Raw genomic sequence first — 283,029 nt, 5'->3', positions numbered from 1 at the left:
CTTGGGGAGGTTCCGCCAATTACCTCCCCTGGAGAACTCCCCTGAGCTGACCCCGCGCCACGTGGCTGCCGGGTTATCCGCAGTTCTCTGAAGTGCGCCCCGGTCCCGGTTGGATTGGAACACGTGCAGCGGGCTGAAATAGCTGCAGGCCGATCCTAACAACGCAGAGTCATTCGAGCGGCGAGTCGCATGGCAATTTTTCGTGTATTCGCGGGCTTATTTCATGCTTGGATAAGCGCATTTATGTGGCACGTATCGAGCAACAGCAAATTGTATCGGGAGTTCTTTCGTGTTGCTCTACAATTTTCTCACTGACAGTTTTAATCTAATTATATTATTTCAGAAGTTGATTAATTAATTAATTAGGAGTAATTATGTAGTTACGCGGAATGTAAAAAATAATCTGACTACTTGCAAGCGGCTGCAAACAACATTACCTTGGTTCTGTCCAGCTACGTGGGATTTGCATATGTTCAAAATTTGGCTCAAGTTACGTGAGACACCCTATATAACGAGAGATTAAAAAAACTAAAAAAAAAAGAAATCACACACTCACGCATCCACTCGCACAAAAGCTCGAAAAGCCGTAGCAGTGAGCACCACATGAAATGAAAAAAAAAACGTGAAAGTGGAGCTTTATGGCACCGTCAATAAACAACATGTTTATCTCTGTGGGGGTCCATCCTTGTGGTGCAGCCAAAAGCAAGCTTCAAAAAGGCTCCCATAGCAGGTCATGTCACACATGTAGACTTGTCAAACCTTTAAAACCACGGACAAATGGCCGAACTTAATAAAGTTCATGAAAACTGCGGGCGGTTTGCGTGTGTTCGCGCATCTTTCTCATGGAAAGGACCAGGCTTCAGCTTTCCGTATGCTGTGCGCGCTCCGCCTTGATACTGTGCGCGGTCCGCCTCGATGCTGTGCGCGGTCCGCCTTGATGCTGTGCGCGGTCGGCTGGGCTGTAGTTATAATCCGACTACTCTCGGGAAAGCGTTGAAATATCCAGGCGTTCACTCCGGGGCTGCTTGGTGTCACGTGTGACATGACACGGTTTCGAGTGACAGTGACGGTGAAGAAGGGAATGAAAGCGCCCTCCGCTGAATCTACAGACCAGATGCGTACGTAAGCAATAAATAAATAAATAAATAAATTTTTATTTATAACTCCAACTAATTTTTCAGTGTTGTGCAAGTTTGCTCCACTTGGGTGCATATACTTGGAGCGACACCAGGCCATCGGTGTAGGTTGATGCAACTAACTGCGAAATAAGACGGCTACACTACAGGAGAAACGCGATCTCGGTAGCTGCTTCCTGGGCGCGGCGCACCATCGCCGCGAAGTAATTGATCTACATCGGCTATGCAACGAGCCACCAAATTGCGCAAAATCGTGCAATGTAGTAGGTGCGTTAATTCTAACACTTGCGTAAAGAAATGGTCAGTTTACAGCTTCTAAGGTTCAGTCCTTCGAAATAACGGAACATGCACTGGGTGCGTCGTTAGTGCTTGGTTGCAGGCGAACCGAAGAGAACGTTCTTTGTAAGGGCAACGCTTTGTTATGCAGGTATGTGTCGTTGCAGTATCCTAATACATTAGTCCCTCACCGGTCCCTCAACATCATCGGGCGATGTGCACGCATGTGTGTGGCAGCATGCAGACGACACTAAACGGAATTTAAAAGGGTTTTCAACACACTGAGCCATGTGGCCTTCGAAAATAAATTACAATATGTCTCTGTGCCATTGTTCACAGTGCATTCAATTTATTTCCTAATATTAGAGAAACCAGAAATACAATGCCTGTCCCAAATGTTTTTGCATGTATACGGTTTAAAAATATTTCATAAATTGTCAGGCGCATCGATGTGGCCACCTTCAATATGCTTCCTATTATAGACAAAAAATATATTGATTCCATCTCTTCGCGATTCACATGAGAAAGCTCTAAAAGCATAGCATCCGCTGTGCTGCCTACTGAGAAGCGAAAAAAACATTCCCAGGCCAAATTTACGGAGGCGCGTTCGGCATTTATCGTGCATTGGGTGCACGCTAGAGAACCCCGGGAGTTCGAAATTAATCCAGTGCAGTACAGTGGCCCACTGACTTATCGGCTCATTCTCTGTGCTGTTCCCTCACTCTTTAACCCACGCACTCATTAATAAGCTCACTTGCTCACTGACCCGCTTACTCACCGACAAACTCAAGCTTTACTCACTCCCTGACTCACAACCCTCTCATTCACTGTGTAATTCACTCAATATCCAGATCAGTCAGTCGCCCACTCAACCACTCGTTACACACTTGTTCAATGACTAGTCCACTCACTCCTTCGCTCACTCACTCAGTAACCCACCCACTCACCCGTAAACAGCCCTATCGCTAGCCTAATTTCTCACTCGCTTACTCGCTCGATAACCCGCTCACTCGCTCATTAGCCAAACGCTCACTCAATTACCAACCCACGCGTTCACCAACCCAGCTATCAGTCTTTATTTCACTCAATAACACCCCTCTCTCTCCTCAAACCGTTGACTCATTAATATTCTCACTCACTCATCACTCACGCAATCCCTAACGCCCTCACTCGCTCGCCAACCATTCCACTAATGACCAGTCTGTTCACTCATTAACGCACTCGCTCACTTCAGACTACCGGCAGGACGCTTTGTCGCACTTTATTTAGACGGGTTCGACACAAGCATCAGTGTGAGCATGCCGTCGCCTTTGCCGCCTTCTATGAGGCAGCCGGTTGGAAACCAGTGTCTTCTTATGACTTTGTATCCTGCCTTCCGTATGGCAATCCACGCTTTCCGCATAATTGGTCTGGGAACACTGCGCATTTGCTTGGTCAGCAGAAGTGAGAGAGTGCTTCCGACTGTAAGAAATCAAGTTAAGATAAAAAAAAACGAAATCAGGTCAACACAGAGTCATTCCCCCGTATTCTAGTACGTTCCTCTGGTCTATACGCTATACTTCGACTCAATTTATGACGATGACGATGATTTATTAACATCTCTTTTGAAATGGGGCGTTGACAAATAGTTTTAGCTAACCAGCTGTGCTATACATCCTCTTCAGTCTAGTATTCTCTCCCCATTTCCTGAATGTATTTTTTTTTCTCTTGCTTAAAGCGTCTTTCTAGTATATCTACCTTGTGCCGTTGCCTATGCCTGTAACGGATCCGATCCTATGAATCTCTTACCTTCTCAATCCGGTCCTATCTATCTCTTCCCTACTCAAGAAAGCAGATTAAAAAAAGTTTAATTACAGGGTTTTACGTGCCAAAACCACTTTCTGGTTATGAGGCACGCCGTAGTGGAGGACTCCGGAAATTTCAACCACGTGGGGTTCTTTAACGTGCACCTAAATCTAAGTACACGAGTGTTTTCGCATTTAGCCCCCATCGAAATGCGGCCGCCGTGACCGGGATTCGATCGCGCGACCTCGTGCTCAGCAGCCCAACACCATAGCCACTGAGGAACCGCGGCGGGTAAAAAAGCAGCTGGCAGCGCCATCCCCCGACATGTGTGGCAACTGCGCTTCACTAACTCTAGGGCAACTTTTGAGAAGCATATACTGTCTTTCTTCAGTCCAGGTGTGGCGCTGTGTTTATACGTCGAGTGGAGGAAGAGCTTCGAGTCGAGGATCGTTTGAGAAAACGGGGTTTAGCAAGCGTTCATTAGCGAGTTTTAGCTGAACACTCACTGCGCGTTCCGTTCACACCGCCGTATAGGCTATAGCAGTACGCGAAAAATCGCTTAGCCGGTATGCTAGTGTAGGCTTGCGCATGGCGATCATGCCGGGAGCGAAACGTAAAACGCTTCTGGAGCCGTGAAGCTGCGTCCTCTTGGATTCTTGCTCGTTTCGCACATGAGTTGATATTACATTGCTGACGTCTTCGCAAGACGCGCTTACACTGAAAAAAAGTATACGCAGTTCCATGCAGGGCCTCAGTGCTTCAAATGTGAGACTGTATGACCAACATGAACGCCATGACCAACTGTGCGTTTTAACACAAGTGAGAGAGGAAAAAAAAGTTAGCGATGGGAGTGCCACTGTCGGGCTCTACCAACGGACGCAGGCCTGTGAGAAAAAGTACGCAAACCTTTAGCTTTGCGCAAAACGCTGAATTTATTCGCGATTCCGATGCAAAAGTTGAAATTGATGAGAGTGCAATGTGCCGCCATGGTTTGGTACTGCAGTCCCCAATTTCAAGTTACACGCACAGGCGCGGAGAAGAAAATCGGCTTGATCGCGCAATTCCTGGTCCTTGCACTTTTGCTCAAGGAACTCTGCACTCACATGTTGCTCCTTTAGGAATGCCCAGGCGAATAAGCGTATTGTTGAACTCAATCTGGATTTATTTGTACCGACCTCCTTGTTTGCGCTGTTTCTTTTAGAGTTTCATTTTACTGTCGCTGTGTTGTTTTGAAAATTACGTTGTAATTGTAACGTCGTGGCGCGTGGAATAACTCCTCCGACCTTGTTCTTTCACACAATTTGTGTGTGAAGTGTAGGAAACAGTAAGGTTATCGGGTGTTTTTTTTTTAACGTTGGAAAAAAATTGCCTATGGCATATAGCATGAATGTACTCATTGAGCTGGATTACTCGAAGATGGGGACATGTTTACCCTGAAAATCAAACTACAATAATGGACTAATTAACAAAAATTTACTAACGAACTTTCTTTAAATCAGTACTTTAGCACGCATACTGCAGTGAACGCATTGAAGCCAGTGATTTCGTAACGCACATCCCCTTGGGACGAATTTTTTAAATCAGCACCAGTTTTGAGACAAACGCCGTCGACATGCCGCGCAATGCCGTGTTGCTAATCACTTTTTTTCTATCAAAACACCTTCTGATGCATTGAAGCTCAAAAATTGCAAAAAAAAAAAATAAATAACTGCAATGCATTTCATCACAAACTTTGGGAACACGTATCTCGGAACTTATGTCATGCTCAGAATCCATTACAAGCGCATAAGACTTTCGAAATCACCCGCTACAATTAGTAAATTCAAATGTGTGCCACAATAAAATAACTTAAAGGTTAATTAGAAAGACTTCGTTAACGATGAAATAATCATTTTGATTTCTCCTGAAAATAATGACCCCTTCTAAGAACAATCTAGCTGGAGAAATAGAATTGTACTATGTGATATGAGTGATTTATAAAAAAAATTGTTAACGATAAAATAAACGCCATACACTGCGTGTTTACGAGACGAGAAGTCACCAGCACCATTTCTGCGCCAACATATATTTCTTAATAACATGAACAAGAAGAAAAGGGATATGGCCTCACCTGCTGCGAGCAAAACCATAAAGGCCCACAAAAAACTCTAAATACGTAATCTTTTAGTTGATGCGTTTATACAGATCACCCAAGTCTACAGAAGTTCGTGTGATGGCTGCTAGAAACTTTCACAAGGCTGGCTGCCGCGGTGCCAGCTTGTTCTACAATAGTTTATGGCAACTTAGGTAATTATTTGTAGGATTTAGTATTTTATCAGAAACACGGTTTTCTACGCGTGCTATACTCTATACTGCGTATTAATGCAACGATATTTTTTTTCATATAATAAAATATGGGAGAATCGAAATGAAGCGATGATTTTTTTTTACTGAACCAGCTTCATAGCCGTGGCGAACATCAGAATTTGCGGTATAATCGCCAATACAGATAGTATTTTACAAAAATATCCGTATATTTCATCACTGACTTTCGGAGGCATATGTTTTGACTACAGAATCCAACTAGGACACTACTCACAGCATAACATTCCATTAGAAAGTTTATGCCTAGCCCCACCACCTTTGAGAAATTCGGACTCTCGATCTCTCGTGAAGGAAATTGCCTGTTTCGGTAAGCTGTTTTGCCGTACTGCGTTTCTTCCATGTTGCGAAAACATATAAACGTAAACAGGGAAGCTAGAGATTTTGGCGTATTTGTTTATTTGACCGGCACATTTCACAAGAACACTATCTATACGGGGACCATTTTACAATCATGACGATGGGGGGAGGGGGTGGTAATGACGAAAGCATGGCGCATTTGTTTTTCCAGGGGTCGACGTAACTTTTACGTCTTAATAATGTCGCAAATGTGGCCTCTCCCAGCCAACTTCTGTCCTGGGACGATAGAGAGTTTTCGATTGGGGGACGCAAGCGTTTGCCCCCCCCCCAAGCGCTAGGGGGCACCAAGGCTTGTGTCCCCCTCATCTAAAACTCCCTAATGGCTGGAGAACTCCACCAGCCAATGCTAGCGGAGGCCACGACCCGAGCCAGTCGGTCAGACTTGACCAAGGGTTTGGGTCGGATCAATGCTGGATCGACGCAAGTTGGCGCAAGAGCTCGCTAGTGAGTGGAGCGGTGAATGATATTTAACGCTATCTTAGATTTACATTTAATATCTTTGATTTAGCCACTCAGTATGTGCAACTGGGTGTATGCCCGTTCTTGGCCAATCCTTCAGATTTCTGCAATAATCCCGTCCAACTACGATTCCTACACAAAACCTGAACATTTATTGTCGACTCCCAGGTCTCTCTAAAAAAACCAGTTTGTGATGACAATGTGATGAGATTACACGTTTCACGGGATGAAAGTAAACAAAATTGTGCGCATCGCCGTTAGTCGTGCAGCCTTTATTTAACCGCTTTACTTAAGGCTCGCCCACATGGATTGTAACATTTGTGTTGATCTACAGTATTTTCTTGACCATTGAGACTACACACCAATTTTGCAAGCTGCTTCCTTTAAGGGTGAGAAAGTATTCAACATTCGGTTCGTATTCAATTCGTATTCTATTGGATTGAAAAAAAAATCTCGCGATGTGAACACCACTTCGCAAAACCCATCACAAAATGAAACACTGAGTTTGAGACTATGCGGTCATGCTTCACAGGATTTCTTTTTCTTTTTCGTAAATACAGTGCCCCGCAGACTATTGTGGCTGACTTCCTTGTGACTACACTTCGGCGTACGGCAGGTGAACGCTGGTTCGCTGCTCCGCAGGCTACTTACACTGATTGCAGGAATTCTCGATCGCCCATGTTGTATAATCCGTGTCCAAGATTTGGTAGTAGATCACCCCGTCGGGACTCAAAGCATTGTCTGCAGCGAACATGACCACAAGTTAAGCTCCAGATGACACGTGAAGAAATTTCGATTCCAACCGTCGTCTACTTGCGCGTTAAGAAAATCTGACCATAACACGGGTCACATTAGGGTGTATTGTTACTATTCCATAAACACGTGGTGGTCTCGAGAGAAGAATACGCGCCACTTTGGCTAAGTTTGATTTTAGCAACTGTATTACCTACTGCACCAAAGCCATAATGAAAAAAAACTGCAACGCTGATAACGGCCTAGACATTTCACTGATAATAATAGCAACACTAAATAACACAACTGCTTAGCAGACAACACAGGCACCTGGTGGTTAGGGTATAAGATGCGGATCACAGAATATGGCCCGAGAAATTTCCAGCGCGCCGCGTACGCCACCTGATCTCGGAGATTACGTCCAAGTATCGCGCTGTTTATAAACGTCTCCAATTTCGCGTTACTTCTGCCGAACATCAATGACATCGTTATTGTTCCTTTTTTAGTTTTAGTAAAAAAAAGAATCCAGCAGAACCCATGTCACGATGGATATCGACAATAATTCGATTAACAGTGAAGCAATGCAGCGCCGCACCGTATTGCCGCGCTGCGCCATCTAGCGGTGCCGCCATGAATTCCGCGCATAGTGCCTGTGTGAATATATGCATTCAGACACAATTGCCTGATTATATATGTTGCGAGTTCAATTACGCGCAATGCCAGAGAAATGGTAAAGTATATTTTTTTGTAGTTGATGAAACGCACGTGCCTATGTGATTCAAGTTGACATAAAAGAAGTTCACTGAAGAGTGGATTACCCCGTGACGCATACACAGTGACCCAAATTTGTCCGACCGTTCGTTTCAAACCCTGGTTCCTCGGCACAGCAGCCTGACGCTGTACCCATCAGAACGTGAACTATCGAGTGAAGCAAGTTGGCAAGAAAACGGTTAGAGAACAGGCAGACGGACATATACTCCCTTGAAAGTGCGCGAAGTTCCAAAAGAATGCTAATCGCGTCAAAAACATGTATTCTTGCGAGCTTTTCCTGACGCATCTACTCGAAACCTCGAACTTAAAATTTGGCGAAATACTGTATAAGATGCTTGTCCCCATCAACGGTCTGTGAACGCTTAAGTGACCAGCAGCTTCCCCCCACCCCCTTTCTTTTTTTTTGTACGAGGCACACTCTTCCAATCAGTCAAGCGGTAGGGATTGGGTCGCCCACCCCGATGCTAGAAAATATATTGGCCAGGTGATCCCGTGCTTTGTCTTCCAGACGCTTGACAAGACCAGCAGGCACGTCATCCAGTCTCTTTGTTGTTTGCACTTCAATGCGTGTAATCGCCCTGTCCAGGGCCAGCCCTGCCTCTTTACATTTCATGAGGTCGTTGTATACTGGAGCAATAGTTTCCCGACTCGTCAGTCCCCTTAAGGTGTACGTAGCCTGTTCAAGCTCAGGGTGGTATAGCTTACGCATATGCTCAGCGAAGTGCTTGCTAAGCCAAGTGATGAGCAGAGGAGTTTCCTCATGCCCAATTTGCGGAGCAGCTACCTTCCTGTCAAGGGAGGGCATATACGGCCAAAAGTGCTTAGGGCTGTTTCGCCTGTCAGAAGTCAGCATTTGGAACCGTCTACTGTCATGTTCAGCGACTTAATTGCTCTGCGGCACTGCTTGCATAGCTCTCTTACAGCGAAACTGTATATGGTTAGGGTTCCGTGCATTTTGTTCTCCATGAACAAAAACTATCATCATCTATGGCTCATACCCCAGTATACAAGCAAGCAAAAAATGCAATGGTTCATAGCCCCGTAAGGTAGAAAGCTACAGTGACAGTGACAAGAACTTTATTGGATTGTCCTGAGCAACTTGATTAAGGGTGGTTCCGCCCACGACGGAAAACGGAGGTGGTGACTCTCTGAGGCGTCGCATGCCCTCTGAACGGCCTGTAGTTGATGCGTGAATTCCGAGCTCTTCAGCAAGGCGTCCCGGTTGGACTTGTATTGAAGGACGGAGCCCGCGTTGTACGGGCACAGCCAAAGCATGTGGTCGAAGGAGCAGCCGGCGTGACCGCATTTGGAGCACGACTGCGGGAAGTTGGGGTTTATCCAACTAAGCGCTCTGCAGGTGAGGTAGGATCTCGTCTGTAAGAGCGGCCTGAGCCCTGTTCAGTTTCGGGTTGGGGGAGGGAATTTCCTTCTGCTGTGTCTGTGATGGGACGTAATTTCGTGATAGGTTGTAAGTGTCTTCGAAGGGGCAATCCTGTGGGAGAGCCGGACCGTTAGCTCGGGTGCGGTTCGTGAATTCACGCGCCAGGCAGTTGGCCCGCTCTTTAGGGTTGCAACCCGCTTGGTTGGTTACATCGTTCACGTGGGCCGGGAACCACGCTATGGTATGACCTCCAGTTTCTTCGCCCGTAGTAATACGAAAGGATCTGTTGACGATGCCTGCTGCCTGTTTAGAAACTATAGAGCGGACGAGAAAGCCCTCACCACAGTGCTCCAGTCGGAAAAAAATGGTCGTCGGGCCTTTTGCGGCTTGAGGAGCCAAGGCTCTCGCGGTTTCCTCCGCCTCGTTCACGTGTTCAGTGTAGATTGACGCGGCGCTGATAAGTGTTCCGCGCGCGTCAACGACCGAGATTGCAAACCTATCCTCGCTGCCATATTTGGCGGCGTCGACGAAGAATGCATCTGCCCCGTAAGGATCGATTCGTTGAAGGATGGTTCTAGCCCGCGCTCTTCTGCGACCTTCATTATATATCGGGTTGATGTTCCAAGCTACAAGCACTCATCAAAGTGAATCGATGGCTCATCAATGGTTCATACCCCCGTGGTTCATCATAAATGGTTCATCATCAACGGCTCATACCCCCGTGAGCAGCGTCATACCCCCGTAAGCAAGCAAAACATGAAATGACTCATAGTCTCGTAAGGTTCGTGGCTACTCTGCGTGAATTAGCTGCGATGACACTACTCCTGTTGTCGTTGTCGGTTATTTCAATGTGGATATATCGGTACCGAAAAGGAAGAGGTTTACGTGTTCCGTGTTGCAGCCCAACAGGCCCAGCCGACCACCCAGCAGCATGCGTGCATCGATTTGACATTATCAAAGAATGTGATTGCGGTTGCGAGTGAAATAATGACCACCGATCAAGACAATAAATGAGTGTGCGTACCTTTTGTCACGATGATCACCCATCAATGCAATAAATGAGTTCGTACCTTGGTTCAAAATTATTTGTCACCTCCGTATCAAGTGCTAAACAGCTTCGCTGGTCAACTACCTTCACAGAGTGGAATGGCTCGTGAGTTTTTTTCAATTAAAGAGCTCCCGCCATGTTTCTTCACATTCACTTGGACATTTACAGCTTTTCTGTGTATTCGGTTCGCTTGTCGGCCAACCGTACCCCACTGTCCGACCATGCCTTTCACCGTACACCGCTGTGAATTGATGCGAACGTCGTGGGCTCGCATTGTACGCCGCAGTTCATCTACATACGCATCATAGGTAGGCGACTCCAAATCAAGGAGTCTGCATTCGAACCCTGCAGTTATGCTGTCATAGGCCACTTCAGGCAGGTGGTGGGAAGCAAGCTCGCGACAGTTCAGTTGTATCCCTGGCGCCATGGAGATGTTGAAATGGTCAGTCTAATTCTCCTGTGATCACTTTCAAAGCTGAACTTTTCTTCCTCGTCGTTTGTGATGCACTTTACATGGCATGCCAGTCTAGATGACACCAGCACATAGTCTACGCACGACTGGATATTCCTAGCACACCACATGTCCTCATCTTCACAGTCAGCATGGAGGTTGGCTATATTGAGGTTGAGTTCCCGTGCCATTCGAACCACTAGTTCTCCATTGAAATCGTGGAATCCGTCCATTGCCTGCGCATGGCAATTAAGGTCACCCATAAGCTGTGAATTGATGCGAACGTCGTGGGCTCGCATTGTACGCCGCAGTTCATCTACATACGCATACGCATCATAGGTAGGCGACTCCAAATCAAGGAGTCTGCATTTGAACCCTGCAGTTATGCTTTCATAGGCCACTTCAGGCAGGTGGTGGGAAGCAAGCTCGCGACAGTTCAGTTGTATCCCTGGCGCCATGGAGATGTTGAAATGGTCAGTCTAATTCTCCTGTGATCACTTTCAAGACTGAACCTTTCTTCATCGTCGTGTCATTCAGTGTCATTCCCTGCCCACCGCCCACCATTGTACATTGGCCAGAACACAGTACATAATTGTGGAATGTCCTTAATGCTGGCCACTGGTCACTGCAAGGTACACAACTCGTGCTATCACGAGAATCCCTAAAATGTCGACATTTATCCACACGGGCTCCGTGCATGGGCACTTAAGCATCTCCCGTGTTGTTCCAGAATGTCACATGATACCTATACTCCCAAATTTGAGCGTACCAACTTCACGGACCGGACTTGACCAAGTTCATTTTGGATGAACAGGGCGTTGCTCGAGACCACGAAGATGCGTCTCTGCTAGCGCATAGAGCTCCAGGCTCTCAGCGTCTAGCATCTCGCACAGTTCCTCCCACTAGATCGGCTTTCTTGACCCGTGCATGTTGAGAAAGGCCGCATTCAGTTTTGGTACCTTCTCGCCTGGAGGGTGTCGGCAGGACCTCTTCTTCCTACTACCTGAAGCCTCGGGAAGCCTTGTTGTGCCTCACCCCGTCTTTTTCCCCTGCTGTCTGCAGCACTACCTGTCCATGAGCTACCATGATCGGTGCCGTTGGGTGGGTGTTCGTGCACGTCCGTTTATTGCAGTGCTAGAGGGGTGAATTCCCGCAAAACCCCTAGCCTGTGGCCCAGACGTGTGCCTAATTTCTCGGCAGTGCTCACCCGATAGGGTAGGTTGCGCGGTCCGCCGGTCGGCGCCCGTGTAATGCTTATGTACTCCGCGTGTGGTCCCAGTTCTCCACTCAGGCTTTTTGTTCAGGAGCTTGCACTTCTCGCGCAGCGTCTGTGCTCAGCACTTATATGGAAACACCGCACAAAACGTAGCGGTGCTCTCAGGCTCTCGTCTGCCAGGTTTGGATTGTGCACTTGAGCTTATGCTAGTTTCCCAGGACTGGTGTCCTTGTCCACGACATCATTCAGCCGGCGTGCAGGACAACGATCGCTTCAGTTGCATCCCAAACATCTGCTGCTGCATCCACTTCTGCAGTCACTTCCTTAAGGGCGGCATTCTTCTTCGTCCAATATTGCACAAGCCTGCTCCTTGTGCAATATTCTCATTCTGGAGGCGTTCACATCTCCAAAGACAATGGCGCATTAACCTCTTCTCGCTGGTTCTTTGGATGTTTTCTGCTCTTGGCTGGAGCCCATAGAGTGGGGGGTTCTGTCAATTAAGACCTCTCGCGCACCTGCCTCCACTTCTTGCTCGTTTTGACCTGCCAGCCTTTACTCCCTTTAACTCCGTTGGCATTCAGCTCATGGTGGTCCGCTCTGTGCATCTCAATGTCCCTGAGCGACCATCCTTTGTTGCACAGCTGTCATCATTGTCACAGTTTCTACCGGGCAACTCGGACATCCCCTGCTTCGTGTCCCGTGCTGTGCCGTTGTCCGCTACAATATCGTCAGCACTTATTGCCCGCTCGGCCCCTTCCTCCTGTCTCCCGCTGTCCCGGTCACGCGACGTCGTCTGCAGTCGTTGCGACCTGCACCTGCAGGACTCCGCGTCTGCGGGCCTCTTGCTGCAACTGTGATTGAAAAGTCTTAAGTTCTCGATCCTTCGCCTCTCACATCTCTTTCTGCAATTGAGATTAAATGGACTTAAGTTCTCGACCGTTTGCCTTCCACATCGCCAACAGTCCTGCTCCTAAGCTTTGTACTCGCATTGTTTACTCCTCCTTATGCTGTCGCAACTGCCACGTTCGTCTTTCAGGGCTGTCAGCTGGACGCAGTGATCATTCCTATAGTGATGCCTGGGCCTGTGCGTCTGCCAGAGACTGGAAGGGTGTGTCAAGGATACCTGTGGGGCGCCTCTCTTCGGCCGCTGGGAGAACTACTGCTTGTGTCACGGGACAGCCCGGGCTCTGGTACGCACGCTCGGAACGCCCAGTGGTCTGAGGTGGCCTGACTTCAGTAATACGTTTCGGCTGTATATTCTCAGATCAAACGAAATTTCGATTCAGAACAGAGGTATTCAATAGGCATTCGAACTTCCGAATATTATCTCGGTCCTATACTTTATATAGTACATGCATCTTGCCATTGCATCCAGCTGTCTTGCGGTATAGAGAAGAAAAATGCTAGGCTTACCTTTAACAAATCGAATTTTGTCCGATTCGAGTGTGCCGCCGGATGCGGTCTGATTCCAAGATTTAGCCCCGACCCTCCTGAAATGCAATTACCGGAAATGAGCACTTTTGCATGCTGAGTCAAGCACATGAATGAATGTTTAAAAATTATTATTGGAGGCTGCATCTCTCCTGGCCAGCGCGGGTATGAAATTGTTAGCCGCATGCGAAAGGTGATCATTAAAAAAGACCCATGTCCCGGTTATCATAATTCTACAGGATAATATGGGTCTATTTTGGAAGATATGAAGTATCATTTGTGAATATGTAGGATTATGAATGTGAGACATATGAATTTTAAAACAGATGTTCGTGTATTCCAAAACGCGAATTACCATTGCTTACTGCCAGCGTCTTTAGTAGTAGCTAAAAGAACCTTTCTTTTTTCGGATGTCTATTTCCAGGGTAAACGAACCGGAACTCGTGTATATTGAGTATAACGTCACACCCGGTTTTAGCGATGGCGTTCATCCTGACAAAATTACCGTTCTAAATGCGTAGAGAGACTTTATGGCACGAGCATAATGGGATTCTCAACACTTAACTCTCTGCAGTAAACTCTCAGCTGTGCGAACTTCGGTTTAACGAATATTTCAGAACAACGAACTTTTAGAAAATCCCCGGCAGTTTTTTATGCATTCAATGCGAAAATCTTTCAGTTAAACGAATAGCTGAATAACGAATATTTCAGTTGAGCGAACTTGACCAATGGATCCGGGCTCATTTTTGAAATCTGTTCGATGAAGTTTTGCGCTCCGCAGAGCTGACGTCCCCAAATTGCCCCTCCAGCGGCGGCTATGTGCAGTTTGACAAGTGAGCTGGTTACCCATGCGGAACTATCAGATCTGGAAATCGTTTACAGTGTTAGTCCCGAAGAAGAAGAGTGCGACGAGGAAGCAGAGGCAGATTCAAATCCTGTAATTCTAGCCGAGGCTGTAGGATGCCTTGGAAAGTTGCGAGACTACGTGTCTCAGCAACAAACTGTGCCAGAGTGAATGCACAAGAACATGGACTCTCAGGACAGCTTCGTCACTTCTTGCGCTTTAAGAACAACAGAGCAAATGAAAATTACAATTTTTTTTTCAAAGTGAGATAGGTGGCAGCGTAACTGCTACGCACTTTGTATTCATTGATGTACATAACTCCATAAATTGCATTTAACACTTTTGACTCGATGTCTGCTGCGCCCTATGCTGTTTCATATTCTAGATAATATTTAGTTTAGTGAACTTTCAGTTATTTCTTTGGGTAAGAAGTGTATATAGCGAACTCTCAGTTGAGTTAACTATTTCCTTGGGTCCCTCGAAGTTCACTCAACTGAGACGTCACTGTATACTTACTTCTTAACTTCTGCTGCGCCAGAATCATGCTTGGGAATGTAGTTATAGAGTAAGTAACAACAAGCTAGCAAAAATTTCATGGGCGACAATGTTAAACGGCTCCTATTACTTTAAAATTATGGCTAATGCGTTTCGAACTTAAATAATTACTGTACTGTGCGCGTATACGTGTTGAAGTTTACGGAGCGCCGAAGACTTGGGTGTGAGCGGCAGCAGTGCTAGCAGCTACATCTTGGTGTGGTTTGTTTATCTACATAAAAAGTCAAAGCCATGCCTCCGTGTGCATTTATTTTTCTGTGTGTTTAGTATCGTGCGCGTCGAAGAAAAAAAAACATTAAAAGCCGCAACACGCTAGACAACGTAGCATGAGTCTGACGCCTATGCACAAGCTATCTAAGTAGCACAAAGCCCGTGACTGCATTAACAGCTATACCCAACCTGCTTGATTTCAACGTCACGAGATGGAGCAACCGGAGCTGCTGCCCACAACTATGCAGCCGGTATTTGTAACTTAACATCTTTGTCGATAATTTGAGCCAGTTTTTAGCCACGGTAATGACAAATCTGCCTTTCGGAAGCCTTGGCAGCTTTTTTAGTGACTTTTGTTGGCCATTAACGTGTCTGGCACTTCTGTAAGAGAAACTGCGTTACTTATCATGGAAGGTGTCAACGCAGCTAAATTGCGACATTTTCGGCAAGTGCACACGGCGCTTTAGTATAGCTATATATTTGATATTAGCTGAGACGCTGTTTTCTCAATCGGTGCATAAATTGCAATCAAAATGACCAAAAAAGAAAGGGAGCATGTAGATACCCATATGGCTTTTCTGCTACAAGCCGGGCAGTTCAACGCGCCGCAGCACACTGTAGGAGTTTTCTGCGTTTGACGTAAGCCCAGCGACGCTTCGCACGTGTGTCGCCATTCGACAGCGGTATATCGAGACTGGATGATCCAATCTGGATCGATGCGGTAAAGAGATAAAACATTGCATCCAAAGCCGGAGCAGCACTGTAGGGAAAAATTAAACGCAACTTCCCTGAACGGGAACTGTCCAAGGTATGCGTAGCATTGTATGGCGGTCGACGTGATGCGGGATGCGTTATGCGTGTTATTGATATGTGTGGAGCTTATGCTGGTGCAGTGTGCGCAAGGAGTCGCTTTTATAGAAAGCGGAAGTTTATTCCAAAGTCTGACTCCGAGAAACGGTGTTAGGCTTTCTCAGTGTGCATTCTTGGCAAGGTGCGAGCGAAAATTTCGAAATATAGCGTTTCTGGTGGTGCTTGAACTGAGCATTGCCGTCCTGTATTAGGAAGGGGCTTTTTGGCTTCACATAAAATTTTTCAACCGGCTATCCATATATTGCTACGCATCAAAATTGAGTCGACCTGATGTGGGTTGGCCATGTTCACTGGAATGTGACACAACAAAGGCATCCTGCGCCTATTAGGACTGTAAACCACATGTGAAGTTGAAAGGGAAAAAATTTAATCCACGCGACCGTCTCCTGAAGCTAGGAAACCTTTACGGGTCACTCATAAAGAAATTCGCAGTTGAAGACAGGTTCATCCTGGTCCGAGGATTGAACCCGGGACCAATGCCCTTTCGGGACAGTCACTCTATCGTCGAAGCTAACCACATGAAATCTGAGCCAAACAAAATTTCAATGAGCGTCAGTCTCTCGTAGGTGTATTTTATGAGCCTTAATCGATCATTGTCTGTGATGTACCTCCTACACAGTAAAAGTGTACTACTTACTCTTGTAAGGCGCGCACTTTTTTTCTGAAGTTTTACCGGGGGCATGTTTGGTACGAGTCAAGCTTATGGATACTCACAGATGCTTCAAACTGCGCTCAGACTGGTACGCAAATAAATGCGACCACTACTGGCGGCTGACTAGTAACACATTTACAGTCACCCACCTCTTTTTTTTTTTTTTGGACGCGGACCATAGCGCCATCTTGTAGCGACTTGCGGGAACCATCCAGCACGCAAGTATTCACGTGACACTTAGTGAAACATGTTTGCAGAATTTTCGCGCTCCAATGTGGATGCGCGGGACATACATAACGGCGGTCCTTACACGAGTAAATATGGTATTTAATTACTACGGATCTGTTTGCTCAGAGGCGAAAGTTTGTTCTAGCGTGTTGCGCTTACTAAAACTTCTTGCATGGCTAGTTGCTTATTTATGCTTAAAGAACATACAGCGCTAGGCAGACAAAAGCGACAAGACAGCCTGGCGCCTCACCCGTGTCTTTGAACTTCAACGACGCGGCCTTTCTTGGGGTAGTAAAGTCTTGAGGTACATATGGGATATTCGTAGTGTCTAAAACGGCCGAGTGCTGCGTACCATTCCTTGCCCGCAAACTGTAAAGATAGAGTAGGTACATGAACAAAAGGAACATGTGACTGCTCTTTCCCGCAGATCGCAAGCGCTGCTTTGAATCGTGACGAATATGAAGCACCACGGAGCAATTGTGCGCTTAATAATTCAAAAGCGCATGATAAAGGCCTCGAGGAATTTGTGAGCTGTCGGATCGAGAAATCTTTCCCTATCAACGTGAAAGCCCCGTGGTCGCAGTATGTTTTTTACAGGAGTGAGTTTCCTTTTTTTTTTTTTTTTTTGTCAATGATACCCTCCGTGGAACGACCTGAGAGAGAGAAATAAAAGAATACAGTTAATGTTTACGATACTCTTTTACGATATTTGTTACGCGACCTTGCGAGCATTGTGCCTGCGGAAATAAAGGTATAACGAGAAACTTTGACCTCGTGTGCAAACGCTTCTCCTTGTCTAGGGAGGAGCGCCCTAGGGAGGGCTTCTCCCTCTAGCGAGAAGCCCTCGCCAGGGGTAATTCATTCAACGTACACGGCAGCCATACGGTGACTAGTTTCTTTTTGGGAAACACCTTCAGCTGTCAAGAACCTGACACCACGCTGTTCAACTTTTTGAGCGTCCATTATGTCACGTAACCATGTTCAACCCAGTGTATGAGAGCATTAAAGAACATTTGTCCTCACACCTGCGTGGCACTTCTATAAATCAAAGATGTATATGTGCTACGCGCATATATGCCTCGCAGATAATGAACCGAACTATTACTGCGCGCGCGGGGTGGGTTGGCTCACTTTCATTTCACTCGCCCTCGTACATTCAAAAGCGAAGGTACAGTGGAATTTACAAATGCGAATATATACAGCTTGATAAAGGTCAAAAGAGTGCCACTGCGCATATACACAAAACCTCACAACAAGAAAATTTAATATACGCATAAGTCTCCAATAGATCTATAGGTATCTAAGAAAAAAAAGTCGCTATATATAATGCGTGAAACAAGGCATGTAAACATGTTGCGAAATCGCAGAGTCACAGAACACAGAATCCTAAGGCCCGCCCCCCCCCCTCCCTCCACTCCCCCTGATAATCGCGCTCGACAGAAGGCGGCGCGTTTCCTCCCCGCTTTTCTCCCTTGCGCACCCAAGACTGAGCCACCGTCGTCGGCTCACCCATGTCACCCCCCCCCCCCTACGCTTTCACTCGCACATGCAGCATGCGGAGCGCGGTCACGATGTTATCGCCCTTGGACTTTATACGGAACATGACGGCGACGGCAGGAGTGCGCCTGGAGTGTCGATACAATTGCTATCGCAATAATATATAATAAGAGTATCCGACAATTGAAGCGTCGGGTGGCCCATTACTTTCCGCAAAAGAAGAGGTACCAAAATCGAACTTTCACCGTGCGACAATTCGCTGCGCCGCAACGATGTCTTTTCATTTTCTTTTGTGGGGCGAGGGCAGTGAAATGAAAAAAAAAAAACGCGAAGGCATGTTGACCACAATCGAATGCCTACTTTGGGAACCTGCCGATGGAATATCGAAGAAAACGTGAGACGCTTGGTCCATAGAGAACCATATACGCATACTGCTCGGTATCCTACACCGGCGACACAAGAGTTTCCGGAGAGGTTGCGCTCAAGCGAACGCGTTGCAATCCCTCGAGTCTCCACAGTGATGGCGGCGAGCGACCATTGTTTCTTTTACTCGACTGCCAGCCAGAAAGCGTCCAGAACTCTCCTAAGCGAAAATCCATTCGGCCAGAGAAAAGCGAATGCGCATCGAAGTGCGCCGCACGGTGGTCGGGGCAACACGAGAAAAACGCATGCGCTCTGGCTGGTGAGAACAAGAAAATTGAAGAGGCTCAATGTGTCCTCGCGAACAAAAGTCAAAGCAGAAAAATAATTAAGAACGTCGTTACCTTTGCTGGTTTTGGTGTCTTCACATGGATGCTTTCGCGTAAGTGAAAAAAGAATGTTGATATTCTTTTCTGTGACATGGCGGCATTAATGAACACGAAACGTTTATTTGAGGGGTCGCCAGCCGTTTGTGCGCAGGCGCCAGCAAGAGTGGGCGCGAGAGAGAAAATCTGGGGGCTTTTGCTCGACTCTGCCTGGGCACTACGGAGGAGGTTTCTTAGCGCGTGTTGTAGGCGTTTATACCTAGGCGCGCCAGCATTGCGGAGTGGGGTCGAGTTTGTTTACGCTCGGACACTGGCTGCCGGCGCGGTGAGGCAGTGGGCACGGAGGCCCCATTTGGTGATCGCTGTGTCTGAAGGGGGCAAGGTTCTGACTGCTGTTGTATAAGTCGCGGGCCACTTTTCTCGTCGCGACGATAGATTAGATTGTTTACAAGCACTGCTCCAGGAGGGCACATGTAACCGTCAAACGGAGGCGTCACATGGTTACCTCAGACGGTCGCTATGTAAACAGGAACAGTGTTCTTCGCAAAGACCAATGAAAGCTCCGGTTAAACCGATTCTCACAACGCGTAAGATCTGAACATTCTTGTTGCTGCAGATATCACTATCTCTACGCTTTACTGGGCTGTGAAACAAAAGATTAAACAAAAACAGTTCACCTCCGCAAATGGCGTGAAAATAGATCAAATGAACTGACAGAGTAGTCACAATACCTTGTCCCAGTCTATCTTTTTCAAGCCTTTCAGCTTGCACCAGTGCGCTGACGATGGTGGCACGTCTACCAGCAGGACGAGTAGCAGCGCTGGTATTGCGACATTCATGGCAATCTGCTGGCCGACTGCGACCGAGCTCTGGATTCCAGAAAAAAAAAATCCCCCAGGGCCAAGAAGAGAGGAGTGTTGGCTGCAAGGATCGGTGTCGATTGTCATTTAGAGAGCCAAGAGAGACGTTTATTTTTTGCGGCAGCATAATACCACACCCTTCTGCAACGTGAAACGATCGCACTTAACAAGGCAAGCATGGAGCTTGACAACCGCTTACAATATATTTTATGGACATACTAAATTTATCTCGATATGAGGGACCTGGCGTAGCCGAAATCATGGGGGCGCGTCATAGCAACGGAGCAAAACTTGCCGACACAGCGACATCACAAATAAACTCTCAAAGCAACAACGTGAGCAAAAGTGACAACATCACCTAACACAAAAGGAGACAACGTAAATAAGGAACTCTCAAGAACAAAACCCTTCTTTACATCTTTTAGTAGCTTCCAGAAATGCTACTGTCCTTGCAAATTTATTTTTGATGCTATCAACACGCACTTTTGCATAGTTCTTGTTAATGGTCTACTGACTAGTGCTATTGATCCCGAGTAATGGCGGTGTCTCAGGGTAAATGTACTTGGAACGAAGGTGATATGCGCCTCTGTCGGCAATGCCACAGTCCCACTGTGGAATTTTACGCTGTGCCTCCAATACTGTGCATCGATTGTACGCTTGCGCCTTGTCGAAGTAAATGTACCTTCTTTAGGGAGTACCACAGTTCCTGAAAGCAGGGTAAAATGCAGGGCAAACATATATTTACTCCATCAGAAGGAGTTGTGAAGACACTTCTTGTGCTCAGAACCTGCACTCTTCGAACGGTCTGCTTAGACGGTGAAAAGGGTTACTACCTCCCGAAGAACCATGTAGGGCATAATCTCCACTTTCTCGATTACGCTCACTAACTATGTCATCGACGAGGTCATCTTGTGAAGTCACTAATTTCACGTATTTTCCAGCGTTCGGGTTAGGGGCTCCAATGTGGGAATAAGGTGCGTAACGGCTTTGAGGCTTCTCATTTTTTTTTTCAATATGTAATGTAAACATTATCGAAAACCTTTGAACTGGTGTCACGTGGACTGTGACAACCTGTGACGTCACGAAGCCTCACTTTCTCAATTATGCTCGAAAACTACATTGTCAAAGACGTCGATGTCAACGACTTACAACGATTCATCGGCGTTCGGGTTCGGGGCCTCACTGTGGGAAGCGAGTCCGTAAAGGTTTTCAGACTTCTCATTACACTTAGCCGCTTCCGACCAGCTGCTTTCCACAGTCTATGACTTCACGAAGAGTCTATGCGGAAATATAACGTTGGAGTTGGCAAATTCTTGTTTCTCATTGCACGAATGTATGGTAGACCTTGTCACTTCGGGTGACTTCCGCCATACAGCTCGTATAATTAGCAATACCAACGAACTGCAACACAGTCCTAAGGTGTATGCAGATGTTCACAGTCTCGGATGAATGTTCGTAATACAAGTACAGCGAGAAGTCTTCTTTGCAACCGTGGTGTCGGGCTATTCAGGGTTCACGAATGAACATTTCTCGGCAAGTCTACAACGCGGGGACGTTTACCGCTGGCTCTGCACAATAATTGTGGGGCCCTCTTCACAGTGAAGTCGAACAGTTTGGAAAACACTGCTCTACAAAAGCGGTGAGCAAGATTTAATGCTGCACACGGTTGAGGTAAAGTAAACTCAAGGAATGGTACGAGTTAGGTTGGGAAGCTCTTAGCGGTATAGGTGCGAGTGACAGGCTTTTGATAGCGTTCGTAATAGAAAAAAAAATAGGCACCCGCGATTCCTCAGCTTTATTTGGTGGCACTTTCGAAGGATTTAATTATGCTACGCACAAGTCTTGAGGTCCAGTAACGTTTCCCAAGAGTGACAAGACATAATATAAAGTTCGAGAAGCAAAATATCATTAGCAGCATTCGTCAGGACAACTTACCCGAGCTAACGAAGCTTCCCAATGTATATTGAAGGACGTAGGCACTACTTGTTGTGTGACGTGTACAAATCAAAAGCTTCTTCTATGCCGCTCTATGAGCTCTGTCGACTGTGTTGTCCGAACGCCATCAGTTATTGTACTATTAACCATCTTCTTAATTCTATTTTGTCCACATAACTTTTCAACGTCGTACTCAGCACGATCTATTTCTTTTGAACAAGCAGTAAATAATGCAACTCGTCACGCCATTGCACCTGTGGTCGGAGGTGAAGCGGGGTTGCAGTATGACTGTTCCGACTTGTGACATAAACAAAAAAACTAGCACTACGATTGTTTTCGTTCGCTTTCTTCACTTCAGTGAAATGCAATGCATTGTTCTTTGCAAGCTTCTGACAATTCTTCTCATATTTTTTGTCTAATTCGAATATATATGTTTTTTTTTTAAATCTGCGCTCTACTTTTTGATTTTCTGATTGTCCAACTGCCACTTTCCAGAGGCGCGTGTCATGGGATCGCTCGCATTTTGACGTGCTCGATGATATTTGCGGCGCCCCAAGACTAGCACAAAAATAACCCTCGTCTTCGTCATCGTATATATAATGATCATAATTACTAACCCTCTTTTCAGGCCGATCTCTTAATCAGGTTCATGATCGTCATTAGGGAACTGAATATGCGAATTAAGTTCTACAAAAAAGGAGGGGTGGTCGGAGCCTCTCACTCCAGGGCCCCACTGGCCTCTACCGCCTGCCTGACCTGGCTAATCCTCCTTCAAATGTTTTCCATTTCAATATAGTTTCTATCTATCTATATATCTACAAAAAAAATTCGCAACGTTTCATGAAACATGACTTTTTTCTTTTTATCCAACTAATAGAAGCGCGAAGCTACAAACACCCATACGGGTTTTCGGACAAAAAGCTTCGATCGTCCTGATGAGCGGATCAACTCAATGGCGGCGACGCCTTCCCGGAGCGGTCACATCTGCGATTCTATTCGGTGTCCATGCTCTCCGAGCCATCGATTTATAGCCTCCTGTCTAGCTGAGAGAGCGACAGCCGCGAAATAGCATCATGCAAAAAAGAGGTGAGGCGTGCAGACAGGACAAAAAGAGTAGAGAAGTGGACAACGCGAACGCCTATCTACTCTTGTGTCCTGTCTGCACGCCTCACCTCTTTTTTTTTTTTTGCATAATGAATCCTTACCAGCTAGCTCAGGTTTCTCTCGTTCTAACCGAAATGGCAGTCGTTTGCAGTGTGTACAAAGGGGCTGGCTGGTTCATCTTCAGAGTAAAAACAGGAACAGCGCCACACAGCACGAGCTAGTAAAGAGCACAGGACTGCACTCTGTCCTGTGCTCTTTACTCGCTCGTGCTGTGTGGCGCTGTTCCTGTTTTTTTTTTTATTCTGGCAGTCGTTTCCTGGTTCGATCCTCGGACCAGGAGCAATTGTTCTTCAATTGTGAAGCTTTCGTTCTTCGTGGTGCTCTAAGTGGACGACAGCCGTCCCGGTTTCACTGACGAGCCGATACGCGCTGGCGCACGCGTAAACCGGAATACGGAGATTACAGTCATCTCTGTTGGCCTCCCGCGTGAAGTATGGCGGCGACAGATAGTCACCTAGCCTTCTTGAGCTAATCCGGCCTTACTACATCTATTGGCCAATAATACTTTGCCTACCTGTAATATATATCCTCCCTCCTCATAAACATTTATATATCTACATCGTAGAGCTACCTGCGTGTGTAACGGCCACGACTCCATCTCTTTCCTTGCGTCTTTCCCACCAATACTGCTTCCATACGCTTTGAATTCCGGCCCTAATACAAGGGGAATGGGACTGGCCGGAAGCACTTCTGGTGGCAACGACTAGCGACGTTGTGCTTAAACAAAACAACCAGAGCTGTTGCATTGGCTAAACCTGTTGTGCTAATCCAAGGGCGCCAGCGCTAAGGCAGCGGCATAATAAACGAGAATGCGTTGTTTTTTTTTTACCACAGGTTATAGGTTCTGGTTAGATGTCCCGCAGACTTCTAGCATCAGAATGGAACCGAAACTATAGGTCCCGACATGGTGGCCCGTGGCCTGCCCGCTTCAGGCCCGTACGAATAGCCAACCTTTCAAGGTTGGCTATATGTACTGTGTTAATAACAATGTGTGCAGCTGTGCGTTTCCGCACATAGACAAGGTGCACGAACTTGCAGTAACAATACTGTAACGTTATGGGAAGTGTTGAAAGAGAAAGAGAGAGAGAGAGAGAAGACAGGAAAGGCCTGGAGGTCAACCAGACGAGCGTCCGGTCTGCTACCTTACACTGGGGGTAAGGGAAAGGGGTAATAGAAAGAAGAAAAGAGGAAATGTTGAAAGAAGGCCGCAACAAGTTAGGCCGTGGCTGGCCATTCTCGTGGAAGCTATTGTGAACGTCTACATGAAGTAAAGTGCGATAATTTATGCTTCTGATATCTGTTGCAAATTGGAAACACCATGTACCTCATGTGGATGAAAAATGTATGTTATAAAAAAACCAAAAATAGTTATTGCATCTGTGCTAACCTATAGGATTGGTCATAAGATAACCCGGCTTAGCAAAGGAGTTGAGTGAATAATATATTTCATTAACCAATGCATGATCTGTAACTGAATATATGCAACTTAACCATTTTCTTCACAACCTTGATAACGCGAGAATTGAAGAAAAAAAAAGTTCTTCGCGAAACTAAAAGTGCGTATTTTGTCTGCGAATGATGTTACAGGTGAACTTTGCTTTTTCTACGCCAGCTGCTTGTAATTTCAGCGAAACAACGCTGGAAAGCTATAGTGTGTAAGATAACGCAAGTTTGGTTTTCCGTTTACTCGATATCAGAGAAAATAGCCATAACGAGCGTGCTCCTAGGCAGTCGGTGGCTTGAACACTTTCTTTAAAACTAATTTTTACAGCACTAACTAATTTTTGCACCTTCGCATGGGATCGTTCCCCACCTGCAACAAGTTGTTTTTTCATCCACTTTCACTTCCACCAATTTATCGTTTGTTTATTTTATTTATTAAGGACAAGCAATTTCCATTATGTTTTCGTTGGCGTCAGTGTTTGTTGGCTTCTTATGATACGACTAATAAAAACGGGCCTCTCGGTTAACCCCCTTTCTTCTCGTTTATAGTTACGTGCTGCAGAAAACGAAACAGTTATGTTCGCTCTTTTTTCCCACGTAAGAGAGCCTGAAGGAAACGCTCGGGGACTAACTACTAACCAACTAACCTAACTAACTATGGTAGAGCGTATAAGCGCGACTGAACGAGGACGTAGAAAGAAACAGATACACAGGCACAGCGCCTGTCTGTGTATCTCTTTCTTTCTACGTCCTCGTTCAGTCGCGCTTATACGCTCTATCATGGATTCTAACCAACTAGCCCGCCAAGGTGTTCTAACTAACTAACTAACTAACTAACTAACTAACTAACTAACTAACTAACTAACTAACTAACTAACTAACTAACCAAGCAGCCGTGCCACGCGTGCGATTTGGTTCCGCATAGCTTTCGCTTCGTGGCCAAGAGAAGTTGTTGGCGAGCACATTGCTTTCTTTGGGTGCTGGCGGAACCCCGACTGCTCTTCTTCGGTCATGCCTCGCGCACCGTCGAAGTGTGAAGTCCGCGACGCCGCTTTGCAGCTTTCCTCGTCGCGGCGACGTGCTCAGACGCCTCAAGCGCGTCGCTAAACCCTTGTGTATCTCTCCGAACGCAACTTCTCCAGATGAAACTGCCAATTTTGTATCCCAATTCGCTAATTTCCTCGTGTACCGCCAGGTTCTACAGGCTGTCCCCGACTGCGGTGTTCCTTTTCTTTGGCACCACACTTTGTGATTCTAATGTACACCACCGGTTGCCTTCCCTGCAGCGCAGTTAAATGCCCTGCCCAGTTCCGTTTCTTCATCTCTCTGCTAAAAATTGGAGGACGCTTAAGCTTCGCCTTCAAGAGTGGAACGCGACAGCGTTCCCGGCCACCCGCCAAGGGGTGTAAGACAATGGGCTACGGCGCAGCGACTACGCGCCCCGCATCGGACGCGGTGAGCGTCGAGCAACGCAGCGTTCGGCGCGACAACGAAATGTGCGCCTGAGCAAGCAACGCACGCCTGAGCCTTAGAAACAGCGCGTTCACTAGAGGCGCTTTTGTACCGCTTTGAAGCATCGAACTACGTCGGCAGCTGTTGAAACGTCCGAGAAGGAACTTGCGAAAAGTGTTGGAAGCGACCACAGTGACGTGGCACCTGAACGACAGCTTACCGCTTCGCCAACGTGTTCCGTCAAAGACGTCTCTGATACCACTCAAGCCTCGCCGAGTAGCGACCAAGAAGACATGGACGTCGCGAGCAGCTCGTCTGCGAAACGCCCACACACGCAAGTTTCCGAAGGTGACGAAGGGGGCAGCGGGAAGGCACAGGAGCCGCCCAGGAAAGAAAGTTCGTACCGCCGTCCTTCTTTCAAGCCAAAGCCTCACATTCCGCCGGATTCCATTCCGACGGTTCCGAAGGCGCCCCCGTAATAACGAGGGCGTCGCCCAGCAATGCCTGTATGCGAGGTGAGGGACGGGCTGCAGAGTACAATTGTAAAGTTCGGTCGCTTTTGCCTAGGAAAGAATTGTGCGCGTTCTGAGAAATGGCAGGATGTATGGGTTCACTTGAACTAGTATGCTTGTTTTTCTTCTTCTAAAAAAAAAAAAGGAAATGGCTTCAAAATCTGCAATAGCGCTACGCATTGGTACGCTCAATGTCCGAGGCCTGGGCGCGAAAAGGCGGCAGTACCAGGTCAGCCGGTTACTGCAAGAAAATGATTTAGACATAGTCGCTCTACAGGAAACAAAAATTGAAAGTGAAGAGCGCACCGACCGAATGGTTCAAACATTTAGAGCGCGGTACAGTGCGTGCGTTTCCCATGCTGTCGGCAGTTCCGGTGGGTGTGTTTTGTTTTTGCGGAAATCTTTAGAAATTGTACCGCATTCTGAATTTGTTTGTGATGAAGGTCGAATGATTGTGTGTCACTTTTCGCTCTGGGATTCGGAATGGCGGGTAATTTGCATATACGCCCCAAATAATGAAAGAGAACGCCGTGACTTTTTTGGAAAACTTGATGTCTATTTGAAATCTGAGCGTTATATTATCTTGCTGGGAGACTTCAATTGTGTTTGTTTTTCTGACGACCGGAATAACAACTTGCTTGTACGCGATCAAAGTGCAGGTTTCTTGCTCGCAGCAACCCGAGAGCGTGAATTAGAAGATGTTGGTAGGGTGTTTTGCAGTGGAAAGCAGACTCTGTTCACGCATTTCCAACGGGGCAGTCACGCGAGATTAGATCGAGCTTATATATCAGCGAGACTGGTTCCGTTGTGTAGAAGCTATGACGTGAGGCACGTATCCTTCAGCGACCACAGTCTTGTAATGTTCTCGCTCGGCAGGAGAAAAGAAAACCGCCCTTTTAATTGGTGCTTATGGAAATTCAACGTCAAACTTCTGGACGACGCCACCTTTCTCGCGTTTTTAAAAGAACGTATACGAGAGATGCTTGCTAGTGAATCCGCGGGGTTTATAGCGATGTGGGAAGAGTTTAAACAGGAATTTAAAATAACAGCCATTGAAAGAGCCTCTGTGTTACGCTACAATGAGAAAAGAAAAGAAAATGAATTGCGAAGTAAGCTTAACGTATTGTTGTCGATAAAATGCCCACAGCCAGAAGATTTGTCAACAGAGATAAGGAATATAAAAAATGAGCTTGAAATCATTGATGTCAAGAGATATAGGGGGTCAGTGATACGTGCGCGATCAGAGCATTTGTGGCTCGGGGAAACGCCCACAAGGCGCGCTTTGGGCGAAGAGAAAAGATACGCATCGCAAAATGAAATAAAAGAAATTGAATACGGCAACGTGCGTAGTAGCGATAGTAATACAATACAGCGTGCCTTCTTCGAACACTACAGAGAGTTGTTAAGCTGCCAAGGAGCGGTAGAAGCTGGCTTTGATAGCGAATACTTGCCTTTAATGCCGAGGCTAGATGATGACGTCAAGACAGTCCTCGAGGAACCGATTACGTTGAATGAGATCGAAACCGCAATTGATGAACTCAAACCTGGAAAGGCGCCCGGACCTGATGGCCTAGGCGCAGCTTTCTACAAGGCATTTAAGCATGAACTAGCAGTCATTTTACACCGTATTCTAGCCGAGGCTTATAAAGTAAAATACATGCCGCCTTCTTTCCGAAAAACACATACAGTGCTGATCCCGAAATGCGATGACCCTGTAAAGCTGCTCTCGGTACGGTCGTATCGCCCCATAACTTTATCCAATGTAGATTATAAGATATTCATGAAGGTGTTAGCAAGAAGGTTGCAATCAGTGATGACATCAATAGTAGGCCCACACCAAACTTGTGGCATAAGAGGCCGCTCGATACTTAATAACATACATGTGGCAAGAAGTATTCTGGAGTGTTGCGATGCCTGGGAAGGAAGAGTTGCTATGATGCAACTAGACATGGAGAAGGCCTTCGACCGTGTTGTGCACAGTGTGCTCTTTTCTATTCTAGAGCACGTGAATGTTGGAAACATTATATTAGAAGGCTTAAAACTGTCTTACGAAGGGTGTAGCACTAACTTATTAGTGAATAAACAACTCTCTGGAAATATTAACTTATGTAGAAGCATAAAACAAGGATGCCCAGCTTCGTCACTTCTCTTCGCAATTTACTTGGAGCCTTTTTGCTTAAAAGTTATACACAATGAGAAAATACGCGGTTTCCGTTTAATGGGCAGTGAAGTCAAAATTCTCTCGTATGCGGATGATGTAGCCGTCTTTTGTGGGGATAAAGAAAGTGTCCGTGAAACTGTTAAACAAGCTCGAACGTATTGCAATATGTCTGGAAGCGCTGTTAACTGGGAGAAGTGCGCCGGTTTTTGGCATGGCAGCTGGGATGAGAAGCCCAATGTCTTTGAAAATTTACAGTGGACAGTCTCTCCTACAAAATACCTAGGAGCACCTTTAAACTGGTATGATGAGCCTACAGAATACTGGAGAGAAGAAGCTGAGAGAATGCGCCAGGAAACTACGAAATGGGGCGGGAAAAATTTATCCATATTTACCAGGTCAACTATTTGCAATACGTTCCTTGTTGCGCGAATTTGGTATGTGTTGCAGGTGCTCGCTATGTCACGAACTAGTGCGCAGAAATTCCATAGAATTCTTGCATCGTTTGTATGAAATTCAACATGGGAACGCACAAGTCGTCTCAACTTATTTCACTCACTGAAAGCAGGAGGGCTTGGCTTAGCTCATCTTTTTCTGAGGCAGATTGTCTCAAGGTTTATTTTCTTGCGGGACCAGCATGACCCATTTTTACGAGCAGTGCTTCAGGTGAGACTGCAGAATGTTCTCCCCGAGTTTATTGTGTCATCGTGTGGCGTTACTGGAAGCGGCTTGTGCGGGTATCTACGCGAAGTTGTAAGTGCCTTCACGATTCTTCGAGTACGTTTCTCTTTTGATTATCTCATTATAGTATCAAAGAAACAATTGTACAAAGATCTCCGTGACGTGATGCTTCCAGTACCTTTATATCGAGCCATTTTTTCTGTCGGTCCGGGTAAGGATGTTTTAAAGAGAGTTAAAAAAATGCCGGTTCGGTCGTCTGTGAAAACTTTCTTTTTTCAACTCCATAGTGACACGCTCCCAGTCAAACCCTGGCTGCAGGAAAAGGGCTTTTTTCTTCCCGGGTCAGTTGATTGCATTTTATGCCGCAAGCCAGAAACAGTAACACATATATTCCTAGACTGTTTAGATTCAATTTTTCATTGGGATGTCCTCCAGAGAACGCTGAAAAAAGATTTGCCCCTCACACCATATGGAATTAACTTTCTTGCGGTTAACAATGACGGGGGTGTGCCCTATGACATGTTCATGGTATTAAGCATGCATAGCATGTGGAAAACAAGAATGGCTGTCAGACATGCAGATCCTATTGTAAGATCGGTAAGAGAAAACTTCATTGAAAGCATTGCCTATATCCGAGATGTGTACCAGTTCCAGGACGAACAGCCAACATGGTATCCTGTACTTAATGACCTAGTGTCATTAAAACATTTTTAGCAATGTCGCGTCAACAAGCTACTGGTTGGCGCATTTAACATTTTTGTGTTGGTTTCTCTATTTTGTGTTGGCACATTGGAAATAAAGAAAAAAAAAACTCGTGGCTCAGTGGTAACGTCTCCGTCTCACACTCCGGAGACCCTGGTTCGATTCCCACCCAGCCCATCTTGGAAGTTGCTTTTTATTTATGAAGTGCCTGCCGTGATTTATCGCTCACGGCGGACGCCGACGCCGACGACACCGGCTTTTCTGCGACACGAGCTCCTTAACGCTATCGCGTTAAAACATCGGCAAAGCCCCTTTGCTCTGTAACCCACAACACTGTCTTCCTGTCTCTCAGCGTTAACTTCTATTGTTCTCCGTCCCATCGCTTGTCGCGTGGCCCTTAGCTTCTCGGGCTTCTTTGTTAACCTCCAAGTTTATCGCACGTACGCTAATGCCGATAGAACGCAATGATCGTACGCGTTTCCTATCAAGGGCAGCGCTAAGCTGCCGCTCGCGATTCGAGAAGCGCCCCGCCAGTTTGCGCTACAATCAATTTTTTTTTATTCGTGCCGTAATTTTCTAGTTCAAACGCTGTAGTTCCTTGTGGCTATGTCATATACAGGTTTCACCTTGTACACCGAGGAGCTCGACTACCAATCACCGCATGGGGAAACCAACTTGTCGAATGGTGCGCAATCGCTCGAAGGCAGCCTCCCACGCAATGCACGGCTGAAACTAGTTGGGGGTAGTGCAACGTGTACCGAATATGTACAGCGAGGCAACGAGGGATGCCCTGGGGGAGTAGTGTGCCAGATTAACTTTTAACACCCAGGGGGGGGGGGGGAGTCTTATAGCGCGTCCACCTGAACTGAATAGACGAGGGCTTTCGCATGTCGCTTCCCCGCTACCATCAAGGTGCGACCGCAGACGCTGGGAATCGAACCCGCGTCCTCGTGCTCGGAAAGCAGAACGCCGCGGTGCCACCATTCTGCCACCACGGCCGTTTCTGGTAACTCCGGTGCAACGACTGTGCAGGTACACCACTGCTTTATTACTACGCCGCGAGAGCGAAGTTGCCCGGCCTCCTGATGACGTCACTGTCGCGCCATCTTCTTCCGCATCTGGCTGTCAGTCCAGTATGCAACTCGTCGTCGACCATTTGATCTTGAGCCTGATTCCTTTCTTCCTCAGTGCGTCATTGGCCTTTTCTACAACGCCGCCGGGAACGCTCTTTAAGTTGGCTTTCTTGAGCAGAATGGTAAAAACTTGATACCATTCGTCTGTAAAAGAAGAGATTTCAGGGAAAGGTGAGTTCGCGTTGCGCCTGCCAATATTTGAGAGGGTGTGCACGCGTATATCTGCACGTGCACGCAAACGCAGAAACATTTTTTTTTTTGCCCGAAGGCCAGAGCTTTTACAGCGACGTCAAGGTTTCGAAGGATCGACATTTGGGCGAGTTGGTACCGGTTGAACATCTTAAACGGGCAACGCAAGATGACGAAGACAGAAGGCAGGAACACACCAGGACAGCGCTAAGCTCACAACTAATTTTATTCGAAGGCACACACAAACGTATGTACTACAACGCATATAGCAGGGCTGAAATTATTCAAGATGAATATCTAAAATATTTGATTAACTGAAGTTAGTTATTTTTGTTAATAGCACTTAAAGCATGCTCCGAGGAACATAGGAAGGCGACCCACAATATGCCTTCGGTCGTAATAGCCTAAGATGCCCTACTTAACAAAATGAAAGCTCGGTTCAAGTTACGTAAAACAGCTTGTTAAGGTGAATCTCTACTCGAGGAACTCCAGCCGAAACATGTGGGAAAGGAAACTTCTATGGCTCACTCTGCACTGCACAGAATATTATGAGGTTTCTTGCATTTAAAAGAAAAAGTTACACGCTTACTGAAAGCAGAGAACATATGTTTGCTTATACCACACATCTTTAAACAAAAATTGTTGGATAACGCCAAATCAGAAGATCAAGTTGACACAGCTCTCTAACTCGGGCATAAAATAAACACCACAGTTCTTTAAGGAGAACCTATTAAGGCCACTACTATAATATGTGCCACTAATATGTGAGTAAGACTGTTACAATAATCCCTAAATATATATATCTTATTGATTTCCCGTAAACCTCAAGCCCATACAACAAAATTTCCCGCTTCCGATGCTTCGCAGATGCAGTTTACAAAGTTCTGGTATTCGTTTTCCGCGAATACTTGCGGTTTTGCCGTACTTCCGCTTCCATAAAACCACTGTAGAAACACCGAATAACGTCGTTTTCAACCAGCCGAAATTTCTGCATTATCATTCTCGCAAATGCCTGCTCGGCCCGCGCTCGATCTGAATTGGCTTGGAACGTTTCTGAAAGTCCACTTACCATCGCTCTTGATGCAGTTCCCTATTACGGCCCAGTTTTCATAATCGGTGCCCAAGATTTCCACGTATTCTGTCACGTCTCTTTCTGTGCAATGCAATTAATGGAGAAACAGTCACGCGTCAAACATCCGCCTTGCGAACTGTGCCATAATGTAATTAATTAAAAACTTAATTAATTATTTTTGTGTATAATTGATTAGGCATTTCATTTCTTTTGCGCAAGTTATGTCCGCCTCTTCGAGTATACACCAGCTCATCGACGAGAACTGCCTGCTATCTGCCACAGACAATTTCTTTTAATTCGAAAGTGTTCTCCGAAACACCCGGTATAACTATGCAAGGCTGATGCCGACGTTTTCAGGAAGATAAAAAAGATTAAGGAGATATGGGCAACAAAGTGCTTGGTTAAATAAAAATTAACAGATTATCCGATTAGCTCAGTCAGGCTAGATGGCTACTTGTGACAGCCCCGTTTCGAAGGGGATGCCAATAAACCATGATCTTCATGAAGTTGGAAAAGACATTTGAATCGAGGATCGTGGAGCTGCCAAGGATCGAACAATGCGTTGAAAGATGCGGCAACCAACCAGCGCCTATTTTCCGCGAGCCAACGGGCAGATGGGCTCAGAGGGTACGGAGGAATGACGTCAGAGGAGGTATGCCTTGACGATTATAGCTGTATGACGTCATACGGCACTCTCCATTCGCATCCTTTGTTTTCCTATATAGGCGCTAACGTCTCCACAGCCTGCACTCCTGTACCTCCTCCTGCTACGTAGTGGCACTACCCTCCCCATAAAATATATTGCCCCCGACAAAAAAAACTAGAAGAAACACGGGATAGTATGTCCAGAAAACATATTGCTTCATTACTTGCGCATATCGGGGCTCCGTCCTTTCGTCCTGACCCGCTAGTATTCGTACTACAAACACACAACGCCTTCGTTACTTGATCGTACGGGGGCTCCGTCCTTTCGTCCTGACCCACTAGCATTCGTACTACAAACACACAACGTCTTCGTTACTTGATCGTACGGGGGCTCCGTCCTTTCGTCCTGACCCACTAGTATTCGTACTACAAACACACAACGTCTTCGTTATTTGCGCGTACGGAGGCTCCGTCCTTTCATCCTGACCCGCTAGTATTCGTACTAAAAACACACAACGTCTTCGTTACTTGCGCGTACGGGGGTTCCGTCCTTTCGTCCTGACTCACTAGTATTCGTACTACAAACACACAATGTCTTCGTTACTTGATCGTACGGGGGCTCCGTCCTTTCGTCCTGACCCACTAGTATTCGTACTACAAACACACAACGTCTTCGTTACTTGCGCGTACGGGGGCTCCGTCCTTTCCTCCTGACCCACTAGTATTCGTACTACAAACACACAACGTCTTCGTTACTTGATCGTACGGGGGCTCCATCCTTTCGTCCTGACCCACTAGTATTCGTACTACAAACACACAACGTCTTCGTTACTTGCGCGTACGGGGGCTCCGTCCTTTCGTCCTGACCCGCTAGTATTCGTACTACAAACACACAACGTCTTCGTTACTTGCGCGTACGGGGGCCCCGTCCTTTCGTCCTGACCCACTAGCATTCGTACTACAAACACACAACGTCTTCGTTACTTGATCGTACGGGGGCTCCGTCCTTTCGTCCTGACCCGCTAGTATTCCTACTACAAACACACAACGTCTTCGTTACTTGCGCGTACGGAGGTTCCTTCCTTTAGTCCTGACCCGCTAGTATTCGTACTACAAACACACAACCTCATCGTTACTTGCGCGTACGGGGGCTCCGTCCTTTCGTCCTGACCCGCTAGTATTCGTACTACAAACACACAACGTCTTCGTTACTTGCGCGTACGGGGGTTCCGTCCTTTCGTCCTGACCCATTAGTATTCGTACTACAAACACACAATGTCTTCGTTACTTGCGCGTACGGGGGCTCCGTCCTTTCGTCCTGACCCGCTAGTATTCGTACTACAAACACACAACGTCTTCGTTACTTGCGCGTACGGGGGCTCCGTCCTTTCCTCCTGACCCACTAGTATTCGTACTACAAACACACAACGTCTTCGTTACTTGCGCGTACGGGGGCTCCGTCCTTTCGTCCTGATCCGCTAGTATTCGTACTACAAACACACAACGTCTTCGTTACTTGCGCGTACGGGGGCTCCGTCCTTTCGTCCTGAACCGCTAGTATTCGTACTACAAACACACATCAGGAATGAACTTACCGTCACAAATAGTGCAAAGTTCTTCCATTAACACGAAGCGGTGACCTTTAAGGGTACCGTTCTCCCTCGCGGTGTAGTGCGGATCAGCAGAGTCACTGCAGAAAATGTTTGTGCAGCTGAGTTCTTTGACACGGCTAGGAATTAGTATCGTTATTAAAAACATTATTACGCACGTGGGCGTTTTCCCGTATGAGACGCCCTCTTTGTTACCTTTATAATTTTTTTATTTAGCATTCAAGTTGTTACCTGTTTTTTTTTCTTATCTATATGAAATTTTAGGAAAAGGTTGGCGCCTTTATTGGTACCTGCTGCTCCTCTGCGCAGGACAATGAAAACTGAAAGCACGAAAGAAGCTTACACACATTGGAGACAGTCAACGATGACAAACATTCTCCAAGCTGCTTCCTCCAGTCACGGAATTCACCTTTCTCGCCCAAATGAAACTAATTAATCAAATAATTAATTAAACAATTATTTATTTATTTATTTATTTATTTGTTTGTTTATTTATTTATTTATAATGAATTTGCAATATTAACAAGTAGCGCTGCATCTCACCGGCATCTCCGCAACGCTAAATTGGTAAACGAATGAGCGACGATGACTGGTCTAGTGAAACACGCAAATGAAAGCTGGAAGGTACTATAACCTCTAGTAGAAGTCGAGCAAAGAGCTTTAGATTAAAGGGCATGCAAGCGGCATCCAAACGTTGTGGGAGGAAAACCGCCAGGCGCACGAAAGAACACAGACTGAGCCCACAAGAGCGTGAAGACCGACAACAGATGTCACGACCCCGCCCCTCCATCTCCCCCCCTTATCTAAAACTCCCTAATAGAGAGTTTTAGATAAGGGCACGCAAGCTGCTTGCGTACGCAAGAACACGAGGCCACTAACCTAAAACTCTCCAACATGTTCCTGAGTGATTAAGGGTAAATAATAGAGTGTATATAGTCACTGCGCTCGGAGCTCTATCGTGTCACCCCTCGCGTGAGCGGTGTACGAAGAGCGTTGGACTGCTTAAATTGTTCGACTTCACCATCGCCGAGATCGGCCCACCAAAAACGATGTAGAAATCCAGATACCTGATACGGAAAAACGGGGCCACTCGCAAAGGAAAAATTAATCGTCAAATGAAGAGGCGGCTCTCCGCTGGGAAGCACGTTCAACTTACGTCGTGTATTCTTTGCGCAGCCGGTATCCTTTCTTCGGGTAAAATGTTAACGTCGGGCACCCAATCATCCTGTATCCCTTGATCCCTACCTTTTCATCGAGCGCGAGCATCCACTCTTTTCCAACGAACTGCGGAGAGTGGAGGGAAGCGCAGAAAAAGCCAAGATATGAAAGAAGCTTTGCCAGTTTTTCTTGCAACCATCTTTCTTCTGAAACAACACACGAAAGCGGCTACACACGTCTAAATATTATTATTCTTTCTTTCGATTTTGCTGAAAAGTCCACCAAGAAGTTTCAACAAGTACTTTGAACAATTAGGAGCACGACAAGTAGTCTTGAAACGTATTGCAAAACCAAGTATATTTTGATAGAAACGCGGGACGTGGAAGGAAAATCGGCCATGATCTGGGAATTTGCTTAGGTTTCATAATGGTCTGCGTATGTACAAGCGTGCGTTTCTGATTATGGTCCATCCTACTACATCTGATAAACCATTCATGTCGCATTTTTACGTGGACCATTCCAAGGGTTACGCCATGTGCTTACTTTCAGTGTACGCATTAAAATAAAGAAGGATTACGCACATACAGGAGCTATATACAACATTGTGAGCACGAGTTAATTGGTAGCATTGAATGACAAAAAAGCGGGAAAATAACACTTTAAGAAGGGCAATCTGCTGTTACCTAAACCCGCATGAGCCGAGAAGCACTCATATTGCTAAATAATGAAAAGCAGTGAAGAGGAAGCGGTAGAGGTAGCTCGACGGCTCCTAGCTTAACACATGGGAAAAGAGAAATCGGTTTTCTGAGCCACCAATACACCGAACTTGATAAGCACTAGTTGTCACAAATAAAAGAAGTGAACATATAGCTTCTGCGGGGAGCAGATTTCCTTCTAGCTAGGCCACTGATATTTCAATAAAGCTTAGTTGAAAATCTTCAATATTTCAAAAACCCAAACTACCCAGTTCACAAACCTGTAACTCAGCAATGAAAAAGAAAGTATTGCAATTTTGTAAACTGCACCTAATAACACGTCTAAAGAAGATCAAATTGAAATAATATGTACCGCTGTGAAATATGTGAGTACAACTTTTGAAATATCGTTCTAAACACTATAAGAAATTCATGTCACCTGCGATGTCACATGTGACGTTTGTGAGCTTTAGAAATTTTAACGTGAACCGTTTACACAACGGTGATGTTTGCTTTATCGCAGAGTTACTGCCTTGCAAACTTCGTGCTTCTTAGCGATTTTTGGCAGTCTTGGTAAAAAAGAACTCTCAGACCCTAAACAAAATTATGCTTCCTCTAGTCACTGGAATTCACCTTTCTCGCCCAAATGCAACAAATTTCATTGAAATAAGTCACGGGGCTTGTGTCACAAAAGTAGTTCTTCATTTTAAATCTATTTTAATAGGCGGCGCCGGAATTGGCACCAAGCTGAAGTTTTCTCTTCAAGCTAAACAGCATATCTAAGGTGACTCCTATTGTCGTCGATAATTTAATCTTGACCATCCATTTCGAGCGAGTTACTATCTAACCAAACGAACCTTTCGGGAAGCGATGGTTCCAGCATACGAGTTTTCCACATGCTATTCAGTCCTACGAAAACAAGCGTCTCAAATATTTGTCTTTATTTTTTTCTGGCTACCCAACGTTCTACTAAAGGTAAACCTGAAATGTTTGGGGTATATTGCAGAAGTGTAATTCACCGACGCTGCTTAACGCTCATCTTTAACATCGCTCCGAGCATTATTGGCAGCCATCGCTGTGAAAGACATCTCTTCTCATTGGAGAGCGTGAGAGGCGTTTGTTGCGAAAAGCGAAATCACTGCACGTTTCGCCACAAAAGACTCAGTCTTAACCGCGTTCCTCGCGTACAACGAAAGCTGTTCTGTACGTTTTCAAATTCAACCATATTGTCCAACTCGTGCTCATATGTCTACTCCGATTGGTCTCGGAGAGTGGCTCTGCCTTCCATAGTGTTGGATAAAAGCGTCAACGCGAAGAAATTGAACCGACGTGGTAGAATTCGAAACCTTCCGGGGGTGTCCTGTTCAGGACAATGGCGGATTCCGCCATGTTGTCGGATCCGCCATCTTGTGAGCTCTGATTGGCTCCACGGGGCTGCTGTGCGGCCTGTCTCGTTGGCTCAAGTTGCGGAATTGGACAATATATGATGGGGGATTCGCAAGCGTCCAGAACAGTATAGCCTCGATTGGTTCCCTAGGCGGGAACCGCTTCACGATGGACCGAGACGTCTTTACTGCAGCATGCCAGTGGAGTAAGGATTATTGTGACTCGAAATAGTTCATGTTCAACGAGTGCAGCGTCAGTGTAGTACCACTAGGCTAGTGTTAACATGTCGAAAATTCTGCAGCTGTAAAAAAAAAACAGCTGCCGCCTCTGGACAGAGCTGGTCCAGGCTCTGACGAACTATGTGCGCTATAAGACTATGCTAAAAACAAGGCTATCGCAAGCGAATAAACAACAACGAGTCCGATACCTTGTTCCAATCAAACTCTTCCTCATTCTTCACCATTTTGCAGCGGTCCTTATAGTGTTCGGGGTACCTTGCGCTGCTCATTTCAACCAAGAGGACCAACAGCAGCGTCTTTGTCGCAATGCTCATGGCTCGACGTTATCCTCTGACGGGGGCCCTGTGCGTAGTGATCGTACGTACGTACATACATACATACATACATACATACATACATACATACATACATACATACATACATACATACATACATACATACATACATACATACATACATACATACATACATACATACATACATACATACATACATACATACATACATACATACATACATACATACATACATACATACATATAGTTATGGCTGAGGAAATCACGCTGGCCCCAGTAGTAAAATGAAGAAAAAGGGTACGACGTACGTTGAATAAGCACACTCTATTGAACTGCGTTTCTGCTGGCGGACAGCCTTTGCAGAGTGTATTAAACGGACGTTTCGGCTGGTCCACCAGCCGAAACGCAGTCCAATATACTGTGCTTATTCAACGTACCTCGTACCCTTTTTCTTAATTTTACTACTGGGGCCAGCGTGATTTCAACATCCGTACACTCTTTTTCTTCATTATATATATATATATATATATATATATATATATATATATATATATATATATATATATATATATATATATGAGAAATACGAGGAGAATAGCAGGATATCTGGGAATTGCGTCCGTGCGAAAAATAAGGAGCAAGGAGAGACATTGAGATTAAAATTAAAGCTGCAAGTAGGTGTGCGAATGTTCGAAACATTCAGGTAACGAATCGAATAGCGTCCTATTGGATTCCGTCTTCCAATTGAACAGGATTCCCAAAAACGAATATTTTTTCGAATTTTCGAATACTTCAATCTCCTAGGCTGTACTCAGTCAGCCATACGAGTGGAGCAAAAACAGGATAAGTTTTAACCCTGCGTGCATAGCGCAGTCTTAAAACATGAGACGATGCATCTTAAACCAGGCTATATGTAGGCTGTACAGCGATCAATGGCGCTCTCCGAAGCGCCCTGTGCAGTCCTGTGCATGGGAACAAACTGTCTGTCTGTTCCGAATGCTTTATTTGTGTTTTAATAAACAACGCTTCATAACGTGCAGAATAACAAAGTCAACTTACAAGCGTTATAAACGATAGGAATGTGAACCTGGCAAATAATATTTGTGAAAATGTCTGTTGATTACTCTAAAACTGTCCGAAAAGTATGCGATTCACTTCTGGCTCTATTTGATTCGTGTTCGATTCGGTCGCAAAATTTGTACTTTTCGCATGCCTCTACTGTGAAGGGAAGCACATGGCGAAGAGAGAAACAGAAAATACAAAATAATATAAAATATTGTCGTAATTAGCATTCTTAGAATACTTCGCCCACGGTCTGATGGGTGTCTGTCTAACCGTTTTCCGAGACCTTGAACAAAAGTATCCTAACAAATTCCTCCGGCGGTGGATGAAATAGAACCAAAGTCACACGTGTTCCAAAGGCACAGTGTAATCCGGCGCTATAGCGTCGGGTTACACTATAACTGGCGCTATAAGTGACGCTATAAGTGAGGCTATAAGTGACGCTACAAGTGGCACTATACGTGACTCTATATGTGACGCTCTATGTAGACTACACTAATAAGTGACGCTGTAGCGCCACTTAGGTTTCTTATACATGGTACGGCTTCGCATGCTTGCATTTCTTTATTGCTGCTCTTTATTGCCTTCGTTTGGCCCATTACAACAACAAGCTCGCAGAAATGGGTGAAAAAAGAACACGTGACAACCGCTACGCGATGGACAAATTATTTCATTTTTTTCTAAAGTTCAATCATCATATCAAGTACTTTAATCCACACAGTGGGTTCACACTGTTCCCGGTCTGTTTCTGTTACATATGCGACACTCTCGATAAAAACATCGAGCGCAGGACCTATGTTGACGTTTGCATGCCTCACCTGGATTCGTGTCTTCCATATACACTGGAGACCTAGGAGAATGGCAACGTCATAATTTGCGTTCCCTGTGTTGTGAACTTGTAAGTACTTTATTCCCCGTGGCTCTAAAGGTAACTGTTTATTGATGGTACGCACGAAGATGTTCCATGAAAGTATTGGATCCCAACAGTGAAGGAAATCACATTCTATCGTTGCCGGTCTCGTTCGAAGTAAGTATTCATGGGACCAATGTACCAGCAAGTGTTTCTGTTCCAGCCAGGTTTGCTCTGAAAGAGCATTGCTACGCAGTTTGAAGATAAAGAAAGATTTATTCGGTTATTTATTAGGCATTGTTTTAACTCTCTTCAGTGCATTTTGTCTCTGACCTCCACTGCGCATTAAGCGATACATGGGTATGGAAGCATGGCATCACTGAGGTCCTTGTACAACTTCTATTTACCTACTGCGCTCAAATGGTGCACAGAAAATCCGCCATGCACTATTAAAAAGGGGAGGACAATTACCCGTAGGTATTCATTCACGAGACCACTCAGTGCATGCTGTACCCAATGTTTGAAACGTTTTATGAATACAGACTCCTGTTCGCGTTTTCTTGACAGTGTAAGAAACAAGTGTATTCACTTTCAGTTTCCCCCGTATCAAGTGGGCGGGATCAAAATGTAATAACACTAGGCTGAAGTGTTTCTTTCTTTCGCTTGTGTAGCCACGCGCCATAATTTTAGAATGAAATTAAATGTAAGCATGCAAGCCAGTTTCATGAAGACACAAAAAAGACACTTATAGAACATGTTGCCCATGGTCCGTCATTCATGGTCATTAGGTTGGTCAATTCTTAAGTTCGCACCTCTCACTATACCCTTTCTCCGACTGTCTTTGTCCCAGGGCAAGCTACAAAGTCGATGGTGGGTGTCTGCTGCAGACGCAGCAGCATCTCTAAATCTCGTTCATATACCATTTACAGCTCTTATTATTTCTTGGGAATTGTAACGAACGCGATAAGTTTCTTTTTTTTGAAGACTTTTGCAGTACACCACAACCCCAAGTGAAGTAACCATAATATTTCGTGACTTACCGTAGGAAACGCCACGTCCCAGTGGGGACTGTACCAAGCCCACACTACCTATTGAATGGCGTGTTAACAAAACATAAGTCTATTTCGATCGGTCTCCAAGTGTACTACCATTCTTATGTTTTTGTTTTGCACTAACTACTCGTTATAGACGACTGCTGAATCACAATGGTCTGTGATCTCTTAAACCTTGATCTCTAAAAGCTTCGTTTTTCTACGATCGCAGGAACGTATAGGAGGCATCCTGAATAGAGGCCCGCCATTGTAGGCGCACAGATGGAGGGCCTACGGCGGCATTCAGGCGTCAGCGCCAATTCTGCGACCGTCAAGTAAGAGGAGTGATTATTCGTCACAACTGACAGTTTAAAGCCGACTCTTTCTTCACATCGTACTGTCGCCAATTGTTCTGTTCTAACCCACCCCTCTCACCCCGTTCTCCCCTTGCTCCTTCCTTGGGATGAGGTGCTCCTTGCGTTTTGATGCCATTGGTTTTTCAAGTTTCGAAGCGATATCTGTGGCTCACTTATACGCCACCTCGTTTGTTCGCGAACTGTGCTAGTTATCATATAGTATAGAATAAATAAATATCAGATAGGCTTATCTACGACGACTATCCAATGTAAGTACGGGGAGGTCAATCCCACCGCTCGTAACCCGTTGTCAAGATTGGAGTCGGGCTTGAATTAGATGGTAGCTGGCCCATTCCGTCGTCCAACTTATCCACGCTGAGGACGTTGTTGAAGGGAAGGACTGCTTCTCATCGAGAACGAGGAATATGGGTTTATTTACAGTATCTACAGAAGGACGTTGCAGTTCATCAGTCTAGCATGACGGCGAGAGAAAGTACACTGAGCAGCCGCACAAAAGTGGTTTATAAACACTCGGTCCTCCCTCGATCCCAAGGTGAGGGAAACGGCCGACCAGGCGCCGTAGACGAGCCGCCTCTTTGCGCGAGGGATCGCACAAACACACTTCCGCACAGGTTCATGGTCCCCAACAGAGGTCAAACCGTCTTCGCAGAACTCGGGGCTTACGTCAGGAAAGGCACATCTTATCCCCGAGCTGACCCCCACAGCGCGGCCACCGGTCCTCCATTGTCTCGCGTCTTGAAAGGCGCGTGGGAAGGGCCCTCCAACTACGTTCCCTCGGGCACTGCCTTGTTCACAGCAGACCGGGTCGGCGGCGGTGGGTTCCGTCACAAAGCCTGCTTCGTCGAACTTATCTCGGCAATCCCGCGACGCAGAGTGGCGGACGTGGCGCATTGTCCTGCGGACACAGTAGACTTAGTGACACCGTGTGGCTAGAGGGTTGCGGTGGCGTTCCAGGAAAAAGTTGACGCCGCTGTCGCAACTGCTGGCAAAACTTGCACCTCAGCGGGCCGTCCTTAAAGGGACACTGAAGGTTACCAGAAACTCAAGTTAAAGTGGTAGAGCAATGTTCTAGAACGTCTAAGGCGTCAATATAATCGCGAACAGAGCTTTAGTAACCGAGAAATTGAGGTAAATGCATGACACGATTTGAGACCCCCCAGCGACATTCCGGTACTAGCCCGATGACGAAAGCACTCCTCGTAAATTGTGTTACTAATACTCAACTACTCGTATTAAAAATATTATTTCATTCAATTATAAGACGGAAAAAAATGCTACTTGTCTACGTCTATTCGATCCTAAGAAAAAACAACATTTTGACGTTACCCTTAAGTAATATGGGTGGTCGAAAGGTTTCGTTTTCGCTCGACTCTGCGCGCTCGACTCTGCGCCGCGCACGCTTTGAAGTTTCAGCAGTTTCGTTATCGCGTCGTGCTGTGAGGGTTCTGCTGGCTCGCGAAACTTTCATTTGGAACAAGCAGCGAGAATGCCACGTCCATGTGATGTCGTGGGAAGCCCTCGTTGCTTTCCCGCTCCGGAGAGCCGGTGTCGAGGCCGCCGTCGTAGTACGCAACGACGCCGGCAGCGCGAGCCCTCAGCAGCAGGTCGCGCTCGTCAGTGCTCAAATCGCTGAAGTTGAGCCCACCATCGCGAGCCAATCTGTCGTTGTCAGGGTCCATTGCGACGAGCGTCGAAGTTTGCGTCATAGAATGAAGTACCAGCTTATGGCCGCGCGTTTCTCCTTCCGCTAGCCACCATACTCCCGCTTTCGCTCTGCTGTCGGCTCTGTCTTGGCTCTGTTCCTGGCCGCGCGTTGGCGTTTTGCGCAGAAAAGCCGTAGCGCCGTCTGCGGACGCCGTTCTACTCACCGATGGCACAACGTCACTATGAGACCATGATGTCAGTACTCCTCGATCGGAGGGCGGGCGATTTGAACTGCGCTAGAGGTACGCGGACGCTTCAGAACGCATTTTCTCTTTAAATAAGTCTCTCCTTGGCACGAAACAAGCGTTTCGAGGTTTCTGGGATGGTATTTCAACAGTCCACGTTGACTTAATAGTAACCTTTAGTGTCCCTTTAACGCCAAGTATGCGATTAACCAAAGCACGTCATGTATGACACGTGTACTGAATGGCACATGTCCAGTGAACCAACTTCGTGACAAGAATGTTCATTTATGCCTAAAGGCAGCCTTCTGAAAAAGAAAACAAGACCGGAACATACTCAGTGGCGCATACCCTCGCGGTCGAAAGGCACATATTTTGAGACCACACTAACTTCTCGATCGGCCTATCTTTTTTTTTTTTTGGTTAAAATAGCAGGAAAGATTCTGCTCTGGGTGTGGCTATGCAGAGAATGCTATTTAAATAAAAACGAATATGAAAAAGAAGAGACTGAAATTAATATGGCCATACGATTGATCCACTTGGAAGAACAGGCAGCATGATTCCATCCCATCCCCCAGCGGTCTGTGTTCCCTCATTATCACTACGAAAAATTATCTATCCTGTTTTTAATGACTCCGATTTCTCTCACCCTTGATTATGCATGCGCTCATTCTCATCCCACATTGGAGATGAAGGACAGTAACCTATATTCGTGCTGCAAAGGAAAGCAGCTGTTACCCCCACGAAACTGAAACTGAAACCCTTTGTCGAAACATTGGCTCTAGCGACCCCCCTTGCCCTTGTTCGACTACTGTTGACTTCGTCTCCATCTCCCTGCGAACTTCCGTCTTGATTGTACAAAACGCCTAGTTCAGTGTGTGTGTGTTCTGCAAAGCATGTCTATATATATCCAGAAACCCGAGGACAGCTCAGAGACATAATCGCCTTTCAAGATAGATGTATGAACGGCATTTATGACGAATGTGAAAAATAAAGAGTATTTTCTTTCCTTATATGTCCCAATTAGAACCTGAAACTTGCACCTCTGTGTATGTAGCCAAAGTAACCGCTTCCTCATATTTGTCGGGATAAAAGCAGCTTTTTTTCTTTTGCCAAAATGTCGAGATCAAGCCGTAACATATTGTGCCGAGTTGCCAAGTTGACTTTACATACTGGATGGTCATTTCAAATTGCGGTGTCTGAAATGGACTTTGTGGTTGCTTTTAGTCGTCTTTGATAACGAAACGGTTTAGATCAAATTAGTGTCAATTGTCTAGGAAGGTGACGGGAACCTTATAATTAAAGCGCTTCCATCCACCTGACTTCATATTCTGAATTTGTAATATGCCAGCATTACTGAATTTAATCCGTAAGTTTCCTTGCACGACGAATCAGGCATTCATTTGTGATGGAATTCCTAATGACTATGTAGTGCAGGTCAGTGCAAATCTGTTCTGCGTAATGAAATAATAAATTGTCACTTAGTACCTACACATACCATTTCAGCTTATAGGTATCTCCAAGGCACTCAAGCCTTTTATTGGAACAGCACATGGTGTTGAACCTCTTCTCGGACATCTCATACTTCGACTACAACATTCTGTCAGGTGTCCGCGGATGCATCTGACGGGATTTCACCGACGAAGTAGCGCCAGTGAAAACATACCTGTTCTGCTTAATCAAACAATTAATAATGAGAGAAAACCTTCGCATATGATAACCTTCTTATACCTCGCAAACACACAGGCCGATTAATGGAATAGCGCATGATATTCAACGGCTTTCATTTTCAACTTTTTTTATGCATTTGGGCTACCCCGTTTCTTCGATTGGTCACGTGCCCGCCCTTCACTAAACCTACATAATAAGTATGTGCCACGGTAACGCAAGACAGTCCAAATATATTTAGACACGCGTGGCAAAGGCACATTGTCCCCGCTGTTGCATCGGCAAGTATTTTACATATTGCCGTAGTCGTCGTCGTCACGTCTTCAATGTCTCACATTGTGCGTCCGCCCGATTCGGTGCTTTCGTTTCGGTCAGCCTCGTGTATCGGTGCTATGCGCAAACATATAGCCACATAGCACGAAACTGCAGCTGTGTCCTGTGCGGCAAAACATCGCCGTTGTCGTCGTCGTGCCGTCGTCGTGCCGTCGTCGTCTCGCTGCTTTCGTCACACAGACGCGCGCGAGTTCACGCCGTCGCGCACAATCGCTCATTCGCTCGACACTGCTCTCACTTGCCGGCTCTCTTTCTTCCCCGCACTTTATTCGTTACCGGATAATTCGAGCTTCTGCTTACTCGAACAGAAATCTTCTGTGCACCTTTCTTTCTTTATCTCTGCTTTGTTATCTCAACAACCGGTGGGGGGGGGGGGGGAGTCTTATAGCGCGTCCACCTGAACTGAATAGACGAAGGCTTTCGCATGGCGCCCCCGCGTCCATCAACGGCCAGTCAAGCTGCTTTCTCTGCAGCTTTTTTCCCATTGTTTTTCGCTACAACCATGTACCTCCTTGCTTGTCCAAACAAATAAATTTAAAAAAAAGTGCGACCGAAGACGCGGGGAATCGAACCCGCGTCCTCGCGCTCGGAAAGCAGAACGCCGCGGCGCAGCCACTCTGCCACCACGGCCGTGTCTGGTAACTCCGGTGCAACGACTGTGCAGGTGCACCGCTGCTTTATTACTACGCCGCGAGAGCGAAGTTGGCCGGCCTCTTGATGACGTCATGGTCACGCCATCTTCTTCCGCATCTAGCTGTCAGTTCAGTACGCAACCCGTCTTCAACCATTTGATCTTGTCCGCGACTCCTTTCTTCCTCAGTGCGTCATTGGACTTTTCTACAACGCCGCCGGGAACGCTGCCTGCCTTGGCTTTTTTAAGCAGAATGGAAAATTCTCGATACCATCCGTCTGTAAAAGAAGAGATTTCAGAGAAGTATGAGTTTGCGTTGCGCCTGCCAATATTTGAGAGGGTGTGCACGCGTATATCTGGACGTGCACACAAACGCAGAACATTTCTTTTTTGCCCGAAGGCCAGAGTATCTACAGCGATGTCTAGGTTTCGAAGGATCGACATTTGGGTGAGTTGGTACCCGTTGAAAATCTTGAAGGTAAGCGCAAGATGACGAAGACAGAAGGCAGGAACACACCAGCTCAGCGCTGAACTCACAACTAACTCTATTCGAAGCCCCCATACACAAACTTATGCACTATAACCCATTGTCGCGTGCTCTCCCATCGATGGCGTCATTATCAGTGCGCAGGCAAAAACACAAAATCCTGTAATCTAACGCTACGCTGTGAGGCGGCTTAAAAAACTCAAGTTCGCTGTCATACAAGTTTAACGATGGCATCCTTACACAAAGCGACCCTTTTTTCCTGATATAGTAGGCCTCAATAATCTCCCTCGTAGTCTTATTTCTATGCGCGGAAAGTATTGTAGTGTCTTCAATCAATGAAGACACCACGATACTTTTCGTGCATAGAAATTAGACCCCCCCCCCCCCCCCGCCGAATTTCCCGCTTCCGACGCTTAGCAGATGCAGTTTACAAAGTTCTGGTATTCGTTTTCCGTGAATACTTGCGGTTTTGCCGTACTTCCGCTTCCATAAAACCACTATAGAAACACCGAATAACGTCGTTTTCAACCAGCCGAAATTTCTGCATTATCATTCTCGCAAATGCCTGCTCGGCCAGCGCTCGATCTGAATTGGCTTGGAACGTTTCTGAAAGTCCACTTACCGTGGCTCTCGATGCAGTTCCCTATCACGGCCCAGTTTTCATAATCGGTGCCCAAGATTTCCACGTATTCTGCCACGTCTCTTTCTGCGCAATGCAATTAATGGAGAAACTGTCAAGCGTCGAACATCCGCCTTGCGAACTGTGCCGTAATGTAATTAATTAAAAACTTAATTATATTTTTGTTAATAATTGATTAGGCGTTTCATTTCTTTTGCGCAAGTTATGTCCACCTCTTCGAGTACAGACCAGCTCATTGACGAGAACTGTCTGCAATCTGCCACAGGCAATTTATTTTAATTCGAAAGTGTTCGCCGAAACACCCGGTATAACTATACAAGGCTGATGTAGATGTTTTCAAGAAGATAAGATAGATTAAGGAGATATGGGCAAAGTTCGCGGCCAAATAAAAATTTACTGATTACCCGATCAGATCAATCAGGCTAGACGGCTACCTGTGACAGCCCCGTTTCGTAGGGGGTGCCAATAAAACATGATCTTCGTGGAGTGGGGGAAGACATTCGAATCGAGGGTCATGGAGCTGCCACGCATCAAACAGAGCGTTGAAAGATGCGGCAACCAACCAGGGCCTGTTTCCCATGAGCCAACGGGCAGATGGGCTCAGAGGGAACGGATGAATGACGTCAGAGGAGGCATGCCTTGACGATTATAGCTGTATGACGTCATACAGCACTCCCCAATTGAATCCTTTGTTCTCCTATACACCGTTTTTTTCGTGGGCGCCGCCATATTGTGAACGCAGGGGCGCCGCCTATGAGTAGCGCCATACTGGCTTGTGTGAAAGCGCTGTAGGTTCTCGCGTTTGTTTTCGCTTTCCTGCGGTCTGTTTAGTATGGCGTGCGTCTTCTACGTGGTAAATGGTTCTGTGAGACGTGCTGAAGTGGTTTAAGACGTCATGGCCGGAGTTTCTGCTGGCGTTGAGGTGGACGGAACATGCAGCGCGATGTTTGCGCGCATATTTGAGCCTACAATCAGCCTCGGAGATCAATTGTGTATTTCTGAATGTTCCATTCACTAATGTGACCTTATTGCATTATTATCCTCTATTTCTAAGCTGCGGTTTAGGAGCAATGAAACGTACGCGACGATCGTAACAGCGTGAGTAGCGTTCTGCTACGATAGGAGGTGTGATGTTATAATTTGACAAGCGTTCAAACTCTTTGCTGCAGGTTACATGACTACTTGGTTCGATGGATGAGGTTTCCGCCTCTGAATAAAATAGTTTTGGCTAGTAATAGCGGCGTACCTTACAGTCTGAATTAAGCTTGTCCAGCAAAGGGACTGTTTACGAACTGCGCGAGCGTCCTAAGCAGTGGTAAGTGCTGGATTACATATATCTTTGTTCTATATACCGCATGGTCCAAGCATCCGGCAGCAGCGGTGATATATCTTTAAACGTTGTGCGGCGTGACCATGCGAGGTCGTATTGCGGCGTTAGCCCGTTTTCTCTTAATTTTTCGAGAAAGAGGACGATAACTGATTTTTTTTTTTTGGTTGTGTTCGTTCCGTTCTTTACGACGCACTCACACGTATTACGGAAATTTTGTCCTCAAAAATAACCATCGCATTCTTTTGATGCGATCCCTCTCATATATTATGGCTGTGCGCATGCCAAAAAGTCAATGCCGAAGCGCATAGCTTATATATGTATCGTGCTGGTTCACCAACCGCAGTGATCGTTGTGTTGAGCAGCACCATCGGCCTCATTGAGGAAGGCTAGCATGTACATATGGTAATTTCAAGCCTACTAGACATGAAATGCGTGAGAGCGTTGCCGGTGCATCACAAATATTTGATAGCGCCTGCCGCTCAGATGTTTCGTGGGTGCCTTATAGGTTGGCCGTGCACGAGCATGCGCTCTTATGTTTTACGTTTGCTCCCTACGCCAAGCGATCAGACAGTGAGCTGATAACCACAGCTATCACAGATAATCACAGTGAGTGAACCATTTAATGCTGGTAATACAGAGACACTGGTTTTCTTTGTTGAATTAAAAACCAATATAAGCAAAACAGTTCACAACACATACAGACACTGCGGCTGATAAAGCGCGTCCCATGTTTGCGCCCCAAAGACATATTTCTGCCCGCAGTAGTTACCGACGCACCGAAAGGCTTCCCTGACGACCTTATATGAACGGACGTGGCGTAAAATTCACGAATTACGATCTAAAACATTCCGAAATCGTTCCGCAGCACGCGAACAGCAATACTTTCAAGCAGCGCCGCGCCGGATCGCCCAAGCCAGAGAGGAGGAAAGGCTCTCCGCTCGCCCTATCCTCCTCGCCCGATGAAAAGGTCTATAGGCGCTACTATCTCACTAGCCTGCACTCGTTTCCCTCCTCCTGCTACGGAGTGGCACTACCCTCCCCCTAAGATATATTGCCCCCCCCCCCGACAAAAAAAGAAAAAAGAACGAAACACGGGGTAGTATACCCAGAAAACCTATTGCTTTATTACTTGCGCATATCGGGACTCCGTCCTTTCGACCTGACCCGCTAGTATTCGTACTACAGGCACACAACAGGAATGAACTTACCGTCACAAATAGTGCAAAAGTCTTCCATTATCAAGAAGCGGTGATCTTTAAAGGTACCGTTCTCCTTGTCAGTGTAGAACGGATCAGCAGAGCCACTGCAGAAAACGTTCCTGCAGCTGAGTTCTTTGACACGGCTAGGAATGATTATCATTATTAAAAGCATTGTTACGCACGTGGGCGTTTTCCCGTATAAGACGCCCTGTTTGTTAACTTTATCAATTTTTGTTTTGCATTCAAGTTCTTATCTGTCCTTTGTTATCTATATGAAACTTGAGGGAAAGGTTGGCGTCTTTATTGGTACCTGCTGCTCCTCTGTGCAGGACAAAGAAAACTGAAAGCACGAAAAAAGCTTAGACACAATGGAGAAAGTCAACGATGACAAACATTCTCCAAGCTGCTTCCGCCAGTCACCGGAATACGCCTTTCTCGCCCAAATGAAACAAATTAATAAATTAATGAAGTAATCAATTATGAATTTGAAATATTAACAAGAAGTGCAGCCTGTCACCTGCATCTCCGCAACCTTAAATTGGTAAACGAATGAGCGACGATGACTGCTCTAGTGAAACACACAAATGAAAGCTTTAAGGCACTATAACCTCAACTAGAAGTCGAGCAAAGAGTTTTAGATTATAGGGCATGCAAGTGTCATCCAAACGTTGGGGGAGGAAAACCGCCAGGCACACGAAAGAACCCAGACCGAGCACACAAGAGCGTGAATACCGACAATAAATGTCACGACCATCCTGCCCCCCCCCCCCCCTTAACGCTTGAATGCGGATTGCGTCCCCTAAGCTAAAACCCTAGAATATAGAGCTTTAGATTAGGAGACGCAAGTGGCTTCCGTATGCGAGAACTAGGGGCCACGGTACTGCGCATGCGCAGACCCCTACGTCTTTTCAATTAATTAATGAGATGTTGGTGCCTATGTGTGGCGCCGGCTACTCCTCTTACGTGATAGTTATCGTCGGAAAGCTGTCGACAATCACCAAACTGTACAAAAAAGAAACACGCGAACGAACATTCGCGTACTAAGTCTCAGTACTGCAATGTAAACAAATGTTCGCCCAGCAGAAGAGCTCGCATGGCATAAATGCTCACCAAACGCAATGTTCAGAGGCAACACATAGGTTCACACAGTATAAATGCTCACAAAACCAACATGTTCACACAGATGCTGGGCCCTTGAATGCCCCACTCGACGCCTCAGTGTGCGCATGCGCAGTACCGTCGCCCCTAGTTCTTGCGTACGCAAGCCACTTGTGTCCACTAACCCAAAAACTCTCTAATAGAGAGTTTTAGATTAGGGGACAAAAACTCTCTAATATAGAGTTTTCGATTAGAGGGCAAAAACTCTCTAATACTCTCTAAAACTCTCTAAAACTTTCTAATAGACAGTTTTAGATTAGGGGCCGCAAGCTGCTTGCGTACGCCAGAACTAGGGGCCACTAACCTAAAGATCTCCAATGTGTTCCCGAGTGATTTAGGGTAAATAATGGAGTGTAGTCACTGCGCTCGGAGCTCTATCGCGTGAGCAGTGCGCGAAGCGTGAGAGGTGTACGAAGAGCGTCGGACTGCTTAAATTGTTCGACTGCACCGTCGCCGAGATCCACCCACCAAAAAGGCTAAAGAAATCCAGATACCTGATACGGCAAAACGGGGTCACTCGCAAAAGAAAAATTATTCGTCAAATGAAAGGGGGCTCTCCGCCGGAAAACTCATTCCACTTACTTGTATTCTCTCTGCAGCCGGTATCCTTTCTTCGGGTAAAATGTGAGCGTAGTGCACTCAGGCACCTCGGATCCACTGATCGCTCCAATTTCATCGACCGCGACCATCCACTCTTTTCCCGCGAACTGCGGAAAGTGGAGGGAAGCGCAGAAAAAAGCCAAGATATGAAAGAAGCTTTGCCAGTTTTTTCTTGCGACCGTTTTTTCTTCTGAAACGACGCACGAAAACGGCTAGACTCTCCTGAATATCTTTTTTCTTTCGATTTTGCTTAAAAGTTCTCCAAAAAGTTTCAACGAGTACTTTCAGCAAGAGCACAACAAGTAGTCTGGAAATGTATTGCAAAACCGAATATATTTTGATCGAAACGCGGGACGTGGAAGAAAAATCGGCTATGATTTGTGAATTTGCTTAGGTTTCATAATGGTCTACGCATGTACAAGCGTGCGTTTCTGATTATGGTGCATCCTACATGTCATAAACCATTGCAGCGTCTTTACGTAAATTATTCCAAGGGTTACACCGTGTGCTTGCATTAGATGTACGCATTAAGATAAAGAACGTCACCGGGACACGATGGGATCACACACTCTGCGCTTGCAAACCTTGGCCCAGAGGCCAGAGATGCCCTTCTTGGCCTATACAACGCATCACGGCGTGACGGCCTGGTCCCTACAACGTGGAAATCCAGTCGGCTTGTTCCACTCCTCAAGGCTGGCAAATCCCCGTTGGAATTGTCATCTTACCGTCCAATAGCACTGGCCAGCTGTGTCGGCAAGGTAATGGAGAGAATGATCCTTACACGGTTAGAATGGTACTTGGAATCTTACAACGTCTATCCAGAGGTAATGGCTGGGTTTCGACGTGGCCGCTCGTCGATAGCGGCATCGACCTGGTAACATACGTACAACACCAGAAACATCTGAAACGAATCACTGCGGCCCTATTCCTTGATGTTAAAGGTGCGTACGACAATGTAGATCATCATGCAATTCTGGGAGCCTTAGAAGCTGTAGGAATTGGTGGACGCACCTTTCGCTGGATATGCAACTATTTGAATGGAAGATCTTTCTTTATTTTGACTGAAGACGGACTAACGCCGTCTAGCTATACCAGTCGTGGTGTACCTCAAGGCGGGGTACTCAGCCCGACCCTTTTCAACCTGGTGCTCGTTGGTCTCGCTGATTCGTTGCCGCAAACCGTTCGGCTCTCCGTATATGCAGACGACATCTGCATATGGGCTTCAGGCGTGACACGTGTACAAGTCCGCGCACGACTTCAGAAAGCCTCAACGGCTGTGTCAACATACCTAAGAAGACAAGGCCTGGAGCTTTCCGCTGAGAAATGTGCACTCGTTGCTTTTACTCGCAAAGCGATGGCCCCGTATGCTTTGCGGATTAATGACCAAATTATACGATATAGACGAACGCACCGATTTCTTGGCGTCATCATGACTTGTCTTGGAGCCCTCACATCTCGTACATGACAAAGCGTTTGGCCGCCATTGTGGACCTTCTTGCGTTTCTCGGCGGGAAGTCCTGGGGTGCAACAGTACCGTCAATGTTGCAACTATATAAAGCACTGTTTTGGACTTCCTGCGGTACTGCTTACCTGTACTAGGAAAAACTAGCACTACGAATATTCGCAAACTCCAGAGCGTGCAAGCCCAAGCGCTCAGGACTTATCTCGGTCTTCCCAAAACTACGTCATCGATTGAAATTAGTCAAGGGGTTTGTGTCATAAAAGTAGTTCTTCCTTTTAAATCCATTTTAATAGGCAGCGTCGGAATTGGCACCGAGCTGAAGTTTTCTCTTCAAGCTAAAGAGCATATCAAAGGTGACTCCTATTGTCGTCGATAATTTAATCTTGACCATCAATTTCGAACGGGTTACTATCTAACCAAACGAACCTTTCGGGAAGTGATGGTTCCAGCATACGAGTTTTCCCCATGCTATTCAGTCCTACGAATACAAGCGTCCCAAATCTTTGTCTCTATTTTTTTTCTGGCTATTCAAGGTTCTACTAAAAGTAAACCTAAAATGTTTGCGGTATATTCCAGAAGTGTAATTCACCGACGCTGCTTAACGCTCATCTTTAACATCACTCCGAGCATTATTGGCAGCCATCGCTGTGAAAGACATATCTTCTCATTGGAGAGCGTGAGAGGCATTTGTTGCGAAAAGCGAAATCATTGCACGTTTCGCCACGAAAGACTCAGTCTTAACCGCGTTCCTCGCGTACCACGAAAGCTGTTCTGCACGTTTTCAAATTCAACCATATTGTCCAACTCGTCCTCATGTCTTCTCCGATTGGTCTCACACAGTGGCTTTGCCCTCCATAGTGTTGGATAAAAGCGTCAAGGCGAAGAAATTGAACCGACGTGGTAGAATTCGTAACCTTCCGGGGGTGTCCCGTTCAGGACAATGGCGGATTCCGCCATGTTGTCGAATCCGCCATCTTGTGAGCTTTGATTGGCTACAGGGGGCTGCTGTCTGGCCTGTCTCGTTGGCTCAAGTTGCGGAATTCGACAATATATGGTGAAGGATTCGCAAGCGTCCAGAACAGTATAGCCTCGATTGGTTCCCTAGGCGGGAACCGCTTCACGATGGACCGAGACGTCTTTACTGCAGCATGCCAGTGGAGTAAGGATTATTGTGACTCGAAATAGTTCATGTTCAACGAGTGTAGCGTCAGTGTAGCACCACTAGGCTAGTGTTAACATGTCGAAAATTCTGCAGCTGTAAAAAAACACAGCTGCCGCCTATGGACAGAGCTGGTCCAGGCGCTGACGAACTATGTGCGCTATAAAACTATGCTAAAAAACAAGGCTATCGCAAGCGAATAAACAACGAGTCCGATACCTTGTTCCAATCAAACTCTTCCTCATTCTTCACCATTTTGCAGCGGTCCTTATGGCGTTCGGGGTCCCTTGCGCTGCTCATTTCAACCAAGAGGACCAACAGCAGCATCTTTGTCGCAATACTCATGGCTCGACGTTATCCTCTGACGGGGGCCCTGTGCGTAGTGATCGTACGTACATACATACATACATACATACATACATACATACATACATACATACATACATACATACATACATACATACATATTAATGTATGTATATATAGTTATGGCGGAGGAAATCACGCTGGCGCCAGTAGTAAACGTCAGTTCAATATACTGTGCTTATTCAACGTACGTCGTAGTCTTTTTCTGCATTATATATATATATATATATATATATATATATATATATATATATATATATATATATATATATATATATATATATATATATATATATATATATATATATATAACTACACATGTATAAATCCAGAGAAAAGAAGGGGAATGCGGGAGATGGAAATTCAAGACGATGAGCAAAACGTGAACAAGGTGAATGCAGGCTCCTGCATTCACCTTGTTCACGTTTTGCTCATACACATGTATAAAGGAATACGTATGTGATCCGATGTAGAGAATCAGGCGCATTGTACTTGATGAAGTGTATATTGCGTCGTGTCAACTGGTGCAGACTGTCTTGTTGATCAGGGGGCCAAGACCTCGTCAGGCTTTCTCGCCTTTCGTCTTTGCCTCCCGCAGGGAAATTTTTTATTCTTCCTGCAAAATAAACATGTTTGATTTGATTTGATATCCGAGCTTCGTTAACCGAGCTTCGTCAGGGGTGAAAGGGTAGGTTTATACACACACACATATATATAAAATAATATTTGGGGTTTTACGTGCCAAAACCACTTTCTGATTATGAGGCACGCCGTAGTGGAGGACTCCGGAAATTTTGACCACCTGGGGTTCTTTAACGTGCACCTAAATCTAAGTACACGGGTGTTTTCGCATTTCGCCCCCATCGCAATGCGGTCGCCGTGGCCGGGATTCGATCCCGCGACCTCGTGCTCAGCAGCCCAACACCATAGCCACTGAGCAACCACGGCGGGTTTATATATATATATATATATATATATATATATATATATATATATATATATATATATATATATATATATATATATATATATATATATATATATATATATATATGACAAATACGAGGAGAATATCCGGATATCTGGGGATTACGTCCGTACAAAAAAGGACGAGCAAGGAGAGACATTAAGATTAAAATTAAAGCTGCAAGTAGGTGTGCGAATATTCGAAACATTCAGGTAACGAATCGAATAGCGTCCTATTGGATTCCGTCTTCGAATTGAACAGGATTCCCAAAAACGAATATTTTTTCGAATTTTCTAATATTTCAATCTCCTAGGCTGTACTCAGTCGGTCATACGAGTGGAGCAAAATCAGAATAAGTTTTAACCCTGCGTGCATAGCACAGTCTTCAAAACATGAGACGATCCATCTTGGACCAGGCTATATGTCGGCTGTACAGCGATCAATGGCGCTCTTCGAAGCGCCCTGTGCTAGCTGTCCTGTACATGCGAACGAACTGCCTCTCTGTTCCCGATGCTTTTTTTGTGTTTTAGTAAAAACGCTTCATAGCGTGCAGCGTAATGAAGTAAACTTACAAACGTTATGGACGATAGGAATGTGAACCTGGCAAATAATATTTGTGAAAATGTCTGTTGGTTATTCTAAAACTGTTCGAAAAGTATGCGATTCACTTCTGGCTCTATTTGATTCGTGTTCTATCCGGTCGCAAAATTTGTACTTTTCGCATGCCTTTACTGTGAGGGCAAGCACATGGTGAAGAGAGAAACAGAAAATACAACATATTATAAAATATTGTTGTAATTAGCATTCTTAGAATACTTCGCCCACGTTCTGATAAGTGTGTGTCTAACCGTTTTCCGAGACCTTGAACAAAAAAAAATGCAAACAATTTCCTCCGACGGTGGATGAAATTGTTCCTCAGGATGAAATTGTTCCATTGCACGTGTTCCTCAGACACAATGTAATCCGGCGCTATAGCGTCGGGTTACACTATAACTGGCTCTATTAGTGACGCTATAAGTGAGGCTATAAGTGACGCTATAAGTGATGCTATAAGTGAGGCTATAAGTGACGGTATAAGTGGTGCTATAAGTGACGCTATAAGTGAGGCTATAAGTGACGATATAAGTAATGCTATAAGTGACGCCATAAGTGGCGCTATAAGTGATGCTATAAATGACGCTATAAGTGACGCTATAAGTGATGCTCTAAGTGACGCTATATGTGACGCTATATATAGACTACACAAATAAGTGACGCTGTAGCGTCACTGATTAGCTTTTTTTATACATGGGGCGGCTTCGCGCATTTGCATTTATGTATTGCTTTTCTTTATTGCCTACCCGCCGTGGTTGCTCAGTGGCTATGGTGTTGGGATGCTGAGCACGAGGTCGCGGGATCGAATCCCGGCCACGGCGGCCGCATTTCGATGGGGGCGAAATGCGAAAACACCCGTGTGCTTAGATTTAGGTGCACGTTAAAGAACCCCAGGTGGTCAAAATTTCCGGAGTCCTCCACTACGGCGTGCCTCATAATCAGAAAGTGGTTTTGGCACGTAAAACCCCAAATATTATTATCTTTATTGCCTTCGTTTGGCCCATTACAACGAGCTCGCAGAAATGGGTGAAAAAAGAACACGTGACAACCGCTATGAGACAGACAAATTATTTTAATATTTTTTTCTAAAATTCAATCACCATGTAAATTACGTCAATCCACTCAGTAGGTTCAGACTGTTTCCGGTCTGTTTCTGTTATATATGCGACACTCTCGATAAAAGCATCGAGCGCAGAACCTACGTTGACGTTTGCATGCCTCACCTGGATTCGTGTCTTCCATATACACTGGAGACCTAGGAGAATGGCAACGTCATAATTTGCGTTCCCTGTGTTGTGAACTTGTAAGTACTTTATTCCCCGTGGCTCTAAAGGTAACTGTTTATTGATGGTACGCACGAAGATGTTCCATGAAAGTATTGGATCCCAACAGTGAAGGAAATCACATTCTATCGTTGCCGGTCTCGTTCGAAGTAAGTATTCATGGGACCAATGTACCAGCAAGTGTTTCTGTTCCAGCCAGGTTTGCTCTGAAAGAGCATTGCTACGCAGTTTGAAGATAAAGAAAGATTTATTCGGTTATTTATTAGGCATTGTTTTAACTCTCTTCAGTGCATTTTGTCTCTGACCTCCACTGCGCGTTAAGCGATACATGGGTATGGAAGCATGGCATCACTGAGGTCCTTGCACAACTTCTATTTACCTACTGTGCTCAAATGGTGCACAGAAAATCCGCCATGCACTATTAAAAAGGGGAGGACAATTACCCGTAGGTATTCATTCACGAGACCACTCAGTGCATGCTGTACCCAATGTTTGAAACGTTTTATGAATACAGACTCGTGTTCGCGTTTTCTTGACAGTGTAAGAAACAAGTGTATTCACTTTCAGTTTCCCCCGTATCAAGTGGGCGTGAACAAAATGCAATAACACTATGCTGAAGTGTTTTTTCTTTCGCTTGTGTAGACACGCGGCATAATCTTAGAATGAAACTACATGTAAGCATGCAAGCCAGTTTCATGAAGACAAAAAAGTCACTTATAGAACGCGTTGTCCGTGGCCCATCTTTCATGGTCATTAGGTTGGTCAGTTCTTAACTTCTCTCACTACCCTTTCTTCGACTGTCTTTGTCCCAGGGCAAGCTACAAAGTCGATGACGGGTGTCTGCTGCAGACGCAGCAGTATCTCTAAATCTAGTTCATACACTATTTACAGCTCTTATTTTGCTTGGGAATTGTAACGCGATAACTTTTTTTTTGAAGACTTGTGCAGTACACCACAACCCCAAGTGAAGTAACCATAATATTTCGTGACTTACCGTAGGAAACGCCACGTCCCAGTGGGGACTGTACCAAGCCCACACTACCTATTGAATGGCGTGTTAACAAAACATAAGTCTATTTCGCTCGGTCTCCAAGTGTACTACCATTCTTATGTTTTTGTTTTGCACTAACTACTCGTTATAGACGACTGCTGAATCACAATGGTCTGTGATCTCTTAAACCTTCCTCTCTAAAAGCTTCATTCTTGTATGATCGCAGGAACGTATAGGAGGCATCCTGAATACAGGCCCGCCATTGTAGGCGCACAGATGAAGGGGCTACGGCGGCATTCAGGCGCCAGCACCAATTCTGCGACCGTCAAGTAAGAGATGTGATTATTCGTCACAACTGACAGTTTGAGGCCGACTCTTTCTTCACATCGTACTGTCGCCAATTGTTCTATTCTAACCCACCCCTCTCATCCGGTTCTCCCTTTACTCCTTCCTTGTGATGAGGTGCTCCTTGCATTTTGATGCCATTGGTTTTTAGTTTCGAAGCGATATCTGTGGTCACTTATACGTCCCCTCGGTTCTTCGCGAACTGTGCTAGTCATCATATAGTAGAATAAATAAATATCGAATAGGCTTATCCACGACGACTATCGAAGTGTGCGAATAACCGAAACACGTCATGTATGACACGTGTACTGAAAGGCACATGTCCAGTGGACCAACTTATTGCCAAGAATGTTCATTTATGCCTAAAGGCAGCCTTCTGAAAAAAAACTATATCAGAACATACTCAGAGGCACGTACCCGTGGGATCAAATGGAACATATTTTTAGACTCCACTAACTTTTGGATCGCCCTATCTTTTTTTTTTTAGGTTAAATAGCCGAGAAGAATCTGCGCTGGTTGAGAGTATGCCAAGAATGCTATTTAAATAAGAACGAGCATTAAAAAGATGCGGTCGAATATAGTATGGCCATACGATTGTTCCACTTGGAAGAACAGGCAGCACGATTCCATCCCGTCCCCCAGCTGTCTGTGTTCCCCTCATTATCACTACGAAAAATTGCGTATCCTGTTTTTTAAGGATTCCGAGTTCCCTCACCCTTGTTTGTGCATGCGCTAATTCTCGTCCCGCATTGGAGATGATGACAGTAACCTGTATTCGTGCTGCAAAGGAAACCAGCTGTTTCCCCCACGAAGGCAAGCCCCTTCGTCGAAACACTGGCTCCACAGCGACACCCCTTGTCCTTGTTCTACAACTGTGGACTTCGTCTCCGTTTCCCAGTGAACCTCTGTCTTGACTGTACAAAAGAGCCAGTTTTGTGTGTGCGTTTTCTGGAAAGCACGTCTGTATACATCCAGAAACCCGAGGACTTCCCGAGGACTGTGCAGAACACTTCTGCCACACGAGTTGTTTATTTATTTTTTTACACCTTTGCTTGTTCTATGGTGTCACCATTCATATTGTTCTCATGTTAAGAACCGACTGAACTGTGCTTGGCAGTGCTTTTACCGACGTGTACCGATTACGCTCAGATTTGTGGGAGTGCGTGTTTTTAAGCGGTGTGTTCACTGGGATTATCAGTTTCATTCCCTGCTCATTCGCTTCAACTGCTCTTGTTGGGGCTTTAGTGACTTGTGTACAGTCGCTGAAACTGAAGAACCTGACGTTTTGTCGCTGCGTTCTTTTTTTTTAATATCCCAGTTTTGCCATAAAGGCGAGGCAGTGAATGCAATAGCAACCTGTTAGAGTATTACACGAAGTGAAAGACTCGTAGCCGTAGCGGCAGCATGAATTGAAGTAAACGTAAGCTGACTAATTAAAAAAACGAACTGTTTTGCTAGGGGTGCTCCATTTCAACGTCACTCGTAGCTCACTGTGAATGCTGGTGACGTCAATCCCACAATTTAGACTTGTTTCGCACACTTTTTCGAGTCATTACTGTAGGTTTGGACAGTTAGGTGATTCGCTATTTGCACTGTGACGCCAAAGAAGGCTGCGAAAATTTGGAATCTGACATTTTGAAAGGATCGAGATCCCGAAACCAACGTGCCTCCTGTTGTAGTGAAACAATGAACAATAGACAACGTGTCCCCGAAGATGAAGATGTCAGTGATGATTGCCGCAAAAAATTTGGGGCGTTGACAGCGTGTCCTTTTTCTCACCTTCTTTTATTTATCTTTTTTCACATTCATTCCTTCCCTGCCGTACTTTATTTTCCACTTTCATTCGCCGTCCTGGATTTCACACTAACTACGTGAAACGAAGCTTGAAAAGCCATTGTGTGGAAACGACCTGAATATTTCGACCTACGGGCAAATTTCGCGGCTCATAAAAAGAAATTACTGAGGGACGGTGCATAAGCCGTTTACTGTCCATCGTGGGCTCCTATAAGCCCGACAACAAAGCGTTGGAAATAATGAGAAAGCAAAGCACCCTAGTTTTCTTCTTTTTTTTCTTGCCTATTATATAACGACCGTTTTCAAACTTTCCAGCCGATATTCCAACTCGGCGATAATTCAGGTAAGTGCTCTGTTTAGAGATAGCTCTAATTGTCTTTTTTTTAATAACCACTTGTCCTTGTTAGCCATTCGAATCAATGGTTAATAAATTCACAGTATGTCTGCAATCTAAACTAAATACCGGCTATCAAAAGTTTCCGGCAAATGCGAGCGATTGCGAGACAGTAACATCAAATACGCGCATCTGGATCAATGTGATTAAATTCTGCAGTCTATTACGGGCGCTGTGTTTTCATTTACAAGAAATGGCCAATAACAGTGAAGTAGAACATAAGCATTATCAATTTTAACAAGTGCAATAGCACGTATCGCTGCCATCTAGACTGCATCATTGGGAGTAAGCATATCGGAAAGATATGCTATAGATTTAGAAGATTAACTGAAACAGTAAAGTTCGCCCCAGAATTTTTGCCAGAGCCGCATTCGCCACACAATATACCGAGTTTTTTTTTCTTTTACTTTTGAAATCTTAACCATATAATACCGGTTTTTAGTCCTGACTTGTAGGGTTGTGTACATGACGATTCATTATGTTCTCTCATTGTTCGATTCACACGAAGATTTATAAAAAGACACAGCTGCAGGATCCACGCCCAGTTACTATCTTGTAGAATGCGATTAATATCTAGGATAATTCTTCTGTTAGTTAAATGATTCATAAGTATACGTATTTGTGGTGGACAGAGTGCCCATATTAGGGGTGATTCTGGTGCCCTGTGCATGACCCGCTGCTCATTACAGCGACTACGAGATGGTGTACGCTAACTGGCGATAAATATCTTCCCGATTTCAAGTTGCCGATGCCGTATGCCAGTACGTGATCACCTCCAGTCCACGCGGTGCATACTATATCGGAGGCTTCGTTTTCATCAGGGGGAAAAGTCACAGTTTCGCCCGAAAGGGGAAGCATCGATTGCGATAGCAAATTATGACACAGCTATACGAAATATATAGGTCAGCATCACGTGGACGACACATGCATATGGGCATCTGGACTAAAGCGTCCGCAGATCTGTGCAAGACTACAATTAACGGACCACAAGCGTGGTATCGAAGTACTTGCTCTGTCAAGGCCTGCAGCTTTCCACACACAAAAAAAAATGTGCTGCAATGGCATTCACGGGTAAATGGATGACGTGGTATTCGATATTCGCTGACGGATCAGTGATCCCTGCTGTCGCGCTCTGTAGATATTTAGGTGCCGCCATTAACCGCCGCCTGTCTTGGTCGAAGCATGTCGATGCGCTAAGGACCCAAGCTATCCGGTTTTGTACACGCGTTCTTCGTGTTGTACAGCTGGACTGAGATGGGGCACCTCTGAACAGCCTTCTGCAGTTATACCAGGCGTTGTTTGTGGACTATACACACGCTACATCACGCCTGAGCTTTCTAATATGCATTCAACTTGTCCTAGAACGTTGGAGACCCTTCAGGCCCAAGCACTGCGAACATGCGTATAGGTATGCCGCAGTGTATGTACATCAATTTCCGGTATTATAGGTAAGCCTTCCGTACCGAAAGCAGCGCCAGATAACACGTCCTAGTGATCGGGGGGAAGCACATCTTGTGGGATACGTTGCGCATTCACGACGACTCTTATCCAGCGTTTATCTCGATGCATGCCGTATCATGGCCGTATCATGGTCAGACGCGCGTTTCAGCCCCGCCGGGGCTGTATGTGCGTTCTAACGCTGACGTGGATCGGGCAGTGGTGCTTCCGTTGTCGGGTTATAGCAAGAGTTCGAGCCCCTGTTGTCGTTATCTTGTTCCTTTCGTAGCCCAAACGGCTGGCGTCGGCTGAACTTGTAGGAAGCTGAAACAACCGCAGTGCCATCTGGCCAGCGCCCGGGGGGTGCCCGTAGAGGATTGACGGACCTATCAAATTGAAGTCTACGGATGTCTTTCGAGGCACTTCGAGTTCACCTCCAACTGCTGACCGGACATCTATTTCTTTCTTTATTTCCATTGTTTACTTGAACATAGATTGTCTGAGATGAAGGGGCTAAGGGCAGATTCAACTGCCTGGCATGCACACACCTTCCTCTGTCTTCTCTTCGAGGAAACCACCCAAGCTGCAGCTCCTCAACATGCCTCACAACTCACCGGCATGTCAGTCCCTCAGGCTTCGCATCTACCACCTGTGAAGTGCCACCGTGGACACCACATAGGCCAATGGTGCGCCTTCACATACCTGGGATTTCGAAGAAGCCACGTATCCCTTCCACTGGCCTTAAATAGCTCACCTTGGCCCACTTGGCTGGGCTATGCGATGGCTCTGTGCACACGTACGCTAAGGGATCGGTGACTTTATGCGCCTCGGCCATGGCCTTTGTGATCCCTCAGCACAGCACTTTCCCACCGATACAAATGGGATCGCAAGTCGTCATCGACAGCTACAAAACTTCTTGCAACACGGCAAGCTGACCATTTTGTCTCCTTCACCACGTGCTTGTACTATGCATTCGGACGCAAAATCAGTCCCTCAAGCCGTTTATACTTTCTCGAGAACAGGTCAGTATTGTGTCTTAGCATTAGACACCGCACAGGTATTTCATTTTGCGCAGAGGAAGGGTTCACTCAGTTACCTTCCAGTGGGTACCTGGTCCCTGTGGCTTGGCCGGCGACAGGCTGGCTGATGCGGAAGCAAGAACTGCAGTTTCTAAAGCCGTCGACGAAGACGTAGTACCATACTCGCAAAGTGACGTAAACTCTTTGTTGAACGCGCTCACGCGAGATTGCGCAGCAGATCACTGGGCTCACTCAGGCCATCGGTACAGGCGTCTGCAGAAAAATAGACTCTGGTAGGACGTTGCGCCTCCCGGCTAAAGCCAAGCGAAGCCAAGCAAGTATGCTTGACCGCTTTCGCCTGGGCGCCACGCTCACTGGACACCACGCACATTTTTAAAGCGAAAGCTTTACTGGCCGCGAACTTGCGATTTCGCCGTGGCCGTGCTCCGAGGAGGCACATGACGTCACACCGCGTTCCTCGTCGTTGCGTTCGCCTCCGCTCGCTTCGCCAGCTGCGTCGCATGCCTGATAACGCCGGAGGATTGAAAAGGAGAGCTCGCGTGCGCCGCAACCACAGTTGAGGCGGAAGTATGGACGGCGACAATTCTGATAAGCAGGAGGAGGCCTGGAATCGACATCGGAACGAGATGAAGAGGAAACGAATCGCCCAGAAAACAGACGAACAGCGCACCGAACGACTGGCTAAACGCCGCAACATAGCTAGACAACCAGACTAACCCGGACTTGCAATCAAGATTAACCAAGGCTAACCATGCTATGTCTTAGCTTTCGCTACGTATATCCTGGCATAGCCGAGCTAAGCCACTGCCAATTTTTTTTCATTGGGCGTGCAGACAGCCCGACCTGCCAATGCTGCCAAGTGCTGGAAACTTGACAGCAAATGTTTCGCGAATGCCCTCTCTCCGCGTCACAGCTGAAGGCGCTGGCTTCTGCGCTTGCAGGCGTTGGCAGGCAAGATTGCCTGAAAGTGTGTTTTCGTCCGCAACGTGTGGCCGTACCGTAACAACAACAGCTACAAGGGCCGTTCTGGACTTTCCGAAGAGCACCGGACTAGAACTTAAGATCACTCGACACTACGCACATTTTTAAAGCGAAAGCTTTACTGGCCGCGAACTTTCGATTTCGCCGTGGCCGTGCTCCGAGGAGGCACATGACGTCACACCGCGTTCCTCGTCGTTGCGCTCGCCTCCGCTCGCTTCGCCAGTTGCGTCGCAAGCCTGATAACATGTCGGATCTTTCCTTAAGATCAAGATCTTAAGGAAACCACAACGTTACGTGGTTATAATATACGTGAATCCCTTCTTCCTGCCCTCATCATCATATTTTACCGCTCTTTATTGTTTTGTTCCCCTTTCCTTTCTTTTCCTGTTCCGAGTAGCAGGCCAGAGCATACTATAGCTCAGGCCGACCTGTCGGTCTTTCCTGTAATCAATTCTTTATCTCTTTTGCCAACTTCCTGCAATAATGATTGTCATCATGTTTATTCCTATAGTTCACTGGGATCGACATCTTTCTTTTCTTTCGCAACATTTCCCATCCCTTATTGGCCCCCTCGAAGCTGTTCGCCACCGACCAGGACGATTTCTGAGCGGGTTGTTTCACAGCCTGGAAGACGGCTGTGACGCTGGTGCCTTCCGTAGTTTCGCATCAGCAATAATGGTGTGAGAGTGTACGGGTGTCCGATCAAACGATCGTCGACAGGAATTGTATCCCAGGTCTGCACGACTGACGGAACGTCAGGTCGAGGTGGAACTAATTGCGTGCAGTTCCTGTCTGTTAAAAAATGGTAACAATTACTGGGCTGCACATCGAGGAAATCCGGGGTTTTACCAGATTAAATTCCTTTCAGCCGTACGCCCTCGTGCAGGAATGCAAGGCAGAGCCCGTTTCCTGTATTTTCTTAAATATTTTTTTTCCTTTACATTTTGATGAGGGCTGCTTTACGGCTTAAAAAAAATCATGAATGCAAATGCAACTCGGCATCGTACAGGAAGTCTAACAAGGCTCTGTAAGGTCAGTTCCCCTTTTTTTTTTTTTTGCAAGTTGGTGGAGCAGTTACATGGGATCTAGCACATAGATATACACCTTCCGAGATTCGGAGTGGTTCAGTTGTAGAAGAGCGTGAGGGATCTTGGAAGCCATGCTAGATGCGTATTTCAGTCACGGCATGCCCGTATGGAGGCGCGGTTAGTTCTGAATTTTTTCGACGAGTGACCGAAATGTAATAAAAGCTTCAACGTCATAGTAAACTTAAACGCCACCTTGTGCTAACGAAAAACGACGTCAAAAGTCACTTTAGTGTTACTTCAAGGAACAGTAATTAAGGAGGCGCTCCCCTCTTCCTGAAAATACCTAATTTAGACGCCTCAAGAAAACACTCGATCAACATCCGTGACCGTAGGTCGGTAAGATAAACAGAACTCACTCGGACTCACTCACAAAACGTACTTTTAGCTATGGGGCTCACTCGAGCTCAGACGCACCAAAATTCCACGCAGCCGAACTCACCGGTGCCCAGACTGAGTCTTGCACTCAGGCGGGCTCGCTCGGACTTAGCCTCGCGAAAACTTTTACGCAGGAGTACTCACCGAAACTCGTGTTGGCCGTTGACCCGTTGTTCCGAGTCCAAAGTGAGTCGTCACGTGACGGCCATTACGTAGACTCCTACGACAACTCATATAGAGCACGGGAGTCACAACTGCATGACGCCGATGTGTTTTACTCTGTCGATCGTTCTTCTGTGCTCTTTTCTATCGCAGCCAACATATTTATTTATTTATTTTTGCGCTGGCGCTCCTGCGTTTACTGTCTGCAGCACGACGCACAGGGGGAAGGGTCGTGCGGACAGCCCTAATTATGCGAGTTGCGACGCCGGTGCTGCTACTGTTCCTGCTTGCGTGGGTGCCCTCGTCGGAATGCTTGAGGTGCAGAAGCCTGAAAGGCTCGATAGATGTTGACTGGAACAAGGTAATGTCTGGAATTCCTCGCAGCTCTTCTACCATTTCATATTTATAAGCCCCCAAACGTTGCCAATTACGCGACGCTCATTCTCCTTACTTTTCGAATGCCCGCGCGATAATGTATGCATGTGTGTGTGAGTGTGTGTAGAGAGAGAGAGTGTGTGTCACAACTATCATGCACCAAGATTTAAAAATATGCAAATGCCACGTAACTGGACAGAACCGAGGTAATGGCGGTTGCCGTCGCTTGGATATATCTGATTATCTTTTTGCATACCACCTAACAGCATATTCAGTCATAATCAATTGATTAACTTCTCAAATATTATAATTATACAAAAACTGTCAACGAGAAAATTGTAGAGCAACATGAAAAACTCCCGATAAAGGTTTCTGGTGCTCGATACGTGCTGCATGAAAGTGCTTTTTTCCGTGCGTGAAAGAAGCCTGCGAATACACGCAAGATTGCCGCGCGACTGGCCCGCCCGAGGCACTAATCATATTTCTGCAATTTTGTCCAGAAATATATGTAGCCTAGATAACGTATCTTCTGCCGGTAGTCGTTTTCTTTTTTTGGCAACAAGCTGAATATAAATAGGTTCAGTGGATATCAAACGAAACGACTCCTCGGTTTTCGCTTATTACGTACAGCTCGCGACGTCAACCTTCCTGTTAATGGAGAGGTTAGGTTAGGGGACGCAAGCGCCTTGCGTACACAACTATTAGGGGCCACGGTACTGCGCATGCGCACACCGAAAGGTAGGGGCTCTGCGCATGTGCAGTACTGTGGCCCCTAGTTCTTGCGTATACGCAAGCGGCTTGCGTCCCCTAATCTAAAACTCTCTAATGTGAAGACATGGCCACAATTAGTACATGACCGGGGTTGTTGGAGAAGTATGGGAGAGGACTTTGCCCTGCAGTGCGCGTAACCATGATGATGATGATGATGATGATGATGATGATGATGATGAATGTTAACTCACGGGTCACAACTCCAGGGCCCCACGTGGGGTGCTCATTCAAACATCGCTTTAAAACAGGCACACGCAAATGTCGCTGGAATTTCACACTCTATACGAGGTGCAGATCACGGGACATGTGTTTTGCTCGATAGTATTGGCGTGACGCCTTTGACTTCATCGCGCTCTCGTTTACCCGTGTTTTTATTTTTTACAGTTCGACAGAACGCTTTGGGTTCAGTTGAAAGTTGACAAAGCTCATACGGTCACGCAATGTATCGCACGACGTTATCGCCCCGACAAAGGCGAAGTAGACTTGAGAGCCATAGGAGGGTAAGCACTGAGTTTTCACACGCGTCTTCGGCTACGTGCTGCCTCAACTTCATTTTCCCGCTTGATGTAAGTTGGTAACGCAGCTAGGACATGCACTCGAGCAAACTAGTCAAAAAGGGGCACTAAAGACCGACAATCGTTTAAAAGGAAGAATAATTGACTTCAAATAAGACCCTATTTCCGCAAACTTCGCGATAATACATAGTGCGATTTTCAGCGGGAAACAAAAGAAAAGAACGCCAAGCTTTTAATTTCGCGCACGAACTGTAGCATCGGTATGCTACTGTGACGTCATGGATTTCAAAATATTTTCTCGTGTTGGGGCCAACGAGGTTCAGCAAAAGCTTTTGAAACATGCCAAGTTCACACCTATAGGCTCGGGAAGAACACAATGTATAGTTAATTTTTTACGTATACATATTTACTAGTCAAGCAGACGTCGTCACATACATGATGTCACGGCGTCTGACGTCATGACGTCACTTCTGTAGCTCACCAATCGTCCCATCCTCGTAAGAGTGGCATTTTGTGCACTCAAATTTTCACTAATACGGCTCAGATACTTTTTCTTTCTCTCTTTAACGTCCTTTCGTGAAAGACCCGGCAACAATTTGCGGTCGAAACGAACGCGGAAAACCCTGAAGTGGAGCAACCGTCACGAAACCGAGTACCAGCGTCGACCAATCTGCGGCGTCGAGTAGGAAACGTATGCGTTAACCTTAGAGAGAAGGCTTCGCGCATAAACGTACGTCCCGGCTGTGACGAAGGGTCAGTAGATTCCGGAAGACCGGTTAGACAGCAGACGCGTGAAGCTGATTACCGAATCAATCAATCAATCAATCAATCAATCAATCAATCAATCAATCAATCAATCAATCAATCAATCAACTTTATTTCCCTTGGAATAGGAGGTGTACGGGACTGTGATCAGACTATAATCGAGATTGTGATCAAGAGTTGGGGCGACTGCAGCTAGCATAGGAGCAACTACCCGTTGTTTATGCGCGCGAATTTTTCTCGTATTATCACACCGCCTAAAGCGGAGGGGAATGTTGTCGAGGACGGCAGAGAACGAAGCAGTGCGATAAGGTGAGAGAATTCGCAAGCACGAAACGAAGTCGGCTGACCCAAGACAGGGTTACGGGAAATGTCTGGGTATAGGAAGTACCGCGGTGAACATGAAAACAGGCTGACGTTGGTTATGATGCGCGCCGGTCGTCGAACCCAGCACCGTCTCATTTCATTATCCGTTGATCTACAATTTTGGTGAACTAATCCGGCGCATAGGAGATGGCAGTGTGACGTATAATTAACCGAAAACTGCACGCGATCTGACCGCAGACTTTGTAGATGCAAGCCGTCGCTATCAGGGATGAACAAGGATGTTTTTTTTTTCTTTTTCGTTCAAATCGTACTGCATGGGCGTGTATCCTTTTATACCACTGACTTTAGGAGAAAACCTGAATGCCTTGGTAAATCTCGTGGGAGATCACGATGCCAGGAGTGAGCCAAATATAAACGTCACGGAGCTGATAAAATAACTTTGAGGCGAGTAATCTTTCTGGGCGCGGGCAAACTTAGGAGGACCAAACCCTCGGGTGGAGGCGGTTACAGACGGCGTTATTTAAGAGCATGAGCAACAGAACCTGACTTATATCCCCTCGATTCGACTTCTTAAGCTGGTTAACTAAGGTTCGATTTTCTTTCGAACTAGGCTTCGTAGAAAGTAATTAGCACTACAGTAAGCGACTGCAGAAGCCTAAATTATAGCCACGTGTCGAACGTAGTGTATACATTACGTTCGTGAGTAGCTATAGTGTGAGTATAGTGTGAATGTGTGAGTACTCACGTATGCGTTTTTTTCGAACACGGTGAGCCCGGCTGAGGCAAAACGAAGCATTTTCCTTCGTTTGTGTTTTGTCTCTTCCTTTTTTTCTTTTTTTTTTATTCCACGTGGCATGTGATGATACTAACCGACGATCACGTCTCATTATTGCTTCGCAGAGTTTCTGGGCAGACGTGGAACATCTCCAAAGTCTACAAAGGTGGAGTAATCGACGGAGACACAATTCGATTTAAGCACGGTGAGCCCGCATTTTTGCACCCGCCCATTTTGTCTGAAAACGCGGACCACAACACATCAAAACTTTGTTGATCCAATTCTCACTCAATGATAGAATTGATACAATTCTCAATGATACACAAGTTCTCAGTTTTGGTGTACTTGGCGTTTCATTTTGCCCTTTAAGTTCCATCAGCTTAGTTGGTCGGCGATAGATTTCCGAATGTCTTCTTTTCCGAAACCTTCAGCACAAATATCAATGAAGAAGTGTCAGGTTTAAAATCAGACGGCTGTATACGGACATTCTGCAGAATCAATTAAAATAATCATTTAAAAAAGTTTTTATAGGCTGCTTTTAACTGTTTTATGTGCGGGTCAACGCCCGCGCTGTTGTGAAAGACTAATGAGCCGCGCAGTCACCCTCGCGGTCGACAGCATGACATCCGACGAACATGCACCGGGAAGCACCGGCACTCCTCAAGGGTCGGTCATATCCCCACTCTTTTTCAACCGGCCTCGGGATGCTGGGTCTCCCGGCCTATCTCGACGAGGTTGATGACCTCCATCAAGCCTTGTATGCAGATGACATCACCCTGTGAGTCGACAAGGGCAGTGACGGTCAGATAGTATGCACCTTACAAGCAGCGGTCTCCGCAGTGGCAACCTACCTCCAAGACACAGGTCTCCGACTATCTCCACTCAAATCGGAGCCGCTCCTCTTCCGCCCGCGCCGCCGGCCCAAGCCTATACAGGCGAATCGCGCCAATGTGACGAAATAATCCCGTATACGCAAGACGGCTCCTGTATTTCCCGAGCGCCGAAGACACGCATCCTCGGCAGCGGGTCAAACATATATAGAAGCTATCCGCAAGATGGAAAGCAAGGTTGCAGCGGCTACCCGCTGTAAGGATTGGGGGCTCAATCCCACCATTCGTAACCAGTTGTCAAGATTGGAGTCCGGCATGAATTAGAAGGTAGCTGGCCCATGCCGTCGTCCAACTTATCCACGCTGAGGACGTTGTTGAAGGGAAGGACCGCTTCTCATCGAGAACGAGGAATGTGGGTTTATTTACACTATCTACACAAGGACGTTGCAGTTCATCAGTCTATCATGACTGCGAGAGAAAGTACACTGAGCAGCCGCACAACAGCGGTTTATAAACACTCGGTCCTCCCTCGATCCCAAGGTGAGGGAAGCGTTCGACCAGTCATCGTAAACTAGTCGCCTCTCAGCGGGCGGGACACACACACTCACACACGCACTTCCATGCGCGAGGTTCACGGTCCGCAACCGAGGCCAGACGGGCTTCGTGGAACTCGGGGCGTACATCAGGAGAGGTGCCTTTTATTCCCCGAGCTGACCCCCGCAGCGCGGCCGGTTGCCCATTGTCTTACGTCTTGAACGGCGCGTGGGAAGGGGCCTCGAACTACGTTCCCCCGGGGACTCCCTTGTTCATAGCAGACCATGTCGGCGGTGGCGGGTTCAGGCACAAAGCCTGCTTCGTCGACCTCATCTTGGCTCCCGCGACGGAGAGTCGAGGTCGCGGCTATTGTTGACGCCGTGAGGCTAGAGGGTTGCGGTGGCGTTCCACGAAAAGTTGACGCCGATGTCGCAACTGGCTGGCAAAACTTGCGCTTCAGCGGGCCGTTCTTAACCGCGCCTGATCAAACGCATTGCAAACAAGCACACGGGCATGAATTCGGAGCACAGCATCGTGCGCCTTATATACACTCCATCGCAATCAGTCACATTACTTATGTGGCTGCCTTCCACAACTGGAATGTCACCGAAATGGAGAAAATCAACACCCTTACACGCAAAACTTACAAGATCGCCCTTGGCCTACCGGAGCCCACAAGCACTGCTCGTCTACTACAGATGGGGGTATACAACACGCTTGAGGAAATCGTGGATGCGCAAAGAGCCTCTCAACTCGAACGCATGTCTCTGACAGCCACGGGCCGGTACATCCTTCAGAAACTCGGCTTCAACTACCACGTCCAACAAGGTCAGAAACAGGTCGTTCCACCCGACCTCAGCGACACGCTGATTGTTGCCCCTATCCCTCGAAACATGCACCCCGAATTTAATCGGGGCCGACGCCAGGCCCGTGCCAAGGCACTGCTGCGCTCCTCTGGCGGGAAGAGGACTACGCGCTTCGTAGACGCGGCACAATACACACGAGAACACAGATTCACGGCGGTAGTCGTACACGTCGACTCCCGGCTTACGCGTACATGTAGTGTCGGCACGGAATACCCATAAACAGCGGAAGAAGGTGCGATTGCGCTTGCGCTTACCGACCCCCTCTGCGACGTATAGTTCTTAGCGACTCACAATCTGCAGTTCGTAACTGCGCGTGGGAGCGCATTTCCTCCGAAACCCTTCAGATCCCAAGGAAAGCTGGTCGGCAGCACTTCGATAGCACTGCGATCATGTGGCTCCCAGCGCACGTCGCCAATCCCACCGACGAGGGCCCCCCGAACTTGATCGAGGTAGCACACCACTCTGCGCGAGAACTGACCCACCTGGCAGAATCGAAGGCCCCCTCTTCGAGTTCGGAAGTCCCGATTCGAAACACGGGAGAACGCTTAGTCAGGTACAACGACATCACCAAGCACTACCAGCTAAGGCAGGCGGATGTTGCCCCCACCTCACCCCAAACTGAAACGTCGCCAGGCAGTCGTATGGCGACGGCTGCGGACACAAACCTTCCCAATCCGGTGCGATTGCGGCACACCACTCTGCGCGAAAACTGACCCACCTGGCAGAATCGAAGGCCCCCTCTTCGAGTTCGGAACTCCCGATTCGAAACACGGGAGAACGCTTAGTCAGGTACAACGACATCACCAAGCACTACCAGCTAAGGCAGGCGGATATTGCCCCCACCTCACCCCAAACTGAAACGTCGCCAGGCAGTCGTATATATGGCGACAGCTGCGGACACAAACCTTCCCAGTCCGGTGCGATTGCGGCACATTTTCCACGCGCAATACCCGAGTGCTCTTTGAAAGTTATGTCAGGCTACTAGAGCGACGCTCTCACACGTGTTGTCGGAGTGCCCCTAGCTGTTATATCAGCTAAAATGACAGTAGCTGCGGAGGCTCTTGCGTCGAAGTGGGCCGCCGCTCCGCGCAGCTCCAACCTCAAAACACAACAGTGGGCAGTCCAGCGAGCCCGAGAGGCGACGACGAGGCGAGGCCTCGAAGTCCCCTGATGGGTGACCTGAGCCCAGGTCGTTAAACTTCTCTGGATCTAAAACAAAGTTGTTTCCATCCATCCATGAGCGAATCGATGAGGTAGCTTTGAATAAGATCAGGCGTTTACCTCAGAAATGAAGTAATGAATTTGAAGAAAGAAAACGAAGGAATTGCACGAAGGAATACATTTCATACACAGACATAAATAACACCGTGCACTTAGGAGTATTGCGATGGCCAATTTGCACCCACGTGGCATATTGATGAGCTTGCAATGAGCTATTCCTGGCATAACTCGTGACTCTATCTCTGCAGGTAGGGATCCTCATTTTTATCAAATACTGGACACAGACTATAAGACGTGGGTAGTAGAACACAAGTGCTCCAACAGTAAGTACCGTAGGTGTTCTGTTGTGCAAGTGTTCCGTCATGAAAAGTTGTAAATTCAATTTCGCAACTCGTTGTAAGCCAGCTTGAAGCTACATTTAAGCTTATACTTGCTGGCACAGTGCGCTCATATATATATATATATATATATATATATATATATATATATATATATATATATATATATATATATATATATATATATATATATCATAACAAGCAAACAAAGACACAAGTGACAACACAGGGGAAATTACTTGTACTTACTAATTGAATTAAGTAAATGATAAATTCACGGAAATCAAGGTGGATGGATAAACAACTGGCCGCAGGTGGGACACTAACCCACGACTTCGCATTACGCGTACGATGCTCTTACCAACCAAGCTACCGCGGCGCAGTTTTCCCGTGCACTTTCAGGGGTATTTATGTTTGGCTTCTAGAACCAGGCTCCGGGGCTGTTAGCCAGCGCCACCATACGACTAGTCTAATGAACATCGCTCCCCTCGGTCTCCTTTCTTCTCGTTCACTATGTAACGAGGATCCCGAATACGGCGGCTTTGACGCCTTTCAGTTATGTGCGGGTTTATTTACCAGTTGCCATCAGCCAAAATGTTAACATGCGTAACGCCTGTGGTAGACACAATGTTCTACCACGGCCGCTGGATTAAAGAAAAAAAGATATTTTTTTTTATCCAGCTGTCGTGGTTCTGCGTCCAGTGCCATAGCCGTGAGCGGTGGCGCTGTCTAACCCTCCCAGAGTGAGTTCTAGTAGCCGAACATAAATGCCCCATAAAAGGCGTGGGAAAATTCCTCTTGGGTACTAGGCGCGAACACACACAAGACACAAGGAAGGAGACGGAACAGAGCGCTCTGTCCCGTCTCCTTCCTTGTGTCTTGTGTGTGTTCGCGCCTGGTGCCCAAGATGAATTGTGACCAGATCGCCCAACAAGACGTCCTTCTAAGGCGTGGGAAAAACAGAGCCGCGGTAGCCCAATTGGTTAGAGTATAGCATATGCGCAATGCGAAGACGTGTGATCGTTCCCCATTTGCGGCAAGTCGTTTCATCATCCACTTTCATTGTCATTAGTTGATGATTTCATTAATTCATTTCGTAGGTACGAGTAATTTCCCCTACGTTGTCCTTCGTGGGATTGTTTGTTGGCTTCTTGCGTTTATACTGATAATTGAAAGTCGCCGTTCCGTCTGGTCTTGTCTGCCCCCGTCTTTCTACATTCGCACTTCTAATTGAGTATTGAGCACGCGCTCTGGAATCCAGAAAACATCCTGCAATAAAATACTGGCGGCGACGACCCCCTGCAATGGTAGCACGCGTCAACTATATACTTGTGACATCAGGCATATTTTAGTGCGTACTCGGCGCTATTCAACTTATTGAGCAACGAAAGGTATTACATTACATTCAACCTACGTGAAAATTCCACTTGCAAGACTTGTCGCCGGTTTTATATATATATATATATATATATATATATATATAGAAGGTACCGTAAGGCGCCATATTGCTATATACTCCGTGGCGTCGGACTGACGGCATTAGCCACGACGCTCCTTTCAGCATAATAATAATATTTGGGGTTTTACGTGCCAAAACCACTTTCTGATTATGAGGCACGCCGTAGTGGAGGACTCCGGAAATTTTGACCACCTGGGGTTCTTTAACGTGCACCTAAATCTAAGCACACGGGTGTTTTCGCATTTCGTCCCCATCGAAATGCGGCCGCCGTGGCCGGGATTCGATCCCGCGACCTCGTGCTCAGCAGCCCAACACCATAGCCACTGAGCAACCGCGGCGGGTCCTTTCAGCATTCTACGGTGCAGATGACTAAGATGGTGCTGTGTCGGAGGGGTGTCCTCGTGAGACGTCTGCATAGATCCCAGCACCACGAGCCACTTTCAACACATATACGGCTCTCTTTTTTTTTTCTATGCAGCTAGCAGTGACGAACTTCTAATAACCGAGTAACTTGCAGATACTGCAAGGAGGAGAACGGACTGTACGCTGCAGCAATGTGATAAAATACAAAACACATAGCCGTTGCTACATTGCTAGATTAGAGAGCGTTACGTAATTACAAATGCTGACTGTAAAACTGTTTTTAATGCTTACACATATTTAGATGGAAAATAAAGAAAGAATGGCTTTCCCACCGAGCGAGAAGCTAAGTTGGGAAGCTCCCCTAGAACGTTGACGAACGAATCAAGCAAAAAAAAAATAAAAAATAAAAAGTAAATAAAATCAAACGCGCGCGTCAAATGACCAAGAAATCATTCTCCCTGCGCACACGAGTCATCACACGCACAAAACCACTACCAGCGTAGCGCCTTATGAAAAGAAAGGCCCTAACGCATATTTTTATGTACACTATGCAACAGATTTTTTTTTTTTGTGATGCTGTCAATCTTATCCGGGGATTTTTACAGGTGCGGGTTAGAAGGGTCTGTATACATTGTAGTACAGGTATTTACGTAAGAATACACAAGGGTACTTAGTAAGTGTAAAGGATAATGGACCTATGTTAACAGCAATAAGCAATAAGTAACCAATGAAACCTGATTTGCCTGCTAACGAATCCTGATGTTCTCGTTTTGACAACTTGGTCTTTTACAGTCCGTGGTGACGCCGTCTCGCTTATGTATCATAAGCCAGTTTACGAGATTCCGAGCGAAATAGAACGAAGGGCCGAGGAAGTACTGAAACGGTCCGGATTAGGCAGCACCATCAACCTCAGCACTACTGATTGCATGTTAAGTGAAGGACGCATATCAAAGGATGTCGAAAGGTGGATTGACATCATTGTGAAAGTGGAGCCTGTTTGAACAAGCAACCATCAATAAAGTATTTTTGGTTCGATCATTCGTCGGCGTTTTACATCTGGCGTGCACAAATCTATCGATAAAATTAGCCTGGTTTCACTTCCAGGGCTTTAGATATAAGCGATGCAGAGCCAGCGGTGTGTTGGTTATCGATAGCGTTTTTATTTGTTTTAACGCTGTCAGTACGCTTGTAAATAAACTGACCGTCCTTCCCCTACTGCGAAGAGGGCTGCAAGCGTAGCATGTGTTGACTCGTTTAATGCTCGTGTTTTAATGCGCATAATTTTAGTGTAACCTTATTTATTTATTACTACGCGGTGTGATCAACTGTGCGACTTTTGTTAGTGTAAGTATAGAAGCATCACAACACAACACTAATAACTTCTCTTGGTTTCCATTCTTTGTTTTTTATTACACGCTATTCACACTGCAAGCGAACATGATGACTTTGTGTTCGCTATGGTATACAGGTAGAGGTCGCGTCCTGCGTATGTTACACATGTCATTAGCAAATGTTACTCACTAAAGGCTATACACGTCCGCCGTATGATTGTATGGGGTCGCGCTTCCCCGCGGCGAGGCCGGCACGTCGACGACGAGCCCTTTCTCGAGCGAGTTCCCTGCGGTGTTCATCAAACGCCGCCTGTTCTTCGGCCGAAACGTCGACGACGAGCCCTTTCTCGAGCGAGTTCCCTGCGGTGTTCATCAAACGCCGCCTGTTCTTCGGCCGAAACGCAAGACGCGCGGCCGACCCACCGCAGCTTCGATACTCGTTCCTCCCACGTAACCTAGACGCACGACTATACATACACAAATATATATATAGCAATCCGTGCACGTATGCAGCTCTGAGAGCAGCTGGTTTTTTTAGCGTTACATCGCCGACGCAAGCTACCGTGTACAAGCTTCGCTTGAAAAAGACAGCAAACCTGTGTCCTTGCGAAATCACAACGCAATTCCCAGTGGCACTGTTTTTACCGGTTGCATTTAGGCATTTCAATTACTTGTAATCTAACCGCGCACTTCTATACGTTGCCCGCATATGCGGGCAAACTAAGAAGTATGAATAATTACTCGCATTTAACTATTTTGATTACATTTCGTTAATTTCTAAAACGGTAGACTTGTCAAACAACTCAACTTGTCAACTTGTCAAACAGGTCAGAGAAGCTTCCTGCTAAATATAATCAGTCTAAAGCAGTGATGCACTCTGCAGGTAAATGATGTACTAACTTAAAAAGTTAAATAGAGTTTTATATTGTTAAACCAAAAGCAAGTTTGACATTTTGCATTGTCTAGCTGTTGCCTTTTTTTTTCCAAACTTAAACATGACGAAATACAGAGTAAGCAAGTAGCATGCAAAGTAAGCGCAAGTGTGGAGGAGGAGGAGGACAGAGAGACACCTGATTGGCTGGCGCACGCGGGGTTGATCACCACACACTAGGGTCGTAGGACTGAAGACCTGACGTAAAGCAGTGAAAGGGGCTATAGTTGGTGCACGTTCGTGTTCACATTGCGCCGAGTTTTACGCTGCATGGCTGAAGAAAAACAAAGAAGGGAACAAGGACGCAGATGGACGAAGCTCAAGTTACTAATGCATTGTTGTTGTTGTTGTTGTTTTGGCTAGAGAAAACGTTCATGTGCAAAGTAGTTTGCGCTTCGTCCGTGCGCGTCCTTGTTCCCTTCTTCGTTATTTTTTTTAGCCAGTGTAAAACTCAGCGCAACGGGATAATGAACTGAACACCTTTTCGTATTTGCCAGAGCCTCGTCCGCATGCGTGAATGCGCATGCGCAATGAAGTTGTGAGTGGTAAATCTGTGTACTTTTCCTTCTCGGAATCTATTTTTCCCTAGGTACTACAGTACTTTGTTTAGCGCAATACAACGGACATACAATACAACTGTCCGTTGTATTGCGCTAAACAAAGTATTTATGGATCCGCACCAACTAGCCCGCCAACGCATTGTGCTGTACTACAGTACCACGAAGGAGGACGCCCTTCGCTCCGCTTGTCCCTAGCCGAACTGCACTACGCCACAGCGCACAAATACTCTGAAATAATCCTAGACTCTTCGTGCGTGCAAGATGGGAGCGAAGACGCGTGGCGAGATGGGAGATCCATAGATGGGACTGCGTGTTTGGTGATTTTTTATTTTGTTTTAGAGCGCCGCTCTTAGGCGCCCGTTCCTGAGTTGAGCGTCGGCGTCGTCCCTCGGCATAACCGAGCGAACGAATGTAGCGAAGGATGAAAGAGCGAACTCGGAGCGCAGCCGGGGATGAAAGACGGCGAGAGCGCGAGGAGAAAAGCGGAGGAAGAGGGTACAGTCAGTTTCTCACTATATTACCTGGAGGGAAATCTGGCGCTGCTGCGCTGTGGTATGCATGGGAATGCCGGTATATTGTGACTTCGGATTGGCATACTTCTCGGAGAGCCAGGCAAGCACCGTTCTGTCTGTCACAACGATCCATTTTCTACTAAAACAACACGTAAAAAGCTGTTTTCGCTTTATTGTAACACATAAACATGTTTTGTTTAACTATGAGAACTTGTTATTGCATGTACAATTATATGATACGTAAAAAAGTATCAGCGGGCCGCTAAAGTTGGAGGGCAGACGACAGGATTCGCGCTCGCTTTGAAACAGTTTGTCGTCTGTTCTTGCTTTTCTTTCCTTCGTCATGCATTGTAGGTGAGTAAAGATGCAATTTGCGTGAATGGAAACATTTTATGAATATTTTACTTTACGGGCGCGTTATTTGTGCAGCCATATCCACGTCTTAGACGAAGCCTCTTACAACACCAGTGAACACAAGCCTCGCAGACACACATGCCGTCATTCCCACCGTTTATAAACGGTGGTCATTCCCATGACGGCACAGCGCCCCTTAAGAAACTCCCATAGACGGTGGCGCCAGATTTCCCTCTAGGTGGTATAGTGAGAAGCTCTATGGGTACAGCATGGCCTCCGAGATTTACCCCCGCGCGCGCCGCGGTTGATCTCGGAGGCCATGGGTACAGTGGAAGCGTGAGGAGCAAAGCGGAGGAGGGAACGTGGAAAGAGTGATGAGGAAAGGGGAGCGACGCGCTTCACGGCGGCGACCCGACATGCGGCGAGCGCGCCCACCGATACCACGTATGGAAACAGAGCGCGGGCGTGGGCTTCGGGCCCACTGCGCATGCGTTATTTCCTCTGAGCCGCCGCTAGAGAGTGGTGGTGGTGGTGAAAAACTTTCATCGTTGAGAAGGCCAAAAGTAAAAAAATTAAAAGTGCCTGCCGGGATTTATCGCTCACGGCCAACACCACCGACGCCGACGACACCGGCTTTTCTGCGACACGAGCTCCTTAACGCTGTCGCGTTAAAAAGCACGTTGTGGGCGGCCTTCGGGCTGCCGGTTGTGGCGTCCAGGCCCATGCCCAGTCGCGACGTCCTCCGCCCAGTTTACCAGCCGGAGTTGGGTATCCGGCTCGGTGCTGGACAAAGCAGCCTCCCACTGCTGCGGATTTATTAGGCGCTAGAGAGAGCGCTCCCCGCGAGCCACGCGTCTCAAGTATTCACGCTTTCTTTCTGAACAATGAGTGACGCAACCGATAGAAATGCTTCGCCTGCCGCTGCTGCTAAACGAGCTGCCCGAGGGTAGGCACCTGCAACCCCGCCGCCGAAGGGATCCTGCCATTCAGAATCAAATTCTTTTATATCAATGTGTCGCGAATGCTAAACACCTAAGCAGCTGCGCTCAAAATTCACATTAGAGCTAGAGTATCGTAAACGTCGCGGTGAACTTTCTTGTCTGTATTTTTTTTTAAATTTACATTATATAATTTCCGTCTTTGACTTCTGCAGTAGTTATTTACCCATGCTTCACCACCAGCTAGGCCTGACACGGAGCGCTCTTGCCAAGGGGAGCGGACCGGCGCATTAAGCAGCCGCAGGCCAACGCATAAAATGACACGTTGTCACCGCGAATTCGTTTGATTGTGAAATATGAATTTGCGGACTACAATTCAGTTCTTGTTGCTAACCGGGTGGCGCGCACAGGCAGAGTGGGCCCCGCGTGACACGTATATCCCTGCCGCCGCCTACCACCGTGCATGACACAAGCAGATTTGGCGCTGCGAAGCGGCAAACCTTATACGCCACGTGCGACACATGTAATGACACGGGCTGTAGCCACTGACGAAACTGCTGCTTCGCCTTTTGCGGGTACTCCGTATCGGCCGTTGCGATCCCGTTTGGACGAAAGTTTCAGCCGCGCTTTTACACACGGCGAAAAGAGCAAAGCGTGCGTGCTTGCACCTAGGCAAACGCACATTAGAAGGAAGAAATTTTTAAAGCGAAAGCTTTACTGGCCACGAACTTGCGATTTCGCCGTGGCCGTGCTCCGTGGAGGCGCATGACGTCACACCGCGTTCCTCGTCGTTGCGCTCGCCTCCGCTCGCTTCGCCAGCTGTGTCGCATGCCTGATAACGTCGGAGGATTGAAAAGGAGAGCTCGCGTGCGCCGCAACCACAGTTGGGGCGGCAGTATGGTCGGCGACAATTCTGATAAGCAGGATATATGAGGCCTGGAATCGACATCGGAACGACATGAAGAGGAAACGAATCGCCCAGGAAACGGACGAACAGCGCACCGAACGACTGGCTAAACGCCGCAACATAGCCAGACAACCAGACTAACGTGGACTTGCAATCAAGATTAACCAAGGCTAACCATGCTATGCCTTAGCTTTCGCTACGTATATCCTGGCGTACCCGAGCTAAGCCACTGCCATTTTTTTTGTTTGTTTGCAATGCCGAAAACGCCGCTATGAAAGTTTTAGTCAAGGTGCTTGCGTTCGCAAGCCGCCTGCATCACGGCCCTAAGCTAACGCTCTCTTATTGCCACGACAGGAGGCTGGGTGAGCGACAGAAAAGACGCAAAATAATACGACTGGCGTTGCACGCTGCCTTTACCTTCCGGCCAGGGGGCTCCCGGACGTCTAGGAGCCCAACCACATTCAAATAGATTCAATAAAGTTTTATCCATCCATCCATCCATCCATTCCCGCACAGGAACGCCGCGACGATCGTGTACTTAGAAGGTGTCTGCTTGTTTCTGGCTGATTTTCGTCAATAGAGATGCACTGCCCTGTATTTATTTATTTATTTATTTATTTATTTATTTATTTATTTATTTATGCATACTGCAGCACGTTAGGGCTATGACAGGATTGGTAGTAAATGCGAGTAAAATTATGATATGCAGAAACATGAACATAGAAATAGAATAATGTAAAGGAACTATACATCAGCAATAGCATTTAAAAACTGAGAAATGGGTAACAGACGAACTTCGGCAGGTAACCAATTCCGCTGTTCAATCATTCGGGGGGAAAAAACTGCATTTGAAAGTGCTAGTGCGTGGATGGAGCGGTCTGATATTGGAGCCATGACAAGCTCTATTTGAAGTCGGGCAAGCAGGCGTTAAAAGGGAGGGATCTTATAGGTGACACAGAGAGTTCTTATGAGAGTAAAAAATCTTCATAGATTCTATGTACCGCCGTCTAGAAAGAAGCTGGAGGTTTAATTCCGCAAGAGCAGCTGACGGTGAAAAGTCTCGGTCGAAGTGACGGTAAACGAAACGAATAGCCTTCCTCTGGACCGATTCAATACAATTAATGTCACATTGTTTATATGGGTTCCAGACGGAGGAAGCATACTCTAAAATTATGCGAAACAGTGTTTTGTATGCTACTAATTTAGTGTCCCTCGGAGCAGCAGATAAAGTCCGGCGGATGTAACCAAGTTTTTTTTAACGCTTTACTACAAATGTAATCTATATCTTTGGACCAAGACAAGGTGGGTGTAAAAATGACGCCTAAATATTTGTGTTGAAAAACTTGCGTTAGTGGTACACCGTTGCATATATAGTCAAAACATACGGGCATGTGTCTGTTAGTAAAAGACATTATAACAGTTTTATCAAAATTGGTGCTCATTTTCCAGGTAGCACACCGGTCACAAAATGAAACAAAGGCATCGTTAAGGCGCTGATTATCAGCGAGTGAGTCAACTGGGCTGTACATAACTCAATCATCTGCATAGAGGCGTATTTTTGAAGTAAAATGGACTGGAAAGTCGTTAACAAACAATAAGAATAGTAGAGGGCCAAGTACAGATCCCCGTAGGACCCCTAAGGTGACGTCGACTACAGACGAATCCGCAGAATCATAGCATACAAATTGGAAACGCAAAGAAAGGAAACTGGAAATCCAAGACATCAACTGAGGGTTATTTAGAATAATATGGAGTTTCAAAAGCAATTTAGAGCGTAGTACAGTGTCGAAAGCTTCGCTATAAAGTCAATGAAAATGATGTCAATCTGATTACCTAAGTCAATGTAATGGCAAAGGTCATGAATGACCTCCATAAGTTGGGTTACACTACTAAAACCGCGCCTGAAGCCGTGCTGAAAGCTGTTCAATAGGCTATTTTCAAGGAACGTAATTATATGCTTATAGATTATGTGTTCTAGTATTTTACGTGAGGTAGGAGTTAAAGAAATAGGCCTATAGTTAGATAAGCGCTGTCTGTCACCAGATTTATATAAAGGTAGTAACTCAGCTCTTTTCCAGGAAGACGGCACAACACCACTATTAAGGGACTTCTGACATACAATGAATAGATATTTAGATGTCCATAGCGAGAATCGTACTAAAAAGGAATTCGGAATTCCATCAGGGGCGGCTGGTTTTTTTAGTATCTAAGTTTAGTGAGAGATTCAAAACACCTTCTAGGCTAACGTTGATATCATCAATTGCATAAGAATCGTTAGTTGAAAGACTGGAATCATCTGAGACGAACACTGACTGAAAATATCTGTTAAACACTTCTGAAATCTCTAACACTGTTGTTTATTTTGAAAGATGTGGAAGAAGAGCCAGGAGATATGAAAGACCAGAATTTACGGGGGTTAGACTTGAGCCGTTTCGGCAACTAAACATTATAGAAGAAATTTTTAGCCGAGGTGGTTTTCTGGAGTTCATTTTTTACCTGAGCGTACAAAACGCATGCCTGAGAATTGTTCGAGAGCTTAGTGCGAAGTCCGCCAGCACGTCGCGGTAAGTGCAGCAGTTCTTGGTTCACCCAGGGAACGTTATTCTTTTTCTTAGTTTTCAAAGGAACAAATCGATCTATACATTATTTTACAATGCTTTCAAAACACCACGAGCGCATCAACATCACTAGATAGTCCAAGTGCCGAAAATGCATCGAAATTATTGGATAGTTCATCTATGATACGGACGTCATCAACTCTTGAAAAGTCACGAAACGTGGACAGTGCAAAACTTTGGTTATGAATCGGCCGGTTTAGAGATAGAAAAACAGCGTTGTGATCCGGCATACCATCATTTCGTACTTGTAACCCGTTTTGGCAAAATTAATGCTGAGAAAAATCAAATCCAGTACTGCATCACCACGGGTGGGATTGTGAACGACCTGCTTTAAGCCAAGCGATAACGAGAACTCAACAAATTTCCTGTTTAATGCATTACCATGATCAAAAAATGAGAGAAACATCCAGTCGATTCCGGGAGCATTAAAATCCGCCAGAAAGACGAAATTTGAGGAAGCTAAATTCTCTTGTAGTAAAAGTTGGTCCAGGTTGTCAAGAGTTTCCCATGAACTATTAGGGGGACGATAGAAAATGCATATGTTTAAGAATTGTTTACCGTAGTAAAGTCTACAACATACTGATTCTATGTCTAGTGGAGAGGACTTTGAATTTGAAATCCGAGCAAAAAAGCAATGCAACACCACCTCCTCTTTGATTACAACGATAATTTCGCACGGTGACGCAACCTAGCGGTGTAAACTCAGTCATGAATACCGGGCCCGCATGTACAAAGTTTCGGTGATACCAATAATGTCGGGTGAACAGTACAAAACAAAGGCAAGAGAAAGAGGAAATTTATTAGCTATACTTCTAGCATTGATGTTCATAATGGTAAGATATCTTTGGGTTGTAGAAGAAGGTCCGCCGGTTGCCGACTGTGATGCGGAACCTATAAAGGACCAATGACTGGACTGGACCAATGACTGGCCCCATACGGTGAAGCATCCGAGAATCTTGCAGTGCCGAAGCACTTTGTTTTGTCTATGTATTCTGCTCAAGCCTTTCTCCTTCCTGCATGCAATGTCGAACCCATGATTTGTGGCATTGGTGATCTGGCAGGTAGCCCCTTGTCGTGTTGGTGTGCAGGCATGCATTTACCAAGGCCAACTCTTTGAAGAAGAGATCTGCCAGCCGACATTTGCACCAATAGGCTCCTCTACGCTATGCGTTGGGCCTCAGCCAGTTCATTGAATGTCTTGTGGAGACCGAGGGCTTGAAGCTTCTCAGTTGGTGTTGTGTGCCAGCTACAGGGCTGTCCATATGCCACCCTTCTTATTAGATCAGCCTTTTACTCTTCCTCCCTGTTTATGGGATGGCAAGGTAGGGAGCCTGCTAACGACCAGGCTTTTCACCAGTCCAAGGATGTCGTGTTCCCCCGTTCCTGTCCGATTATGAGCCACGTGGGCTATCATGTGGTTAATCTGTTGCATTGTTTTTATGATCGTGTTTGAAGTGTGCAGACAGCTGACATTCGATTGCAGCCGCATCCCCAACACCAATTGTTAACCTCTCCGGAACAAGCGAACATTTTGAACCAATCGGCATCAATGTCCGAGAAGGTGCGATAAAGATACACGAAGTGCACACTGTCCAATATGCTCAATGTCCAAAACACAGTGAAAGCAACAGAAAGAAGGGAAGTTTGATGGGAAATTTTATTACACAGGTGCAAACACAATCTTTTACAAAGAAAGTAACCTATAGCATGGTTCACCAAATGATGTCTTTACAAAAGGATACTAGAGACCTCACTTTTCTAAAAGGCTTTAGCAATCAGACATATTAAAACAAAAGGAACAATTACTTTCAATCTCACAAACAAAAACTCCCTAATGAGAAAAGTACTGGAACGCGGTATGGCTGCTTCATGTGCGAATTTCTCCTTCCCTTTGAACGTAACTGAACCATGAACTGGGTAGAGCACGATTATAAGTGGGAATCTGAGTAACCTACTCCCTTTGTTCGCAAAACCTGCTACCGCAACCTAGAAAGAAAAGGTCGAACAGATAGATGGCTACAGTTTCATTCGGAGTAAACCTCCACACAATCTTTTAAACTTGCAATAAAAAAATAATTATCAAAACAAATGAAGCTGTGATTTCTGATGTAGGACATTGCAGCCCTTCATGCTAGCACTGATGGCAAGATAAACCTTGTGAAAAAAAAAGGGGGGGGGGGGGTAAAAAAATGGTTTCCACATTGTGCACAACATTGAATGTCACGATATCTCCCACTTCCCCTCTCTCGGAGCAGACAACAAAAATTGGTAGCAACTTCCACAGGCATCAAATGGGGTGGCATAAGAGAAATCATGGTGAAGAAACAAGAGCCTGGCAAGTATAAAAATCAAAGAAGCAGCCTGCCAAGCAGGAAGCATGGCTTCATTGCTTCAAGCCGAGGGGAAGGGAAACTCGAAGCCCCTGCTCAGTCGTCGGGGCTCTGCCGCTTGGAAGGGGGAGACTTGGAAGAGGAACGGCGCTGCGGCGACGCGCTCCTGCTCCTGGAATGGGAGCGGTTGCGTGGACTGTCGGAGTGGCTCTTCCTGCGTACCGGAGACTTGGATGCCGACCGGGAGCGAGGAGACCTGGAGCGGGACCTCGAGCGAGAACGCGAGTCCGACGTCGAACGGCGGGACCGGGACCGAGACCGGGAGCGGGACCTTGAACGGGACCTGCAAAACAAAATGCACCAAGTTGTTGTGCTCAAAAACGTGGCCTTGCTCACTAAAACACACACCCTGTATTCACTGTGCAGATAGAGCGGCATCCAACGTCCCTGATGCACTGACAACTTGTAAATAAAACACTGTCTTAAACATCAAATTTTATTTGCACGTGGAATGAAAAAGCGCCGAGTAAACCTTCGTCGGACAAACCACAATCAGACACTAAAAACAAAATTACTCCGAACTCCAAGGATGCTGATTAGGTCAGATTGTCTTGATTCAAAGCTTGGGTAAACCTCACGATCAGAGAGACAAAACCACACTTCGCTTAGCCGAAAGAAATTCAAAGTTTTAAGTGCTGTGTAACTAAAACGGGCCTTCAAGGCCATGAGAGTGACAGTTTTACATTCAAGATTTAGGACCGCTACCAAGCCTGTTTCGGCGTCGCTCCATTGCCCTCCCAATAAAGGCAGCAGATTCTCTCTACCACCTCTCTCAGCCCCAACAGTATCCTGAATTGCTGCGCACGGAAAGTGTGCTGCACGTCTCAATACCGACATTCCTCACAGTTTCTGCCCACTGGTCCCACAACCAATGCACAGCACAGGGAAGCCGAAAAGACAAGCACAGCTCGCACCAAGAGACGAACAGGCGTGACTGGCAGGTGCGACAAGCCCCTGCCGGACCCTTACCGGTTCGATGCTCGGCTCTTCTTCGACTCGTAGAGCTTGATCCGGCGCCCACTCAGGTCCGTGTTGTCCAGCTTCGACAGGGCATTCCTCATATCCGCATAGTTGGAGAACTCGACAAGCCTGTGTAGACACAAAAGAATGGAGGATTGCTACACTGTCTTACAGCTCGAAGCGCCGCATTCACTAGAACATAAGGGGCGCAAGGTTTTCAGAGCGCAGCTCTCAGGCGCCCGTTCCTGTGGCGAGCGTCAACAGCATCCCTCGGTATCCTCGTAACCGAGCGAACGCGGATGAAAGCCGACGATAGCAAAGAGAGCGAGGAGGAAAGTGAAGGAGGAGCGTAAACTACTTCACCACCCTAAACTAACTGCTACTCAGTGTCCTTTTTAAACTTAGTGCAATTGTTCCTACGACCGCACCACCAGGGTGCAGCTGCCCCAGCCCAGAGACGAGCCTGCAACCTTGCACTTGCTGAGAGGGCACCTAACATTCCGTCAGTTCCTCACAAAAAAAAAAAAAAAAAAACCCTACCAAAGGGCATCCTATCACTAGCATCTACGCAAACTGCAAGTATAAAGGGTTCAGCCAGCACGAGACTGACTGGGCAGTACATGAATTTGCCCGAGCTTCACCCTTCTGGCACAAATGGCATTGTGGCTTCGCAAACTGATTACATTCCAAGAAAATATGGAGTCATAAACACACTTCCCAATTATAGATGTTTTCACCATGTTTTAACAACCCAATGATTAGGCGAGTCTGTGAAGACAAATTACCTTGCTATGTTTAAAAAAAAAACTATGAGTGCTTAGAAATTTAGAAAGCTCAAGCATATAATGGGTAACATCGCGTCTGAAGTCGCAAGCACAAAGATCAGAAAAATCTATGTTCTAGCCACGCTTCCCATAGTAGCCAAACAATTACAGTTCCACATTTCCCTCTAGTATCTTTTGTAGTGCGCTCTATCGGCTTGATTGGGTAAACAAGTAACAAGCCACCACCAGAAGCATCTTGGCACAGGACGTACCCTTCGTTAGGCCGGTTGCTGTGTGCATCCGTGAAGGTCACCTCGCCCGCCTGGCGCATGTAGTCCTTCAAGTCCTACGAGAGGAGAGTCCACCATGGAAGGAGAGGGAAGGGAAGACAGCCGGAAGGAGGGGGGGAGAGGCAAAGGGTAGATACACAGGTGAGAACCAAGACACAGCCAATGCTTTGTTCCTGAACGCATTTCTCAGCAAGCTGAATAATGAGAAAGCTGCTAGGCCCCATTCATTCATTCGCTCCGAAGTTCACCGATGCTTCAACGCCAATCTCTACCGAGTAACGGCCAGCCAAGAGCCTGCATTGCGAGGATCGGTACCCCTCGGCGTACTCTAGCACACGAACCCTTAACCCATGTGCCATGGCCAGCATAATCAGTAATGTAGCAATGCCAAACCCACCTTTTTTGAGATAATAAAGCTAGCCTCGCAATTAAAAAAATATATATATACCTGGAATACAACTGCTACAAGAGCGGACTGGCACTGTATTCGGCACTTTCAGAATCACTGAGCTCAAGCGCAAGACTAATGAGAGACAGACACACTGGCATGACCACAACAACCAGTCAAGTTGTTTGTACCCAACTTATATTAGGACCGGTGTTTCAGTGCACCTTTAGTTGAAAATCAAATAGTTCGCATGCCACCACTGTTCTGAACTTCGGCAACAGTTCGCAATGCAAGTTAGTTTTTAATCTGAGTGCAATGCAGCTCTGCAGGTGAGCTTGGCTTTCCCCAGCACACCATGTAATGCGAGCACAATGTGCAATGACAACCCAATTGACTGCTAGGAGTGAAGGTTGTGCCACACTAGAAAACTTGACTGCAGAACCTTTGCGCATATATGCTAGCACAACCTTCTGCCACCCTTCTATTCAGCAGTCTCCTTGACCCACGTGTATAAAAAAAGAAAAGAGAGCACCTACAGGATGCATGGGCATGCACCTTTTGCAAGCATACTGCAGATTGTGTGTCTGCAAATCTTCTACAAGCACAAATCTAGTACTACCCGCCAAGCAGATGCCATTCAAGGAGTCTGCTTCGCTCGCTCGGCGCACAAACTGCAAATGCCAGGGTGCGAGAAAAAAAGAGGCACATTGACGAGAAAACAAGCGGCATCTCTTTCTTTCTCTCGGGGTCCGTTTCGAAGTTCAAAATTTGCGTTTACTTTTAAAGAGGAATCTCTCAAACAGTGTGAAACAAGGGCTGCATTGCACAAGCTTTTGCTACCTAACACTTCCTCCACCTAGCACTAAGCCTAACATTTACCCGACAGAACAAATCCTACAGCAATTTAGAAAAAAGTGTTTCCACTTCGTTCATGAAATGTTCAAAGTCAACGGGGAGAAAGAAAGGAGAGAGAGAGAATGAAGACTAAAAAAAGACATTTCCCAATAATGACTCATATCTGATACATCTACCTTGCTCCAGTGGCCTTGCCATAACCTCAAGCTTAACGAGGGTTGCAATGTGGGCTTGTTGGTAATGCATCTTGAAGGGGTGTACGGTAGCGCGATCAAAAGATGGGACAAAAGAAGACGCACAGGGACACACAGCGTTGTGTGTGTCCCTGTGTGTCTTCTTTTGTCCCGTTTTTTAATCGCGCTACCGCACACCCCCTCAAGCTCAAGTGGTGCATCACCACCAAGTTAAGAGTTGAACCCACAACTTGCATCCCAACAAAAGGCACTAAATATTCAACCCCTTTGCCAGCTAAACGAATCGGTCCAAGACTTCTCAAGACATTTCCCAGTGACCAAGAATACCTATGTAGCTGCGCGTCAGGCACAGTTGCCGCGCGCATTCCTAAGCCGTCGAAATCTTTCTGGCGATACCTGTTACTGCCGGTCCCGACCCGCGCTCCCGCCCTGGTCCGCAAAAGCCACCGTACAGTGCAGCCCACGCACAAAGAGAGGACAGCCGCCCCAACAGCCGCGGGCCGCCGGGGCGGCCTCGGCTAGGGGGGCGCGGCGTCCGGTGGGAGATTTACCTTTTTCGGGGGGAAGGGGGAAGCCGGGGGTGGTCCCGATCCACGGACCACCCCCCCACCAACCAGAGACCGAGAGAGCACACCCATTGCGAGAGAGACCACCCTTGCGCACAGAGACCACCCAAGACAGAGACACCACCAGCGCCAGTGAGAAGGTGAGACCGCGGCCGCCAGCAATGACGGGTGTTGCGCTACGGGCCGGTAGTAGCCAAGCCACAAGCCACAGCAGCCTTCCTTAGTGCATCCATCCATCCATCCATCGAGCGATCCGTGACTGCCGGGTGTGTTTCTCTGACACCTAGATTGTGCGGGTAGCCAGCCAGAGGGCGGCGCGGGTTGGCGAGCCCTCCGTGGCCTGCCCAGCTACGGGCTTGCTTGCAAAAGCGTAGCCGCCCTACGATCCCTTGGCACACTGTAGCCAGCCACTGGGCTGGTGGTGGTAGCCACATCCGTAAACCAGTGCTGGTGTGCTAGACACAACCTCCTTCAGTCAGACGGCGACCTTCTTAGTTGAGGGGGGGGAGGGCGTTGGGGGGAATGAGGAGAGTGATGCAGCAACAGAGAGAGAGAGAGAAACAGTTGGTCACTCAAGAGGGCACAGGGAGCTGGAGCACGGCCGAGTGTTTCTGGCAGCAATCACTCCCACTTTAGAGTCGCCATCGTATGTGGCTGAGCATTTGGCAGGCACTATCCATGCATCACTGGCTTCTATGCAAATTTATATTTGAAAAAAAAAAAAAAGATCTATCATCAAGGTACCAGTCTTAATTAGGTTCCATTTAACTAATACCTTCTGTTCTGTACAAGATTACTGCAAAAATTACAAATAAGAAAAACGATTCCCACAGCAGCCTTGACCAATGCCTTCCCGCAAGTGTCGAGAGCAACCAATTCGGCAAACCTTAGAACAGTTGGTTCACCCGAGACATTCAGCCGTGCTCCAGTTCACCACACAGCAAGGCGAATAGTTAACGATGTATGTGAGTTGTTAGCTAAACTTAGTGGCCAATCAAGCAAAATGCGACTATCTAAGTGATCCCCCCCTACACCCGCCGCTTATATTCAAGGCCATGTAATCTGAGTTACATCTGCAGTAAACAGTGTGCAGCTGTGTTGACTGCTCTTGACAAGCTGTACTTCCATGAACTTACATCTAACGTGGCCAATACCTTGGGTTTACAAAAAAGAAAAGCAATGTATCGATGAGTAAACAATAGCCTAATCGTTTCTAGCTGAAAGACTTGAGAACAGGCCCAGTTCCTGCGGAGTAGCAGGAGACGCGAAGCAAGCAAGCACCTCGGTTTGCTACAAAGCCCCCCTTTTTGCAATTACAACCAAACAGCAAGTGGAAACATGCAGGCAGCCTGGAACAAAATCTGGCCGCAGTTGCATACTTCAAAAGGAAGATTTATTTTTTTAGGATCTTGAGTTTAATGTCTTGAAACTGCATGGTGGGCTGTGAGGTCTTAACCGTAACGGCACGAGATTCTTGAATTCTTCACGCAAGCATGATATGCAAGCTTTTTTTTTTACGTTCTGCCCCCCATCAAAATGCAACTGTCACTATTGGGAATCGAACCCGCCACCTCGTCAGCAGCAGTTGCTGATCCACCACGGCCGGTATGCTTTGAATTGGAGGCAGCGTGTAACGCAGAATGACTCCGGTCCCCGCCCTGCAAAGCTGCCCCTGTAGCACAAACAGCTGCGCTTGCACGTACACAGCTGGTAACCTACACAGCTGTTATTTTTGTCTGCATACAAAATGTTCCAGAGCAAAGCCCTGTCCCCGTTCTTTCAGATTGCAGTGCAAACATTTTGGAAGCAATGCAGCTGAGGCAAAATTATTTCACTTGGCCTCATGGGCCACGCCTCAAGCGCCAAGCTGCTATTTAAATGCAGCCACAAAAGTAACGAGGGTGCCACCCTTACCCTTCTTTTAGCCGCCATTTTATTAAACCACTAACTGGATTACTTTTTATTCGCACAAATGCCTTCCTTTCCTAATCCAGGGAGGGAAAAAAAATCATGGAGCAACAATCACCACAGCCGCACACGCACTGTCAGATGCAAACTTTGGCAGGCATTCAAAATTACACTGCCCTGCAAGCATCTCCCCATTTTTTTCTTCTCCACCACCTAGTAACTCGAAATCAGCTTAAAACTTGGCAGCAGTTTTAAAATTTCGCCCTTCAAAACACATGCAACAAGAGCGCTTCCGACATGCACACACAAGCTCGGATGGCATGACGATGACACTGAGACAGTGGGGGGCTGCCTCGTCCATTTACCTGCCAGCTGACGTGACTGCTCAGGTTCTCGACGACCAGCTGGTAGTTTGTCCTCACCGGAGGCCCAAACCTACTGCTGGTACCAAACCGAAGAAAAGAAAAAAAGAAAAACGAGAATGCTGCTTTATGCACACTGGCAACAGCAACAATATATATATATATATATATATATATATATATATATATATATATATATATATATATATCAAGAGTGTAGAAATGTAGGCCAGTTGGTGCAGCATTGTCAAGGATAAAATGGCCCGACAACAGAGCAAAACGAAACAGAAGCACCAACTCAATACTCAACTTACAACTGGAAATCCGTCCCTTTGTCAAACTGTTACGCATGCATAGCTCAAACATTTCTGACGAGTTTTTTTTTACGTCACATAAAGAGGTCGCTGTTGCAGTGCGGTTGGTGAGTCATGATAAATTGGTTTGCTCCATTTCTGTGGTAGCTGCCAACATGAGCACAGGCTAGAAAAAAATTCATGTGGCACTTTTCTTTAAAGCAAGCATCATCGTATTCAGCCTTGCCACTACATGACATCAGAAAATTTTGCTGCGTCACATGTAAACAATGGTGCCAAGGATTCCAGGTCCAGCATTACGAGACCAAGTTAATACCTTCCAATTTTTTCACAGCCTTTAAGCTTGCAACATGTCATCCAATCATCCAATAGTTTTATATGTGTGAAGAACGTGGTTCGGAGTTTCGAAATTTTCGAAAATGTGTTGGTACTCCTTTACGTATGCTAACACGGTTTAGCCAACACACCTGACCAAGAACAATGCCAAAATGGTCCTCAAGTTTCTACAGCTTTTCTAAAGCTCTTCTAAAACCTGCTTCCTCTGGGCACTGCATCCAATGGTCAGAAACACCACCTGTGGCACGCAGAGGCAACTACAGAACTGTTTTAAGAACATAGGTCATCAAAAAGCCTGCCAACTCCCAGGTATACTTAACAATGCAGGCTCGCAAAAACTTGCTATTTTGGCCCGAAATGAACTAAGCTCATCTAAGGCCTCTAGAGGCATGCTAAAGATAAAATTATTTGACCTGTATTAGTAAATGACCCTTTCTACAATATATATCAAAGAAAAAATAAACGTGAAGGCAGGCTTGATAAGCAACAAAAGATGCAAAAAATGAAACACGGGTGGCACAACACCACCTAGAAGTTCCCGCACCAACTAGACATTACGCCACGGATTTTGACTGCGTCTACTCGGGTCTAGATAATTTTTTTTTTATCGGCAAAGATGGAATGAGTTGTACGCTGAAGGAGCCTTAGCATGAACTTAAGAAGTTTTCAAAACCTCCACAACATCAGAACAGACCAGACATGAGAAAACATTTCGAAATCGGCGACATCACGCCGATATACGAGCGCTGGGTTTCGCCGTTGAATTTCAGAAGAGTGGAAGTGTTACCTCCAGTTTCTTTCGTCTAATAATCAACCAATTACCGCAAAATTAACCAATCAGATTGTAGAACTCCCCCAGAGTCGCGCATGCAAGCATCTTTCCAAGGGTTTTTGCTACCCCCTGTACACAACTACACTTCCATGTACGTAGTGACTCGTGCTGACCTGTCTCTGGCTCCACCCTGGTATCGCCCTCCTCCACCGCCTCCACCTCCTCCTGGCGGCGACCTCCAGTCCCGTGAACCTGGTGCAAGGATCCTGCCCCCAGGTCCACGGCGACTTCCGTGAGCCAGCTCCACGGAAACCCTGGCAATGACGGAGAGGAAACAGTTATACTCACTCGCAGCCTTTCTCTCAGAACAGGCACAAAAGTAATCTTTAGAAAGAGCCGAGTAAAACCTACGATGTTACGGGAAAAGACATGGGGCACGAGCACCTACGATCTGCCGGGCTACGGCAAATGCTAAGCTGTTGGTTAGCACACACTCCCATCTGCCTTTCTTTGCTTGCTCGTTTTGTGTTCTTGTTCCTTTAATGCGCCTTTCCTAGCACTGTTCGGCACCAGTTCACCCAGTGCAGCACTCCTACCACTCAGTGTGCCCAGCCCTGTGTTCCATTTCGGCACATCTCTATGGCCAAGCCATTTGGCCAATTACCACATCTGCCCCAACTTGCAGACCCATGTTGACCACACCTGCCTAGCCCACACAACAGACCACAAACATGGACAAGTATTAACCCTTACTGCTCCTCATTGCCCATGAGCTTTGGTACATAATGCCGCAACTCTTACATCTGCAGTAATTACATTACTAACTGATGAAGTTCAATGTATCAAAGCCACAGCTTGGCTACGATGGATGCTGTAATGGCCCATAGCTCTGCAAGAGGTTATAAACGCCGCGGGAGCGTCAACCGACAACGGCCAGCGCTGTTTCATCTACAAAAACAATGAGGGCAGGCTTGTGCATACAGAGCATAGTCCTGGGCGGGAATAGTGCGCCAGGCTATTTCGGTAAGCTCCACATAGCTCCTCCTGCTGCTTATCCCTCTTTCAACGCAAACAGAAGTGCACACGTATGCTCCCGCACACACAATGGTTACGTAACGAGTGGTTGCACACGAAAGATGTGCCGATAAACAGCAGCGGCTATGCTGGATTCACTGAAACAGCCTAGCAGACTACGCTGGACACCGGGAAACACTTGACACAGGCGCCTAGCTTTACCACTTGTCCGCATGCGCTCCAGTGAGATTACTAGAACAATGTGGAGCTGCACGTCAATCTCTCCCATACTGATGAACTGAAGTATTTGAAGACTACGCCAGCCGCTCGACGTACCTTTCTCCAAGCAGCTCTTTGCCATTAAGGTCCTTGATGGCATCGTCTGCATCTCTGTGGTCTTCAAACTCCTGGAAACGGCAGGAACAATAATTTTTTTTAAAAATGCATCCGTGAACTGTGCACCACCAAACATGCACTTCCTTTTAATGCCGGCTACGAGTTTCATGCGGAGGACACCACTGCATGCTTTTAATCGCAACTGAATCTGATCAGGATCGAATTTCTCAATCGTGACGCTTCCTTGCGCAGACTGCGGAAGGGGGAGCCAATCACAGTTCCCAAACTCAATCCCAATCTGGCTCAATCACAATCAAAGGTGCACCATGTGACAGCCATAGAAGATAAGGTGACAAGAGAGTTTGATTACTAGTTTTACCCCGAGCGAAACACCAGTGCACAAGGGACGACGAGAACAGCAGTGCTGATTGCAAAATCTTGAATGGTGGCGGCATCCAACCACAACATATTGCACGAGTATTCTCGCTGAAGAAAACATGTGGCCTACATACATGTGACATGCTGCTGCCAACCTTTTCAAGCTGGCCGCTACGCAAAATAGACCCTCGACTCTGCAATACGGGTGTCACAAGGCCGCTTCCAATTGCGATAGAAATTCTCGACCGCGATTGGCACCTTTGCGCAAGCTACCAGAGGGAGCCAATCACGGTCAAGAGTTTCGATGCGGATTGGGCCTTGCGACACCGATATAATACTCCAGTTATGCTCCAGCATTCATTGAATTAGCAAGTAACAAGTTCCCGGTCCCTTTTAACGCAGGGCAGCTGTTATAGGTGCCACAATTCTTTTTTGCTGTCTCACCAGTTTACTTCGTCACATCATAAAAAGACAACACTGACACCAAGGACAACACAGGGGAAATTACTTGTGCTTAATAAACGAAATAAAGAAACGATAAGTTAATGGAAACGAAAGTGGATGAAAACAACTTGCCGCAGGTGGGGAGGTACGATCCAACAACCTACCTTTGCATTATGCGAAGGTTGTGGTTTTTCTCACCCACTTTCATTTCCATTAATTTATTGCTTCATTTCATTTATTAGGCACAAGTAATTTTCCCTACGTTGTCCTTGGTGTCGGTGTTTGCTGGCTTCTTATGATGCGACTAATAAAAAAAAAATCGGGCCCCTCGGTTAAAGCCCCTTTCTTCTCGTTTATTACAGTTCACTTTGATGTTTATGTTCGTGGCACCGCCGTGTCACCAGTTTCGCAATCCGAGGTCAAAGCTACAAGATGGCGCCAGCAGCGGCTCTGCCCACCGGGTCCAGCGTCTCCGGTTTCACCGCAACTCGGGCAACCATATTGCACGAGGTAAAAACCACCAGCGGAAGCGCGCCGCAAGGTAGACTCACCACAAAACCAAAGCCGTTCTTCAGGTGTATGTCGCCGACGCGTCCGTAGCCTTTGAAGAAGCGGTCCACGTCTTTTTCGCGGACTTGATAGCTGAGGTGCCCGATAAACACCCGGGTTGTCATGGCTTCCTTGTCTTGAAACGAAAAGAAAGCGCAAAAGCGTGCCGCAAGTTGCGGAAAACTTCACAAGTTGGCACGACAGCTAAACGAGAAAAAAGAAAATGGCGACAACGCGGCACGGGCAGAAGTGCTAGTCGACGATCGGGCAAGGCACGTCGACTACAGCGATTCGGGCGACTACGCCACATATACACGGCGAACAGGAAAACAAGATCGCGATAACAGCTGCGGCCTTTCGGTGTATTTTTATTATTGTTATTTTTATGCGTCGTAGGCCAGGCGGTCGGACAAACGCGGCGGGGACATTTTCTTTTTTTTCGCCAATATTTCTTCTTTTGAACATGCAACTCGCGCCAACTGCTGCTAAGCTTTTGTTCCTTCTTGCTCTATTTTTTTTATTCTTTTTTTACTAGTCCACTGGCTATTCGCGTCGCTTAGAAGGTCGAGGAACGCCGCCGGCCTTCCCCCCTCCCCCTTCCACTTTCTTACCAATGCCAGATACAGAAAATTTACCAGCACTTTTCAAGGAGACGCAGCCCTCTTTTCGGGTAGGCAGACAAGTTAGATGGATAGCTTTGATCCTCTCGAGAAACTACAAACTAAGCTTCACCAATCGCCAACGTTAGCTATTGCGCATACGCCAAGGCAAGAATGAAAAATGGGAAGGTGGGGGTGGCTAGGCGCTCAAAATGGAGCAGCCTGATCGACGAAATAAGTTTTAAATAATGCACCGCAAAACTCAACGTTGGGCAAATTACGGGTTCCTAAGGAACCTAGCGATGCTGAAGGCGCACGGGGACCAACAAATATGCAACCGGCTTCAATAAATAATCAGGCCAGCGAGATAAACAGCGGCGACCCGGCGACCCTACTAAGCCTTTCCGAAATATGCGCGTCGCGATTGTGCCGTTGCACGCAAGGAAATAAGCTACACAGCTGCGGTTGAGCTGGGCATAGTCAGAAAGCGATTAGTCGTTCAGCTCAGCACTTACCAGAACTTCGCGATGCGAAATAGTTAGCGTTGCAGATGGTTAACCATAGGCCTCTGGACACTACGCAACAAACAGCTACTCCATGGAATAAAGAACCAACTCACTCAGCTCCTTCCCGGACAAAAACAGTGCCGTGACGTCACGCTGTCACCTGACATAAAGAAAGAACAAGGAAAATAGCTGCAAGTTTCGTAAACAAATACTCAATGCGCCAAATTCTGAGAGCCGCTAATTGTAGCGTAGCTGGGTTATTTCTGTGCGCTGAAAAGTACTGGCAAAATTTCGACACTTGCGCGTGTTGTGCGCACGCGATCTCTTTGGCTGCCTATGGCCTCTAAGCTCGGTTTTTTATGCGTGGTAATCTCAGAGGCCGTAACAAGTAGTACTACAAAAATGCCTAGTAGAGCATTTTGCTAAAAAAAAGCATCACAATTGCAGCATCTTTATTATAAAGTCCAGGGAATACCTTTTCTTTTTACTGTTTTCAGCTGCAACGCGGAAACGAGCGCAGAAGTTGACGCGACGAGTTATCTGTGACATTGAGGAACGATCGCGTCTCCACGGGCGTGTCGTTCCTGGAACACTCTACGAGAACACCTGAGGAGCACGTTAGTACTTACATGTCTGTATTTTAGACCAAGTGTAAAACTTCGTCTGTAGGACATCCGAATCACGTCCCAATTTGCGAGCACTGTTTTGGAAACAATTGGTACATCCGCCGGACGTGCAGTTCGGGACGTGCCAAAGTTATCCCACATGGACCTTTTCCGGCATGTGTACACTTGTGCTCCAAATGAGGCTCTGTCATAAAGTTTCCTCGTAACAGAATCATGTTTTCTCGCATGCTCGAATTACAATTTTAGTCTGTCATGTCTGCCACTCGAGCGTACGTCATAATTTACGAATTTACGCATCTGTTATTTACGCTTCCTTTCTGGAACGTTGGATCCCTATAGGGTGACAGAATGGGTACCAAGGGAAGCGCACTAGAGGACGGCAGAAGACTAGGTGGTGCGACGAAATTAGGACATTTGCGGGTGCTAGTTGGAATCAGTTGGCGCAGGACAAGGGTCTTCGTCCTGCAGTTGACATAAGATAGGCTGATGATGATGATACTTATGCTTGGGTGCACACTGAGCTCTCGTGCACCCATGATAAAGGGCATTATAAAGATTTAACGGGCATGCCCGTTATGTCTTTCACACATCATATATGCAGCGAATATGTCATATGGTCGTAAAATGTACGCAATGTCCCTCTCAGACATGCAAAGGATGTCCGCAGGACATAGAAAGTGTGGCCAGACGATCGTGTGATGGACGTCTGCAGGACGCATTTGACACATTCTTAGCTAGGATATCCACGTCCAGACGACATCCATAGGTCGTATTTGTTGTCACAAAGCGGGACGTTGCGGTGTTCTAATTAAGATATTCTTTGGTATGCCACTCCATGTGGGTCCAAAAAGCTACACAAGAACCCAAACGCAGCTTCGTTTATCCGCTGTGTCATTTTTGAACTCCCAGCGACGACAATGACGTCGGAGGGATATTCTATGGGAATTCTGCTGCCAAGAAATGGACATCCTAAGCAGGTGTCCAATATGCCCTGCGGACATCCCTTCCCTAGCTGTAACGTTGCAACGGGTAGAGCAGCCACGCATCAAGAACAGATACATCACGTGCGAGCACGCGAGTGAAAGGCAAAAACCAACTCGGAAGACAAAACACAATTGAAGGACAATTGATCATTCACATGCCGATAAATGATGATGAAGCCTCAATTAACGGCACAAACCCACTACGCGGGATAGGCCATGGATCAGGCGGTAATATGATTGGAAAATAATTTAGGTAATAACACAAAAAAGGAAAATATCTACGTGCAGTATCCTGGGAAACATGCGTGGTAGAATATCCGAGACTCTGCACGAACATTCGGACACTATTCGTGTCCTACAGACGAAACGTTTTCATCTGGGCTCTCTCTTTGTACGGAATGAAGCACCTAATCCTGTACCACAGTCGCCCAGCTGGTTTGCGCAAGAGAACCAATCGATCTGCATGCAGGAAGACTAGGATCACCCAGAAAATCGACGTGCCAGCCAACCCGCCTGGCATCACACTAACCAGTGCAGAGGAGCTTCACCTAATATTGACAACGGGCGCCCTGCTACACTAATCTAGGGAAACAGGCATGCAACACCCAAGGCTGAAACAAGTTGTGGGACAACTTAATTGCATCATCCTACACTAGAGATGGGCGAGACACTTCAGAATATGAATAGTACAGGTATCGTATAAGCCAAATGCGGACATACTTGTAGCAGCAAGATTTTGGGATGACTGGGTGCTACTGTACCTAGTTGTCCAGAAAATACGGCCGTCAAGGACAAAGGATCAGTTTTAACCACAATTGCCATAAAAACTGCACACACAGCCTCTCAAGATTGGTAGAGCTTGGTTGCAAACAAGCCATCGAATATTGTATAGCTGTAGCAAGCCAATAGCACCCCAAAAATAAGCTGCAGAAGGATTTGCATGTTACGAAAACATGAAGGACGTGTTGCTGGCTGTAGCATAAAAGAAACTGCTCGACTGCCAAAAAGACAAGACTACAAGCAAAAATTGCAGCTGAAATTCAGTTTCTGCCGCAATACCAAAAGCTTGCATTACTAACGTTTTCAAGAACTCTCAATATTTTGTTTAGCAGGCAGAGAACAGCAACAAGACTAGCAGCCAGTTATTGCAAAATATTTGGCCAGATTTTACATTTAAAAAATGTGAAATAGCTCTTTTTCACATACGAATACTTGGCGCAATATTATGCAATATTTGCCCCACCCTAATAACAATAGCATTACAAAGCACATTCCTCTCGGTAGCTGCAACAAACTGCTCCCTTCAGGCAAACTTGCTTGGCACACCGTACATTGCAGAAGAGTAAAGAGAGCAATTCATTGTGTGACATACATGATGGGTTTATTACATGCCAGTAAATGAAATATACAGGTCACAAGGTTACTATATACAGAGTCCAGGACATCTAGGGGAGGCCCTGAGAATATGAAAAAGGAGCAGGGACAATGGCAAGAGCAATGCACAAGGCCAGCCCATGTTTTAGCTGTGCGAAATGAACAGGCCGTATCACTTCAACTGCTATCGTTGGAGTTGTCATTGTTGTTCTTGACAGGGGACTTTGACCGCGAACGGGAGCGTGACCTAGACCGGGAGCGAGACGCCGAGTGGTGGCGGTTGTTGGTCTCTGGTGACTTGCTGCGGCTCCGGGATTTGCTCTTTGACTTTGATTTTGACTTTGAGTGGGACCTGGAGCGCGATCGGCTGGCAGATCGAGAAGGGGCTCGCCGCTTAGGGGCTGGACTTCGGGAGCGGGAACGCGAGTGAGTTGGCGAGCGCGAGCGACGCTTGACTGGCGTTCGGGAATGGCTTCGTCGTTTGGCGCTCCGGGACCTGCGCATTTGAAAAAGTGCACTGATGAGAACTGCTGCCAGCCTTAGGATGTCAAAGACAGTCAAAGCAGGCACTGCGGAGAGAGCTCTTTCAGAACGTTGGCACCAGTTTTCCTGCACAAAGAGTTGGTCCCGAAAGATAAGTCATCACTGAACTCTCTGCCGCAGTGGATGAAAGGAGCACTTTTCACATAATGCTAAATGCAATGAAGTACACATACTAGCTACAGAGTTCTGCTCACAAAGTAGGTACAGTAGCTTATAGGTGCACAAACCAATGGTGCCGTCGCACCATCCGAAGTCTTACCAGCACCCTAACTAGCAACTAGCATTGGCTTTGCCATAACACTAAACAGGACAAAGCCATCGTATGCTTCTTGATGAGAAAAACCCCCACAAACCTTGATCGACTGCGGCCACGGCGGGCTGCGCTCCTGGACCTAGATCGGGATCGAGACCTGCGCTTGACCGGGCTGCGGGAACGACTACGGCGCCGGCTCCTTGAGCGTGAGCGAGTTGGACTGCGACGACGTCGAGAACGGGAACGAGAGCGCGACCGAGAACGGGACTTGCTACGCCTGCAACGTAACATCAATCACGAGTCAGAACAGATGCCAGTGGTATACCCAGTTACACTAAGGGGGCTCGTGCAGGGTGGGAGTTTTAAGGGACCAGGACGCGCTCATAATTGACAAACCTTTTTTCTTCGATGAGGCGGATGCGCCGCCCACTCAAGTCAGTGTTGTCCAACTTGTCCAGTGCGTTCTTCATGTCTGAATAAGTTGCAAACTCCACAACCCTGCATGAATAAAAAGATGTAAGCCTCGTACAGACACCTGACCAAGCAACATGCACTAAAAATCCAGGGAGCAAGACGCGTACCCTTCATTGCGGCGGAGGCGATGGGCATCGGCATAGGTCACCTCGCCAGCTTGCCGCATGTAGTCTTTCAAGTCCTTTGCAGAGAAGAAAAGAAATGGACGCCAAGATTACACACACATTTAAAACCACTTGCAACAGCAACCCAGAAACACCACCATGAATAGAACAGGCATCTTGATGGGCGTCAAGCAGCATCACGAAATGAACAAGGTTCGTGTTGGAGGGACACATTGGAAAAGCTGCCACAGGCTGCATCCACAACAGTGATCCCCAGTGCATTGGCCACGGTATGCGCGTTGGTCTTGCAAGTGAATGATCTCCAATACTGAAGTCCACAAACAAGTCTTGCTAGATACTGCAGAGCAGACGTGGTGTGAATGTAGCCTGTGGCAGAATCAGCATCGAAAGTTTGTACGTTCAAAACACTGGAACAGATGCCTTTTGTCACTCAAAACAGTCTGAAAATAAAAAGATGTGGCCACCAGGTCCCCTGAGACGAAGGAAGCTGAAAAAAGAAATGCCGCCGCTGCTCAGACGTCCATGGCAGGAGGAGGCTGTTCGCGGAGCACAAAGTGGAAGATGCTTTTTGTTTGAAAAGGTGAGGCGTCATACGTGATTTACCTGGCTCCGCCCCAAGAACCCAGGCCCAGACAACCAAGGCGGGGGGTAGGGGGCGCAGCCAAGAACACCGAGCCAAGCCCTTCACACGAGGGTAACGCCACACCAGGCGGGGGCCGCAGGCCTTCCCACAAAGGGGATCTTCTCCATCCATGGCAGAGGTCCATTGGCCAGGCCTCGCGCAGTCGCCCAATCACAGAGAAAGAAGCCCCGCTGGCCGTCGCCACTGCCATCTACGGTAGGCCCCTCATCATCTTTAGTTGAGGCAACAACAATGCCCACACACGGCCCCGTTAAGCCAGTCGAGTAGGAAGAAGACGGCACGGTCCCTCCGAGCGGTTGGTCCACCGCAAACACCCTAGGGGGGGCTCCACCACGCTTTACCGGTCCTCCACACCAGGATGGGGGGGCGCTCATCAAGGAGTAGCCTTCATCTCAAGGGGGGTAAAGGAGGGAAGCCTGTCGCACCGATCCGCGGGTAGGCGGCGCACAAAGGCTCGCTCCCCCTCTGAGCAGTGCGAGAACAGAACACACACACGGCCCGTTATTGCGTTGCTCGTCACATGGCGACACACAGCAGCTGCTAGCCTCCACCAAAACTGTCCCCCTACCAAACGGAGAACTCCGTAAAACAGTTGTATACAAGCAAGATTTGCATGTGTGCCCAGACAGTGCCATCTGTGGCAGTATATGCAAGACTTCCCGAACTACCATCATGTTACCTTTGGGATTCCATACAATACTGCCCCCAAATGGGAAACGTGTGACCCGTGAGCATGCCTAGTCTGGAAAATGTGCTTATCGGACGCCAACTCCCTGCAACTATTGGAGGTAACAGAGCAGAGCGCGTAGTGGTCAGACTATGGTACAGAAGTTGCAAACTCCCTGCAACTATTGGAAGTAACCGAAGAGCGCGTAGTGGTCAGACTATCGTACAGAAGTTCCCGTGATGCATGACTACAGTCAATCATCGATTTTCCGGATGCCCGATAATTCGGACTCCTTTGCGGCACCACCATGGCCCCGTAGAGTCAGTGTATAACAGTCTGAAATTTCAAACGCAAAAACCCTTTGCTGTCCGATTACCCAGACTTTTTGCCATGACCGCAGGTCAGAAACGGCATTGGTCAAAGCAACTAGCACCGCCATTTTATCTTACTGCCGCAAATGGGTGCTCACGCAGATATACTGGCAGCTGTGGCCACCGCCATGGCAACGCTAGGCCTAGCTCCGACGTTCGCTGCCAAGTTTCTAGCTGTCTAGTGCAGTGTTATCGATAAAACAATTTACTGTAGTTAAGAATGGCACAGACTTTGCCTTTGTAATCCTCGCTGATGGCTTCGAAGCTCGGAAAGCATGACTCGTTGCTCAGTGCCAGTTCCTGAAAGTCGGCTCTGCCCCTGTACAGCAGTGTTACACGGTGAAGTATTGTGGTGAAGCATACCAAGAGCAGGCAGATGCAACTGTCACGGGAGACTGTATGTATTCCTCAATTATACATGGGTGCACCTGTCATTTCCTGTTGCAGTTCGAGCAATGATATGCCTAATAGGAGTACCGGCCTGCCTTCACAGCTATTTTGGATGTGGCTGTGGCAATTTGAGCACTTTGGGGCAGTAAAAGGCATGCATTCGTCTTTTCAGACTGCTCGAGTTTTAGAATGTTTTCGCGGCCCTTAGGGATTCCGCAAAATCGGATGTTGACCATATCCTAAGTGCTATCTTGGAAGCCAGTGTATTGGACGCTAAGGTGCAAAATGCATGAATAGTTCAGGAGATGACCATGGACGGCCTGTGTTGTGCAACCGCCATGCTCAAGCAACGTGGCTAGAGGTAGTGCTGTGAAGGAGCATACTTGAAAGTAAGATTCTAATGTGCTTTACACCTTGATGTTCCCATGCGTCACAAGTCAGGTGTCAAATGCCTTTTCAATATATAAGTGAAGGTTTTCTAGAGGGGGTATTGATGTTGATCTGTACCACTCAATGTGTTACTGGAAACAAATAAGGGCACCGAAATTAAAAAAATAAAGAATGTCTGGGTCACACAGCAAAATGCGCATTGGTTACTAATACTGTAGGCTGCGCAGCCTCCCACTTACCTAACCTAGCCTGAAAATACTAAGGAGTCTGTCAAGACAGTTGGCTCTAAGTATCTGGCAAGAGAAAAAAAAAAATGGCTGCACAAACACGGATTTAGTATATAAACTAGCAGGATGCCTTACCTGCCAGCTCACACGACTGCTCAAATTCTCGACAGTCAGCTGGTACTCTGTCCTTGTCGGTGGGCCATAGCTGAAAAAAAAAAAAAAGTGCAGTTCACAATTGAAGACTTCACAAGTCGGATATGAACAATGCCTTTACATATAGCTGGCACGGTCACATATTCCTCTATTGAATACATTTGTGCAAGCTTGTAGCATTTTCCATATGAACAGGCCAAGCTCCAATTGAGCAGCATTACAGTGCGAGACGCATTGACTGTGCCTAGTTGAAGGTTGCTTGTGTAGAAAGGTAATAAAGCGAAAAGAGGAAAGTTGGAAAGAAACACCATGGAAAAGCAAACTACATCAACAAGGGCACAAGATGAGCTCAAACCCTCTCAACTTTTTCCCTTGGTGTAGCTCCTTCTGAAGCTTTTTCGTAGGCCATGAACTGTAGGCAACATGGCTAGACAGAACATTTTATGCAATGAAAGCAGACAGCAATACAACATGCCTCCACAATTAGCTGTAAAGCAGAATGGGCAACTTCCAATGTAAGGCACTTCGGCGATGCAGTAAGCTGGCCAAAAAGGAAGAAAGCTAGGAGGGAGCATGATGTCAAGACGAAAAGCAGGAGTCATTACCAGAGAGGAAATGCGGCACCCGGGACAGGAACAACCATTAGGACGCTGAGAATCCATCAGTTGGAAGTTTTCCGCACCACAGCAATAGGTCCCGAAAGATGGACATCACGCGAATTCTCAGCAAGCCTTTGCAAGACAACCCCCTAGAATGCGGTTCTGTCCCTGCATTCATCACTCCGGCAGTTATGATAAACGAGGTCCTCCCACATTGACTCTTGGAAACGCCATGCCATACGTAGCTGCTCACTACATTTGATGCTGCGATTCCTTAAGTCGTTTTTTAGGACCAGGGTTTACGACAGCCACGCAATGCTCCATCCTAGTTCATTTCCTTTTGTCCGCGAAACTGGCCACGCAAGGCTAAATGAAGATGCGGCAGTCAAACAGCAAGGAGAAACCACCAACCGGCGCCTTGGTGGTGACCTGGATGCAGCACGTGAGCGATAATAGTCGGCCCCACGCCGGATGCCACGAGCCAACTCCACAGAGACCCTGAAAAGAAGAGAGCAGGTTGTTAGAACTGCGTCTAAAGTAGCGTTTTTGCTTATGTATTCATCCCAGAGGACTTCCAAAAAAGAAGAGGGGAGGGGGCAAGTAAAACAAGGTTCATGCTGGTGTATATGACAAATATTCAAGGGTTTTTAAGGACTTTCAAGGACCACATGCACGGCCATTACACAGGCATGTATAATCATGGAATATGTACTGTGTCCCGTGACAGTTGCCTCTTCCTACGCTTTAAGCTTCACCGCAACACTTAACATACGCTTCACCACGTAACATCGCTGTGCTGAAGCAAAGCTGCCTTTCGGGAACCAGCACTATGCAAGCACCATACTTTCTAAGCTTCAAAGCCATACGCGAGGATTACAGATGCGGAGCTGGTGTGATTACCGACAGCAGCGGATTCTCTTAATGAAAAACACAGCACCAAACGGCAAGAACCTCAATAGCGAACATTGAAGCAGCGAAGCCTAGTGTTGCCGCGGTGGTAGCTACGGCTGCCAGCGGATCGGCGTGCGAGAGCGCCAGTTAATTCAAGGCGGCAAGATAATAAAAACTGTGGTGATGGCTTTGATTAATGACATTTATGGGACCTGCGATAAACTCTGGAAAATCAGACAGCAAAGGGTTCTTGTGTCTGAAATTACAGATGTTCTTGTGCATCGACTCTATGGGACGTGTGGTGGAGCCTCAAAGCCGTCCGCGCTATCAGACATTTCAGAAAAATCGGGCGTTCAGAAAACCCGTTGACTGTACACAGGCAAGTCATCCAGCCAACAACACGGCGTCAGAGACAATTCGTAACGAGTATTTTTTTACTCGAGCCAGCAGTAGGTCGAGACTTTCGTTACCTTTCAATAAAGACAGCCAATTTTCCATGATTGAAGCACAAAGTCCCCGAGTTTTACCAGACAATTCAAAACGCCTGAGAGTTCCTGTTTTCTTTTTTAAAAAACAACATCACAGTGGGAATTCAGGAGGGTTGAAATTTTCTCAAATACAATCACTGCAAGTTTATTAAAAATAAAAATTTAGGAAATTTAAGGATTTTCAAGGATATCCAAAAATTCCACGACTTTCAAGGCCTTCAAAACTTTTCAAATTCAAAGGTTTTCAAGGGTCCGCACGAACCCTGTAAAAGATTCTTTAAATTTAGCTTTAATATATGTTCTGAAAAATTCTGATGTTACATGCCATTTTCCGTGTTACATCATGATTAGATGCCGACTGGTAAGCTTTTCACTGCATTAAAGCTAGGTACCATGAAAATTGCTTGCCATTCCTTTTAAGAAAGCTGAGGCACCATCTGTGAATGAACGTGATGCCAAGGAGTTGTTGGCCAAGTGGCTATGCATCCTTCTAATGCCAAGTTACTAGGAAAGCAAACAGATACAAAATTTTAGTTGTCACCCAACCTACAAAATTCAGTGTGCTCGCCACTGCGCATACAGAACTACAGCATATGCAGAACCTCTTGGAATACAAAACTCATTCTGCAGAGAATTCTGAGCAATTTAAACACTCAAAATAGGATCTGGCCTACGTACAGCTTACATACAGCCCCTCACAGTTGCCCGAAAATCACAAGACCACTTACCGGTCTCCGAGCAGCTCTTTTCCATTCAATTCGTAGACTGCATCATCTGCATCCCGGTGGTCATCAAACTCCTGCACGAAGTTCAAGAAAGAAATAAGCGTTGCTGTCCCAGACTGTGAATGGAAACGCAATGTAAGGTTTTACATCAGCAAGACTGTTTCCGGCAGCGTCTGTTGGACCCGAAAGATGTTTGGTGAGCTCATCACAAGCAGCAGAGTGCTATCGGTGACCCTCGAAAGGCCAAACTTCCAAGCATTTACGTGCACGTACTTGTCATTCAAAGCTCGTTGATCAGACAGACGCGCGTAGGCATTCTAGAAGTTATAAACTGAAGCCTACGTCCACGAGGGTGCTTGAAAGTCTCATCGCAAATACAGCGCGCCATCTGTATGCATGCGTCGCTGAACAATCCATGTTCTACGAGAAATTTCTACAGACGTATTACGACTTGACATACTTTAACGGCGAATTCGGCAAATCGCACCGGCGCGCCCAGGGGCCACAATGATTGGATGAAAGGGCGACAACAAAGGCTTGTTAGCGGCGCTTGCAACAGATGGCGCTGTCAGTCAAACGGAGATTGTACGTCCCGATCCGTTCCACGCGAACAAAGTGGGAATCATTCCATTCGAGGAACGCCTACTTACCACAAAGCCGAACCCGTTCTTGATGCTGATCTCGCGGATGCGACCGAAGCCCTTGAAGAAGCGTTCCAAGTCGCGCTCGCGGACTTCGTAGTTGAGGCGTCCGACGTAGACGCGTGACGTCATCTCTGTCGGCGCCAGACAAAAGAAGGGGGAGGGGAATCATTACTAGAGCGCGCAAACAAAAATCCCACCCGAATGAGAAAGAAAAAAACAACAACAAAAAACAGCTACTAGCACGCCGAGAATTCATCAGTTGGACGTTTTCCGCACCAAAGCAGTAGGTCCCGAAAGATAGACATCACGGAATTCTCGAGCGTGCTGTCGAACCAACCGGCGTGGTGGCAGCTCCAGCAAGCGTTGAGCGCGTTAACCACGTTGCACGGAAGCAGTTTGTGGGGCGGGCGATTAGAGGCGCTTAAACAAGCCGACAGGAAAGTTAGCCCAAACTACGAAAGATTCTGCACAATCGCTGTCTCACTCGTTCACAAATCGCACGCGGACAAAGCGTGGAGCGTTTCTTTACGCCGGCTGAGAAATTGAAGAAAACTTCAATGTTCGCAATTTGCCATACATAAGGTAACAAAAGTTCAATCGGGATACTATCGAATCCTGGAAGGCCCTAAGGCATCGAGAGATGACGGAACAAGATGGCCTTGGAATAGCCCACTACTGTGTTAGGGTTAGCAAGGCAGCGCGCGACATGGGAAGATGCAGCCTGTTGCGCACAACAAAAAAAGGGTTACAAAAATACACGCAGGCACCGTGTACTCACCAAAACCGCTTCTGCTGGTGCGACTTCAATTATTGCCACGGCCTAAGTTATTTCTACGAAGCTTTTTTGCTAATAATATGAGAGAACCGCGCTTAGAGCACGAGTACGCCGAAGGTGACCTTCCTCCCACACGACGCCTGAGACGCAGCCACGACGGGGATTTCACGGACATCGCCAGGGCGGCCCAGACGAGCGTGGTTTTGTTATATTGGAACTCTCAACACCAGGCGTCTTTAAGTGCGTTTCAGTGTCTGTCAAAGCGTCACCTAAATTACAATTTTAGAAAAGCATCAAATAAACTCTACAAAACAGTTCATATTTTATTGAAATAGTAAAGTTGCAATATTTTTTTCAAGTCAACATCTTAGGTATTGTAGAGGGCAGCATAACGCAAGCTACTTCGTTCTAACGGTTCTAACCATGGTTGGGCAACGGTGGGCGTGATATTGGATAATATATCTATTGAACTTATGGCAATAAGTTAAAAATACCGTCACAAAATAAACTTAAGACAATGACTTATAAAAGTAATCGTTTATTTCTAACAATTTTAAAAGCTTTTGTTAAATTACTACCCTTATAACTTTAATTAGGTACTGTAGTCTGCGTTTGAGGCTATGCATTGTGAGCGCTGCGTAGCGCTACTTGTCCAAAATATCGTCTGCTCAAACATTAAATTCAAAATGAACAGTTCAACAACGTCGTATCAAAATTAGTTGCTCGCGCTAAAAGTATCTTGCGGCGCAGTTTAAGTTAGGCAGGCGAAAGGCCGTGTTTAAGTTTTCACGGCGGGGTTCGAGGCTAAAATGGATATGGCGTGTGCTCGGTCCGCTGCCGAAGCGAAGGCGAGGGGAGTCATGGGACCCTTTTCGCCCCGCATCTGCGAATCAGCCGCACCATTCCGAGATCGCCATTTTGTGCGCAACGCCAGTCGTCGGCCGCGATTCGATGGCCTCCCGGACAGCCTCGCCACTGCAAGCCAGCAAGTAAGGGCCGCTCGGCGCTCAAGCCCCCGTCTCGGAAAAGTGAACCGCGATCCGAAGGATAACCCCCCGCACCCTACCCTTCACTTCGATTCGGCGCGGCTGGCCAGGCTCGGTGGGCATCGCGCGCGGTTCTGGCCCGGCGGGTTGCCGTTTCTCTTCGAGCACGTCGATTGGCGTGCGCAGCGAGCTCACGATGCGCGTCTTGGCCCGCCGTAGGCCTAGACGGTTCGCGTTCCGAACCGAACAACTCGTACGTCGTGTTTTGAAAAGTGCAGGTAGTACCCCCCGCCTTTCGCACCACTGAACATGTGCGTTTCTAAAGCGGCCGGGGCAAACCCCAAGAAGTAACCGACCCCCCGACTTCCCTTTATTCATGTTTTCTTGTTGTTTCGCCGTTTAACCTCCGGCGCTGCCGCTCTTCGCTGCGCGAAGCAGCCGTTTTGGTGTTGTACCTTTCTGAGGGTCACCTTTGCACGGAACCAGCCGGCGAGATACTGTTGCGTGTCGGAGATCGTTGCTAGGCGAGGTCCTAACAGTCTGCTCGTAAATACCGGCAGTCGTGCTTTCATGCCTATTGCCTGTCGCGCATCTCCCTTCTTTGCAGTGCGCGACCACGTTTTTTTCTGGACCGCGCTCGTCACATATCGGGCGCGCAGGGGAACCCGGAGTGTTTCACCGGTTCGATCGAGTAAGGAAAGACACGTAATTGTGTGGATGCTTGTCGCGACGTTCGGGGACGGATGCTGATCCGGCAATCAATGACATTTCGCGTGGGATTGTGTGCAGCGCTTTCCGTTGGCTCGGATTACGCGTCTTGACCGGTTTTGGCAGACGACACGAAAATTTTTTCGGGGCGAGGCACGGCTTTCTGATGTTCGCAGCGTGTGCGACCTTCCGATCTGGTCTTTCTTTTGTTGTTGTTGTTGGTTGCGACAGCCTTGATAACTCGGATCGCGTTTTCGATGAACGTACGCGTTACGTGGTGCCTCAAGATCACGTCTGCACCCTGGGAGCCAATTTCGTAGTCGCAAGGTAACGAACAGAAAAAAAAGAAGAAGAAAGGAGAGATGATGTCGCACTATTAAACTTCGTCTGCCAGCCTAGCACGCGTCCTTGTTGTAGGATCTGGTCAAAAATGCCCTACCAATTTGGCTCTGTGAAGCTGGAATGTGAAACTATGCTAACATCCTTGAAGACTAGCACAAGTTGCCCATCCGTTCACTTCACTACTCAACCTTTAATGGCGCTTATGCTGTGGAGCAAGTTACTATAATACTTCCAGTAATTGCTACCAAATGGGTGCTGCTACAAAAGAACGAAGAGGATTTAATCCACACGTTCAACATGGAAACAATCTAAACTTGCCGTGGCCATCTGCTGTTGCCATTCAGTTATATGAACCAGTGACCTGTAACGGTCTCCACTGTGTGACTATGCCATTACTTGAAGGTATTAACGCCACTGCACACACTTAACTTAGTGAAGCCCCCCAGAAAGGTGTGGCCATAGAAGGAATAACGAGGAAGCTATGTACACCTTTGCATTCTTGTTTCACAACTGTGAGCTAGTGCTAGTCCATATCTGTGCACTGTATGTGGCCAACAAGGATACGAAGTTGTTCGGGCGCAAGCATTCTTTTGCATGATTGTGTGGTGTGATGGGCATGACAGTTAGAAATCAGAAAGCAGCAGTGTGGGTTGGAGAGCGAGGACATGCAACTGATATTCGATTTGTAGAAGTGTAGTCAAGCCTCGTTATAATGTAGCCATATCCAACATTGTACTTCATCCATTTGCATTACCACACGGGCTCCAAGAGCACCCGCCTTGGTGGCTTAGCGGCTGTGGTGCTGTGATGCTAAGCCTGAAGTTGCGGGATCAAGTCCCGGCCACGGCAGCCGCATTTCAATAGGAGGGGAAATGCGAAAACATGTATCCTGTGCATTGGTGGCACGTTTGAAGTCTCCTGCTGGTCAAAACTAATCCGGAGTACCCCCGCTATGGCGTGCTTCATAATAAAATCGTCGTCTTGTCACGTTGAACCCCAGAATCCAGTTCAGGAACCAAGAAAGCATTCAGTGAGGAAGGTTACAAAATTCCAGCAAGGATGACGAGTGCTAACGTGTGCCACGTGTTACGCAAAACTGGGAACTAGCAGCATGCCAGTAGTACAGAGAAATGGGAGGAAAAGGGCTGTAGTCAGTATTAAACTTTTGTAAATATACATACAGAAAGGCATTGAATTTCGCAACCGAGTAAGGAAAAGAAACATACATGAAACATATCATGACGCTAGAGTGATGACTTCATTACAACCAGTATTTGTTGTAAGCATTTGTTTGTTACATGATGATGTTGGCAAGAAACATTTTAAATGTAGTGTGTTATAACCGTGGTTCGTTATATTGAGACTTGATTGTAACCATTGGTCTCCTTGAGTAACAGAATGAGTGCCGAGAGAAGCGAAATGCTGTAGGGAGCAACAGAATATTACGCAATTCAGGAGAGCACGTTGTTGGGCGAGTCGGTCGTACATACTTAAAGAAGGGAATTGCGCTAAAAAAAAGACACGGACGAGTAAGGACATGTCCTTACTCGTCCGTGTCTTTTTTTTTAGCGCAATTCCCTTCTTTAAGAATATTACGCGTCATGCGATCAGGAAATTTTGATGCGTGCCTGCCATGGTTGCCCACTGCTTATGGTGGTGTGCTGCTAAGATTGGAGCTTGCGGGTTCAGTACTGGCCATGGGGGCTGCATTTCGGCAGGAGCGAACTGCAAAACCACTCGTGCGCTTATATTTAGGTGCGCATTAAAGAACTCCCAGGTGGCCTTTCATTTTTTCATTTGAAATTTGAAGGCACGGGACGGAGTTGACAGACTCAAGACAAGGGTAATGTGAGATTGGCGGGAGAGGCCCTTTTCGTGTGTGGACGTTATGTACGACTGTTCATCTTCTAACTTGGACATTAAACGTATTCTGCCACACATATCTCTGCAGAACCTTTAATTTTGTCTCACACTGTTCGAGGCTAAGAAATGGTAAAAGTTGACGGTAGGGAAAGAAAAAATTACTGCAGGGAAAAGAGACCAAAAGTTATAAGATGGCGGTGAGCTATGATAAACACGGTGCTTTAAAGAGTTGTATAGAGAGCAGGGTGTTGAACCGAAAATGAAAAAATAAAAGTATTCTTGTGCGAACCGAAACTCAACTGGAAAGTTAAGATTTCAAAAAAATTCCAGAATGAAATAGAAAAAAACATTTTTTGGTTAAGGTGTCCACCTTCCGTGGAGCCTCTCATCCATGCATTGCCGGCACTTGTGGATCAACAACGTTACCTCATTTGCATATGCACATGCCCCTTCTGTCAATTCAGAAGTCGCAGTGCCATTAGTGCAATTTTCAACATGTCACGTCAAATAGTTCTCCGATGGTGGGATAAATATGTAAAATTACTGAAATGAAGTCCTTGTTAGCTGGGCCGTTGCTTTTAATCACACCAGCATTGGCATATGCATCCTTCATGCAATTTCTTTTGTAACTACTTGTGGCATGAAAAACAGCATGGATTGCTGTTTCTTTTTCAGTCTTTGCCTGCAGCTAAGGAGCACCATTGAGTGTTTGTGCAAAATAAGTTTATGCTGTTTTTCTGAATTAAAAAAATTATACAGACTTGTTTAAACCAGTTCAAGTTGGTTTCAACCATTTATTCGCTGTAGAGTTGAACAGGAGGGAAAAAGGCATCACTTTGACATCCTGTTGGGAAGTGGCGTTGGTTTTTGTTAGATAACGCTCTCAAAGAAATTTATACACTTCGAGCTTTAGCGTGTCCCACAACAATAATCGTCACCTGCCTTGCCCGCATTGCCTTTCTTTAACGCTGCGAGCACCTGATACCTCTAAGACAGGAAGAGATTGCGCATTATCAACGTGCCACAACATTCTCGACAGGAAAGTAGTAAGCGCCGAGTTTTCAAGAAAGGAAATGCAAGCAAGGTTGGTGACGATTATTGTTGTGGGATAAGATAAGCCTCTAAGGGCGCAATCTATATTAAAAGTGAAGCCCATTTATTGCAAAGGATTCAGTGAATGTCGTCACTTACAATACTGCCAGTTTAGCCAGTGCTCTTGCAGCTTAGCTTCGTGTTGGTTCTTTTGGGACTTTCATAAATTCCGTAGGACCAAGCAAACAGACAATTCTGGCTCCGAAGTAGTGATACCAGACACACACTATGAACCAACCACATTTTACATAGTGCGATTTTGCACTGTGTTTCTCACACTCGCAATTTCTGCAAGTGTGAAATTTGCATTTCCATTTCACGTGCAGCGACTGTGGCAGCTGCAATATTCATTTTTGCAGGCATATAGAGGAGGACTGAATTATTTTTGGCGTCAGTTTGCGTTTGCAAAAACAAAGTAAAACAACTTAGAAACTGTCCGGCAAAATTTCTTGTGTTTGATCAAGTAGGCAGGCCATGGTCTCCGATCTGTGATGTGACTGATTCCCTGTCCTAGCCGCATGTGCATTGTCACAAGAAGTTCAGCACTTGAAACATCGAAAAATCACCCGCACAAAGGGTCTGACGGCCCATTTGCCACAAGTGCGAAAACTCAAGCAAATTTGCAACATGTGAAACAAGCTTAAATTGCCTGCGCACAGACCACTTTCATTTGTGTGCACAAAAGAGAGAAATCGAGACACATTATGCATGCTTGCAAAGGTGCTGCTTATCTGCCTCCAATGGGTCAACTCATGGCAATTTGTCTGCTTTAAAAGCAAACAGCAAAGGTTATGCTGTGTAGAAAATAAAGGGCTGCATCATCATCAGCCAGGTTTATGTCCACTGCAATATGAAGGCCCCTCACGGTGATCTCCGATTGTGTCGGCGTACTCTGTCCTATCCCCGCAAACATCCCTAAGCTTCAGCATCCCCTTGTGCGTTTCTCGACCCTTGGCACACATTGTGTGCCAAGGGTCGAGGTGCCAAGGTTCAAAATCCTCCCAGGGCCAGAGCCACACACATGCACAAATACCAAATAAAGTGCAAGAGAATATCTGGCACTGTAGCTCGCGCTATAACTGGCGGCAAGTTGTCTTTCTGACCACTTTGACTTCCACTTTTCTTATTTCTTCTACGCTTTGTTTAAAAACCACAGTTAATCTGCCCCTGTGCTTTCCTTGGCTTCGTACGGTTGTGACCAACCGAGATCGGGCCCCTTGGTTTCGTTTCCTCTTGTCAGACAACTTATTGTATGTTGTGCATATTGCATGACTTGCCCAATCATGTACTTCTCTGATCTCAACCAGAATGTCTCCTGACCATGTTTGCTCAACCTGCTGTGGTGACTTAGTGGCTATGGTGTCTCACTGCTGAGCTCGAGGTCACAGCTTAAATTTCTGGGTGCAGTGGGTGTGTTTTGATGAGGGTGAAAGGCAAAAACGCTCATGTACTTAGATTTGGGGCCACGTTAAAGAACCCCGAGCGGTCCGAAATAATTCAAAGTCTTCCGCCACTGAGATCGTGGTTTTGGCACGTAAAGCTCCAGAATTTATCTCCCCCTCCCTTTTCTTTTTTTAACGTTTGCTCTGTGAGCTATGCTACTGTCTTAGAGCGCCTGTCGGTGCTGCACAAGCTAGCAAAACACCCATGTTGAACAGTTGCCAGCTCTTAAATGTCAAGAAGATGGCCGTGTCTGTCTTTCAGAGGGACGAGCATCACTTAGGAGAGTGACAAATTGGTCAAGTTGGATACCGTTCGTCTTCAAGAATAAGAGCACTCAAAACGAGCGAAGAAGACAAGTTCTTGCCGGAATGTTGGCTACTGTAGATAGCTCCAAGGCTGCATTTCAACACTTGCTGTAGACGACTAAATAGACATTCAAGCGGCATCTTCAGTCTCGTTCCAATTCTGACAACAGCAAAAAAGATAAAGTTTTGCAACGTCAACATCGAAGTCAAAAACGAGAAGGTCTGTTCACAGGATAATGTAGTCATGCTTTCCTCAGTGCATAATGTAAGCTACGTTGTGTTTTTCGTAGGTTCACACAGAGTGTTAAAATAAAGTGGTAATATGTGCTTTCCTTGGTTTATTTCTTGTCGATGCAAGGTAGTGTCACATCGCAGAGATGTCTTCCAGACATTCCATCATACTTTTAGTTGATAATACCTCAAAGGTCCCTCATCAAGGACTTCATGGGTTATGCCCACGGGGTTTGATGGGATTTGCATAGCGCAGGTTCCTTTCCCGTGGCAATACTTGGGCTCAGAGCTGTCTTCATAGCTCTAGACATAGACTGCCACTCTAATGCTGGCCAGTATTTGAACTTATTGTATATATTACAATATTTGAACTTATTGTATTATATATTAGGTCTCTGGCCTTTCTGTGACCCCTTTGTCCTGTGAAAAATGACAAATAAGAGCTGCCGACATGTTTGCTGTCCCCTGTCGCTGCTTCCCAGCTGTCCTGCCAATATCCTTCGAGACAAAGTAGGCAGTAGCTCACACTTTGTACAGAGAGGGTGACGAAGGGGTGGCGTGTTTGAAAAAAACTTAGTGCTGATGGTATCCTCGGATTTTCGGGCTTACGGCAGGCTGAGCCATGGCCACTAGTCGTGCGGCGGGATGTGGTGGAGGAGATGAGCCGTCGACTTCCGCCGCGGATGACCAGCCCCCCGTGCTGGCCAAGCCACTGCACCTGCAGCGGATCGAGCGGGCTGTCAAGCTCGACAACTTCATCAGCTTCATCCACAACTACTTCTCGACGCCCCTCAACGACGACGCCGAGGACACGGAGGCTGAGAGCTTGTCGGACATCGACGAGGATGGCGATGTGCTCAACGGTGGCGGTGGCGGCGAGAGCACCACCCAGTCTGAGACGGACCGGCGCGCGGAGAAGATGAAGCTGTACAATTTCGACAACGTCAAGAAGAGCCGGCGCTGGCTTAAGAACGTGCTGCTCAGCGACACCTCGTCCTCGGAGGAGGACAACTCGCCCACCGAGGACGACCTCCAGGACTGGCTGCGTTTCCACAAGCTGCGGCAGATTGCCAAGGCCGAGCTCAACGCTGACCCCGAGGTAAGGCCTGTGCACATAAAATTCTTGCAGCCTTTGTAACAAAGTATGGTTGAGAAAAAACAAAAATGCCGAGATCTTCGAAGGTATATCTGCACAGTGAATAGCTGTCTTGTTCCCAAATCCTGGGGTGTCATTTTTGGGGAAGGCTAATTTCTACCCTTCTCAGTCCCGGTGTTCACTCCCAGAGACATTGCCTTTCATCCTATACAAAATTAAACAAGGAATGAGAATCTAAAATATTCCAGTGTAACAGATTACAGTTGCAGGCGAGATTACTAGTCAAGGTTGCAATAGGTTTGTGCCCACTGGTATTTTGAGAAGAATGATACCTTGTGCGAGATGTACCCCTGCATCGTCAGAGATGACAAAACATGAATCTGTAGTTTGTCTAAAATGTCATCAGGTTATGTGGCAATACTGGAGGAAATGGGAAGCTGAGGAACTGCCTTGTGATGCTAAACCTGTATCTACATGCTTAGGCAAACAAAAGGTGCTCTTATCTGAGCGAACTGGAGGAATTGACATCTCCATGGAGATGCTGGTGCAAGCTTGTGTCCTTGTCATCTGATAAAGCTAGTAATTTTTCAGATTCGTAACTGATGGTTGACAACAAAAACTTTTAAAAGGTGTGTCAATAGGATATTGTTGAGTCTGAGCAGGATGCGATACTGCTGCTGCCCACTGGCCATCAGCTAAATACTTTTTCAATACTTAAAGCTTAATACTTCAAGCTTAAAGTGTTAAAAGATATTGCAGACAACTTTGATGGCAGCATGCTGCTGTAATTGAATACAGTAGACTTCTGTTAATTTGATCCTGGCTGGCGCCCATCCATTTCTATGCATCCAAACCTTCGTTATTTTGACCTTAAAATTGGCATTCGCTGGGTAATTCAAACTTGACCCCTGTGGTGGTCTTGATAGCAACCCCTTCAGTGGCAGTGTCCGTCTTGGTGGAAGTTAGGGGACAGTGAATGCGTCAAAAACGCCTACTTTCGACCCATCTTAGATTTTCAAGCAATAACCGTAGCTCACAATGTGATTATGGTATTTACGCGATTCTAATGCGTGCCTTTCTTTTTTAAAAAGAAAATTGCACCGTAAATTGCCTGCGCGGCGCAATCAGACACGATGTCAAAAGTGCCTTCGCAACATTTGCATGCTTAATCGCACGACAATGCATTGCGGCAAAGCTGACTTAAAAATAAAGGTGTGTGGCTAAGCTGACTTTAAGAAACCGGCTGCCATTGTGCAACAATTTCTCTTGCTGAAAAATTGAGTTCGCATTAGATTTCTACTTTGTTTAGAAGCGTTAATGTAATTTGTACGTCAGTTTTCTACGTAGGACTTGTAGAAAGTGGGCGTGCATTTGTTTCAGGGCCGTGTTAGAGTCTGGCAATTACTGCCAAACGAATCGGCGATGTGTTTTGCCATTTTGTGTGCATCTTGCCTCGTTCAGCCTGCCAGATAATTTGATAAATTTTATCAGTTCTGTCAGGGTCTGATTAATAGAAGTCGACTGTAATATCTTGCAACCCTGCGTGTTCCCGCCGGCTCATCGCTCTGGGCTGATCTCAAATGTTGCGCGCCGAAACCAATTGCAATGAGCCGTTAATGGCTGATCTCTGTAAATGAAGTGCATGCGTAATAGGCAAGCCTTCGCCTCACTCAGTTGCTGTTACGTCCCTCTTCTCTCTGGCCAGCTACGGCAATACCAGTACTACGGTGTGGGCATGCTCTCCCAGCACGACCCATTCCCTGAGCACCAGAAGGCGTTCCTGGGAAACAAGAAAAAGGCCAAGGAGAAGAGGGCCATGGAGCGCAAGAAGGGTGAGGGGGCGCCACTGTTCCATGTCTGTCTGGTGGCTTTCATCATTTTTGTTTGTTTAACACAGTAGCATCCTTGGCTTGGCTGGACCAGTTTCTTTCTGTCTACGTAACCTAACCGAAAATACGAGCAGATCCCGAAGATCCCATGGGTATGTGCCAGTGGGTGTGCACCACTGGGTATGCGCGTACTTCATGGCGCTGTGCATTTCAGCTTTTCGTGTACTTGGATAGTCATTGTGTATGAGTTCTGGCCGAATTATTTTTCTTTGTCATAGATAATCTGATTACTAGAGAACTTTAGCTTGTCTGCAAACTTCTTCGTTCGTGGGTTACTGGAGCCCTGGACACTATAGGCTACAATGATAACGACGTCTTGTGAAGCTTTGTCCAACCACAATGCGTTAAAAAGTGCTTCTGGGTAACGTGGGTGTTATTGTCAAATGAAGATAAGAAAGGACTCCTTGTCAAATGATTGTCGCTGTCACTGCTGCTTTGCAGCAGCATCTAATTGCAAAATGTTCGGTTGCTGCAATACAGTTCTGTATCTTCCTCGGTTTAACTCTTCTCCACAACTCGACTATCTAACGGCAATATCTTTATTCAAGCTAGAACTCTCTGTTGTGCATTATCTGAACTTTCTGGGTTTGAAATCTTTGTAAAACAGTGGGACGGAAAATCAAAACAAGACCACCTGCAGGAGTTGCTTCTAACTAGAAAAAAACACTTGTATACCTTATTTACTCTGCACCTTTTTCCAAGAAAATGGGTCTGAAAATTGTGTGCACGTCATAACCAAATACGAAACCAAAACTACGTTGGCAGAGTTGGCAATGGCCTATCATCATAATCGTCAGACGCACAGTGATTGCCATCGCAGGATGGTGACAGTGCATGTTTTTGTGAACATTGCTGTGGGTTCATTGCATGCTCAACCACCATCTTGAGTGGTATTCCCGGTTAGTCACTTTTGTAGATACCATCAATATTGCGAGATTTTGTATGACTCAGTGCCGAATGCATTGGTGTGTATACAGCTGCCATTGTTTCTGGTGGTTTGCCAAACTCGCTATCTGTGCACAGTTCCAGAAATGCTGTTGGCTGCATGCTTTGACAAATCCAGTGCAGAATCACAAACGATCTTGTGAAAGTGGTAGTATGTAGTTCTCTAAAAGTGATTGCTCCAGAATACCGCCCCCGCGTGTTTGGTGTTCAGGGCCGATGAAACGCAAATGGTGACGACGACGTGCCGCTTTCATTATGAAAGCTCGCAAAAAAATTCCAATTTCTTTCTGTGAAGATAAATTCTGCACATCTCGTTTTTTTCTGCTACTATATATCACTGTAGATAGCCATGTCTTTCTTTCATAGATTGATGACGCATTACATCCAGGTGCACTTTTATTTTCTTTCTTTAAACCCCGCCAAAATCGGGTGCGCGTTAGAATTGGGTAAATACGTTGCTTAGATTGATGCGCGTGTTAAATAATTCTAGGTAGTCGAAATTAACCCTGTAAGTTGATCACCACGTACAAACAATGGACACAACACTTTAGTGCAAACATATGAACAGGGAAACTATTGCTTCTCACGTCCAACAATGCCAGGTAGCTTATATATGTGGGAGGAATAATTCCTTGATGACACTCGCTGAGGGACCAAAGTTTGATTTATTAACTGTGCTTGGATACTGAGTGAATCGCCCGTTCCAGACTCTGGCATGCAGTCCGGATTCACAGGTGCAGTCTCTCGAATCAAAGCACGTATGAGCGATCGTGTTTGCATTTGCTGGTGCCGCACTTTGAAAGATTATAAAGGAGTACTGACACAAAAAAAATCCACCTGGTTTTTTCTGCTTTAATAAGTAGTTTTTGACCCAGTAATCACGGCATGAAACCTCATTTACTTCAGAGCGCCACAGGTAATTATTTGCAGTCTTTTTTGTAGCGACCAGTCGAAGTTTCGGTTCCAGAGAGCAACGGGACGGGAGAAACGGGAATGTAAACAAAGTGGTCACGTGTTCCCAACAAGCCATGACGTCTGCTCTGATGCGCAGCCAGCGTGCGCGACCAACTTGCTGAATATTGTCGTGCGACTGCCGCATCAATCGGACGACCGCAGCCAATGACAGTGCCGGTAGCGTGAACGTCATGGCCACGTGGTAGACCCGTCGGGGCGGGGCTGGCGAGCAGGTGCCTTGCCGCTCTGATCATGTCTGTTTTTTTTCTCTCCCTGGTCGAAACGCGGGCCTCTTTCGCCGGTGACGGCGGCACATAAATCGGCTACAATTTGTTTCTAACACGAAATAACTTCTAGAATAAAGTGACCTCGAAAGAGTGCGAGTTATAAAATGTTGTGGAAAATAGTAAATTGTTGGCGTGATTTCTACTCGGATGCGGTAAGCGCAGACATGCCAGCAATCGTCTGTATACGAAGCGGCTCGCCTGACTGGCGTGTTTACTCATCGCAACTAACGGCACTGGGAAAACTAACCGTATTTTCACTTAACCCTTTCGCTGTCAGACCTTTCTGGCTGTGACGCACCCCCAGTGTCGGCTTGGTTACAGGGAACGAGCATAACAGGGAATGAACATAGCAATTTATTTTTGATTATGATTGGTATACAAATAACATAGTCAATGCAATATGCACATTTCAGTGTTCTGCAGCTGTTGTTAGTAATCATCATCATCAGCCTGACTATAATATCTGTTCAACATCCGAATCTGACAATACGGAACTCATCTCTTCCTCGCATGAGACACTGTCCGAGTCCAAATCCGAGCTCAGCTTGTATTCTGAATCGGAAGAGCCACCGCTCCAAAGAGCAGACGAAGGTCCCGCGCGCTCAGCCATGCGAAAGTAACCGCGCGCAGGGAGGATGCGCTTTCAGTCGCCCGCACAACAGAGAGAAATGGGAGGTTTTGGGATCAAGAAGACAGAGGGAGATGAAAAAAGGCTAAAAACAAAGTTCGAAGGGCTTTACGTTCACTGCTGCAAGTCGGAAGTGAGGGTGCAGCTAGAGAGCGGAAGCAGCAATTGAGTCACGCTTTTCGGAGAGGCAACGGCATGTGCGCCTGAACTTGACGCACCGTGGCAGGCACACCAACAGAAGAAAAATAAAAACCTTCAAACCAGCGGAGATGGCAGAACAACCCTTGAACCCGTAACCACACGCGCGCGACGCATGACCACTGCGCCACTCAGCAAAGAGAAAGTGGGGAGTGGCAGTCGCACCGTACTCTTCAATACATTGACTTACACAGGTCGGGCCGAAAATACGAACTTGTAGAAAGAGTCAACAGATGGCGTGGCCAGTCCAGGAGCGCTAGCTTTGCGCTCTGGCACAAAATTTTGAACTCACGATAGAGAACGTACCGGTACGTCAGTGACACTGTGTGGGGGGGAAGCACAATGACGTACCAGTACGTCTGTGACAGCGAAAGGGTTAAGAGAAACATAAATGTTCAGGCACTGATTGTGCTGATGAATTTAGGCGCTTTATTAAGAGCTGCGGACGCATCCAAGGACCCTCGGCCCCGGTTAGACGGCCGGCGAGCTAAGCTTACATCGTCTCCCAGCGATCGCAAGCTTGCCTGGCATGCTCGTTCGCTTCTGTCGGCACCAATGAAATCAAATGTGCTGCAATTTAAGCGTGACATAACTGTGTACACGTTGTGCCGACTAACATAGGTGCTTCGTTATACGAGCTGCAAGCGATCGTGTCACAAACGCAACCGGTGTCGGATTTGATGGCCCAGCGAGCTATGCCTGCCGGCTCCTGGTCATCAGCGGCTGTCAATGGATCCAATACTGCTAACGCGGCTTTGTGGAAACACGTCTACAGTGCTCGCATAGACCTGTTTATATTGTCATCGTTTGTTTCAAACAAAATAGCTGTGCAAATATGGTTGCTTTCACTTTCTGTTCGAAGTTACACAGCATTCCGAACTTCTGGCAGAGGTGCCGGTTCTGGGCGGAGCTATCCGCCGCTTGCTCATTTGTACCATGTGTCTCGAATCGCCGCATGCGGCAAGTCGCACACGACGCGCCGTACTACAGATCGCACGGAAAATCGCACCATGTGTCTCGCGCTTTAGATGTGGCCAATCACATAGCGATTCAGATATTGCGGCTGGCGATGGCAAGGACGAACCTCAACAAAACCCTCGCATCGGCCACGATCAATGGTAAGACACAACAAATCGGCGTTGAACGTTGTGGCAGCGCAGTCAAGCTGATAGTGTGGGAAATATCCCGATGGACACGACAAAAACTGCAGTTGCAGCGACACGGAGAGCATCCCACTACAAGTACAACAGCTAGAACAAGCAGCAAGAGAGGACAAGAGCACATGGCAGCCGCATGGCAGCCAAAGAAAATTCGTGACGTAGCCACATGACGTAGCGTTTTCTTGGCTATTTACAATCCCGCTTGATGTCAATGTTGCGAGGTGCTCTGTTTTGCGGTTGGCTGCGCGCACATACTTTAAAATTGATTTTAAATATGTTCTAAGTGATATTTATCGCTGATATTTTATAGACGATGTGTGTGTGACCAACTAAATCAATCTCACAAGTTATCTCGACTTCAAATTTTTGTGTCAGTACTCCTTTAAAACAAAGGGGAAAAGGAAATGTGATTTCACTTGTGTCCAAATGCTGCCAAACGACTTTGTTGTGGTGTGTAAGCACCACAGAAAAAAAGAAGAAAAATGTTGTCTAACACAGAAACAATAGTACAGCCTAGTTGAAACAACAGCGTTGGTGATTTCTGAAGCCGTGCTTGTCTGTTATGGAAAAATGGAACTCGGTTCCTCTTCTGCCTCTTCTTTCACTTGCAGCCAAGCTGAAGCGGATAAAGGTGGAGCCCGACTATGACGACGACTCGTTCAACCAGGTGAGCATGGTTGTTAGAGCCATGAGCGTACATTTTTATGCAAATGTATATTCACCCAGGGCCATAGGGCACTACATAGGGGTGTTACAATAAATCTAGGATCATTACATTGTGCATTCAAACAGATAATGCATGTTAGAATGAAACAAGAAAAACAGTAGTACGTTGAACTCATTGTTAACCTAAAACAAAACTATGTGCACAGGGAACATTAAACTATGGTAAAAGAAAGTGAGGCATAAAAAATGGCAACAGGAACATAGTGGTGTCATGAAGAAAAGCAACAAAAGAGTCCTAGTGGTGTACATTGAAAAAAAAAATGTTTTGGTTTTGCTAAAAATTCATTAAACATTGTTTTGGTTTTGTTAGAGATTCATTTAGATTCAGAGCACATACAATTCACGTTCCACTGGGGTATTGTGAGAAAGAGGGTGAGCGGCCCAAGAAGTTAGTAGGTGCAAGAATGGGTTGCACTGTAATTTGATGGTCCAAGTGCTGGAAGGTGCGAAGAGGGCCACGGAGCAGTGGTGGCGGCGCTCTGCAAAAATCTAGCTAAAAGCTCTTCAACGGTCATTGACATAACCAGGAATGTGCAGTAGAACCTTGTTGGTGCAATCCCATTGGGTACGATTTCCCAGCGCCAATGTTCGCGATTGAGAACACAAAAAGGGGCGAAATACAGTTATGCTTACCTTATTACTGGTTTATACGTTCCTGGAAAACATGATCTTTCGGCACCACCATTTGGTACATCGCCAGACTGCGATCGTATGGTACCTTTTTTGGGCCGCTAGGTCCCATGTAAACAAAGAAAGGCGCAAGGCCCGCTGAATTGAGAACAGTAGCCGCCCACCGCAGCAGCTTCCCCACAATGCAAGCTGCATTCACGGCTATCACGACTAACTCTATTGTGGTAAGCATCTTCACTTATCTCTTTCACAGTGCATGGGGCGTACTGCTGTTGGAAGCCTGCTGTGGGCCTTTAATAGGCGATAATCCAAACGTGCCCCCCCTTCCCTGTTGCAGACGGCGCAACGTGGTGGCGTTGTATTCCGGTGTTGCCCAACAGCTTGATTTCCTTTAGGTTTCCCATTGTCTTAAAGCACTATGCAATAGGAAAACAACAATGTGCATCTCGAGTCGCTCAGGCCCCACCTAAAGCTCCTTAGCGAAATAAAAGTAGCGCCATCTCCTCTCTCCCCCTCCTGCGCCGGGTTCACTCTCTCTTCTTTTGAATGTGGCTCCCCCAACGTGGTGCTGAACTAGCAGACGCTTTCCGAAGACACTCTCCGCGCGTCTCTCTTCAACGCTAAGTAAATGGCAAGAACACAAAGTGCGAAGCTATATCAGCCGTCGACACTCTTTTTCAGCATCGCATGACGCTTTCAAGATCACTTTCCGTGCGGTGATGCCGCCGCCGGAGTACATTTGGTCGTGGTTCATGACGGTTTGACGGGGATGGATAAGGCGCTAATCAGTGATAACGGTTTATAATGATCGGAACATGATCAGCGCGCCTGTTTGCCTACGTACTGCCGCTACTTCATAATGTACGACAATACGCTCAAAAGGTGCTGTTCGCATTCATTCAGGCCAAACAAAGACAACTCCATGGAATGTATGATTGAGTCGACAAAAAGCATGTGCGTTTGAAGTCGGGTATGAAAGTTGCAAATAAACGCAGTGTGGACATGCAGCACAAGCCGCATACAAGTGGCAGCATATGAGATTAGTGATGACTGAAGAATCGCTCGCTTAGCTCCCAGAGCCGGGTCCATTGCGTTGGGTTGAAATCAGCCCGGCTGATCCTTTGAAGCCAGACCTTCCTCTGTGCCACGTATCGCTTGGCAGATGGAATACAGAACAGTTGCTTGCTGTCCCTTTCACTTGTGCTGCGCCTAAAGGCACAGCAATGTGGCATTGCGAACACGGAACTACGCTACAAAAGCACGAAGGAGGTGCGAAACGTGGAGCCTGCATACGCCGTGCGTAATGTTTGGCACCGCGATGACGGCGGAAGCAAAAAACAAGCAAGAAAAAAGTGTGCGAGAGCATGCGATGTAGTTTGGCCAATGGGAGGGCCGAGCATTGATGGAAAGCACAGAGGAGGAGGACAGCGGCAATCTTCAAAGGATGCCGCTGCGTTTGTTCTTTATTTACGGGCTTTAGGCCCACCAGCTCGATGCGCGTCAGCTTCTGGTGCCACATCGATTCTGCGCCTCGAGCAGCGCTAACGTAAGCTTGCTGTAGCCACAAAAATGACAGCACAGGCCTTGGCCTTTGATCGGCTCGACACACGTCTCGTTCTGCAGCAGTTTGTGCGACGCTACCTATTACACAGAAGTCAACTACAGTTGAGTCTGCAAATAGACTTCGGATCGTACATTTTCCCGGTTAGTATGCTTTTGCTCCTGTTGTTTTCTTTTTCCCTGGAATTTGTGAACAAGGTTCTACTGTATATTCTCTGGCTACGCTGCTGATCAAGGGCACAATGTAAAAGAAAATTTCGGATTTCATCGACACCTTCAACTTTGACCTTGTTTATTGGGACAGAAGCTGACTGTCAAACTGGCATCGCAGTCTTCTGAACAAGTTCTTTGCACATGACTTTGTCCTTGAGTGCTACAGCATAACCTGCTGTGGCCTCTCAAATACGTGCACAGATGATGCCGCCCTTGCAGACTGTGTGAGGCAGAAAACCTCGCACGAATTGCCAAGTGCCAAAGCTGCGCAATAGCCCAATAGTTAGCATGTCCTTACTGCGTTAGCGGTTGTGTGTGGCCTACCGTTCGTTACCAGTTGGTTCTCGAACATGGAAACCAAGTTGTGTTGCAAAGTTGATGCAAAGCGCACACGAAGTACACACACGAAGCCGCACAAGATGATGCGTAAGCCAACAACTGTTTGTGAATCAGGTGTGGCTGCAGCGTGAATCTTGGCATGCACAATAGTGCGTACAACGCCTGAATGGGTTGCATCCTGTGATGTTTGGACATGGTGGGTATCCCTGGCCTGTGTGCAGACACCTTCGTGACGACTTGCTATTCCCGCAGGACAATTCGGAAGGGGAAGCTGCCAGCCTGGACGACTCGCGCCGTAGCCCGGACAGCATGTGTGGCGATGGGCCAGGTCCCAACAACATGGCCGGCGGGGGGTCGCGGCCCCACGGTCGCAAGAAGAGCGCCGCGGCCCACGAAGCCTCCATGAACCTCAAGCGGCGGCGGCTCTGGGTGGCCCTTGCCAAGAAGGAGATTGCGAGGGTGAGTTCCCGCCTGAACGCCGCAGCTTACAGGCGTAAGCGTCTGGTCACGCATCAAATCCAGTTGATTTCATCTACTCGAATGGGTCAGTAATTTAGCCAGAACAGTCATGTAGACCTGGTGCTCCTAAATGCCAACTGCAACAAAATTTCACTATGACTAAATTGGCTTAAATGTGTAGTATATAACTGGCGAAGCAATCTTGGCAAAGCGGCAGGGCTGGTAATTGCATAATTTTCATATAAGCGACATAGACTTGAGTAGACAGCACGTGAACCTGCTGGTGGTTAGCATATGTGACTGAAATCCCAGAGCATCTTAAACCTTGGCACACCGCGGGTGGGGCCTAATCTCGGGAGGTCATTCCAAGTATCTAAGCACTCTGGGTCGTTTGTCACTTACCAGTGAGGGGTAAAGATGCCATTTCTTTCAGCTTCATTATCAGAAATGTCTACTTTTGCGAGCCGTTTGTGGCGGATCCACTTGTATTTCAAACAGAAAAATTTTGTGCAGAGACTGTTGAGTACCTGCACTACCTGATACTGCGCTTATTTACGGGGCTCAAAATTTTTTTGCCAGTTGGCCTTTATGCGGCACTCCAAACCACTTGATTTATACTTCCTACTTTTTTTTTGCACGACTTGGTCCTGCCCTTATGTTCACCCTCCTTTTGTTTTCAGGGGCAGAAACAGAAGGTGAACGCCCACAAGGAGATGTTGACAAATGCGAAGAAGGTCAGTGTTCCTTGCCTCACCAGAGGCACCCTCACCAAACCCTGTCTGAAATCTTATTCTGTGATTATGATGGTAAATCTTTGGCCATCTTAGCCCTTTTGAATGAAGGGGCTCATGTCAGAGTCCTAGCCGTTAGTACCTGGGCTTATACCGAAGGAAATACAATGTGCATATCGTTAGCTGCTGCGAGGAAAGTATTGGAGAACATGGAGTACTCCTGAAAACAGTACAGTCTAACACAGCATCTTGAAGCACCGGCTGCCACGAGGGAAAAGTGCAAGTAATTGACTTGCTCTTGCTTTCATGAACAATTTGTTGATGGGCAACATGACAGGCGCGAAATGCAATGGAGATGCCCGTGGCCGAATGGAAACTGGCATCATGTGCTGTTGCTGGTGCTATGTAACATATGCACATGCCATTTGGCTCAAGGAATTGGTCGGCATTGGTACAAGAGGAGTGTGTATGCTATCATGGCCTGATAGTTAGACTTGGGCTGATCTTAAATCCCACGATTGGGTGCAGTTAAAATTTTTTTTTTATTGAGTCTTGAAAAGAGGTGTGACTGGAACCTATCATAATGCGTCTGGGATGAGACAGAATGCTTTGCGTTAAACAGCAATAGTCAAGTCTCAATATTAATGTCACCACTGCATGACACAGACCTACGTACCGCTAAGAAATGTGAACTCTTTATCACTGAGGTTTACAGACGGAGTGCTGTTGTGCGTGTTGCCCTACCTTAGTAATGCTAAAACCCTGCAAAATTACACTGCTGTCCTTCTGTATTTTTTATCAGTTAGTAATTAGGATGCTAAAGAAAAGGCAAGTGTGCATGGATCAGGAGTGATGAAAGTTGACGCTGCCGTTTGCAGTCACCGAGTTGACAGAGTCAAAGAGCCCCTAGGCCTTCACTGCACTAAGCTAGGTATCGTGATATTGCTGTAACAACATGCTCAAAGTTGGTGGTCAGCGTATGTGACTTAGATCCCAGCACGTCTTAAATCTCGGCGCACCGCGCGCGGGGCCTAATCTCGGGAGGTCATTCCAAGTAGCCACGTGTTCCAGATCATGCACCACTTCCGCCGAGTGGTAAAGATGGTGTTTCTTTCAGCTTCATTATCAGAAATGTCAGAAATATCAGAAAGAACGAAAAAAGAAAGCTTAGTATAAGTTTACCCACTTGCACGGGGCACAAAGCAATAACAGCGCACAGCGGCATTCCAGTAAAGACAAATCTCGAGCACTACGTATGTAGACATTCGTTTAGCTGCCCACCTGGGGTGGCTAGGTCGTGTGAAGGGTTTTACGTAGCACTAATGGACTCGGCGGTTCGCTGAGCCTGCGTCTTTCCTTCCTTCGATCGCCGCAGCTTGCGGTGGCGTGCCAGCGGGAGGTGAGGCGCTCGGCGCTGGGATCCCAGAAGACGGGTCGGGACGTGGCGGGGGGCCGGGCCCGGAGGCTGGCGCGCGAGATGGCCCTCTACTGGAAGCGCTACGAGAAGGTCGAGAAGGAGCACCGCAAGCGTGCCGAGCGCGAGGCGCAGGAGCAGCTGCGCATGGACATCGAGCTGCGCGAGGCCAAGCGGCAGCAGAGGAAGCTCAACTTCCTCATCACTCAGGTGGGTCGGAGAGCCGAGGAGTTTCGTTTAAAAAGAAATCGCTACACTGTGTACCCCGGTGGTAGCGTCTGTGGGAACTGCAAGCGTGGCGGTTCAGTCAGCACGGGCATGAATGAAAACGGAAGCTGCCAAGGGATGGAAACGTGGTGTTTGTATTGGCTGTGGCGACTGCGCGAAAATGGTTGGAATAGGGACTGACCAGGTTGCAGGCGAGTGCTACGTGTGTGTCTGAAGGAATGCATTGACTAGCCTTGTTGGCCACTTGTGAAATACAAAGTCTGCCGTATCCAGTACTTCACACTGCCAATTATGCAGCCATTAAGGCAGTCCTTGCTGAGTCCGAGTTATTGTTTGGCGACTGCACTAACCATCATTCCCAGGCTGGCTGAACAGCCATGCAATTGCACCTCCTGCAGGCACCAGCGCCAGAGTTCTTGCTAGTAATTTGCATAGGAAACTCGTGGTTCGTACGTTCTCTGTATGGAGCCATACTTTGCAAAAAGCTCTTTTTTTCTCCAACTCCATTAATTTTTTTTCCAGCCATTCTCGCTGTATTTGTGCTGGCCACATCGGTGATACAGCTTCGTGTGAGCAAATGGTGAAGGGCAAAATGAATTGCTACGAAATATGACTCCGTGATTTTTTTCACGCCGGCCACTGGTGGCACTTCGTAGGGTTTCTTACAAAAATTGCTGTGGGGAACCTCAGCACTCCGATTGTTCAGCCACCATAGCAATAATGGTTGGAACGTTCATTTGTCTGACCTTTCTACTCCTGGCTTCAAATGTGCTTGCAGTGCTGCATATTGCACTTTATCTGCCTTAATTTCCAGGCGCTCAACGCTTTTGTGTACAGAGCAAAGCAGTTAGTCTCTGCACACCTTAGTGACCATCGTTGAGTGTTGTATTTCTAATGCAATGTGTTCCTGAAAATGATGAAGTTGCCATATCGCAAAAGCGTTTAAAGCCAGAAAGCTCAAGTTTAGGCAAAGCCATGTCCTTGTCATCATCCTATATTGGTGTGTACTGCAGACGAAGGCTTCTCCCTGCGATCTCCAGTTACCCCTCCGACTTGTGCTAGCCATTTCGAACTCGTGTCTGCAAACTTCCTAACTTTATCACACCAGCTAATGCTCTGCTGTCTTCGACTGTTAATTCAGCAGGCGTATGCCTGCCGGGACCAAAGGCGGAGTCCGAATTATCCGATTTTCCAAAATAATGAGGGTTGAATTAACGAGGTTTTCTATATATAGATCCACAAGAATGTCTGAAACCACATCGAGGAAGATTAGACAAATCTATGTTCTAAACATCATTTCCTATGGTAGCAGAATGGCTGTAGTACCGTAGTTCTCTATAGTAAAGATGGCAGGGAATTCCATGCCACTGATAATACTGATATGTTAGTCTGTCCAGTGTGCTCTCTGGGTTTTTTCAACGCTGCAGTTGAGTGCAGGCTAGTCGAAACGTATTACAGGGATTATAGTTAATGCTGCAAGATTATGAGTTCGGTACGGCTATGCAGACAAATCTCGACATGTACAGGGGAAAGCATTTTTTAACAGATCTGTCAAAGAAATTCCTTGGGTCCAAAACTGGTTGGGAGGCCTCTGTTACGGCAATTGTCACAGCCCTTGTGTTGCTTTGGGTTTGCTGAACTCAGTCATTCAATCAATGCTGATTTACTCCAGACGGAGCTGTACGCGCACTTTATGAGCCGCAAGATATCGGGCGGCGGACCGGATCTCCGTCAGGACGAGATCCTTCAGAACCTGGACGAGTCAGCATCGGGCTCGCGGTCCAGCTCACTACTCGATGCAGAGGATGATGATTATGGTGAGTTCCGACGGCTGGCCTTGTCAACATCATGCCTCACGGCCGCTTGGTGCTTTTTTTGTTGACTGAGAAACTTTCAGGTAAATGTCGGGGGCATGGAGTTTTTTTGTGCTGCCACCTAGAAGGAGATGTTGTGGTAGTGTCTACATTGTTTCCTAGGCAGTGCCACATCATTCTATATGATGAATATTGTGCATGAACAACCTGGGTTCTGGTCTTCAGGTGAATGCAAAATAAAAAAGAAAAAGGGAAAATTGATGTGTGAGCAACCAAAGGTTATTTGCTTTACGAATTACAAATAAAGGTAACTAGGGTGGTTGCTTGGGCTAGTTGGTAATTCATGTCGTCTATCGCTGTCCTTGTCCTTTGCGCTGTACGTTATTTTTGAAATAAAGGTAGACGACAAAGAGGGGCCTACTCTTTAGCATTTCGCTCAACCAGTGACAATTTGCGCTGCTTCCAGTCAAATGCAGTTTATGTTCACATCGCCTCTCCACGACAACCCACAGCACCCTTTTTGGCCGGGGGCCGTTATTATAGTTACAATAGCCATGTGCTTCACACATGTTAGCACAACGTTTGCAAAGATCTTGTTGCAGAAGGGGGAAGAAGAGAAAAAAAATCACTAAAGTAGGCTTCCGCTAATTTGACTCAGGCTAATTCGATTTTTTGGCTAATTCAATCCCTACTGAAGGTCCCTGCCGGTGCCCATACATTTCTGTGGGTCCAACATTCTGTTATTTCGATCTCAAAATGGCCCTTCACCAAATAATTAGAACTTAACTGATCAGCTTGTCCGCAATATAGCCGCGTTATGCGGGGAAACATATGCAATTTATTGTGGGGAAACGTATTGAAAATGGAAAGGTGCCTCTGTCACGGGACTTGGAATGCAGTTCTGAATTATACAGGTGCGCATGATCCATCTCCAGTCACAGTACAAGCACCTGGATGCCTAATAAGCATACTGGCAGCCATTCAGCGCTGTTTTTGTTGTTGCTGTGGTGATTTGAGCCCTCATTTTACCTGCCAGGCGTGTCTCTTATATGGGACCGTTAACAGGGCCTAGTACATGTTCCTTAATTATACGCGTGCAAGCCTCATGCAGCAAGAAGCGGAGAACTATCTGCGTTTTGGTGAAGCTAGTGAAAAGGAAGGCGGCAAAATGAACAAAAAGAAAAGACCCCCCCCTCAGAAAGTCAAGGGGACGTGTAAAGCCAACAAAATAGCAGGCGTTTATCTAAAACTATGAAAGCCTGCCAGTAAACTTACGAGGCATCTTCAGGCTCGTACTGTGACCAGAGAAGGTGCATGTGTGTGCGTAAATGAAGGACCACATGCTATGCCCCATAACAGTGGTACCTTCCCTGCGTGGTATGCTTCGCTACTAAACTTGCGGAGAAGCTAACTTTAAAGGCAATACTCCCAAGTGAACCAACGCCGTGTTCTGGCATTCTTTTTTTCTTCCTGCGTTTCGTTTAATTCGACCTGCTGGATAATACGAATAGTTTCGGCGGTCCTGTCACAATCGAATTAACGGAAGTCTACTGTATGCGCTAATGATTGCTGCTGCCATTGCCTTTGCACAAGCACATAGTAGAATGTGGTTGTCGCAGTTGTAGTTGTGTTTGCTGCAAATGTCATAAGCGTCACAAAATGATGCCACCAGTGCTGCAGGGTCGTTTTTGATACACATAGTCCGACTCCCTGACCCTTCTGCACCCGTGTCATGTCTTGTGTCTTGCAGACAAAGAAGCTGTGAAGGCACAAGCTTTGAGGAACGCAGAGGAAGCATACAGGGCACACCAGGCTAAGGTAAGCATGTCAGTTGTCACAAGTGTGGGTCGCTGCTTCCTTTAACGCATTTCGCATTATTGGGGTACTTCGTGCATTTTCGGGGGGGCTGTCTGTCTGTCTGTCAGTGTCTCTAACCGCTTTCTCGCCAACTTGGGTCTATAGAAGTGCATAACAGCTGTGTCTTACCAGTACTCACCTACGGGGCAGAAACCTGGAGGCTTACGAAAGGGGTTCTACTTCAATTGAGGACGACGCAACAATCTACGAAAAGAATGATGGGTGTAACGTTAAGGTGGGGATGAGAAGAAGATTGGGTGAGGGAACAAATGCGAGTTAATGACATCTTAGTTGAAATCAAAAAAAAAAGAAATGGGGGGGCATGGGCAGGGCATGTAATGAAAAGAGAAGATAGCCGATGGTCATTAAGAGTTACGGACTGGATTCCAAGAGAAGGGTAGCGTAGCAGGGGACGGCAGAAAGGTAGGTGGGCGGATGAGATTAAGAAGCTTGCAGGGACAACATGGCCACAATGAGTACATGACCGGGGTTTTTAAAGAAGTATGGGAGAGGCCTTTGCCCTGCAGTGGGCGTAACCCGGCTGCTGCTGCTGCTGCTGCTGATGGGTCACTGGGTAATGCTCAGTGCTGAGGGAACCGGGTTCAAGACCAACCGTCCGGCCAATTTGGGTCATGAGTGTGTGACATTGGGCATGCGCGTCTCACTGAACCTTGGTCACCCCCATCTTGGGTCACTGGGATTGTGGCTTTTGGCACTCTTAAATGAACTGGGTCAGTGGGTACCTGCTGCTGGGTACGTGCTTCTGGGTACGTGCCGCTCATCAATGACAACAAGAAAGTCCTTTAAAATTTATCCAGTACAGGGTGGAATCAAACCAAGCTTGTGTATATCGAGACAATTTAGTGTGAATATATATTTACGCAAGCATCGCGCACATCATGTCGGCACCGCTAGACGGCAGAATGTGTCTAGTGGGAAATGCGTGATAGGAGCCCAGCTCCACACACACGTCATACGTGGCGCAGTAAAATAAGCTTCTGAATCTGCCATATGCTAACCTTAGAATGGTATATAACTAAGATATACATAATCAAGTTGTCATTATTGTCCAAGGAAAGGCAGTCCCAACATGGGTGACTTGTGATGGCAGCTCCTGGAGTGACCACAGCTTTTAGTCTGAGGATTACTGTTGAAACGACACTTTGATTTCCACACTTCTTTTTACACTGTTCCACTTTGCTGCAGACCGAAGGGTTCGACGCGGAAGTCAAGTGTTTGAAGAGCCCGACAAAGAAGGGAGCATCGTCGCAGAATGATTGTGAGTTTTGCATTTCCTTAGCTTTCTTTTTTTTTGCCTTTCTTTAAGTCTTGTAGCTTAATAGTGAAGCAGTGATGTTCGAGCGAAACTTTTTTTCCTGTACTGTACTTTAATTCACTCGTGGCAGCTGACGCTGCTGGAGCTACTAAGTAGTGCGCTCGTCGGAGGCTCACTCTGCACGTTTCTCAGTGCAGTTGTTTTTTGATCTGAGGTGCTTTCTACGCAATAACTTCTTCATATATTACAGCTACAACATTTGTAAGTCAAGTTACGTCTAGTCACATATTGCTTGAGCGCCTTTGTGCTTTCAATATGCGCCACATTGTGTTTTAATCACGAACGCAAGGAGTGCACCGTGGCCACTGTTCGCAGAAACGTGTTGCTGCGCTCGTTTGGTGGTATATAGGTTCATATTTCCAACGCCTTCCACGCTATAAATGCGTCATACAGTGGACTCCTCTTAAAGAGAACCTCAAGGGAACAGGGAAAGTCTTTCCGTTTATCTGGAGCTCTATATACTGAGAGACAAAGCTGAATACAATTGCATGAATACAAAGCCAACCAACCATGAGGATAGTTTAACGATTTCCGTTTATTGAAATTCCACTGTACTTTGCAGTGTAAAGAGTATGAGTCTTAAGTTTACATACAATTACACGACACATACCTACATTTGTATTCCATCTGTGCCACATTAATGGTTAAAAATGCTCTGCTGTTTCAAGCTGTTCTCCTTTTCTTAGCTATAGTAATAGTGAGATTTGCATGCTAACAGTCAAGTAATGAATTTGAACCCACATTCAATGAAAAATGTAGATTGGTCTTTGAATATAAAAATTATTCTTAATGTAGCACCTAGAAAGTAGGCAAGAAAATGTTTAAAAAATACATGTGATGCTGTTTACAAATGTGGGTAAATGAAAGCATAGGCAGGTATGGAGCAGCGAGTGAACTTTGAAAACGCTGCTGTGCCTTGCTGGCAATTGCAGTGAATCGAACAGGCAAACACGGTGCAACCTATGGCTCATAAAAGAACCTCCATTTGCGTGTTTGGAAGATTAGTCTATGGCTGCGACCAGCTTGCATGTTATGTCCAGTCAGGTATAGCTGCTCTGTTTGATGCGTTTTTGTGGGAGGAAAGAAAGCTGGTCAACTGCTTCGTTTCCAGTGAACGAGGACTTCAGAGTGACGGCCGATCCGAACCTGGCGACGGAAGACCTCTGCCAGCCGCACATGTTCGAAGGGAAGCTGAAGAGTTATCAAATGAAGGTACGATCGTTAAAAAAAAAAAAAAAAAAAGAAAAAAGAAAACTGTGCTCAAAACATGGTTCATTTCCTATTTGTCAAAACTTTGGCATACGGATTTTGTTGATGTGGCGTTGCACTCTGCAGCGAAACGATCTTTGTGGCAACATTGGCTGCAAGCTGCTGTATGCGCTGCACTCGTGTGAGAGCTGCACCCTTAGCTCGGCAGCTAAGAATTTTAAGAAATGTTAAAAGAATAGCATGCAGGTTCAATGCAGCGTGGGAACTGACGTTTTGTGAAGCGTTTTGCAGGTAGCTGGCTATCCGGCGCCGTTTCAGGTTCATAGAAGAGTTACCAGATGATCCAATGTGTTCATGTAAAGTAACTTGACTGGGGTGAACGAGGGGGGGGGGATGGTACATTTTTGGTGTGCCACCCAGTGCCGAAGTTGTCTGTTATGTGTGCTGTGCAAAAAACGTTTAGACAATCGTGTTGTAGATGGGGTCTGTTGGATTTGTTCTTCGTGAAACCACTTGCCAAGTGCATGGACGTTTCTTGGTTTGCGCACCCAGGGCATGAACTGGCTCTACAGCCTCTACGACAAGGGCATCAACGGGATCCTCGCCGACGAGATGGGCCTCGGCAAAACTGTGCAGACCATCGCCTTCCTGGCCGCGCTGGCCGAGGTTCGTTCTCGTTCAGCTGTCATCGTGCATTTTCAGCATTTTAGTGTATTCTCAAGGGGCACTTCGGTCCCTCTTTACGCTGTGGAATCTTCTCACTACTGCAAGGTATTACGTGTAAAAAACATGTGGACGTGTTACGAACGGCTTGTTAGACAGTTTTGATACCGAAGCTGGAAAGAAAAATAAACAGAGAACGCTGCCATTACTGCTTGCCGGCACTGACGAATGACTCGAATTGCATGACTTGTCGCTATGACGTGTGAAATTAGGCATTGCCTGCGGCATGCTGAAAAAATCGAGGCGGCATGCCGGGACTTGTGTCATAACCACTACCTGCCATATGCGTGTGTCGTCTGCTTACATGCTGTTTAGAGGCTGCTAATGAAAAAAGGAAAACTATGCAATTACCAGCCCTGTGACTTTGCCAGGATTGCTTAACTGGCGTATTCTACTCATTTATTGAGTACTAATTTAGCCGAAGGGAAATTCCATTGCACTTGGCCTTTATGCATGTTAGGGCAATGCCCGTTAAAAGGCCTGTGACAAATGTTCTTCCCATTGCTTATGTTTTGTGTGTACCAACCGCAGGTTCAGAACATCTGGGGTCCGTTCCTGGTCATTGCCCCTGCGTCCACCTTGCACAACTGGCAGCAGGAACTGACCAAGTTTGTGCCCAGGTTCAGGGTGAGTGTGAAAGGCAGGGTTATCTCGGCACACCTCATTGTGGCATTAACCCTTTAAACCCCAAACGGAGATAATCGAGAGAAAGACGTGCGCCGACCAAATAAAGCATCTAGAAGGTGAAACGTTATGGCTTCCCTATGGAAGTCTTGTTCACAATGGCTTCCGTATTGTCCCATTGTGAACAAGGCTTCTGTATGGATTCCAAAATGTCTTGCTTTCTAAAGGTTTTATTTGGTCGGTGCATGTAGTTCTTTCGTAATATTTCATCTTGACCAGACGAGCTTCCGTTGAACTCTCAATTACAACCCCCAAATGAATTGCAGTTTCACAAATTTCTTTATGCAGTGATAAACTTTTTCTTTGTCATTCTGATTTTGAAAAGATATTGCTAGATTGGTTTCTGGTTAGAATTAAATAAATATAAAGAAAGCTGCTCTTGAAGGCCGCTTTCCATCAATACCCCTGCGTAACTCTTCTTTGGTGGCAGGAGTCTTACAACATTGGGCTGAAAGAGTCATCACCGGCGATATCAGTACAAGCTCCCATGACGAGTACAGCTCACGATTGAAGGGGGGTCAAAGAACCCCTCACCAGGTCTGGGCATTGCAAACTGACAAGTTCAGTGCAACGGCAACTGCATGGATAACACAGTGGAAACAGCGTATGTGAAGTATCGGCTGGTTGCAAGGTGCGAAAACAGCTGAAAATAAAACGAATGGCCCAGGGCCCTTCCTCTCGAGAGAGCCTCGCTACAAGCCAGAGAGTCGCGGTGACACACACAGGTGCCTCTACGCAAGACTCGTTTCCTGCAACGTTTAAAGCAGATAGAACCTAGCTGTTGCACATTGCACTTTCTGTATCTCTGGGATTATTGTGTAATTTTCAAAATTTGACTTGGGAATGTATTTCTAGAAAGGGAACGCGTCCCATCCTGTGCATTTCTCACGCTTCAAGCAAAGTTATTCGAAGCTCCTTTGAAATGCAGCCGGAGGAGCGGCACCACTCTTCCGTGTGTACGTCTCCGGTATGCGTTATGCGCACAGGCTAAAGCTTGGCTGCGTAAAGAGCTGGGAGGGGTGGTTCTTTTTTTGTCTCCGCAGGTGGTGCCCTACTGGGGCAACACGAGCGACCGCAAGGTGCTGCGCCAGTTCTGGAACGGCATGCACCAGCTGGGGGGCGAGCGGGCCTCCTTCCACGTGGTGGTCACCTCGTACCAGCTGGTGGTGCAGGACGTCAAGTACTTCCAACGCATCCACTGGCAGTACATGGTGCTCGACGAGGCCCAGGCCATCAAGAGCACCTCCAGGTGGGCGTCGCCGTCTCTTCTTTCCGGACTTTCAACGAGCTTGCCGTCTAGTTTCTCGCGGTACTGCAGTAAAACCTCGATAATTTGAAGGCTGCCGGACCACGAAAAAATTCTTGGAAGTAAGCGGATTATTTTAATGAACTCAAACGAAGAAAAGAAAAAGAAAACAAAACAAACAAGAACTTGCCGCAAAAAGAAATCACCTTTATTTACCATGTTCATGAAAGATTACTTGGAGGTAATCACTGATGCGAGATTTCTTGGCATGGTAGTTCACCGCCCCAAGCGCCATGTTCTTCAGCAGGCTTGCAACAAGTAGAATACAAAAATTGCTCACCGAAGCTGCGAACAGACACAGCGGACGATGTTCACAGAATCGATAACCACAGCTAAAACAGGTGTTTTGACTCCAATAATTCAGACTTTATGGATATCCCGGACTTCATAAATGCACCGTCAGGGTTCCCATTGAGCTAATGCATTCTCGCAACCGATTTCTCGGATCAGCCAAGGCCCCAAAGTTCGATTTTGTGGATTAAATCGCTCATTCTGCGACATGCTACGCATTCTTGGAGGCTGCCATGTTGGATTTTCTGCTGTCTTCGCTTTTAGTGGCCCGCTCTATAGCCTCCCAAGATTGGAAGGCGCACGCTATAAAAGATAACGAGCGACACTCTTTGGTCTCGGAGGCCATGCCCTCCCTTCCTTGGTTGACAAAACATTCAGGGGACGGCACCTTTCTTTTTTTCGTTCTTCTTTTCGGTGAGCACTATAGTCCTAATTACTTAATGCGTGATCTGTTCATGATTCCACCAAGCATGCAAAGGGGGCCATTGTTGCGCCATATGAAATGTGTTCCCTAACTACCCACCCGCACACCCGCCGTCTCCTATCACAGTATGAGCATCGAGACACCTGGTAAGCTTGTACTGGCAGGCCCCTAAAGCTGTTTCGGACATAGCTGTGGTGATTTCAGCACTTGAGGGCAGTTAAAGGCATGCATTTGTTTTTTCCAGTGTTTTCGTGGTCCCTAGGGAGACGGAAAAATTGGACGTCGACTGTATAGTAAAAGGCAGCTAAGGACCTATTACTCTCTACTACAAATATTTCAAATTTACAATCGTGGACATGTTTTGCATTTTCTTTTTCTTCGCGCAGTGTCCGGTGGAAGATCCTGCTGTCGTTCCACTGCCGCAATCGCCTACTCCTCACGGGTACGCCGATCCAGAACACCATGGCCGAGGTCAGTGGCCAGGATTGGCTTGTCTTGCTTACTTATGCCATGCTCGGCGGGCAATAGGCGGTGTCCAAATCCATGCCCCAGTGACGGCTCTCTCGGGATGACAGAAACAGATCTCGAAGGGAATGCTTTTGCTGACTCCACCTATTGGTGGAAGCGATTGCTGGAGCTGAAAACACGGCGTGGTCGCCGTGCTTTAAGGCCGCCCCACATTCAGCGTTTCTACCGGCGTTTTTTGCCGTTGCGTCTCCCGGCGTGGTCGCATGAACGGCGCCAGAGAGGGCGTCCAGCCACACGAGCGGCACGCGGACCAGCGCCAGCGCAGCGTCGCACAATGTGACCAGATTTATTTTACCAGATACCTCCTAAGCTAATTGTGTAATATCAATTAAAAGAGCTGTCATAAGTATTCTTCAATGCAATACTTATGCCTTTTGCATAGTTTTACGCTAAATAAAATATTCAGGGCTGTGTAGAAAAATTACACAAGGCTAAGCTTCAGAAAACTGGCAGCAATATCGGTGTGAACATCACGAGCGGTCGGCGTGCGAAGCTGAGCATCGAGGGTTCTTTATTCTATGATAGAGGGGGAAGTAGGTGCTTTTTATTGCTAGACGCCATACGCCACATCATGGAAAGAAGGCAGCAGCTTTTGCTGCTAAAAAAGAAGCTCCTGCTTCTCATTTGGTACACCCGGCAGGACGATGGCGGCGACTTCAATCCACAAAACGTTTTTTTTAACACGATTCTTGTGTTCCTTGCGTTTGGTCTGCCACAATATCGGCCTTGCTTCTACAATGGCTATAAGAAGCTCGTTATCGATGTTCGCCGGTAGCATGATTGAAGCAACCAAACAAACAGCAATGGCGGCGCGAACTGCGAATCTGCGGAAGTTTCTTGCAAGAGTTGCCAGCAGCGCGGCCACGCCCTGCCACGCGCTGATTGGTCGGCGCTGTCGAGCCGCTTCCGACGGCGGCGGCGAGATCTGGTGTCCCTTGAGCACGACGTTTTGGCTTGGCGCCAGCCTCAGCGTCGACGCCGAGCGACGCCGGGTGACAAAACGCCAGAAAACGCCGGGAAAACACTGAATGTGGGGCGGCCTTTAGACTACGCTCATGCTGCAAACATGAGTGACGTTTTGCACCGCCCGCATTTTAAAATAACATTTGAGCTTCCATGCCTGCGTTTCTTCATTTAGGTATTTGCGATTAAGGTTGCAGGTAATGCTCAATAGCCTGGCAAGAGATTTAGAATTGGTGATTCATAGTGAGCCTCTCAAAGCTGTGCTACAGTACATTTATCTAAGCCAGTTTATCACAGGTGATCTGAATTACGAGGGGGTAAGTTCCAGAAGAATAAAGATTGGTTGGTGCACACATGGCAGGCAGTACAAAGTCATGATCGACAGCTTAACGTTATCCTTGGAAAGTGTACAATAATTGCGTCCTACCGATACTTACATATGGGGCAGAAACTTAGGGGTTAACCCCTTAAATGCCGCGACCAATTTCAAACAATTTTTTAGCAGTGCCGAATTTTTTTTAGACATGCATATCTTACGCCACTTTCTTCTAACACACATGATACTAGGAATGCCTGTTGCATGTTTTTACTGGTTTTGTCGAAAAAGAAAATAGCAAAAGTCATTGTGTATTATTTATTTGTCAAAATTGTAAGAAACTGCACATATTACACATGTGCAAAACTTGCAGAAAGTTCATGATGAGTTGCCTCATCATCGGCAGTTAGAGGGTTGACAAAGAAGCTTTAGAAAAAGTTAACCGTGCAACAAGAGATAGAACAAAAAATATTAGGCGTAACCTCGAGGCACAAAAAGACAGCAGTGTGTATTAGAGAACAAATGGGTGTAACCGATATTCTATTTGACATTAAGAGGAAGAAATGCATAGGGCAGATAACCGATGGTCTATTAGAGCAACGCAGTGGCAATTTCAAGGTAAGGAAAACATAGTTGAAGATAGTAGAGGGTGGTCCGATGAAAATAGGAAATCAGCAGTCATGGGATGGTGTCAGCTGGCGAAAGACAGGGGTAGTTTTAGGTTGACAGTAGAGACCTTCATTTTGCAGTGGGCACAAAGGTTAGACTGATGATGGTAGTTGAGGAAGGGGGAGGGGGGCCACACACGTTGTTTCTCCAATTTCAAGCGAAGCATGGAGTGTCTGTCGCTTGATGAATTCAGTCTTTGCAATGCGGGCAATCAATCCTAATCTTGCTGCTGCGTGCCCGATTGTGTCTCATCACCATTCCTAACATTGCGATGCAGCTGTGGGCCCTGCTACATTTCATCATGCCAACGCTGTTCGACTCGCACGAGGAGTTCAACGAGTGGTTCTCGCGGGACATCGAGAGCCATGCCGAGAACAAGTCCACCATCGACGAGAAGCACCTGTCGCGCCTGCACATGATACTCAAGCCCTTCATGCTGCGCCGCATCAAGAAGGACGTTGAGAACGAGCTCTCGGACAAGGTCAGTCTCGAGACTTGCATGGAGTGCGGCCTCTGTCAAATGAGCCCAGGTCATAGCAAGCGCGTACTCCTGTCCACCAAAGTCATTGGAGCACGGAAATTGTGAAGATGTTAAATTTTCTGATGACCTTGCCACGACGGTTGTAATTTGTTAGCAGCAGGGCGGTTGCATCTAGAAGCATTGACTGAACATTTTAATTAGCAGGCAGCTGCACAAACTAAAACAAGTTTCTTTTTTTCCCCCATGTTGAGAAAACATTTGTAGTTTTAACTCTTTCCCTACTGCGCCCATTGGGCATCGTTAGCCCGCTATCGACTGTTTGAAATGCCACTTTCAAGACCTTCCGTGCCACTCACGGACACGCTGCGCTATCGAATGTGAAGGATAACAGTTTTCTTGTTTTCTAAGCAATTAGCTTTTTTTTTCCCCCACCAGGTGTTAATTTTTAGATGCACTCAAAAATTTCACGATTATCAAAGTAGAAAGCAAAAATGGCCGCCTCCTTGAGCGGCGTGTGTGCTTCGAAAGATCACAGATTTTGTTATTCCGCTGCATCTGCAGCTCATTTTATCGGTGGATCAAGCAGCAGCGAGCCTGAGGATGCTGCCTCTTCGTCGGCCTTTGACTCTGAGAGCGGTGTTGATGACACAAACCAGCCCAGAACATCGGCGGCCGCAGCCCAGCATGCCCAACTGTAGTGCCTGCAGCTCAGTTTTGTTGTGGAATACCTGTTCAATGAAACGTTTTGATTCTTACAGAGATAGTGCCTATTAGACGGCAATACTACTTGCATATATCTCATAATTTTTGTTTAATTTTTTTCTTGGTAGATACGAGCGTGTCCTTACAAATTTGTTGAATTCTACCCCACACTCTTGACTTATATTTTTTGACATAAATCTTGTTAATAAAACTTACATGTGTGAAAAGCGGATTCATTATGTTATTTTCGTTTATGTATTACATAAAATATTGAGCATAGTAGTTCCTTCAGAAGAAAGAAATCTGGCATAACCTACAAAAAACACCTATTTTCCCCACGTTAGGGAAAGAGTTTAGGTACGCACATGCACATTACTGGAAGATTTTGCTTCAAGAACCCAATCAGCGGAGACCTGATTGTGCGCAGAAGGTTGTCTTGCGTGCTGTTGCCATTGTCGTACCAGTTCACCGTCACGAGGGGGTGGGGTGCATCCCAAGTGACCAATTTGAAACGGCCCTCTCCGGTGCTTGCAGATCGAGGTGCAGGTGTACTGCTGGCTGGCGCAGCGCCAGAAGGCCCTCTACCAGGGCCTGCGCAACAAGATCTCCATCGAGGATCTGATGCAGTCGTCGGGCGCCGCTTCGTCCCAGGCGCAGTCAGCCACCTCCTCTCTGATGAACCTCGTCATGCAGTTCCGAAAGGTGCGTGTGTACACGCACGTTGTCACCTCGAGTGACATGTCACCCAGGGTGACACGTCACCTGGAGTGACACGTCACGGGGAGTGACCCGTCACTGGAAGTGACACATCACCTGAAGTGAGACGTCACGGGGAGTGACACGTCACCGGATGTGACACGTCACCGGGTGTGGCACGTCACCTGGGGTGACGTGTCACCTGGAGTGACACTGCACTTATAAGGAGGGAAGAGGGAGGATCAACAGTCAACATTGCTGTAACTCTGTCATGGGAAAACAGCGCAGGCAACGAAGACAGACAGAGGAACAAACACAACCCACGAAGTGCTCGCCAACTGAAGGGTTTATTGTGGTGACAGCAAATGAATAGCGATAACGACCAAGCGTGAGGCAGCAAGAGCTCTGTCAGTCTGCTTGCTGCGCTGTTTTTGCATTAATAAAAGTCACGTTGAACTAACTACGAGCCCAATGTTGCCACACTTCTGTAAGATTGCAGTTGCCCTTAGCTCTGCCACACTGGAAAGGGTAAATGTAACTGAGGTAGGGTAACTTACCTGTAAATGTAAAATTTCGTGCTGGAAGTTTCGAAAGGTTATTTGTTTTACAATGGTTTTCTGTAATTTACGTGATAGTCAAACATTTCGTCATAAAAATCTCTCTACTGTTGCACTCTACAAGAGGTCATCTCCGACAAAATAAGAGAGACATTGGTGTCGGTAGCGGAACCAAAGGTATCAGTCCTTCAAAATACAGTCGAAACACGCGATAATGAAATCTCTTGGCAACTAAATTCTCATGACAATCAAATATTTTCGTATCCCCAACAAACGCCCATACGATTCAATGCATTTCGTACCCCTCGACAACGAAATGTCGCTGTACTACAATCCCGAATCAATCAAGTTTGCCGGAACGTAATTCCTCATATTACCCACTCGCTCAAGGCTAGAAGGCTTGGCTCCAAAATGTGCTCAAATGCGATGACTTTGCAATAAAATTGCGTAAACTATCACCACATTACACTTGCGTGGGCGCCGACATTTTTCTTTACAAGAACAGCCAAGCACCGGAAGTGATCGCATGCGCTAGAAACACGTCATGGACGCCGTCTTGTTTGTTGGTCGCCCAATTGAAGCGGCATGCATGTTGCTACCGACACGTGACGACGGTGTTTGCACACCTAGTTCAGTGTGTAATGTGCGCCTCGGTGAGAAAAATGCAGCAAATTCAAGGAAACCCACGTCCCGTCGGTGTGTAATTGCTTATGGCGCTTGAGATGACGGTCTCAGCATGGAGTGCCATGCATTGGGCCGTGATTGAGCGATTGTCCGGGCATATGCATTCCTTGCTTCAAAACGCTGGTTTTGGTGCCGCACGACAGGCATTGCGTGCAGATTCAACACCCAACATAGATTTGAACGAAGGGGCCGTAATCTGTATCGATCACCTTTGGGTATGCGAGATGATATCACTTTTGCGCTCAGCACTGGACGTGTTGGCGCCGACGGGCGACAGCGTGCGCTGGAGAAACGCCGCTGCATGCGTGGGGCGCTGTTGCTCTGCATCCGGTGCCTAGTTATGCAAAATTTCACAAAAGTGATTGTATCTTGGAAAGCAATTGACCGAGCATGCTGCTCCAAGGCAGTGCTGCCACGGCTGATCGACTCATACGGCACACTTCGTACTGTCGGCAATGCAGTTTTATATCCTTGAACAAGCTTGCCAAGGTAGGCTAGCGAAATTTTGACAGTAAAGTTTTGTTCTGCGACGCATTACCTATCTGTGCTGTCTCATTTTGCAACAACGAAATTCTCACAAGGGCGTTATTGCTAGGTTCAACTGTACACAAATTTCAGTACATCGAAATGCATGAGCAGTGCACATTTTATTGAAAGATATTTGTAAATGAACATAGTTTTCATTTTCTTTGAGTTAAGTGTGAAGAAAAATGTGAACCTCATTCTGTGTGCTCCGTCCCTGTGCTTGCAGGTCTGCAACCACCCAGACCTGTTCGAGAGGAGAGAAGTCCGCTCGCCGTACCACTTGAAGGGCTCCACGTTTGAGCTGTCTCGATTTCTGTTCTCCCGGGGTGAGTTGTCAAAAGAAGTGCCCCAGGAGACTTTGTCACAACCCTGTTCTAGGGCTTCTTCGTGCCTGTTTAAAAAATGTTTTGTCAGCAGGAGTAATCCGGGCGTAATGACTCGTATTTTAGGGATGCTCGACTTTCTGTGTCCCCTGGTATTTGTTTTCCACACGTGATGCTCTCTTCTCTTGACGCTCAGCTTCTCCACATGGCGCATGTGGTGGCGCGAATCGGTGTCGCAGTTACGTAGACACGATGAGAGATCGCGCAATTGCTGTTGTGCTACTTCCACCCGACGGCATAAAGCACCTGAGCACAAGACGACCTCACTTCTTCGTCTTTTCTTTTTTAAAATTTTTTTTTTTAACCTCTGAGCATTGAAATGCGTGAACAGACCATGTAATTGTCAGTGCACTTGGTGGGAAGGAAAGGCTCCCATTTGGTTTCAGAATGCAACACAGTGCATGATAAGACCACCCTGTTGATGGGCTTATGGTTTGACTGCGGAAAATTGCAAGCACCGGCAAAGTATAATCACTGGACATTGCGAGCCCATTAGCTTTCGAGCTAACCGAGTCCTGGTGAAGGCAAAAACGGAGGCACACGCCATGAGGGAACGTTTGTACCCTCCTTCGTCTCGCATGCAAACCTGTCACATCTGTGGCGATCGGTTATTCTGTCCCGACAACCGAGCACACAAGAGACACTTGGGTTCTGCTCCATTTGTTTCTACGGTCACCCAGTCACGTGTGCAACAATGATTTGCGCAGGCGTGCTAAGTGGCTGGAACGACCACCACAGCCGATGGCCCAACATCTTCCACCCAAGTCACGTGCACCACTCCATTTTCAAGCAAGGTGAGCAGCGTGGAGGAGCGTTTGCCGCGTGCGGCAGAGGCGTCCAGACGTGTCGCCTCATGCTCTCCGTCTGCCATTGCCTTCCCTTCTTTCTTTCTTTTACATTTCTCAGCAGAAGGACGACCTGCGAGCAGCTTCTCCTTCTGCCGGTTCGTCGGCCTGTCCCCCTCGGAACTCGCCAAGATCATGCTGTGTAGCCTGCTGGAGAGGTACGTACTCCTGCCTCTTCATCCTCTCGCCACTTTCTTGTCATTCCACTTGATTGCCTTGTGGCTGCGTTATGGCTACTCGTCTCTCTTGGGTTTTCATCTGCTTGTCCGTCTGCAGTTACATTGTGTGCAGCTTGTACATTGACCTGCATTTTCATTGTAACAACGCTATGAGGGAAGGTTTCACATTTATTACTGATTCAGTGTCTATTCAAATAATAAAAGAAACAGTAAATTTTGCATTCTCCACAGTGGTTCAGCGTGTGTAGGCGTTCCGCTGCTGTGAGCACAAGGCCAAGGGTTTGATTCCGGATGGCGGCAGCCATATTCCGAGGGGGCGGAACGCAAAAGTGCCTCTGTACTTGTGTATAGTGCTCACCGAATGAAAGATGATACTCGGCGTGTGTGGCTGACAGTGCTCACTATAGCGCCAGTGGCCTCTAGAGAAACTGGTGTACAGCTCGGACCACTTATAACGTAACTGCTTATAGTGCAGCACCGGATATAATGCGATCTTTTCTGACTCCCGTTTATCTTTCCATAGAACTCAATGTATAGGCATACCACTTATAGTGGAGCCACGCCAGATGAAATACCAGTTAAGTGGCGTTGCCAGAAAATCACGCATTCAAGCGAGGCAGTGAACACACTTCTCAACGAGGGCTGCTGATTGAGGCTCTATGAGGAGGAGACGCAGAGCGAGCAATCAACGGACAAACAACCAATGGAGATGGAAAAAAAAAAGGACAATGAATGTGGCGGAAGCGGGCTGTCTCAGCGGGCGTGTGAGGATTGCCTAGACGACGGAAAAGCCTTTTGCTCCGGCTGCTTGTCGCAGCTGCATGGGGTCGGCATCAAATGTGTGCACATTGCCGTCCTTGGGCTCTTAAGTTTGTGTGCGGAAAGTAAACACAGTTGCTCACTCTTTTTGAACATGGCACTTGGTCAGAAGGTCTCTGAATTTATTTGGCAGGCTGGAAAAACAAATTTCAACGGTAAAATGAATTTGTCGTTTTTACAACCGCAGCACCGCGGAAACAACCGATCAAGGCTGCGAGGGCGTTTCGTGTTTGCCCGTCACGACTGCACGTCGTCGTGAAATGCAGATATGTGGTGCACATGACCTTGACTCCACAACGCTATCGTTTTAAACTTTTTCGCAAATTCATTAGTTCGGAAAACTGTAGACACGTGAACTTTCGCCTTTTCCGCCAGTGCGTGTGCTTACAAACTTTTGTTATACATGTTCGCGGAAGTTGTCGACTGACCTCCTGCAAACACGACTTCACGCATGCTGTTGTCGCAGCAGCCCGTGCGCGTGATTTCGCACCAGATCCAAATATATTTGTCTACGGGTACAGACATACATCAAGGGCGAGCTTCCCATGACCGCACGCCATCTGAAACCCCTGCCAGCTAGTCCTAACCAGCGCCATTTCATCCGGAGCCTGTGGTCAAAGTTGCGATTTGGTGCAGAGTCAAAGAAATGGTTTGCGTGGCCGTATGGCACTTGGAAAAACAGGGAAACCGCTTATAGTGCAGAAATTCGGGACTCCTGTGACTTGCCTTATAAGCGCCCTATACTGTAATGCATTATGGTATACGGTGAACACAAGAGCCTTAGTGATGCATCGTGACTGCATTTGGTACCACCGGCAGCCACCCAGAACCCACTGGTGGCGCAAAAAATTCTGGCCTCCATGTGGTCCAGGTATTGAGTTTCGATTGCCGAGCACTGTTGTACACTTAGGTGCACATCCAGTCAAAAAGCACAGGTGGTTGAAATGCAGCTGTACCCCTGCACTGTTATGTCTGTCGTAGCCTCTGCATTGCTTATGGGATGCTACACCCTTTCAGTCATATGAAATCAAGTTGAACAAAATTAGTTGCATCAACTGCATTCAATATCGGGTCCCTAGATGAGAAGGCATGTTTCCTTGCGAAGTGATGCATTGCATTTTTTTGTAGTTGGCCATAGCATGCACGTGCTCATAAATCACCTGAAATGTCACCAGGTAGTTTTGCGATGGAGTCCTGGCAAATATAGATTTAGTTATTGTGGCCTTAACAAATATGACTTGCAGCGCATTAATTTTCTTAAGGAATAAGCACGCTCTAGGCAATTCCTGCATGCACATATGGGCAGGCAGGGCGGTTAGCGAGAGCTAGATGCCTAAGGACCGTTGATCTAGATGGATGTCACTTGCAGGTTCCTAGCCATTGTGAAGGAGCTGAAGGAGGCGCAGCGGAGGCATCACTGCTACGTCTGGCATAGGCACGACAAGGACTCCAGGTGAGGTCTTCGTTTTTTTTTGTTTTTCTTTCCAAGAAACAAAGGACAGCAGATAACTGGCAGCTGTCATGGCCAGCAGTACCAGTTAACCCATGCTGAGATGGCGAGACTGCTGATATTTTCCATCTATTTTATTGGAAACAGTTTCTAAACAAACAAACAAACAAAAGAAAAAAATGGTCTCGATTAGCACGAGTCTGCCACTTTGGGCGAACTTGGTTCGGGAGGCAGGCAGGCATTATTTGCCCAACAGTACGAATCAGCAAATAAGCAAAATTTCAGTGAATAACATTGTAATTGGTAGTGACTTTAGGACACGTGTCACAATTGTGGAATCGAGGCCCGTTAGGGCTGGAAGTCACCCTCTAGGAGGAAGTCAGAGGCTTAACACCAGCTTCAAGATAGCCTGCCCTTCAAAAACCTATCCCGAAATACATTGCTGTTCAACTCAGTTTTGTACCACGGTGCCTAAGAGAAGTGCTTCTGAGGAAAACATTGAGCGAGACGCAAATGCATTGCGCAGTGCTTTTGTTGCATCGCATTCGTGATGTTGCAACACCAACACATTTTGCCCCGGCCACTTTTCGTCGACAGCAAATCCAGCGGGCGGGTGTCTCCCCAAGACCTGCTCGTGAGCCGGCACACCCCCCTGGGCGCCGCGTCGGTGGCGCAGGGCGGCGTGCTGAGCCAGCTGGTGTTTGCCGCGGACCGGCGCTGCTACGGCTTCACCGACCACCGCATCCACACCATGGCCGAGACAACGGCGCACCGCGAGATGCGGCGCCGCAAGGTCCGCAACCCGCGCCACGCCCACCACCATCACCACCACCACCATCACCATCATCACCACCCCCACGGCAACGACGGGGCGGCTCCCGGTAGCAGTTCGACGACGGCGCCCGCCACGGGTGTGATGCCGGCCTCTCCAGTTTCGCAGCACCAAGCGACACCCGGCACGAGTGGGGAAGCCCAGTCTAAGGTACGTTGAAGTAGTGGTACCCAGAATTTTTTCATTGGTGGCAGTTGGCTTTTGAAAGCACATTAAAAAAAAAGCAGCAAAACAGTTTAAGTGGATAAGGTATTCTTCAAGAAGTCTATTTTCGTTGATATTGTGGTAATAGGCTGATTGTTCGAAGGAAAAAAATGAGGGTCAACATCACATGCTTAGAATTTTGCGCCAGTGCCCTAGCACCGGTCCGTCAGCATGACGTTTTGGTTTTGGAAGTAGGTTTTTTTTTTTTTTTGGTCCATATTGTGGCTGTGTAGAAGCTCTTGAAACTTTCCAAGTGTAGTCTTTGGCTCATTTGGAATACCGTGCAATCCGTCTTCACCAATAAAATAAACTAAGTGGCTCTGAGCAAACACCGTCAAAATCTGTGACATCACGGCAAACTGGTACAGAAACTTCAAATCAGCATCGCCAGCTGTCTTTTGTTTATGCTTCTCCTCTCTTACCAAGCCTTCTGCCGCGGTAAGAGTGGATTTTTTTTTTTTGCTATTGTTGAAGTGCAATTCACTGATACATCTTGACTTATGTTTCTCTTTACGGTCATATTAACCTCCTACTGCCAGAATTTTTTTGCCTGAAGGAAAAAAATTTTGAATTGTCCTCAGAGGCATGCAAGGTTAAAACTTCAGAGATTATTTTCACATTGCTTGCTGGCCAAGGGGGAACAAAAAACGTAAGAGGGCGTCCTGCGCATATTAGGGCCTTTATGTCTGCTTTTTTTTGCCCTGCATGTCCATTGCCTTTGGCTTGGAATGTGAAAATAGAGAGCTTTAGCGTAGCATACTTATATGAAAAGGCCCTGCATACACTGTAACATAATAGGCTAGTTCCCAAGTGTGCAGGCATAGGACTTAATCAAGAGCTTTGCTTCTTACAAACATCTGCCAGATGCCACATGAAGCATTACAGGTTTTCTGCGTGGCTTCTTAGCACGTCTACATTCGCAGTGGTCAAGGAACCACTTTAACTTGGATTTGTACTTGTTACTTGCTCTTCATGGAGATCACATGAACTACATGGTAAAATCATCTTTTGTTTTATCTCGTCTCATTTCTAAGACAATGGACAGTTGAACCTCTATGTAATGTAGTCAAATCTGACACGAAAATACCTCAGCTGTATTCGATATGATTGTTTGTTGCATCCATATGATCATTATACATTGATATATGCAGGAAACCTTTAGGATATTTAATTCTTTATATGAATATTTGACCATATTATCGATGATCTAGCCCCGTCCCTTTAGGCAAGTTGTCCTTTTTGAGCTGCTTGGACTAACGAAGGACATCACCATTGCTGGGAAACTGTTCAGATCTCTGTCTATCAGATGGCGCCACTGTATCTTGCGTTGACTACTTGTTGGCAGCGTGAGATCCACTACTAAAAACCTTTCTGTGAACACATGTGCTGCGGGTTTGTAGTGGTACTGCGTGCATCTGCATAAAAAGTGACAAAGCAGTTATGATGGCAGTAAAGCCGATTTGCCCTGCCCCTATTTCAGAAGCCGTCTCATCCCCCACCGGCAAGTCCTCCACCACTGCCCGAGTTCCCGCACCGGCAACGACCGGTTCAGGTTCGGGAGTGCATCCCAACGGACTTGCCTCGGTTCCTGGTCTCCTGCGTGGCGCCACGGGTGAGCTTGCTTTCTTTACTTGGTTCTTTCTGCGTGTCTTGCTCACAGAACTGGTCATGCCATCTGCCGGTGCCTTTACACAGTACTATTGCAAATGCAAGGCGTGCTTACTGGGGTAGCTGTAATAACTAGGACAGGCACACTAGCGCTTACGTCTGTCCTTGTCATTTGTCCCTTGTCTCATTCTGCGCTGTAGCCTCCGTCACAATCGTCACGTCACGCTCCCTCCTAGTCTTCTCCCGCCTTCCGTGCTTCTTGAAGCCACGTTTGGGACCGGTGGTTGCTAACTGCTTGCTTACGTCGACTGGTGGCTGCGCAGGTGACGGCAGAGCCCTGGAACATAGAGTGCCTGTCAAACCGCGCCCTCTGGTGGTGGCGAGGGGTGCAAGCATGTGGCAGCCCCGACGCCCAGCGGTGGTGGCGGACTGGTTCGATAAGCCCAGGACCTCCGGCTCCGGGGTTCGAGCCTCGGGACCCGCCGGAAGGGGGCATTGCGTCTGCCAGACCTTTCCACGGGTGGTCGCACATCTCCATACCAGGTGAGGCACAGGCCACTCTCTTACCTGCTTCTCCATAGGTAGAGGTGAAAGTGTCCTCGAATGGGCACTCTGTGAACGGGTGCCTCTGTTTGGTAGTCGGTGCTTGTCAGGTTACTGTGTACAATCTGTTGTTTTGTCAAAGGACCCTAGGTGGTCAGCTTCAGAGCCCTCCAGTATGGTGTCTCTCGTAGAGTCTCTGTTGCTTTGCGGAATAAGCAGGATTAACGAATTAATTAATTAAATCATCTTTAAAGTTCGTGCTTACCGGTGCGGCATGTTTAGCATTGAGCGATGCATCTGGAGAAAGAGGCAAGACTAACACATCCCTGCTTGTGTCTTCGTCTCTGTCTTCCTCTTAGTCAGGGCTAAACAATAAATCTTGTTGCCAACTGCAACTCTTATGAAAGATGCTGAACGGCTTGCCAAGCTCCTAAAATGGCTTTGTCTTTTTGATCAGCCCTCCTCGTGTACCCATTGAACTGATAAATTTCAGGCTCTTGTTTAGGAAGCTCCCTTGCGTCATAACAGATGGTTCATTTAATGTTTGCTTTTAGTTTCTCTAAATCTATAAAACCCAAGTGTGCGAGGAGATGATTGAGTAGCTTGCACACGTGATTTGAGCGAGCACGGTGATTCATTGCAACGTGCTGTGTGTGTGAGACCCCACCTCCTGTGAACCGCAGACAAGGAGACCCTGGTGACGGACTCGGGCAAGCTCCAGGTCCTGGACCAGCTTCTGCGGAAGTTGAAAGCCGGGGGCCACCGTGTCCTCATCTACTCGCAGATGACACGCATGATCGACCTCCTCGAAGTGAGTCTCCACTGCTTCTTCCTTGCAACCTCTCTTAGTTCATTCTCAGGTTCGTGTGGCAGCACAGTTGCCTTCCTTACTAATGATGACACAGAGAAGGCACACGAAAAATGAAGACAGGCTCTCTGTGTCTTCTCTGTGTTGTCGTTGGTTTGTGCTGTGTTAGAAAAATGAGTCTTTACCAACTGGCTTAGTGTAACCTACTTTAAGTAGAACTGCCTATGTGCCCAGAAGCACAGGAAACAGGGCCATTGTAGGCGCAATGCTGGGCCCACATTGGCCGTACGTCGGACATCGGGCAGATTCAAAATGTACTAGCAGGACTTTGGACGAGCTCTTGAAGTGAAATATAAATTTTCGAATACAAGTTGAATACAAATACTTGGCATCGAATATGGAAAGCTTAGATGTCCAGTGGCTAAGCGTGTTCTACAGGCGAAATTTCGCCAGCAGCATGAAATTATTGCAAAATTCATCACAAGATCAGACACACTTTCGTAGATTAGATATAAATGAATGCTAAAAACAGTGTTTGCCCCCGCACAGCCAGCAATATGTTTGATTTGTTTTGAATATTCGAACACCTAGTTGGAATCAAATACGAATATTAAAAATATGATATTCGATAATATTCGAAATTTTCCAATATTCGCACAACCTCTAGTTCGGAGTCCTGCAGAACCAACTAGCCCAATGTTTGACGTTGCAACGGACAGCTTTAAGGTGAAGAGCGCCTTGCCAGGCCCCGTTGCAAGTTTCGGTCGCCCATTGGAAGTTGTAAAACACCATCTGGGGAGCGTTTTACCAAAATATGTTTTCAATTTGGTTCCTCGTTAGCGGAGATATGAGAAATGTAAATGCCGCATTGTCACGGTGCCAGGAGGCGAGCGTCCGAGGTGACCTTCTTCCCCTGCCTTTTCTCCCTTACCGTGTCAGGCTTACGTGATGATCCCCACCTCCCTCTCTTTTTAAAACGAAGCTTTCTTTGCGAGACCTCCTGGACTTTCCAGGCTCTTGTTGCTGGGTGCTGCCGCTGTCTTGTTGAATAGCTCACACTTTAAGAAAACTTAGAGTTGCATGCCTGATGGTGAGAACGAACCACGGTTCCCTAGTACAACTGCTCGCTGCTCTAACCATTAGGCCACAATGGCACATGTACTTTTATCTAATCGAAAGTTCGACGCAAGCCCGTCTGGTCGGAATGGAACATGACAAAAAAAGATTAAAAAGACATTAAGAACAAGGCATTTTGGTTTTTGGGAACAAGGCTTCCGTATGAAAGCAGAAACGTCTTGTTTTTAAAGTCCTTTTTTTGTGCGGGGCCCGTCTACGTCTTTCTTTGTCACAAATTTTTTATCATGCCAATTCCAACCAGCTCTTTGAGATGATCGCTGCAGGTGTCACATTGCGTAGCACGGGTGCCCGAGAGCGCACATGCCAGTTTTTTATTATGCCAAAAAGGCAGGAAAGAAATGGTGCAAACTTATAGCATCTGATCAATGGCTTCATGAAAGCTTTTCTTCACGTAGATTCCAACATGTAGATTCACGTAGATTTCAAGAAGGGGCCAAGCAGCACCTCCCCCCCCCCCCCTTGACTTTAAGCACTGCTTTTGCCCATTTCGCCTAACTAGCAATGATCCTGTTAAAATTGGATCACTTTTCTGTCTCCGCAATCACATTATAGCAGTGCTCATTTTTAGACAAATTTTGTGTCAGTGACTGCTAACAGCATCGTACATGTAGCGTAATGCACCTAAATGAATTTCATGTGGAAGCAGGCAGAGTGAGAGCACAAGGCACCATATCAAATAAAAGATAGCAAATAAGTATGCACCAGACTCAAACAGTAAGATTGTGTCCCATCTATTGAGATCTTCCCTTTGCGTCGGTCTTCACTGTCTTGCCTCGTCGTGCAGGAGTATATGTGGCACCGCAAGCACACGTACATGCGGTTGGACGGTTCCTCCAAGATCTCCGACCGGAGGGACATGGTCGCTGACTTCCAGGCCAGGTACGACTCATTTCCTCCAACTCAGTTCCTTTGGCTCGGTTCCTCCGGCCTGTGCTTGGGTCTTGGCATCGTGCCATAGTGACTGGAATGAAGGCAACACTGAAGGCAAACACTGGACCAATCAACTAATCATTCAATTGGCCAGTCAATCGGTCAATCAGTCAACCTTCTTTAAGTTCACAGTAGCCATACATGTACCGGCATTTCTCCCTGCAACTAGAAAGCTTTTTCGCTTGCTACTGCTGTATTCGTGCTCAAAATACACTGTTTTCGTTCCATGTCATTCGGTATAACACAGGGCACTGCTAATGGCCTGGTTTGTCACTAAAAATCTACATATGTGCCTTCATCTAGGCCTCTTGGTGTCTACATCGCAACCCCCAGCGATTAATGGAAGCTAATCACGAAGGCCATGCTTTGCCATGCTGCCGAGGCCAGAAGGGACATAGCTGTCATGTTTTAAATAGCATCACTCACTCTGAGACGCACAGGCAACAGATTTGCGTTTTTTTTTCTTGGAATCCAGGCAAGTTACGGTGCCCACTGTTAAATTGAATGATCCGGCCCATGAAGTGCGGTCTTGCTTCGAAGTTTGAACTAGAACAGGGCAGCAGTGCAAGCAGGATTCCCTTCTCCCCCTTTTTTAAAATTATCATTATAAATGATTTGAAGGAAAAAAAAAATCAAGCCTCTGTGCGGGGCTCCTGGCATCACATGGGAGTGAACAAAATCGAGGCCTCAAAGCAGCACTGGATCAATTAATCTGTTGATTGGCCTGTCAGTCCTCTGCACAGTGCTTAAGGCGTCATTCAAACGTGACAGCATCGGCCAAATAAAAATTTGATTTGTCTAACATGATCTTGGATTGTAGCGCGAGGTGACACGGACACAGACAGGAGCAGACAGGACGAGCTCTAACTCTCAACTAAATGGTTATTAAAACAACGAACATATATATATAGGTGATTGCAAAAACCGCAGCATTAGAATGTGACAAGGTGAAAAAAACATCAGTTGAAAAATAAAAACAAGGTGAAAAAAACATATGAGGTATGGAAATCAAAAAAGGAAAAAAAAAGGACTACTTAAGATTACCGTATTTACACGATTGTAAGTCGACCCCTTTTTTAAATTTGAAAGTCTGAAGTTGGGGGGTCGACTTACAATCGAAACCAAAACATGGCCCCGCCAAAAAAAATGATACCAACTGGAGCTACAACGTAGTTACAATTTTATGTTTGCTCTATGGCCCTACCCGTATCTTTTCGCTATCCCGCGTGTTTATTCGCTTTTCGGAAGGGTTTTTTAACATTTTTGAGAGTCTCACAGTGCATGCAACACTCATGAGGGGGGGGGGGGGTGTCCATAGTTGGGGGTGTCCATAAACTATGCCAGTGTTACAAGGCACAAAAGGGGACACAAGTCTAACGCCGCAATCATCTTTTCTTTTTTTGCCACCCTGTTAAAGTTTCCTATTTATCATAGGGCACATGATAGACAACTTGTCGGGGGCCGAGAAAACTGTATCGACGTCATATCTATTGGCCACATTCCGTAAACCATGGGATAATCTATGTACATAGGGTACCACAGCAAACCTTTTCTCCTTTTTCTGTTTTCCTTGTTTCTTACCGGGGCTTTTTACCCATTTTAAAAGTTTTTTGCAGGTTAGTGATAATAAATGCACAGGATAACTAGCCTTTCCAAGCCTTTCTATCTGTTGTGAAAAAACTTTGTTGGATATTGTGTGCACATGACTTAGTAATGGCAAACCTATGAGTTGAATGAGCTATCCCGTGTTTAACAAGTTTGGAATGACAAGAAGAAAATTCAAGCAGTGGCTTCTTAGCCCTAAGCGAATAATGCCAACAGACATGCTCCTCCTGGAACGTTAAGCACAGATCTAAAAACTGTAATTTGTTGCTCTGGATAAGCTCAAGCCTGAAACCTAGACCCCCCACCACATTCCCTAAAAACTTTTGAAGTATCCGTAGCTTTCTTGGTGTAGTTATCGCGAGAACAAAACAGCAGGTGGTCATCTACGTATCTAAACGCATGCACCACCAATTCCTTAAGATTGTTTTGTAGTTTTCTATTGACGTGACTTAGATAAATATTACTCAAAACTGGCACAACTTTTGAACCAATGCAAACTCCTGATTTTTGTACATACATAGAACTGCCCCCATTTTACAACGGTATTCTGTATGTAAAACAACAAAAGTTCTAAAAAAGGTTCCACGGGCATCCCACAGTCCTCAGTAAACCTGTCTAAATTGAGAGAACAAATTTGTGAGCTGTCAAAAGATAAGGCATTGTTATTGAATGACTGGAAATTATTGAACAGGAGTTGCCTGCTCCATGTATTCGTCCAGAAACTGGTGCCTCTATGTAGTAACCAACACTCTTCTTGTAGCAGATTCAATCGGGGAAAAGTCACCATTTGCATTAATAAAATTAATACAGTCTAGTGTTTTATGTGAAAAAAACCACGATCTGATTGTTAGGTGCGTGGTTGTAGGGGACTCCTGTTTAATTCTGGTCACCTCGGCTTCTTTTAACGTGCACCTAAACTTAAGTGCACGAGCGATTTTTGTATTTCACCCGCATTGAAGTGCATTTGTCATGGTTGGGATCGAATGAGCGACCTCGTTCTAGCATTGCAATGCCATAGCCACTGGACGGCCGTGGCGCGGGCACCACTCGCATCAGTCTTTCTTCCTGTAGATGCCTATGTTGTCCCTTATACTCTAACAGAAACAAACAGTCAACAACTTTGAATAGTGAATTGTCGAGTCAAATATGAACAAAACAGAAAAGGCCATTAGATGGTTATTCAAAGTCTGAAACATTCACAAACACCTGCTTTCATCTTGAAAGGTGAACGCAGTCAACTTTATTGGCGGGGGATGACTACAACACACCAGTTGTAAATAAAATTAGGAAAGAAAAAAAAAAAACACGCCTGCGTGTTGTTGCAAAACTCGGCGAAACTAAGTGGTCTCATAAGGAGCGCGTTTCTGTGGCCACTACGAGGTCATGTGCCAACAGCTCCCGTGCTTCGCTTTGACGTCTGCAGGTCGGACATCTTCGTGTTCCTCCTGAGCACGCGAGCCGGCGGTCTTGGAATCAACCTCACGGCTGCAGACACGGTGAGTGGGAGCACAGTTAACACGGCTACACCTTCCGGGCTTGTTCCGGCTTTGGTTTTTACTCTTTCAACAGAGCAGCATTGATGCAGGTATAGCTGCAGGCTGTGCGACAAGGGATGGAGTGAAAAATGTTAAGCGTAACATTAAGAGACGGGACGAGAGTGGTGTGGATCAAGAGAGCAAACGGGGATAGCCGATAATCAAGTTGACATCAACAGGAAAAGAAATGGAGCTGGGCAGGCCATGTAATGCTTAGGGCAAATAACCGGACCATTAGTGTCACAGAATGGATGCCAAGGGTAGGGAAGCGCAGTTGAGGATGGCAGAAAACGAGGTAGGGTGATGAAATTGGGAAATTTGCAAGCATAACTTGGAATCGGCTAGCTCAAAATGGGTAGCTGGAGATCGCTGGGAGTCGCCCCTGTCAAAACCTGCAGTGGGACGCAAAACACCAGGGTGGTGGTGATGATGAATTGGCGGAGAATTACCGCTTCTGGTATTTTTCACATTTGGGCCACGGTGTGTAGTTTGACGCGTGACCACTAAATTCACGGCCACATTTGGCTCCTAGGTTTTTCATTTGTGATCAGGGAAGGTGTGCTTTGTTTGTGGGCATGTATTGTTTGAAAGGAGAATTCTGTTGAATGACAATTGAGAGCTTGCAAGGTGACCATCTGGCCCCGTAGCCAACGAAGCTAAAGAACAGGCCCATGCAAAAGCACAAAAGAAAGGTGTGCTAGATAATGCAGCGTGCATTAAGCTTTACGTTTGCTCATACATAAACAGAAAATTGTCGGCCGTACAAACACCAGTGCAAACGTGCAAATAGGAAGCGGCGTATATATAGAACGACACACATAGAGAAGCACCTCGGTTGAATTTCGCGACATGGCTCCTTCTGGTCGCAGGTGATCTTCTATGACAGCGACTGGAACCCGACCGTGGACCAGCAGGCCATGGACCGTGCCCACCGTCTTGGTCAGACCAAGCAGGTGACCGTGTACCGGCTCCTCTGCAAGGGCTCCATTGAGGAGCGCATCCTTCAGAGGGCGCGGGAGAAGAGCGAGGTGAGCGTTTTCCCGCAGTCTGTTGATAATGCGAACCGTTTCCGTTTGCACGGTGGCCTTGTTGTGCTTGTTTTTATTTATTTACTTTTGTTACGGAGAATTTTATTGTGGAGTGTTTTTTCGCAAAAATTGCCGACGGGTGGCTTAGTGGCTGTGGTGTTGCAGTGCTGGACTCGAGGTCCCAACTTCGATCCCGGCCGCGGGAGCTTGCATTTCCACAAGTGCGAAATTTTAAAAAAAGGAACAAAAACAACTCTCTTTTATACTTGTAAATTTACGTGCACGTCAAAAGAACCCCGGATAATCAGAGTTAATCCAAAAGTCCCCCACTGCGGCGTTCCTCATGATGAGGTCGTGGTTTTGGAAAAAAGACTAGAAACTAGAAAACCTTAGAACTAAATATATCTTATTTTTACTTTTCTTCATGGGAGAAAGTGGAGAGGAAGCTTAACGCTAGGAGCAAGCTTTAACTCTGGCCCAACTCCAAGTTTTTCTATTAAAATACATAAGAAATGCAGAAACGCTTTCGTTAGGCAACCACTCAAGTGCTTTGAATGGAATTTGTTGCATTTAAGAGAGTGAGCTAAATTCTATAAACTTAGCAGACTAAATTTTGATTTAGGGCCTTCAAATTTTTACAAAAATTGTTAAAGATTGGCAAGTTAAAAAAAAAATATGAGCGTAAGGTTTCCAAATTCCTGAGTCTTCACCAAGGACAGATGCTGCAGTTTCATAAACTGCATCTCTTGGAGCATCTAAAGCAGATTACAGTTGCAAAAGTCTTATTCACAAATAAGTGTTGTGCTGCACAGCTATGTATAGTGCATTAATTTTGCCCGCTTTGAATTCATCATTAGGTGAACATTGGAGAATTTTGATGTTGTTTTTTTATTGCTTAATTGGAGAGTTGTGCACTTGTCATTTTTTAACAACTTTCTTTTTTATTTAAATTGATCACCTGTAAAAGAAAAATCTTCTCCCTTCAGTTGGGGTAGACTAATTTTTTCTCTTAAACGTGACAAACGCCATCAAGTTTTGGGCAGTCGTTGCTGAGCAAAACGATTTCTTGCATTCGCACGCATTTGGATGACGATCTCCTCAGGTAAAGCTTGCAAGCTGGCTTCAGAGCAGTTGCATGATGCACTCGTATCGCGATTCTGCATGGCAGTCTTTCTGATCAGATTTTTTCCGGCCCCTCTGCTTCAGCTGCAATTTGTGCTGATGGCACGCAAGGATCTGCAGGACAGGTTCTTGCATGTAAAGCAGAAGTTGTGGGAGTACAGGGAACCTTGTGACATTTGCATTTCATGTCAAGAACCACATTGTGCGAATTCACGGAGGCCGCCCACATGTTTCGCTTCTTTTTTTCTCCATCCTTGCATATGCTTTGTCACTGCAGATCCAGCGCATGGTGATCAGTGGCGGCAACTTCAAGCCCGACACGCTCAAGCCCAAGGAGGTCGTGTCGCTGCTTCTGGACGACGCCGAGCTGGAGCGCAAGTGTGAGTGCGAGCGCAAGTGCTAGCTCGGACGAGGCATTTGGTCAATGAAGTTAGTGTTGGAAATGGTGCTTGCACCGGGAACAAGCGACCAAAAATACAGAACGCCGGCGCGCAACTGTGCTGCTTGCATCCCTTAAAAGGCCAACTCCGACAATATTTTAGCTCATCTGAAAAAGAAGGGGGGAGAAAGAAAGAAAAAGAAAGCGTAATTTCAGAAAGTACAGCTATGGACAAGCCTTCCTGCGAACTGTTATGCCTGAAGTACGGCCTAGTAAAAATGGACGTTTCATTTGGACACTAAAATTAAAAAAAAAAAAAAAAATAAAAAATAAACTCCACTGTCGTCGTTCACCAAAAGTGGTACCGAACCCAGAGTGTTGAGAATTAGCACACCACCTGGGAACGACTTCAGATACCTGGCATAGCCTCCGGTGCACTGTAGATCTCGTGACGCCATGTTCGCGAGACCTGTGTGCCATCCGCCAGCCGCCATGTGCATACATCATTTACTTAGGTGCTCTGGCTTCCAAAGCTGGTGAATCACCGGGACTGGGTGGTATTGTTGGTTCAAAAAGCTGTTCGTAGCTGGGTCGCGAAACTCAGATATGCTTGACGAATTTTGAGTTGTCGATAAATGGCAGCTGGTCCACACTTCAGATTTTCTTTTTTTTTTTGTTGATACAGTTGAACCCATTTATAAAGAACTCAATAGTTCCGTGAAAAGTAGTCATCATATCTATAGTTTGTTATATACAGGCTCACCCTTAAATACACTAAAGAAATTAACTGCATTGAATTTGGCGTCGTCAGTTACAATTTGGCAGCACATTGGTCCGAAAACGAGATTTTCAGCGCCATTTTTGTTCCCTGTGTGTTCCCGCAGCTAGCTGCAAACTTACGCTAGAAACGTCTATCTAAAGAACGAAAAGCGGCATCGTACATTTCGAAACAACACACGCAGCCAGTATTTTTTATGCGAGAGCTTGTGATATATTTTAGTACTGGCGGTACATGACTGTGTTCTGCACAAGAAAGAGCGAAGCATTCTAGTTGGCCAGGAATGAAAACTTTGGGAACCACTGCTGCAGCATTCTGCCATTCTGCGAAGGTCTCGGACATCGTCTCGGACATTGTGGTCTTGCCGTTACCACTGCACGTCAGCCACACACGAGCCATAAGATTACGCTATGTACGTCACTTTGGGCAAAAAAAAAATTCGATGTTCCAAAGTCAAAACGACACCGCGAACCGCCATCAGCAATGGGCAACACGTAAACGAAGTGGCCACCGAATCGTGATCTCCCGATAACGTTGTAGTAACCGCCAAGCCTTTACGACATTCAGTGGCAGCAGCACATGGTGCAGCGTTTTCACCGACTTGGGTCGCATCAACAGGAACGCTCGAGCAGCCGTTGTTCCCGTGGTGGAAGGACACAGATGGTCTTTCCAAATCGTTGAAATGGGCGCCATGCACGTGGTGCCGTACGGACAGTTGCGCATGAACGAGAGCGACGCCGTCATGGCATCCGACATCGCATCGTTGCACGCGCCAGTGCGCGCCAGTGCTGTTTATGCTTTAGATGCTGTACTCCTCCTTCCTGGAGGCGTGGCTTGAAAGAGCGTGACCTCCTTCATGGCTTCCGAAATCCGCGCGCAGTGGTCGGTCGCCAATCTCGAAGGCCTTATCGTCATCGCGGTTGGACTGAAGTTAGGCGCGCGCTGCCGTGCGCCCAGTTTGGTTGTGCTTCCGTGTTTCCGTGCATTGCCTGTGCCCTCTATTTACCGTGACCGGGTTCGAAGTGTTCGTTGTAACAGTACAATGGTTTAGACAACGTTCGTTATGTCCGGAAGCAGTTTCAACAGGTAGGGTCGGAAAATCATAAGTGCACTGAAGTGTGGTCATCCTAACCAGTAGATCGTTACATATGGGATCGTTGTAAGTGGGTTCGACTGTATTTGTAGAATGTTTGCACTTGCTTGCTATGTGTTTTGGCCCCTATGTGCCTCAAAGCAGTGCAGTGGGAGCGCTTTCCACATGCCGTTCCATCGTATCCCGGCAAACACTATCCATCGGGGCAGTGAAAAAAATTTGCAGTTCGAAGAGCAGGGGGGAAAAGGCAACAACAGGCAAGAAAAAATTAAGCTGTGAGTGACAGTTGTGTTTCTGAACTGAAAAGTGTTGCTTTATGTTGTAGATAAAACATTTATTTACATTATTGCAGAATTAATTACTGTAGAGTAATATATAACAAGCACAACAACAGAACTTTGCGTAGCACATATGCAAGGCAAAATTAACCTGTAGAGGGGGCTTTGCGGCATGTATCATATTTGGTAGCCATTGGTGGTTAACAGGGTGTTAAGAAGGAAATTAGACAATTATCAGCCCTGCAGCTTTGCCAAAATGGCATTCATAATGTATAATGCTCATTTATAGCCAGTTTCGCCAAAGTGAAAGCTTGTTTCACCCACAGTAGGGGCTTAAAAGATATGCTTTTCTGCTGCCAAACACAAGATTGCGGGTACGATTCCCGACCGCAGCAGCCACATTCTAATGGGGGTGGAACGAAAAAGCACTGACGTGCTTAACTGTTGGTGCCCGTTGAAGAAGCCCAGGTGGTTCACAATTAATCCGAATCCCTCCACTATGCTGCTAATCTCTCTTCACAATCAAACGTCTTTGCTGTTGACTTTTAAACCAGGTTCCGCATATGCACGGGAGAATTCATTTAGTTTCCAGCACAAGTTGTTCGGCAGTAAGCTCAGCTGTTCAGTTGAATTCAGTTGTTCACCTCCTCCTTACCACTTACCAATGATTTTTTCTTATTGTGCCTTCACACAGTCCGACAGCGTCAGGAGGAACGGAAGCAGCTTGAGGACAATGTCGAGAAGCCCAAGGAGCGCAAGAGGCGAAGCGACAAGGGAGAGAAGGTCAGTCCATCTTCTCCTATAATTATTATTATTATTATGTAATGAAACTAAGGAGAGACCTAACAAGGGACTGTAACACTTGAGCTATATTCGCACAATGAGATGGCTCATCAATTCAGTAAGCAGACAAGTCTGATGTGGCCAAGGTGCAACGAATCGCATCGCTAGCAGCTCATCTGCGGCTTTCTCTTGCGAGTAGGGATGCGCAAGCACTACTAGCAACGTAATGCTCATCCGCGGACGCCCATAGGATTCAGTGCATTTCGTATCTCTCAACAACGAAACGTTGCTGTACTGCAATCCCACATCAACAAAATTTGCTAGAACGTAACCCCGCATATTACCTACTCGTGCAAGGCTAGCAGGCTTTAATACATGGTCAAATGTGATTGCCTTGCACTAAAATTGGGTACAATACCACCACATTACAGTGCTGCAATTTTTGTTGACAAAAACAACCAAGCGCCGAAAGCGGTCGCGTGTGCTGAAAACGTGTATTGGCCGCCGTCTTATTCGTTGATTGCTCGTTTGAAGCGGCACGCACGTTGTTATCGACATGTGACGATGCCTTTTGCACACCTAGTGCAGTGTGTAATGCGCGCCTCGGTGAGAAAAATGCATCAAAACAAGGAAGTCCACGTCGGTGATTTGTTTTTGCCGCTTGAGATGGTGGTCGCAGCATGGAGTGCTACGCATTGGGCCATGATTTAGCGATTGTCTGGGAATACGCATCCCTTGCTTCAAGAACGCTGGTTTTGGCGCCACTCGACAGGCGTTGCATGCGGATTCGGCATCGGACGTAGACTTGAGCGAAGAGGCTGTAATCTCGATTGATTGCCTTCAGGCATAGAGTTTCTCACTACTATATTACCTAGAGGGAAGTCTGGCGCTGCTGCGCTCTGTGGTATGCATGGGAATGCCGGTATATTGTGACTTCGGATTGGCATCATTCTCGGGACATCTTCAAGACACGCCTGGCAAGCACCGTTCCTTCTGTCACAATTATTCATTTTCCACTCAAGCAGCACTTAAAAAGCTGTTTCAGCCTTATTATTACACAAAAACATGTTTTGTTTAACTATGAAAACTTGTTATTGCATGTACAATTATATGAAAGTTAAAAAGTATCAGTGGGCTGTTAAACTTGAAGGACAGACAACATTCGTGCTTGCTTTGCAACAGTTTGTCATCTGTTCTTGCTTTTCTTCACTTGGTTATGCATTGTAGATGAGTAAACTTCGCTGGAGGATCCAATATGCATGAATGAAAACCTTTTATGAAGATTTTACTTTAAGAAAGCATTATTTGTGTAGCCATATCCACGTTTTAGACGAAGCCTTTTGCTACACCGGCCAATGCAAGCCTCGTAGACACGTGTACCGTCATTCCCATGACAGCACAGTGCCCCTTAGGAAACTCCCATAGACGGTGGCGCCAGATTTCTCTCTAGATGCTATAACGAGAAACTCTGTGCCTTCGGGTATACGAGGTACAATCAATTTCATGCTCGGCATAGGACGTGTTGGCGCCGATGGGCGACAGCGTGCGCTGGAGAAATGCTGCTGCGTGCGTGGACCGCTGTTGCTCTGCGTCCGGTGTCGAGTTATGCAAAGTCTCGCAAAAGTGATTGTATCTCTGAAAGCAATTCACCAAGAGTACTGCTCCAGGCCGAGCCGCCACTGCTGATCGACGCATGTGGCACACTTTGTGTTGTCGGCAACGCGGTTCTGTATCCTCTAGCAAAGCTTGCTAAAGTAGGGTAACGGAATTTTGACAGTAAAGCTTCGTTCTGCGATGCATTACCTATCTGTGCTATCTCATTCCGCAACAACGAAATTCTCGCAAAAGTGAATTTTTTTCGCGTTCCCCGTCGATTTCGTTATTGCAAGGTTCAACTGACGTGAGCCATGCTCCTGGGAGCTTTGAAGGGTGTCGACTTGTAGGGAGCGATGCACAAGCTGTAGTTGTTCACGTGTTTTGGCGCCTTTTTTTGTTAGATTTTTCGCGTATTTCTCTTCGCCAGCGGGGTCCCCGCAAGAGGAAGATGGTTGAGCACAATGTGACGACAAGTGCTCCCCCACCTGCAACCATGGCGTCAACACCGCCTCCCACCCTGCCTTCTCAACAGGACTCGGAGTCCATCGTCAGCCTTGACTCTGTCCCGCCAAGTCCCTACAGCGAGGTGGGTGCATGTAGCTTATGTACCTGCCACATATTTGGGCCGCATATAAGGTCTGCCTTTTTGACAGCTAATCGGGGTTCATGCCTTACTTAGAGCCATGACTCTCCAGTGGCATATACACACATGTGGAGTAACAGATAATGAAACCAGAAAAAAAAAAGCAAAGGGGGACGTAATGATCATGTTTAATTGAAATGTAGGAAAATGGAAGTAGACAGAAAGATAAGTTGCCGCAACCGGCAGTCGAACACACATTTCATGCATTATGTGTGCGGTGCCTTACAAGTTGAACTATCGCGGCGGCCACCCTCCTGCCTGATTTCTAGGAAGTATCTCTACGATAATGGCCCTGCGAGTGTGAGCCAGGAGTGTCCTGAATCGCAGGTGTCACATAGTTAGCATGCGATCCTAGGAGCAGACAACTGGCCAATAGACACTCGTGTGCTCCTCGTGGCATCGAGGCTGCCAAATTTGAGGCCCTCGCGATGCAACGAGCAAGCAGAACAAGGGAATACGAGGGGCTCAGTTTTTTGCTAATCACAACCATGTGAAGTAACAAGTGTAACTAACAAAAAAAAAAAAAAAAATAGAGCCCCTCAGTACCCCGTTTTCCTTGCTTAATGTGGACCCAGCTTTTACAAGTTTATTGTAAGCAAATGATGGGCACCAAAATTTAACCCACCTGGTTTAATAAGAAGAATAAGTAGGATGCCCGAGATGTTTGCAATCGGAATAAGATGAAACGTACAGAATTTACCCACCCGTGGTGCAAGCGTACTCACATTTGATGCCCATCGTCACCAGTCTGACTGCTCTTTATCGCGGTCTATGAACTGCATGCCATTCTCCATGCGGTCTACTGCATTTGATATTCGAAATTTCTTGAGCAGCTGCACAACAGTCGCAAACGAAAATGGTTGTCCATGCATTGATTAACCACTTTGCCAATTTGTCCTACGGTGCTTGCAAGTCTCCAGAACGCCAAAAGCCCGTGATGCGAAGCTGTTGCTGCTAGCTCTGCATGTAAAACACCTCATCTTTTGGGGGAACTTTCATAATGAAAGCGGCATGTTGCCAACATAATCAAAAAGTTATGGTCACCAGCTTGTAATGGCATTGGCAATGACACTTGCTCTAATGGTAGGCCACTGCCAAAGCCATGAATGTGCTTTCGGTTGCATATTCAATTGTAACTTACAGCACTTTCTGGACCCATTTTGCTTAAAAGAAACGTGCGCTTTAAGAATCAGGTAAATTTGGTGTATCCCGTTGTACAGCAAACAGCTGTTAATGGTGTCTGTGACATAGCTGTCCAGTCCATGTCCTGCTGGTTTTAATTGAGTAATACTCAGTCGAAGCGGCCGATTTGCAGTGATACCACTGTCATATCTGATACAGCATTGTAACCTGTAGTGGTAAAAGCAAGTTCGGCCATTCCCTCGTGCAGCGTTCGCTGAGCAGCGTGGCCGTGGCTCAAGATGACGACAGCAGCGACGGTCCCCTCATCGTGGATGATGGCAGCCCGTCGAGCACTCCCGTGCCCCCCCTGAACACTGCAGGTGAGACTTCCTCGATTTGTGGCTTCACGCCTCCTTTGTTTTGTTTTGTTTTCTCTATTTTCTGGTATGTGTTCAGCCCCAGATCACTTTTTTATTCACTGCGAGATCACAGAAGAGTGTAGTTCTGTTTTTCGCGTGCAGCATCTGGCGAGCTCGGAAAAAACTGTTTCCAGCTCACTAGCTCAATTTGCCATAATGTTGCCCCTTATTGTGTTGCCCCTTCACATTCGCAGGCATCCGGAATTCTTAAGGGAAGAACCTAATCGCGTTTGCCCATGTGTTAAGACAGTCTTGGTGTGATTCGTGCTGCAAAATTGGGGACTGTACTAAAGAGTACATGTTTCAGTGGGGGTTGTGGCAAGTCCCAGGCGTGGGGCTTTCTTGGCTGTCTTGTTTTGGCTCAACACTAGCTAATCTGCAAAGCCACTAATCTCACCCAGACAGCCACCCTGAATTATGTGATCAAGCATGAAGGAAAGGAAATGCGTGTAATTTTTCTGTTTTGATTAAATGCACTAAGTGTGCTAAGGCATGCAACACTTTCGTGGTCGTCTGTGTACAGCAGTACTTCACTTATACATTCCTTGTTCATACGTTTTCCTGGCTATAACGTCGCTAAAGCCCGGCCCCTGCAAAACAGCTGTGTACAGTTGTCTTCCGTTAATTCAACCCTGACAGGACTGACGAAATTGGTCGAATTAACTGGCAGGCCAAATTAAATAAGGTGCAGAAAAAAGGCCAAAACACACTGCTGATTCATTTGGCAGATCAAATGTGCGCCCACTTTCTGTGTGTCCAGAGTAAAAAACTAACATGGAAATGATATTAAAGCTCCTAACCAAAGTATAACTATAATGTGCATCCGATTTTTTTTAGCAAGAAAGGTAAGCAAGGGTCTAGTGTGTGTTGCACAGTGGTGGCTGGTTTCCTAAAGTCAGCTCTACCGCAATACATCTGTGTTATGCGGTAAACCATACAAACACCGCGAAAGCGGTTTCGGTTTTGTATTTGATCGCACCGAGAATGTAATTTCCGGCCCAATTTTCCTGAAAAAGGAAAAAGAAAGGCACGCATTAGAACCTGGTAAATACTGTAATCGGACATTGTGAGCTACGGTTGCTTGAAAATCTTACTAGGGTGGGCTGATAATACATAGGTGTTTTTGACTGGAAATGACGGGAGTTCAACACAGATGCTGCCACTAAAGGGGTTGCTATTGGGGTCACCGTAGGGGTCAGGCACTTGCGTGCTGACTGGTCAACTCTGAATTACCCGGCAAAGGGCAATTTTAGGGTCGAAATAACAGAAATCTGGGTCAATACAAATGCATGGGCGCGGGCCAGGACCTTCGGTCGGGATGGAATAAACTGAAAAATCTAGTTAACTGGAGTCGAATTGACGAAAGTCAACTAGAATGCGATGAGCTACGTCCTGAATTGGTTTCTCAAAAATTTTCTTCTCGTTTGATTTTCTGTGTTCGCTCAGTGGACAGTCCTGGAGCGCCATCTCCGGGCGGCAAAAAGGGCCGAGGCACGGGTCGAAGTCGGGGTCGGCCCCGAGGGTCGACGCGCAGGGGCGGTGCAGCAATGCGTGGCCGGGGATCCATGCTGGCGGCCGCCGAGCGAGCCGGAGCCCAAGCCGGAGCCCAGGCTGGTTTTGCAGCCTATGGCTACAGTGTTCCCTGGAATGGAGCCTCGTCAACAAGTGAGTTTTCTTGGAGACACCGTTTGTCCCTGGTGTGCGAGTCACTATGTTTCGGCAGGCACGAGCCCAGCTAAAGCATTAGTTTAAATATTTTGTGATATGCTTTTTTTGCTAGGCTGGTGCAACAGAAGAATGATAGGCTTGGCATTAAGAGCTGGACAGGTGGCAGTGTGCATTGGAGAGCGAATGCGGGTAGATGATGCCCTTGTTTAAAGTTCACAGAAAGTAGTGCAGTTTGGCAGTCCATGTAATGTGTATAACGAGCAGTCTATATTGTAACACCTCTCCCAAAGGAAAAGAAACAGTGAGGGCAGTTGTGGATCACATGTGACGAGATTAGAAGTTTAGCAGGCATAGGGTAGAGTCAGCTGATGCAAAGTAGCAGTAATGGGAGATTGCTGGTAGAGGTCTCTGGGCAGGCAGTGGGCGTAAGTAGGCTCCTGTTGCTGCTGATAGTCTTTTCCGAGTGTTTGCAGCACACTCAACTCGGATCGGTGTGTCCTTACAATGGACTGATCTCGTGACGACATTCACTATGCCACAGCTACCACAAAACGTGGCGGTAGTAGTAGTAGACTTTTGCAGGCTGAAGGACAATGATTGTCGGAAGCGTAGTCGTGTTTGTACCATGACAGCTGTGCTTGACCGTCTTGATTGAAAGGCAGGAAGGTGAGAATGAAAAGAGAGAGAGAGCAAATAATAAATGAAAAGTAGGGAGGTTAACCAGGACTGAGTCCAGTTGGCTACCCTACACTGGGAAAGGGGAAAGGGGACGGAAAGATTAAAAGAAGAGAAAGTCCACTGGGGATATAATTCGGTCACTCAGTTTGGATCACAGACTCAATCCGGTAGCTTTCAAATATCGCAACAGCGCTTCTGTGGCTTTTTGTAGCTGCGATATGCGAGGCCATGGTCCCAAGATCTTGTTCAGGGGGAACGGTTTTCTATCTAACTGACTGAGAGCTGTGCAGAGGTCATGTCTCTCACTTTCAAAAGACTGGCAGTAGCACAGTAAATGTTCTATAGTTCTACATGTCGGAAATTCTCACCAGACGTGCGCCGCATTTTTCCTGCGCCGCCCCTCAAGGGACAGTCAATCGGCAACTGTTGTTGTGTCACTGTAGTTGTCACTAAGCGCGAGGCGGGACTGTCAGGATTATTGAAAATAATTAGAAAAATATGTGTACCTGTTGTACTAGAAAACAATATTTGTGAAAGTTTCTTAGAGTACTAGTAAAATTTTGGTTAAAGCCGGGAAAGGAAGCACTGCAATCTGTACAGCTAAGCCAGAGCTGCTGCTAACTTTCAGCATGCCTAGTTCAAAAGAATGTGGAGAGACGGGCTATTTATCACTTTTCCTCCTCTCAGAAAAAAAGAAGATATTGCAAAAAAAAAATGTTGACACCAGTCGGGTATCGAACCCAGGCATTCAGTGTTGGAGGCTCAGATGGTACTGTGAACGAAATACTCTGGCTCTGACAGTAACGTTCTGACAGCCATTTTGATACACTGTAAGGCACATTGAATTAGCATAATTTTGCAACATTTTTTTAGGGGTTGGGGGACACTGGCTTGTTAATTGGCAGGCTGCGTCAACTTTTGCTATGCCGGGCATCCAGCTTTCACCACCAGGTAACATTCACTGCTTTGGTGCTTGATATTTGCTCCATGAGGGCCCGCTTGAAGGAAACACGCAGTTACCAAAGGCGAGTGGCTACGCCACCCGAAGATGTTCCTGCTGTAACTTGCCATGACTGCGCAAATTGACTGTCAGCTTTGATATCATTTTTTTTTATGAACAAGGATTGTCTCTTATTAAATGGAACAAAAGACCCAATGTAGTAAGTTGCAAGCATCTTTCCTATGCCGGAATGACTCAAATCATAGAAAACCGAAATCCATGATGTCACGTTGAGAACCGGGGCTTTGTTTTTGGCACAATATCGAACAAAGGGATGTTTGGTCTTCATTTTCTCCAGTCCTAGTCAACTTTTTCTTGCCAACTCAGTGAAAGTAGGCTTTTGAAAAAATACTTAATCAGCAGGGTTCTTAGTGATCCTTGAAAACCGTGAAAAACCTTTGATTATGAAACTTCCATTTTCAAGGCATTGAAAGCCCAAGAGTTCCACAGAGTGCTTTAAAAATGTTGAAGTTTATTTGTTTTGGCTAAGCTTCGTGGATTTTATTTGTATATCTGACCTCGTGGTTTATACGAGCCAGAAGTCAAGTAAATCCAATCCAATTTGATCAGCATCCTTGTGGTAGGGAGTCATTTAATTGTGGGTTTTGTGATTGGGGATAGCTTATGCGAAGAATGCTTAGCAAACACTCTTTTTTTTTGTTCCACGTGCATTAAGAAAAATTTGCTCCTAGTTTAAGAAAGTTTTGTTTTCAAGCTGCCAGGCATCATGGTGCTTTAATCCTTTAATATCTTTTGTCAGGGACTTGATATTCCTTGAAGACCCTTGAACTTTACCTGCAGAGGCTGCTATGAACCCAGACCTGTACTGACTTAGGGCTGTTTAGTGTCCCATTGGCATATAGCACCATCTTCAGTGTATGCCCCCTAAATGTGCTCGAGTGCCCTGGGTCCTCTCGAACACAGACACCAACTAGATCTTTGTGGTGATCGCCACGTGATTACCACATGATTATGGTGGTGCTCCCATACTGGGGGTGGCACACACCCACAATGAAGGATCGGCCAAGATGCATATCCACATGTTAGTTCGCTATGATGATTTTCATACTATGGGACATACGCAATGTGGGGGTTGGCCAAGAAGTGGGTGTTAGACAAAAACACCAACTGTTTTCCACACTGTGGTACTTAACCACAACACGGTATCGACCAAGCAGCAGGATGTACATATCATCTCGTCCAAGGCCAGCTTTGAGGTGACTGCCGTGTGTTGATGATGACTTTGATTTCCATACTATGGCATTTAGTGACAATGGGGGACTGGCCTAGAAGCCACTGGTACATTTGAAATAAATATGAAGAAATCAAGAAACACCGGCCTTTGTAAGATTGTCACATTGTGTAACACGGGTACGCGGGAGCACATGCACACTGGTTTCCTTTATGCCAAAGACACGGTATTGAAAAGAGACTTATTTGTAGCACTGCATTAACCACATCCAGAAAGCTTCACTTGACATGGATTCCAACATTTGTCTTGGATCTGCATAATTTTTCCCCCCTTCTCAGACATAATCGATATGCGATGCCGCAGGTAGATTTGTTTCATGCATATCGCAGTTTTGTATCACGCTAACCAGGAACATTTCCATGGGAAAGCTAATTGTGCATCAAAGCTGATGCGGCGAGCGCACTCTCATAGTCAGAGGTATACAAACGGGAGGTTCTGCAGAAAAGCAACATTTCTCGGCAACTGAGACTCACAGCCTTAAACTGCCAAATGCACAGCAATGTTTGAAATGCCGAGTCTGTACTGCAGTCTCCAATTCTAGGTTGAATGTAAAGGCATTGACGAAAGTGTTTTCTCGCCGAACCCCCGGTCCTTTGATCGTGGTTGTGTGTGCGCCGTGGCATGATAATCTGGCCCAGGTACTGAATTTTGTAATGGTCCACCTTATTAACGTCTTCGTATTATGATAGCAATTATGTAGACCTTCCAAGCGAATTTTCTCCATCGGCGTCGCCGTGATGTTCCCCAAAAGTCCGAGTGGGACAACATGGCGCCCGCGCGCCGAATGCTGTGGGCGCGACGGTCAGCCGTGGAAGTTGGCGTGACGCGCGCCGTGTTCCCGCCTGCTCAGTTTTGAAGATCACGTGATCGAGCGAGCGCTAAGGGGGGAGGAGGGGACGCGCGTCTACTCCTGTAGCCCGGCCGTGGCTGCGGATGGCTTGGAGGTAACCTGCGGCAGGTGCGAACGTCGAGGGCGAGCCGAGATGGCTGGTGGCTCCGTGCGCGTCGTCTTCCGACGCGCCTGGCGTCGGAGGTCGCGCAGTGTCACGTTTCAGAGACGCGGCGAAGCGAGAGGCAGCACGAAGGCGTTGCCTCTCGGCTGCCGGCTTCCATCGTCACGTGAGCGCTGTGACGGCGAGTGTTCGTGGTCGCGTATGTTCCTGTTTGCCTGTGCGCGTGTGACAGCATGCTCGTTAATTTTAATTAGTAAGTGAGTGTTTACTGCTCGTTACTCGGCCGCTGAAGCTGCGAGTACTACTTCGTGTAGTTCTCTAATACTTTACCAGCAATGCTTCGCCTTTCGGCCGAAACCGCGATTATTATTATTATTATTATTATTATTATTATTATTATTATTATTATTATTATTATTATTATTATTATTATTATTATTATGTTCATCCTTCGTCACTTAATCGAGCGCCGCTGTTATCTATCGCCTGGATCGGTCACGTCGTGCGATGGATAAGAAAAAAAAATATTCAGAATAGAACGTTGTTCCGGTGGCCCACTTGCTGTCACAGCCAGAGATCACTTCCGGTGCACCGCTTTTCGGTGGTCGCTTTTCGAGAAAAGCGACCATTTGCGACTGGTCGCGCGACCACTGTCAGTCGCCGGTGTGAATGAGCCTTAGAGGGTTGTAGAATATAGCGCCTCTTCCTCTTCACATTTTCTTTCTTTCTTTCCTTCTTTCTTTCTTTCTTTGTGTCTCTCTCTCGCTCTGCTTTCTTTAACTGTCTGGGCCAGTAGTTTCTGTAGTAATCACGATGTTTTGTCGGATGTATTTGCGGCAAAACATCGTGATTACTACAGAATCCACTGGCCCAGACAGGGTTAAAGAAAGCAGAGCGAGAGAGAGACACAAAGAAAGAAAGAAAGAAAGAATGAGAGAGAATGTGAAGAGGAAGAGGCGCTATATTCTACAACCCTTTAGGGAGCACCGCTCTGCGCCTCGAGGACGGGAGAGGGGAAGCAAAGAAAGCAGAGAGAGGCTGCGGGCTCTAGTCAAGTCGCTTGCCTCTACGCGACTTTTACCCGCAGTCTCCTCCATCACTGATGGAAATGAAGAAGTTATTATTATTATTATATTTCACACCATTGGGTTTGTGAGTTAAGCCTGAAGAACGACATGCTGATCACAACTCCTGAAGTTATGGACGCCCGCAGCCCAAGTTTCATCCTAGACGCCAGCGCTCGTTTCTCCCCTGGCGGAACGATTTCACCTCCAACGGGTGTAGCTTTCCGCCGCCGCTTCCCTTCACGATCACGCCCGCGTTCAGTTCGCGCTGCGCGCGAAATGTCTCGTGTTTGCGACGACGGCGCCTCTTCGGATGACCGGAAATTATTACTGCGTTGTTAACTGTCACGACAGCAATGTAAATACGAAAGTGTTGATGCCACCAGTGAAATTCTGCCGATTCACAAGGAAATGGCACGAAAAAATCAGACGACAGACATAGAGATTACTGCGGTGCGCCGAACGAAGTAAACAACTGGCAAACGAAGCGAGCTCGTTCATTGATCACTCCTGAGTGTATGACGGTTTTTATATGTAACCCACATGAATTTAATAATTACTCGGTATACAATCCCTTTATTCATATAAAAACTTTCAGTTGTTCGACCAGCGTTTGCCCCGTCTTTTCTCGTGTTTCATTTGTGTGTGCGCTGCCCGAGAATGGAGACCACTTCTGTTGTATGCGCTAGCAGTGGCCGAAGTTCACGCAGGCCGAGAAATTGAATACGGGCACGATGCAGTGAACATAACCGGAGTTCATACCTGCATCACCACTGCACCGATCGATCGAGTTGCTGGACGATACACGCCCGCGTCTTGATCGCGCCGGCATTGCTGAAGCAGAAATGATTACTAATACTTTCAACTGCCGTCTCTTGAGCACTGTTAAAAAATGGCCAACCTATTTACATTGCTGCCTCTATTCTATATTGTAGGGGACGTACTAGGTAATGTTGTGTGCGCATGTCGTACTTGTGCTATGCAGCGACATATTGTGTTTATTTCCGCACAGTGTCGATGCAAGTCCGTTGTCGCCATCAGAGACAACACGGATTTGTAGCAAACATTTTGTGAGAAACTGCAAAAAAATGACTTTAGCCCGTATGTAACGCATGGTACGTGCCGACGATTTTTCCGGTGCCCGGGGATTGAGGCGGCAACGTTAAGAGAGTGACGGTGCGCTTTTCCAGCAGTTCTTGCACAACACGAGCAGTGTGAATCGGCAACCTATCGTGTTAGAACATATAGTCGCCTTCCAGGAACGGGCCGTCAAGAATGTATGGAATCGGTACGTCGTCTGTGACTGCCCTGCACCTTTCAGCGATGAACTTACCTTCGAGGCGCATCAGCGGGCGTCGCACGACGCTTAGGAAAGGATACCGGCTCATTTCCCGCAGTAACGATCAGATCGGCGCACTGCAACTGACAGCAGAACGCTTCCCGACAATGCGGCCAGCGCACGCCGCCGTAGCAGGCGACGCCATTCAAGACTCCGCCCCCTCGAGCACCTGCGCCTGCGCGAGCTGCTGCCGCCGCCTGACTCAAGCGCTCGCCGCATCGCGATGCAATGCGCTCCGAGTTTTCCCCTAAGTGTGAAACAGACGGTACATCGTCCTTCGAATAAAACGTCCACGCACGCGCACTTAGGCACACACCGCGCGCGGTACCAAACGTGCCCAAACACGCGCAGTGCAAGAGGCAATAGAGAGTTTTAGAATAACGTTTGGGGCCCCAAAGAAATAGCGTCGAAGCCACTGCGCATGCGCGAGACGCAAACTGCGTTTGGGTTTTGCGTTGGGAACGCTATTTCACCGATTTAGCGGGAGCCCAAGTAGCGGCCCCAAAAGCTTTGCGTCAGCAAACATGGCGGCACCCATCGAAACGACTGCTCTAACCTAGCACCAAACTGGGTTCGATTCGTGGTAATGCGTGAAGTTCGCAAGCTAGGAGAAGTGACTGCGGTTATCGCTTTCTCTCAACTAGCGTGTGTTATGAAGATTGATTCATTAGACGCCGCTGATTCCGAATTCAATTGTGGATGTTGTGGCTCGTAGGCCTAACACGGCTAAGCTTGGCTGGTGAAGGCACGTAAAGTTGGTTTGCTCAAAATTAAGCGCAACTAATTGTTTGCTGCTTACAGAATAACCTCTAAATTGTAATTAAGCGTGAATACACGGAAGTCAGAATTACTATTCCTATCTTAAAATGGTATGGTTGATTTAGTTATTTGTAATAGCTTTTCCTTGACGCCGCTGTGGCGCTGTCGGCGCAAGACGCTATCCGCAAACGCAAAACCGTATTCTAAAACTGTTCACTCCTGCGTGCCCCAACGATAACACCCGCAAAGCTCATTGGGGACCCAAACTATTGGGGCCCCTATTCTAAAACTCCCTAATCAAGGCGTACCACCCGCTAGTTGAATTTTGCCCCACATGCGGCGCTCTCAATGCCGGCGCAGTAGAGTTACTGTATGTGCTACCGCAGGTAGCACATAGAGTTACTCATAGAGGTACCGAGAGTTACTGTAGAGCACATAGAGTTCATAGAGTTAGAGCACATAGAGTTAGAGTCACCGTAGAGTCGCCGTAGAGTAGAGCACATAGACCGTAGAGTTACCGTAGAGTAGAGCACATAGAGTTACCGTAGAGTTACTGTATATGCTGCCTACGGTAGCATACACAGTAACTATATGCATATACAGAGTAGATGTGATATACAGAGTAGATATACTCTGTATATACAGAGTAGATATATAGAGTAGTAGATATACAGAGTAGATGTATACAGAGTACATATATAACATATACAGAGTAGAGCACATAGACCGTAGGGTTACCGTAGAGTAGAGCACATAGAGTTACCGTAGAGTTACTGTATATGCTACCTACGGTAGCATATACAGTAACTCTACGGCGCAGTAGCGCTGCCCTCGGTAGGGTGCCTCGATGTGCGCGCTCCCCTTCGCCGCTAGAGGGCGCGCGCATCGAGGCACCCTAGCTCTCGGTGCTGTTGTTGTCTATCGCTGGGTATGGTTCCTGAGAAAGACCGTTGATTCATTAGCACGCAAAAAAAATAATAATAATAAACTCCCGTAGGAATGCTTGCTTTCGTCTTTCCCCGTATTTCGTCGTTCGGACGCACGTAACGTAACACCTTCCCTTCGTTTGAAAAAAAAAATAAATTAACCAGAAAGGGTTTTTTAAAAAGCCCTGACGAGGGTGTCACCCGGTCGTATCTCGAGAGCTCATAGTGAGACCCGGCTCGGAATCGCATTGGCCTCGTGACGATCGCGATAACTAAAACAAAAAAAGAAGGGAAATACACACGCATGCCCACACAAAAAGACGATATATATATATATATATATATATATATATATATATATATATATATATATATATATATATATAAGCACGCGGAAACTCCGTAATCTGTGCTGACAGCCCTATACAACGGTTGCGAGCAGACGGCAGCTAAGCAGCGCCCCCTGCTCTCTTCGTTCATAATCGCTTAATTGGCGTCAGCCACGCGCTCACGGCGAGGCTTAGGTTAATGACGATGCCTTGCTTCGCTAAGCCTTTCTTCTTTTTCTCCCTCATTTCCTCGTTCTTAAATGCCCCCCGTGCTTTAATTCCTCAAGTTAGTTGTCGGTAATCGGCATACGATAGTGTGTCTTTTCCCCCGATTTCCTGCATTTAACAGCAAAAACCCCCCATTTTCATTGTTTCTTTTTTTTTTGCCGTTTTCCACTATAGTCGGTCGCACTTAATGGTGCGTTGTGTCCGGGCATCATTTCTCCTTGCCTTTCTTTCTTTTTCTTTTTTTTTGCGGTGTTTACACGAGTGGTCAGCGGTGACGTCATTCCTCGCCACATATGTATAGATGCACGAATGTGCAAACACGCGCGCCTCTAAAAATGCCGCCGAGTGTTTACTCCTCCCAAGAGGAATTGCGTAAGTAAGCTGGCCTCGCGATGACTTTATCTTAAGCTTGGCTCGGCTCCTAAACAGCGCTCTTAAGACGAGTGGCTCGTTATCGCATCTCGTTGGGGGGGAATTGGGCTTACGTTTATAAGTCGCATTTCTTTGTTTTACTTTCCCGTTCTTGCGCCGCATGTTGTCTTATGTAAGGATGCCCCATTGTCCAACGCGACTCGTGTTCCTCGTTTGTGCGGCGCGGTGTGAAGCTATTAAACTTTCGCGGCGCACGACTTTTTTGATTGCCGCAACGAGCTCCCGCCGCTGTGACTCGGTGGCTATACTGCGTTCTGCTGTCGATCACGAGGTCGCCGGTTCGATGCCCCCCCTCCGCGGCACCCACAGCGTTTCGACGGAAGCGGAGTGCGAAATGCGCTCGTATATATAAGCTTAGGCGCACGTTAAAGTGGCCCGGGTGGTCAGTAGAGATGGTGTCGCGTTTTTAGCTTGTCCGCAAACTTGTTGCCATTCGCGGAACAGTGGGTTTGCGGCAGCAAGGTGTACGGAAGCAACAGCATTGGTGGGGGTGACATCTTTTGAGGCCGAGTTGAACCAGAGAGCGAGCAAAGCAAGCGCTGCGGCAACTCGCCGTGTTCTACTTGAAGTGCTGGTGTAAAGCGTGGGTAGCGACATACGTGGTTAAAGGGACACTAAATCGAAACACTGTAGGTCAGTAGTAGTGCAGGTCAGTGGACGGATAAAGCGTTCTTAGAAAACTGTGTTGTCGCGAATTTCGAAATAATAGGTTGCGTATTAGGAGAGCAAACAAAGGTCAAAGTTTCCGTTCCTTTTTTTCTTTTTTTTTTTTAATTTCGCGCCGAGTTTTCAACGCCGGTACGTCGATGTGACGTCACGGATCTCGAGATATCTTATTTTTCGTATTTAGGTCTCGTTGGGCTCAGTAAACGTTCCTGAAAGTCGCCATGTTCGAGCTTTGCCTCCTTTTAGAACACAATGCAGTCGCTCCCTTATCGCTAAAGAATTAACTAGGCCCTAGAACGCTGTCGAAATCTGTGACGTCAGAGCGAGCTGGCGCGGGAATTTCAAGGAGACGTCGCCATCCATCCTTTGCTATTTCGCTTTCTTTTGGCTTAACCAAGCGTCTTCTCGTGTTAAGAGCGGCGTCTTTTGGTATTGTGTAAGGTTTTTCTCTTTAGTGCCTCGCTTTAACATATGCAGTCTTTGTATAACTTTACTTCTACCAGAGCACTCAGGCGACGGAAATGTTTTTCGACACATCGTAGGTGGACAAAACCCCACTAGGTGTCGCTGCGACCACTACGCAAAAAAAATTGGCAGTGGCTTAGCTCGGCTATGCCAGGGTAAACGTAGCGAAAGCTAAGGCATAGCATGGTTAGCCTTGGTCAATCTTGATTGCAAGTCCAGGTTAGTCTGGGTGTCTATGTCGCCGCGTTTAGCCAGTCGTTCGGCGCGCTGTTCGTCTGTTTCCTGGGCGATTCGTTTCCTCTCCAGCTCGTTACGACGTCGATTCCAGGCCTCCTCCTGCTTGTCAGAATTGTCGCCGTCCATACTGCCGCCTCAGCTGTGGTTGCGGCGCACGCGAGCTCTCTTTTTCGACCCTCCGACATGTTATCAGGCATGCGAGGTAGCTGGCGAAGCGAGCGGAGGCAAGCGCAACGACGAGGAACGCGGTGTGACGTCATGTGCCTCGCCGGAGCACGGCCGCGGCGAAATCGCAAGTTCGCGGCCAGTAAAGCTTTCGCTTCACAAAAAAAAAGTCGAGACCACTCAGCACGTGCTAATGAAATGCGAAAGTATTCGCCCAGGCAACGTACACTTTCCAGAAGCATTTGGATTTAAAGTGAACGAAAGCATCAACCAGTCAGCAGTCGGGATAAGTAGAAACATTTAGAGTATTGGTCCGAAAAAAAAAAATCAGGGAAGAAATGGATGCGACCAGATCTGTTACAGGCATAGGTAGCGGTTTAATGTAGGTGTCGAAGTTTTAAAGAAGAGAAAAAGAATAGAAGTGTTAGAATGGAGAACGTATATAGCATACCCGATTCGCTCAAGCTGGCTAGGTGACTTTGTCACCGCCCAGTTTCAAAGGGGATGCCACTAAGTCATCGTCACCATCACTGGGTAAACCGCCAGCGGTAAGAAGTTTGCGGACAAGCTGAAACTATCTCTTTATCCGGAGCTTTTCATTATGGCCTCCTTCATAGGCTGTGTATTCCGTTAGCATGTTAAACCCCGTCATTTGATTTGATTTGATCGTAGCCTTAAAAGTGACCACACCCTCTTTGAATTGAAGTGTAGACGCAGCTAGCAGACGGCCCTAATATAGAGTATCCTTGGCATTGATTAGTGACCGAAATAGAAGGCTTCCATACTTAGTGAAACGTTTATTTCAGCGCGGAAGTATACTTATGCGTAGATCAGCGGTGGGCATGTTGGGAAAAAAAAAAAACGTTGCTTAACAGTAACTTGACTATAGCCTCTTTTTATCTTTGAAATCAAGCAACGTAGGTAGCATACAAAAGATGGGAGTACGTAAGATAACAATGAAAAAAATGGCGCTTTCACAAATTCGGAAGGGTAATGGAAGAAAGCGGTATACTTGCGAGAACTTCTTGAGCAAAGCATGTTTTCATGCGTGGCGGAAAACTTACGAAACCCGTAAATGATACGTGGAAGAAACCACTGTTCCGTGTGTCGGTCATGGTGAGACTTGGTATTTTGGCGTATATAGATTAGCAACAGTTTGTGTATGCGCGCACTTTTCTGAGCACATTTCTACAAGCTCTTCAGAGTTGATATCCATAAGTATATTGTTGACTAGTGAAACCCCGAACTTGGCAAACAAATCATGATGTGTTAAACTTCGGTCACACGGGCACTTTCGAAAGCATTCGACCCCGAGCTAAATTGGAGCTCTCGGTCGCGATTGGCTCCGTTCACGCAAGAAGCTAATTGGACTATTGCCAGTCAAAACAACAAAATTCTTGTTCCCGTTCACTGCAGCAAAGTTCGTCTGTTCACTCGGCACATGCGTTTCGGGTGGAGACAGTTGAATGTTTTAGCATAGCGTTACCGTCCTGCCGTACTACCGAGACCGTCTGCCACCACTGCGCGTGCGCGGAGTTTACCAGGCTGTCGTGCTGTGCGGCAACTTTTCCGTGACTGCGCAACATGGCAGCGCCCAGGCATGCCCGCTTCGATCTCAGTTTGCCCTTGCTAGCGGCTCTCCGTCGCGACTACAAGAAATATGCTAAAATCAGTCTTCGCTTAGTCTCATTTCATCCCGAGTGCAAAGTATCCGCGTTGTTTTCTCGTCATTGTTCAGGCCGGCTTTGAACAGCTATAGCTATGACTCTGTTAGGCCTAAGAAAACAAGTTTCCGAGCTTCGAAAGCGTTTTGATTTCTACCTACCAGATGGGGCGCCATGGCAAGTAGCGTTGATGTGTCTGATTTGTCTTGCAGATTTGTCTTGGCTTTATACGGTGTTTTGCCATGTCCAGTTTTGTACTTGCCGTCCTGGTAAATTCCACGCATGCGCAGTCGTAGCAGCCGTTAACGGTAATGTTCCTTAATGTTAACGGTAATGTTGGTAACGTAAAATAACTAACGTAAGTCTCACTGATATGCTGAAACTAGTCGGAACGCCCACGAGCTTCGTAACGGTACAGGCGTTCGTACGCCGTCCTCGGGAAATTTCTATACTTGGGCGCCGCGACCGATGACTACTAATGTTCATCAGCTGCAAGACTTGACCTTTCTCATTTTTTTTTTCCTTAATAAAGCTTTCAGGCTACCGGGCCCGGCCAGGGCCGCGCTATTACTCCTCGTCGGATTGCAATCTCGGTCGTGAAGACGTCGGGGGAGGGCCTGAACGTTGGGGGAAGACCTTAAATGAAAGCCCGAGAGTTGTTCGTACCGCTTATTTTAGAGCGCACGGCGGTATCCGTGGTCTCCAGTTTCGTCACGGTCGCGTTGCTTACTCTACATGCACGTGCAGTAAGTATACTTTCGTCGGTGCTTGACAAGTGTTCCGCTAGCCTGCAGGAGACGGTGTGTCGAGGCAGGCGACGGCGGGAACTCGCTTTTTCGTCCGTCGCCCGGTGAGGTCGTGCCACACGAGGGCTCCTCGAACAGCAAAAAAATAAAAAAGAAACGCTCTCTCTCCTTTTTCTTCGTCTTCTTCGTGGCTTCCTCCCACCGCGCTCGGGGTTTCCTGGCCGTGAGAAAAACGGAAGTGGTTCTGGAGTCTAAACCGGGCTACGCGTACTACGTTTCGGCTGTTCCGGATCTGGCTGATCTTTTTTTCTTGGCTTTTTAAAGTCTGCGACAGATGTCGTCGTCTGCTACGCGTTGGCGCGCGCAGACGTCGCGCCACCGTGCGCCGCGGACGAGCAGACGATTAGCGCGTGCGCGCGTCGTCTGCTAGGCATGGGCTGCCTAGCAGACGACGACGATCTTCGTGCTTGATTGCAGACGATTCTTCGTCGCGTGGTTCCGCCGCTAGCCGAGATATGTCGGTGTGAAAAAAAGCCAAACAGTAAAAAAAAAAAGTTGACAAAAAAAAAGTGGCGAAGGAAGTAAACATCGCGGTTTTAAAGGGAGAGCAATGCGCGGAGACGGATGCGGTTGAATGGACGACGCGCTGAAATGTTGTGGCGCGTCTTATTTTTTGTAAATGCTTCACCGCGGGTCTTCCTTGAGCGGATTTCCGTCTGTACAGGTTTGTTTCTTTCGTTTCTTTTTCTCGGGTTCTTTTTTTTTTTTTCGCGCGACGCGTATATTTAATAAGTGACGCGCTGTGGGACTCGTCGAATGTGATTTGTGTGTTTAAGCCGGGTGACTTTATGGCGCCCCGCCGGGCACGTTCCGAACGTGGTGATCCTGGGAAACGGTTCGCGTTTCCGGCTGTATAGCTGCCGCAAACGCTTCACGTGGTTCCTCGCTATACTGCATTGCAAGAAAGGTACTGACGTCAGCACATGATTCTCGATGTTTTTTCTTGTGTGTTTTGTTTATTTATTTAGTTATTTTATTATCATTTACTGTTTTCTCGTTCTTTCTTTCTTTCTTTCTTTCTTTTTTCTTTCGAATAGGCTTCGTTGACTCTCGCCCATTTGCGTGGTCTGCGGTCGGACTTTTGCCGCCGATACGAGGGCGCTTGGTATTGCTAAAGTAACAGACCCTCCCGGTATCTTTCGAACCGCGATGGGGCATCACTTGGCGGAACAGGAACTGTCGATTCTTGTTTAACGCATGGCGACACGCCCGAAGAGCATCTTGAAGTCGACACAATGATGACGTCATTGCTAGCCGATGCAAAAATCGACGTCAATAACCAGGCAACGAGCGCTGGGCCATATAGTGTTCGTGAGCTATACGAAAAGCTAAGCTACTTTCGCCGAGCCTTCTGTCGTTCTAAACCGCATAGGTTCCATGCTTTCCTCCGCAGTGAGCCAAGGAAGCCGGTGATCAGAACTGTATGTGCCACCTGGTTAAGTGCAGGCAAAGAGGACGGATCGTCCTGCCTGGCACATGTCGCTGGTTATTCGTGCTACCCGCAGCGGTAGTAGCCCAGCCAGTGGATATGCGTTGCGTTGCGCTGCCGAGCTCAAGGTCGCGAGTTCGATCCAGGCCCTGGCGCCCGCGTTTCGACGGGGGTGAAAATGCAAAAACGCTCGTTTAGTTTAGATGTAGGTGCAGCGCTAAAGGTCCCCAGGTGGTCAAAATTAATCCGGCGTGCCTCGTAATCGGATCGTAGTCTTTTCCACGGGAAATCAAACCCCGTAATCTATTTACTTTTAGCTATTCGCGCTTCTCCCCAGCACGCTCATTGGCTGGCACCACAGTCATCGGCGCGTGATAGTGTTGGTAAGCTTCGTGTCCACGTGTCTAACGTGTGCGTGGAGAACAACTAGTCGGGGAGCATTATGTCATCCAGCCGGCATATAGGGAAGCGAAATCCTTCGCTTTTGCCCTCGAAAAAGTCGCCCGAACACGTGGCCTCCGAGACTCGGCTCATTGGCCGAGAATGTCTGGTCGCCGGTAGTTTTAGAGCGCATGCTCTTGGGCGCCCGTTCCTGGCCATGGCGTCGGCGTAACCGCGCTCGTGCCACTGGTCGTGCCTTCGTCGTCGCCCTCTTCTTCCGCAGCTGGCTCCAGAGAGAGAGAGAAACATTTATTGAATCATAAAATGGAATTCTCGCGGATCGAGGTCTTCTCTTCTTCACGCTGTCTTCTCGTCGAAGGGAAGCCTCTAATGCCGCTCATTCGAGGGACCCGCTGAGGCTCTCGTGCTACTCGCCATCAACAATCACCTGTCCATTTTCATCCATGTAACGCCATTGCACCCTTGTTGCACATCATATATACTTATAGCATACCCTACTTTAGTCATTCTCGTATTTTTATTCCTTGCATACTTTAAGCAATTTATAGCTCTCCGTTTTAGGCCTCTATACAGCCACGTCACATGATCCATTAGTCCATTGAGTACTAATCATCACTGCCTTGGTGCTCTTTGGCCACACTTGGCGCTTGCGCCATTAAACACTACGTATCATCATCATCATGCCGCTCATCACGCCGGCGTTCCCATACTGCCCTTCCCTCTGCGAAGGCGCAGACGGCACTGCCCCACTGCCAGTCGGTGCGGTCATTTCGGTCTGAAATTCTTTGCCTCAGATACAGCGCGAAATGAAAACGCGTGCAAAGCTGCGCTCAGATTTCGCACTTGGGATTATCGTAATCGCCGGACATTTTTTTTTTTTTTTTTTTTTTAATCGACGCTTACTCGTTGCGCTGCCCTGCCGTGACTCCACCTGCATAGTGCAGGAGCAGTAAAACCTACCGCGCGCTCTGACCTGGCGATCACGTGTTGGGCCGACTCGTTTGGCTTCGGTCGTGTTACACCGTGCTCCCTCCTATAGACTCCGTTTCATACATCGGGTGCAACGCTGTGGAAGCTATGCAAGTAGTGCGGTCATCAAAATCGGTGAGCGGGGATCCTCGCAGAGCACCCGCCACAATGACGACGTAGGCCACGTCCGAAGCGCGCCTGCGTGCTTTACTGCAGGCTCAATAAACGGTTTCACAATCCAATCCAATCCCTCCGCGCGTTCCGTCTATGCTTCGCTGCGCGCCAGCGGCTTCTGCGCGCCCGAGCATGCACGTGAGGCTACCGCGACTGGCTGCAAATAAAAAAAGATAACGAAAAGCAAATCGATATAGAACAACGTCTTAGCAGCCGAATGAGCACACGCTTTGTTTGCTTCTGAGGGTAAATTCTTATGTACGTTCAGAACTGACCTTATATAGTGAACATTTAAAACTTATATGAACATTGGCCTTATGTTTAAAGAGCATATAAAGACGCCGAACTGTTTTGTAAGTGCGAACGCAGCCACTGCAAAAAAGTATCTCTAGCCTCCAAAGCGTTGCGTCTGATGTATGAAACGGAGTATAGTTCCTTCCTTCCTTTGTGAAAACTCCAAGGCCACAGTCCCATGACGTGTGCAGACCGGTATCCGCGATGGATTCTCGAGTGTGAATGGACCCGCTTTTTCATTAAGGAGGAGCGACGGCCGAAACGTCGTAGTGTTTCTATGTATTGTTTTTTTTTTTCGTTCACGAAGGCCACGGGCATGCCCTGACGACTTTATAATCCCCTGTAGTAAGAAATATTACAAAGGCTTAAGCTCGGCGGGTCATTAAACGGTTGCCGCGGGATTAACGGATTGATGGAGGGATTACACCGCTGTATAAGAGAACTCGGGGACGGCTAAAGCAGTCGGGAACGGGGGACCCCGTCTTGAGAAAGCAGCTGCTGCTGCCTCATCCCTTCTCGAGCGGGGCTTTTGTGAATGGATTCGCTACAGCCGTCTTTTGCGGAGTCAAACGGGGGGTCGATAGTATTCTCATTACCTGACCCTTCTTCTACATTTTGTTTTTTTTTACTGGAGCCTCCCTTGCTTTTACAAGGTGCGACCTCTGTGGATTTGCTTAGTTAATAGGCCCTGAGGCTACGTGTAAATTTATATTCTTACCCTTTCAATGTTTTTTTTCTTCCCTTCATTTAGTGTGGAAGGAAGACGTTTAATCACTCATTTCTTTCTCTTCTCTTCTCCTGCTCGCGTCTGAGGCAGCGGGAATTTGTTGCCCGCTTCTTTCATACGACCGCGGCGCTGAGCGAGACTCGCTCCCGGGATCATCACATCACGCGCGTCGTCGGCGAGCTGTCTAACCCCGTCGAATTAGTTCGTGGCGCTTGGTCTTGTTCGACTCGGCGATTCTCACGCCTTTTATTCCGCGGCGAAATGGAGCGGCGCCCCGGGTGTTCCGTTTTGTGCACGGCATCACTCCGCCCCCCCCCCCCCCTTGCGGGCCTCCGGCCAAGATTTGCAGCCGTCTTCGCATAACCTTCTTTGGCGTCGTTATGCGTACGCGCTAAAATGGGGGACGTTGCTAATTGAGTCGTGCGATGGACCTCCGTCTGGCTTGGCTTTGGATTGAATTGAGTCGTCCGTTGGGCTTTTCGGGTTTTGTTTTTGGCAATGCGGATGGCGCAGATGGCAAGCAGCAGAGGAACGAGGCGGAGACGGGACTGCTGCGGAGCTTCGTAACTGGATCAGAATGTACGAGCGCTGGCTGAAAAATTACGGGGCTGATGTCATTGGCAATTTATTTCTGTGCCGAACGGCAAACTGCAAAACCTTCGAAGTAATCGCCCTTCAGTGCTAACACACTTTGTACATCCTACTCTGACATGCCTTGATGAACCGCTGGAAGGATTCTACGGGGTTGTTTTGCTGCTCCGTCGTTACGTGGCCCTCTTGTTGGCGCGCTCCTTCGGCTCTCCTTCAAAACGGGTTCCCTCTGTAATTCCGTATATTCCATTAAAGGGAAGACAATTCCCTATAATTCCCTTAAAGGGTTCCAGAAACGGTTCGGACAAATTTTGTAGATGCGTAGGGTACAGCCACATCAATCATTCGCGCTACAATTTGTGTGAAGCGTCTCATATTGAGAGAGCTACGGGCGATTACGATTTACCCTCCTCCGTAGCCGCGCACTTTCTCCACAACTCGTTCGCCGAGTGATCGGGGCTGAGCTCCGCCTTCGCTGGATCTTGCGTCACCATGTGACGTCGTGCCGTCTGCTTCCGGTTGTCCTGGAGCCAGCGTGCGTTGCGAGCATTCTGTCGCAGCGCCGCGCGCGTCCGGTATTCCGGTAACCACAGGCGAGCTGGGCGTTTCGACGGATCGGTGGCGGCGTAAACTAAAGGCCCTTCATACTACTGTTGTTGTGATGGAGGAGCTTTAGCGTAGACGTACCTGAGCGGCCTGATCGGTCTGCGCGGTCTTGACAACCTAGTGATGCAGAGCTTAAGCAGCCAAAGAGCTAATATTGCTCTAACCAAGTGTAAAACATTTTAAAAATCTAGAAAAACAATGTGCTCACGATTGCGCTCCTGCCAAAAAATTTACACCAGCGAAGTAGAATACACTTCTTTAGTGCTTGGTGTTTGGTTGAGGTCTGTGCCAACAGGTGGCTGCACCGTGCAGACCGTTCACGTGTGCGACTCGCGTTCATCCGACGAAACGCCCAGGCCCAGTCCGCTTGCGCTTGCATTTGTCCTAACACCGGACACGTGAAACACAATAGAGAGTTTTAGCTCAGCGGGTTTACGTTTCGCTCCGCTCGCGGCCTCCACCGTTGCGCCAGCGGAGCGGCTCGCGAAAAAAGAATTTTAGCCCGGCGGATCACTCACCCGCTCGAGCGGAGGGAGCGGGGCGCTCTGCCTCCCCACCTAGTGGTCCGAATAGGAGTTACTGAGAAATGAATTTGAATTACGCTTGCTTTTATAATGCAAGAAATGTTGAATAAAGATATATTACATGTTCTCAGTACATTATTTGTTAATAATATACTGAGTACTAATGTACGGGTCAGCGCCGCAGTCGCCGTCGTCGATGCAGAACTGCCGGCGTTCATGTTCGCGGCTGCCATCTTGCATTTCCCATACACGCCCGCGCGCGCTTACGCACGCTCGCGCGTTGCGTATACCCTCCGCTGGGGAGTGCTTTCCAGCGGGCGTAAACGCTGCTCCGTAAAACCGCTGGCCGCCTCAGCGTTGTGCGCATGCGCAGTCGTGTCTCCGCTCGCCCGCTCCGCTCCGCTGGCCGTAAACCCGCTGGGCTAAAACTCTCGAATATTCTGGTAGTAATCCTCGGCCGTAAAGTGACGGCCGCAAACGCGCAAATCCTGGCGCCGATCGTATACTCGTAGTCCGATGCGCTGCAGCCACTCCGCTCGTCTGCTGCCTTGCAGTTTGGCGTATTGCCACTCGGAATGTTTGCAGCCCACAACGTAACAAGGGCGAACCATGGTGCTCGCGAAAAGAAAGATCGGGACAAACACTGACCGCGGAGCCCTCGTCAACGGAGGGAGCCCGTTGTAACACAAGCAGACGACACTTGCTGTGTACCAGAAGTCACTTGCTCTGTACCGGAAGTGAAGTGATGAATAGTCCTTGTGCATTCTCTTTTTGTTACTTTCTTTTTTTATTGAAACAAATTAATTAACATTCCAACTATTACGAACATTTGCTCGCTATAAGGTTGGAAAAGTTATCGATGGCGCGCCCTGGGCAGCCAATCGGATAGCTCGCGTCATATAATCACCTCGCGTCACCTGGTCAGGGGCGACTGAAAACTCAGCCGGTAGATCGTTAGCGATGTACATTTTTAAAGCCTTATAATAAATCATACGCTTCGCGCGGTGCACCTAGATGAGTCAATGATCGAAAGGACCTGTCCTTACGGCTCGGTACGTTTGTACAAAATCGTCAAAATCGTTTCAGGGTCGCTGTAAGCTTGGGGAATAAAAAGGGTCACACGGGAGCATGACCAGGTCAACAGGGAGACTGTTCAAGGGCGGCGATGTTCCCCTTGGTCAGAGACTGCCGGATGCTGAGGACGTTTGTGTCTTGATGCAGCGGCCATGATTTGTCCCACCACAAATCAGCGGCCTCTTCTCTCGCGACACGGCACGAAGCAGACGCCGCAAAATTGCTGATTTATCGTCTGGCCCTGTGGAGAGAGCTCACCGCGTCATCGCAAAAAAAAAAAAAAAAAAAACCTGGTCAGCATGACTTTCACTTTTGACTCGGATCGCCTAATTTTCTTCGGCCAACGGAAACTTCCACTGGTAGATCTGGCGCCCGAGATTCTGGGTCGTATGCTCAGAAATACACATCACAACACCGCAGTGATGGCTCCGCAAAGCAAATCTGGTTCGTTTTTAGGACGTGCAATGATATCCCGACACACGTGCACGCCTAGCTCCTTCTGATCGGAATTTAGCAGCCGTGGCACCACCTCTGCACAGAAGACTGTTCGCGTGCGCAAATCTTTCGGGATTACCTTCCGAACGTTGTTCTCTCACATGTCATGGTGATCATTTTGAACCGTCAACCGACTATCAGCGACAGAACACCTGCCTTACACCGTCGCCGTCAGTCCTGCTTGTCGAAGGCCTCCATCTTCTTCAGCCATCTTCCACTCCCCTGCGCGGCAAAAATCTGATAATGCGACTGCAGAGACAACTGTCAGCTCGACTGCCGAGACGATGGCAGTCCGACTACCGAGGTGCACAAGCGAAAACGAAACCACGCGTACACCAGGCATGTTGACCAGCGCAGAACTCGTTCCATTTCGTGACCCGTCAGCGTTGCCAGAATGTTTGTACGATTCAGCTGCGATGGAAAAAAAAATCGAATTCAAGTTTTCTACCGCATGGAATGCGCTCGAAACTTTTGTCAGCTTGGCCGAGAAGAGACACGTACTGCTTCGCACGTAATCAAACCGGGAAATTTGTGCATCTTGGACGCCTTCAAACTTCCTCTATCTCTCTCTCCCTTTATCCGACGCTTAGAATCCGCAATTTACAACTCTTTCCCAGCATGCGACGTGCGGCGGACATCGTCCGTCGTCACAGCCGGAAATCGCTGGCGAGTGCCGTCATGAATGGATTGCACTCATTCTGCAGGCAGTCCACGAGGCGCGGCGTGTCGTCCTCGACCTTCAGTGCGGCCACAATGGCTGTCCTTGCTTGCGCTGCGGGAAGGTTTTCTTTTCTTTTTTTCTTTTTTTTTGAAAGCGGGAAGTGATCCGAGGTCAAGGTTGAGGCGTTGCAAGGTTTAGCCGCACTGCGGCGCTTGTCGTTCGTTTTACGGCATGTGAAGAATGTGAAGGCGTCTGTCCAGCGGTCGATTTAGGCACCACTGGCCTCCTTGAAGCCCTTGGCTTCAGCGAGAGCAGGGGGAAAGTAACCGTGTCCGCAATAGGGATTAGTAAGAAACGATCGGAAGGTTGGTGGAAGATAAGTAGGGAAACCGCAGAAAACGGAGACGTACAAAAGCACAGTTCGCAATAGGGGATCAGAAAATTTGGACGTGGGGTTTCATATGGCTTTTTTTTTTCTTTTCTTTTTTAACCTAGGTAGGACATTAGGTAGTATAACAGCAAGAGCTTGGTGGCGCAACCCACCGCCCCGTTCCTCAGGGGACGCTCATTGCATCCATCCATATATATCAACGGCTGGCTTGACACGACCGAATCCTTTACAGGCATAGCTAGCGGTACAAGGTAGATACACTCTAAGAAGAAGAGGAGGAAATGGGGTATTGAGGTTGCTCATTTAGGGGAGGAACTGATCTGCCACAGCGATTCTTCCCCTCAGGGGGTAAGTGCGAGGAGATGATCATCTGTTACTCCCCATGCGGTTACAGCTTCGCGGTCTAACAGTTGCCCTAATTTTCCGATACTCCTCAAGGGAGTAACGGTCATTCATTCCGTTGCTCCGCAAAAATGGAATTAATTGAAATAGGCACTTATATCCAGATGAAAAAAAAAATTACTCAGCTGAAAAGAACAAGAAAGGTGCCCGAAAGTAGGATTCGAACTCACGTCCGCGCGCTCGCAGGTCCGGTACTCTATAGCCACTTCACCATGGCAGGTCGTTTCACAGGATAAGATATTGAGACAGTGTTAAGCATCGGAATGCAGGTGCGGAGATATAAAAGCGACTCGGCATTTTTTGTATGCTATGCGCTTGTCTTTCGTTTTACGGCTAGCTTGGCACCACTGAATCCGTTACGAGCATAGGTAGTGTAACAAGGTAGATTTAGAAGTTTTGAGGAAGAGAAGAAAAAACATTAGAGACGTATACAAGAATGTTTGAATGAAATCATGTAATGGCATACCTGATTAACTAAAACAGGCTGGGTGACTATTCATCACCGCTAAGAGGGACGTCTCAAAAGTCTCAAAAGGGATGCGAATAAATCATAATCATCACCTGGCTGCTTGAGGACAAAACAGTGCCATATATTCGTAGCAGGATGAGAAGAGTGTCTGCAGCAAGAAAAAAAAAAGAACGACATTACTCAGTATGCTGTCATAGAATGCCAAGATATTCGCTCAGCCGCGATCATAGGGCAGTGTCCACCTTCCAGAAGCGCAGGGATTCAAAGCTAACTGAGCATGAATCGATCACTATGTGAGATAAGTGAGAGGTGTTTATAGTGTTAGGAAAGAGACAGGAAAGACTTACAGGTACAGTTAGCTACAATATAGTGGTAGATGTTTTATAATGAATAGCGAAAGGATCAAGGATAGATAGGCAATGTGCTAGGCGGTAACGAATGTCTATAAAACCTAATTCGCTCAAGCGGGTTATAGGTGACTATTTGTTGCCGCTTCACAAACCGCTTTCAAAAGCTTTGACACACATTTGATTCTAACATGTTCGTTGGAACTGCATTGTGATTCTGATACATATATTTAAGAAATTCTTATTCAATGCATATACAAGACCGGCCCGCAAAAGCAGTAGTGCTTGTTTGCGGGATGGGACAGCCCCCAGAAGTTGTGCAAGGCTGAAACGTTGTATCTTGTAGTAATTAGCAGAACGTTTTCTCTACTGAAAAGGAGCAAACATATTTCATTCAGACATTCATGTCTTTGCACAATATTGTATATTTCAGTAATCGTAACGTACATTCATCCGTTGAAATCAAGATCTAAATAGAGCATGCCATATCACAGTTCTCGTTTATCATCACCATCATCAGCGTATTTTCTTTTTATCTCCAATTACCCCCGTCTTGAGCTAGCACATTCCAACTTGCGCCTGCGAATTTACTAATTTCATCACCCCACCAAATTTTCTGCCGTCCTCGACTGCGCTTGCATTCCCTGGGCACCCATAATTCTGTAACTCTAATGGTACGCCGATTATCTGCCCAGCGCATTACATGACCTGCCCATTTTCATTTGTTACTCATAACGTCTGCCAGAACATCGGCTATCTACGTTTGCTCTCTGATCCATACCGCTCTCTTCCTGTCTCTTAACGTTACACATGACGTTTTTCGTTCCATTGCTCCTTGTGCGGTCCTTCACTTGTTCTCGTGCTCCTTCGTTAGATTGCACGCTTCTGCCCCGTGTATCAGCTCCGGTAAAATGCAGCGATTGTACACCTTCCTTTTCAATGATAATGGTAAGCTTCCAGTCAGGAGCTGACAATGTCTGCCGTATGCGCTCCAACCCATTTTTATTCTTCTGTGAGTTTCCTTCTCTCGATAAGGGTTCCCTGTGACTAATTGACCTAGGTGAACGTACTCCTGCACAAGCTCTATAGGCTGACTGGCGATCATGAATTTTTGTTCTCTTGCCAGGCTATTGAACATTGCCTACGTCTTTCCATATTAATCTTCAACAATTACATTACACTTTCTCGGTTAAGGTCCTCAATAATTTGTTGCGATTCATCGCCAGCGTTGCTGAACATGACACTGTCATCTGCAAACCGGAGGTTGTTGAGATATTCGCCGTTGATCCCCACTCCTAAGCCTTCCCAGTCTAATTGCTTGAATACTTCTCGTTTATATCTTGCTATTAAACATTTTATGAGAAATACTCAACCGCGCAGTCGCAAAATTAAACCATTTGCAACCCAATAACGTATCTGCTAAATACAATACGCTATTCAGTTTTATGATACGCAAGAAAATTTGAAGAAAAGACGAATTTGTACGTATTTTAATATCCTGATATCTCTCCCTGGCGTTCTTTTAACTCTGTTTGGCTGCCCGCGACTCACGCGTCTACGCAACGCTCTCTCTCTCTCTCTCTCTCTCTCTCTCTCTCTCTCTCTCTCTCTCTCTCTCTCTCTCGAACTGGCGTTTATGATAATTAATTTTTTTTAATTTTTGGTGTGCGGTCGTGCGCGTGCCCACGTTTAGAAAATTTCGCCGTGCGTCACTCACTCACTCACTCACTCACTCACTCACTCACTCACTCACTCACTCACTCACTCACTCACTCACCCGCTCACTCCGGGAAGCGAGCCTTATCCGTGCGAGCCCCCGAAACAATGGCTCATACATACATACAGGCTGGCGAAATGCTCAGCAACACATTTAGCAGCAAGCTCGCCAGAATAATGTCCCGTCCACTTGCGAAATTTTTTTCTTCTCTTCCCCTTTTTTGTTTAATACGCGATGCCCTGTACCAGGCACAGTCACAGTTGAAAAAAAAAAGAAAACAAAAGAAAACCTGCTCCGGATCTGTGAGTCTCTGCGCGTGTGCTTTCCAAGCACTTGCGTCACGACTCGCGCTTGGCTTGTCTCGACTTGGCAGCAGTGTCGGCATGTTCGCGCTGGCGTATTGTGTTATTCTTTTTTTTTCCTGCATCATTCCCGCCGTGATTAAACGGAAAAGCTGGTTCAGTTGGTCCGGGATTAGAAATGTGTATACGCGACAAGCCAGCGCAGTGTTAAATAAAACGTATACTAGACCTTTAGAGCGCGCAGTGCGAACTTAACGTTTCAGTCGATATTTATATTGCGGAACAGTTCACAGAGTCGCCGCATTATGCCCAGTGACCATCGCGTTTGCGTCGATGAGCTCGTGGAGGCCCCATGTCGATGGGGCGAAATGAAAAAAAAAATGAAGAACCGCTCGTGTGCTTAGATTTAGGTGCGCGTTAAAGAACCCCTGGTGGTCAAGATAATTCGGAGTCCTGGAGTGCCTCGTGATCGTGGTTTTTTGGCACGTGAGATTCCGGAATCTATTTTAACAGGAAGCACATGTACCAAAATTATTAAATTATGTGGTTTTACGTGGTAAACGGCGACTCCGGCGATTTTTTTTCTCGATGTCCACTGATCTTAATAAAGTTTTGAATATACGTTCTCATCTGCACTCTGAATATCTGTGCTAAACAATATGTTCGCAGGTCATTTAGTTTTCCTGCGAATGGATTTTAAACATTGATTGCGTTCCCGACTGTTGACCTTTTACTGGCCGCCTTGTGTTTGTTACGTCAGAGACTAGCTACAGTGCCCCTGTCGCTGAAATCGCCGCCGCCAAGCCTTGCTTCAGTATAGTTTCGAAAAGCTGCAAAAGCTCCCCGTACCGCCAGGAGACATCGTCAGCTTCGTTTCTTTGGCGTTAGCACCACGTTTACTGCGTGTTTACATTATGGTAGCGTAGAATCTGACGTCATCGGCTCATCGTGACGTCACACGAAGCTGCTACCCGTTTCGGTTTCGGCATCTCGTTTATTGAGTATTTAAAATTATCGATGAATTTCTAAGCAAACTGAACCACCCTACCGGTGACAGGACTACGAGTGCCATTTCAAAATGACAATATCCTGATATGGTTTTCAAAAAAAAAAAAGCGCCGGAGTTGCCCTTTGACACCACTGTCTGATTGTGAGGCACACGGTTTAGTGGGAGGACTCCCGAAGTACAATTTTGGACACCTGAGGTTCTCGAGCGTGTAGTATACCCAACAAACCACGGCACTCAGGAGTCCTTGCATTACGTTCCCATCGGAACGCGGCCGCCTCTACCGGGATCGACCTTTGGACCTTATACCAAAAACCTTAACGCATGCGTCGAAGGAAGGTAAAAAGAAAACGATCCCGTAGGCTCTGAACTCATTTACTGCAGACAGGAGCCGGCTCTCGCACCCCACACAGCCATCTTCCCCGAGTACTCCATCTATGTTTGTTTGCGAAGCGCACGTTGGTCTTCATTCTCTGCAACGCAACGCCTGGTTTGTGGCGTCCGAAATCCATGCTCATCCACCATTCTTGGAGTGTGCGGGGGGGGGGGGGGGCTCAGAACCCCTTCGCGAATTTGCCAAGCGCGAGAGTTGCTCGTTGGGGTCGCAGTCTTCGCGTCCCGCTACGGCCATCTGCCCGTTGTTACTGGGATACAAGCTCGATCCGCTGTGGTGGTGGTGGCGGGCGGGCGGGCAGCTTTCATTTTGTTTCTCACGGGGAATGGATGGAGCTGAGTATGAAGCGGGTGACCTGGCGACGACGGCATAACGGGCAGGACGGACGGACAGACACTTCGAGCGCAGTTTTTAGCTTTCACCTGCTGTCGCAGTAAATAATCAAAGACAATCGCTGTTGACTTTGTGGTGTACATTTGTGTGTGTGTGTGTGTGTGTGTGTGTGTGTGTGTGTGTGTGTGTGTGTGTGTGTGTGTGTGTGTGTGTGTGTGTGTGTGTCTTCATGAACCCTCACTTTCTCGTGTTTCTTTTCTTCGTGCCATTGCATCAGTTCTAGTATATAATGTGTGTCAACTGGCCCGAGCCTCAGTGCTATTGCATCGGTAATGTAGCGCGTTTTTCTTGGCTTTCTTTTCTTTTCGCGGTGTCCCGCGCTGATCTTGTGCACTGACAGCCTGTGCTCTCTTATCGTGCGCAGGCGGAACGACGTCTTCGGCGGCGACGCGTGGTGGCGCTGCGGGCAGCCCGTTCCGTGGCGCCCTCCACCAGCAAACCGCGGCGGCGGCGTCCAGACACGGCTCCCCGCGTCAGGGCCTGGGCCAGGCGTCGTCCGCGGCGTCGGGTTCCGCCTCCGGTTCCCAGGCGGCGCTGCAGCAGCACCTCTCCCAGCGGCCGCTGTAGTCTTTCTTTTAACCAAGTGGGGGCCAGCTGCCGAAGCTTGTGACGTCACCCGGGGGCTAGCACGTCGGCGTGCGTTGTGATCGGCCATGAATGGCCTTTTGGTTCTGTGAAACTGCGAAGACGCGTTCGGATTTTGAAGAGAAAAAAAACTCTTGTCGGAGCGCCTCCTTGTCAGCCAGCGACGACCCGTGGTGGCAGGTCCGAGACCTCCGTGACGTCGCCGCCGGCGAGGGGTTCTCGCGCTATTTCTGTGAAGTCGCACAATTGCGTGTACGGTCCGCGTGAGCACCCTTGTTCTTTTTTTTTTTTTTAGTTCGTGCCATAAGTCGTGAACGCCTAGTCCATTAAGAAGCCTCCTCAGCGGTTACTAGGCTCGTCGTGATTTTAGCCTGACTGCAGTTTGCAAGGTCTTCACCTTGTCGATGCGATTCCGACTCTTGCACGTTTTGTGAAACGTATATCGTTTGTGTCGTCGACGTCGGTCGGGCGCCAAAGTTTTGTCGTGGACAAAGAAGTGTACATAAGTTTTTTTTTTTTTTTTTTTTGCTGCTTAGATTGCATTGAAGAGAAAAGTTCCTCGTGTCTCGCCTGCCTTGTGTTTGTTGGCCATGTTTCAGTCTCGAGGCCCTCTGTTCGCCGTTTAGGCCTAACGTTTTAGCACGAATCGCTGACGTCACCGATTTTCGGGCACCCTGACGCCAAGCCGCTGTTGCAGAAGCACGCACCATGTATAGTACCGGCCTGTGAAGAACCGACGCCGCTGGAAGAAGTCGACAGGGCGAAAGTTTGAAACGCTGCGTGCATAATCGTGAAAGGTTGATTGTGGCAGAGCCGCGGAATCCGATCAACGCCCCCCTCTGGAGAAACGAGTCGGAGGACAAAGCGACCACATTTCATCGTAGAGAGCTTATGTTCGGTGTTATCAACTTGATACGACATTCTCAGTCCCTTGGAAGGTCAAAGGGGGCTGGTGCATTTTTGCTGTTATTTTCTGTGATCACGACGCTTGCGAACTGGACATCGGTGGCATGAGCAGGTCATCGTTTATCTGTCAAGAGCTCTGTTGTGTGTGAATAGACCTACGTGATAATGAACGTTTCGAAATTGCACTGTGTTGTGCAAGACTTGTGCGCACCGTCACCCTGTTGTCTTTTCTCCTGCCGCGCTTACAAAGGGTGCATAAATGTACCAGCGTTCTCTTCGTTTGCTGTCGAAAACTGATTAAGGCTTCGCACTCCTCGAAAAAACGTGTAGGCCCGAAGAAGAAAGGATAGTAAGTGTGAATCCGTTAAGCAGGGAAATAAGCTGGAGGTCGTAAATGTTTACCTCAAACTTCTGAAAACTGACGGTTAGCGAGGCTTGGAGGTGTGATTACCCGCTGTTGTGAGGTCGCTATGAAAATTGACGGCAACCCTTGATCTGCAGCAGAGAATGTCGCAGTGACTGAGTGGCGTGAATTTCTGGAAAAGATGAAAAGTGTGAGACTATGTATAACGTAGCTCTTGCCACCTTACACAATGTAAATAATAAAATTAACTTCTGAACCTGTTTGGTTTTTCGTGATTTTGTACACACACACGCGAGCCAGTGACGGCTCCCTCAAAGTATCGGGAGCGGGTCTCGAAGGTCACGCTTTTCGGTTCATTGTGGGCGGCTGGGAGGTCTGGTGACGTCATGGCCGCCACGTTTTGGGAGACCGCCTGTTCGCACAGCGAAGTCGTGCAAAGCCCACCAACGCCGACGTTGGACCGAAAACACGGATGGAATTGGGCACACTGTGCCCGTACAAAATTTCACTTTCAGTATTTAAGTTTTGCTAATGTTGTAAGCGACCGACTTTAGAATTGGAGTTGTCATATGTCCTCTGGAAACTCATCATCGTGTTCATGCTTCAAACTATACAGACACTGAGAGAAGTCTGCCAATTATAGCGTCACCCACGAATGTGTGTGTGTGTCTATACACAGTGGCCTTTTCGCATAATCAGCCTTTCGCTTCTTTCCAGTGACTTCGTTAACATTCTCTCACCTATGCACTGTTATATGGATAAGCAGCAGTGCGAGGCGTCGGCCAAACATTTTCACATCACTCAGGAGGGCAGGTACACCGTTGCTGAGGCAAAATATTCGTTGCTGCGGCATTCGCAGTTGAAACTTCGCCTGGCCATTCGTAAGCCTCTAATCTCCGCAGTTCACTACTTTTTTATTTATAAATTCTGGCAAAGCACTATTCCGTTCCATTGGCGAACGTCTAAACGACTAGGTGAGTGAGCCTGCAAAGCTACCCCTGCAAGAAAAGAAAAAATTGCATTCAATCACACCGTGAACACACTAACTAGAGACAACGGCGCTTCGGTTAGCTAAGCGCCGTGAGTCAGCAGTTTTTTCATGGTTGCAAAACGCATGGAGTTTCATACAATAATTACTAGAGGGAACTCCGACGCTTGCGTCTACGGTGGCTGCAATGGAGGCGATTGTACCAACATGCGAACTACGGGAAGTACATGGATTTGCCTAAGTTTAGTCCTTCCGGCTTCAAGCGGCTTCGTGACTTTGTAAACTGGTCATTTTCAACAACGCACTGCGTAATAATTAAATCAACATTTTTAAAAATTGTGAGACGGCAAGATTCGAGCACCGGACGTCTATAGCACAGAGACCCGATATCGAAACCATTACGCCACGGACGCATGCATCGACAAGCGATGTGAAACGCCCTTGTGAATTTATCGCGGGTCAGCCAGCGCATTGAGACGCTTGGCGAGTTTCGACTCGGCCGCCTCGACAAGCTCAATCTTTGCAATTAGTAACGATTGTGCGTGTTCGCGGCGCCTTCTGCACTTCGCAATGTATAGACTGCTCTGAAATTCACGACAATTGAGGCACACGAAGCGTAATAAACAAAGCCGCGAGAACGTACGAATCCACAAGCACGAAGATCAGGCAAATCCACGTGCTTCCCATTATTCCCATGGTGGCTCAACGACTGCAGCGCCACAGTTCCCTCTAGTAATTATTGTAGGAAGCTCTCTGGCAAAGCGAATACCTGTGTAGAAGCGGTTAGGATGAGGCATTTATCGATCTCGCGTGAACAATGAACCCGGCAAAAAAAAGCAGTTCGCTCGCTCGAACTTGTGGAAGGCAAATCGCACGTGACTGAACTATTCACTCGTTAATTTATTCACTTCACTGGGCATCATGCCGCATGACACCGCCAAGGGCACAGCAAAAAAAAAAAAAAAAAAGCGTAAAAGTGCTCCTTGGCCCTCCGGAGACATCACATTACATGGCATCGCCATTCTTATTTATATGTGACAAACAAACAGAAAAATGTGGCACTTGGACGGAGAAATTCAATTATAATAACCCTTATATTTTCTGACATCCGCCTCCAGCACTATTTACTACATGTTACCTACTAAGGACGATCGTACCGGATCGGACTCCGTCTCGCACGCAGTTTGCATCACTGGGGTGGCCGCAGAACTCGTTAGCCAATAGGAAGGGCGAATGGCCTTCGAGATGTGTTCATCCGCGCCACGTCGTCTGCTCGCCGCAACAGTAAATCGCAGTATACAACGTGCATGCGCAAAGGTTCTAACATGTCAGGAATCGCTGTAAGATAGCATGTAGCGAAAACAAGGCTGCCATTCCGCCGTGAATCAGACAATTACGCCTGGAACTACATTCTGATGCGCAAGGATATTGCCTGCGTACGCCTTGTGCCTTAAGCAGCGCTGCAAGCGACTTGTGAGACTCAGTTGTGAGGCGGTGATCGCGAAAGAAAGATGTCTGAGCAGTACGACGAAATCACGTGACATTTTTTTTTTCCAAACTAGAACGGTGGTTACTTGCACGAAAGAGAGAGAATCTCGCCAATGCTATTCACTGCATGCTTGGAGGTAGCACTCAAAATTTGTGTGAGGAGGAACTGTGAATGTCTCAGCAACGAGCGGGTTTTGCAGCTGACATTCCTGGGACGTATTATGCGGCGATCACTTTCGGCGATACTAATCGCCTCCGCGTGACCTAGTGCTCAACCAGCCAATCAGCGCACCTGACGGCCGAGGCGGTATATACTCGTAGTATCGCCGAATGTGATCGTCGCGGAATGCGTCCCTGTTCAGCTTCGATGGAGATTTCTTGCAACAAATGACCGAGGACCGTGTATCCGAGGAAGTGTAAAAGTAGGTTTGAAGATTATTACGCAGAAGGTTCGATAGCCTGAAAAGAGTGCGAAGTTTCAAGATGGCCAGTCGTGAAGCGTCTGGAATCCGTGCAAGAATACGTTTATCAAGGCCAATTACTCACAGGGGATCACGATCACGGTAAGGAAATATACAGAAGAATGAAAATGAGTTGTTGTAGCGCATGCGGAAGTATTATCTTATGTGCCAAAACCACGCTATGACAATGAGGCACGCCGTAGTGGGAGGGGGGGGGGGGTTACTCCTGATTAATTTTGACCACCTGAGGTTCTTCAACGTGCATCCAATGCACGGTACGCGGGCGTATTTTTATTTATTTATTTATTTATTTATTTATTTATTTATTTATTTATTTATTTTGCATTTCGTCCCCTTCGAAATGCGACCGCCGCGGCCGAGATTTGATTCCCGCGCCCCTCTGGCTTAGTAAGAGCAAGGCCGAAGCTACTGCGCCAGGCGATCGGTAATGGAATGATTTGCGGAGAACTAAATGGCTTTCTGCTTCTCGCTCCTAAGACATAGCATCAGAAGGCAATGTTTCGCCGACTATCTCAATAACAGAGAGGCAGTGCGCCGACATGGCGTAACAAGGCACGCTTTAACACTAGCCTGCTAAAAAGAGATGCCACAGACGTTTGTGAATATGATGTTTTGCCCGCATAGTAAAAAAAAAAAAAATTGTGTCACCACGTACCCTCGGCGGGATTCGAACCCGCAATCCCCGGTTTAGGAGACCGATGCCTTATCCATTAGGCCACGAGGGCTGGCTGTCTTCGCCATCGCAAGAACGCGTCCGTCGCTTACGGATATGCAAATGGCTATACGGACGAATCGGACCGAAGACTGGGGTTTTACGTGCCGGAAACCGCGATTTGATTATGAGGCGTATGCCGTAGTGGGGGACTCCGGATTTATTTTGACTATGGACGAAGACTCGACAGGACCACCACGGCAATCTCAATATCAATAAGAAAGGATATGTTACGTCACAGTGGAATGTCATTTCCATATACAGCTCGCTTCCCAAAAAGCCAGCCGGCGCCTTTTCTGGCAACGGACAGCCGATTTCTAATTTGTTTCATGGACGCCATGCAGAAGTTAATCGTGAAAGAGAAGGGTGGGAGAAGGTAGATAAATCCTTGAGCTTAATTATCTAAAGTTACTACCGAAAGCTGAACATATCAGACACGGTGGCCTGGCGGCGAGGCCCATTCTGCTGCTGAATACACATCCTCTCGGGCTCGAATCCCGGCAGCGGCATTTCGATGAAGTCGAAATGTGAAACCATCTGCACTCTAAAATATGTTATACCTGTATAAGGTGCTCGCTTCTCCCATAACACGCTGTAAAAAAAAAAAAACACACACACACACAAGCGCCTATATAAAAAAATATTGTACACGATAGCGAACTCAAAATGTGGCTGTGGTCCCGGAAGCTGCGATTGAAAAACTGTGCATTAATTGATGCCGGCTAGGCTTGGTGCTAGCCGAAATATCTGACACCGGAGTTTTGCAGCGAGGGGTAATAAATGTTATTCAACGAAGTTTTCCTGTCCCAACATAGCTGTCGCTTAATGCACGTTCTTGTCCCATTTTGTTTACTTCTTTCTCCACACCCGACTGCTTATATTGCCGGCTTCTTCTGCGACGCCCACTGTTTAGGCCAAAGACAGCCTTTATATAAGTACCATTTCGCCAAGTTGGGATATCAGAAACTTCGCCAGCCATTCTTTCTCTTGGTGAGTCTTCGTTGGGATTCGTTCACGCGGATGCCTTCCTTGCAATTAATTTTATCCGAGACATAAAACGATTACCTCATTAAATTTCTAAGGTTATCCGTTGATTCTTGGGTTTATCGATTTTAATTTCTCTTATCTCGAAATCCATTTGTACGCAGCTCTCCTCTAATTTCTTTCGCCGATGCTCTAACATTTTAATGTTTTATTTGGGTTACAATCCTAATAAAAAAAACCGTATAAAACCGCCTGCTTCTTGGTCAATAGTCCGTATGGTGCGTACTGTAAGAGTTGGAGTCGGGCATGTAAAAGTGGTAGCTGGCCCACGCCGTCGTCCAGCTCATCCTCGCTCGGGAAGTTATTTAAGGGAGGAACTTGCTCTCATAGAGAACTAGGAGTACGGGATTTATTTGCAATATTTACATGAAGACAGGAGAACGTTACATTTCATCAGTCTAGCATGACTGAAAACGAAGCACGCCGAGCAGATTCTTAAAGGAAGGAGGTGAAAGTGGGATAAATTGCGGCGCAGTAACTGTCTCTCATTGGAGGACACCTCAACCGCGCTGCAGAAGGGAGGGAGGGGGAGGAATGAAAGGGGTAGAGATGGCGAGAGGGGGTTAACAGCACCAAAACGCCGATGATGCTGTTGACTCAAGCACCCCCTGACCTCCCTAGATCCCCCAGGCGAGGGAAAAGTACAGTCCAACCTTCGTGCAATCGGAGCGTCCAAAAATCGCCTTTGGGGGCGAGGAATCACGCACTCCCGCACTGTCGTTTTGCTGAACACACCGAGCGGAGAGAGGCCTCGTAGACAGGGGTTTTCACGCTTGACTCAAGCTGGCGCCTCTTGATTCCAGAGCTGACTCTGAAGTTAGCCGCCGCGTCTGGCAAATTACCACAGGCCGTGAGAAAGCGCCGTAACACACTCTATTCCAGGAGTTCTCTTGCTCCAATTAGACCGTGAAGGCGACAGCGAACCAACTAACAATACTCGGTCCACCAAACGTGGCTAGCCTTGCTGGCGCCGTGGATCTGTCCGAAGGAGGAGCATTGTTGGCTTCACGAAGCGATTCGTCGAAGCGGGCTGGGAGAGGTTCGAAGGGTCACTACCCCTGCAGGCCGATCGGGACAGTACAGGAACTTCTGTGCCGTAACCGACTTCGATTTTCTGTTGCCGACTCTTGTTGTTGCTGCTGTTGTTTTCCTGAGTGGCCGTGCCGACTCCTTCAGTTTGTTGCTGTTGCCGACTTGTTCGCTCTTTTTTTCCCTTCTTATGCTTGTCTATCTGGGCACCATACCCAGTGGCGCATATTCCCAATCTGAGCGACTGGCCAACAATGCTTGCATGCCCAGTGGCCCACGTCGCCTATTCACTCGCCGGGGTAGGCTTTGCGTTGCTGTGCTGAGGTCTTGGGTACGATGCCGGCCGAGGCGGCCGCATTTCTGTGGTGGCCAAACGAAAGAAAAAGAAAGAAACACGCTCCTGCATTTGTATTTAGGTGCTCGTTAAGGAACCACAGGAAAGTCAAAAATTAATCGGGGGTCTACCACTGAGGCTCTCAATCATATCGTGGTTTCGGCACGTAAAACGTAGAGCACCGGAATCTAACCTAACAGTTCAGGAGCACAGGTGCCACAATTAATTAATTCAGAGGTTTTACTTTTGCTCTGAATGTGATGCTAGAGCAGTTGATTAACTGATGATAACTAATCTGTAGTTATGCGAAATACAAAATAGAAAAAATGTCTGACTTGCTCCAAGCGACGGCACACAACATGACCTTGGTGCTGTCCAACTACGTGGCACTTATGCTAATTTTAAAATTAGCACAAGTTGCGTGCGACGCGCGTGTCACTGTGGAAGTCAACACGGTAGCAGCGCCATTAGATTCGATGGCTGCCGACCGAACTGGTTGCTACATTGCCACCACCGAGTTGCATTACTAATGTTGCTTAGCAGCACGAAGCTACAGAAGAAACCCGCACGTTTCTGTGATAAGCAAAGCTGCAGTAATAACGACTGTCGTCTGCAATTATTAGAAGAACGACTGTCGTCTGCTATTATTTTTTTCCTCATGCCTGTCAAGAAGCAGGAAAAAGATGTTGCGACAGAAACGAAACAGCGTGTAACAATTTTCTTCAGTTTCCTTCTTTTCTGTCGCCTTCTCCTATGTTCATCGGTGATTTCGCTGTAATTGGGTTTTTCTCCAAATTCTTTATCAATGAGATCTTTAATTTCTCTCGTGTGTGTACAACATCTATAATTTTGTTTCATTTAGTCTGACTGCGCAATAACGCAGTATTCTTCTTGTTGCTTGTCTCTCCTGGCGTCTTTCCTTCCAATTTTTTTTTCCAATTCCATCCTTAAAATGTATGATCGCATTACGTGACCTCCCGCCGCCCGATTCTCGGCTAATCGCACTTATGGGTACGTGCATTCGCATATCATAATCGTCGTCGTCATCATCATAAAGAAGAGAAAGGAAGGTGACGATGTCAGGGCTGGTCTGGTGCCCTCCCCTCTGTGCCCAGTCTGTGGAGAAGATGAAACAATAGAGCATTTTTTCTTATTCTTCCGCCGTTTCACTTCTTTAAGAAAAAATCTAGAATCAAGATTTACACAGCTTGGTTTGAGATTTTCAATTATAAATATCCTTTCTCTAGGAGCCTCCTCTCTTGGACAGTGCCACAGGGATGTTTGCTCAACCGTGGAGGATTTTATAATTGCTACAAAGAGATTGTCTTGAATTCTTAAACATTTTATTTTTGTTCATTTCCTCCAGTTAGCTTTACCATTTTCAGTTTTTAATAAAGATGGCCTAATTTCATCCAAAACTTGTCCAATCCCCCACAGTGGGTGTGCGCCATCGCATAAGGAATACCATACCATACCATGCCCAACCGCTTGTGTTCCTGTCTCACGGCCTTATTCCGCCTGCTCCACTTTAACGGAAAGTTATCGCCTTTTTTTCGTGCACTGCATCGTTATGTACAGAATGAGAGCCTGTGTGACTGCAGCAACCAGGAACCGCCCGCGCTCGTGGCCTAATAAAAACACATGCTCAATTGTCTCTGTGTTATTATTGACATCTTACAGAGAACCTTGAAAGAAGGGTTGCCGTTAAGTCCGCATGGAATCCGTTATCTCACGGTCGAAAACGACGATGGTGTGCCTTTCGTTCTGATTATGCTCTTGGGCCTGCACAGTATATGGCGAACTCGGACTGTTGTACGCAATGCGGATATCGACGCTAGACCAGTTCGCGAATATTTTTGCGCATCTTTGTCCCGTTTTGTCGAAGTGCGGAAGGTGCAGACGTATGTACCAGAGTGGGTTCCAAGATTAGAAATGTTGTTGCACATGCCGAAATACTGATGACTTGTAGTCAGCCAACAGCTGACGGTTCTCGGTACTATGATCTTGGTATTCTGTTCTTATGAGCTCGTAAACTCCGTGTCAAGCGAGGCAATAAAGAACAAATAAATGAAGCCCTCGTGGCCTAATGGATAAGGCATCGGTCTCCTAAACCGGGGATTGCGGGTTCGAATCCCGCCGAGGGTAGTGGATACCACGTCCGCCGTCTTTTTTTTTTTCATTTTAGCTCGTCTGTACTTTTGATAAGAGGATATATTCGTACGCGATTAAAGGCCAACTGCAACGCAGTTCGCCCGCCCTTTCCTTCACTGTTGGGAAGCGGTGTTCTTCTGGGATGTGTTGCAGAGGACAATCAAAAAAGAATTCCCACTAGACACACATGGAATTAGGTACCTAGCGATAGACAACGAAGAAGGAGTACCTTTTGATCTAATCATGCTGACAGGCGTGCACAGTATATGGCGCTCAAGAATGACTGGCTTCTACTGTGAACCGGATGCAAGACCAGCAAGGCTGTACTTTCGAGAGAGCATTGCTCGGTTAGTAGAAGTGGAAAAAACAAAAGAATGTCTTTCTCCCTGGGTAGCCAGGGTAGAACCCTTAGTCACACTAAGGGAATTTTAAGTGACAACGTCAGTCAGAACAGGACTGATGGCTTTTCGCTCAATGTGTTGACAAATTGTATTGTAACCCCGTCTTGACTTTTCATGTGTTGTAAGTGTATTGTTGTAGCAAAACCGGTAATAAAGAAAAAAAAAGCAGTTCGCCCGCCCTCGTGGCCTAATGGATAAGGCATCGGTCTCCTAAACCGGGGATTGCGGGTTCTTTATATATTGCGATTTCTTTATATATGTGGTTGATAGTACTATACTCTTCTGTGGAAAAGACGCAAACGAACTAATTATCAAGTGTAATGCATTGCTAATGAAACTATCTGATTGGTCACATTCAAATGTGATCAGAATTAACCCCACTAAAACGAAAGCTATTCTTTTCAGAGCCAGAAACAAACCTTTTCAGTTGGAACATTCAATCACTTATTTAGGCAAACACATAGAACTAGTTAATGAACACAAAATACTTGGAGTAATATTTTCATGTCATTTGAGTTGGGATGCTCATTTTAATAACCTTCGAAACAAGTTTTCTGCCGTCGCCGGTGTACTATCTCGCTGTAGAGCTTACATGCCGACAAAAGCCAAGCTACAAATTTATCATGCATTGTTCACCTCGCAATTTAATTATTGCAGTTTAGTATGGGCAACCACAACACGAACTAACATAAATAAAATGGTTACATTACAAAAGGCGCTTTTCCGACACATTGCTAATATTGAAGCACGATCAACAAGAAAAACATTGTCACAAACATACGAAATCATATGGGTAGATCGATACTACGAATATCGTCTTTTACAAATATTTTATTTTGCAAGGAAAGAATGGAGAGATTTTCTTACATCACTAGCGACCTTGCAGCACCATGACATACCTGTGCATTTCAGAAACCCTGAACCTTGGCTTGTACCGCGCTTTCGCACCGAGTATAAGTTACAATCTATTAAACACAATTTGCCGAAAATTCTAAATAATCATGTTCACGCTAATAAATTCTCTCGTAAACAGTTGAAGATGTATTTCGTTAACCTATAACATATATATTCATGCATAACGATGCATATAAATGACCATGTTTTCTTTTCTGCCTTTTGTTTTATTTGTACAAAAATGTCTTGTTGTTTCTTACGTACCATGTCATAAGCATGTATCTGAGTTTTTCAATTTATGTTTAGTTTATGTTCACTAAATTTCTGCTTAACTTTTTTTTGTACCAGAAAGGTTACTGTTTTCGTTCTGCCATGTATAACGCCTCCTGGGTCCAGTCAAGCTGCTGACGGCAGCTTTTAGCCCAGGAGGACGTTTCTAGTCTGTACTAGAAGAACAATAAACTTGAACTTGAACTTGAGTCCCGCCGAGGGTGGTGGATATCACGTCCGCCGTCTTTTTTTCTTTTTAGCTCGTCTGTACTTTTGACAAGAGGATATATTCGTACGCGATTAAAGGCCACCTGCAACGCAGTTCGCCCGCCCTCGTGGCCTAATGGATAAGGCATCGGTCTCCTAAACCGGGGATTGCGGGTTCGAGTCCCGCCGAGGGTAGTGGATACCACGTCCGCCGTCTTTTTTTTTCATTTTAGCTCGTCTGTACTATGGATAAGAGCATATATTCGTACGTGATTAAAGGCCACCTGCAACGCAGTTCGCCCGCCCTCGTGGCCTAATGGATAAGGCATCGGTCTCCTAAACCGGGGATTGCGGGTTCGAGTCCCGCCGAGGGTAGTGGATACCACGTCCGCCGTCTTTTTTTTCATTTTAGCTCGTCTGTACTATGGATAAGAGGATATATTCGTACGTGATTAAAGGCCACCTGCAACGCAGTTCGCCCGCCCTCGTGGCCTAATGGATAAGGCATCGGTCTCCTAAACCGGGGATTGCGGGTTCGAGTCCCGCCGAGGGTAGTGGATACCACGTCCGCCGTCTTTTTTTTCATTTTAGCTCGTCTGTACTATGGATAAGAGGATATATTCGTACGTGATTAAAGGCCACCTGCAACGCAGTTCGCCCGCCCTCGTGGCCTAATGGATAAGGCATCGGTCTCCTAAACCGGGGATTGCGGGTTCGAGTCCCGCCGAGGGTAGTGCATACCACGTCCGCCGTCTTTTTTTTTCATTTTAGCTCGTCTGTACTATGGATAAGAGGATATATTCGTACGTGATTAAAGGCCACCTGCAACGCAGTTCGCCCGCCCTCGTGGCCTAATGGATAAGGCATCGCTCTCCTAAACCGGGGATTGCGGGTTCGAGTCCCGCCGAGGGTAGTGGATACCACGTCCGCCGTCTTTTTTTTCATTTTAGCTCGTCTGTACTATGGATAAGAGGATATATTCGTACGTGATTAAAGGCCACCTGCAACGCAGTTCGCCCGCCCTCGTGGCCTAATGCACACCAAAGACTGGTGGCATTTTTACCATTTGTAAAGTGTGTATATTTTGTATGTACCATGAAAACGGTAATAAAAAACAAAGAAAGAAAGTGGCCTAATGGATAAGGCATCGGTCTCCTAAACCGGGGATTGCGGGTTCGAGTCCCGCCGAGGGTAGTGGATACCACGTCCGCCGTCTTTTTTTTCATTTTAGCTCGTCTGTACTATGGATAAGAGGATATATTCGTACGTGATTAAAGGCCACCTGCAACGCAGTTCGCCCGCCCTCGTGGCCTAATGGATAAGGCATCGGTCTCCTAAACCGGGGATTGCGGGTTCGAGTCCCGCCGAGGGTGGTGGATATCACGTCCGCCGTCTTTTTAGCTCGTCTGTACTTTTGATAAGAGGATATATTCGTACGTGATTAAAGGCCACCTGCAACGCAGTTCGCCCGCCCTCGTGGCCTAATGGATAAGGCATCGGTCTCCTAAACCGGGGATTGCGGGTTCGAGTCCCGCCGAGGGTGGTGGATATCACGTCCGCCGTCTTTTTTTCTTTTTAGCTCGTCTGTACTTTTGATAAGAGGATATATTCGTACGTGATTAAAGGCCACCTGCAACGCAGTTCGCCCGCCCTCGTGGCCTAATGGATAAGGCATCGGTCTCCTAAACCGGGGATTGCGGGTTCGAGTCCCGCCGAGGGTGGTGGATATCACGTCCGCCGTCTTTTTTTCTTTTTAGCTCGTCTGTACTTTTGATAAGAGGATATATTCGTACGTGATTAAAGGCCACCTGCAACGCAGTTCGCCCGCCCTCGTGGCCTAATGGATAAGGCATCGGTCTCCTAAACCGGGGATTGCGGATTCGAGTCCCGCCGAGGGTGGTGGATATCACGTCCGCCGTCTTTTTTTCTTTTTAGCTCGTTTGTACTTTTGATAAGAGGATATATTCGTACGTGATTAAAGGCCACCTGGAACGCAGTTCGCCCGCCTTCGTGGCCTAATGGATAAGGCATCGGTCTCCTAAACCGGGATTGCGGGTTCGAGTCCCGCCGAGGGTGGTGGATATCACGTCCGCCGTCTTTTTAGCTCGTCTGTACTTTTGATAAGAGGATATATTCGTAAGTGATTAAAGGCCACCTGCAACGCAGTTCGCCCGCCCTCGTGGCCTAATGGATAAGGCATCGGTCTCCTAAACCGGGGATTGCGGGTTCGAGTCCCGCCGAGGGTAGTGGATACCACGTCCGCCGTCTTTTTTTTTCATTTTAGCTCGTCTGTACTATGGATAAGAGCATATATTCGTACGTGATTAAAGGCCACCTGCAACGCAGTTCGCCCGCCCTCGTGGCCTAATGGATAAGGCATCGGTCTCCTAAACCGGGGATTGCGGGTTCGAGTCCCGCCGAGGGTAGTGGATACCACGTCCGCCGTCTTTTTTTTCATTTTAGCTCGTCTGTACTATGGATAAGAGGATATATTCGTACGTGATTAAAGGCCACCTGCAACGCAGTTCGCCCGCCCTCGTGGCCTAATGGATAAGGCATCGGTCTCCTAAACCGGGGATTGCGGGTTCGAGTCCCGCCGAGGGTAGTGGATACCACGTCCGCCGTCTTTTTTTTCATTTTAGCTCGTCTGTACTATGGATAAGAGGATATATTCGTACGTGATTAAAGGCCACCTGCAACGCAGTTCGCCCGCCCTCGTGGCCTAATGGATAAGGCATCGGTCTCCTAAACCGGGGATTGCGGGTTCGAGTCCCGCCGAGGGTAGTGCATACCACGTCCGCCGTCTTTTTTTTCATTTTAGCTCGTCTGTACTATGGATAAGAGGATATATTCGTACGTGATTAAAGGCCACCTGCAACGCAGTTCGCCCGCCCTCGTGGCCTAATGGATAAGGCATCGGTCTCCTAAACCGGGGATTGCGGGTTCGAGTCCCGCCGAGGGTAGTGGATACCACGTCCGCCGTCTTTTTTTTCATTTTAGCTCGTCTGTACTATGGATAAGAGGATATATTCGTACGTGATTAAAGGCCACCTGCAACGCAGTTCGCCCGCCCTCGTGGCCTAATGCACACCAAAGACTGGTGGCATTTTTACCATTTGTAAAGTGTGTATATTTTGTATGTACCATGAAAACGGTAATAAAAAACAAAGAAAGAAAGTGGCCTAATGGATAAGGCATCGGTCTCCTAAACCGGGGATTGCGGGTTCGAGTCCCGCCGAGGGTAGTGGATACCACGTCCGCCGTCTTTTTTTTCATTTTAGCTCGTCTGTACTATGGATAAGAGGATATATTCGTACGTGATTAAAGGCCACCTGCAACGCAGTTCGCCCGCCCTCGTGGCCTAATGGATAAGGCATCGGTCTCCTAAACCGGGGATTGCGGGTTCGAGTCCCGCCGAGGGTGGTGGATATCACGTCCGCCGTCTTTTTCTCTTTTTAGCTCGTCTGTACTTTTGATAAGAGGATATATTCGTACGTGATTAAAGGCCACCTGCAACGCAGTTCGCCCGCCCATTCGGCTTTCTGCCGCGCTAGCGAGCGGACGTGCCGATCATGAGCTCCGTAGGAGCGGCTTCAGCGGCCCAGCAGGGCCGCGGTACCAGGAGTTTTGCCTCAGAAGACCCGGAATACCAAGTTTTGCTGCCTCAATTGCCGACAGGTCGGATAGTTTTAAATACAGTTTTTCTCCATGCGGATGTGCGTGCCAGGCCGTATCGTGTGGAACATTTCCGAGATGCGTTGGCTAGCTTAGGCCTACTTGCCGATGTCATCGCCCTAGGGGCGTATCAGATGAGCCACGTTTGGGCGGTTACTTTCAAGAGCGACGAAGGCGTGAAAAAGCTTTCAAGCGCCAAGAACCTCAAGGTGAATGAACATCGGTGCATTGTCGTTGATCCTGCCAATCAGGCCGTGCGGCTGAAGTTGCATTGGATGCTTCATAACGTGTCGGACGAGGATATACGGACAGCCCTGTTACCGTTCGGAAAGGTCACGGACGTTTTCCATGAAAAGTGGCGTGTTCAAGGAGTTCAAGATAAAGCATCGTCGACACGGGCGGTGTCCCTGGTTCTGAAGACGGGTATGACCGTAGAAGACCTGCCCCATCAACTTCGTGTAGCTGGTGAGCAGACCCTAGTTGTGGTACCGGGCAGAGCACCCCTTTGCCTGAAGTGCCGAAACACCGGACATGTCCGACGTGACTGCCGCGTCCCGAAATGTGCAGTATGCCGTCGCTACGGCCACCAGGATACGGAATGTGTTAAGACTTACGCATCCGTCGCAGGACCTGCGCTTCGAGAGGACGTGGCTGACCTGTTAATGGATGAGGCTGACGTTGATGAGGCTTACCGCGTGCTAGTACCACCGGCGGACATAGTTGCAACACCTTATGTGCCGGCTGCTAAAGCCACGAAGGTGGTAAATGTGCTGCCTACGAGCCCGAAAGATGCAGTGCAAAGGCCATGCGACGAAGGAGCCAAAGAAGAATCGGCCGCAAAATCCGCCACTGCCGAGGAGGCCGCCACGGAGCACGGACCGGCAACTCCCTTGATGGACGTCGAAGAATCGAGTGCAAGCAATGTGGCTATGAAAAGAGCGAGGGACTCGACCGGCAACCTGGACGGCAGCCTGGACGGCAACCTTGACAACGGGGCCAAAGACGAGCCGCCGCCAAAAGCGCAGGCGGGTCGTCGTGTGCCCGTGCGCCCGAAGCCAAACATCCCGCCGGACAGACGGCCGGCGGCAAAACCGCCTAAGTAGGACTCGGCGCCTACTGGGGCGCCCGGACTAACGTCGTGAAGAGATGGCGTCCTTTTTGGAATCGGGCTTCGCGTACGCTCTAAAGGTACGCGTGTGGATCGAGCGGTTTTCAGTGCAAAAGTTATGCATGCAAATTTTTCTACAGTGTGTCTGGATCGCTTGTTCTTCAGCGACACCGTGCGATCGGCTTGCTTTTGCAGATAAATGGCGGTGAAACTAGAGAGAGCACTGAGAGTTGCCACGTTAAATGTCCGTGGCCTTGGAGCGCGAAGGAGGCAGTATCAACTTAGCCGCTTGTGTATGGAGAAGGAACTCGATGTAGTTGCCTTACAAGAAACTAAGGTCGAAACCCAAGAGCAGACCGATCGCATGGTGACTCCTTTCACGGCGCATTACAATGTGTGCGTGTGCCATGCGAATGGCACATCAGGCGGATGTGCGTTGTTAATACGGAAGAGTGCTGGTATTATTGAAGAAAGTGTAACTGTTTCTGAAACTGGCCGCTTGCTTATTGTAGATTTTTCTTTTTCCCTCGATTTGTGGCGGCTCGTATGCGTTTATGCGCCAAACAATGTGAATGATCGATTTTTGTTTTTTGAATGTATCGAGCAATATCTAAAATGTGATCGCTTTGTCATATTACTTGGTGATTTTAACTGTGTGTGTTCTCCGGAAGACCGACTAAAAAGGGAAAGGGTTCGCGATAAAAGTGCTCTCCTTTTGAGCAGACTAATTGAAGACCACAACTTAGAAGATGTGGGCCTAGTCCTCACTGATGGTATGATTCCGCAGTACACGCACATTCAGCGAAATAGCCGAGCAAGGCTGGACAGAGTGTATGTTTCTGACGACTTGATCACCCTTTGTAATAGTTATAACGTCGCACCGCAATCGTTCACGGACCATAGCCTGGTAAGCTTCTCGATTGGGGAAAAAGTCAAAAGAACACGATTCAACTGGAACATGTGGAAATTCAACGAAAAGCTGCTTGATGATGAACCATTTGTGCGCAGAGTTAAGGAAAAGATAACAGAGTTGATGACAAATGAGGGTGAATATTTTACTGCCACATGGGAGGAATTTAAGATTCAAGTTAAGTTCATTGCAATAGAAAGAGGAAGCAGCCTTCAGCACGATAAATTACAGAAACAAAGAGAGCTGCAAAGACAGCTAGAATATCTGTCAAGCGCACAAAATGCGGGTCACGATCTATTAGCTGAAAACGTAAAGAAAGTAAGACACGAGCTTGAAGTTATCGACGCCGAGCGATACAAAGCAGCAGTTATACGCGCTAGAAGCGAACGCCTATGGATGGGTGAGATACCAAACAAACGGGCAATGAGCGATGAAAAGCGTCACGCGTCAAGAAATGAGATCCAACAGATACGTCTTCAAAACGAGGTGACGTCAGACGCTTCGTCGATTGAGAAAGCTTTTGTGGAACACTATCGCGAATTGTTCGGCAATGTGACTCCTTCTGGACTGGCCTTCGAGAGTGAATTCATGAGCGAGATGCCAAGGTTGGATGACGACGTTAGAGAAAGTCTTGAGAGACCAATAGCTGTGTCCGAGATTGAAAGGGCGATAGAAGAACTGCCATCAGGCAAATCGCCAGGGCCGGACGGCCTAGGCGCCGCTTTTTACAAGGCATTCAGTCAGGAGTTTGCGTGTATATTGCACCGACTACTCTCAGAGGCGTATGAATTTAAAAAAGTACCACCCTCATTCCAGACTTCGCACATAGTATTAATTCCGAAAACCGATGAACGGGAAAAGCTCCTTTCAGTAAGTTCATACAGACCGATAAGTCTGACCAACACAGATTACAAAATATTTATGAAAGTACTGGCTCGACGATTTCAAAGCGTGATTCAGCAGCTTGTAGGGCCACACCAGACGTGTGGCATTAAAGGCCGCACCATTTTCACGAACACCCACATTGCAAGGAATGTGCTTGAATGTTGCGATGCCATTGGGGGTCGGGTGGCCATGTTGCAGCTAGACCTTGCGAAGGCGTTCGACCGGGTGTCACATGAGGTGCTTTTCGCTATACTGCAGTACTGTAATGTTGGGAGCGTCATTGTAGATGGCGTTAAAATGGCTTATGAAGACTGTTACATGCAGCTTATAGTTAATAAGTGTCTTAGTTCGCGGGTGCCACTCCGCTCGTCTGTACGGCAAGGCTGTCCCTTGTCTCCCTTGCTTTTTGCCCTGTACCTCGAACCCTTTTGTATGGCAGTCATACGGAATGAAAACATTCGTGGTTTTAGGCTGCACGCCGCAGAAGTTAAAATGCTAGCTTATGCAGATGACGTCGCCGTCTTTTGTGAAGACAGGGAAAGCGTGGTCGAGGCTGTCCGCCTTGCAAGATCCTTTTGTAGGTACACTGGTGCCCAGATAAACTTCGAAAAAAGTGTTGGGATATGGCATGGAAGCTGGGACGCGACACCCACAAAATTCGCCGGTATGCAGTGGACTACAGTGCCTCCACTGTATCTAGGAGTGCCCCTTGAGCACTATCGGGACTCGACACAGTTGTGGACCGGCCAAATAGAATCAATGAAAGAAAAGATAAAAGGATGGCAGGGCCGGGGATTGTCAGTGTTTGCACGTGCTTCAGCTTGCAATATATTTTTAATTGCCAAAGTTTGGTACATACTGCAAGTAATGTTCATGTCCCGTGTAAACGTTCAAAAAATGCATCGAGTGTTTGCTACCTTCATCTGGGACTCCACTTGGGAGCGATCCAGTCGAACAAATCTTTTTCGCACAGTTCGAAATGGGGGCCTTGGGCTCTCACACTTGTTCATTAGACAGATCGTATCGCGGTTCATCTTCCTGCGAGATGAAAGAAATGTTTTCCTCCGTACGGTCATTCAGGCAAAAATGGCAACAGAACTGCCTGAATTTGTTGTGTCCACATCTAGTGCTATCACTAGAGCGACTGGGTACTATCGTGAAGTCGTTGCATCTTTTAGAATACTCTGCGCACGTTTTTCGCTGGAGTACTTGTGCTCAGTGAGAAGAAAGAAACTGTACGCAGATTTAGTTGACAGTATGTTACCTATCCCACTGTATAGGAGTGTTTACTGTGGAGGCCCAGGAAAAGATGTGCTGAAACGAGTCAAAAGGATGCCTGTAAGACCTGCTGCGAAAACTTTCTTTTTCCACCTACACACGAACACCCTCCCCGTTGAAGTATGGCTAGAACAGAAAGGAATATTCGTACCCTGGACTACCGATTGCCGGCTGTGTAAAAAGCCTGAAACAATTGAACACGCCTTCATTGAGTGTTGGGACGCTGTCTTTCACTGGGACATCTTGCAGCGCACTCTTAAAAAAGAACTCCCCATAAACCCCTATGGAATTCGGTTCCTTCCAGTTGAAAGCGATGACGGGCCACCGTTCGACATGTTCATGTTGCTGGGTCTCCACAGTTTGTGGAAAACAAGAATGGCTGTACGTCATGCTGATGTGAATGTGTGCTCTGCGCGAGAGAACTTCATTGAAAGTATGTCACTATTACGAGAAGTGTATCGTGCACAAAGCGAAACCCCAGACTGGGTTAGCATTCTTGATGAGCTGGTGTGCCTCAAGAAATTTTAGCGACCATCCCACCTGATGTGATGTGGGTGCACTGTGTATATGGATTTGTTTTTTTTGTGTGTTAATGTCTAAGCAGGCAATAAAGAAAAAAAAAAAAAAAAAAGCAGTTCGCCCGCCCTCGTGGCCTAATGGATAAGGCATCGGTCTCCTAAACCGGGGATTGCGGGTTCGAGTCCCGCCGAGGGTAGTGGATACCACGTCCGCCGTCTTTTTTTTCATTTTAGCTCGTCTGTACTATGGATAAGAGGATATATTCGTACGTGATTAAAGGCCACCTGCAACGCAGTTCGCCCGCCCTCGTGGCCTAATGGATAAGGCATCGGTCTCCTAAACCGGGGATTGCGGGTTCGAGTCCCGCCGAGGGTAGTGCATACCACGTCCGCCGTCTTTTTTTTTCATTTTAGCTCGTCTGTACTATGGATAAGAGGATATATTCGTACGTGATTAAAGGCCACCTGCAACGCAGTTCGCCCGCCCTCGTGGCCTAATGGATAAGGCATCGGTCTCCTAAACCGGGGATTGCGGGTTCGAGTCCCGCCGAGGGTAGTGGATACCACGTCCGCCGTCTTTCTTTTCATTTTAGCTCGTCTGTACTATGGATAAGAGGATATATTCGTACGTGATTAAAGGCCACCTGCAACGCAGTTCGCCCGCCCTCGTGGCCTAATGCACACCAAAGACTGGTGGCATTTTTACCATTTGTAAAGTGTGTATATTTTGTATGTACCATGAAAACGGTAATAAAAAACAAAGAAAGAAAGTGGCCTAATGGATAAGGCATCGGTCTCCTAAACCGGGGATTGCGGGTTCGAGTCCCGCCGAGGGTAGTGGATACCACGTCCGCCGTCTTTTTTTTCATTTTAGCTCGTCTGTACTATGGATAAGAGGATATATTCGTACGTGATTAAAGGCCACCTGCAACGCAGTTCGCCCGCCCTCGTGGCCTAATGGATAAGGCATCGGTCTCCTAAACCGGGGATTGCGGGTTCGAGTCCCGCCGAGGGTGGTGGATATCACGTCCGCCGTCTTTTTCTCTTTTTAGCTCGTCTGTACTTTTGATAAGAGGATATATTCGTACGTGATTAAAGGCCACCTGCAACGCAGTTCGCCCGCCCTCGTGGCCTAATGGATAAGGCATCGGTCTCCTAAACCGGGGATTGCGGGTTCGAGTCCCGCCGAGGGTGGTGGATATCACGTCCGCCGTCTTTTTTTCTTTTTAGCTCGTCTGTACTTTTGATAAGAGGATATATTCGTACGTGATTAAAGGCCACCTGCAACGCAGTTCGCCCGCCCTCGTGGCCTAATGGATAAGGCATCAGTCTCCTAAACCGGGGATTGCGGATTCGAGTCCCGCCGAGGGTGGTGGATATCACGTCCGCCGTCTTTTTTTCTTTTTAGCTCGTTTGTACTTTTGATAAGAGGATATATTCGTACGTGATTAAAGGCCACCTGGAACGCAGTTCGCCCGCCTTCGTGGCCTAATGGATAAGGCATCGGTCTCCTAAACCGGGGATTGCGGGTTCGAGTCCCGCCGAGGGTGGTGGATATCACGTCCGCCGTCTTTTTAGCTCGTCTGTACTTTTGATAAGAGGATATATTCGTACGTGATTAAAGGCCACCTGCAACGCAGTTCGCCCGCCCTCGTGGCCTAATGGATAAGGCATCGGTCTTCTAAACCGGGGATTGCGGGTTCGAGTCCCGCCGAGGGTAGTGGATACCACGTCCGCCGTCTTTTTTTTCATTTTAGCTCGTCTGTACTATGGATAAGAGGATATATTTGTACGTGATTAAAGGCCACCTGGAACGCAGTTCGCCCGCCCTCGTGGCCTAATGGATAAGGCATCGGTCTCCTAAACCGGGGATTGCGGGTTCGAGTCCCGCCGAGGGTAGTGGATACCACGTCCGCCGTCTTTTTTTCTTTTTAGCTCGTCTGTACTTTTGATAAGAGGATATATTCGTACGCGATTAAAGGCCACCTGCAACGCAGTTCGCCCGCCCTCGTGGCCTAATGGATAAGGCATCGGTCTCCTAAACCGGGGATTGCGGGTTCGAGTCCCGCCGAGGGTGGTGGATATCACGTCCGCCGTCTTTTTTTCTTTTTAGCTCGTCTGTACTTTTGATAAGAGGATATATTCGTACGTGATTAAAGGCCACCTGCAACGCAGTTCGCCCGCCCTCGTAGCTATGATTCAGCTAGATTTACATAAAGCGTTCGACAAAGTTGTACATGAAGTTCTGTTTTTATTGCTGGAGCACGTAAATGTTGGATCTGTAATTACTGAAGGTGTTAAAATGGTGTATCATGATTGCACAGCCAAATTAGTGATCAACAAAGAATTAAGTATGTCAATTCCTGTGCGGTCGAGTGTGAAACAAGGATGTGCGTTGTCCCCTCTACTTTTTGCGATATACTTGGAGCCGTTTTGTTTACGTTTGTTTGCAACACCATGTATTCGAGGCTTCACTTTTTTCAGCAGTGAAGTTAAGGTCTTAGCGTACGCGGACGACATAGCCGTGTTTTGCACTGATGCTAGAAGCGTGCAGGAAGTTGTCAGTGTTGCTAAGGCGTTCTGCACAGCAACTGGTAGCGTGATCAGTTGGCCGAAATGCCTTGGATTTTGGCATGGCAACTGGCAGAGCACACCCGAGGTGTACTGTAATATGAATTGAACCGTCTCCCCCGGAAAGTACCTCGGTGTCCCGCTAAATAACTACCTCAATGCTGATGAATATTGGTCTGAGGAAAATAAACGCGTCAAAAATGCTACAGATAAATGGGGTGGCCATAACTTTTCAATGTTCGCAAGAGCTTCCGTTTGTAATATGTTTTTAATTGCAAAAGTGTTCTACGTGTTGCAAGTGATGGCCATGGCAAGAACTTCGGTTCAAAAAATCCACCGAGTGTTTGCGACCTTTATTTGGGGATCGCAATGGGAGCGCACAAGCCTGTGCAATTTGTTTCACAAGGTGAAAAATGGTGGACTAGGGCTCTCACACCTGTTTTTCAAGCAGCTGGTAAGCAGATTCTTCTTTGTGCGGGACCAAACTGATGTGTTTTTGAGAACTGTGATCCAAGCACGATTGCATGATTATCTATCTGACTTTGTCGTGTCGACTGTTTCTTTCGGAGCTGGACCACTCAGTCCTTATTTGCGTGAAGTGGTTGCTTCTGTACGCCTGCTCAAGGCAAGGTTCTCATATGAATACTTGTGTGATGTCACGAAAAAGCGTCTGTATTCTGATATTCTCGATGTATTTTTACCATTACCGGTTTACCGAGCTGCCTACAGGCTAGGTCCTGAGCGCGATGTGCTAAAGCGCGTTAAAAAAATGCCAGTGAGACCCTCTGCTAAAACGTTCTTTTTTCAATTACATACCGACACTCTCCCTGTAAAGCCATGGTTACAAAGCAAAGGTCTTTTTGTACCTTGGTCGGTAAACTGCTTAATCTGTAATAAGCGAGAATCAATTGAGCATATTTTTATTGACTGCCATGACGCCCTATTTCTGTGGGACGTCCTACAAAGAACACTTAAAAAAGAATTGCCGATAAGCCCTTTTGGAATCCGGTTTCTTCCACGTGCAGAAACAGGGGAAGCGCCGAGTGATATGCTAATGCTGCTTTGCATGCACAGCGTATGGAAGACGAGAATGGACATCAGGCATTGTCATATACAGGCTCACTCAGCAAGACACTATTTTGTTGAGAGCATTATATACACACGCGACTTGTTCAGAGCACTATGTGAACCCCCGGAATGGCTTCCTGTACTTGACCAATTGGCTTCTGTGAAGCCCTTTTAAACACCTTACACTGGCCGAGCTGTGGCTGGTGTTTTTAGAATATGTACATGTCGTGTATTTGATCTTTTTGTTGGCGTTTGTGAAAAGGCAATAAAGAAAAAAAAAGCCCTCGTGGCCTAAACCGGGGATTGCGGGTTCGAGTCCCGCCGAGGGTGGTGGATATCACGTCCGCCGTCTTTTTTTCTTTTTAGCTCGTCTGTACTTTTGATAAGAGGATATATTCGTACGCGATTAAAGGCCACCTGCAACGCAGTTCGCCCGCCCTCGTGGCCTAATGGATAAGGCATCGGTCTCCTAAACCGGGGATTGCGGGTTCGAGTCCCGCCGAGGGTGGTGGATATCACGTCCGCCGTCTTTTTTTCTTTTTAGCTCGTCTGTACTTTTGATAAGAGGATATATTCGTACGCGATTAAAGGCCACCTGCAACGCAGTTCGCCCGCCCTCGTGGCCTAATGAGATTCGGCTTTCTGCCGCGCTAGCGAGCGGACGTGCCGATCATGAGCTCCGTAGGAGCGGCTTCAGCGGCCCAGCAGGGCCGCGGTACCAGGAGTTTTGCCTCAGAAGACCCGGAATACCAAGTTTTGCTGCCTCAATTGCCGACAGGTCGGATAGTTTTAAATACAGTTTTTCTGCATGCGGATGTGCGTGCCAGGCCGTATCGTGTGGAACATTTCCGAGATGCGTTGGCTAGCTTAGGCCTACTTGCCGATGTCATCGCCCTAGGGGCGTATCAGATGAGCCACGTTTGGGCGGTTACTTTCAAGAGCGACGAAGGCGCGAAAAAGCTTTCAAGCGCCAAGAACCTCAAGGTGAATGAACATCGGTGCATTGTCGTTGATCCTGCCAATCAGGCCGTGCGGCTGAAGTTGCATTGGATGCTTCATAACGTGTCGGACGAGGATATACGGACAGCCCTGTTACCGTTCGGAAAGGTCACGGACGTTTTCCATGAAAAGTGGCGTGTTCAAGGAGTTCAAGATAAAGCATCGTCGACATGGGCGGTGTCCCTGGTTCTGAAGACGGGTATGACCGTAGAAGACCTGCCCCATCAACTTCGTGTAGCTGGTGAGCAGACCCTAGTTGTGGTACCGGGCAGAGCACCCCTTTGCCTGAAGTGCCGAAACACCGGACATGTCCGACGTGACTGCCGCGTCCCGAAATGTGCAGTATGCCGTCGCTACGGCCACCAGGATACGGAATGTGTTAAGACTTACGCATCCGTCGCAGGACCTGCGCTTCGAGAGGACGTGGCTGACCTGTTAATGGATGAGGCTGACGTTGATGAGGCTTCCCGCGTGCTAGTACCACCGGCGGACATAGTTGCAACACCTTATGTGCCGGCTGCTAAAGCCACGAAGGTGGTAAATGTGCTGCCTACGAGCCCGAAAGATGCAGTGCAAAGGCCATGCGACGAAGGAGCCAAAGAAGAATCGGCCGCAAAATCCGCCACTGCCGAGGAGGCCGCCACGGAGCACGGACCGGCAACTCCCTTGATGGACGTCGAAGAATCGAGTGCAAGCAATGTGGCTATGAAAAGAGCGAGGGACTCGACCGGCAACCTGGACGGCAGCCTGGACGGCAACCTTGACAACGGGGCCAAAGACGAGCCGCCGCCAAAAGCGCAGGCGGGTCGTCGTGTGCCCGTGCGCCCGAAGCCAAACATCCCGCCGGACAGACGGCCGGCGGCAAAACCGCCTAAGTAGGACTCGGCGCCTACTGGGGCGCCCGGACTAACGTCGTGAAGAGATGGCGTCCTTTTTGGAATCGGGCTTCGCGTACGCTCTAAAGGTACGCGTGTGGATCGAGCGGTTTTCAGTGCAAAAGTTATGCATGCAAATTTTTCTACAGTGTGTCTGGATCGCTTGTTCTTCAGCGACACCGTGCGATCGGCTTGCTTTTGCAGATAAATGGCGGTGAAACTAGAGAGAGCACTGAGAGTTGCCACGTTAAATGTCCGTGGCCTTGGAGCGCGAAGGAGGCAGTATCAACTTAGCCGCTTGTGTATGGAGAAGGAACTCGATGTAGTTGCCTTACAAGAAACTAAGGTCGAAACCCAAGAGCAGACCGATCGCATGGTGACGCCTTTCACGGCGCATTACAATGTGTGCGTGTGCCATGCGAATGGCACATCAGGCGGATGTGCGTTGTTAATACGGAAGAGTGCTGGTATTATTGAAGAAAGTGTAACTGTTTCTGAAACTGGCCGCTTGCTTATTGTAGATTTTTCCTTTTCCCACGATTTGTGGCGGCTCGTATGCGTTTATGCGCCAAACAATGTGAATGATCGATTTTTGTTTTTTGAATGTATCGAGCAATATCTAAAATGTGATCGCTTTGTCATATTACTTGGTGATTTTAACTGTGTGTGTTCTCCGGAAGACCGACTAAAAAGGGAAAGGGTTCGCGATAAAAGTGCTCTCCTTTTGAGCAGACTAATTGAAGACCACAACTTAGAAGATGTGGGCCTAGTCCTCACTGATGGTATGATTCCGCAGTACACGCACATTCAGCGAAATAGCCGAGCAAGGCTGGACAGAGTGTATGTTTCTGACGACTTGATCACCCTTTGTAATAGTTATAACGTCGCACCGCAATCGTTCACGGACCATAGCCTGGTAAGCTTCTCGATTGGGGAAAAAGTTAAAAGAACACGATTCAACTGGAACATGTGGAAATTCAACGAAAAGCTGCTTGATGATGAACCATTTGTGCGCAGAGTTAAGGAAAAGATAACAGAGTTGATGACAAATGAGGGTGAATATTTTACTGCCACATGGGAGGAATTTAAGATTCAAGTTAAGTTCATTGCAATAGAAAGAGGAAGCAGCCTTCAGCACCGTAAATTACAGAAACAAAGAGAGCTGCAAAGACAGCTAGAATATCTGTCAAGCGCACAAAATGCGGGTCACGATCTATTAGCTGAAAACGTAAAGAAAGTAAGACACGAGCTTGAAGTTATCGACGCCGAGCGATACAAAGCAGCAGTTATACGCGCTAGAAGCGAACGCCTATGGATGGGTGAGATACCAAACAAACGGGCAATGAGCGATGAAAAGCGTCACGCGTCAAGAAATGAGATCCAACAGATACGTCTTCAAAACGAGGTGACGTCAGACGCTTCGTCGATTGAGAAAGCTTTTGTGGAACACTGTCGCGAATTGTTCGGCAATGTGACTCCTTCTGGACTGGCCTTCGAGAGTGAATTCATGAGCGAGATGCCAAGGTTGGATGACGACGTTAGAGAAAGTCTTGAGAGACCAATAGCTGTGTCCGAGATTGAAAGGGCGATAGAAGAACTGCCATCAGGCAAATCGCCAGGGCCGGACGGCCTAGGCGCCGCTTTTTACAAGGCATTCAGTCAGGAGTTTGCGCGTATATTGCACCGACTACTCTCAGAGGCGTATGAATTTAAAAAAGTACCACCCTCATTCCAGACTTCGCACATAGTATTAATTCCGAAAACCGATGAACGGGAAAAGCTCCTTTCAGTAAGTTCATACAGACCGATAAGTCTGACCAACACAGATTACAAAATATTTATGAAAGTACTGGCTCGACGATTTCAAAGCGTGATTCAGCAGCTTGTAGGGCCACACCAGACGTGTGGCATTAAAGGCCGCACCATTTTCACGAACACCCACATTGCAAGGAATGTGCTTGAATGTTGCGATGCCATTGGGGGTCGGGTGGCCATGTTGCAGCTAGACCTTGCGAAGGCGTTCGACCGGGTGTCACATGAGGTGCTTTTCGCTATACTGCAGTACTGTAATGTTGGGAGCGTCATTGTAGATGGCGTTAAAATGGCTTATGAAGACTGTTACATGCAGCTTATAGTTAATAAGTGTCTTAGTTCGCGGGTGCCACTCCGCTCGTCTGTACGGCAAGGCTGTCCCTTGTCTCCCTTGCTTTTTGCCCTGTACCTCGAACCCTTTTGTATGGCAGTCATACGGAATGAAAACATTCGTGGTTTTAGGCTGCACGCCGCAGAAGTTAAAATGCTAGCTTATGCAGATGACGTCGCCGTCTTTTGTGAAGACAGGGAAAGCGTGGTCGAGGCTGTCCGCCTTGCAAGATCCTTTTGTAGGTACACTGGTGCCCAGATAAACTTCGAAAAAAGTGTTGGGATATGGCATGGAAGCTGGGACGCGACACCCACAAAATTCGCCGGTATGCAGTGGACTACAGTGCCTCCACTGTATCTAGGAGTGCCCCTTGAGCACTATCGGGACTCGACACAGTTGTGGACCGGCCAAATAGAATCAATGAAAGAAAAGATAAAAGGATGGCAGGGCCGGGGATTGTCAGTGTTTGCACGTGCTTCAGCTTGCAATATATTTTTAATTGCCAAAGTTTGGTACATACTGCAAGTAATGTTCATGTCCCGTGTAAACGTTCAAAAAATGCATCGAGTGTTTGCTACCTTCATCTGGAACTCCACTTGGGAGCGATCCAGTCGAACAAATCTTTTTCGCACAGTTCGAAATGGGGGCCTTGGGCTCTCACACTTGTTCATTAGACAGATCGTATCGCGGTTCATCTTCCTGCGAGATGAAAGAAATGTTTTCCTCCGTACGGTCATTCAGGCGAAAATGGCAACAGAACTGCCTGAATTTGTTGTGTCCACATCTAGTGCTATCACTAGAGCGACTGGGTACTATCGTGAAGTCGTTGCATCTTTTAGAATACTCTGCGCACGTTTTTCGCTGGAGTACTTGTGCTCAGTGAGAAGAAAGAAACTGTACGCAGATTTAGTTGACAGTATGTTACCTATCCCACTGTATACGAGTGTTTATTGTGGAGGCCCAGGAAAAGATGTGCTGAAACGAGTCAAAAGGATGCCTGTAAGACCTGCTGCGAAAACTTTCTTTTTCCACCTACACACGAACACCCTCCCCGTTAAAGCATGGCTAGAACAGAAAGGAATATTCGTACCCTGGACTACCGATTGCCGGCTGTGTAAAAAGCCTGAAACAATTGAACACGCCTTCATTGAGTGTTGGGACGCTGTCTTTCACTGGGACATCTTGCAGCGCACTCTTAAAAAAGAACTCCCCATAAACCCCTATGGAATTCGGTTCCTTCCAGTTGAAAGCGATGACGGGCCACCGTTCGACATGTTCATGTTGCTGGGTCTCCACAGTTTGTGGAAAACAAGAATGGCTGTACGTCATGCTGATGTGAATGTGTGCTCTGCGCGAGAGAACTTCATTGAAAGTATGTCACTATTACGAGAAGTGTATCGTGCACAAAGCGAAACCCCAGACTGGGTTAGCATCCTTGATGAGCTGGTGTGCCTCAAGAAATTTTAGCGACCATCCCACCTGATGTGATGTGGGTGCACTGTGTATATGGATTTGTTTTTTTTTGTGTGTTAATGTCTAAGCAGGCAGTAAAGAAAAAAAAAAAAGCCCTCGTGGCCTAATGGATAAGGCATCGGTCTCCTAAACCGGGGATTGCGGGTTCGAGTCCCGCCGAGGGTGGTGGATACCACGTCCGCCGTCTTTTTTTTTCATTTTAGCTCGTCTGTACTATGGATAAGAGGATATATTCGTACGTGATTAAAGGCCACCTGCAACGCAGTTCGCCCATAATGCAAGAAGGAAAGCAGCCAGGCACTTGCACCGAAGAAATGCGCACCGTCAAGCAGAAACTAGAGGCAATAGATACGGAGCGATATCGAGGAGCGATCGTGAGGGCGAGGGCACAGCGGCTGATAGCGGGCGAAATGCCCACAAAACGTGCTTTCGGCTTGGAAAAAAGGCACGCCCGCAAGAATGACATACCAAAAATAGAGTGGAACGGTGTAATCTTCGTAGACAAAGGAAATATAGAAAGGGCCTTTTATGAATACTACAGCGGGCTCTTTGGTTACACCAAAGTAAGAACCGAAGACTTCAAGACCCGTTTCCTCTCTTTAATGCCGCGGCTTAGTGATGATACGAAAGAGCGGCTAGAACTGCCCATTTCAACAGAAGAAGTGCGGAAAGCCATAGAAGACCTCAACCCGGGAAAGTCCCCAGGACCAGACGGGCTAGTAGCACCGCTTTATAAGGCATTCAAAGATGATTTAGCACCGGTTTTGGCTACACTGTTTAATGAGGCTTATGACAAGGATATGCTTCCTCCTTCATTTTTAACATCCCATACAATTTTAATACCAAAAAGCGAAGATGAAGCTAGACTGCGACAGGTTACCGCTTACCGACCCATATCCCTGACTAATGTAGACTACAAGATCTTCATGAAAATTCTGGCTAAAAGACTCCAAGCCGTGATGCAAGAATTAGTGGGACCACATCAGACTTGTGGTATCAAAGGTCGCACCATATATACCAACATACACACAGCCCGGTCCGTGCTCGAGTGTTGCGACGCTTTGCATGAAAGCATCGCAATGCTCCAGCTCGATCTAGAGAAAGCCTTCGACAGGGTGCCGCATGACCTCTTGTTCTCTGTTTTAGAGCACGTTAATGTCGGATCAGTCATCTGCCAAGGCGTAGCCATGGCGTACAGAGGATGCACGACGCGGTTGTTAGTAAATAAGGGGGTGGGAGCGCGCATCCAAGTGCAACGCTCTGTGCGTCAGGGTTGCCCCCTGTCACCATTGCTTTTTTGTTTGTACATTGAACCTTTTTGTTTGAGCGTTATTGAAAGCAACAGCGTTCATGGTTTTCGTTTGCATGCGGCGGAGGTCCGCATTCTCGCGTATGCTGATGACATTGCCGTATTCTGTGCTGACTACGAAAGCGTTCGTGTTGTGGTTCAAATTGTGAAAGACTTTTGTTCTGTGAGCGGGAGTGCTGTGAACTGGGCTAAGTGTTTGGGGTTCTGGCACGGCGACTGGCCCTTAACCCCAACGAATTTCGCAAACATGACTTGGACAGCAACCCCAGTAAAATATTTAGGAGTGCCGCTGGAGAATTATCGCGACAGTGAGCCATATTGGAAACGCCAAGTTGCTGAAATGCGTGAGAAGGCCGACAGGCTCAAAGGCTTCAGCTGGTCTATTTTCGCGCGTGCCACAATTTGTAACCTTTTTTTTGTAACCAAGCTGTGGTATGTCTTGCAAGCAATTCATTGTTCTCGCGTCAATGTGCAGAAGCTGCACCGTGTATTTGCGGTTTTTGTGTGGGGAAGCACTTGGGAGCGGACACGACGCACCAATCTGTTTCACCGCGTCCGCTCTGGAGGACTAGGTTTGGCCCATCTATATCTGCGCCAGTTGGTTAACCGATTTATGTTTTTTCGTGACACGAATGACCCCTTTTTGCGAACTGTGTGTCAGGTTAGGTTGGGCAGGGTTTTGCCAAATTTGGTTGTTAGTTCGGAGAGTATGCAAGGGAGCATTTTTGGCTTCCTTAAAGAGGTGTACATGGCATGTCGCGTCTTGCAAGTGCGATTTTCGTTTGAATATTTGTCAGTGGTGTCGCGAAAGAAACTTTATAAGGACCTGTGTGAGGTCTTTCTTCCGGTACCGTTGTACAGGTCGTTGTACTGTGCAGGTCCATGGCAGTCAGATCTAAAACGTGTGAAAAGAATGACTGTACCAGGCGGAGTTAAAAGTTTCTTCTTTAAGCTCCATACGAACACTCTTGAAGTCAAGACGTATTTGGAGGCGAAGGGTTTCTTTGTGCCTTGGGGAAATCATTGTTTCATATGCCGGAAGCCGGAAACTATCGAACATGTTTTCTTAGATTGTTGGGAAGCCCTTTTCTTTTGGGACATTCTCCAACGCACGATTAAAAAAGACTTACCGGTGGATGCTTTCGGAATTAGATTTCTGCCCGTCGAGAGTGAAGACGGGGTTCCTTTTGACATGATTATGATATTGGGCCTGTACAGTATTTGGCGATCCAGGATGGCGGTCAGCCACGCAGACATTGATGCCAGGCCGATAAGACAGTATTTTTGTGAATCTGTTAGCAGAGCTATTGAAGGATACAAGATACAAGACCCAGTGCCTGAGTGGCTTCCAAGAATGGAAGCTTTGCTACACATGCGTGAATTTTAATCTCATCACGTAACCCCAAGTGAGGGTGACGTATTTTTAGCTACGTGTTGTGTTCTTCGCGCGGACTGATTTTGTAAACTGACGTGTTGAAGTCGGCAATAAAGAAAAAAAAAAAAGCCCTCGTGGCCTAATGGATAAGGCATCGGTCTCCTAAACCGGGGATTGCGGGTTCGAGTCCCGCCGAGGGTAGTGGATACCACGTCCGCCGTCTTTTTTTTTCATTTTAGCTCGTCTGTACTATGGATAAGAGGATATATTCGTACGTGATTAAAGGCCACCTGCAACGCAGTTCGCCCGCCCTCGTGGCCTAATGGATAAGGCATCGGTCTCCTAAACCGGGGATTGCGGGTTCGAGTCCCGCCGAGGGTAGTGGATATCACGTCCGCCGTCTTCTTTAGCTCGTCTATACTTTTGATAACAGGATATATTCGTACACGATTAAAGGCCACCTGCAACGAGTTTCGCCCGCCCTCGTGGCCTAATGGATAAGGCATCGGTCTCCTAAACCGGGGATTGCGGGTTCGAGTCCCGCCGAGGGTAGTGGATACCACGTCCGCCGTCTTTTTTTTTCGTTTTAGCTCGTCTGTACTTTGGATAAGAGGATGTATTCGTACGCGATTAAAGGCCACCTGCAACGCAGTTCGCCCGTCCTCGTGGCCTAATGGATTCGGCTTTCTGCCGCGCTAGCGAGCGGACGTGGCGATCATGAGCTCCGTAGGAGTGGCTTCAGCGGCCCAGCAGGGCCGCGGTACCAGGAGTTTTGCCTCAGATGACCCGGAATACCAAGTTTTGCTGCCTCAATTGCCGACAGGTCGGATAGCTTTAAATACAGTTTTTCTGCATGCGGATGTGCGTGCCAGGCCGTATCGTGTGGAACATTTCCGAGATGCGTTGGCTAGCTTAGGCCTACTTCCTTATGTCATCGCCCTAGGGGCGTATCAGATGAGTCACGTTTGGGCGGTGACTTTCAAGAGCGACGAAGGCGTGAAGAGGCTTTCAAGCGCCAAGAACCTCAAGGTGAATGAACATCGGTGCATTGTCGTTGATCCAGCCAATCAGGCCGTGCGGCTTAAGCTGCATCGGATGCTTCATAACGTGTCGGACGAGGGTATACGGACAGCCCTGATACCATTCGGAAAGGTCACGGACGTTTTCCATGAAAAGTGGCGTGTTCAAGGAGTTCAAGATAAAGCTTCGTCGACACGGGCGGTGTCCCTGGTTCTGAATACGGGTGTGACCGTGGAAGACCTGCCCCATCAACTTCGTGTAGCTGGTGAGCAGACCCTAGTTGTGGTACCGAGCAGAGCACCCCTTTGCCTGAAGTGCCGAAACACCGGACATTTCCGACGTGACTGCCGCGTCCCGAGATGTGCAGTATGCCGTCGCTACGGCCACCAGGATACGGAATGTGTTAAGACTTACGCATCCGTCGCAGGACCTGCGCTTCGAGAGGACGTGGCTGACCTGTTAATGGACGAGGCTGACGTTGATGAGGCTTCCCGCGTGCTAGTATCACCGGCGGACACAGTTGCAACACCTTGTGTGCCGGCTGCTAAATCCACGAAGGTGGCAAATGTGCTGCCTACGGACCCGAAAGATCCAGTGCACGGGGCATGCGACGAAGGATCCAAAGAAGAATCGGCCGCAAAATCCGCCACTGCCGAGGAGGCCGCCACGGAGCACGGACCGGCAACTCCCTTGATGGACGTCGAAGAATCGAGTGCAAGCAATGTGGCTATGAAAAGAGCGAGGGACTCGACCGGCAGCCTGGACGGCAACCTGGACGGCAACCTTGACAACGGGGCCAAAGACGAGCCGCCGCCAAAAGCGCAGGCGGGTCGTCGTGTGCCCGTGCGCCCGAAGCCAAACATCCCGCCGGACAGACGGCCGGCGGCAAAACCGCCTAAGTAGGACCCGGCGCCTACTGGGGCGCCCGGACTAACGTCGTGAAGAGATGGCGTCCTTTCTGGAATCGGGCTTCGCGTACGCTCTAAAGGTACGCGTGTGGATCGAGCGGTTTTCAGTGGAAAAGTTATGCATGCAATTTTTCCTACAGTGTGTCCGGATCGCTTGTTCTTCAGCGGCACCGTGCGATCGGCTTGCTTTTGCAGATAAATGGCGGTGAAACTAGAGAGAGCGTTGAGAGTTGCCACGTTAAATGTCCGTGGCCTTGGAGCGCGAAGGAGGCAGTATCAACTTAGCCGCTTGTGTATGGAGAAGGAACTCGACGTAGTTGCCTTACAAGAAACTAAGGTCGAAACCCAAGAGCAGACCGATCGCATGGTGACGCCTTTCACGGCGCATTACAATGTGTGCGTGTGCCATGCGAATGGCACATCAGGCGGATGTGCGTTGTTAATACGGAAGAGTGCTGGTATTATTGAAGAAAGTGTAACTGTTTCTGAAACTGGCCGCTTGCTTATTGTAGATTTTTCTTTTTCTCACGATTTGTGGCGGCTCGTATGCGTTTATGCGCCAAACAATGTGAATGATCGATTTTTGTTTTTTGAATGTATCGAGCAATATCTAAAATGTGATCGCTTTGTCATATTACTTGGTGATTTTAACTGTGTGTGTTCTCCGGAAGACCGACTAAAAAGGGAAAGGGTTCGCGATAAAAGTGCTCTCCTTTTGAGCAGACTAATTGAAGACCACAACTTAGAAGATGTGGGCCTAGTCCTCACTGATGGTATGATTCCGCAGTACACGCACATTCAGCGAAATAGCCGAGCAAGGCTGGACAGAGTGTATGTTTCTGACGACTTGATCACCCTTTGTAATAGTTATAACGTCGCACCGCAATCGTTCACGGACCATAGCCTGGTAAGCTTCTCGATTGGGGAAAAAGTTAAAAGAACACGATTCAACTGGAACATGTGGAAATTCAACGAAAAGCTGCTTGATGATGAACCATTTGTGCGCAGAGTTAAGGAAAAGATAACAGAGTTGATGACAAATGAGGGTGAATATTTTACTGCCACATGGGAGGAATTTAAGATTCAAGTTAAGTTCATTGCAATAGAAAGAGGAAGCAGCCTTCAGCACGATAAATTACAGAAACAAATGCTGAATTCCAATGGCGGAGTCGGAGCAGCCGACGGACTCCGCGAGCGAGCACTCGACTCTGGCGTAGAGTAAAACCCCTGCATCTACGCGCCACCGCCGCTTTCTTAAGTAGCGACAACATTTGTTGTGCGCCGCCTTTTCCCCTCACACCAAATCCGGTTCCGGTGTTTCCGGTTCCGCCATTTCCGGTTTAAAAATTTCCGGTTCCGGCATTTCCGCTTCCTGGAGTTGCGCTGCGGGAATTTCCGCTTTGACTGCTGTTGGACGATGGTGAGACGCCCGCGCGTGCTTAGCAGAGCTGTGGCAGTCACCATAAGGAGAATGCAAAGGGGACAAGTTGTATTCCGCTGAAGTAGTAGTTCGCGGTCGCTGTTGTCCAAACGCACGAAAAACGGCAGTGGTCTCCAAGCGCCCAGGCACTACATTCCACTGTACGTCGTCGCTCGTGCCACAACCCGTCGCAGGTTGACGCGAAGCAGCGAACACGAGCAGATCGCTGGTTACAGTAGGCGGTGGTTCTCGGATGGAATCGCCTTCACAGTTTTAACCGCAGCTGGTATCGCATTCACAGTTTCAACCGAAGCCTCTCCAGCGGCGCGAAAGTAAACAACGCTAAAAAACAAAGTGTCACTTCCACTCGGAACAGGAAGCTGCAGCTACGTAAGTTCCGCTTGACGCCGGAAGCTAAGGGGGTGAGTGAGAGAGGTGCGTGAAGGAGGAGGGCAGGTTGGCGGTACTTAACCTGGTCGGCGGAAACGTGTATGGAGGGGCTTTAGCGTAGAGCAACGCCTCCAGATCCGCTATTGGAACACAACCTGCAAGGCGGAAGCGGAAGTTCTATCACGAGTTACCCGGGATACCTTGCGTGGTCATTTCCTTCGGCTGTTTGCTCCCACCACCACCGCACCGGTCACTTGTCTCTTCAGCGTCGTTCACCTGTTTCTTTTCTTTTTTAAAGTGCGGAATGGATATCTCGCCAAGCGTGCAGCAGCTTTTGCTTCCTCGCGAGTCGTGACCGGTGGCGCCTCCCAGCAGACAACCGTGGTAAAGGAAATACGTCACGTAGAGTTCCGGTCCACTCCGCCGATTTTGGCGGAGCATCTTTTTCTGCTCCACGGAGTGACTCCCGCTCTGAATCCCCTCCGACTCTCTCATTGGAACACCTTACTCCCGCCCTCACTCTGTCATTGGAACAAACTTGCTCCGAAACGAGCAGAAAAACTTGCTCCGACTCCGCCATTGGAACTCAACAAAAGAGAGCTGCAAAGACAGCTTGAATATCTGTCAAGCGCACAAAATGCGGATAACGATCAATTAGCTGAAAACGTAAAGAAAGTAAGACACGAGCTTGAAGTTATCGACGCCGAGCGATACAAAGCAGCAGTTATACGCGCTAGAAGCGAACGCCTATGGATGGGTGAGATACCAAACAAACGGGCAATGAGCGATGAAAAGCGTCACGCGTCAAGAAATGAGATCCAACAGATACGTCTTCAAAACGAGGTGACGTCAGACGCTTCGTCGATTGAGAAAGCTTTTGTGGAACACTATCGCGAATTGTTCGGCAATGTGACTCCTTCTGGACTGGCCTTCGAGAGTGAATTCATGAGCGAGATGCCAAGGTTGGATGACGACGTTAGAGAAAGTCTTGAGAGACCAATAGCTGTGTCCGAGATTGAAAGGGCGATAGAAGAACTGCCATCAGGCAAATCGCCAGGGCCGGACGGCCTAGGCGCCGCTTTTTACAAGGCATTCAGTCAGGAGTTTGCGTGTATATTGCACCGACTACTCTCAGAGGCGTATGAATTTAAAAAAGTACCACTCTCATTCCAGACTTCGCACATAGTATTAATTCCGAAAACCGATGAACGGGAAAAGCTCCTTTCAGTAAGTTCATACAGACCGATAAGTCTGACCAACACAGATTACAAAATATTTATGAAAGTACTGGCTCGACGATTTCAAAGCGTGATTCAGCAGCTTGTAGGGCCACACCAGACGTGTGGCATTAAAGGCCGCACCATTTTCACGAACACCCACATTGCAAGGAATGTGCTTGAATGTTGCGATGCCATTGGGGGTCGGGTGGCCATGTTGCAGCTAGACCTTGCGAAGGCGTTCGACCGGGTGTCACATGAGGTGCTTTTCGCTATACTGCAGTACTGTAATGTTGGGAGCGTCATTGTAGATGGCGTTAAAATGGCTTATGAAGACTGTTACATGCAGCTTATAGTTAATAAGTGTCTTAGTTCGCGGGTGCCACTCCGCTCGTCTGTACGGCAAGGCTGTCCCTTGTCTCCCTTGCTTTTTGCCCTGTACCTCGAACCCTTTTGTATGGCAGTCATACGGAATGAAAACATTCGTGGTTTTAGGCTGCACGCCGCAGAAGTTAAAATGCTAGCTTATGCAGATGACGTCGCCGTCTTTTGTGAAGACAGGGAAAGCGTGGTCGAGGCTGTCCGCCTTGCAAGATCCTTTTGTAGGTACACTGGTGCCCAGATAAACTTCGAAAAAAGTGTTGGGATATGGCATGGAAGCTGGGACGCGACACCCACAAAATTCGCCGGTATGCAGTGGACTACAGTGCCTCCACTGTATCTAGGAGTGCCCCTTGAGCACTATCGGGACTCGACACAGTTGTGGACCGGCCAAATAGAATCAATGAAAGAAAAGATAAAAGGATGGCAGGGCCGGGGATTGTCAGTGTTTGCACGTGCTTCAGCTTGCAATATATTTTTAATTGCCAAAGTTTGGTACATACTGCAAGTAATGTTCATGTCCCGTGTAAACGTTCAAAAAATGCATCGAGTGTTTGCTACCTTCATCTGGAACTCCACTTGGGAGCGATCCAGTCGAACAAATCTTTTTCGCACAGTTCGAAATGGGGGCCTTGGGCTCTCACACTTGTTCATTAGACAGATCGTATCGCGGTTCATCTTCCTGCGAGATGAAAGAAATGTTTTCCTCCGTACGGTCATTCAGGCGAAAATGGCAACAGAACTGCCTGAATTTGTTGTGTCCACATCTAGTGCTATCACTAGAGCGACTGGGTACTATCGTGAAGTCGTTGCATCTTTTAGAATACTCTGCGCACGTTTTTCGCTGGAGTACTTGTGCTCAGTGAGAAGAAAGAAACTGTACGCAGATTTAGTTGACAGTATGTTACCTATCCCACTGTATAGGAGTGTTTATTGTGGAGGCCCAGGAAAAGATGTGCTGAAACGAGTCAAAAGGATGCCTGTAAGACCTGCTGCGAAAACTTTCTTTTTCCACCTACACACGAACACCCTCCCCGTTAAAGTATGGCTAGAACAGAAAGGAATATTCGTACCCTGGACTACCGATTGCCGGCTGTGTAAAAAGCCTGAAACAATTGAACACGCCTTCATTGAGTGTTGGGACGCTGTCTTTCACTGGGACATCTTGCAGCGCACTCTTAAAATTAAAAGAACTCCCCATAAACCCCTATGGAATTCGGTTCCTTCCAGTTGAAAGCGATGACGGGCCACCGTTCGACATGTTCATGTTGCTGGGTCTCCACAGTTTGTGGAAAACAAGAATGGCTGTACGTCATGCTGATGTGAATGTGTGCTCTGCGCGAGAGAACTTCATTGAAAGTATGTCACTATTACGAGAAGTGTATCGTGCACAAAGCGAAAACCCAGACTGGGTTAGCATCCTTGATGAGCTGGTGTGCCTCAAGAAATTTTAGCGACCATCCCACCTGATGTGATGTGGGTGCACTGTGTATATGGATTTGTTTTTTTTTGTGTGTTAATGTCTAAGCAGGCAATAAAGAAAAAAAAAAAAACAAAGCCCTCGTGGCCTAATGGATAAGGCATCGGTCTCCTAAACCGGGGATTGCGGGTTCGAATCCCGCCGAGGGTAGTGGACATCGCGTCCGGCATCTTTTTTTTCTTTTGAGCTCGTCTGTACTTTGCGTAAGAGGATATACCTGTACGTGATTAAAGGCCGACTGCAACGCCGTTCGCCCGCCCTCGTGGCCTAATGGATAAGGCATCGGTCTCCTAAACCGGGGATTGCGGGTTCGAATCCCGCCGAGGGTAGTGGACATCGCGTCCGGCATCTTTTTTTTCTTTTGAGCTCGTCTGTACTTTGCGTAAGAGGATATACCTGTACGTGATTAAAGGCCGACTGCAACGCCGTTCGCCCGCCCTCGTGGCCTAATGGATAAGGCATCGGTGTCCTAAACCGGGGATTGCGGGTTCGAATCTCGCCGAGGGTAGTGGACATCACGTCCGGCATCTTTTTTTTCTTTTGAGCTCGTCTGTACTTTGCGTAAGAGGATATACCTGTACGTGATTAAAGGCCGACTGCAACGCCGTTCGCCCGCCCTCGTGGCCTAATGGATAAGGCATCGGTCTCCTAAACCGGGGATTGCGGGTTCGAGTACCGCCGAGGGTAGTGGATATCACGTCCGCAGTCTTTTTTTTCTCTTGAGCTCGTCCGTACTTTGGGTAAGAGGATATATTCGTACTCGATTAAAGGCCGACTGCAACGCCGTTCGCCCGCCCTCGTGGCCTAATGGATAAGGCATCGGTCTCCTAAACCGGGGATTGCGGGTTCGAATCCCGCCGAGGGTAGTGGACATCATGTCCGGCATCTTTTTTTTTTTTCAGCTGGTCTGTACTTTGCGTAAGAGGATATATCCGTACTCGATTAAAGGCCGACTGCAACGCCGTTCGCCCGCCCTCGTGGCCTAATGGATAAGGCATCGGTCTCCTAAACCGAGGATTGCGGGTTCGAATCCCGCAGAGGGTAGTGGACATCACGTCCGCCGCCTTTTTTCTTTTGAGCTCGTCTGTACTTTGGGTAAGAGGATATATTCGTACGCGATTAAAGGCCAACTGCAACCCACTTGTCCCCTGAGCTCACTTTGTTGAAAAACACGTGGAACACGCCACGACAGTAAAATGGGACGATAATGCTCAGACTGGCGATCACACACTTTCGAACAGCCAGATTATCCCGTTGCAGACGACAGGCCGTAGAGTAGTGTGACAGGCGTCGGAAGCAGTGGCCGAGTGGTTACATCGCACCCACATGTCGCCGCACGACAAGAACGCTTAAAGCTGCGTTCCGCACGGCAACACTATGTATAAAAGAAAGACAGATATATGATGTGAATCGCAGAATCGCGGGCAGAACGCTGGGAGCTGTGCCAGTGGTATTTCTAGCTACTAAATATGAAAAAGGTTACATATTCAGCTGTGTTGCGCGCGTACTATATGATTGACAGTTACGAGCCTCGGGGAATCGGCGGAACGCAAACCGTCTGTTCGCAGGCATGTCAAACGATTTGCGTGAAGCAAAGAACAGCCGTTTGCTCGATAATGTGTGAAGGTATTCAATATAGAAAAGAAATTGGCACAGAGAAATAAAATTGATAAGCGGAATCGCAAAATATACGGTCTCCTTGAAACCACTGGGTCAGGAAAAGTGACTAAACCTGTACGAATGATCCCATAGGCGAATGTGGAAATATATCAAGGAAAAGAAAAATGAAATAACCGCCTTTTGCATACTTCTACACCGCGATCCGCCTTTGAAAGCTGGAAAATGAGCTTTACGTGTACATGTATTCGGCTAAGCAGAATACCCAGGATGCGCAGAACGATGCGCAGTAGGGAAGAAACGGCTTCGGCACGGCGGGCGGTGGGCGAGAAGGCAAAGACGAGCATCAAAAATGAAGCCTTCGTTTTGGCTCGTCACTATTATAACAGTACGCTTCAACGGATATAGAAAGCGCTAGCCGTAGGAAGAAGAGTCGCAACCGGGGCCATGGCCTTCGCAACGCCTGCAGACGACTCCGAGAAGGCAGACGACACCCTGAAGCGAATGTAATATCGCTCTAGAAAACTCCAAGCACAGAGGACGGTGTATGAGCCTCGAAAAGAAGCTCGCCCGCAAAGGAAAAAAAGCATTCGTGAGAAAAGAAAAGAAAAAATCCAGGCAGAACAGAACGACTACCGGCCTGCCAGCAGTGCAGATCCGAAGTGGGCAGCAGTTGCGTATCTATACTTCGACATACGTGCTTCTCGAAGAACATTCTTCGGAGTATAGCCCTATATATGACGTGAGCAGTCGCCTGCGGTTCCGAAATAATTTGGATTCCAGCGCCATCCAGTGTATGCACACGTGCGGATTCACTCGTGCAACGTTTTTCCCGAAGTCGACGCCGATTCGTTGCGCCACTGCGGGAAAACAAGACGTCCAACTTGTTTCGGATCCACGGATACGCACATGCATACGAGACCGAGACCGCGGAGCGCCTGCTGTCTCTGAACATGGTAAGTGAGCGGTCGATTGTCGGTCTCTCGCTTGCACCTCTATGTGCTTCTGCGGATGTTGGTGTATTGCGCAGTTGGTGCCAAAAGTTTGCGGACCTCGGGCACTTATCGAGCAGTCTGTCACCGTAGCCAGAGAAACCGGACATCGCAATATTGTTCGCATATACTGTACAGTGTATACGAGCTGGAAATACAAACATCAGGCTGCGTGCTGCGGAAATATTCAGCCTTTTATTTTCTCACATTCCGTGGTCCACTAACTTTCGACGCCGGCCGTATATATATATATGTACATTCGTTCCACTCGGCAAAGCATAGGATCGCATAGGGTTCGCACGTAGTGAACGTGGTCAGTACGTACTGCCGCCTATACGCTACAGGATACGACGTTAGCGTGAATGCCTATGGCTAAAGAGAATGACGCTTGCTGCACCTCCCCCTTCCTCCCCTCCCCCTAAATTACGTCGCACGTGATCCGCTTGCACACTCGTAAATCGAGGATTGCATGCATTTGGGTCGGTTGGCGCATAACTATGCGCATATACGTATGGACATCTCAGACACGTGGTGTCCTCCGGTGATGGGATGCGAACCCAACGCATTCGGCATCAGTTTGCCGATGGCACCAGCAACAAACGCTGTCCCTAAACAACAACCGTGCCTTCGATAACTGAGAAGGCGCGAGCGCACAGCGCGGTGCAGCGCGTTCTATGTAGAACAGTCGGAGACTGTATGTGTCCTTCCGCGAGCGACATCGCGCGCATATAGTTTCTCGATGATTGCGCAGAATCTCTCTACGGTGGTAATGGTGCCCTCCCCCCTCGTAATCCTTTCCCCCTTACAAGGGAAAAACAGCCTCGTTACAGTACAATTCTCACTTCCTTTACGAGAAAAGCCGTCTGCTCTTGGCGCCCGATTGCCTTCTGCTGCGCGGGCTGGCGCTCGTGCCTGCTTGCACATGGCGCCGCTTACGTCTTTGCCCGCGTAGACGCCGGTTAGGCCTAATTGGACTCGCAGTCATGACGCGCCGTCCATGCCAAATGCGCCCATTGCTCAGCCGAAAAAAAGAACGGCTTCTGTCAAGGCCGCGGGCTTCTACTTGTGGGGAGCGGCTCTAAAAGACAATACCGAGTCTTCCTCATCACGCTCGGCGGGGAGCGTTCGCCTTTCTTTTTTTTTTCTTTCTCCGTCACAAGATTGCGCTTTGTCTTTACATTCCGCTCGGAGCTGTTTAGTTTTTCATTAGGAATCCACAGCGCACGCGCCGTAAGGGCGGAAAAAAAGAAAGAAGAGGAACACTGCGTAGAACATATACGGTGACTTCCAGGCGAGAATTCTTTCGAATTTTCCTCGAGTGAACTTTCACACGAGAGCTGTACAGTATAGTATCGATGACGATTGGCTTCCCGTAAAGAACTTTCCGCATACAGTCTACAGAAAGTATAAGCACGCCTTTTTACGAAGTCCATAAATTACTAAACTCTCTACATTAACTATTATAAACATGATTATAAACCTGTATATGGGACGCCCCAAATATCCTGCGCCAATATTTAGAAAGAACCGAGGCAATGTTGTTTGCCGTCGCTTGGAGGTAATCAGATTATTTCTTGCATTCCACCTAATTACACGATTAGTCTTAATCAATTAATCAACTTATTAAATATTGTAATTAGATGAAAAGTGTCCGTGAGAAAATAGTAGAGCAGCATGGAAAACTTCCGATACATTTGTCTGTTGCTGAATACGTGCAACATGAAACTGTTTTTTTTTTCCAGGCGTGAAAGAAGCCCGCGAATACACGCAGGTTTACCACGCGACTGGCCGACAGCAGTTATAGTATAGTATAACTGCTGTCGTAGTTATATTAGAGATTGATTTACTGAAACCAAAGTTGATGATCTATCCCCCACAATGGAGAGGTCTATGTATATAGGCCGTCGACAAACGACTTCTTTGAAAGTCTGTAGAGTGCAAATACTATAGACTAAGTGAAATAGGCTTGTTTACGCTTTTTCATCTATATAAGTACTGACTGCACTGTGAAATCATTTACACCCTTAAAAGTGAAAAGGGGTGTTAATGTGTCTATAACTCACACCCTTAGGGTATCCGTTATATAACTAACACCCTAAGAATGTGAGTTATAGATACATTTAAAACCCTTTTTTCACTTTTAAGGGTGTAAATTATTTTTACAGTGTGTGCAGTGGAGAGATAGAAGGAATCTATACAGCGGCACGCATCTATGTTAACCAGAGGTGTAGTTCAAGTTGACTATACCACGCACAGTAAGAAGAGGCAAGGCAATAGAGAGAAGTATAGTAACGGTATAGCAGGCAGAGTTCACAAAGCGCATCAACAGAGCGTCTGTTAACACTTCCTACTATAATACTTAAAGGTGTTAAAGGACTTGTGGTTTTGCGTACGCCTGCAAAACTTAGTTTCGTCAGCGCAGATATAGCTTTACGCTCGGAGTTCCTTTGGAAGCACCAGCCTATCACTTTTTCTTCCAACAGTGGACGACTGTCCAGTCCATACATCAAGGACTACGCGCGTCATCTTGCCTCTACGTATACTGTATAGCGGACTTTGCTACAGACTGAAGTACAAGTCTGTAAGAAGGCGAAGCGCTCTACGAGTCTAACCAAATTACTGCGAAGGATCGGCGATCCGAGAGAGGCCTGCTTACACAGTGAAGCGTCTTTAGTGGAGCCGTTTACGGCGTGGTGGTTAACATGGAAGCGACGAATTGCGTCACACGCCCCTTCTCGTTATATCATTTCTTTTGCACGCCACACAGTGAACAAACCGACGCACCTGCTTGCAATTCATCAAGCAACCTGCTCTTACCAGCCTTGTGTGTAGCGTACGATATGTGACGTCATCCCATGGCGGTGGACATTGATTCCTCGTTATTAATCGTCGTTCGGAGTCCTGCATATGTAGGGAGAGATAAGCGCAAAAAACGCGTAAGGGCATAAAGCGCTGAGGATATCAGCCGTTGGCTACATCATAGTGGAGAAAGGGAAAAGAGAACGTAGATGGAAGGGGAGAGGAAGTGAGGGAGAGGAAGAGGGGGGGGGGGGATCCCGAGTGGAAATTGTTGAGATCGCAGAAGGGGTTCCATTTGTCGGATGACCTAAATGAGCGAGCTTCCCTCGTAGCGCAAGCGCGTCCTTCTTTACTCGATTACGTGCAGGTTATCGATTCTTCATCGAAACGAGATTTGCATTCGAAAAGGACACGCGAGCTTTAGCGACTCACCGATAGATGGAAGAGCATTATACAAGAAGCAGGATCAGGGCGGGTGGCATAATGCCAGGGTCGGCGGGAGCTCTCGGCGTTGTTGTGCTACGTTTATTTTCCTTATTTTTATTTTCTGTCCCTTCTTTCTTTCGACAGCGCTTCTTATCCGCTGACCGATAACTGCTTCGTCTCCGCACCTTGCCGATGTTCGTTCGGGCGTGTTTTAAAGCCCGCTGCTTGTTTCATTCGGTCTATATACATTCGCGCCCTTGTCCAACGTGGCGTATCACTCCACGATCACCGCTGCCCCGCTAGTACGTATCCGATAACGCTCTTATCTCATACGCTGTCGAAGCGGCGACAACAGGCGAAGCGCCGTCTCGTGGCGACCTGCTGACCGCGCGGCGTCGCACAGATATAGCTCCCCCTGCCCCGCCCAAACCTCGTCTTCGACACGGGTCCGCAATGTTGATCGAGTGTTCGGGAAAGTCGAGTTATCGGGGGGCCTGCGCTGACAGACCACCGCGTGTATATTATAATTTGGTCGCGTAACTGGGCGCCATGTATGCAGGCATAGTTCATCGTACACTATCATCACATGCCATCCCTGGTTGCGCTGCGTTCGTCAATTTCGATAAGGCAGCTTTCTCTATCTCTCTCTCCGGGAAAGCATGCCGAACCTTGAGTCCCCTTTTGCCAGTGCTCTCGTGTGTGCTTGCGGTAACTAGTAGGGGTGACGTTGGCTCCGAAATGGCGTGGGGTGCCCCGTTGCCATCTCTGAGGCCACGCAGAGGCCACAGAGCTTCCTACCAAAAGATTACTAGAGGGATATCTGGAGCTATAGTGTGTACGGTATACGGCTCCGAGCATGGCGGTTCAGTCAGCCATTACACGGATTTGCCTAAGTTTCATCCACCTGGCTTCGAAGGGCTTTGTTACTTGACAAATCGATAATTTCCGACAAACTGTTGCGTTATAAATGCAACTATTGGCAGCGACTATGCGTGCGCGCCGGAAATTATTGCCTTCGTGCGTTTAGGAAATAAACATGATTCCTGCGGAATTTAAATTGTAATTAAAACATAATAAAAAGCGCCATAAGGACGCTGAAGTCGCAAGCCCTAAGATTAGAGGAATTCTCGTACTATGGGGGGGCTCTCACGTTGTAGTGACTGTACAGTACACTATCCCCATGGAACGATCGCAGCGTCACACTTCCCCCTAGTGATTTTTGTAGGAAACTCTATGGCTGAAGCACAGCTGCGCTATATTTTATTAAAACGTATAAAAAGCGCTTATGCGCTGCAAATAACTCCATTGCACAGTTTCATCCATGACATACATATAACCAAAGAAGCATAGCAGCACACCACGTTCACGTCCCAAGCACTTTTATCGCGCATACTCTATACAACCTTCTATAGGGGACATTCGTGAGTTAGCCTTTCAGTAAAAGTTTGATTACAGGGAAGACAGCTACAACTCGGTTTACTTTACAAAATTTCCTATTTTAGATCGTTTGCGATACGCACGAATTAGCACATTTAATACACTCCTCATTCGTTTTTAAATTCTGGGTGTAAGGAACGATATCAGCGCTATCATGCTGACCTTTAAACTTGTGGTTCGGTAGCCTTTCTTTTTTTCTTTCTTTTAGTAGCCCAAATAAGTGAAGGCAGAGATTTAGTGATTCGTTGAGAAACACGGGTCAGCAGTTCGAAATTCACTAATTGGGCAGTTGTAGTGTAACTGAATCATAGCAGCGGAATCCTCTAGCATCGACGTACGCTTTGCGAATCATTATAAGAAGAGCGTATCCCGTAATAGCACCTCTGGAGCATCTCAAGCAGGCAATCCCGTAACTGTTAGCAACGGCTATGCACTCCGCCGAGGTCGCTCGCCTTTTTTCCCACGGCCGTTCAAAAGCTCGCCATTTCCGCACTCCTGTCGCGCACCAGGCGACAGCTGGGGTGATCAATAACCCTCGTACTCCTCGCAATGCTAATCACGCGATAACCGACGAGCGCAGCGTCGCGACAAGCGAAGAACGGGTAACCCTGTTGCTCCGTTAAGAATGTGTCGACAAGTGCGGAATAACCACAACACACACACAAAGGAAAAGCGACCCTTCAAGAACTGGCGCGTCAGTCTTTGAACGGCATTCATCGCTTGACCAGAACGCCGAAGCAGACGACGTGAAAAGGAGGGCCCGTCTGCCGAAAAGCGCGCAGCAGACGACCACCCGAGCAGCGTCGTCTGCGTCGCGTATCCATCACATCCAGCCCGCTGCCGCGAGCCGTCAAAAGCGCGCATCACGCCCCGTTCCGGGGGCGTGATTTATTGGCACGAGGATTTAACGCTAATTCCTCTAATGGCCCGTTTGCACCCATTCACCGCGAGCGCCCAACAAAAAAACGGAAAGATACGCCCCCACGCGCGCAGTGTGCACGCAGTGTCCACAAGAGACACGCACCGCGGTGCCACAAACGCAAAACCGCAGAGTTTGGTGGGCGGGTGAATCCTCGCATTCGCGTCAAAGAAACGAAAGAAGCCGAAAACAGGTTTCTTTCGTCTGTTCTCCCTCTCTCTATGCGTAGCAGACGAACGGAACGGGCTACCCGCGTCGTCTGCTTTGAGGGCCTCCATCGGAATTCTTCGCCGCGAAGAAGCGGAAGGTGTGGGAGCCTTCGCGCGTCTTTTAGTCCTTCCTCGGACGGGGCAACGATGTCCCGCTGTCTCGGACGACGTTTATCGCCGCGTGAGCGCTTTGTCGACTCCCGAAGTACAAACGTTGGTACAAACAGTGTCGACGAGCGAGTTCCGCAAGCCTTTTCTTTCTTTTTTCTCTCGTGTCGGCAAGCTGCCGGTGGTTTCCCTTTTCAAGAGCGGTTGGCCGGTTATAGGAAAACGAAAAAGGCGTGCGTAGTACCGCCGCCGGCTTCTGTGGAAACCAGAGAATGTTGGCGGTAAGGTGCGTGCGTCATCTCAAAGGATGCGACCCAGTGCCGACATTTCGCAAGGATGGCACCGAAAAGTTGAACCCCGCGGTGGTCTGCACGAAGGAATGCCGGAAGGTCCGGACGCTGCAGATCGGGCGCTTGCACGCGGCGTGCTTCTTGCGGCGAAAACTGACACTGCTGAAGATGGATTCACTTGTCGAAGCGCTCGGAAACACTGCTTGCCATACGCTCTGACTCTTCTGCTCGCGAAGCCTTTCTTTCTCACTCCTTCTTTATCTTCCGGGAAGCGCTCGGATAAACCGATTCGCTTCGTAACGTCACGCCCGAGAATTTTTCTTTTAAGACTCACGCTGGCTGCTACGGAAGCGGTGACATTTGGAAGACTCGACTTCGCTTTCGAGTCTGTATGCGAAAGTCGTGGGCGCCAAGGGTGACTTCTCGCTAGGTGAATGATCAATCAGTCAGTCGAGGAAGACGTTCCCGGCTTTAATTCCGATCTGGCGCTCAATCGTCACGCTCGGGAATTTTAAAAGCTGCCCGCTGACTGCGGAACTTGGTCCCGCCTGGCGATTCCGACTTGTCCGAATTTCACTGAAGCGCCGGACGTCCCAGCAACGGCTTCTCGTTGCCGAAAAAGAAGATCAATCAAATCTGTGCGCAAACAAAGGTTGACAGGGATGCTATCGCAGCATCGTGGAAATGGGACCACACCGCGGTTCGCCCTTACCAGAGTCCTTTAACGGACTCTGCCCTTACTCAACACCTGCGTCGGGAAGCCGCCGAGCTCAGATGTAATACGGGCGTCCAGTTTCTCTTGTGTGCTGCATCTTCCTGTGACCCGTTCTTCGTCGCAAATTTTTTTGTCAGGCGTGATTAGACTTCGCAAGTCCTGTGGTAAAAACCGTTTGAAACTGGTCTCTCTTGTATCGATAGCAATCATAGAGACACTCGAGATACGCGCCGTCGTGCTGTCCTGCTATATCGGCGGCGCACGCATGCAGGGATAAAAGGCCTGCGGAGACGTACAGTGCGTTTTAATAATGACTTAAAAAAGCACCAATAGTAAAATAATATAAAGCAGTTTCGCCCCAAAGGCGAAGCATTGCGAAAGCGATAGCGAGCCACCTACAAACAAACGGAGGCGAGATGGTTCAACGGAACACGTGCTACGCTGACTGCTGCTATGCAGCAGAAAGCCGTGCCGGCTTGCGAGGCGTGTACCGACGCCGAAAACGCGACGGCTTTAGCATCGTCAACGGAGTCGCACCTCGACAGCGCACGAGGTGCGAGATATACGGAAAACCGTCGGTGTCTGTCGCGCGCGCGATGGCAGGATTGTACGGACTCAGCTTTACGTTTAGAGGTCCATCCAGCCCAGATATATAAGCACAGCGGTGCGGTATGTATATATGCACAAAGCCCGTCAGCAGGTACGCTATAAGTTCTTTTTTTCTGCTGAGTGGAGAAAGAATGAGTGGAGCATGCTGGAGGGCATGCTCCACTCATTCTTGGTATTGCGCTAATTCTTGGCATTGCGCTAATTCTTGGTATTGGGCTAATTCTCGGTGTTGCGCTCATTTTGGTATTGCGCTCATTTCTGGTATTGCGCTCATTCTTGGCATTGCGCTCATTTTTGGTATTGCGCTAATTTTTGGCATTGCGCTGCTTCGAGTTTCTAGCCAAACGTATCTGGAGGCCTACTAAGCCGCGCATGCGCTTTGACACGACGACAGCAAGATGGCGGCACGATCGCGCCTATAGGGTTGTCCGCATATAACTTGCTGTCGCAAGACATCGAAGCCAAGTGGACGCACTGTCTAACTGCTCAATCAGCTCTGCCGGAGAAAAGGCAGTGTTCGGGCTTCCACTGCGCAGTATGTGAGCGTTGCGCAGGCGCACACGGGCGTTCCTGCTGAGCACCTGCGCACCCATATGTACCACACCGCGGTGCATGTATACGCAGGTCTGAACGGAACGAATTGTGCACAAACGTTATATCGAGAACTTCGTTAAAGCCAAAAGTTTCGTAATCAGCTTTCTTTGAGGGAGAGAGAGAGAGAGAGAGAGAGAGAGATGCAAATGAGAGAAAGGCAGGGAAGTTAACCAGAGTTAGAACCTCCGGTTTGCTACCCTGCAATAGTGGAAGGGAAAGGGGAAGTGAAGAAGGAAAGAAGAGCGTGATTAAAATAAAAGCGTGAGAAAAAATATGAACAGGGACGGAATGGGGTCATTATAGCCTTTCTAATAGGCCAGTGTCACGTAAAAAGGTCAACAAAGCCTTGACCGACTTTCGCTGCGACAATAGTTCATGTTGAAGTCAGGGTTGAATGTTCGACGCTGTATCAAGTCGAGCTGCTTCTTGCGTTCCGTTGAATTGCATAAGTGAACATAAGTTATTCAACTTCGCAAATGTTAGAGAAACCTTAAAAATCGAGAAAGGCAAAATGAGTTTAAATTAGTAAATATTATTTCATGACTCCATTTTCGACAGTTTGGCGGTAAGAGGTTGATTTCTCAAAGAGAGAAGGGTGGTCATGAAGTTCAATCTCGTCAATTTCGCGTTGAAGAACTCCTGTGCCGGTATGTCATTGTGATGTCACGCATTTCAAACGTATTTTCTCGCACTTTTGAACCCTCGTGACTCAGCAGAAGTTCTAGAAGCATGCGAAGTTCGGTCTTTGTATGTTTTCTTTAGAGTAGAATGGCAGCGCATATTTACCGATTGAGAAAAATTAAACAGACGAGAGAAGACGCCATCGAAATCTGTGACGTCACGGCGAGGCGCGGCGTGAACTTGACGGTGGGTTGCCGCGCGCTCTTCCCGTTTGCGTCTTTTCTGGCTTACCAAGCATCGTCTCACCGTAAATGCTGACTCTTAGAAAATTATTTCTTAATTTTTTGGTATTGCGGAAGCTTAATTTTTAAATACAGCTCAACCTAGCTATCTCGTCAGTGTCTCTTTGACACACACACACGCACACGCACACACGCACACGCACACACACACGCACACACACGCACACGCACACACACACACACACACACACACGCACACACACACACACACACACACACACACACACACACACACACACACACACACACACACACACACACACACACAATACTTACATTGTAGGTGGCCGTAGATGTAATGCCTCCCACTTCTATACAATGCCACCTAACGCGCGCTGCACGCGATAATCGGTGTATCCGATGGCAAAAGAAACGTTACATCTTGTCCAAAGCGCGCAAAGTTACCTGCACTATTATTAATTCCCCGCCTTCTCATTACGGTTGTAAGCGGTCTCCATTACCGCAGTAACTGCTTGCTTATTTTTAGTTCTGGCAGAATTTTCCTTCTTTGTTAGCGCTTCATTTTCTCTTCTTTTCATGTCAGCCGGTTGTCGTAATGCGTCGTCGCATAAAATAGCCGACGTAATTGCCGGGTAAGCAATTAGCGTCAGACACTACTGGATCGCGCACAGCTCTCGGAGCGATAATGGCTGCAGGGCCTTCGATCCGACTGAAATGCTGCCGTCATTTCCCACGCGAGCGTCGTTGTAGAATAGCATAGCTGCTGGTCTATAGTCGTTGCTGCGAAGGCGCTCTATATAGATACGAAAGTACGGCTGGCGTTTGCTCCAGTCGTTGTTGTTCGACAGAAATGGCACGTATGGCCACGATGGGGGATAGGCCAATGTTCGCGGTGGGAACAACACGGGATGGATCTCCCTGCTATCAAACTTGATAGAATAAATGTTGCTAACAAATATTGCTTAAAGAAAGAACACGACGAAGGTGAAAGGCGGAAGTGTGGATTTTTGACGAAGATCTACGGGAATAACTACATTATTATTCGGAAAAGAAAGGTCTGTCACGTGCGCCAAGTGAATCTGGTCGTTTTTTGTTCTTTTTTAGTGCTAGTAAACAAAGGCGATCTGTCCACATCGGAGTAGCCACGGGCTACTCCTGTGCGCTCTGCAACAAGAAGAAAAGGACGAAGCATCTCAAGTTCCGTTAGGCAGCCGTGAAGATAGCCAGAAGGAGGACACGGGGTCCAGACACGCCATGTGTGGCGTTTTTTGTTTGCCTTATATCTCGCGCATGCTAAATGAGCAGGTTCGCATTTTCTCTCACGCGTTGTCGTGCTATAAATTACATGGAGACAACCAGCGCCCGGTCGCATTCTCCGCCGACCTCTCGGACAAGCTCGTATCGTAACGGCAAGCAACAGACCGCGGCCGCTCGCCGTTCGAAACAATGCCCGCTTCCATGCATCGACGGGTGAGCGGCCGTGAATCCGCTAATGGCGGCGCAGTTCGTATATGCACACAACGAGAGAGTCACGCCATCTAACCGCGAGGACACGCCATACCATAACGGGTCCTCGATCTCGTGCGCGGAGGCCTCGTCCGAGGCTCGTCTTTCTCACAGCTAATTCGAACGCTAATCGACGCGCGATTAGGCTTAACCGGACGACCGGACCGGCGGCGAGGCTGGGACGGCCCCACGCCCGCGTCTCTCATGGAGTTCCGTTCGTCGGGGCGCGCTTTTCGAAACGCGACACACATGCCGTGCCTCTTTCTTGATCGAGCGGAGGACGTCGCGTCTTCGTCGCCGTGTCGTCAGGGGGACGCGACGCGTGAGAAGAACGGAGCGGCGTTTGTCTCACGGACGACTTGCTCGAGAAGAGTCGCTCGATAACTTGAGTGTGGGTCAATGCCGGCGGTCTCACTGAACTCGCCCATCGCGAGAAGCGGTACTAGTAAGAGTGTGTGTGCGCGCCCGCCTGGGACAGGCGAGAGCTGTTAAAGCGTCCCTCTCTCCGCCGTCTCGTAACCCAAGTGAGCGGGAACGCGCGGATCCGCAACTTGCGCGGTTGCGTGCGGTTTGATTGGTTTTCGTGGTCTGGTTCGTTTTCAACGCGCCGTCGTCTGCTGTTCCGTCTGCTCACTCGCCGGTCTCGCGGGTGGCCCGCCGTCGGGCGGAACAAAGTTGCCGCAGACGCTCGGCAGGTGGCGCCACGAGTCAAGAACGTGTCCGCGAGTAAGATTGGAAAACCAGAATGAAAAACACGTATAGCATACCTGTTTAAATCGAGCAGGCTGGCTGACTATTTGTCACCGCCCCGTGTCAAAGGAGATGAAAATAAATCATCATCATCATCATCATCATCATCATCATCATCACGTGACACTCGTAATAGAAAAGAAAGTGAGAACAGGGACGCTAAATTAATGCGAGGGGTGGAACCCAAACAAAAAGAAAGGGGGAAAAAAGAAGATAACGGATATTTACAAATACGACAAGAAAGAAATCGGCAGTGATAATCTATACGATAACACACAAGGCAGTGTCTTGCTACTTGAGGCACGAGCTGGCTGCTTGAGGACAAAAAAAAACATGTTGAGGAAGGCATTCGCGACAGGATTAGGGATGTGTCTGCCGGAGCCAAAGTCCGGTAACGACTAAGCACATCGAAATGGAATGCCCCGATATTTTGCCAGCAGGACCCGTAGGAAACGTCCACCTTCCAGAAGCGCGGCAATTAATATATCTGAAGGGCGCGTTAACTGGTCAGTGGCCGACATAACCAAGCTACAGTAACGGTGGGAAAACAAGCAGGGAAGAAATAGTGCCGAGGGCCGTTACAGGTTTACGTAACAATATACTAAAGAGGTAAAGGTAGGAAGAACATAAAGTGAAAATAGGCTAAACGCTTGACTGCAATAGACGTGGGGTAAAGCTTGATTACCTCAAGCAGGTTAGGTGCACTGTCTGCAACCACCCCGTTACAAAAGGGCGTGCCACCAGGAATCATCACTTGGTGCCCCTGTAGGTGCCCCAGCAGGGTCATATGCATACGGATAATCCGCGGGCGACAACCGGAGAAGGGTCCACACAGGACAGAGTTACAAAGGAAAGATGGACACCTCAAACGATATACACTGCTATAGAACGAGGGATATGCCAACGTTACAAGATGGCCTGTCTTCGGCAGGGCAAAGGGCATTGAAAATGAAATCAGAGATGCAAAGGAAACATAGCGAATACATTTTGTTGCTTCCATGCCTCTTCTCCTCCGTCCGCCGAATGTTCCTACAGAATTTATGACGGTAATCTCGGTTTTAATTTGGTCGGCCTCCAATGTTACTCGGCTCACGTCGCTTGTCTGCCAGGCGCGGTTCCATCATGACAGCTCTCCAGAAGTTCACTTATCGGTCCGGAATGCTGTACTGTACTAACGCCGCCGCTGTGCCGATCATGGTGTGATTTTCGTTTTTCTCTGTGCATTGTGTCAAACCATATTCTACTGACACTATAGTGCTTCGTTTTTGGTTGCTGGTTTATTTGAGTCTCGTTTATTTCATTCTTTCGGACTGTATGTGCACTTTTTTACCTCCTGCTGAGTGGATAACCTCCCTCGTTGGTACAGCTTGAGCCGTGTTTTGAGGTTTAAAAAAGCAACTGACATGTCGTGGCGGAGGCAAGCCAGATGGGGAATAACATCGAAAGCCAACGAACGGAATCAGAAAGGAGCTGTTCAGGAACGTTGTTCAGATCTATGACGTCACGGAAACCTAGCTGGTGGGGAAGATTAAGAGCGGTGTCGCTACCGGTCTTTCGGTTTGCGTCATTTGTTACACTCCAAACCTCCTCTTACGCTATTGGAGAAGAGTAATTTACTTGCGTAGCTGAATTTAGCTTTCCTCTTTAGATTCGCCGCTTCGAGACGAGGAAAGAAAAAAAAACGAGCTAAAGTTCCCATAAAACTGTATTTTGTCTTTATTTATTTTGTTTCGTTGAAACAAGGCAGGGGAAATAAAATAAATGACATTCACCTAAGTAATCTAACGTGATTTCAATGCGAAAGCATTATGACTTCTCTAATAATTGGTTGCGTTCGGGATACGTGACATGATATACATTGTCACGTGTCTTTAAAGGGGCACTAAAGCGAAAAATGATTTCTTCAGCGTCAGTAAATTACATTTCTACAACACCAGAAACACCACTCTTACAACGATAAGACGTTTGGCAAGCCAGAAAAAGCGCAAGAACGAAATGCGGTTGACGACGCCCACTTAAGTTCCTGCACATGGTGGTTGTGAGGTCTTGGATTTTGATGGCATCTTCTAGGGCCTACTAATTATATATAGCGGTACAGATTGATTACATTGTGTTCTAAAGGAACCAAATATTAAACATGGGAAGTTTCGGGAACCTTTACTCAGCCAACGCGGCCCAAATGCGAAAACATACTTTGGAATCCCTGAGGTCACGCTGACGTACCGGCGCTGGGGTTTCTGCGCGAAACTCAAATATTGATACTTGGACCTTCATTTTCTCATCTAATAATCAAACTATCTTTTTAAATGACTGCCTGCAGGGTTCTCAAACAATCCTTCATTAGTCTAAACTGATTTATTGTTTCGCTTTAGTGTCCCTTTAACAACTCTACCTTAATTCACGTTAATTCATCTTGGTCTAATTTGTACCAACCTTAATCTACTTTCATCCACCTTAATCCACTTTATTTCACCTCCATTCACTTTACTTCACCTTAAGTCACCTTACTCTAACTTGTTCTAACTTTAATTCCGTATTACCACTGACGTCATACAAGATGCTGATGACTTCAGTGATGACGGCGATTTTTGCAACCACTCGTTGCGGACAAAGCCAGATTTCCTACCTCATGGGACGTATAAGCCCTTGCGTTTTTTTTATTATGTGTTTTGTATTGTGCATGAAACCCCTCCTGCTCGACACAAATCATTGGCTTGCAGTATTTGAAATACAAAAAGTAACGTTTTCGCATTAAAAAGAACACCGCTGCCAAGACACGTCCCATTGAACTAACCACAGGTTACACAGGGCATAAACGCTAAATGTAAGAAAATAAAAAGCAAAAAAAGATTTGCCCGTTCCCGCCGTCTGCGTGGAAGCAGACGACTTGTCGTCGAGTGACAGACGAGCAGACAAACACTCGCCTTTATCGTCTGCTACTGCGCATTTACACACACACTCACACTCACACCCTCTTACCCCCTTAGAGAGATGTTATACGAGGACGGGCCTAATCCCCAGCGCAAACATGCCGCCGAAAGCTGGCTGTCCATTCAGTCAGCCTTTTCCCTTCTCGTGAAGGGTGTTGCCTGGACGCAGCAAGATCCGAGGCGGCTGACGTAACTCACTCCGCTCGGTATACCTGGCCAGTGCGGTTAACCGAAATGTGTCACCAAGTCCTGTTTTATTTGCTTTTTTTTCCCTCCTCTTTCCTTGCGGTTGGGCGCGGGGAGCTCGGTTGTTTGAGACTCGCGCGTTTGCTCATGCAGACGACAAACGAAGTCGTGACTTTGACCTCGGCTGGCACTTTGGCTACGGACTTCGCGTTGCGGCGAGCCGCCGGGAGCAGCAGCAGCTGCTGCTTGGAAAGGCCAGTAAACACATTACGCCCGCTACGTGCGAGACACGGCGCCTCTGCAACGCACGTCTTGAGCCCGCCGGCGTCTCGAAATCACTGTGGATCCAGGAGTGGTATTCTGGACACGGTCAAATTCCGCCATATTGTCACCTCTCATTGGCCCAGAGGACTGCTACGGCCACTCTGATTGGCGCAAAACGTTGCAATCGCAGAATCTGCCACTGTCGCGCTATGCAACTCGTTTATAACGTGTGTACCAGCTAACGTTAGTCAAGCTGTTCGACGAAAAAAATGATTTAGGAAACACGATGCACGATGCAATCAAAGACATACGGTGTTTAGTCGTAAGAATTCTGGCGACCGAACTCCATAGGCCTTAAAATGGCATATTTCACCGTGTTTTCTTTTTTCAAATTTTTTTGAACACCTTGGCTAAAGTTAGCTGAGACACCTCATATATTTTGAGCCATGGAGAAAGGAACAAAATATGGCGGCGTAAATTTCATATAGGCGACAGGGATGCCGCCCAGCTGCAACATATTAGAGAGCTTTTTATATTCGCAATGCCGCACGGAAACGCACCGGGAATTACACTAAGTCTTACCGTCTGTAAAAATGCAGCAAATACTGAGATCCGTATTACCGCATTATCCGGCCATTTCTCCGATACTGAAACACGGCTGGGCTCAAGCTTTGTTAGTGACGTCGTGTACTGAAATGTGGCGGTATTCAATGTTACCTACACACAAATTTAGGAAAACTGAGCACACCTTGCCACTCTGCTGCTTACTTGCAGTATAGTTATCAAGTGAGGCGATGGATAGCTAAAACTCCTGCGCTACGGATAAGCCTTCCAAGCTGCTTCAAGGTTACCACTAAGTGCTGTCGCTAGTTGTGAGATGGAAAGCGAAATACGTGGGGCGGTGCCACCTTCAGACAGGCAAATGCCCTAGCTGCTTTTGTCATCTGCCTTGTGACAAGCTTCAGTAGTTCATCGATAGCTAGTCATTGCATTGCGTTCAACCGGAGCAAAATTCTCTCAATGTAAAGAATTCCGAGGAACATTTTCTGACCAAGAACAGCCCCAAACTTGCGGAAACACTCCGAAATTGGTGACGTCACGCTGACAGGGCGGCGCTGCGATTTGGCCGCGAGATTCAAGAAGTGAAAGTCCGCGCTTTGCACACTTTGACACATGCAGCCTGTTCTCGCCAAATAAATACACATCGAGCCTCGAAAGAACACCTTGCGACTGAACAAATGTGTAGTGTTCCTCTCTAGCGTCGCCTCTTTAAGGGTAAAAAGTGCAAGGCATACCCTCATACTCGTACGCAAACGCATCCGCATTCAACCCCCCCCCCCCCCCTACACACACGGTCATGCGTAATCCAAAGACGCGGACAAAGCCTCAGTCACGAGTCGCATCTTGCGAGGCGTAAACGCGTATTCCGACGCGGTCGTCCTTGACTCGCCGTTGGTTTTACACCGGCGGGTACGTGCAGCTGCTTTAACACGCTCTTAAAACAATGGAGCTTTTGCGACTCTTTAAAGCGGGAGGAACTGTTAACCGGCGGGCGCCATCATTTCCATATTTAACTTAATTTAGGAGCGTTCTCTCCTAGTTCACCTTCGAAGGAGCTTAGAATGAACGTGCGTGCGTGCGTCCAAGAAAATGGAAAGGAACACGGATGGGTGAAAGGGGAGGGGGGGGGGGGGCGACGTCGTGGCTCATTCAAACAAGCGTTCACGCGAAGGCTGTGGGTTCGACCGCCATCGGCAGCACGTTGTCTTGTCTTGTGTGCCAGACAGTGGCGCGTACCCACTATGGGGGATTGGCCAAGAAGCAGGCGTTTTTCCGTATGGTTAGAAGTAGAGAGAAACTAGATTTGTATAGTGGAGCGTGGGACGATAGTACTGTAATTTAGAAGTGTAATTAAATATTGTTAGGAATTCCGATAAAATAAGTAAATGTAAAGAAATTAAATAATTTAAATTATGGATAATTTTAGAAATTCAGCAAGGTACTCTTCTTGTGTCTCTAATAAAATTGTAAGCTGCCAGAAAAGCATCCCTGTGGCTGGATCCCAGTGAAATCGCCCCAAAAGAAAGAATGGTTGGCGAGGTTAGCGAGAGGCCAAGTTTGGTAAATGAGTATTCTAATAGTTTTCTTTGTCTTATAAAGCGGCGGCACGGGAGAAAGTAATGTTCGGTAGTTTCAGGTTCACTGCAAAAAAGAACATAGAGGGGACACTGCGAGACCAGACTTGTGTAAATAAAAATTTAGAGGAGGTATGCGACCTCTCAATTTTGTAAAAGAAACTTCCAATTGCCTTGAAGGACACCAATTAGTATTCCATGGGAAGCCAAGATGATGGAAATCAGAAGACGGTGTTAGAAGGGATGTTGCAGAGTTTTGAGATAAAGTGAAATTTCCGTACCTAGCCGCGGTGACATAAGCTGACGTCGGCAAAACAGATATGATAGGGCCGTTCAGGGAAGCTCGTGCGAGTGAATCAGCCATTTCATTGAAGTGCAACCCATGATGGTCCCGGTACCCATAGCAAACGCACTTTTCGTAAGTACGGAGGCACCATCGAACGAAATGTTCTTTGAATTGCTGAATTTAAAGATGCAGTTAGTGCTGTGCATACAGATAGCGAGTTGGTCACAATAACAGCTAAGGGGTCACTTTGGGGCAGTTTTCGTAATGCTAATATAATCGCAATAATTCTGCCTGAAATATAGGTCTGAAGTCGGGAAGGCGAAGGGAGTAAGACCACTGAAGAGATTCAGAGAAGATCCCCACTGCTGCCTTCTCATTGCACACAGAAACGTCCCTAGCTATTACATTGTCAGTGGTTAGCTGGTGTAGGTGGCCGTTTAAGATATTAATTAAATCTTGCCTTGGTAATAGTTTAGCATGATCTGGAAATATGTCATCGAACTGAATTTTGAGGTCTGGTAAGGCATCATTTGTATGGTAAACATGGCGTAGGCACACATCCAATTTTTGTAACTGTTCTTGTACGAATATTACCTGAGGACTGTGGAATCTCGACCACGATACTTGGAAAAACTCAGACGCTTCAGTGATAAATATATATTGCGTACGCCTTTTTAAATAGTCAGAAATTTTTAAAAATGTCTGAACCGTAAGTATGCGGAATCTGCAATCTAGGGTGGGTTATGAGCTTCCTGATAAAGAACAACGTTGGCAACAAATCTAGGTAGCCCAAGGCATGACCGTAGAGCTTCTCTTTCTAAAAGTATCAGAGGTTTAATTTTGTAGGCGGGGCCACCGGAAAATATCACGCAGCTGAATTCTAATATGGGCCGAATATACATTTTATAGATCATCAGTAAGGTATCCCTGCGTAGTCCAGAGCGTCGGTGGCTGAGCCGGCGGAGCATAGCTACGGCTCGTTCTGCGTTTGTTTTATTATATTCAATGTGATTGCGCCAGGTGAGTTTGCCATCGTAAATGACACCAAGGTACTTGACATCGTCAACTTGGGGAATGATTTCCTGTCGGTATTGTAAAGATATATGCACCTGTGCAGTTAATGGGAACACTAATACCGCACTTTTGCTAATATTTAACGACATACATAACCCTTCTAGCCATGTCTCCAGCATTCCTAAGTAATTTTGTAAAGACTGTTGTAGTGAATGTATATTATTTGCGGACGTAAAAATTGCGATATCGTCCGCATAAACATAAACACGTACTTCCGGAGACAAAGGAATTGGGCTTAGCAAAATGGTAAATAACATAGGGGAAAGAACGGAACCCTGTGGTACACCTCTTGTCTGCTTGTGTTTGGAAGTCGAAATACCGTGTTGGTAACAATAAAACTCTCTATCTCTTATAAATTCGTAGATCCAAGCGGTTATATATTTAGGGAAGTTCGTAGACTGAAGTTTATCGAATAGAATACCATGTTCTACAGAGTCGTATGCTTTTGATACATCTAGCGTTACCAAAGCTGCGTACTCTCGTTTGCGGTGAGCAAGTTTAATGCGGCTCTCTAAATCTACATGGGCGCACCACATGGAGTTGTTGTTGTTGTTGTGGCCTGTGATGCGTGTGGCTCCTACCCACGATGGGGGATTGGCCAAGAGATGGGTGGATTATTCGAAATTATTATGGAGCATAAATTTCCTAATAGTTATTGAAATAGCATTGAATAGCGCAGAATTGCCTGTTAAATAACATCAGGAAGGTAATATTGAATTGGTAATAATTAACTTAAAAGTAAAAACAAATGGTGCCCGGGACGAAATCTCTTCTTCTTCTTCTTCTTCGTCTTCTTGAGCGCACTATGCATTTCTAAGTGTTTCGAATAACAACACTCGTAGACAGCAATATACAGTACACAGCAAAGTAGATTAATAAAACTGTTCGGCTTCTCCTGTCACAAAGGCTCGCATGTTTATGAGAAATTCCATCCTTATTCATAATCATTTCAAGAAAAAGAAAACAGCCTGCTTATTTCCTCTATGCTTATCCATCGGCTGTTTAATGTAGGAATAAGGGTTAAATTTGTGACCATTTAATTGATAGTTTTAACAAATGGAAATTTATATACAAGACAACTTGTCGCCACTGGCGTCCATATATATATATATATATATATATATATATATATATATATATATATATATATATATATATATATATGTGTGTGTGTGTGTGTGTGTGTGTGTGTGTGTGTGTGTGTACACGCACGCGCGCACTCAAACCACACTCGGTAACGTAAGTATTGTCGCACAGAACTCCGCCGCCACCGCTCCCATGCTATAGCCAGCAGCGTCGGGCCACACCCAGTGTTCTCGTTCAACGGTGCCGCGTCCTTGTACAGGGTGGCATTTACACTGCGCCTATAGAGTGTTCAGCATGCGTGCGCCCATACGCACTGCACTGCATGCCCGCAGACACAAGAGGCAGCGCCCAGAGGCATCCAGGTGCGGGCGGTACAGTGGCGCCGCCTCTCGGGAGCGGCTTGTGGCGCCCCGCTGCGTCGACGCCGGCCCGCACCACGGGCCATCCAGGTGTGGGCGGGTCGTTAGAGACCTCCAAGGCTGTGCCAGCGCGCGAGAGTGGGCCACGACAATTTCGGTGGACTGCAGATACAGTCGAGCGATATTTTTTTTTATATAGCGAGCCCATCTCCTCTCGTACTCCGTCTTAAACAGAAGGTCGCAACGAAAACGCAGATAGGAAGGAAGAGAAGAATCTTTTGTGCTGTCAGTAGATGTCTTACTTTTCGTGCCTTGTTATACCCCTATGCAGATGTTAGTGAGCCCTTGTTGGAGTTTATGGGTGTTTACGCGTGTCCTCGAGCAGTGTCATGTAAATATAAAGCAATTACTACAGTTGCATGATCACACGTTTGGGAATGTGCATATCTATACGCCACAAAGATGGTTGTAGTGATAGGCATTATTTCTGTGCAATCAAAAACGTGCTTCCATTTCTTGTCGATAGCTGAACTGTCTGCCTTTATGGAATGTATTTTTTTTTTGCTTTGGTGGGGGCGGGGGCGGGAACTAGTCAAGCTGTCTGTTTCAGCTTTCTTTCCTTTACCTCCCCCAACACGTTGGTGGAAAAAATAAAGGCTTATTATTATTATTATTATTATTATTATTATTATTATTATTATTATTATTATTATTATTATTGTTGTTGTTGTTGTTGTTGTTGTTGTTGTTGTTGTTGTTGTTGTTGTTGTCGTCGTCGTCGTCGTCGTCGTCGTCGTCGTCGACCCCAGCACATTCTTATTCTTCTGATTATTTCAGTCTCATGATCCGGATCCGCGATCACTACTTGTCCTAAGTAGATGAATTCCCTCACCACTTCCAGCACCTCGCTACCTATCGTAAACTGCTGTTCTCTTCCGAGGCTGTTAAACATTAGTTTAGTTTTCTGCAGATTAATCCTTAGACCCACCATTCTGCTTTGCCTCTCCAGGTCAGTGAGTATGCATTGCAATTGGTCTCCTAGCTGAGTTACTAAGCAAGGCAATAGACGGGGAATGCGGGAGATGGAAATTCAAGACGATGAGCAAAACGTGAACAAGGTGAATGCAGGAGCTCCTGCATTCACCTTGTTCACGTTTTGCTCATTGTCCTAAGCAAGGCAATGTCATCAGTGAATCGCAAGCTACTAAGGTATTCTCCATTAACTCTTATCCCCAATTCTTCCCAATACAGGTCTCTGAATACCTCCTGTAAACACGCTGTGAATAGCATTGGAGAAATCGTACCTCCCTGCCTGACGCCTTTCTTCATTGGGATTCTTTCTTTGTTTCTTTATTGAGACATATCATATATATCGCTATATGGTTATAATATATATATATATATATATATGTATAAAGTTTTCGCATCACATCGCATTCGTCAAGCAAACCATAGCATTTGACATACGAGCATTAACCAAATCTCGTGCATATATTTCTAAAGATGCAATATCTTTATTATACCATGATTTCATTGCTATATATATATTGTTACGTGTTACATGTGCATGGTGACAAGCTCGATGTGCCGACCACTTCGGAGTTCCGTGGCGAGGACAGGGATCGCTAACCTCCACCAGAATGTTACCTGTAGAAAGACACAGATGAAAGAGGCTATTTACACTGGAGCCAGACAGCGAGGCCGACACTCGCCCGCGCCAAGGCACAGACCAACTTCATCGTCGTTCTCGCGTCGGCTCGTCTCTTGAGTATCTCCCGATAATATCGTAATAATATATATGGTTGAGGACCGAATCCAATACTGAGGATTGAAACGTAGTGAGAGGGAGGATTGAGATGACCAGCGAGGGTTATTTCAGGATTACTAGGCAATGCCCTTCGAGATTACCCAGAAGTTATGAAGTGGATTTTCGCTGGTTTTATAATTGAACCATTAATTCACGATTCCCAATTTCACGATTTCCCCATTTTTGTTCGATCATTACTTAGTTTGTAAATTAGCAATAGTAAATATCAAACAAAGAAATGGTTGTGTCAGCTGCATGTATATGAGGCACTGTGATAAGTTAAGACAGTCCGGTAGAGATATATTGTAAATGCAGAACAATAAGACACCTAATATAGAGCCTTTTGGCGCTCCTTGGTTAATAATGTTACTTTCAGAATGAGTGCCCCAGTAAACACTAATAGTTCTTGACTAAATAGGTAACTCTTTTTTAACACAGTTAGCACAGGACCGATTATACTAATAGATTCTAGTTTGGCAAACAAAATGTTATGGTTTACAGCGTCGAATGCTTTGGTAAAGTCTAAAAAATACCCCTACCAGAAAAATTACCAAGATCAAGAAAATGTCTAATGTAATCAGTTAATATTAATAAAACTAGGTTAGTTGAGCTACCCATGCTAAAAACAAGTTAACAAGGCTTCAACAAGGCAAATTTATTCATGCAATTATTTATACATGTAAGTAACAAGGTCTCTACAACTTCACTTATGGAAGATGGACAGTAAATGAAGACCAGAGATATTTCATCATTTTTGTATACGTGAATTACCTTAGCTTTTCTATATATATATATATATATATATATATATATATATATATATATATATATATATATATATATATATATATATATATATATGACGGATGAGACTTCTTCAGTGGGTACGACAAATAAGAACAAGACTGACTGCTACGACTCATAACGTTATGCGAATGTATGTGGTTAGCATTATATAACGTGATACAGTTTCGGTAGATTAATTAAGTATACAGAAAAGGGTCCCAGAGTGATGGACTGCACTGTGATCCTTGATTACCAGTAAGAAGGCAAAAAGTTGGAAAATACTAAAGCAGCGAAGAAAAAGAAAGGCACCCATTTTAATACAAATAAACAGGCAAAAATTGTCATGAGATTTAAGTAGTTGCCGAATAAATTGGCTATACGGAAGGGTTCAGTGACGGCTTTGTCTCTAACATATTTTATCGATGGCTTTACTACATTGGGGTAAGTTCATGAACTCATTAAGCAGTGGCCATTGTTTCTTAGGACTACTCCTGTATCTAGGTCATTCATTTTAGTAGTAATGCGTTCTTTATTGTTTGAGAAAGTGCCTAAAATGTTTCAATATTTCTTGTAGCGCAGTGATAAGCCTCTGTTAAAACGCTGTCTTCTAATTTACCTGCAATGTTTCTCTTTAATTCTCGTATTAGTAAGTGACCCCTTTGTAACGCGAGGATTATGCAGAAATTTAAACAGTATTTTTTGCATTTTACAGTTACTGCGTCAGTGCGAATAGCTTTTAAAAATAGTGAGTAAAGGAATTCAAGCGCTTCTTCAGGATTCCGGAATGAAGCAATCACTGGTCAATTGGTGTTCCCTATTGCTTTAAGAGGAAGCTTTAGCTCGGGTGCTCCAATCTAAACGCATGTAAAAGGAGAATTCGTTTTTTCTCGGCGACCACTGCACCAATTTGACGTGAGCAGCTCTGGTAAAATGGTGATGTAAACGGTGAGTTCAAATTCTTCAGTCATTCAACCTTAGGAATGTTATGACGTCCCTCAGACGAATCACCAGTCAATCTACGCGCTCTGTAGTCAGCCAGCCTTGTGCAGCTGAGGTGGATGGAATGCGCGAACCGTCTCATGGCACACTTTCGAGTCTCTGTTGCAGTTCTTGCAGCTCACGAGAGAGCACGCTTTTCAGTTTAAGTTTATTGTTCTGGAGTGATACAACTCCGGTAAATTAATTAAGTATACAGACAAGGGTCCCAGAGTGATGGCCTGCCCCGGGACCTTTGATTAACAGTGAGAAGGCGAAAAGTTGGAAAATACTAAAGCAGCGAACAAATAGACAGACACGAATGCAAATGAACATAGGCTAAAATTGCCATGAGATGGAAACTAGGTGTAATTAGCGTTAATAAGCAAGTTAGACTTTATCAATTCGTACGATAGTTCTTTGGTTAGTAATCTAAAAAATAAAATCGCTAGATGACATCTGTACAGACCAGTAACAAAAAGAATGCAGTTTGTACGTTGTACTGAGGTGGCATTTGAGGATAAAGCATTGTATGTTAGGATGCGAATAGCCTGACTTCGTACATGCTGAATGGAAGATGAAAGAGAAAACATTTATTTGCGGCGATGCTTTGTCCCCGTCCCCATTGCATGGAAGAAAGGTGACAATAATAAGTATCGCCACAAGAAACGATGCTATATAGAATATGTCTATGAATGAAAGCTTGGTATACTAAAAATGTCATCGATAGAAATATATGCACGAGATTTGATTAATGCTCGGATGTCAAGTGCTATCGTTTCCTTGACAAATGTAATGTGATGAGAAAAATTATATATATATATATGTACATACGTAAAATCTAATATTGAGGATTGCAATGTAGTCAGGCCAGGAATGAGATGATTAACGACGGTTGTTTCAGGATTACAAGGTAATGCTCTTTGAGATGACCTAAATATCATGAACTGGGTTTTCGCTAAGTTTATAATTAAACGATTAGAATTGCACCATCTGTCAGTCTTTGTTAAATCATTATTCAGTTTGTAAATTAGCAATATTAAATATCAAACAAAGAAATGGTTGTATAAGCTGCATGTATATGATACGCTGTGACAAGACAGTCAAGTAGATCATTAATATAAATGCACAACAAAAGATACCTAATACAGAGCCTTCTGGCGCTCCTTGGTTAATAATATTGCTTTCAGACTGAATGCCGAAGTAAACACTATTAGTTCTCGATTAAATAGGTTACTTTTTAACACAGTCCAGGGCCGATTATACTAATATATGTAGATTCTAGTTTGGTAAACAAAATGTTACGGTTTACAGCGTCGAATTCTTTCATCATCAGCAGCAGCAGCCTGTTTTATTATGTCCACTACAAAGACGAAGGCCTCTCCCTGCGATCTCCAATTACCCCCGTCCTGCGCCAACCGATTCCAACTAGCGCCCGCGAATTTCCTAATTTCATCGCTCCACCTAGTGTTTTGTCGCCCTCGATTGCGTTTTCCTTCTCTTGGTACCCACACTGTAACCCTAATTGTCCAACGGTTATCTAACCTGCGCATTACATGACCTGCCCAGCTCTATTCTTTCCTCTTGACGTCAATTAGAAAATCGTCTACACCCGTTCGCTCTCTGATCCAAACATCTCTCTTTCTGTCTCTTAAACTTATGCCTAGCATTCCTCGTTCCATCGCTCTTTGCGCGGTCCTTAACTTGTTCTCAAGCTTCTTTGTCAGTCTCCAAGTCTCTGCCCCATATGTCAGCACCGGTAAAATGCACTGATTGTACACCTTCCTTTTCAATGATAATGGTAAGCTTCCAGTCAGGAGCTGGCAATGTCTGCCGTATGCGATCCAACCCATTTTTATTCTTTTGTGAATTTGCTTCTCCTGATCAGGGTTCCCTGTGATTAATTTACCTAGGTAAACGTACTCCTTCACAGAATCTATAGGCCAACTGGCGATCCTGAACTCTTGTTCCTTTGACCGGCTATTTATCATTATATTTGTCTTCTGCATATTAATCTTCAACCCCACTCTTACACTCTTTCTGTTAAGGTCCTCACTCATTCATTGTAACTCGTCTGCATTGTTGCTGAATACAACAATGTCATCGGCGAACCGGAGGTTGCTGAGATATTCACCGACGATCTTTACTCCTAAGCATTCCCAGTTTAATAGCTTAAATACTTCTTCCAAGCACGCAGTGAATAGCACTGGAGAGATTGTCGCCCTGTCTGACCCCTTTCTTTATAGTTAAATTTCTGCTTTTCTTATGTGGAATTAAGGTAGCTGTAGAACCTCTGTAGATATTCTCCAAGGTATTTACGTAAGCGTTCTGTACTCCTTTATTACGTAATGGTTTTATAACTGCTGGTATCTCTACTGAGTCAAATGCCTTTTCGTGATCTATGAAAGCCATATAGAGAGGCTTATTGTACTCTGCGGATTTCTCGATAACCTGATTGATGACATGGATGTGATCCATTGTATCCTTCCTGAAGCCAGCCTGTTCCCTTGGTTAATGTCCAGTGTTGCCCTTATTCTATTGGAGATTATTTTCGTAAATTTATATATATTCATATATATATATATATATATATATATATATATATATATATATATATATATATATATATATATACTGGGAGTAAGCTAATGGGCCTATAATTTTTCAATTCTTTAACGTCTCCCTTTTTGTGCAATAATATAATGTTTACATTCTTCCAGTTTTCTCGGACCCTTGCAGTCGATAGACACTTCGTATAAAGAGCCGCCAGTTTTTCAAGCATTATGTCTCCTGCATCTTTGATTAAATCGACTATTAATCCATCTTCTCCTGTCGCTCTTCCGCGTTTCATGTCTTGCAAGGCCCTTCTGTCCTCATCACTAGTTATAGGAGGAGTACATGTATCCTGTTAATTACTGTTTCTAATTGAGGTATCCTTACTCCTCTGGGCACTGTACAGGTCAGTATAGAATTCTTCCGCTGCTTTTACTATAGGTAGTGAGTATAGTTAGATAGTGAGTATAGTATGTACAGGTGGTTTTAGTCAGATGATAATGACGCTGCTGATGCTATTGGCGGTGGTACAGGTGCTGGCGAGTGTGCCCGGTAAAATACTGAAGCTATTAAATAATTGACAAAGTTGCAACACACCTTGTTGTAGCGGCTGGGCGACGCTGCAGCTCGGCATCTTCTCAGATTTCTTAACCGTCTTCACGTACAAACTACAGCAGGCTCGAGTGATCTCTGTGAAAACTGCAGCGTTAGCTAAATATTGCGTCTGGAAGTCCTTCGATATATATATATATATATATATATATATATATATATATATATATATATATATATATATATATAATATAGACGAATGCTATTACTATAGAAACTATCTAATTACTACCATGAAAGTGGCACTCACGCAGGCCAAATACAAATAGACGGTTGACCAACATGCTGATTTAACTGCTTCTCCGTTGGTAGTATCGGTTGTTACCTTTCTCGAGTTAACGGTTACCAACGCTTCCGATACTTACAGCATTTATTGAGAATTTCATATAAATGCTGCGGTATCTCTCTTCGCTCTTGACCGTGCGGCTGTAGCTGTTTCTTCTCCGCTGGTTGCCACTTCATGTCTCAAGCGAAATGAAGCTTCCGCCTCATCTACTACCACAAAATTCGAATAAAGTATTAATGTTACGATGATCTTATAGCCACCCGGCGTGGTTGCTTAGTGGCTATGGTGTTGGGCTGCTGAGCACGAGGCCGCGGGATCAGATCCCGATGACGGCGGCCGCATTCCGATGGGGGCGAAGTGCGAAAATACCCGTATACTTTTATTTAGGTGCCCGCTAAAGAACCCCAGCTGGTCCAAAGTTCCAAAGTATTCCGGAGTCCCTCGCTATGGTGTATCTCATAATCAGATCGTGGTTTCGGCACATAAAACCCCATAGTATAATTTTACTTTTAACGATCTGATAGCTGTCCAAGCCACTGCCTTCTAATATACACTCTGCATTACGTGACGTTATTGACATGCGGTGCCGCTGCCTTCGAATTCCAGGCCTACAAGAAATTAAGAAGAGTTTTGCAAACTCTACTTACGTGAATTATCTCGGCAGGTAAAATTTGCAGACGTGGCCAAGTTTCGGAAAGTTGCCTTGCAAATATTACAGACCGAAGTGGTTGACAATGAAGAGCAGAAGTGTCAACGTAAGTCATTCGCCTTTTTTTTTTACCCGTACTTACGCCTGTTTATTTGCAACCACGCGACGTAGAAGACAAGGCCAGCATGCGGCTGCCCCACCGCATCAACAGTCACCGACTATGTTCCCGCCCTTCGACTTACGAGCCACCAACCGAAGCGATCTATCTGCCGTACCCGCAGCACGCGAGCATGTGTAGCAAGCAGATGCGGACGAACACGTGCTAGTAAAAACGCGTGCCCATAAAACAGCGCAACAGTCGAGGGATATGTGGGTCTGTGGGTGACTGGGCGAAAAAACGAGAGCGCCTGCTGCTCCGTCATCTCGGCTGGCAGGCGGCGCAGCCGTCACTCGCGTTACGGTATGTTTGCAGCCGCCCCACCCTGCCAGTAGCAGACGATTACTACAACGGTGCGCGTAGCAGACGACAGGGAGGTCTTGGTCCGGGAGCAGACGAAAAACCTTTGGGCGCCCGCTGGGCCGAGGGTCCGTTTCTTTCCCCACCACCTTTTCTCCCATTTTTTCTTTCTTTCCTTCAAACGGATGAGTCCATTTTGCGTGGCAGTAAAACTGCTGGAACAGATAAGGAACACGTATAGAAAGTTTATTATGTTTTTTTTTTTTCATTTGCAGTACGCGTGGGTGTTAGCGCGTTACGGTAATTGATTGTTTCGGTCTGTGCACGTGTCGTCTGCAACGGAGTACCGAGAGGTAAAAGAAAAAAAAGAGAGAAAAAAAAAAGAAATGTAGCTGCAGAGTACGTTCCCTCCCAAGTTCTTTGAACCGTCCAACTGCGTGAGGAGACGCACGTTACAGATGTAACGGCGACATCTCTGACCTTGTTCCTTCTCGTGTTTTTGAGCTCCGAACTCATGTATACGTGGCACGCCTCTGTCGTTGAACGAGTGCCGCGTACGCTCTGGTTTAATTGTTCCCACTGGGCCGCCACAAGGTGACGACCTTCCTTGCCTCCATTTTCTTTCTCTTCTCTCTCATTGGAACACAGAGGTCGACTTTTCCCTGGCAGCTGCCGCCGCCGATTTCGGAAATGGAGTATTTCCGACGTGGCGATGCTGTAGGAGATACACGGCTGAAGGGACTTGGGACGGAGCGTGGTACACTGATGTCGGTTCGGAGCGACGGACGTTGCAAGCACGCAGCTGCTACGCAAGATGTCGACTTTATGACCGGCTTTGCTGCATGCAAGCACCCAGTGCGGTCGTGTCCTCTTTTCTTTTTTTTATTTTTGTTGTCTTTGTATTCTGCGCACGGCTAGAGTAACTTCGTCCAGACGGCATCTCAGCCAATCAGTACTAGTAATTGAATTTTCATCTTTAATGTGCCAGCGTTGTACAGATATATATTTCTTTATTATTGGCCATGGAATATAGGAAGTTTGGCCCCAGGAATGGCGCCGACTGTCCCAAAATCATAGCTGCAGGAAACAGAAAGAGAGGGAGAGAAAAAGGGAAAGAGGTAACGAAATTGCAAAGCAATAAGCGAAGAAACTACGTAGAAGGCTTGGGAAAAATGGCAAGAATAGGGTATAAGAGTACAGGAACAACACAAGCACGAACAGATTATGGGAACATATTAAAAAAAATGAAATACATACAAATTACTGTTTATTCAGAAATGGTCAAGTCACTGCCAACGAGGAAACACTCTCGAGGTCTAATCGCTGGATGTAGGAACACGACCACGGTTCAAGATATTTTTTTTCCAAGGGCGCCTATCCATAGATGCGTTCGCGACTACTGTCAAGGATTTCTATAGCTGCTGGTCATGTTGAGTAAACTCATCGAGACAGTGCTCAACTGTATCTTTCGTGGTGCCGCAGTCAACGGGAGCCGAATGCAAAGCGTGCTCGAAGGCGTGCAGTACGCTATGTGCCGTCGCAATCCCTATTGGGGAAGACCCGTATGCCTCGTACCATAATCCTACATGATCGTTTGGGATTGTATGCGAGCATACAGGTTTCCCTACGGGATTCTATATAATCATATGCGAGTACAGATACAAGACGCGTATGGGACTTAAGGGATTTTTCAATGGGGAAGATACTTAAAAATTAAATTATGGGGTCCTACGTGCGAAAACCACTTTCTGATTATGAGGCACGCCATAGTGGGGAAACACCTTTCGACCACCTGGGGTTCCTTAACGTGCACTTAAATCTAAGTACACGGTGTTTTCACATTTCGCCCCCATCGAAATGCGGCCGCCGTGGCCGGGATTCGATCCCGCGACCTCGTGCTCAGCAGCCCAACACCATAGCCAGTGCGCAAACACGGCGGGTGATGGGGAAGGTACTAACGCAATAGCATTGTCCTCATCAAACCGGCCTTAGGCGACGTTTAGGGAGGCATGTAATCGGGAGGGAGGAGGACTTTCACACATGTACATCGGCGGGCATTAATCGAATCTTAAAACGCCATGTTATTTTTTTTTCTCCTTTTCTTCCTGCTTAGTCCAGTTATTTTTGTGATGTAAACCTACAGTATGCTCTGACTTGTCTCTTTCTGCCGGGCACTGCACCACAAGCCATCTGTTGGCTTGGGCAGGCCCATATTTGTATACCCTGTAAATCCACAAATAAAGAATTTATTATTATTATTCTAGACGAACACTTATCCATGGACAGCCTCTCCAGTGTACATATCATGAAGATAGCTTTTCTTTCCCCTTTTATACTCCTTCAAAGCGATCCGCTTTGAATGCAGTGTATCGTTTGATCCCTAATAAAAGTAGATATAAAGTCTACAGATTACTGGTAGACATTTCCTAGGCCGCTTTCCTTTCCTATATAATCTCGTCTACTTGGCCATATAAAGTGGAGATACCGTTTGTTGAAGAAAGTCACTAGCAAGTTATGTACAGTTTCAAATGTGATAAAATTTCAATAAATAATAAACATTTCTTTTTCAGCGGGAGTAAACCGAATCATCTGCCTCTTTACTATATAGTGCTTGAAACGGATAGTTTCAGGGCGTATTGTTTTCTATAAATGAGCAGCAGGAATGCGCATGCGTGTGAAACGTTTTCTATTCTTTTCTTTTTATGTGTGCGGAAACCTGATTTATTATTATTTTAACACTTTCTTCTCGTGCTCAGCATCAAGCGAAAACGTATACTGATTGCAAGGCTCTCATGTTTCTACTCCCTCTGCTTACTTGTACAGCTCTGTTTGCAGACTACAATTATCTCGAATCCCAATTGACAGTTTCTGTGTGTGTGTACCTCGATTAAATCATCCGTTCCCGCGTAAGGCGTTTCACATAACTGGAATTTAAGAAGTGTATAATCGCTATTAGACCGAGGTTATCCTAAGACGAGCACGGCAATTTAACGATTGCGCCAAAGTAATTCCACCTCGTCAAGTTTTTGCGGCTGACCGAAAGTAATGTATCGAGCACGGCAGCTAATTAGGATTCTGTGCTCGGAGTGCCCACTCTAATCGAACAAACGGATTACAACACTACGGTCCGCGGACTCCGTAAGCGAATGAAGCGATTAATTACGAATGAAATAAGCAATCTATAGAATCGATTACGTTGATATGTGTTGATTGGGAATTACGTTTCAAAGCAGCACAGTGGGCTAACAAGGACGTCATAATTACGTGTAGCGGGGACTCACGTTTAATTTGGCCACATAAGCCATTTTTCTTTGACTTGTGCGTAAGACGATTGAATATATTGGTTTGATTACCCAGAACGAGTCTTCATCAGATACTCTGATAAGCTTCTTTTTTTTTTTCGACCGTTCTTGTGCTATCAGCGAAGAAGGAAGTGAAGTTATCCCAAATGATCAAGACCGATAATGCCTATGTGAGACAGAAAAATAAAAAATAAAACCTTACACACTAACAAGAATTATGTAATCATGTTGCATTTGGTAAAAGACTACAAGGTTAAATAAAGACCATAAGGTTTACTTCGATTATATGAGAACGTTGTTCCGGTTGGGAGCATATGGACAGATAATAGCAAATGCCGTTTAAGGCTCGACCATGCAAGCAGCTCCCATCATTATTAAACTATACAAAAAAGCTGATGGTTTAAGGGCCTATTAAGGATCAAGTAATTGTCCTGTACTATATATAATGTTCACCAGAAATCACGACAAAGCAGCTTGCTATAGAAATGGCGGCAGAGCTCATCGAATAGTAATTGAACGCTAATGGATTTTGTAATCGCTTCAAAGGCACGAAAAGCCGCAAGCGGAAAAGAAAATCCAAGAAGGAAGTTCGAGGTTGGGAGGCGAGCGTTTATTAATTTTGGGGACCGCACAGTTCGGCTTTGCGGGTTCGCATATGAGAGAAGCCGATATGCGCTTCGGAGGGCGCTTACAGATGACGTAATAAGTATACCTTTCCCCTCTATACCGTTCACGTCTGCCTTCCTGAACCGTGCACACAGTTACCGAGTACGCAAGGTCTACCCTCTTCCCTCCCCCCCCCCTCTACACTTCCCGATTTGGTGTAATTTAAAAGTCGGGCTCGAACCCCGCCTCGTCAATGGGGACGGCTGCAAGAACGCCTGCGCGTGGATCGGAACTCGGGGTTCTTTTGTTTTGCAACTTCGTTTCTTTCGTAATTTGTTGCACGGCCCGGACTCTCTGCGGATCCAGGTGATACACGACACACGCACGCACGCGAGTTGGCGCGCGGGTTTTTTCGCTCGCCGAAACTACTCCGCTCCTACCCTTACACCCCTCCTCCTCCCGAAGTTCGAAGTTACAACGGTCAAGAGAGAGGGGGGCAAAAAAACGCGCGATTTCGCTTTTCGGAACTCACTTATTTTGTCTCCCTCTTTTTTTACCTCTCCAACTTCTGCGGCTCTCTGAGTAATAGCTGAAACGATAACAGAAAAAAGAGCAAATCAATACGAGGAAGCAAGCTGCATTCGGCGTATAACCCAGATTTTGTTCCACGCCTGCAGCTCCCAAGCGCGGTTCGATTCAATTTTTTTGACGCGGAACTGGGCAATTTGGCAGCCGCCGTTTCAGCTTTGCTAGCAGACGTGGACCGCTTGGCCGCCCACGCCATTTTTGCGCCCCTCCGCGGCGAGAGGGAGCTGGGGTAGGTCGGGGCGGGGTCGGGCGAAAACCCGATACCGCTGCCGTATGAAACGCTTCGGTTCTTTGTTTTGTTTATCTGTTTTGTTTCTTTTTGTTTCTTTGCTTTTCGTCCGCGTTAGAGCGCGCTCCTGGCGAGTGTCGTACGTATCGGCGTATCTCTTTTAGTTATTCTTTTAACTTACTTTCTTTCCGCACTGCTGCGGTCTCGTCCACAATGAGCGTGACTGTAACTGTAATATAAAGTTTCGCTCCCAGCTTGAGTGGGCGAGGCACATGAAGGGGAACTGTTGCGGGGGGCCGAGCCTTCCTTTTTCGTTTAAGTGTTGTATCATTTCTTGTCCACGGAATCAAAAAGAAGCGATCGAAACAGACGAACTTGAGTTTAACTTCTGCTCCGGCCGACTCGCAGACGAATGACAGACGCACGTGGTCTGCTAGAGCTTCCTTGCCATTCCTGTCCGACGGTGGCAGACGGCATTTCTCATTCTTTTCTTCACAAAGGGAAATTCGAGATAAGCGCCCTGTTCTGTGGGGTACTATATGCACCGAGAAGGGCGGTTACTGTCTGGAGTTTAAAATAGATGTTTTTTTCCCTTCTGGCTGTCTTTTCCTAGCAACAATAACAGCGCTGTGAAACGAAGGAAAACCCGCGACGATGCACATGGAATACGTACTGCCCTTGGGAAAGCCCCGGTACTCCTGCATACGTTGTAGTCGCTTAGTAGGAAACTGCAGCGCTTCATGAAAATTATATCCGAAAAGTATGTATTACTTTCAATTTTATTTTTTACATTCTGCAGAGAACTTGTAAGATGTTGTAGCATGTCCGCTTAATACACTGAAGTTCGATGCATTTGCGATGCCAGTGCTCGTGCAACTTCATTTCATTTTCTTTTTAATAAACGCAAGAAAACAACGAATAAACGCGCATCATAACGCGTCGCAGATGTTATCGAGTAATCACTTCATAATCTATAAAACGTCGCAGACGACGCGCAGAGCGCGGAGAAACAGACGATGTTCCTGCTGCAAAAGCCGTCTGCTTTGCGCCCGCACTCGGGCAGAGTAGGTGATTTTTATGTAGTGGAGGTACTTCGTGTTCAATAAGCGATAACGAAAGACAGGACCACTCCGTGCGCGTGTTTCGTCTGCTGTACAGCAGCGCGAACTTGAACACCACGCCCCGCCGACCCTTCTTTTATCTTTATGATGTACCATGCACACGGCCACGGTGAACACGGCCTGCGAACCGGTGATTAAACGTTACCGCTTTCGTGCGCCGGCAAGGACAAGGTTGCTAACACTATCTACGGAGCTCCGCTAAACGTGTGCACGACCTGAAAGCGTGTTGCACGTAGTCGCTCATAAATTCACATACGCGAAAGGGAAAAGCGCAGAAACGGGATTAAAAATGCACCGCGGAGCAAAGCAGAAGTCAAAGCTACGAAGTCAGGCGGGGCACCGCTGGAAAGCAGACGGCCTTTCTTTGCATCTAAAAAAAGCAGCTGCCCTTTGTTTTCGCGGAGTTTACGCAGAACAGCAGAAACAAAAGCGAAAAGTGGGGCGAGCAGACGATAACGAGCGTTTACGACGCCGGTGCTTATGGAAACGAGAGTTTTTTAAGATGGGGCGGGGGCGCTCGCGCTTTTAAAGATAGCAGACTACACAGCCGTCTCGTATACATGCGCAACCAGACGTGCCTGCCCATCTCACGAAAAGCTGCGCGGAACGGCGGGCTCAAACGCACTGTTGCGCGGGCGGTTAGGAAAATCGGGTGAACGAGCGTGTCGATGCTTTTTTTTGTTGTTGTTGTTTCCTCGTTCTTTCGTTTTTGAAGTAGCAGACACGACTTATTAACGGCGCTCAGCAGATGTAAACGGTGTGCGAGGGGCACGCCAACCAAAGGATTCGTTTGTCTTGGCGCGTTTTCGGCACCAAAATGGCGCCCTGAAGTGTGCGTTCTTTGTCAAGTTGGTTCTTCTAGGAAAACACGATGGTGCGCGAAAGTTGAGGATAGGTTATAGAAGTCGACGTGGTGGCTCGATGGCTACAGGTTTTGGATACTGCGCATGAAGTTGCGGGTATTGATGTGCGCGGTCACGGCATTCCAATCACTGCGGAATGCAAAATAAGAAAGAAAGAGCGGGACTGTACCGCGTTGCGCATTACAGAACCACAGGTTGCCGAAATTAAGCAGGATCCTTATACCACGTCGTTTCTTGCATCCGAACATGTTGCTTGCCGCACTATAAAAGCCATTAAAATGACGAGTATACATCGGGAACCTTATCTGCTGTTTTCACACTTGATTTGCTGAACTTGTGATGTTTGTACTTATCTTACATAGACATTTATTTTTGTTACTGCTGCGTGAAAATAAGTAGCCGTCGCCACTGAAAGTTCACGCTAAGTATTCTTATAATCTTAATTTTAATAATAATAAAAGAAGAAACAACTTTCGGAAGAAGTTTATGCTTTGCGCAGTCTCGTACAAAAAAATAAATAAATGAAGCAATTATGGCATTTACCTTTGATGCTGCCGACACGTGGTATCTCTTTTATCGGAACCGCTGCGATGGTTTAGTAAATCTATGGCGTCCTGCAGCTACTGACCACAAGGTTGCGAGTCCGATTTCCGGCCGTGTTTCGAGGTGCGGGTACACGTTAGATAACCCCAGGAGGTCAAAATTATTCTGCAGCCACCTGCACTAAGGGCGTCCCTCATAATCGACTGTCCAGATGTGGAACGTTGCAGACCTCACAATTCAGTTTGTAGCGACGCATGATGCTGAAAACTGCGAGGCATATATAATTTAAAACAGCACGCATACCGACGCGTTCAAATTGAGCGTTCTTTGTTTTTCCAAGAAAATGTTTCGTCCTAAGCTCAGTGAAAAGCGATAAAAGGTCTCAGTCAAGGAATTTTCAATTCGCCGTATGCAGAGATTATCATGCAGGATCCAGAGTTCACGAATGCCCCGCGCATGCGCGCCTTATGGGCATGCTCGCGAAAGAATGAGAACCGCGGTGTGAACACGACCACGTGACTCGAAGTGAAACCCTTCGCGCCTGCTTCGGCCGCACACGGTTCAGCGCCATCCAGAAGCCAGTGCATGCGCCGGAATATCCACACGCCAAACCCAACGAAGCTGCGCGCATACAGAGTGTAAATTTCGCGATGCTGCGATTGATACACGGAAACAATAATTAATCTTCCATCACAGAGCATCTTCAAGCGTCAAACGCTCCTGAAAGAACCGCACGGACCACCGAAGTGGTTGGCAAGAAGGCGCGTTTCTGCAGCCTTCTGGACCGCCCAGGCGTGTTACAGCCATCGCGCTCGTTTGACACCTCGGCATTTCGCTTTCGCACAGGAGAGCACAGAGGTTCCGCTTCGTCCACAACACCGCTTCGGAATACTCCTCTTCAAGTAGCGAGGGATTCCACCCCACTGACATCTCAATGCTCCTCTGCGTTTGAAATTACGTGCGCTGTTACGGACCTGGAAAGCGCTTCTCTGTATGTATAGCAGACGCGGCGGCGGCGGCGTCTGCTCGCGTAACAAAAGTGGATGCCAATCACGCCGCGGCAAAGCCAAGACAGAAAACGCAGCGCGAACGGGCCGCTTATATCAGTCAAATATCAAAAGGAGGAGCCGCGCGCTCTCTCTCTCTTTTTTTCTTTTTTTGCCAGAGGCATCGGAACCCTTTGTGCGAGGCCGTCTTCATCTTTTGAGTGTGGTTTTTCGCCGGGGCAGCCGAACCCTATAATTCCGCTTCGAGGAGGAGGAACCCGTTTTGAAAAGGGACTCGGAATCGTCTGCTACACGTCGCGGCGCGCTTCTGCTGCGGCACTTCTGCTTGGCGTCGCGCCGCGCTAAAGAGAGGGGAAGCGATCGTCGTCTGCTGTTCGGGCGCGAATCGTCTGCATGCTCGCGCCTCCATTGAGGAGAGCAGACGACGTCGATTAGAATGCGATAGCTCTATTGTGCCCCGGCCATGCGTGATGGATCTGTTCGGAAAAATTCGGTTGACTCGGTTCTCGGCACAGCTCCTCGTTTGAGCTTTTATTTTTTTTCCCTTCTTGTGGTTTTCTTCTTGATTGTGCACTACTTTCTCTCTCTAGGCAAGTGCTCTCGGCAACGGCTGTCGTGTATTGTTAACCCGCGTGAGCTCGTAGGCGACGCGCAGTGTGAAAGTGGAGGCCACCGCCGGATAGAGCAAGGCGCGAGAGATTTAGCCGTTCGAAAGCATCGTTTTGCTGTTTCGTATTTCAGATGCCGACTTTATGATGCAGTGGTACAGTTCCTGCGCACTACATTTCAAGCACCAGTGCACGCGGATTGCCATACAGATCGACGTCTTCTTACTTTCTCAAAGCAGGAGAATTGAAACCCGCATGTCTCCAGAATTGAATAGCCTGAGTCTTCCCGTTGATGTTGTTTCAATGAGTGGTTAAATGCGCTCTCAAGCAAGCGAAAGAGAAGCAGTGCCTGTGGCTAATTAAATGCTGTCATATGCTATGTCATCCGTTCAACAGTGTCATCAATGACGTATCAGTGGAAGAATTAAGTAAACAGAATAAGAACAAATTTACAGACGTAATAGGAAATGTCTCGGTATCGGGCAGTGGGTGTCTTTACCATCCAAGAAGCATTTACTCGCGGGTGCCTTCGGGTCGTAGCAAAGCGGTGCACCCGAGCCTTTATTACGCAAGACCACACGGACAGCATACGACATATTGCTGGCGTAGGACCACGGTGGGCGCAGCAGCACTGTTACGTGCTACAAAGGAATGAAGGAAACGGAACGTTTTAATTAAGCAAGTTTCGGTCAAGACTTGGCGTTTTTACGAAGCCGCAGAAAGTACTTTCCTTGCGTGCTCTTGAGTCATGTTACTGTTCCGCTATAAGCGCTCATGTAGACTCTTCCGAAACCGTCCTGACCCTGCACTCTGAAACGGAGTGCAGGGTCAGGACGCACGGAGTGCTTTGCTGTTAGTGATCGACAGGTTCCATCTGCTGCATGAAGGAGACAGCGTCCATGATGCAGGCTCTTATAGATTGTGCAGTCCTTCGGGATGCACGTTGAACTGTAAGCGACCGTCTGGTTCTATGTGCTGCAAATACAAAACTGGGTTCGGGCCGGACAGCGTGCTCTGGTGATGGTGATCGCCGGCTCCGTCCCCTGACGAAACCAGCGTTCGCGACGCAGATCTTCTCGATAACTGACCCGCCTGGTCAGTCTGGTGATCGTTTGGTTCCGTCTGTTTGCATAAACATATGTTCGCATTGCCGACTCTCTCATAGCAGACGCACCATGGTTCGTCCGGTGATCGTCTGGTCTCGTCTGCCGTACAAACGAGCGTTCGCAATGCAGGCTCTCCCACAGCGGAAAGGCCCAGTACGTCTGGTGATCGTCTGGTGACCTTCTGGTTTCTTCTGTCGCAGAAACCAACGTTCACGATGCAGGCTCTCTCTGTATATATAGTAGACACGTCTGGATCGTCTGGTTCCGTCTGCTGAACGTGTTCGTTCAGGGTTTGCTAATAGCGTGACTGCTTCTGATACCGAAAACCGCAGAAGTCTTTCTCGAGATCGGCGCACATTATGCTAATTTATAGACTGCACATTAGAGATTACGCGGCGCTTATCTATTAGCGATGGTGTAACGGCTCGGTGTCAAATTATACGCCACGCTTTTTCAATTTCCCTGCCTCGTCGCATTGTTCTGCGTGCCGGCAATCGTCATCTTTCCCACGCCCCCGCGGCACACGCGTTCTGTGCGATACACTACGCCGGCGCGGAGCGTTAACCAAACCGGTCAGTGTGTTGCCGAAGAGCTTCGACGATGCGCGAAACAGGAAGATGAATTGGCGCACACAACTCGTTGAACACTTGAAGCGCCGGTCCGCGATTGAGGACGGGACCTCGTTCGGAGCATGCAATGTTGTTCTAGCGCATTTCGCACGGTCATTTTCCCGCGCAGATTCCAGCCGTATACATCTGTACGAGTCGCCATATCTGAGTCGCTTTTTCGCGTCGTCAGATGTGTGTCGTGCATATGCGATTCGGCAATGCTATACAGGGTGACAATTTTGAAGTTTTATGGAATTTTTGGGAATAGCGCGTTGCAGATAACGTAATTCTAGTCCTTGAGCTGGATCATTCAGAGAGGCGGATATTACTTGGGCGATAAATCGAAGCACAAGTCCGAACTAATTAACAAAAACGTCTTATGCTTACGATACAGATGTTATAATGACGTGTTCGTGACGGAACAACGACAACACGACGATGAAGGCGTGAGCATGCATGACAGGGAGGCGAAGGACATGTATGCACAGCATAGGAAAACACACAGCGCTGTATACACAGGTTGTTTTAGCGAACACTATCAACATTTTTATTTTAAACTTGCCCGTGGCAGATTCACTAATTAAGTTTTCTTTAAATAATTACCTTATGGCACATATTGAAATCGACCAATTCCAGCCGGGGAGACGGCAAGGCGAATCCACTTGGAACGAATTCCCAGGATTACACCAGTTTCGAGATATTGATTCCCAAACTTTGCGGAGAAATGCATTGGCGTTCCAGTTACTCTTGTGCTTCAATGCATAAAGCGACCTTTTGTTAAGAAAGTAAGTAGAACGACAGTACATTTTTCTACCGCAAGTTCGACGGCGCATATCTCGTAAATAGTGTCATCCACGCAATTCTCTTCAAGTGGATGTGACTTGCAGTCTCACCCGCTAGAACTTGTAAATTACAATATGTGCCGCAATATAATTATTTAAAACTTAATTAGTAATTTTTTGTTAATTAGCCGGTTATGTATTTCCTTTTTTGCAGAGAGATAGAAGGGAAGAAGGAAAGACAGGGAGGTTAACCAGACTGAGTCCAGTTTGCTACCCTACACGTGGGGAGGGGAAAGGGAAGAGAGAGAGAGAGAGAGAGAGAGAGAGAGAGAGAGAGAGAGAGAGAGAGAGAGAGAGAGAGAGAGAGAGAGGGGGAGAGAGGGGGGGGGGGGGGAACACGTAAGTCTATACCACACTTTCACATGCACTAAGTTAGGAGCACGATGTCTGTAGTCGGGCACTCAAGTCTTCTTCACGGCCTTTTTTGCAAACAATATCCGTCTCTTCAAGTAGACCAGCTCATGGTCTCGAATTGTGCTATGTGTCGCAGGAAATTTTTAAAGAAATTTGAAAGTCCTCGCTGAAACACCTGGTATGTTGTTCCACAATATGCATATATTCTCATCTTTGTTGAAGCAAAGCTAAGCTATATAAACGTCAACTTTTTCTACTCCCTTGCACTGTTATATAAGCATGGATACGCAGCAGAGACTGTCTGCTTGAGTTCTGTGAAACGGTATAATTTCGGGAACGTTTGGCTGACACTTGCTATATATATATAGTTAACTGCCGGCGGCTTAGCGAGAGTCGCGGTTACCACTGATGTTGGGTTGCTAACGTTAACAAGAGTGGAGTTACGTGTATACGGTATGTATACTTCAACGACGAAGACAAAGACAGACGACTCTTGGCGCTAAAGCTCATATACCCCCCCCCCCTACTCCCACCCCGGACCCCTCGACTCTCCTTTTTTTAGCAGACGTCAAGAGTGCTGGTCGTCTGCTCTCTTTAGGTGGAAGCCGCCGACACATTAGGCCTAAGTGGCGTTATCACACGTCTGCACGCGTCGGCGGCACGTTCATGGTGGCGAGCGCGGACCCCGGAACGATCGGAGCGTTCGCTTCCATGTTTCCTTCTTTCCCTCGACTCGCTAAAAGCGTGCCACGTTCTGGCAGCGCGGCGCGTTTTTCCCCGTTGCTGTGTCAATCTCACGATAGAGGGGAATTGGCTCCATACATGTACGAAAGAGGTTCCTTATTTTTTCTTTTTTTCGCGACGTAAGCTTGTTGGCACCCGTGGAAGCGTTACGCTGTCAGACGGCGCCTCGGCGTGTGTGTGTGTGTGCGGCAGTAGTATGTTTGCGCGCTATTTTTTTGTTCGTGTTTACTCGGTCACAGAGGAGCGCGCACGCTTTAACAGCTTTTCTGTGTGCATACGCGGCGGTCCAAGTGAGGCAGGAGTGTACGCCTGTGTATAGTGCACGCACATACTACGCCTGCAATGCGCGTCGAGGTGTGAAGGCGGCGTTGTCGAGCCCCACTGGAACAATTGTGCGCTTCGTTTAACGCGGTGTGTACTGCAAACGTTCTCGGAACGCGTACGTCTGGGCCACATGTACACGCGTCGTAGCGGCATCGTTGAAGCACGCACGTTGACCCCGCCCACGTCGGGCGCCATTCTTTTTAAAGTAGGGGTCGCGTATAGAACGTTGAACAGCGTCGTCTTTGTGATGTGCCGCTACGTAGTATACACATTTTCGAAGGCGTGACCATCGCGTTGTACTGAATGCGTATAGGTTCTCGTTAGATCACCGAAGCTACAGGCAATATCGGGTTCGGTAAGCGCTTCCCTGTCGCAATGAAATGATTTTCACGAGGGTTCTTATAGCTGGGCTTGTTGGTTTACGTACACTATGCTGCGAAAACGGCCCAGAAGACGGGGCGTGGGAGAAACGGATATAAATGGAGCGAAATTATTTCGTTTGCTACATAGTTTGTTTGGGGAAAAGTCGAGGGAACGGAGATATCAGACATATTAAGGAAACCGCAAAGTTTACCATTTATCACAATAGCTTTGAGGAAGCACACACAACGGGGCAAAGCCCAGTCTGCATCATAATCTACAAGCGGTGTGCAAAGCGCAAGGCCAGAGGTAAGAACAAAGCAATGCACTGGTTAGAGAATGTTATAAAATAGGTAAATAATAATGGTACGTCGTTTCTATTGTCTGGTTAATTTCCCGAGCTATTGAATCATGCAAATGCCTCTCCTTATGATATATATATGTCTTCAGGCCTTTAATGCCCAAATGAAATGAAATGAAATGAACAGAAAATAATTAGAAGATGACTCAAAAATGCAGCAACATTCCAGGAAGATGCACATGAAAAACGGCAGTATAGTGAGATTATAATGAGCTGCAAGAATACACGATACTAGCGGAAAGAATACGAAAGAAGAACAAGAACAAGCGGGCACTCAAAATTCCCACTTTCACCCGAAAGGCGATACAGTGGTAGCGATAACAAAGTATTATACGCAGATACACGAAGTCAAGATTCGTAGTTTTACTCGGCCATATAAACCGCAGTGAACAACTGCTTACTAACTATCAAGCAAGACGTCAAGCGCCAAAGAGGCACACATGAACAAGTCTCACTCGATGACTGCGAACACCCGCCGTCACAACGCTGTCGGGATGAACAGCGCGAACAGAGGGGATCGAATTCGGCAGCTTCTGCTGCCTCTGCCTTCAACGCGTCTCCGAAACTTGCGATTACCCGACCTGCAGCACAAGGCGCGCGGGAAGACAGCGCACATTCAGCTACAAGCCATCTCGGCTCGGCTAACCTTTGCACCCACTGGTGACTACCTCAAAGGTATAGGGTGAGGGCGCCGCACGACCGGGCCTAAGCCTATCAAACCACATGCCGCCGCCGCTGGTCGGCGAAATAGATGGGTTTTAGGCAATAGAGACAATAGGCAAATTTGGGCAATAGAGGAGAAGACGCGCGTTCCCTCCCCCCACCCCCCCGCCACACGTTTCGCGAATCAAGCCATCAGCCTTCCCGGCCGCCCTCACACGCTTCCCCTCGCACCTGCAGCATACAACGTGCGGGGCGAGATACGACTGCATCGAGTGGAGCAGACGACGACACGTCGTGTGTCACTTGCTGGGCAAAAGTGAGACCCCGCGTTTATTCAGCACTGGTTTTATACACGTTGTGAACAGGCGGGTAACGCCCTTATCACATGGGGGCGTATCGTGCCATGAACACAGAGCGCGCTGCATGCTGAGCAGATTAGATACAGATTACGATACAACGACCTTATGGCACTTGAACTTTATACGGACCCTAACGGCGACGCCGACGGCGAAAGTTCGCGTGGAGGGTCCATATAATTGCTATTGCAATACAACGCGTCCCGTGACTACGTTGTGTGACGTAGGATTGTGCGGTGACACTGCGTAACACTGGAACGCCTTTGCGGGCTGCGTGACAGTGCCCGCAGAAACAGTTTGTGTGTACGTGCGTGCGTGCGTGTGTAGTTTTTATTTTGTTATCCGTCTCTCTCTCACCTATCGCGTCCCCTTGCCCCTCCCCCAGTACAGGGTAGCCAACCGGAGATAATCTCTGGTTAACCTCCCTGTCTTTCCTTTGCCTTTCTCTCTCTCCCTGCTCTGTAGAAGCGCACACGGTGTGTGGCGTCGCCGCCAATGGGAATGTAGGTGCCGTTTCGAAGCTCCGGACGACAGACGTCGGCTTTTTCGCTCAATGGGCCATTTGATGCTTTCGCATCAATGCGCATACGAAGTGCGTGCAAAAGTACTGCATGATAGGAGGTGTGTCCGCTTTGAGTTGAATGAGCTAATGGACAACTTGATTGACTGATTGATTCATTCGTTCATTGAGTGACTAGTAGTGACATGACCAGTCTCCTTGTCATAAAGTTCGAGCTCGAGGATGTCAAACAATACGTTTATATTTTTTCTCCCTGTTTGCGTCCCATTATACTGCACTTCTGTGAAATTACGAATACCATCTATGCCGGAAATTGCGCTTTACGTGGTGCATATACTGTTTTTTTACGTCTTACATTGTGCCGCCATCGGTTTGCCGAATCCCAATCACTGCTACTCGAAGGACTTCTCTCACCCGGCCGTCCAACTAGGGTTCTGTGTTCCCACATGCATATATCAACGCGTACGTGTCTGTGTGCGCAACATGAAAGAATCGGTCCTAAACAGGCATGTTCTGTTCTGTCCTGACTGACTGACTGATCATTCGTTTGATCTATCGGTCACTTAGATTTCGTTGACGTTTGACCATCTATCAAACGTCAACCTTGGACTTGCCCCCTTCCTATTATAGGTAAACAACTTGCACTGCAATGCGAAAGTGCTTAAGCGGTGGGGCACCATTGGTTGTCAAACTCCCAGCTCCGGCAGTGAATCCTGGAGAAAGAAAATACTCTTTACTGTTGTCATTCATTCTTCACGGGCTGTGGAAGTCCTTTCGTATTTGACACCCAAGCCAAGCTACGTATTATTAAAACTCAGCTGTTATCTTTTAGGGCACAGTTCTTTTTTTTTCTTTTTTTGCTGCAGCATATGCATGCATGCCTCATCTTGTTGCGAATATTTGCTCCGCGTATGTTTTTGTCCGTAGGCAACCAGCTCGAACCCCAAAAGGCAAGGCATGCACTGCCCTCCGTGTTAGTGCGCAGACTTTCCCTTCTCATTTCTTTCTTGGAAATCTCCCTGGTCTTTTTTTGTTGCTGTTGTTTATTTCCCCACTCTTTGCATGCGATTCGCAGTCTCTGTTTCTATCACTTCATTTTTGGCGAGAAGAACGGGGGTTAACCGAGGGGCCCGTTTTCATCCATTCTGAATTCCATTAATTTATAATTTCTTTAATTCAATTAGCAAGCGCAAGTAATTTCCCCAGTGTTTTCCTTGGTGTCTATGTTTGTTGGCTTCATATGACATCTTTTTAGCGAGTGGATGGATGGATGGATGGATGGATGTTATGAGCGTACCCTTTGGAACGGGACGGTGGATTGCGCCACCAAGCTCTTGGTATTATACTGCCTAATGTCCTACCTAGGTTAATGGAGAAAAAAAAACCTATGAACCCCGATAACCAAATTTTCTGATCCCGTTTTGTGAACTGGGCTTTTGTACGTCTCCGTTTTTTGTTTCCCTACTTTTCTTCCACCAATCCTCAAATCGCCTCTTACTAATCCCTATTGGGGACATGTTTACTTTTCCACTGCTCTCGCTGAACCCAAGTGCTTCAAGGAGGCCAGTTGTGCCTAAATCGACCGCTGGCCAGACGTCTTCACATTCCAGTAAAACATGCTCCATCGTTTCCGTAGCTTTACCGCAGCAAGCACATGCTTCTTCTTCCTTCTTATATGTCGCTTTATAGGTGCGTGTTCTAAGGCATCCCGATCGCGCTTCACATGTCTCACGTGGTCCAGCGCGCTGCCCTGGTGTCGACGAACGTAGGCAGCTCTCGTCGCACAGCTGCGTTTATCAGCCGGCGCGGATGTTCGGAGAAACCTCCTTCTCACCTTCGCGAATAGAATCTGCGGAGCATCAAAATTCGAGGAGCGAGCTCATCGCCCCGAGCTACGTGTCACGTGGGCGTTCTTCTGTACACGTATGGCTGCAGCCTTTGAGGCGCGTGCGAGGCTTAAGTGGCCGTGCGTAGAGAAGAGGGCGAGGGGGAGGGGGAGGGAAGCGGCGACCACTATACATGCACCGGGGCGACAAACGGGGGCAGCACCGGCGCGTGGCATATGGCCGGTCTAATTGGGGCCGCCAACTGCGGGATGGACCGTTATCCCTAAGAGGACACGCGCACGCGCTCTACCTCCTTGCTTGCTCTTCGAAACAAAGAGTGAACAAACAAATAGGCAGACTGCTCGTAGTTGCATGCAGCGTAGTGAAAGCTGCGGGCTACTCCGGACTCGGAAAAGCGACGTCTCGAAGCGATCGCGGTCTCCGCGGACACAACGTGAGAGTCGTACTATAGTTTCCGTTTAAACAATTGATCAGTTGCCTTCATTCATGGTCTCCCGATCGATTTCTTTTGTTATTATTTCTATTTACCGAACATTAGCGAGAGAAACTGTTAGGTTAACGTTTGGACGAGCTGGAACGGATCCGTTGTTAGTTAGCATAGAGCGAAAAAAAAAAAGGAATTAATATATGGTGTACTTCACTTCGCGTTGTTTGCCTCGTTACCGTAACTCTCAAGGTTCTAATCGGTTAACGGTTCTAATCAAGTACAACATTTATAAAAAACGCGCTAATGTATTTTTCTTTCGTTTTTGCAATCTCTTACGCTACGAGGCTCTTCATTTATCTTTCTCTCTCTCTCTTCATTTCTGTGGATACATCGAAACTGCTGGGAATGCCGAAAATGCAGACTTTGTCCCACCAATGCTTCAGCGAACACAACGGCTGGTATACAGGCTGTTCTTTTAGAAGCGTGCCGGTATACGCTAACGTACGCTAACGTACGCTAACGTGTCCACATCAGGAATTACGATCGTATACCGACACCTTCCCGACGACTGCGAGTATATTCGGTGTCTGAAAGTGGAAGCAGAGAGATGGCAAATGTTCCGGAGCCGTCGCAATTGCACGCGCTGTTCAAGAACCAACACGTTGACGAAACAGCGCGTAGGTGAGTTTCTTTTTTGGACTCGCCGTGGTGACGCTTTGCTTCTGAGGACGACGTCAAGGACTCAAGTCCCTGGCCCCGGAGGCAGGAGAAACCCCAAGTGACCAAAATTAACACGGAGCCCTCCAATACCACCTCTCTAATTGTCCCTTTTCTCCTATGTGGTGCTCAAGTCAATGAATGAATGAATGAATGAATGAATGAATGAATGAATGAATGAATGGAACACTGCCGTCATGTTTCCGCAGTGCCAATAGTACATAGGATGTAAGACAATGCGTGCCCGTTTCGCGCACGTTCAGCCTCCCTGCGAGAAGCGCGCTGCACACAACTAATGCGAAACGGCGTGTGCGCCTCGCGCCACCGGCCATGGTGTCACGTGGTATCCCGCTGCGACAGCCGGCGTCGTCGCCTACGGGTTTCGCAACACTTTGTGCACGCGTGGGTGCCCGTGTGTGTGTGTGTGTGTGCACTTAATATCTCGACAGTTGCCCCTCCAGATGCCTCTTTATTTTTGCATTTACTTATTCTCCCCCCCCCCCATTCCCCCGATTCATGTTGCCAGCACTTTCAGCTAGCGATCGCAGCGCGACAGACCATTACATCGTGCAGGGGCCGAGTCGGCACTTTTTTTTTCCTTTTTTATTAATTCGAGAATGACCCCCGCGCTGCCCGAGGGGCGTTAGAGCAGAGGGGGGTTACGACACGAATATAAGGAAGTCTTCATTCTCAGAGCGCTCTTGCGCTCCATACAGCTTGTTCCATTCCGTGATAATCCTTGCAAAGAAAGAGTCGGCGAACAAGCGCGTCTTGGGCCAGTGTTTCCGTGCTGTTTGGACATGGTTAGTACGTTTGGAAATGTGGCACGGTTCCCACAAGTGTGTCTCCTCAGTAATTCCTTCGTTGTTGCACAGTAAGCAAAG

General features: G+C 47.1%; 7 protein-coding genes and 37 non-coding genes across 53 annotated transcripts; 38 read left to right on the top strand and 6 right to left on the bottom strand.

Annotated features, from left to right (window-relative positions):
• Positions 1-2,619: 2,619 nt before the first annotated feature.
• Positions 2,620-21,963, bottom strand: LOC142564267 (uncharacterized). Of its 4 annotated transcripts, none has more exons than XM_075675203.1 (6): positions 21,805-21,963; positions 19,741-19,930; positions 17,017-17,135; positions 13,390-13,466; positions 7,029-7,118; positions 2,620-2,873 (listed from the first exon to the last, which is right to left on the bottom strand). In XM_075675203.1, exons 2-6 carry the CDS (start codon positions 19,846-19,848, stop codon positions 2,674-2,676), a joined length of 594 nt encoding a protein of 197 aa, XP_075531318.1. In that variant the 5' UTR covers positions 19,849-19,930; positions 21,805-21,963; the 3' UTR covers positions 2,620-2,673. The 4 variants fall into 4 exon arrangements, with proteins under 4 accessions (XP_075531318.1, XP_075531320.1, XP_075531321.1 ...); XM_075675205.1 differs by having other exon boundaries at positions 19,741-19,878; positions 21,805-21,948; XM_075675206.1 differs by lacking the exon at positions 21,805-21,963 and adding an exon at positions 21,019-21,577 and having other exon boundaries at positions 19,741-19,878.
• An 8,978-nt stretch (positions 21,964-30,941) lies between these two features.
• On the bottom strand, positions 30,942-41,449 carry LOC142564264 (uncharacterized). The gene is made up of 6 exons (XM_075675199.1): positions 41,292-41,449; positions 38,232-38,385; positions 35,722-35,849; positions 34,551-34,645; positions 32,308-32,391; positions 30,942-31,193 (listed from the first exon to the last, which is right to left on the bottom strand). The coding sequence occupies exons 2-6, from the start codon at positions 38,355-38,357 to the stop codon at positions 31,042-31,044; spliced, it is 585 nt and encodes a 194-aa protein (XP_075531314.1). The 5' UTR covers positions 38,358-38,385; positions 41,292-41,449; the 3' UTR covers positions 30,942-31,041.
• A 4,854-nt stretch (positions 41,450-46,303) lies between these two features.
• LOC142564266 (uncharacterized) lies at positions 46,304-58,572 on the bottom strand. Of its 2 annotated transcripts, XM_075675200.1 has the most exons (7): positions 58,417-58,572; positions 55,071-55,194; positions 54,432-54,585; positions 51,574-51,698; positions 49,843-49,937; positions 47,287-47,370; positions 46,304-46,455 (listed from the first exon to the last, which is right to left on the bottom strand). In XM_075675200.1, the coding sequence occupies exons 3-7, from the start codon at positions 54,555-54,557 to the stop codon at positions 46,304-46,306; spliced, it is 582 nt and encodes a 193-aa protein (XP_075531315.1). In that variant the 5' UTR covers positions 54,558-54,585; positions 55,071-55,194; positions 58,417-58,572. The 2 variants fall into 2 exon arrangements, with proteins under 2 accessions (XP_075531315.1, XP_075531316.1); XM_075675201.1 differs by lacking the exon at positions 55,071-55,194 and having other exon boundaries at positions 58,417-58,563.
• A 1,843-nt stretch (positions 58,573-60,415) lies between these two features.
• LOC142564263 (uncharacterized) lies at positions 60,416-76,203 on the top strand. 3 transcript variants are annotated; one of them, XM_075675197.1, is made up of 7 exons: positions 60,416-60,480; positions 60,868-60,895; positions 66,239-66,390; positions 67,560-67,675; positions 69,680-69,759; positions 73,254-73,328; positions 75,958-76,203. In XM_075675197.1, the coding sequence occupies exons 1-7, from the start codon at positions 60,445-60,447 to the stop codon at positions 76,164-76,166; spliced, it is 696 nt and encodes a 231-aa protein (XP_075531312.1). In that variant the 5' UTR covers positions 60,416-60,444; the 3' UTR covers positions 76,167-76,203. The 3 variants fall into 3 exon arrangements, with proteins under 3 accessions (XP_075531312.1, XP_075531313.1, XP_075531311.1); XM_075675198.1 differs by lacking the exons at positions 60,416-60,480; positions 60,868-60,895 and adding an exon at positions 62,330-62,354; XM_075675196.1 differs by lacking the exons at positions 60,416-60,480; positions 60,868-60,895 and adding an exon at positions 63,336-63,405.
• Positions 76,204-84,950: 8,747 nt separating this feature from the next.
• LOC142564262 (serine/arginine-rich splicing factor 6-like) lies at positions 84,951-97,407 on the bottom strand. 3 transcript variants are annotated; one of them, XM_075675193.1, is made up of 8 exons: positions 97,251-97,407; positions 96,139-96,272; positions 94,766-94,836; positions 93,589-93,729; positions 91,997-92,072; positions 87,703-87,776; positions 86,676-86,795; positions 84,951-85,989 (listed from the first exon to the last, which is right to left on the bottom strand). In XM_075675193.1, exons 2-8 carry the CDS (start codon positions 96,259-96,261, stop codon positions 85,743-85,745), a joined length of 852 nt encoding a protein of 283 aa, XP_075531308.1. In that variant the 5' UTR covers positions 96,262-96,272; positions 97,251-97,407; the 3' UTR covers positions 84,951-85,742. The 3 variants fall into 3 exon arrangements, with proteins under 3 accessions (XP_075531308.1, XP_075531309.1, XP_075531310.1); XM_075675194.1 differs by having other exon boundaries at positions 91,997-92,069; XM_075675195.1 differs by lacking the exons at positions 91,997-92,072; positions 93,589-93,729; positions 94,766-94,836; positions 96,139-96,272; positions 97,251-97,407 and adding an exon at positions 89,709-90,185.
• A 2,802-nt stretch (positions 97,408-100,209) lies between these two features.
• Positions 100,210-108,768, bottom strand: B52 (serine and arginine rich splicing factor B52). Its single transcript, XM_075675192.1, has 9 exons — positions 108,586-108,768; positions 107,814-107,938; positions 107,167-107,237; positions 105,471-105,557; positions 104,443-104,512; positions 101,602-101,675; positions 101,417-101,518; positions 101,121-101,297; positions 100,210-100,720 (listed from the first exon to the last, which is right to left on the bottom strand). Exons 2-9 carry the CDS (start codon positions 107,934-107,936, stop codon positions 100,402-100,404), a joined length of 1,023 nt encoding a protein of 340 aa, XP_075531307.1. The 5' UTR covers positions 107,937-107,938; positions 108,586-108,768; the 3' UTR covers positions 100,210-100,401.
• Positions 108,769-109,397: 629 nt separating this feature from the next.
• On the top strand, positions 109,398-197,006 carry Ino80 (chromatin-remodeling ATPase INO80). Of its 2 annotated transcripts, none has more exons than XM_075675168.1 (34): positions 109,398-109,571; positions 116,167-116,651; positions 118,354-118,480; positions 123,321-123,376; positions 126,430-126,636; positions 127,317-127,370; positions 128,743-128,991; positions 130,682-130,826; positions 132,574-132,641; positions 133,887-133,959; positions 135,128-135,228; positions 135,778-135,891; positions 136,480-136,575; positions 137,676-137,881; positions 139,040-139,124; positions 141,407-141,610; positions 142,847-143,014; positions 145,001-145,100; positions 145,865-145,951; positions 146,067-146,160; positions 148,370-148,453; positions 149,048-149,432; positions 150,967-151,098; positions 151,418-151,637; positions 152,321-152,448; positions 154,367-154,461; positions 157,541-157,613; positions 158,522-158,680; positions 160,080-160,182; positions 163,025-163,113; positions 165,137-165,295; positions 166,743-166,854; positions 168,340-168,558; positions 195,256-197,006. In XM_075675168.1, exons 2-34 carry the CDS (start codon positions 116,175-116,177, stop codon positions 195,456-195,458), a joined length of 4,872 nt encoding a protein of 1,623 aa, XP_075531283.1. In that variant the 5' UTR covers positions 109,398-109,571; positions 116,167-116,174; the 3' UTR covers positions 195,459-197,006. The 2 variants fall into 2 exon arrangements, with proteins under 2 accessions (XP_075531283.1, XP_075531282.1); XM_075675167.1 differs by having other exon boundaries at positions 109,399-109,571; positions 146,064-146,160.
• Positions 197,007-200,356: 3,350 nt separating this feature from the next.
• TRNAR-CCU (transfer RNA arginine (anticodon CCU)) lies at positions 200,357-200,429 on the bottom strand. Its single transcript has one exon. It is a non-coding gene; the product is annotated as a tRNA-Arg (tRNA).
• Positions 200,430-204,895: 4,466 nt separating this feature from the next.
• Positions 204,896-204,968, top strand: TRNAR-CCU (transfer RNA arginine (anticodon CCU)). The gene has a single exon. It is a non-coding gene; the product is annotated as a tRNA-Arg (tRNA).
• Positions 204,969-206,868: 1,900 nt separating this feature from the next.
• Positions 206,869-206,941, top strand: TRNAR-CCU (transfer RNA arginine (anticodon CCU)). The gene has a single exon. It is a non-coding gene; the product is annotated as a tRNA-Arg (tRNA).
• Positions 206,942-207,048: 107 nt separating this feature from the next.
• On the top strand, positions 207,049-207,121 carry TRNAR-CCU (transfer RNA arginine (anticodon CCU)). Its single transcript has one exon. It is a non-coding gene; the product is annotated as a tRNA-Arg (tRNA).
• A 106-nt stretch (positions 207,122-207,227) lies between these two features.
• TRNAR-CCU (transfer RNA arginine (anticodon CCU)) lies at positions 207,228-207,300 on the top strand. The gene has a single exon. It is a non-coding gene; the product is annotated as a tRNA-Arg (tRNA).
• A 106-nt stretch (positions 207,301-207,406) lies between these two features.
• TRNAR-CCU (transfer RNA arginine (anticodon CCU)) lies at positions 207,407-207,479 on the top strand. Its single transcript has one exon. It is a non-coding gene; the product is annotated as a tRNA-Arg (tRNA).
• A 107-nt stretch (positions 207,480-207,586) lies between these two features.
• Positions 207,587-207,659, top strand: TRNAR-CCU (transfer RNA arginine (anticodon CCU)). Its single transcript has one exon. It is a non-coding gene; the product is annotated as a tRNA-Arg (tRNA).
• Positions 207,660-208,046: 387 nt separating this feature from the next.
• TRNAR-CCU (transfer RNA arginine (anticodon CCU)) lies at positions 208,047-208,119 on the top strand. Its single transcript has one exon. It is a non-coding gene; the product is annotated as a tRNA-Arg (tRNA).
• Positions 208,120-208,216: 97 nt separating this feature from the next.
• Positions 208,217-208,289, top strand: TRNAR-CCU (transfer RNA arginine (anticodon CCU)). The gene has a single exon. It is a non-coding gene; the product is annotated as a tRNA-Arg (tRNA).
• Positions 208,290-208,394: 105 nt separating this feature from the next.
• Positions 208,395-208,467, top strand: TRNAR-CCU (transfer RNA arginine (anticodon CCU)). The gene has a single exon. It is a non-coding gene; the product is annotated as a tRNA-Arg (tRNA).
• Positions 208,468-208,572: 105 nt separating this feature from the next.
• On the top strand, positions 208,573-208,645 carry TRNAR-CCU (transfer RNA arginine (anticodon CCU)). Its single transcript has one exon. It is a non-coding gene; the product is annotated as a tRNA-Arg (tRNA).
• Positions 208,646-208,750: 105 nt separating this feature from the next.
• Positions 208,751-208,822, top strand: TRNAR-CCU (transfer RNA arginine (anticodon CCU)). The gene has a single exon. It is a non-coding gene; the product is annotated as a tRNA-Arg (tRNA).
• A 97-nt stretch (positions 208,823-208,919) lies between these two features.
• TRNAR-CCU (transfer RNA arginine (anticodon CCU)) lies at positions 208,920-208,992 on the top strand. Its single transcript has one exon. It is a non-coding gene; the product is annotated as a tRNA-Arg (tRNA).
• A 107-nt stretch (positions 208,993-209,099) lies between these two features.
• On the top strand, positions 209,100-209,172 carry TRNAR-CCU (transfer RNA arginine (anticodon CCU)). Its single transcript has one exon. It is a non-coding gene; the product is annotated as a tRNA-Arg (tRNA).
• A 106-nt stretch (positions 209,173-209,278) lies between these two features.
• TRNAR-CCU (transfer RNA arginine (anticodon CCU)) lies at positions 209,279-209,351 on the top strand. Its single transcript has one exon. It is a non-coding gene; the product is annotated as a tRNA-Arg (tRNA).
• Positions 209,352-209,457: 106 nt separating this feature from the next.
• TRNAR-CCU (transfer RNA arginine (anticodon CCU)) lies at positions 209,458-209,530 on the top strand. The gene has a single exon. It is a non-coding gene; the product is annotated as a tRNA-Arg (tRNA).
• A 106-nt stretch (positions 209,531-209,636) lies between these two features.
• TRNAR-CCU (transfer RNA arginine (anticodon CCU)) lies at positions 209,637-209,709 on the top strand. The gene has a single exon. It is a non-coding gene; the product is annotated as a tRNA-Arg (tRNA).
• Positions 209,710-210,096: 387 nt separating this feature from the next.
• On the top strand, positions 210,097-210,169 carry TRNAR-CCU (transfer RNA arginine (anticodon CCU)). The gene has a single exon. It is a non-coding gene; the product is annotated as a tRNA-Arg (tRNA).
• Positions 210,170-215,244: 5,075 nt separating this feature from the next.
• Positions 215,245-215,317, top strand: TRNAR-CCU (transfer RNA arginine (anticodon CCU)). The gene has a single exon. It is a non-coding gene; the product is annotated as a tRNA-Arg (tRNA).
• Positions 215,318-215,423: 106 nt separating this feature from the next.
• TRNAR-CCU (transfer RNA arginine (anticodon CCU)) lies at positions 215,424-215,496 on the top strand. Its single transcript has one exon. It is a non-coding gene; the product is annotated as a tRNA-Arg (tRNA).
• A 107-nt stretch (positions 215,497-215,603) lies between these two features.
• Positions 215,604-215,676, top strand: TRNAR-CCU (transfer RNA arginine (anticodon CCU)). The gene has a single exon. It is a non-coding gene; the product is annotated as a tRNA-Arg (tRNA).
• A 387-nt stretch (positions 215,677-216,063) lies between these two features.
• TRNAR-CCU (transfer RNA arginine (anticodon CCU)) lies at positions 216,064-216,136 on the top strand. The gene has a single exon. It is a non-coding gene; the product is annotated as a tRNA-Arg (tRNA).
• A 105-nt stretch (positions 216,137-216,241) lies between these two features.
• On the top strand, positions 216,242-216,314 carry TRNAR-CCU (transfer RNA arginine (anticodon CCU)). Its single transcript has one exon. It is a non-coding gene; the product is annotated as a tRNA-Arg (tRNA).
• A 283-nt stretch (positions 216,315-216,597) lies between these two features.
• Positions 216,598-216,670, top strand: TRNAR-CCU (transfer RNA arginine (anticodon CCU)). The gene has a single exon. It is a non-coding gene; the product is annotated as a tRNA-Arg (tRNA).
• Positions 216,671-216,767: 97 nt separating this feature from the next.
• Positions 216,768-216,840, top strand: TRNAR-UCU (transfer RNA arginine (anticodon UCU)). The gene has a single exon. It is a non-coding gene; the product is annotated as a tRNA-Arg (tRNA).
• Positions 216,841-216,946: 106 nt separating this feature from the next.
• On the top strand, positions 216,947-217,019 carry TRNAR-CCU (transfer RNA arginine (anticodon CCU)). Its single transcript has one exon. It is a non-coding gene; the product is annotated as a tRNA-Arg (tRNA).
• Positions 217,020-217,124: 105 nt separating this feature from the next.
• Positions 217,125-217,197, top strand: TRNAR-CCU (transfer RNA arginine (anticodon CCU)). Its single transcript has one exon. It is a non-coding gene; the product is annotated as a tRNA-Arg (tRNA).
• A 1,997-nt stretch (positions 217,198-219,194) lies between these two features.
• On the top strand, positions 219,195-219,267 carry TRNAR-CCU (transfer RNA arginine (anticodon CCU)). The gene has a single exon. It is a non-coding gene; the product is annotated as a tRNA-Arg (tRNA).
• A 5,074-nt stretch (positions 219,268-224,341) lies between these two features.
• On the top strand, positions 224,342-224,414 carry TRNAR-CCU (transfer RNA arginine (anticodon CCU)). Its single transcript has one exon. It is a non-coding gene; the product is annotated as a tRNA-Arg (tRNA).
• Positions 224,415-227,061: 2,647 nt separating this feature from the next.
• Positions 227,062-227,134, top strand: TRNAR-CCU (transfer RNA arginine (anticodon CCU)). Its single transcript has one exon. It is a non-coding gene; the product is annotated as a tRNA-Arg (tRNA).
• Positions 227,135-227,241: 107 nt separating this feature from the next.
• TRNAR-CCU (transfer RNA arginine (anticodon CCU)) lies at positions 227,242-227,314 on the top strand. Its single transcript has one exon. It is a non-coding gene; the product is annotated as a tRNA-Arg (tRNA).
• Positions 227,315-227,412: 98 nt separating this feature from the next.
• TRNAR-CCU (transfer RNA arginine (anticodon CCU)) lies at positions 227,413-227,485 on the top strand. Its single transcript has one exon. It is a non-coding gene; the product is annotated as a tRNA-Arg (tRNA).
• A 6,341-nt stretch (positions 227,486-233,826) lies between these two features.
• TRNAR-CCU (transfer RNA arginine (anticodon CCU)) lies at positions 233,827-233,899 on the top strand. The gene has a single exon. It is a non-coding gene; the product is annotated as a tRNA-Arg (tRNA).
• A 106-nt stretch (positions 233,900-234,005) lies between these two features.
• TRNAR-CCU (transfer RNA arginine (anticodon CCU)) lies at positions 234,006-234,078 on the top strand. The gene has a single exon. It is a non-coding gene; the product is annotated as a tRNA-Arg (tRNA).
• A 285-nt stretch (positions 234,079-234,363) lies between these two features.
• On the top strand, positions 234,364-234,436 carry TRNAR-CCU (transfer RNA arginine (anticodon CCU)). The gene has a single exon. It is a non-coding gene; the product is annotated as a tRNA-Arg (tRNA).
• Positions 234,437-234,542: 106 nt separating this feature from the next.
• Positions 234,543-234,615, top strand: TRNAR-CCU (transfer RNA arginine (anticodon CCU)). Its single transcript has one exon. It is a non-coding gene; the product is annotated as a tRNA-Arg (tRNA).
• Positions 234,616-234,720: 105 nt separating this feature from the next.
• TRNAR-CCU (transfer RNA arginine (anticodon CCU)) lies at positions 234,721-234,793 on the top strand. Its single transcript has one exon. It is a non-coding gene; the product is annotated as a tRNA-Arg (tRNA).
• The last annotated feature ends 48,236 nt before the right edge of the window (positions 234,794-283,029 follow it).

The sequence above is a fragment of the Dermacentor variabilis genome, chromosome 11, assembly GCF_050947875.1.
Source record: "Dermacentor variabilis isolate Ectoservices chromosome 11, ASM5094787v1, whole genome shotgun sequence".
NCBI classification, from domain to species: Eukaryota; Metazoa; Arthropoda; class Arachnida; order Ixodida; family Ixodidae; genus Dermacentor; species Dermacentor variabilis.
The sequence above is the reverse complement of the archived record's forward strand: the minus strand, read 5'-3'. Positions and strand labels throughout refer to the sequence as shown.

Coding starts and splice junctions, on each gene's coding strand:
- B52 (XM_075675192.1), bottom strand. CDS start 107,936: ATGACGTCACGCGTCTACGTCGGACGCCTCAACTACGAAGTCCGCGAG. Junction 107,238..107,813: donor AGAACGGGTTCGGCTTTGTG/GTAAGTAGGCGT, acceptor AACTTCGTGCAG/GAGTTTGATGACCACCGGGA. Junction 101,676..104,442: donor GCAGTCGTGTGAGCTGGCAG/GTAAGGCATCCT, acceptor TTCTCTGCAAAG/GACTTGAAAGACTACATGCG.
- LOC142564266 (XM_075675200.1), bottom strand. CDS start 54,557: ATGAGTATTGCGACAAAGATGCTGCTGTTGGTCCTCTTGGTTGAAATG. Junction 51,699..54,431: donor AAGAGTTTGATTGGAACAAG/GTATCGGACTCG, acceptor CACTTTCCGCAG/TTCGCGGGAAAAGAGTGGAT. Junction 47,371..49,842: donor CTTTTGCACTATTTGTGACG/GTAAGTTCATTC, acceptor TGCATTGCGCAG/AAAGAGACGTGGCAGAATAC.
- LOC142564267 (XM_075675203.1), bottom strand. CDS start 19,848: ATGAATGTCGCAATACCAGCGCTGCTACTCGTCCTGCTGGTAGACGTG. Junction 7,119..13,389: donor CAAAATTCGATTTGTTAAAG/GTAAGCCTAGCA, acceptor TGTTCGCTGCAG/ACAATGCTTTGAGTCCCGAC. Junction 2,874..7,028: donor CGAGAATTCCTGCAATCAGT/GTAAGTAGCCTG, acceptor GATTTCTTACAG/TCGGAAGCACTCTCTCACTT.
- Ino80 (XM_075675167.1), top strand. CDS start 116,175: ATGGCCACTAGTCGTGCGGCGGGATGTGGTGGAGGAGATGAGCCGTCG. Junction 132,642..133,886: donor ACAGGGCACACCAGGCTAAG/GTAAGCATGTCA, acceptor ACTTTGCTGCAG/ACCGAAGGGTTCGACGCGGA. Junction 158,681..160,079: donor GGGCGCGGGAGAAGAGCGAG/GTGAGCGTTTTC, acceptor TTGTCACTGCAG/ATCCAGCGCATGGTGATCAG.
- LOC142564263 (XM_075675197.1), top strand. CDS start 60,445: ATGAACAATAGACAACGTGTCCCCGAAGATGAAGAT. Junction 60,481..60,867: donor GTGTCCCCGAAGATGAAGAT/GTCAGTGATGAT, acceptor CAAACTTTCCAG/CCGATATTCCAACTCGGCGA. Junction 67,676..69,679: donor GACTTGAGAGCCATAGGAGG/GTAAGCACTGAG, acceptor ATTGCTTCGCAG/AGTTTCTGGGCAGACGTGGA.
- LOC142564262 (XM_075675193.1), bottom strand. CDS start 96,261: ATGACAACCCGGGTGTTTATCGGGCACCTCAGCTATCAAGTCCGCGAA. Junction 94,837..96,138: donor AGAACGGCTTTGGTTTTGTG/GTGAGTCTACCT, acceptor TGCCGTTTCCAG/GAGTTTGAAGACCACAGAGA. Junction 92,073..93,588: donor CAGGGTGGAGCCAGAGACAG/GTCAGCACGAGT, acceptor GTTTGGTACCAG/CAGTAGGTTTGGGCCTCCGG.
- LOC142564264 (XM_075675199.1), bottom strand. CDS start 38,357: ATGAGCATTGCGACAAAGACGCTGCTGTTGGTCCTCTTGGTTGAAATG. Junction 35,850..38,231: donor AAGAGTTTGATTGGAACAAG/GTATCGGACTCG, acceptor CACTCTCCGCAG/TTCGTTGGAAAAGAGTGGAT. Junction 34,646..35,721: donor CTGCGCAAAGAATACACGAC/GTAAGTTGAACG, acceptor CATTTTCTGCAG/TGACTCTGCTGATCCGCACT.